A 275,267-nucleotide genomic window follows, 5' to 3' on the forward strand; every position below is an offset into this window, starting at 1 on the left:
ACAAATCCACCCTGTCACTTCATTGCTTTATTCTTGCACGAAGCTCCCTCAGTGAGATTCAACTCATTTTTGTAATGCCTTCGTTTTCTTCATGAATGCATTTGCATGAAAACCTGGTCCCCAAATGGTTGGTCCAGGTTGTCAGGAAACAGAGAGGAGGTCAGGCACCAGTTCTCAGAAGAACCCAAGTGAAGTGGGAGCTCTCACGGGTGGTTTTGGGGCTTGGGGTTGCTGCCCCCATCATTTTAGGGTCAGAGACCCAGCTGGCTTGGGATGTTTAACAGTTTCACACCTGCATTGAGAGAGCAGCAAGTCATGCCAAATGCTGAGAGAAAATATTTGGCCCTCCTAAGAGAGTTATGGCCCAAGGATTTTTCTATGGGAAATTATCTAAACTACAAATCAAGCTGTCAAGTTTCTGCTCTAGAGACCATTTTGTTGGACACAGGGAAATCATTTGAGCAGGGCCACAGAGGTGGCCTCACCCTGGGGGCACTCGGGTGCCTTTAGTGCTGGGTCTCAGGGTGCTGGAGTGACTCAGGGAGCACCCACACAGAGTCTTGCAGCCAGTTCCAAGCTCAGCTCTTCTCACCCTGTGCCCAGTCCCACCAGCAGCAAACAAGTCTGCCAAAAGCCTGATTCAGTCCCACCAGAGTCTGCCTGAGCCAAGCCAGGCTGGAGCATCCGTGTGTCCCTCTATCCCAGGTCACTCATGACACTGAGTGCAGTGCCTCCACAGCCCCATCCCCAAGCACACACAGACCCTCCTGTGCAAGCACAGAGAACACCCCAAGATCTTCCCAGGGAAGGGGAGATTGGAGGCAGGAGATGAAGGGAGGCTGGGGTGAGATGTGGAGGTTGGTCCTTCTCCTCCCCACCTTTCTCATTCCAGCTATTACGTATTTCTTGTGCTCCTTTCTAGTCTCAGGAGTGCCAGACCCTGCTCTGTGTTTTTGAGAAACCATGAGCTGGACAAGAGGCAGGATTTTAGCTGGGAATGGGATGGCTTGGAGGAAAGGTCAACAGCCTGATATTCAGGGCTCACATCTCCTGCTCCCTCTGCTCTCGCTCCTGCAGTGCCCAAGCAGAGGGCAGAGGAGAGGCAGCAAAGAGGGTCACTGGAACAGAGATAAACAAAGGATAATCTTTCAGGCAAAAATTCATCATTTAAAGCCGAAGCAGAGAAGCAATTTTGCAGCTAGCACAGCATTAAACAGTTGGGCTAAACCACTTCAGCAGCAAGCAGGTGCCTCAGGGCTCAGAAAACCCATCCATCCATGGCCACAGGGTGATTATCCTGCATAGCTCAGATGTTTCCAAGACCAGAAGGCCAAATTCCTTGCTATAGCCACTGCTTTTATTGATTTATTTGTTTGCACAAAGTGCCAGTGATGTCTCTGGAGGATGCCTGCAGTGGTACAGCCCCTGCCTGAGGAACAGATGCTCCTGGAGGATCATTTCCATTTGCAAGACCTCACATCAAGAGAGCAAACATGAGCCATTCGTGCTGCCTCCCCTTCCCCATCCTCAGCTCTGCCCTGCCCTTACCACGGCCAGAGCTGCTGTATTGTTTCAGTGCCAAAGCATGAGAACAGGTTTAGTCTGTCTGGTTTGCCTGGTGTGTTCAGGCAGAGCCCTGGCTTTGTCCAGGTCATGGTGGAGGTGGTACAGAACCCTCCAAGGAGAGTGGGAAGGCCCAGGGGCTGGTTAGTGTTGCAGTCTGGCACTCAGCACAGTCATGAACTTCCTGAAGCCAGAGAAGGAGAGTGGAGCACTTCAGTAGGTAAAGCCCTGGGTGAGGTTTGGAAGAGTGCAAGGGGTTTGGGAAGTGCAAGGCCGGACCCTGCTCTGGCTCAGTGCTGCTGCAAACATCCCAGCTCCCCTCCCAGCTGCAGACTGAGCCGAGCCTGCCCCGGCCCATGGAGATCAGGGAGAGGGAGGTGGCACTGGGGGCACTGCCCTGCCTGTGCCAGGATGTCTCCATCAGGGGGTACCACAGCTCTGGAGCCATGTGGCATCCAGGAAGCATCTTTCATTTCCTCCACCACCTGGGAGTTCCACAGGCAGCAGGCAGGTCAGTGCTGGGGCAGCCTGCTCGTCTGCTCTGAAACCCAGGTGAGGAGGAGGAGGAGGAGGAGGAGAAGGAGGGCTCAGAGCTGCCCAGAGGAGCTGCTGCTGCTGTTGCTGTTGGCAAGCTGTCCCCTCCACACCTCGCTGCAGAGCTCTGACGTCAGACGCCTCTGACAACTTTGCTGTCAGTCAAAAGCCTTTTCACAAACAGACAGTGACAGTTTGCAGTGCAACCACCAGTCCTCGCTGGCTTCTTTCCCTTCTTTCTTTTTTAAGCACATGGATTTAAATTTTAAATTGCTGATCCATTACCAGACTCCTGAGCAAATGAACCTTCCCATGGTCCCTAGTGCTGTGTCCTCTCCTCTGCCTGCTCTCCACCTGCTGCCACAGCCCTCAGGACCAGCCCTGACCCCAGGAGTCTCCCTGCAGCAAGCAAGAACACAAAGCCTTGGCTCCACAAACACCATGAAGCTCTCGAGAGCCAGGAATGTGGGCCATGGTGACTGGAAAAAATCCTCCATCTCTTGAGGCTGGTCGGGTTTAGCAGGTGGTTGAGACCCTTCAAAGGCTCATTTCACCCCTTCCCTCCCATTTATCTTTGTTTCCTTTTCTTCCTTTCCTCCTTGCAGGAGGAACCAAGGCTGGTCCCTGCTTTGATCTTGGGTCCTCCGGCCTGAGGCTCTGAGAGAAGACAGAGATCACACTGGGGTTTAGGTGCCTGCACAGGGAGGCAGCTGGTCAGTATCCTTTTCTCCTTTATCCTAAGCTGTGCTGGATCCTAGGAAGTGTAATATTTGTTTGTACATGTCAGTAAATCCCCCCTGTGCTACAGGAGGTCACCTTCCCTAATCTACGATGTCCAATTGCGTAAGTGAGATACTGAACAAATAGCTTAAATTTAATCTGTGTTTGCTTCCATCTCAAGCATGGCAAATCAATTCCTGGGCAAGCACAGCTTTGGTGCAGGGCTGGGAACACACACTGGTCATGGTAACCTCCAAAAGAGAAAAAAAAAATGAGACAAATAAACCAAGTGATCCTTTCCTGCCTGTTGCAGCACCTCTCCCTGTCAAACATCAGTCCAGGGCTGGGGTTTCGATGCCTTCAGCAGAGGCCAAGACTTGCTGTGTCCAGGTGAGGTCCTGGGACAAAGGACAATGCTCTGGATCTCAGCAGGTGGGTGCAGTTTTGAGCAGCCTCGTGTCAGTGTTATGAGGCACCAGCTCTCATTTTCCCTGAAACCCTCCCAGCCCATCCAGCACCAACAGGAGCATCTCCCTCTGGCAGATTAAAGACAGGAGAGGAAGGCACAGGACAAGGGGCAACAGGGCTGCAGCAGGGCTTGGAAGGTGTCCTGGTAACACCGTGGGCGAGAGGAGGCAGAGAGGGATCCAGTTCTCTTGTTTCTCTCCCCACTCATTTTTCTTTGGTTCATTAATGACCTTTCATTCAACAGCAGAGATATTAATAGGATGCTTCAATTCCAAATGTCCCTATCTCCCCTCCCTGCTCCCCCTCTCTTCACACTTTCTGGCACTCTAACAGTTTCCTTCACATTAATTAAAACAAATAACAAGCTTATACATCTCATCAGGGTAATTCAGAAACTAAACACATCAGCCATCTATTTGACCCAATCACTGCAGATGGAGCAAAACCAGCTCTTTCCTCTCTGCCACAGTTTCTCCCTCTCCCTGTTGGAATAAGGATGTGCTTTAAATGTCCATCCTCAGCCAGACACCGTGGTGGGTAGGAAATGCTGTGCCTCTGAGCACCCGCTGTGTCCTGCCTGCTCTGCTGGTGTCAAGCCCATGTCACGAGCTGTCACTGTCCTCTGCATGGCACGGATGTCCCAGATGCTCTGAACCCTGGTGAGCACTGCCCCACTCCCTCCAGCAGCTCAGGGCTGCAGCTGCCCCAGCTCTGCAGCCACTTACTGCCTCTGGTTTCCATTTCCCAGGCTCAGGGAGGGATAAACAGTCCCTGGCATGCTGTGGTTTGGAGCTGGCCCTTAAGTGCAGCCTCCTGCTGAGCCCCTCTGCATTCTGGGCTGCAGCTCAGCCCTTCACAGAGCAAACACAAAGCGCCGGTCTAGTGCTGCTTACAGCTTATTTCAGGCACCAAAATTCAGGAGCAAACTCATGTTGCCTGTTCCCTGAGTAGTCTTTGTGTGGGATCCCATCAGGCAGTGGGAGGGGACCAGCACAGGGGTGGCTGGGGACTCACACCACTCCTGGGGATGGGAAATAATTCTGCACATGGATCCCAAGCAGCTGGGGTTTGTGTGGGCAGGAAAATGCCTCCATGGCTCCAAGCCTGGCACTACCAGGAGGCAACAAGAGTGGCCAGCATGGGTTTCCAAGGGAAAGACAACAGAAATCAGGATAGAAGGAGCACATACTCCTCTTTTCAGGGCTGCAAGGAAGCACCAAATCTCTGCCCCTAGAGGCGGCCAGGGAGAGGAGACTGCTGCCCACCCCACAGAGCTTCTTCTGTACATGGAAAGAGTTAGCTTCAAATCTCCTAATTTACCCTGAGTTCTTCTCTTTAATAGTATTCATAGTGGGAGCCATCTGGACCTGGTACTTTATTAGCTTAGAATAATTCAGCTGCTTTGTTAATCTCATCCCATTTCATAGGGTTCATTCCAGTTTCCTTGCGGTGCAACCCGGGACAGGGCACTGCTGCTGCCCTCACTCTCCTGGCTGACAGCTCTCCCATACCCAGAGACAGAGGCAGCCACCTCTGTGCAGGCCTTGTCCCTCCACACATGGCCCCACAGATTTCTTTAATGTCTCTGACTCTCTTAGCAGGCAGTTGGAGGCTGCTAAATCCACTGGGGTTTCCTCCTGGCAACTGGGAACTGCAGTGAGTCCCTGTGGCCCCTCACAAAACCTCCCAAACCCCTGGTAGGGGCAGAACTTCGTAGTCCCCAATGGCCCAGCCTTCCAGTCCCACATCCCACATCAAGGGACCTCCTCAGCCTCCCAGGAGCCCAGCAAGCATCACTGCTCCTCAGCCACAGCAGCCACGTGCTGCCCCAAACTCTGGCCTTGTTACAAAGCCATAATTGAGCTCTTATCATCCTGAATGATTAAGTTGCCCTCTATTGAGAGAAACTAATTTACCAGCAAATTTTCTTCTGCTCTGCCTGTAGCTCTGTACCACTAAGTGGTCGTCAGGCTGGTGCTGAGCTTCCCGAGAATGTACAGAGAGACGAATCTTATGGACATTGTGATCCCCTCCTCTCCCTCTCCATCCCCTTCTTCACCCTCCTCTCCCTCTCCATCTCCCTTCTTTGCCCTTCTCTCCCTCTCCATCTCCCTTCTTCCCTCTCCCTTTACTTCTCCTCTCCTCTCCTCTCCTCTGGAGAAATAGCAGGAACCACGTGAATGAGATCATCTGCTCCAAAATTACTCACAGTGAATTAATCACCCAGAGCGGCAGCAACTGCAGTGGGAGTGAGCAGGGGTCACTGGGAAGGAGCTGGTGGCTCAGGCAGGGGAGGCAGCCCCACGGCAGGGATGGTGCTGGAGGAAGGGGCCCTCACTCTTCCTTGGCTGCCGCCGAGCTGGTGCTGGTGGAAGACATGGGCTGTGGCAGGAGTGTGCAGAGTGGAGAGGGCACAGCAGTGTGCACAGGAGAGCATGCGGAGTGTCAGGAGGTGTGCAAGGTGGCAGTGCATCCCTGCACAGGTCATATTGCAGGGAAACAGCACCAAGTACCTGGGAGCTAGCATGGAGCCTGCTGTGTCCTGATACAGAGCCTGGCTGCAGCCTCAGTGGGACCATTCCCCACTAGGGAGCCTCATATGCTGGCTCCCTCCACACAGAGCCAGCACTCTGCACCACAGGGAGCAGGTTAAGGCTGATAGAGGAGTGCAGCTGCCAGAAAACATCACATTACTTCCCTCTGTCACCATAAATTAGAAGTGCTCATCCTGCCAAGATTGCCAGGCTTCTCCCCAAAAAGGAAGCCAGCCCTGAACTAGCTGAATGTTTTCCTGCCCATTTCCTTCCTGCTGCCTGGAAGAGCAGAGGGCATGGGCGGGAAGGATGGTGCTGCCCTGAGAGGGTGCTGCAGGCCAGCCCAGCTGGCCCAGGGGTAGCAGCCAGCGTTTGAGAAGCTGTTGGACAGAAAGAGGCCTTTTCCTGGATCAGTCTGCAGCGGCAGGTGACCAGAGCCACAGTGACAAGGACACTTTCAGTGTCCACACTGGTCCTCGAATCACGTTTAACACACACGTCCATGGTGCCCGTGATGCTCTCAGAAGTGCAGCTCCCTGGTACCCACCTCAGCTTTCCCTCATCCTCTCCAAAGAGAAAGTGCAAAGGTGAAAAGGTCTTTGGGACCAGGCATCAGCTGGAATTGCCCCGACTGAGCCAACTTAGGAAACCATGTGAATCCCAGCAGGAATAAAGCAATTGTGTTGGGCTGGAAAGGGTAAAGCAGCAAATGGAGCCGGGGAGAACGAGCCATTAGGGAGCAGTGGGTGAGGCAGCAGCACCTCAGCACGGGGTGACAGGGAACAGACCGTGTCTCCTGCTGCCCTGTCAGCTGTGGCCGTGCCCAGCCCTGGCGGGTCTGGGCAGCCTGCACAGGAGCTGTGCCCGTGGGGAGGGGGCACAGATCCGGCCCAGAGACACAGCAGAGAAGTGCTCCTGGTGCCGTGGGTCCGACCTGCACACACCTCAGTGTGTGCTTGCTGTTTTGTTCCCTGTCTCAGACTGCTCCGTCCTCCCAGCTCCCGGCCTCTGTGGTTTGTTTATGACATGGGATCTATATCCATGTTCACCTGGCATGCACCTGCATTCCTGGGAGATTAAATGATGTTCACATGCTCAGGTCCAGCGACAGGAATGAGTTATTTCCCACAGAGGACCTCAAAGCACTTTGCATCTGTCATCCCACTCACAGAGGTGCAGAGACATGAGCGGGTTTGTTCAATGTCGCCCAGTGAGATGAGCACTCACCCCTGGGTGATGGCAGTGGGGACGAGATGCAGGGATCTGCTGGATGGGAAACCAGCACTGTCTGCATCAAGCCTGGGACACTTTTTGTGCTTCCCCAAGTATTTTTGCAGAGAGTGTTGTTTTAGTAACATGACATTGCCCATCACACAGCCAGAGAAGGATGCCACGCTGCTGCTGGGCACAGCCAGCTCCATCCATCTCTGGGCTCAGCTCAGGGTCCCAGAGTTGGCTGCCAGCTGCAAAAAGCCACTTAATCAGAGACATCAACTGGGAAAAGTGTTTGTCCCTGCTCCTGCCCCCTCCCCTACAGCAATGATGCTCACTCCAAACCAAACCTTTGTCTTGCACAGATACATCCCTTGCACACCAAGACGTGATGTCGGTGATTTTGGATTAATTTGTCAGGTGGAAGATGGGTAGATGTGGATCCAGTCTCAGGGGTGAGCACTCTGCAGCCCCCAGATCCCCTGCTACCCCCCCCCCAAAGCCACCAGGGCATCGAGGCACCAGCAGAGCCTCGTACAGTGCATTAATGCCCACCCATTACCCCACTGGAGGAGCTGGGCTGGGGTCCCACAAGCTCCAAGATAACCAAGTGAATGTTTCTGTGGTGTGTTAATGCCGGGATCAGTTCAGAACAGGGATGCTCAGACATGCACTGAGTGTGCATGTAGAACAGGAGGGCTCCCAGTGAGGGAGGGGGGTGTGTGCTCAGGGGTTCTTTGGGGTTTTAAGAATACCAGGGAAATTAGATTTTTTTTTTTTTTTTTGGCTTTTGGTGCTGTCTGAAAAATTGCATGCCTTAATGAAATGCCAGTGTGTGAGCTCTAAGCCATCAGCAGCCCAGATAAGGTCCAAATCCATTTTGTTCATGTTCATGTTTTGCCTGTTTTGGAGAATCCAAACTATTTTTTGGGGATTTATGCCCATCATAAAATCAAGCTCCTGTCCCAAAACAGCTGTAAGAAGGTAGGGCTGAAAATATAGAGGTTTAATAAAAACTTGTGGAGTAATTTGACTCTTAATCCCAAACACAATCTCTCCCCTCAAATAACTGCAGTCTCTGCAAGATTAAATTCTCCCTACGTATTGTTTTTAAGTCTGATACCTTCTATCAAGCTTAGCTGGGTTTTAAGTTCTTAAATCATGGCTCTGTAATTGCACATCTTATTCAGTTTGTCATGCAAAGAGTTCCCAAGGAAGCTTTTATAAAGATTTCTTCATATCTGGCAGTAGGGTGTGACACATGTCTGTATGTTGAAGCTGCACAGTGCAGGGAATGCAAGAGGTTGATGTTTTTGAAAAGCAAGAGGAGACTGTGGCTCGTGTTCTCATTTTACCACTGAGCAGCAGGTCCCAGAAAAATCAGGACAACTGCAAACTGTTGTTGAACTGAGCGCTTCATAAATGGTGGGGAACGTGTTCCTGAGGCTGCAAGGGCTTGGGGAAAGGCAGGACTAGTCACCCCCTTTGCCCTGAGCTTCCTTTTCTTCCAATAATTAGCAAAATCCCAATTCACAATGGATAACTGAACAGAAGTTTTAAGCGTGGGCTACAAGAAGAAACAGGCAGTGATGAAAAGAGGCCTGAAACTCAGGAGACCTGGTGCAGCACCAGGCCCTCCCAGATGACCTCCAGCAAGTCCTTTGATCCTTATATGCCCCTGGAAACACCCATAAGGAGCTGTCCCTCTCCCCTGCTCTCGCCATCCTGGACTGCAGCCCTTAGGGTTGCATCCGCTCCAGATGATGGTCCACATCCAGCTGGAGCTGTGGAGCAAAGGACACAGGGCTTGTGGGGTGGGATGTCCACACTGCCTTTCTTTTTTGGGCTTCCTTAGGCTAGGAATGCACAGCGCTCCCTTCCCAGGGCTCAGAAAATATCCCTCAGCTTTATTGCAGTTTGCCTGGACAAAAGCAGGATCCTGCAAAGGACCGGCTGTATTGTTTCTGTCCGTGCAAAGGTCTCCAAAATGCCTCCTTCACCTGCATCCCTGGGGCTCACTGGAGAGATGCCCTGAAAACTGTGCCACTGCAACAGGCAGGTCCTGTCTGCATCTCGCTCACTCAGCAAAACGTCACTGCCTGGTTATATTTAAGTCCTCAGCTTGAATATCATTGTCGTAACCTCCCCTGCGATCTGCCTGGGCAGTGTCGTAATTAATAGTGCCCTTGCTCAGAGTACAAGTGGAACATGTGATGGCTCAGCGAGCTATAAATCACGACAGAGTTTCCATCTGGTCCAGCATCTATTTATACCTCACCAGCCCCAATTAACTTTGAAACTTGGGGCTGGTGATTAAGGAGAAAAATTGTTCTTGAAAAGCGTGATGGGATGCGCGGCCGCGTGGATGGGAAGGAGGAGATGGTGGTGGCTGCTCACTTCTCTGCAAAGGGAGCTGCATAGCCCAGCGCTCCAGAGGATGCTGAAATGCAGCTCACAAGACCAGGTTGGCCTTTGAATCAATTCAACAGCAGCTGTGAGATCCCCTGGGAGACACAGAATTTCAGGGCTGACAGTAAGTCTTGGAGCCTGACACACATTCCCTACAGCTGGCCCAGACACTGGCAGCCATGGCTCTGGTCCTACATCTCAGCCAAGGCCAGTAGCTCCAGTGGGCCAAGGGGGTGGTAGAGCACGTCCAGCAGCACCAAGCAAAATGAACTCTTTTGAAAAGCACCTCCAGGTGCTGGGACCAGGCTCTGCCGGGTGAGGGTCTCCTCCATGAAGGAGCCTGGTCCACCAGGCTGATTGCACTTCACCAGCAATCACACCAGGTCATCCCCTGTATCGAGACTGGGGAACTGAAGCACAGTACGAGCCAGCCAAGGAACCCAGCAGAGTCCTGAGAAAATGGCACATAATCATCCTGTGTGCATCCAGGTCCCTTCAACAGGGGCACAAAACTGAGCTAGGAGAGTTTGGCCCAACCTGAGAAAGCTGAGAAAGCTCCTCAGCAAAGACTCTGGCACTGCCTCCCTCAGAAAGCTTGGAGGGTTTCATCCTGGTTTAGAGCCCAGCAGAACCACTTCCCTGATGTGTCAGCCCAGCATCAAGCCCACAGCTGCCAGCCACTGAGTTAGAGAGCACAGCCTGGCCTGGTGCCTGACAGCCCTGGAGCTCCTGGAGAAGTCTGAATTCATCAGATGTGGATGCAAAAACTCACCTTGGGCCTGGCACAGGGTATAACATGGCCCAGTGCACCAAGTCCAGCAGAGCTGCTGTGGGCTCTGCATGAGCTGGGACACAGCAGTGAGGAATGGTGCAAAGTTCAAGTGTTCCCAGCTCCACAGGGCAGTGCAGTGGCTGGGAAGGGTGCAGCAGGCACATTGGGGACTATATCTCTCTCTCCATCCATGCTGGATCAAAGCCCCAGCAATGGGCACAGTGCAGAGATGCTGTGCTGTTGCCTTCCTAAAAAGTCAAAATCTGCTCCTGGTTCTTCAGTACCCACCTCCCCCAGCCCTGACTCCCTCACGTTTCTCATCTCTTTTGCTCTGGCAGCACTCTCACTCCTGGAGTCCTGGCCAGCTCCCAGCTCAGGTAATTACACGCTGTCCTCTGCTATTTGAACAGGATATTTGTTCTCTTGGTTTCCTGCCCTCCACGCCTGTGCAGTGCTGCAGGCAGCCTGTCACCCTGGGCCAGCCTATTTCCCTGGCAAAGGCAGTCATCCCAGGGTGTCCAGCTCCAGCACTAAGTGGGCATTTTGTAAACATGGGATTATGTAAATGCCCTCCCCAGGGAGGCCAGGTGGGCTGTAGGACCTCCTGGGCCTGGCACAGTGCCCTGTACAGGTGTGGAACTCCAGCAGAATCCCCATCCCCACCTTGGTAGAACAAAATTCAGCCTGGAACATTAGCTGAGAGATCTCCCAGTCACCCAGGCCCCTCTTTAAAAGGCTGTTTGTGGCTCACACCACGTCACCTGTTTTTGTTTGCTGTAAACTTTCCTTTCTGTTTACATTAACCACTGACAGACGTGATCTCCAGCATGTCCAGCCTGGCAGGCCGGGTACCCACCTGGCAGGAGGGTAAGAGAAAAGGGCTTGAGGTACATCTGCCCTGCTTTAAAACCCACCAGGAGATCATGAACAGAGCAGTAGCATGGAGCCCTTTGCCAGCACTGCAGGAGCTCTGCTGAGGCAGGGCTGGGGATTCTCCACCTGTCTCTGGGCTTGTTCCCACCATGCTCCCAAGTGCAGGTGGATCACCATGCTGCAGCTTTCTCCATGGCAAGAGAAACAAGCTCTAGGGAGGAAAAAGTCCTACTTTTAAGCAAATCAGCTCTATTCCTGTGCTTTATTCAACTCTCTGCAAAGGAACCTCGAAGAAAGTTGGCAACAGTTTACTTTTTTTCTTTAGAGTTTCTAGAGCAGGGACGTCTCATTAGCTAAAAGCTGCAGGGAGAAAGAAGAAAGTTCTTAGAGGAAAAAGTGGAGCACAGTTCTGTTCCCTGAGAGTGGAGAGGAAATGCCCTGGATGGTGGAACTCAGCCCTACTGTCCAAGAAGCACCTTTCTCAGTGCTACCTGACTGCTGCACAACCTGCTAAGCTCACCCTGCCCTTGAGCAGGAAGGAATCAATTTTGCTGGCCAGGCTGGGCTTGACATTCCAACTTCTTGATATGAGGAGTCCTGGGGCTCAATCCCTTCTGCTTTGTTGTGTGCACACAGAGCAGTGCAGCAGGTTATCAGCCCCGTGCAGCTGCACTGGAGTCCCAGTTTGCAGAGAGTCAGGCAAGGGGCAATCCTACAGCTGCCAGCTCCTTCTGCCCAGCTTCTGCCGACTGTGGCACAGCTCTGGGCTTTGCTGGAGCTGTCACAGTGCTGCAGCTGGTTACTGTGGAACACCAGAGAATAGGAGCTGCATTAGAAAGCCACGTTTTCCTTCCTGGGAAGGAACTCAGTAGTAAGCACTTGGAGAAGACTGGCATTCTTTTTTATGCAAAGTCTCTGGATTTGAGCTGGGTGGCAGACAGGTGCCAAGCAGCCTGGGAACTGAGAGAGATGCCTGGCACAGGTTTGCTCTGTGTGCAGCAGTGATAACCCAGAGCAGCTTCTCTCCGCTGCCGGTCTCAGCCTCCCGAGTGATGGGAGTGCTCCAAGAGGATGATTAGGCTGGGCCTGCTATTTTCTCACTGAGTTCCCACGAGCCTTCCTCATTCTGGTGCTCACAGACTCCGCTGGCTCACGGCTTTCCTGTGCTCAGGACTGCTTGGAGATGTTATTATCCCAAGGGCTGAGTCCCGGGGCAGGCAGAGCAGATGGCTGTCTCCAACAGCAAGAAGATTGGGAGAGGAAAGGGAGAGGGTGGGGAAGAGTAAAATCTTAGACACCCTTAGTGTTCATCAATAATTGTTTCCTCTTAAAATGGCAAATTCCTCCAGTTCCATGGGAGCTGTACCAGGAAAGAAGGCAATGGACCACATGTGGTAGACAGGCCCTATAGAAAACAAACACCAATTCCAGGTTTTCTCGTGCATCTGTGGGAGGGATCAGTGTGCATTCCCTGGCCATGATGTGGATGGAAGGTAGCCTCAGTCCTGCAGCCTCCCATGGAGAAACCAGAGGTGTCTGAGCTGCAGAAGAGGAACAAGGTCAGCAGAGGAATTGCCAGGTTGACAGACCCTGTGCCAGCAGAAGACTCGGGCTCCAAATCTCCTGGAGCAAACCAAGGTGTGAGGGGTCACACCTGCATGTGCTCCACCACCCCAGCACAGCACAGAGTCAGTCGTGTCACCCTGAGCTGCCTCCTCCTCCTCGTTATGGAGGTTTCCTCAGACTTCTGACCATGAGGAAGCCACTGGAGCCGTTTTGCCCCGTGGAGATGGTGGTTGTGTGAATGCTGGGTGCTGGGTGCTGGGCAGACTGAGCAGCCCCAGCCCTGGGACACGCCGGGGGCCTGCAGGAGGCTGTGCAGCCCACCCACCTCATGTCACAGCCCCTGCGTGGGGTGGCATTTGCTCCCGGCCTCCTTCTCCTGGCGCTGATTCGAAGCCTTGCTTGGCAGAGCAGCTCCACGCTCAGGCTGTGCCTGGGGATGGCTGGTGGCAGATGGTGTGTGTGTGGTGGCGAGGCAGTGCCACGTCACAAGCTCTCTGAGACATTTGGCCGGGCTTCCTGACAGCCACGTCCCACCACCCAGGAGTTCAGCTTCCTGGCAAAGCCAGCTCTCCCCTCCCGAGGAGCGCTCCTCTCCCTGTCTCTGGGCAGAGCCAACACCAAACACTTTATCTTTGCTTCCTCCCAGGCAGGAGGCTCGTTGGCTGGCAGGGCTCCTCCTGCCCAGGACCAGAGAGATCTGACACACAGCTGAACAGGGAGCACTGGTCCCTGCCAGTCTGGACCACCCCCATCTGCTGCATCACATCCTAAACTGCACTCTCTGTTCCCTCTGGCGAGGAATATCTTATTCCCATGTTTTTGGATAAGACCCAGCACAAGCAAACCATAACTGATGGTAGATATGACAAATAATGATGATCACGGGAATAGTGGCATCAGTGGTGCTTCAGGGTTTCTTCTGATTTCTTCCATTATTCAGATATATGTGCAGAGAAGACCACGGAGGTTTGGCCGTAGAAAGAGAAGTGGGTGGATAAAGAGGCACCAAAGGGCTTTATTATGAAGGACAGTAACAGCAGTCCTCTGACAACTAGAAGAGTGTAACAGCCTGGGCAGTCTGAGCTCACCTGCTCAGGAGCCCACACTGTGCTTTGGTTGATGGAGGCTTGGCTGCTTCCTGCCTACCCTGGGGCTTCCCCAGGACTGAGGTGCAAACTGACGGCTTTGTTGGATGACTGTGGTTTGATAAAGCTGTAACAGGTCCTGATTTGGGCTCCTACGGTCACAGACAAGCTTCAGAAGAGCAAGACTGCAGCCTGTCCTTCTCCCCTCCCTGCCTGCTTTTAGATGGCATTAAGCATTAGCTAAAGCCCGTGCCTGGCAGTCCTGACTACTGACAGCTCTGTGACTGGCACTGCTGCCTCCTGGGAAAAGGCTTTATCCCTCTGCCTGCAGCTCTGGCTGCAGAGATGAACTCTTTGAGCATTCCCATCAGAACAAAGGAGAGGATCATCTGAGACCTGGGCCCGTTTGCAGTACAGGCTCAGAACAGCCAGAGAAGTAGATGACAGGATTTGATGGAGTCCAGGATATGGCCCCTGACAGGGGTGTAGATTTGCCTCTATTCTTACTCAAAGGTCATTAAATTAAGATTTCATGAGACCCCACACTGTTATAAATGTGGCTGAGCTCATTTCCCTCACGGGGCAGTGATTTATCTCACAGCCTTGATAAAATGACTAAGCTAAAAATGTTACCCACTATCACTGACTTGTAAGTAAGGTAGAAGGAGCAGGAGAAGGACACGATGGATTTTCCTACCAAGGGAGGCATTAATAAATGGTTTCTTCCTGATGTTCTCATTAGTTCTCTCTCATTCATCCTCAGGAGCTGCCAAGCACAAATGACACCACCATTCTGTACCAGAATGGGGGGCAGATGCCCCCATGCAACCTTCCTGCCTCCAAAACCCCATTTCTATCTCACCCTGTTTAGTAGCTGATATATTCAATGGGAAGGAAGCAAGAGATCACAGTACTTCAAGAAACCTTATACTATCACATCCAGCCTTGTTTTCTGAAATGTTTTATACCTTCTGGCAGGAATAGTTTGGAGGAGGCAAGTGGCAACACCACAGTTCTCCAACACAGCCCTTTCTCCCTCCTCATCCAGCAGTGCAGCAGGTCACACAAAAACGATGTGCTGGATTCATTTCCCTTCCTTTCTGCCTCTGAGGGGGTTTCAGACTCCTCTACTTCCTTTAAATCTAATCAAGAATATCTTTTTTTCCTTGAATCCTTACTCCCAGGAATGAATGCCAAAAAACTAGTGCTGTTGCTTAGTTGTGACTGATCATGAATCACATTAAATTGCTTCTGTTCCTTTATTGGACATGCTGGCTGGTTCCTGGTATGTGTTATTAAATTACTGCTCTGACAGTGAAGAAAAAGCAACTGATTGGCAAGTGAGTGCTGAAGGAAAGACGCAGGTTTGGGAATATCACAGGTTTTGTTTCTAAAACACTTTTATGTGGAAGGAACACGAGCCACACTTGAGGCATTTTCTCTGTCTTTACTCTTAGTGAGCTGTTCACAACTCCCCTGTGTTGACTGCAGGATCAGAACACTCCTGAATGTTACAGCAAAGCAATTCAATGAAGGGAGAAACGGTAGGCACAGAACAGCACAGGTGTGTATAGAAACTTGCAGCATTGCAGCTTGCTAAGGAAAGACACTAAACCACAAATGAGGAACAGGAAAAGAAAAGCAACTCGACATTGCACCTCTATCCACACATGCAGATCCCATGATTACCCTGGCTTGACGAGAGCAGGAATACTTGTCTTCTGCTCTTCCATGTTGTTACTCTGAGGAGTTTATTAACACTGAAGTGTTGGCTTTTCCATCTCACTTTGCTTCCCTGAGCAGTGTTGCTGTACCCTGCTTTAAGGTAACAACAAAAAAAAAAGCAAGACCAACTTTGGGATGTAGAAGCTCTTCCTCGGGTCCATTTGTCCAGATTCCTTATTTCCTCACACCATCACAGCTACAATACAAGGCCTAAAGAAGGACATATATATATATACATGCTCAGTTAGCCTGCTGAAGGACATCCTCTCTCCTGCACCACCAAGTTTGCCTCCCCTTTGTCTGCAGCTGATGGGTGCAGTCTGAGTGCTCTGGGACATCTAGTGGCTGTAGCACTTGTAGTTCAGGGCTTACAGGAGTTTTGTGGTTCTTCCTCCAAGAAAACTGGCAAACTGATGTAAAACAAAAAGGCACACTCTGTCTCTATTCCTGGGGCTAAAACGACTTAATTCCTTGACATATTTACATTTGCAAGATGTTTAGGTATGCGTTTGTGATGGTTTTGTTATTCCTTTGCATCTCCATCTCACTCAGCCTCGGGAGCCATCTTCTGCTATTTTCATTTTATCATTTCTTTACCACAGTTGCTTCTTTATTAAGGGCTTTCTGTGTTCCAAGGCAGCTGGCATTAGCACAGATAATTGGATAATGTTTTGGCAATCCAAGAGTGAATGTGTTAACATGTTCCCATTTACTGCCTGGGCCCTTGGCTGAGCTGTGAGTATTCAATAAATGAATCAGGCCTGAAATAAAGATGATTTGCAGAACCAGGCAGATCTTTGATACGAATAAGGAACTCGCAGTTGGGATTTTCAAGAAAGCCTCAGGCTGTAATGGGCCCCAGTCTTTATTCCTGTAGGAATTCTTAGGAATTCTTAGGCAAGAACCTAAAGGAGTCAAAGAAGAGCAGCACTCCCGGTGTGTTTTTCTGAACCTGGATAGTCTCCAATGAGCTGTAGTATCCTGGCCAGTGATGTGGTGACAGTTGATGGCTTTCTGGGAATTTGAGAAAAAAACCTGTCTTCTATTCAGCCTTCAATTCAGCCTGTTCCTTTCCATCCCTGATGATACTAGTAACCCTGGGCAGAGGAAAGAGTGTACCTCAGCCCAGGAGATTGCCAGGCTACCAGGAGAAAGGAAAGGGAGCTGAAAGGAGCTTTGTAACCGTGAAGATCTTTTCTGACTTGTGTTTGTGTCTGTGCTGCTCTGAAAAGGTGACCTGAGGAACAGCTGAAAGTCCAGCAAAAGGCCCACACCAAAGCCTTTGAGCAGCCAGCTGGGAATCTCCTGCAGTGAATCCAAGCCTGCAACATCAAACTAACTCCATTATAAACTCCTTTGTGTCCTGTTCTCTCCAGAGTACATTCTCTGATGGGTTATATTTCACTTCATCTACACAAATGCTAAGAGGAGGATCAGTTTTCTCTGATTCTTCTCTAGGAATCCTGCTGAAGAAACTCAGGTGGCCACTGACTGTTTTCTTACTCTGTTCTTGGAATATGGGACTAACCCACACCTCTGGGACAAAGGGGCTCATGATGTCAAGGGGTTTGTTAAAAGGTGGGTGTCAAAAGTGACTCATTTGGAGAGTTTCCCCTGGAGTCAAGGGACAGTTTAAACAGCTTCTGAAAAAGCACAAGTGAGTCTGCAGAAAGCTGACTTGCAGACCAACTTCTGGCCATCTCAACTGCCCACCACTGCTCACACCAAGAGGTCAGCGTGAAGGAACTTTTCGGTTGCAGTGTTGTTCACTCGTACCTGGGATACAAATATGGTCTGTGCTTGGAAATCATATTGTGGTTTCCCCGTGCTCGTCACTGGATAAGCCTCGTAGCTAAAGTGAATCTTGATTTTATATTCTGTTTTTTGTTTTGCCAGATCAGGCTGTCTTACGGCTCAGCAGGGAAATGACATTTTGTTTTGTTAATACCCACAGACAGAACTCGAGGTTTCCCTGAAAGGCTTTAAGCTTTGTGAAAAAGTAGATCAAATCTAGTAACATATTGAATGTGGTTACTGAGATTTCAGGAAAAGCAGTGTGATGAAATGTCCTTACTTTGCCCTTGGGAGAAATGGTACCTTCATTATAACGAAACAGCTTTTTCATATGGAAATAGCAGGTGGCAGGAGTAAAAACAGACTTTCATTTCCAGAGAAACAGACGGAACAATTCCAGTAAAAGTGGAATAGCAGAGCTAGATTGGAATGGTTGGCGGTTTTATTCTGCAAAAATATTCTCCTTTTGCTGTGATGGAAGTGAGAGAAGGTGTCACCCCTTACCCTCTGTGTTTATCAGTCACCTCAGTACAGCTCAGGTACAAATGTCTGCTTTAAGGACCAGAGTTTTAATATAAATTAGGAAGAAACCTAGTTCAGCTTGTTTGGGAAAGCTCTCCAAAGTCCGTCCCAGAGCTGCACAGAAACTTCCAGGGAGAAAAAGCAATTAAGAGCAGTGGATATAGAAAATAATCCTTAGAGCCAGTGTCAGACAAAACTGAATTCAGAGCTCTCGGAGCTGTGATTTATTAATCCTTTTATCAGGCCTCTGCCGTTCGCTGGGTTATTTTCCAGCTCTGAATGCTGGTAAGCATTTCCTTAGAAGCTGTGGACTGTCAAACTATTAATGGTCTAGTGGTAGGTGCTTACTAAGAAAAGACACCTTGAACCACAAACCAGAATAAGAACAGATATCCAGCTGGAGCTGTGCTACTTCAGAGCTCTCACCCTGACTCATCTGAGAAAAATCAAGTTTTTGAGAGTCAATTACACGGGGAGATGGAGGAACAGTCATCTCCTCCTCTGCAATTGATTCATTGCACACTGGAATTTGAGATTTGGGGCAGAAATCATTGTCCTATTTAGGAGCAGATAAAACTCCACCCTATGCCATCAATTCTTTTTTAAAAGTCAGGGTTTCCACAGGATGAAGGTTAAATATTTCATGCATTTATACTAATTATAAAGAAACTCTTTGGAGCTCCAGGCAGCTTGCACAGTTCTTTAAGCTTCAGATCTTAGTCCTTTGGACAGATCTTGTTTAAAAGGAGAAAAGCAAACACTAAAAACCCAGGCTGGACTTTGAAGTGTGCCCTGAAACAGATCTCTATTGCTGTGAGAGGAGCCGCCTTTCCCTGGAGACATCCAGAGGAAACGTCATGCCAGGCTCCCCTTTGTGTTATACCAAAGAAGGAGCTCCACCACTCCGTGTATTAAGGAGAGATTTCTCCACATTTGCCATAAAGGGCCTGGACTTGCCTAAGTTGATCTCACCAAACCCCAAAGGGATCCATCCTTCTGCCAAATGGAGGTTTCTCCTCTGGATGTGTCTCTCCCCATGAAGAATTCCAGCTGACCTGCACCTGGCCAAGGGGTGAAACATTATCAAAATTTTAGCAGACCCAACTGTGATTACCACAGGGAGGATTATTTCTTCCATAGCTACTTTTCTGGCAGAAATCCCACTTCAAAGGCACCTGGAAGATAGCTGGTTGTGAGAAAGCTGGAGCTCTGCGGGGCCCAGGCAGCCAAGCCTTGGAACTGACACCGGCTGGGAAGCTCTGCACAGCAGACTGGTATTAAATACCAAGAGAGAAAAGAATGAGAAAGCAGGAAATGGAACAGTATTGGTATTTCCTAAAGATCAGAGTTTCCTATAAAATGAATGCTTGCCATGCAATTTCAAAATTTGCCATTTCGAGACATTTGCCTTTCTTTAGGGCTTGTCAGAAACAGCTAATAAATAAAGCTCAGGGTTTGGGAAGCCACCTCTTCAAACCTCTCTTCACACGCTGCTTCGAAACTGGATTTCCTTCAGGTCACTGAGTTGGCAGCTTTGAAGGATTTGCTGCGTGTTCCTTGGCTTAAATTTTTCTTAGGCATTACCTGGCATCAGATGTACACAACAGCTCTACAGGTCTCAGCAGCTACAAAATTTACAGCAATATATTCTGTTCCATTTCTGCTTGGTTTTTTTTTGCACTGCCACTTTTTATGAGCAGAACATAAATTACCTGAGTTTAATCCATGACCCAGAGTTCAGTGCATTTCCACAGAAATAGCATTCTCTGTTTTGGACACTGCTGCCAAAATTGCATTCCTGGAGATGAATTCCTATCCCATCCAAGACATTTGTTCCAACCATATTTCCCATCATACTATTTTATACTATTTAGGTCATTTATATTTTCATTCTCCCACAGTTACTTCTTATAAGTTCCCTTGCAATTATGCTCTTAACTGTGTTCTCTAAAGTCACCTTCAGACCTTTGAACACCTTCAAATTAAAACAGCATTTGACTTTGATCCAAATTGCATCTAATGGAGAAGCTTCACTAAACCACTTGCATTCCTTGGACAGAAGGAAGAACTGAAAGATGCCCAAACAAAGTATTATTTAGTCTAGCATTTAGCTGGCAGGGACCATGAGGAAAACCTGCTGCTCTTTGCTTTAAATGTTGCTTTAATTAAAGTTAATAATAGTTCTATCCTATGGAATATGCTTACCCCCGATCCCAGTTTGGTTGAAAATTTAATTCTAACTAAGCTAATTTGAGTTTTAACTTCATCACAGCAGTCTGTAATGCCACAAGCAGCTTACATACCAAGAAAATACAAGACAGACAAGAAATGCAGAGATTTTTCCCTTGGAGCTTTTCTTTTATTTCATATTGCAGAAATATTAATGAGGAAAAAAAAAAACTTTTCCTTTTTTGCGTCCCTTGTTGCTTCCTTACAAGTCTCCTTCTTATCTCCACCGTGTGCAGTTCAAAGTACACCACAACCAGCACTGACAAATGATGGAATTCTTAATATACTGATGAGACTTCTGGTACACATAGATCCCAGCCCTCAGCTCCAGCAGAGCAGCCATAACCACTACTCCAGTTCCATTTGGGATCCATCACCTAATCCATTATTTAGTTATCCATGAGATCCAGCTCTAGAACAACTGAAATGTCCAGGCTGTGCACTCTCACACATAGAACCGAACATGGAGAAAATGAGTACCAGGAGATTCAAGAAATAAAACACACTTAGAAGGTGAAGGTCACATTTTGAGAGTGTCGTTCCCTCAGCACGGAAGGGTAACACCTTCCCTTTTCATTCAGAGACAGGCTGCAGGGAGACATCGGCTCCAGGGACAGCGATCGTGCAGTGCCATCAACTGTTTGCTTCTGGTACCCACAGCAGCTGAGACTTTGCTTTCAACAAAAAATTACCTCCCAAAAAATCGCAAAAATCGAGCAACTCATCAGGATTGTATTTCTGAATGAAGGTTTACCAGTTGAAATCCAGTATTTTAGTAAAAATCTCAGGTTTGCTTTTCCTGCGCCAGAAGCTGCACACCTGAGGGCAGGTACGTGCTGCTGGGAGCAGCGATGGAAGCAGCTCAAGCTCTTGTGCCATCTGCTGGAAACAGCTTCTTCTGGCGTTGCTGCTCACACGGGGAGCAGAGCCAGCCCTCCCTGTTTGGCAACTGGCATCTCTGACAAAGAGCTTGTTCCACCTCTTTTAACTGCTATTGATGTTAAGTAAACATAGTGCTAGAGAAGAGTTTTGGAGCCTGAAATCCTCTGTAGTGAAGCAGCTGCAAAAGACAGGAACAAACTGTCCTTGCAGCCCCAGCTGCCTGCAGAGAGGCTGCTTCCAAAGGTGAAGCCTGTGATGTACTCAGGAAAGAGCTCGGGTCTCACAGTCCTTGTAACCAGGGGACTCCATCTCGTCCATGGACTGCCTCCTCCCAGCACAACTGTGTGATTTCCTGTCTCGTGAATTTATTCTACATGAAGCTGCAGCTCACAGTGAGTGCACCAAGTGCTCTCAGTGCAGCTGTTCAGCACTCCCCAGAGCAATGGGGTTAACACTGACCAGCTGCTAAAGCCCAAATTCCAATTTCACCTCACACTTATTTACCTGAAATGCGGCTCTTTGGGAAAACACAGAGCAGTGCTGCTGGAGAGCCTGGCAGGCTGGATCAAGCCTGTCCCCGAGGTAGAGGTTGTTCTTGCACAGAGTTTTGGGTCTCCTGTCTCAGATCCTTTGAGCCAATGTGCACTTCCTCCTCTGAGGGGACACTTTGAACCACTCGCTGCTGTTGCAACGTGTTTCAGAGCTGAGGTTTGGTGTTGGTTCCAGCCTTCACCCCTCTGTGCCTGGAAGAACTGCAGGGTGCACTGCCTATCTCTTCCAGGTACACAAGGACTGGGAAGACCCCAGGGCAGGAAGAGCTCAGGGAGGAATGACCTGTATCATTAACACAGTTATGTCTCAGTGGCCCCCGGCCCAGCAGGGACTCAGCCACAGGAGCTCTGTGAAAGCAGAGGGTGGTACTTCACCTCTGTCACTACACAACCTGGAATTGTCCTACCTGGATATTGAGATGGAAAGTGCACAGTTCAAAAATACCAGTTGAGAAGGATTGCAAGCACGTCAGCAGTGATGACTGGAATTTGAACTGGACTGATGGAAGGAGCAGTATGAAGAGAGCTGGGTGCACCTTGCTGAAGTAGGAGGCACGAGCTGTGACAGCATGGGCAGAGAGGTGAGGAGATTGGGGGAGGTACAGCAGCAGACAAATGAACAGGTGTCGACAGCACACCTCTACAAACAGAGCATGATATACAGATACATGTATAGGAGTGTTGAAAACAAGTAATTCTGCCGTGAATCAGCTCTCACAAGGCCTCAGCAAGAACACTGGGAACGGCCCAGACAGAAACTGTGAAGATAGGAGCTATGGAGCAGATCAGGGGGAAAAAACAAGTTTCATCTAGAAAAGAAGAAAGAGAGCGATGACAATAACTGATGGAGCTGAATTGGTGGTTGCAGCTTAAGATAACTTGTGAGTGCCAAGTAATTTTCCTTCTGACTTTCCAAAGTAATTAACCTTTGGACCAAGACTAAGCAGGAAACTAATGAAGTCCTTCCATCACTGAAAAGGAATCTGACAGTCACTTTGATGGGCCCGGGATTGTATCTGAAAGCAGAAGAGAAAATTGGACTCTGGGACGCTGTAATTGAACCCAGCGCCTTCAGCCCCAATAATAACACTTTGACAAGTGCTGCTGCCATAAACTTGAGACATGGGAGCAGAGCACGGGGTTGTGTGTCCTGTCACTTCTTATCCAAAAGGATTATACGGATTACAAAACTGAACTCTTTTCCTTGGATTCCTTCTTGAAGACCAAGCCAGACTTTTCCTCATGCCCCAAAAATGCTTTCTCTCCCCATTCCTCTAGAAAATGTCGCTTATTACAGTTGCATAAAACTTATGTAGCCGATAAGGATCTCATTTTTTTCAGTGAAAACATGCAGCTTGAGTTGTAGGGAGGAGCCGCTACTAAAACACCATTTCAAGGTGGTCTCGCAACTCAAAGCATTTGTGAAATTTTAACTTCCATGAGGGTACACAGATCCGCCTGTGCTCCGCGGGGATGTGTCCCTTTGGAATGGGCTGCCTGGGGAGGTGTTGGAATCACTGTCCCTGGAGGCGTTTGAGGCAAGACTGGATGTGGCACTGAGTTGACAAGGTGGTGTTGGGTCATGGGTTGGTCCCCCATAACTTTAGAGGGCTTTTCCAACCTAACTGAACCCATGATAATTATCAAAAAAAAAAAAAAACCAGTGAGAAAAGGCAAGAAAATCACAAAATCTGGTTCTCTTGTTGCTGGCACTGGGTGACACTGAGTTGACAAGGTGGTGTTGGGTCATGGGTTGGTCCCCTATGACTTTAGAGGACTTTTCCAACCTAACTGAACCCATGATTCTTAAAAAACCAACCAACCAAACAAAACAAAGCAAAACAAAAAAAAACAACAAAAAAAACCCCACCAGTGAGAAACGGCAAGAAAATCACGAAATCTGGTTCTTTTCATGCTGGCACTGGGTGACACTGAGTTGACAAAGTAATGTCGGGTCATGGGTCGGACTCCTGTGACTTTAGAGGTCTTTTCCAGCCTAACCGATCCCTCGATTCTTATCCCAAAAAAAAAACCACCAGCGGCAAACGGCAAGAAAACCAGGAACTCCGGCTCTTTTGCCGCCGGAGAAGCCGCCGCACTCCCAAACAACCCAGCGCGGCTCCCACCCCGGAGGAGACAAAGAGCCCACAACTCCCGAGGTGTGCCCGGCTCACACAGGGCTCCGCTGCCCTCTCTCTCTCTCTCTCTCTCTCTGTGTGTGTGTGTGTTTATTTGTGTGTTTGTGTTTTCCCGGCCTTCATTCCCCTCATCCCCCAGAGGGGAGCCCACACGGGCCCACCCCGTCTCCATGGCAACCGGGGCCCGCCGTGGCGGGCGGTGCCCGCTGTGGCGGCGGCGGCGGAAGGGGCGGGCGCGGCGGCGGCGGCGGAAGCGGGGCCGAGCCCTCAGGGCGGGTGCGTGTGTGTGTGTGTGTCTGTGTGTGTGTGTGTGAGGGTGTGAGCGTGAGCGTGTGCGGAGCGTGTCCGTGCGAGCGGCCGCCGCGCCCGTTCGCCCTCCTCCCCGTGCGATCGCAGCGCGCCGCCCAGGTGAGGGGGCTGCGGTGGGGATGGGGGGGGTCGGGATCAGCGAGGCGAGCCCGCCGCGGCCTGCGGCCGCCGGGGCGGAGGGGGGGGGCGAGCGGGCCGCCGGACGGCGGCCCGCTCGCCCCCCCCCTCCGCCCCGGCGGCCGCAGGCCGCGGCGGGAGAGTCCTCACAGCGCGGTGCCTCCCCCCGTGCCCACGGGTAACGGTGTGGCCATTGCTCGGTGGCCGCTGCCGGGCCCGGGCGGGCGGTGCCGCCCCTTCGCTGCCCCGCCCCGGTTGAGTCACTCGGGGCCCGGGGCGCGGCCGCGCTCACCTGGGCAAGGCCCGCGCTCCCGCCGGGGAAAGGGGGGGGGGGGAAAAAACCGGGCCGAGGTGATCCAGGGCGGCCTCCACAGCCCGGGAGAGCCGCGTGTGGTGGGTGCGAGCGGCCCGTGGTAGGGCTGAAGGTGATCGCAGCGATGCTTCCCTTCCCTATAGGAGGCAGCAAAAATTATTCTATCATCGTCGTCGTTATTATTGTTATTCCAGTCTTTCCACTGTTGCTTTTTCCCCGCTTGGGAATAGAGTGGTATTTGGGAATAGAGCCCTCTCCAGAATGGAAACGGGGTTGCTCCCAAGCGGGTCCCGGCCCACAAAAAGGCCGGGCAGTGGCCCCGAGCTAACGGGCTTTGTTCGAGGTAGGTACAGTCATCCCGGTGGATGATGGAGTGACAGTGGCACACGGTCGCTGGGTTGGCGTAAACGCCTCTCGCTCGGAGGTCTCGAGATAAATTGGCTGCCTTCAGGTGGGTTTCTTATTAATAGTTAAAATACCTTTTCCGGCGGTAGGAAAGCAAAAAGCACATCGTGCAGCACTGTAAAAAACTAAATTCCTGTGGGAAAATACTGGAGGCTTTGAGAATGTCATTAAGGTTTTGTAACTTCAGTGGCAGGAGGAATATTTGTGTCTTCACCCAGGACACCTTAGTCAGAAATTTGAGTACTTTTTTATGAAAAGAGAGCTTACTTTTATTTCAAAGCAATAAGGAGCTGTAATCTGGTCTAGAAAAGACAACAAGAATGCGAGTGCCTTTTTCTCCCTTCGTATTAAAGGACTGCAAAAATATCCCCAGTATCATATTTTGTTTATTAAATTGGTACCAATAAAGTGATAGACTCCTTGCACAGATGGGCCTGGTGCAGTTTTCTCAACCTCATTATGTCAGTACCGCATGTTCTGATCTCTGCTATTTTGATGTTGAGTCTTTTTATTTTTTCCTGAGCAGGCCTGTGCCAGTATGCAGCTTTTTGTGCTGCATGTGAATAAACTCAGATGAGGAGGAGTTCAGTAAATAAGTATTTGGTTAATGAGGTAAAAGCTCGTACTCTGATCCGTGTGGTATCCTAATACCAGCAGTGTGTCTGTTATATGGCCACACTTCTTGCCCCACCCTGTAATACAAATACTGACAGTTTATTATTAACAAAAGTGATTTACCTGTGATATGAATACATTAGTTTGGCATGAACTTTATGCCTGGGGGAAGATTTTTCGGGCTAACTCACTATTTCCACCTGGACCCTAGCCAAAAACAATTCTGCTAGTTTGAACAAAAAAGTGTCACCATGTGAGTGTGTTGTGCTGTGGAAGTGCCAGCGTGTCTCCACCTGAGTGAGGGCCATAGGCAGGGAGCAGAGCTCAGCTTTTCAGCCTGGCATTGGGAAGAAGAAGGCTCCTGTCACTAGATTGAAGGTATCAGTACAGTATCAGTGTTCCCATGTTATTGGTACTGGTCATAGACATTTTGTAATTCTCTGTGGAGATGGAAAACCATTGGTTTTCATTTTATTCAATAATTATGTTGGTCAGATTTAGAAAGCAACAGGTAATGATGGCAGATGACCAGAGCAGGTTGAGGCATGGTTTTACAGACTGTTAATTTTACCTGAGCATTTGCATAAAGATGTCAGCTGAAGGCCAGGGTAGATGCAGAGGAGGCCAAAGTTATGTGCTGCGTGAGGTCAGCAAGAATATCACAGCTGGGAAATTATTTTCTTTTTTCCCTCATTATGTTTGCAGGATATTATACTGATCTTGCTATACCCAAGCTTCTGACAGTCGTGTGGGATTTTACTGTTCAGATCTTACCAGACCCATTCATTTTCTAATCAGTTACTTAGCAATCCATGATAGCCTTTGAGGGAACCAAACAGAGAAACACAAGTAATGACATCAAATGCCTAATACTGCAGTAAAGCAAGGAAGGTTTCTTGCACTGCATGGAAAGAGTTGATTGATTTCCTGTAAAGAATAAATGTTGGGGGCAGTGTTTTCTTGACAGGGAATGGCATCCCCATCATGCAGATACTTGTGTCAGCACGTGTGTACCTGAGTTATGGAGAAAGTTGCCATTTGTGTTAGAAACAGTGTCTCCAAAGCTCTTACTCTCTGTAGTTATAGAACTCTAGTTTGAAATACAACTCACCTCACATTAATGTTTAATTTCAGAATGAATTGCCCATTCAGAAATCAAATCCAGGTACGTTCACATATTGTTGGAATCTTGAGGTGCAAATTCTGTACCAGTCTGCTGCTTTTCCTGTTAGAATTTGAAAGGAGCTTGTGCCTGGGCAGCAGGATTGCCTCCCGTTTCACCCAGTCTGGTTCCACATTCCTTTCTCACAGTGGAACATGTGGGTCTATTAACCTGCATCTCTACTCGACCCAGTGGGGACCAGTATGTCAAACCCATGCCCACCCTGATTTCTCACCAGTATTTTACAAAGGGGAAGTGTTTGTCTGATAGAGTCTCGTGCTTGCTATGGAGAGGAAAACAGCACCCAAAAATCGATGGCTTAATTAGCATGAGAAGAACAGGTCATCAGGAGCAGCAGACTTCAGACCAACGTAAGCTTATTAGTATTGTCCTGTCAGTTCAATATGTTATATAAGGCAGAGTTTTTCTCAGTGCCAGTTTTCATTTCGTTTCTGCAGACTTTAAACACGGTTAGTTGTGATCCGTTCTGGCTCTGTCCTAAACTGCCCATCGGAATGGGAAACAATAAAGGCTACAGAGCGGATGGTAAGGTGTAGTTCTCAAGATCCTGCAGCCTTCTGAAGAACAGTAGCTGGATGTTTTACTCCTCAGCTGGTGCTGGGATGTGAACATCCATTTCTGTGTGTCCGTCCACTCGTGAAAGATCCGCGGGTGTCCTGACTCCAGGGGCTGTTCCCAAGGTGGTTGCACCATCCCTTTCTCCCTGCATCTTCCACTGAAAGATTCAGGCAGCTACAGACTAATGAGTTTTACAGGTTCTGACCTTTACCTTTGATGCTCTGTGGTATATTTCAGTCTTCTCCACACAGGTGTAAAGCTTTTCCAGGGTGGGAGTAAGCACTTGTAACTTGTAGTGCCTGCATACACACTCTTCTGTGTAGGAGAGATTGAAAGAGCTCTAGGCTACATGGGAGATAGAGAAAAAGAATAACAAAAAAATTACATTCTAAGTGTGGGACTTAGTGTGATTCAAATTTCTGGCAGCTGGTACTGCTGGCTGTGGCAGCTGGGTAGTGGTTGGTATTCCTTATTTGTGAACAGTGGCCAGCCACTTCTTTTTGGAGGGCTACTAAGCTGTGGTTTAACAGATTCTTAAGAAGACAGCGTCTTAAGAATTTGAAATGTGTTAATGCATCTAATATCAGAATCTTCTGCTTAGGACAGGCAACTTTCAGGACCCCTCCATGGCTGTGATCTGCACGTCTCTGCACCTTTTCCCATCTTCCCCTTTTTTCCCCTTGATGCCATGGCATGGCTTCATTAGTGCTAGAATAGATCATTCCTGGCAGCCTCCCGTTCATCACCTTTGTGTGTTTTGCTCCTAGCTGCAGGTAACCTTTGGTAGATGGCTTCTGTGTGTGGCCTAGGAGTATTTTTAGCTCTAGGCTTTGCTTGTCTCAGACTGTGGCACACTGATCCATTGTTAGAGCGTGGCTTTCATCTCCTCTCTGGGAGGGACCAGTTATGACTGATAGTTGCTTCTTTGCCTTTTCAAACATCACTCCTTTCCTTGTATCTTTTTTCCTTCTGGCAAACACTTCCCTCTTTTGGAGCTCAAGCCAGCATAGCTCTGCAAAGCTCTCTCCAAGCTTCTAACAAGGTAAGCAATGGAGAATCAAATGAGGATTTTAAGTGTTTCTTTATGCAGCACCCTGGGGAGGAAACAATGGTAGGCTTACTGTCAATAGCAGATATTTTGGTGTGGGCAATGCTTTTCTTACTGCATTTAAATTCTGTGAAATCCATATTATTGAATAATACTTTGTGTTTCATAGCAGACCTACTAACAGTACAGATATGAAGATGAATTAACTAAACTCGAGTCCTTGTATACTGAATTCTTATGTCAAAACTAAGCCAGTGAAGTTCTGAGGAGCTCCATCTTCAGTGATTGGTTCGAGTTACATTTAAGATGTGCATAAATTGGATACATTGCTGAGGAACGTTGCTTCATGAGAAACAACATTCTAATCTTTGTGCTGCTATTTCACTTGTATAATTGATGTGTTAAACTGGTTTCTGAATCTCTTTTATCCACTAGGTCTTTGTGCCCCTGCAGTTCCCTCTGTGATTTCCTTCATGTGTCCTTGTATGAACCCATTGACTGCTGTGAACTGTCTTGCATCTAAATATAAATATGTCAGTGAGCTTGATAAAACAAACTCTACGCCCTTTCAAAACTAAGCTCCCTGTTGTTTGTGAATGGAATTCTGCACAGATGACTTGTCTGCAGATTAGACCACTATTGGCAAAGTGCAGATCAAAGATAAAACTGACTTTTCAATGGCAAAATGTAAACTCTCTTGGAGCTACTTGCCTCTGGACTTCAACAAGCAGGCTGCTTCCACGTAATAATCACATTTCATAAGAAGAAGAGGAGAAGATAAGATGCTTGCGGTAGAAATACTTCTAGAAGCTGTGCAGACAGTGAGGAAACTAGAACTACTCTGAAACTGTTTTGTTTAAATGTCTGGTTGTTTAAAGTTGGCCCTTGCAATGTAAAACACATTCTTCAGGTGTACTTTGCTCATGTTCAGATGTTACTGAGTGGGTAGAGAAATGCCACTCACAAATTACTTCCTGCCTTGAGCACACAGTCTGCAATTACTGCTGAGTTAAGGGAGTGGTTTGTGAGGTTTGATAGACTCAATAGGGAAAAGTGGGATGAGTTCTCTCAGTGGGAAGGGGTCTGATGATTCCTTGGTCTTGGTCTGCATTGTTACTGTGATAGGCTTCAGAGCAGAGAGAAAAAGTGAACATCACTAATCACACTTTTACCCCTTTTCAGTCAGGAGCTATCCTTTTGGTAAGCCCGTGGAAGCCAATGATATTAGAGCATATCCCCATGGCAAAAGAAGAGAGAACTCTTTATTGGTGAAGAGAGAATCAAATTAACCTCCAGAACCTGTCACACTGCTGCCCAAAGTCACTCTGGCTTGTTGAGGGCTTCCACCTGAAGTGTGTGTGTCACCTTTCAATAGATCCCAAGATCCACTAGTTTAAACCCAGTATTTGCAATGGGACTGAACTGCAGCCCAGCTTTACTTACCAGTCTGCAAGAGGTCCCTTTCCAGGAGGCTGGGTTTAGCATTCCATATCCTTACCTTGAGTGTCTTACATGGCTGGATGCATTAGGATCTACAAAGGATCAAAGGCAAGCAGGAGTGAGTTAGACTTGCAGATATAGAGCAGGTACACTTGGTTGCTGGATTTACTTCAGGAGCTTTCATGTGAAATAACAATGTTTGACATGATATCTTGGGTTTTTTTTTCTTTTTTTTTTTGGAATATCTTCAGCTGGAGGGATGGAATGTGCTCATCTCAAAATAATTTTGTAGTTAGGGCTCGTCCTTGGCAGTTTGAGCAGTGTATGAAACTGCTCAAACACACAGTGGGAATTTGGGTCTGCATCTCATTGTCCTGGTTCAGGATTCAGTACAAGGGACTGGTTTTCCTGTATAAGACTGTGGTAGGTGATACTTGGAGTAAAATAGAAGGTGAGCAGTGTGTGCAAAATGTTCTCCATTTATCCAGAAGCCTGTCAGACTGGAATCTTTGAGGGTGAGAGCCAGGGAAAAGGCTACAGCAATCGCTGTCAGCCTGTTGGTTCTTTCTAATAGGGCTGTAGATGCTTCTCTAATGAACAGAAGCCTGTGAAGGCAATTGTAAATTTACTGTTCTTGTTTGCTTTTTATTTTTCTTCTAGAAGTTTTTTTTAGGCTGTTAGGTCTCAGCCTGAAAACTTCCCTGGGCAGTGAAAGTCCTGATTAGGATTTAGAGAGTAGGAGAGGGTAATTATTGCTCAGTACTGATGAGAATAACAGTTCTGGGTCTGTCCAAAAGTGAATTTGAAAACCTACAGAAATTCTGCAGATGAATTCGGGGTGTGTTGGAGCTTGTGAGGTATTGAGGTCTGCTTTGCTTTGACAAAGGCAAAGAAACTTGTTTAATTTCTCCTGGGAGCCAGGCCCTAGGTGGTGTATCGAGTGTGAGGTTGGTGCTCAGTGGCTGAGTTAACTGTGTGTTAGCATTGTGGTGTAGGAGTAAGCAACACTCAAGCTGCCTCACTAGCACGTTCCTTACTCACTTCATCTTTCATTGCTTCAGCTCTTCAGTGGCCTTGTGGTCATGTGATGTGTTTTTCTTGGCTCCACTTGCTAAACTGCATTATCAGAAATGATAAACAAATTGTTTCCGTGTAAGCAATTTGTTTTGTGGTAGTGACCATCATGTGGGCCACGTCCCATTCAGATTTTATGAACATCAGTATTATTTAAAAGGTCCTGAAAGCCTGAGGCTGCAGCCCCCCTAGCTGTGTAGAATGATCCATTATGTGTACGTTGATGCATGTGTAAAAAAAGCTGTATTTTCTGGCAGAACAGTATAAATATGCTTTCCATAGTTGCCAACAACTACAGCTTTACTGGGTATGGTTTATGTAAACCCACAGAAACACCTCCTGTAGCTTGCCAAAGCTCTTCAGTGTCAGGAGGAGCTGTCCAGTGCTTCAGTGCTCCTAAGTAGTTGCTGTTGTTTAGCAGTGGAGGGAAACAAAAACAAAACAAAAAAACAAACAAACAAAAAACCCAAAGCAAAAAAACCAAACCAAAACAAAACAAAAAACCACAAAACAAAACAAAAAAACCTGAAAACAAACCAAAACTGGTTGTTTCAGGGTCAGAACAGTGGATCAGTGTCTCCCAAATTGAGCTGTGGCCAGTATAGGAAACGGATTCATATAGGGCTGTGCTTAATGACTTTTGCTGCATTTTGAAGAATGATGCATTCATATCTTCAGGATTGTGATTAGTCATTTACACATAGAAATGATACGTGTTTGGCAAAAGGTCCAGTAATTTTTTAAAAGGAAACCCTCTGTATTACTCTGTTAGAATTTATAGATTTCCCTCTTATTAGTGACTGTAAGATCTGCTTCACCCTTCAGCATGAACTTCCACAGTGTGGACAACCAGGAGACACTTTTCTCTCTCTTTATTCCCCGCTGATTGCAGGAGAGCCATGGATAAAAGCGAGTTGGTACAGAAAGCCAAGCTGGCCGAGCAGGCCGAGCGTTACGATGACATGGCTGCTGCTATGAAGGCTGTCACTGAGCAGGGACATGAACTGTCCAACGAAGAAAGGAACCTCCTCTCCGTGGCCTACAAGAACGTGGTCGGGGCCCGTCGCTCGTCCTGGCGTGTGATTTCCAGCATCGAACAGAAAACAGAGAGGAACGAGAAGAAACAGCAGATGGGAAGAGAATATCGTGAGAAAATCGAGGCTGAATTGCAGGATATCTGCAATGATGTTCTGGTAATAATCCAACAGCAAAAATAACAGTAGTTAGTACTGCAGCATTTTTCAGAGAGGCTTAAGGAATCTTAGGATTGCTGTCGACACTGCAGCACCTTAGCAGGGGAATAATTTTGCATAGCTACGTACTTGGATCCCATTCCAGCTTCTAAGGCATCTAGCTTGTTTCTTGGGGAATTTGCTATAAAAGAGCATTTTTTTTTTTTTAGCAGAAAAAAGCAAACAAGGCCACATTGAAGACCCCTGGCTGCTGGTTGTGAGGGGTGGTTCACCATGAAAACAAATTTAGATCTGAGGTACTGGCATGAGTCCTGCTAAAAGGCTGACCATTTAAATTCTTCTGTTAATGAATGCTGACATCCTGAGGCTTGTTTAGTACCTTTTTGAAATAGAGAAGGTCTGTAGTTCTTTCCCCAAACTGGTTTTGCTCTTCCTTTTATTGCTGTTCAGGTTGTGTAAGATCAGTCAGGAGCAGCTGCTTGTCAGTGCAGTCAGTCTGTACATCTCTTTCTGAGTTCACGTGTGCTGACTGTGCCACTGCTGAGCTTTTCAGCTGGAGCTGCAGATAGAATCTATTTCTTGTGGATAATTTCACAGCTCTACACAGAATTCAGGTCTGTGGCAGCAGAAGTGACCAGATGTGCTGATGTCCAGCTGCTGCTTTATTAGTTTGGCTGTGGACATAGGTTTGCATCAGTATATTTTTAAGGAAAATCTTTGCAGTTGTAAGCCCTGATAGTTATTAGATTCTGTAGGAGGGAATGGTGGGTGGCCTCAACAGAGCAAGTTTTCAGCTGTCCTGAGATTAGTTTACAAGTAATTTCTCTTTTTTTTTTTTTTTTTTTTTAAAAGTGTAGACAACAGTAGGCAAAGTGATTAACACACGAGTCTGCGTAAGTCATGACATAAGTCATTGTTAATGTTTGAACAGTTCATGCTCACCATTGTAACGAAGGCTCTGTTTCAGACATTATTTTTATAGCTTGCATTTAAAAAAAAGGGTGATGTTTCCTTTCTCAGGAACTCCTGGATAAATACCTTATTGTCAACGCCACGCAGCCAGAAAGCAAGGTCTTCTATTTGAAAATGAAAGGTGATTACTACAGATACCTCTCAGAGGTGGCATCTGGGGACAATAAGCAAAGTAAGTAGAAATGAAATCTCTCATTCTGGGGGCCAAGCAGAATCAAGTGTAAAAAATACTTAGGTTCTTTTCCCCCTAACGTGAAGTGTTTATTTCTTTTCACTACTACTCTGTAGTATTCAAGATGGGTGCAATGCAAGTCACTTTTAGAGAAAGACTTCACTGAAATTAACAGAAGTTACTGACAGATGTTCATCAATCCAGTAAAATTCTGCTTGCAGCCCCTGACCACAGTAGCTGATTTTCAAGCATATATGGCAGTATAAAATCCTTTTCCTGGAGAATGGTTTTGTTGGTTTGTTGTTTTTTTTCATGGAAAATCCTTTGATCTCTTGTTTAAACTATGAATTTAGCTCAAGTCTTCACTGTTTGCAAACTTCCTGCATGCAGATGTGGGTTATTGGGTTTGTGGGTCCTAAACCAGTTAATTCTGAAATGGTAAAGCAGTGCTGGACTCTGCTGAACTCCTGGTGAGTGTCTGATGGAGTCCATGTCTTGCAAACTTAGTTTTATGCCAGTATGGAACTTATTGTTACTCATTAGCCAGGAAGGGACTGTTGGCTCTCCTCTGAAACCCCAGCCTAAAATACAAAGTTCATGCCCTAGAGCTGCAGTAGTTTAGATACCTCTTCTTTCCCATATGATTTTGTCTGGATTTATTATTGATAATTTAACACCAAAACACTTTGACTTAGGTAGAGTTTGTGTCCATCCAGATTGGTTGGAATTTATGTTGAATAAATGTTATTTTAAGTCTCTACTGAACTGCTGAACTTAATTTCTCTGTGTCAGAGCTTTAGCTGAGCACATGTTTCTGCCCTCATAATTCTGCCAGTGGAAAGCTTTTACATCTGCAAACACTGAAAGAAGCATCTGTGCATGTGTGACTGTCTGAATTTCTGGTGGCACAGAGAAGAGAATCCCTTTCCCCACGAAGTACAGAGATGTGCTATGCATTAATATGGTTGTAATTACTTCTTGCAGCAACGGTAGCAAACTCTCAGCAAGCTTACCAGGAGGCATTTGAGATCAGCAAGAAAGAGATGCAGCCAACACACCCCATCCGACTCGGTTTGGCTTTAAATTTCTCTGTGTTCTACTATGAGATACTAAATTCCCCTGAAAAGGCCTGTAATCTGGCAAAGACGGTAAGCACACTCTCCAGATCACCAGTATTTGTGGAGGCTGAGGACATAATTGCAGTGGTTGCAGTAGCACTTTGTAAATGATTATGCTTTTTCATATCAAGTTGCTTAAAAATGCTATCGTTAAACTGCTGTCATTTTAGTATATTTTCAGGTAAGTTGGTTTGCTGGTCTGGCTTAGCTTTAGGTCAAGCTAATTTGCTACTGCAGCTGTTCCAGTGACAGGGAAGACAAAATGCCTCTTCTTAATGTCCACCTAATTCTCTTAGAATGTGTTTGTTTGAAAACACTTGAATTAATGTAGCATTTCTAAAATATTTATTTAAATTTGAACACTTAGCAAATGCACGTGAAGTGTTGTCTGTGTTTCCATCTTTGTAACCCTGAATGTCCTTGTGTATCCACGTGCATGTGTGCCCCTCTCTCCAGAGACCAAAGTAAGCTTGTGTGGTGGGTTGTGCCAAACAAATAATGAATCCTTTTTTTCTTGGCCTTCTCTCTAAAATAGGATTAGAACCTTCTAAGTGGAGTTTTTTGTGTCTGTGAAAATTCTCTGGTAGTAACTCGAATAGCATGGCATTAGGTGAATCTTAGTGTTCTTAATACACACTTCAGTAAGACTTTGTAACAAGTGATGTTATGCTGTAAAATGCTGCTGCTGTTCCTGCTTGTTTTTTATAGTTAAAGTTCTTACATATGTTTGAAACCTGAAAGAAGAAATAGCACTTATTCATGGCTCTCAGACTTGCAGCATTGATTTTCACGGGTCACAGATGGATGGGAAGAATGGCTTTGTTAATGTCTAGTGGAACATACCTGATTTCCTCTGCTGTTTTGAAAAGAAATTGAAAACCTTCCACCCCACTGTCAAAAATCCCTGTCTTTCATTTTCTTGCCAAGTTACTCATATACAGTATATATGTAAGTGTAATGGTGCCTTTGTCTTTCACTGCCAGTTTAAACCAGTGAGACCTTCCTTTTTAATGGAAGTGTTGCTTTTAGGTGTTGTTCTTAAACCTGACTTCAAGCTATGTGAATCATTTTTCAGCATGACACAGAGTGCTCTTGCCTCTTCAGTATTTGGTGTTGAATGGTAGTGAAGTTGTTCTGGGCTTTAATCTGGACATCCATGAAGATTTCTGTTTTCTCCTGGCTGTCTGGTGCTCAGTTTGGTTTACATTTCTTCTTGTGGTGGAAAAGAAAAATACTGGAAGCTTTTGTCACAGAATTTGAATAGTAATGTGCCAGATTTGTAAGCAGTTCAGAGAGCAGAGTGTGAAAGTGCTGTCTTGCATGTTTTCAGGCGTTTGATGAAGCGATAGCAGAGCTGGACACGCTGAATGAAGAGTCTTACAAAGACAGCACTCTGATCATGCAGCTGCTTAGGGACAACCTCACTGTAAGTACCGTGGGGCAAACCACTGCACTCTGGGCTGCTGCACTCCCTGAAGCAGTTCTGTGCCATTCCAGGCCTTTTCTGAGCTGGTAACTGCATGTGATCACTGCTTTTTGTAACCAGACCGGCCAGACTTGCTTGTTCAGACCAGAAATCACTTGTTAACCACTGTAACAAACTCAGATATTTTTTTTGTAACACAAAGTGAAGCTTGTTCTCAACAGCCAGTTTTATGTGTAGGTTGCCAGCTTGTGCTGGTTTCTTCCTTGTTATCCTCACTCGTGTAACAGTTTGTTATTCTTTAGCTTTACTGTTCAGTTCAGTTCTGTAGTTTCTTAGTTTCTTAGCTTCTTTCAGTTCAGTTTCTTAGCTGAGAAAATTACACAACTAATTATGCTGCCTTCCCCTTCCTGACTATTGTAGTTACCTGTGTGCTTTCAGCACAAACATGTATTTGTATTTTCTTACAGCTATGGACGTCGGAAAACCAGGGAGACGAAGGGGACGCTGGGGAGGGAGAGAACTAATGGCTGTCACGCTTCACTATGTGTTCAATGTCACCCCGTATCCTACACATAATCCCTTTGTGCGACAAGCAAAAAGAATAGTACATCGACTGTCACAACCTCAACGTAGCAAAAACTGTCTGTGGGGTAAAACCGGTTGGTTGGTGTGGTGTGTACCTAGAGCGGAGGTCGGTTATTCCAATGGCATTCCGAACTTTCCTATGATGAACATTTCCAGTTCCGATTACCGTGTTTATATTTTTAACTGAACACTGTGATAACGGGTTTTGTGATCGCAAATTGACTTTGCAAAACTCTTTATTGGTAGAAAAGTAGACATCAATTATGTAACTCTGGCGAGCTTAATCTGGCACCAAAATAGTCGAAGTACAATTCTGTTGTAAAGTTGTACAGAAAGTTATAGAGATTCTATTGTGACACTGGGGCATGGAAGGAAAACAATCCAATGTATGGCATTCCAGTTAGGGACACTGCTATGAGGTAGTTGAACAGGCACACTGTAGACATTTGTAACCGAGTCTGAGGCACCGCTTTCAGTCAAAAGCTCACTTTGTCAATCCTGTCTTTCTGGGGATGGGGTTTGTTTTGGGGAGGAGGGTAATGGGGGAGTTAGCAGCTTGATTTCCAAACTCTTTACACTGGCAGATAACTGGGATTTGACTTCTAAAAGTGCTTTCATGCTCATCCGACATGCATGACTAAGCCCCTTCCCACAGCAATAACTTACCTAGTTACTACACCTTAGATATTCTTCAGTAGTGAGAATTCTTGGTTCGCTGCCATGGACTTGCAATAGGAAAAGATTCAATTTTTTGAATGGCCTTATTAGTTTGGATGATACCATGAAGTGATCTGCCACTTTAGCATTACTTTACTCTTAGATGAGTCAAAATCTCCATGGTATTCCCATTTTGAATTTATCCTGAAAACCTCTTAGGTAATCCACTGAGCCATCTTTTAAGTTCACTTTATAGAAATTTTTCTCCCATTGGACTCTGTTCATCCTTGACCCTCTCCACCTGTTTAAACTCCATTAAAGCAATTCTGGACTCCCACATACGCGTCATCCTTTCTTTGGTTATGGGTGATGTCAGGATGGTGGCTGAGGCCTGAGCCTCACCGAGGACAGGTTTCTTCCTTGGATGTTTGAGAGCTGCCAGTGCTGTTGCATCCTTCAGCTCTCGTCTGCCACTTTTTGATTCTACCAGGATCTGGCTCAAATATTCAGGATTTCCCATCTCGTACTGGAATGCAGACCTACACATCTGTAACACTTGTACCTTGTAATATTTGAGCTCCAAACGTCCTCACCTGGCCATGTTTCAAACATGTCCCATTAAATAAAACCTAATAAGAGTTGCGTGAATAATGCAGTGGAAAAGATTAGGAATAGTCACCTATCAGTCCCTCGGTATCATCCCCTGCCTTCACATTCCACTTAGGTATAGCATCCATCTGTTTGTCCATCTGTCTGCTGAAGAGAATTTCATGCACTGATTTTAAAACTCCCCTCTACTAGCTGAACAAATTGTGCAGTTAATACTTGGCGCTTGATAAATGCAGTAGTGAATGTGGAACCGAGCCTGTCTGTATATCTGGTAGCTCTTTTCGCTTTGTTTTTACTGACCAGTATTCTGCCTAAAGTTTGCTTCTGTGACGGTTATATTGCCTAGCACACACGTGGTTGTGAGAATAGTATAGCAAAAAAAGAAATACCTGGTTATTGATGTACTAGATTCGTGTATGTCTTTTAAACAGTTCTAGTTTCACCTTACACAAAATAATCAGGAAAGTGTAAAAGAATTCAAAAGTGGATAATAAAAAAAAATTTTATCAGTTGGCTGTGTCTGTTGTCTGTGGCAGTGGCAAAACCTGTGGTAGTAAAATCACCACTTGTATTAAATTCTCAGTTTGGGGACTGTGTGAGTTGATTCATGGTTTCCAAATACTAAATTACTCATTCCTTTGCCAGGAGGCTTCCCCACGCACTCTCCCAGAAAACACTGGTTCTCTTCTTTTTTTGTTGAGGTCATACTTGTAATATATTGTCATTGCAGGGCTTAAATGCAACTCTAAATAACTCCTTAACTTGTCATGAGTCATTACATACTGTATGGTTGAGCACACTGTAAAAGGAGAAAAGTCTGTTGGTTACACTTGGAGGTTTCTCCAGGAATCTTTCCAATGCCCACTCCAGTGCAGGGCTGGCCTCACCTCTGCACACCCAGCTCTGCTGGGCTCAGCCCGTGGTGTCCAAAAGCAGCACTGGGAGAGGAAAATAGGTGGGAGGAGTATTCCTGGACATAAAGAGCCCTTGAAGGGATGGATGGCAGCAGCCAGGCAGCCTAAAAGCACCGAGGAGGTTGGTCCTTCCTGCTCCCACAGCCTCCTGCTCCTGCAGTGGGGCAGCACAGAAGTGTGCACGGTGCAAAATGTTACTGGGCTGCTTCTGATTGACCACTACAAAGGCATTAGGTCAAAATCTAAGCAGCTGCTGATGGAGCACTGCTCAGCCCTGTGCCATGGCTTTAAATGGTGGTCCCTCTGATTATTGCTTGTCATTTTCCAGCCTTTATGGACATACCTGCTCTTCACTGATTCTATAGTGTACACTAACTGCCAATCTGACTCATGCTGATGGCATTGTCAGCTCGGAGAAGAAAAATCCTGTGTTCTGCAAGCTGATCCTGTTCAAAGACCACTTCTGCCTCAGTCCTTTCACATAACTTCTCCCATCCTTACTCTTCCTTTTCAGGAAATCATGAACCAAGGAGCCTGGTCTGCGGCAATTATGAGTTGAGGGAACATCTCAATTTTTCAATTAATTTTGTTGTTTTGGGGGAAGGACACTCCCACTGGCCCAGCCACAGTAAGAGTCCACATGCACTCTACATGTTTAACTCATCTAATCGCTGCTGCTGTGGCTTCTCATTCCTGGCACCGGTGCTCGTCTGACCTTTGGGTGAGTCAGCTTAGTGTGGGAAACCACCAGAAGGCTCTGGTGAATGTAAGGGTTGTCCTGATTGCCCTGCTGCTGACCTTCTGAGGGGCTGGGCTGGAGCTGGGTGCTGGGGAGCCGCTGTCAGGGGCTCAAGGTTCCTGTGTGCTGTCACCCAATGTTTCAGCAGCACAGTTACATCCATCTCTGTGGATGAAAGCGCCCTTACAGCACTCTGGATGTGCCACACAGACAAAAGGTGATGGCAGAGGCCAGGTCCCATATCCCATATCCCGTGGGTCTCTGTTGGCTGCTGAGCGAGCTTGCTGTGGAGTCGGGAGTGTGCGAGTGCCCAGCGACGGAGGGTTTGCGTGAGGCTCCTGCCTCGATTCCTTAACTTCAGGGAATTCCACACCAGAACGTGCATGTGATTCCTAAAGCTACGTGGGTGGGACACACACGCTGTTAAGCGCTGTCAGTGTTCCAGGGCGACACGCAGCGCAACCCCCGTGCCCTTCGTTTGGGAAGACCCGGGAAGTGCTGGAGCTGCGCCAGCTGCGATTCGCAAAAAGGAGGGGATGCAACCGCTGAACCCCTGAGCCCCTCAGCTCCGCGGGATGGGGACACGGGGGGTCACCCCTGCCGGGATGCCCGCCGGGATGCCCACCCCGCCCCGCAGCGGGGAGGGGAGAGCGGGGCGGGGCCGGTCCTGGCGGAGGGCGGGGGTCCCGTCCCGCCCCCGGGGCCCCGCGGAAGAGGCGGGCGGGTCCCGCGGCAGCAGCAGCAGCCGGAGCGGAGCTGCAGCCCGAGCGCTCGGCGTGAGTGCGGGGCCGGGACCCTCCGGCCGGCGGGGCGGCTGCTCCGGGGCGAGGGTGGCCGGGGGTCCCGCCGAGCCCCGCGCTCCTCCGCCGCCCCGTCCCGGCCGTGCGAGCTTCCCCCTGGCCCCCGCCGGGCAGTCCCCGCGGGTTGTGCCGCCTCTGCCCGGCCCGACCCCACTCGGCGTTCCCCGCTCCGCCGCCTCCTCCCTGCCTGATCCCCCTTCCCTCCCTGCCCCGCTGTGGGGCTGCGGAGGGACACTGGGTTTGCTCTGTTACCCTGTCCTTGTTTTGGGGGGTCCCGGGAGGCGCATCTGGGCTGTGCCAGGAGCGGGGCTGTGTCACGGAGCCGGTGCGCAGCTGCCCTGCCTGTTCTCGATGCACCTGTCCTATGAGTGTGTGTGTGTGCGTGTGTTTATTTTGGGTGTCTGTAGGTTTCTAAACAAGCGTCTCAAGTCTTTTGAGCTTTCAGGTAAGAGCCCCAAAGGTGGGTTTATAAGCTTTTAGGGCAGGAGATGCAATTATGTGTTCCCAGGCAGTACCTTGGGGGTCTCAGGCGGTGACTTTCATCTCCACACACAACTTTATACCCAGCTGAAACCAGGCAGAGACTGAGCATCAGTTTTCCTGCTTGCTCCAGGGACTTTAGCTGAGAAACTGGGAAGGGCTGGCTAAACCCCCGTGTTTGCCTTGGTGATGATGGAGTTGGTTGCAGGGAGTGGTGTGGACTGCAGGTCTGTTCCCCAGGCATGGAAGCAAACCCACACTCCTTATGTCTGCTGTGGCTGGAGGGAGCCGTTAAGGAGTCTCTGGTGGAGAAGGGCTGTTTACCTTCTGAGGAATTAAGCTCCATTTTATTTCTCTTGGGGTTTGAGTGCTGAGAGGAGCAAGTCTGTGTGTGTGGTGTGTTGTGTTCCCCTGACTGCTCCCAGGGTGTGCAAGGGCTGTGATGTGCAGGTCATCCCAGCTTGGCTCTTGCACCAACACTGAAACGTGCTGAAAAATTTCGGGTTGGTAACTTCCATCGGACATTGCTTTTCCTACCACTGCTGGTGGGAAGGAAGGGCGTGGCTGTGGTTGCTGTAGGGGATCTGAAACCTGCACCCTGCAGCCTCGGGTGTGTCTCCCTCTGCAGCTGAGCTCCGTGGGTGACCATGAATGCCAGCGGCCCTGGCTATCCCTTGGCCTCTCTCTACGTGGGGGACCTGCACCCGGACGTGACCGAAGCCATGCTCTACGAGAAGTTCTCACCCGCCGGGCCCATCATGTCCATCCGAGTGTGTCGCGACATTGCCACGCGCCGGTCACTGGGCTACGCCTACATCAACTTCCAGCAGCCTGTGGATGGTCTGTTCCCTGGGACACAGCTCTGAGGAACGGCCTCACAGCGGGGGCTTGGGCTGTGTGAGAGGTGGAAGGGTGGGCAGTGCAAGAGGAAGGACCTGAGTGGAGGCATCAGCTGCTGGGGCTTGGGCAATATTCCACTAATTTGAGTTTTGGTTGCAACTAATGGAATGAGTGGGACCCATCCCGCTCCAGTCTCTTCTTAGGGACTGGGAAAGGATGTGTCAGCTGGGCTTTGGGCTTAGAGGAGAGGAAGATGTCTTTCAAGAGTTACCCCCCTCTCTGAGCTGTGGAGATGCTCCTCCCTGGGGCAGCCTACTGCCCTCTGGCTCACAGTGTTGGACTCTTTCCTGGCAGGCATTGCCATGATGCTGAGCTGCAACTGAAAGGTGTTCCATGCTGAAGTGAGGCAGTAGTGATGGGAAGGTGTTTGGTTAGTTGCTCTGGAGACAAAAATCCTTATTGGGTAAATTAGTTGGGCATCTGCCAAACTGGAGTTTGCAGTGAAATGGATGATCCTGTAGGAGTCAGGCACACTTTGGAGAGGAAACAACCCAATTAATTAGGAAGGACTGGTGTGGCTGGAGGGGAGGGAAGGAGAGCATGGGCTTCCCTGGGAGGCAGAGCTGCCTATCTCATTTAGGTTAACAAGCTCCTCTACAGCAGTATCCCTGATTCCTGTGCCCACCTCAGCTGCTGCAGGATGTGAAGGGGATCTGTCTCTGTTACTCTCCTCTCCCCCCATTCTTTGCCAGCTGAGCGAGCCCTGGACACCATGAACTTCGAGGTGATCAAAGGCCGACCCATCCGCATCATGTGGTCCCAGCGGGACCCTGGGCTCAGGAAGTCAGGGATTGGAAACATCTTCATCAAGAACCTGGATGACTCCATTGATAACAAAGCCCTGTATGACACATTCTCTGCCTTTGGGAACATCCTGTCATGCAAGGTACACATTCCCAGGGGCCCTGCAGGAGAGGGCTTGCTGCAGAGCTGCCCCTGCTCTCAGCAGTGTGCTCCAGCCACCTGGAATTCACTTTCTCATTTCACTTCCCACAACATCTCCTCTAAATTCCCACCTGCTTTTAAAGCCAAAAAGCCTTGCTATGCTTCCCCTTGGAATGGGGACTTTCCCCCACCCCACCTTCTTCCCAGAGATGTCCTGTGCCATCCTGTCCAAGTGCATCAGTGGTATGGGGGGCTTGGGGAGCCATAAACTCCTGGGTAGCATTTGTGGATCTGGCCCTGGGATCTCCTGCCTCCCTGACCTGCCGCAAACACCCCAACACAGCTGAGCCTCAATGGGAGCAGGGCATCAGGGAGGGGAAAAGCCCCTGGAAAATGAGGATGGATTTTCCTGTGACTTACTCATGTGCAAACGTGGAGAAAAACAGTGTCTACCTCTTGGGTTTTTTGGTTGCTTTTTTTCCCCCCTCCCCCCTGCTCTGCATTTGCAGGTGGTTTGTGATGAGAACGGATCCCGTGGCTATGGCTTTGTCCACTTTGAGACTCAGGAGGCAGCGACTCGGGCCATCCGGACCATGAATGGGATGTTGCTCAACGACCGGAAGGTGTAAGTGCAGGAGAGAAGAGTCTCTCCTGGGCTTTGCATTGGCTCTGCTCCTCCCTTGCCTTGGTGCACCCGTGGGAGCAAATGCCTGCCCTGCTCGGCTGCTGTTGTGCTTTCTGTGCTGCTTTCTGTGTTTTCCCCATGTGCTTTCTGTGCTACTTTCTGTGTTTTCCCCATGTGCTTTCTGTGCTGCTTTCTGTGTTTCCCCATTTCCCCTCCCTGCTGGGCACAGCAGCTCCACTGCTCTCCAGGAGTGAGTCACTCACAGTCAGTTCTGGTGGAAGTGTGATAGTGGTTTGGAGCTCTTCCCGATGGTGAGGAAGGAGTCCAACCCCAGGCTGGGTTTTATTGCTGAGGCAGTGTAATAAGTGCCCACAAAGCAGGGCTGGTCCTTGATCTCAGCTGTTGGCATCAGATAATCTGGGCAGGAAGAGGTTTTGTTGTTCAGCTCTTGTTTGCATTGCATCACTTAATTCTTTACTTCCCACTCAGGCAAGCGAATGCCCAGAGGGCTTGGGAATAACTTGGAGGAGGAGAGCTGGCACTTGGTGCCATCCTTTGGGGTCTTTTGATGTCTGCTGGGATGACATCCCTGCTTTTGGTAGTGCCAAGGGGTAGGGGAACACCCGAGTGGGACATGCTGAAGTTGCTGGATGTGAAACACATGGTGGGTTTGTGGGTGAGCAAAGCATGGCCTGAGGTGATGGAGTCTCTCTCGGCCTGCAATGAGACAGATGTGCCTGTGTCCATCTTTGCTCTGCAGGGGACATGGAGGTTCTCAGGTCCTCTCCTTCCCTCCTGCAGGTTTGTTGGCCACTTCAAATCCCGCAAGGAGCGTGAGGCAGAGATTGGAGCGAAGGTGGTGGAGTTCACCAACGTCTACATCAAAAACTTTGGGGATGACATGGACGACGACAGACTGCGGGAAATATTCTCCAAGTTTGGTGAGTTGTTGAAGCAAAGTATCCTCATCTAAAAGACTGGAGTTGGGGCAACTGGAAAGTGAGCTGGGGACAGTGCTTGGCTGAAATAGCAGGCCCTTCTCTCAGAGGGATCTGACTTGTTCAAACATCCCCCCATCAAAGGACTGCAGTCACTTCAATTGCCAGGATGTTACATGTGCTTTCTTGCTATGATGGAGGATAACTTGTACTAGGTTATCTTGAAAAAAGTAGCTTTTTTCTTTCTTAGGTAACAAAGGTCAACTTTTATTTTTGTTTTGATTGGCTTCAAGATAATTAAAAAAAACCCTATGTACTGGCTGGTTATAGCCTGGGGATAAGAGATGTTGAGTCTGAATTTAAAAGGCTTTTCAGTTTAATCTGTTACTAGAGGATGCCTCTTGTGATGGGGTTTAGTGTTGTTCCAACCCGTGGACCATACTGTCCGTGCTTGGTCAGTGTCATCCCAGGTAACTTGTGGATATCCTTCACAGAAACCCAATATATGTGTTCCTGTATAAAGGTGATGAGAATTCTGGACAAAGGAGCTCAGTGCACTGACTGGAGAGGCTGAAAAGCCAAGGGCAGTGAGAACAGCACCCAGAGTGGGAGGGACTGCCCTCACCAGCACACAGCCTCCTGTCCCTGCCTCCTGGGGGTCCCACTGTTGTCCTCCTGCTGGGCTCTTCTGCTGCCATGGCCACCCAGTCTCCTTGCTGGGCTGGCATCTCATGGTGGCTCCTGAGCGTGGTGCCACGTGCCAGCAGCACCCCCTCGGTGGGCACCCTTCAGGTGGCTCTTTCCTTCCCTGTTGCAGGAAAGACGCTGAGTGTCAAGGTCATGATGGACAGCGCCGGCCGCTCCAAGGGCTTCGGGTTTGTCAACTTTGAGAAGCACGAAGAAGCCCAGAAGGCAAGAGGCTCCTCACTGCCCTCTTGGCCCTGGGCTTGCTGCCTGCTGATGTTCCCAGCTGTCCTCAGGGGGAACCTCACCGGCTTTGTGCTCTCCTGGGTGCTGGCACTGGGTACCAGGACCTGGCAAGAGGGAGCAGATTTCTTTGTGGTGGGGCTGCACTGGGGTGGTGGGTGAAGAGTAGAACTGTGGCCACTTGCTTCCTGCTGAGCCCAGAGCCCTTCCCTGCACTGCAGGCGGTGGCTGACATGAACGGGAAGGAGATCAACGGGCGGATGGTGTACGTGGGCAGAGCCCAGAAGCGGCTGGAGCGCCAGAGCGAGCTCAAGAGGAAGTTTGAGCAGATCAAGCAGGAGCGAGTGAGCAGGTACCAGGTAAGGGGAGAGCAGGATGCTCCATCCTGCAGGTCTGCAGCAGGGATGTGCCCTGGGCATCCAGGGGCATCCTCAGCTTGGGGACAGCACAGGGCTCTCCAGAATAGATGAGTGTGCTGGGGCCCTCCTGCAATTAAAAACCTGCACAGGGGTCCACTCACTGCCTGGGAATGTCCTGGGAGGCAGTATCAGGAAAGAGGAGAAAGATCTAAACCCAGGATGGTGTAGACAGGTGAGCAAATGCTCCTGCTCATTAGCAGAAATGAAAATATTAGCCTGGGAATGAGGCAGCTTCCCGAGGTCCTGGAGCAGCTTCACAGTGATTGTCTGGGTGCCCTCATCACTTGGGGTGTCTGTACTGCATGTGGAGCACACACACACTCCAGGCCCTCTCCATGTCAGTGCTCCTGCAGGGATGTCTCTGTGGATGTCCCACTGTCTGGCTGAGCTGCTGGTGAAACACAGAGCCAGCTTGACAAACTGCTGTAAATTTTGGGATCCCAAGCTGCTTTTTTGACCTGTTTGCAGGGGGTCAACCTGTATGTGAAGAACTTGGATGATGGGATAGATGATGAGAAGCTGAGGAAGGAGTTCTCCCCCTATGGCACCATCACCAGTGCCAAGGTGAGGCACTGGGTCTCCTGGGGTCAGTCAGCTGGTGTGCTCAGCCCTTGGAAATGGATTGGGGTTATCATCCTATTGAATTACATTTCCCTGCTGGTGGCTTGTATCTCAAGTGTCAATCTTTTCATCAAGACTGGTGTCAGGCTTCTCTTGAAGACTACCCAGTTGGGTGCAGAGGGTGGTCTGGCTTTAAGGTCAGCTACCTGTAGCCTGCCAGGGAGAGATGTTGCCTGGCCCTTGGCAGGACACAGCGTCTCACTGATCCCCATCCTTTGCTGACTCCTGCAGCATCAAGCACTGGAGCATTGCTGGCCTGTGGGTTGGGCACAGACCCTCCCCCCTGGACAGTCACAGGCTCCAGATCTCTGACTGGTCCAGACTCTGCCATCTTCATTTCCCAGACCTACTGGTTTTCCTTGATCAAATCTTCCCCTTCCCCAGAGAAACCTCTCTGTTAGAGAGGTGCAGCCCCATCCATCCCACCCTGGATGTGGGGGCTGCAATGGGCTGCCTGTGGCTGGAGGTTCCCACCCCTCCCTGCACCTTGCTCTGCGGGTACTGCAGCGATCTGTGGACTTAACTGTCTTGTTCTAATCCAATTTTAGGTTATGATGGACGGTGGCCACAGCAAAGGGTTTGGATTTGTATGCTTTTCCTCCCCAGAAGAGGCTACCAAGGCCGTGACAGAGATGAATGGAAGGATTGTCAGCACTAAGCCTCTCTACGTTGCGCTCGCTCAAAGGAAAGAGGAGCGGAAAGCAATCCTCACCAACCAGTACATGCAGAGACTGGCAACCATGAGGGCCCTGCCTGGCCCTCTCCTGGGCTCCTTCCAGACCCCTGCAGCGTACTTCCTCCCCCCCATCCCTCAGGTGAGTCCTGCTCCCCAGGGGCAGCCTTGCACAGGGACCCAAGTTTGTCCTGGGTGGGGGCAGCAGTGGGGCTGAGGAGCAGAGTTGGGTTGTGCAGCCCTGGGCACACACCCACATGGGACCAGGGGATCAGTGCTGGGTTTCCATGTGTCGGGGGGGATGTGGGTGTTCCAGGCAATGGGCTGAGGACTTAGTAGCTACTGCTGCCCCTCAGAGGAGGGAACCAAAGGGGAGGTTTGGTGGGAGGGTGTGAGCATGGAGAACAAGTCTGCTGATGAAACCAGGGGAGGGAGAAGGGTTACGGGGGTGCAAAAGCTCCTGGGGAGGAGAAAAGTGGAGCTGCTGGAGAACCTACTGGCAGCAGGGCTGGAGGTTGGTCTTTAGAGCATTCTGGCATGCTGCAAGGGCGTGGTTTTGGCTTGTCTGTCTGTGTGCAGCAGCCACCAAGAGGCTCTAGGTTAGTTCTAGCTCAGCTCCCCAGTCACCTTGGATAATGTGTTCTCCTTTCCCAGCCACAAGCCAGAGCTGCCTTCTACGGCCCCAGCCCTGTTGTCCCAGTCCGCCCCTCCACTCGCTGGAGTGTTCAGCCCTCCCGACCTCCCTGTGAGTCACCCTGTCTCTCCCTGGGGGCTCTCAGCACCAGCTGGGCTGGGTCAGGGACTGAAGGTTCTCTAAAAGCAGCACAGAGCCTGTAGCCGTGGGGAGTTGTCCTGCTGAAGTGTTCAGGAGTCATGGTGATGGGCACGGGGTGATGAGATGTCAGTGGTGACACCAGAGGTGCTCTTGAGCTTTCCCCAGCCACAGTCACTCCCCCCTTGTCTCCTTCCATGCCTGTGCTACCAAGAAGCTTTATTACTTATATATAAAAGGTTTTATCATGTGTCTGCTCCATCTCTGCAGCAGTGTATCCTGAAGCCACCCCCATCCTGAGGGCTGCCGTGCCGCCCCGGCGCCTGCTGTCCAACATCAGCACCACGAGACAGGCCTCCACCCAGGTGCCCAGGGTGCTCCCCCAGGCCCAGAGAATGGGTGAGTGGGGAAGGACCCGACTGGGACATCGCAGCGATGGCAAAGGTGCTCACTGTGAGCTCAGGTCTCCTGTGAGGATGGATCAGTCCGTGGGATTGTTCGTGGAGGGGTCTGATGGTGCCCCTGGGTGTGGTGGGCCTGGAGCAGTGCCTGTAGTGAAAAAGTGTGTGACTTTTGGGGAAGGTTGTGGTCTTCCAGGTAGTGAGTCAGGTCTCTGATATGCACATGGGTTTTGTTGGCTGCTGCTCCTCGAACATGTTCACTAAAGCAGATGGTGATGCAGCTGTGGCAGCTGGGCTTAGTACTTGGACCAAGGTGGAGGGTGGGAAAGGACCTCTGGGGAAGAGGCAGGAGATCTTCCAGGCTCTGGATGAACTGCTACCAAGGCTAAGCCTCCAATAAAACACAAGTGTTAGACACATTTGGAGCTGGGAACCAGACCTTACTGGCATCCCCAGTGCCTTGCTGTTCTGGAGCTGTCCCTGTGTCCCAGGGTGTCCCCTCCACACAGGACCATCTGCTGGGGCAGCATCTGCCTGCAGCCTTCCCAGCTTCATGGGATTTAGCCCAGGGTCATCCTTGGCACTGAGTGCCTTATTGCTGAAGTGAGCAGGGGGACCAGGAGGGCTGTTTGTGGCTCCTCCTCCCTCCTGTTGTCATTGTCCCCTTGTTCCTCTGCCCTTGCCTCCCTGCAGGAGGGGAACCAGGCTGAGCTGGGGGAAGGGGTCTTGCAGCCCACCCTTCTCAGTGCCGTTCCCATCCTCTGGCTTCTGATGCAGATGGGTGTTTCTGGAGGGGAGAACTATAAACTATAAACTCTCCTTCCCTCTACTCAACATCAGCCCACCCCAGCCAGCAGGGTGACACTGCCCTGCCTGTCCTGGAGAAGCTCTCTTTGACCTGGGGGCTGCTTTCAGCCCATGGGGGATTTTTCAGGCCCTCCAGATGAGCACACTGCCCTTGTGGCTTCAGCCTCCGTGGCACAGGCATGTGTTTAAGGGCTCTGCCTTGCAAATGCTCTTGTCCCTGTTGCAGCCAACATCGGGACACAGACGGTCAGCACTCGGGGCGCCTCCTCCTCCCTGCCACGGGGAGCCTACAAGTACTCCTCGGCTGTCAGGAACGTGCCCATGGGGCACCTGCCACCCGTGGTGCCCCCACAGGTAAGAGCTCTGCAGCCACCACAGTGTGACAGTCCTGGTCCTGCTCTGTGCTGACACAGCTGCTGATCCCAGGCAGCCCCGTGGCTCCATGTCTGGTGTTATGGGAACCTTTCCTGGGGGCTGCTGGAGTGACTGGGGCTGTGGATCTGGTAGCCACACAGCTGTGATGCCTGGCTCCAGCTTTCCTGCAAGCTGGTGTTTAGATACAAACAGACAGAGCCAGAGCCTCCATCAGCATCTCGGGAGGGTGAAATGCCCCATGGCATTTAGGATCCAGCAGTGTTCCTGAAAGCCAAGGAACTTGTGCATCATTCCAGCCTTTGGTTGCTGCTCTTCCCTGTTTTTTCTCCAGGTGGTAGAACCTGCTGTGTGTGTCCAGGGGCAGGAGCCACTGACAGCATCCATGCTTGCAGCAGCCCCTCCTCAGGAGCAGAAGCAAATGATCGGTGGGTGTCACGGCTGCTCTGCTGGAGTAGGTCCAGCTGTGGGGTTGTGAGGGCACGTGTGCTTGCATGCACCAGGGGAGACCCAACTGCTGGGAGAAGCTGTAAGGCCTGTGGGATTGCTCTGGTATTGCACTGCTTTAAAAAGATAACCATAAATTCAGTCTGTGGTGGAACTGGATGGGAGCAACAAAGCCACTCCCTGTCTGTGTGAGCTGCCTGGCAGTGAGACAGTGTCTGGCAAAGCTTGGCAGAGAGACAGAGCTCCATCCATCCTGCCTGTGCTGCCAGGCCGTGCCAAGGTGGTTGTGGTTCCCCTGGGCTCTGAGCCATTGCTACTCTTGTGCACTGATGAACAGCTTGGTGGCTGTAGGGGTTAAGGTCAGCTCTACCACACAGCCCTTGGGCTTCAGGTGTCCCATGGTGGAGTGGGCAGTGCCCTGGCACGGGAGGGCATTGCTTGTCCTGCTGCAGGGAGGTGCCCTGCTCCATCTGCCCCATGGGCTTGGCCCAAAGCACAGCAGGTCACAGACTGGCTCTTCCCTCCCCAGGAGGGAACTGCTCCTGCAGAAGTTGGCACCTCCACCTGCACGTTGATGGGCAGGTGTGGGCAGCATCCCTGTTCCACTGCCCTGCTCCCAGTGCAGGTGCCTGCTGCTGACCTCACCCAGCAGCTTCCTGCTGCTGGGACTTGCTGGAGTAGGTTTGCTTGTGAGCAGTGACTTTTCCACCACCATCACCACCCTTGTATCCCTTTTCAGTTGAGAAGGCAGGAGGGCTTGCACTGGGTTTGAAAACTTGGGAGGGCTTGCATAGTGCTGATGTCCTTCCTGGTGTTTGGAGCAGGTGAGCGCCTCTACCCTCTGGTCTACTCGATGCATCCCTTGCTGGCTGGCAAGATCACTGGGATGCTGCTGGAGATAGACAACTCTGAGCTGCTGCTGCTCATGGAGTCCCCTGACTCCCTGCGCTCCAAGGTAGGAGTCACTCGGGGCCCAAACACATCCCTTTCCCAAGGGCTGACTCCCTGCTGCTGCAAGGAAGGGTGACCCCAGCCCAGGAGAGGGGCCCAGGCCATGGATTGCCAGGGGAAGAGCAAGGAGCTGCTGGTTTTATTTTCAAGTGAAGAAGGAGCCCCAGGTCGATGTCACCACACCCAGTGTCACCCACCTTCAGCAAAAGGAGAAACTTGGAGCAGATCCCTGAAAGCACAGGCCAAGCTCTGAGGGTGGTTTGGAGGTGACTGGGAAGTAAGAGGTGGAAAAGCAGGTTGGGTGTTGCTCCCTGGAAGGAGACAGGGAGATGCTCTTTCCTGAGAATAGAAAGCAGATAAATGCTGCCTCTCTGCAGTGCTTATTCAGTTTCCTCCTTAACCCTCTTGAATATTTAGCTTTGGTTCCAGTTGCAGTGAATTGATTGCATCTTCTTGGAGGCAGGATCCACTTTCACCCTTGCACTAATTTTATTTATTTATTTATTTATTTATTTATTATTTTGGAGGAGTCTGGGCTTTGCTGGGTGGTGTCAGGCAGCTTTACCTGCAGAGAAACCCCAGAATTTCCTAAGGGAAGAGACAGGAAATGTCTTTGGGCTGATCAGTCTCCTGCAGAAGCAGCAGACTTGGATTTTATAATTATAATTTAAGTCCTTTACCTCTTGGAAGTGGTTCTGTGCAGAGACCGAGTTGGGACCTGGAATACTGAATTCCTGGTGCAGTGCACTCCTCCACTGGAGCAACTCATCTTCCCCTTTCTTGTGTTCTCTGTTGTAAGATCGAGGAGGCAGTCGCTGTTCTCCAAGCACACGAGGCCACAGAGACCTCCCATAAGGGCAGTGCCTTCCTGCAGTGACTCCAGGTGGGTGCTGGGAGCTGTGTGTGGTGTGCTCAGGGTCTCTGGTTTCTCACTCTGAAACTGGGGATTGAGTTTCTCATCCAGACCAAGTAAGGTTTGATGAGTAACAAAAGTATCTTTGACTGTAATGTTCCATTTCTTAAACCCTCTTAAACCCTCCGTTTTCCAGACTTAGTCCAACTGCAGAGATCTTGTTCTGTGTGGGTTTTTTCTGTGTTGATGAGGGCAATGACTGTGCAACCAGAAAGGAAGATGGGAAAGGACCTTGCTTTTCTGTGGGTCTAGTGGGGACCAGCACAATCTTTCCTGGGACTTTTTTTTTTTTTTTTTTTTTTAAAATCAGAATCTTGGCAGGAGATACCCTATAAAATATCCTTTGTGGGCTTTATCAGGAGAGCTGGTCCTGCTGCTGCAGCTGGGACAGACACATTAACAAGCAATTGAGGCTCTCGTGTACCCTTAGCTTTGAAGGTGGTTGTGGTATAAATGAAATTGTGTGTAATCTGAGTTCAGGTGAATTTCATCTTGTCTGGTTGAAATTCTTCCTTTAGCATTTGAAAACTCTGTTTGGGGGTTCTCTGTTTCTTGTAGGCTCCGGGACTGAGAGTGAGCCCTAAGAATGTTGCCTTTGAAGAACAGGAGCAGCAACCCCACCGTGCTGTTGGAATTATACCTGTACAGAGACCCTGGCTTGTCTTCAGTGCCCCATCCTATTGTTTGTATGTGTTATAAACCTTGTAGAATTGCTTCCTTCTGCACCTGTAAAAATCCCCACATCAAATCTCTTCTCACCACTGAAAGCACCCTGTGAAATGTAGTGTGGAACCCAGCCTGGGTCAGTTGCCCAGGAAATAACTGCTGCTGAATCATCATTTTAGGGAATTTATTGGGTTATGTAGTTTTACTTGTTCATGTAGTTGACACTAATAAAGAACTGATGCTTCCACCCTTAAGCATGGGTTAGTTCCCTTGGCAGAAAGACAGCCAGTGCTTTGTTTCAGGCAGGTGGAGGGATGGACTTGGGTCAGGCTGTAGTAATTAGTGTTTGAAGTTTGTGATGCTGGTGGGGTGGCAGTCCTGAGAGCTGACAGAAGGTTCCTTCTGATTCTTAGGAGGATGGGTTTAAGCAAATTTCATACAATCTACCTGGATTTTATCCTCTCTAGATAGCTGTTTTAAACTTCCTCTTAGAAGGTGTCATCTTCCTGTGGTTCTCCTTTTATAATGGACCTTATACTCCTGCAGGACTGGCCCTGAATGTCTTCTGCTGGTCACGTGGGGGCTGTGTGTGTGTCTGTGGTGCACAAGATCCAGCTTTTGAGGTATTGTGCAGTAACTGTAAATCAAAAGCTGCTTCTCCAATGTGTGTTCCTGACCAGTGGCGTCAAGGAGTCACTGAAGGGCCTGAAACCACATCATGTCCCACTGGGATGCTCCCTGCTCACAGGAGTAGCTGGGACCTGTTATTGCTGTGTTCTGCTGTCTGTGTTGCTGTCATCATCCTGACCTTAATCCTCTGCTCTTCCTAGTTAAGGAAGGCATTTCAGTCCCCAGAAGCTCCTTGGTGCTTGAGGCTGGTGATGCACTGACCTCATTTGACTGCTTCCTTGAGCTGGCAGGAGCAGAACACCTCCACCAGCACCACCCACCTTCTTTCTGTGCAGCTTGTGTACTGCTGGTGGTGTCTCAATCTTCCTTCTGCTCCCTCTTAAACCCCCCTTCACTTCAGCTCCCTGCTGAGTCACCCCTCCTACCTCTTGTTTCCCTTCCAGCATTTTAATAGAACCGTTTACACATTTGCTCCTGCTCGACTGGGACTCTGCCCTGGGGCTTCTCATCGTTCCTTTTTCTCACCTTCATTTTGCCAATTCTTCCTCTGACCTCCTTCAGTATTTATTTTCCTCTTAGTGGATTCCTCAGCCTGAACTGTGTGCTGTTTAGATATCGTCTCCTCAGTGAGATGCTTATGAAGGACTTTAATTAGCTTAATATACCCGACCTTCATTTGAGTTGTTATTTCTCTCGAAGTGTAACTGGCTGGAAGATTTTTCTGCTTTGTCTCTAGAGGAAAAATGTTTATTTGCATGAGTGTAATGCATGTAAGGAGCTGGAATAGGCCTGTACAGGTAAACTTCATTCTGCTGTTGGTTAGGTTGGCTGCAACCTCTTTTCAGGTGTGCCTGTGACAACACCTACAGTGCCAGATGGCTGGGCTGGGTGAATGCTCTGTAAAGCCAGAGGGAATGCAGAGTAGGGGCCAGGAACACAGGAATGTTGGAATAGCCTAAGAAAGGACCTGAAAAAGGAGCAGGGTCTTGAAATTTTTTTATCAGCAAAAGGTGAAGTTGGCGCTTGGATCCCTGGCTGGAAAGTTTTCAGAATAGCTCCCTGGCTGGACTCCTGAGGAAGTCTGAGGCTTTAGGGAGTTAGGGCAGGAGCAGCAATGCAAATATGAGTCCGGAGGTTCCAGTCTGGAACAGCTGCTGTGAAAGGGGCAGATGGTGTGTCCCTGTGACAAACCCTCTCCAGCTGCTCCTGTGGACAGCACTCCCTTTGCTCACCAGGGCAGTGTCCTGCATGAACAGCAGCACCATGGCTGGAACAGGAGAGTCAGGAGCAGAAGTGACCCCCAGCTTGCAGTGGTGTCTTGTTGCTGTGCTTAACCTTTGCCTGCCTGGTGGTATTGCTGGGGAAAGCCCTGGAGATGAGGCACAAACAGCACTGATGTTGCTGTGAGGGGAAGGAGGGTGAATGCTGCTGCTGCAGGGAGCTGCAGTTGAACAGGGCAGGTATCTGTCCTCAGGGAACAGCAGGGCTCTTACAAGGACAGCTCTTGACTAAGTGAAGCCAGTCCTGCTCCTGGATTCTGTGACCTTCCTCTGTTTCTCTGTGTGCTGCTGTGTGCTTCCCCACCCTGGAAGCCATCCCACCTCCAAGGAGCCTGGGCAGATGCTTGCTGTGGGATCAATGGAGCTGCCTCACTTGGAAGCAGGAGTGGAGTGAATGGAGCCATTTGTGCCCCTCAGGGAGGAGTTGTTTCAAGCCCTGGTCCATTACAGCTGATGGAGTACAGCCCTGGGACCTCCAAAAAGCTAATTAATGTCAGGCTAAGGGAAGAAGTCTTTGTCTTTAATGGCATTAGAGGGATTGTCTGCTCTCTAAATTCAATTTGGTGCAGTACCTGCCTCAAACACTGACTGCTGGGAGAAGCAAGGTGGGAAACTAAGATACTTGAACCCTGACTTCAGGGCTGGCTTCTATATCTCCTGGCCTTTATTGTGAGATGGATCAGGTCTAGCATTGTCCAGCATCTGGACTTACTAGCTGAAGCAGTGTGCAAGTGAAAAATGGTTGGAAACCCTAACGCAGTGCTGTGCTTCCCACTGGCATGCCCTTCCCAGCCCCAGTGTCCCTGGAGCTACAGGCTTTCTTGTTCTGAGCCTTAACTTTAATGGCCACTAAGAGCTGAGGCCACTGTCTGAAAGAGCAGGGCCCTGTACAGTGCTTGAAGTGCTCTAACAAAAAGGGGGGACAGTGTGAAGTGGTTAAAGAAGTGTTTCAGTTCCCCTATACCCTCCATCCCATAAAAAACACAGGTCTAAACTGAAAATAAACATGGCTTTAATGGTTTTAACAGTTCACAGAGTAACTCCAACTATCTCTTTACCTACCATTTTAAATCAGTGCCATCAATACCAGATCAGGAGAAGACCAAAAAGCATAAACATGCATTGAAGTAGTAAGCCAGACCTCAGCTGGGATGTTACTGAAAATTCTCCTCCCTGTAACATCCCACAGCAACTGCTCCAAAAGGCACAGAGGAGCTAAAGTGGTTTTTTTTAAAAAAAAAAAAAAAAAGACAAAAAAACATTGCAAAATTCCCAAGCACCCAGAATCTGTAATAGTGCACAGTGTAACAAGGCAGGCTTAACTTGCTGCTGTTTTCTTAAATGTGCAGAATAACTAAAGAAAGCTGCTACTTTAAACATCTGCCCAGCCACACTAAGCAGCAGAACCCAGCTGAGGGCCAGCAGGCATCAAGGGGGCAAGGGAACAAGCTCAGCCCTGTGCAAGTAACTGTGCCCCTGTTACAAGAAGGGTATGTGGTGCTCTGGCAACTACAGCCGTTCTTGCAGCCACCTTATTTCAGTAATAGCAGCACAAATGCAGCAAAACTGTCACCTGAATAAGGACAAAAACCCCTCTGTTTGCAGCTCTTCAGAAAGAACAGCCACTTCACATGCATCTCAGCCAGCATGGAAAGAGTCCCTGAGGCCAATAGTTACAGGCAAGTTGACTTCAACCAGGGAAGGCAACCTCCCAGCCAGGGAAGGGCATTAAAACTATGCATGATCTTAGAGCCAGATTAATAGAGTTTGATACAGATTGTGTCTTAACATTCCTTATGCTGGTACAGAACCTCTTAGATCTCAGCAGCAGTGGAAGATAGATTTCAATACCGATCCTGCATGAAGATTGGTCCCTGTAACAACATCAGAAGGGAAAAAGCTTTCTCCTGCTGTGGAAAACAAAGCTTTCCTTGTTGCTTGGTTACCCTAGGCTCTGTTCAGTTCTTGAAGTAATCTCAGTGCAGCTGTGTTCTTTGGTTCAGTTTTCAACAAGCTCTTGATATCAGCAATACTTGATTTGTAATCCTAGAAAGAGAGGATTTTTTTAAGGGTTAGTGTGTTAAAAATGCAGTTTAAGGCTGCAGAACAGAGGCAGAAACAGAGGCAAAGGCAACACAGGTAAGCCTGTGACTCCCTCTCTATAACTGCTCAAGCCATGGCATTGATGTAGCTGTTCTAAAACATGCTTAAACTAGGCCTGAGAAGATAATTTCATGACTCAAGTGGGTTCTGAGTCCAAGACCAATGCACTGCATAGTCCAGCACTGCCTCCAGAATTTCTCAGGAGACACAAAAAGATAAAGCTCAACACAACACACAGCTGCTTTCAGCATCTCTAGGAATGGGACCTGATGTGGAAAAGCTCATGAGATCCAAATACTGAAGTGAAAGAAAATGCCCTCTCAGTCCATACAGGTCTCAGCTACCTGTTGGCAGATGTTGTCTAGCACAGAAGCAAGTTCTAAAGGACACCTGTGGCTCTGATTATGCACAAACAGGCATCTAGTCCTAGCCTAAAACCCTTCAAAAACTCCTGACTTACCTTCAGTTCTTTAAATGCTTGAGCACGCCTGTAGAGTGCCTTCACGTTCTTAGGATCTAACTTCAGAGCTTCTGTGCAGTCCTGTGCTGCCTCCCTGTATTGCTTCAGGGTCAGGTAACAGAGAGCTCTGCAAAACAGATACCTGGTTAGAGATCTCTGGCTGAAAACAGCACCTACTGCTGCAGCATACAGAGCAGGTCCCAGTGGAGCACAAAGCTGGGCTCCAAAACCAGCCTTGATTCTCACACGTTATGTCATCTTACTTCTTGAGCCCAAGTTTATTTCAGTTAAAAGAAGTAAAAAAAAGGAAATGGTTTTTCGGTTTAAAGAGGAAAAAAAAAAAAAAAAAGGAGGATGTTTAGAGCAACCTGCTCTGAAGCTAAAGACCCTGAAGCTAAAGAACCTGCACTTTGAGGATGCAGGTTCCTGTCTATACCAGTGCAGCATGTGTTCTGCTTGCTGCAACTGCCTTAGAAGTACTCTAAGTACAGTACTTTGTGGTTTGTAGGACAACACAGGCCACTCAGAATACCCCAGTCCTGGCAGACAAAGCATCAAAGGGAGTAGGCCCTTCAGTGTCTCCAAGGGTTTTGCAGTACCTGATCAAAGAATGTTACACGACAGGGGAGACTGCACTTGGGGTGGACGTGTGTAGGTGGTTTTGTTTTATTTGTTAGTTTGGGTGCAAACGTTAGACAGCTCTGTCAGAAGTACCACAGTGACCTTTATAAAGGGCCAAGAAGTACTTGGGCAAAGAGCTGAGCAGTACCTGTTGGTGTAAGTTGCACATTCCTGGTTGAGCTTTAAACTCTCAGTGTACTTCTCAACCGCTCTTTTATGGTTTCCTTTCTTTACAAGTTCGTTTCCTTCTTCCTTCAGAGTTCGAGCTCTCTCCATGCCAGCAGCAGTCTGGTCTGGAAACAGTGTGGAAGGACACAGAACACCGTAAAACCAACAAGAACATCACAGCATCCCAGAAAACAAATACCCCCATACCAGAGATGAGACATCAAGGGGACCAGAATCAATGAAAAGGCTGTGGCAGAGCCTGGGCTGGGTCTCTCCAGGCTGCAGCCCCAGCTGCAGACACACCAGCTGCAGACATCACCCTTGTGAGCTGCAGGGCTCTGTGCCCAGCCCAAGGCCATGCTCCCACCTGGTTTTCCCTGTGGTGCAGTTGCAGGAGGAGTGTTTGCCCCAGAGGCTCCAGGAGAAGGAACGCTCCACCTCGTCTGGGCAGAAACAGGCACTGTGGGGATTGGCGGCAGCTTCTGACGCCAGTTCACACCATCCTTCTCCAGCAGAGCTTTAGTCATCCTGGAAGAGATGCTCCCAGTCGCCCTGGCTGTTGGCTGGATGGGCCACAGAGTAGCCAGCAGGGTCATTTTTTAACCCAGTTTGTGTACCAAGGACAGCACCTCTCCCCTGATCTTTTTACATGCATCTCAACTAGGTTCCTTCTACAGGCAGGACATTTATGAAAAGATCTTCTTTGTGTCAGCAGGGCTAAAAATATCACAGGACAAGGGCTGGGGCTGTCAGTGCTCAGGTGAGCAAGAGACATGCATTTCAATCCTCAGTCTGGCAAGCCATGAACCGAAACAGAAAGCACCAGGAAGAGAACAGGACTACAGCAGCCTGTAAATGCAGTCAGCATTGAGAGGCTTAAAGGATAGGGCACTAGAGCTTGTATTTTACTATTTCTCTTAGACCAGACACTGAGCAAAGCAGAAACAGTCCCAGAGAAATCAGCCAGCATCTTGAAAGGACCTATGGGCTCAGGCAGACAGAGGGAGCATGGCCAGGCCTTGCTTTACTCAAGCTGGGGCCCAGCTTGCTCCTGACAGCGCTGCAGGGATGCAGCAAGGCTGGCGGCAGCAGGACCCGCGCCTGCCGGCGTTACCTGTTGACTCCATCGTGCGCCGCCTGCACGGAGCAGTCCACCTGCAGCGCGGTCTTGTAGTCCACGTAGGCCAGCGCGTACCTCTCCAGAGCCTCGTAAGCCGCCGCTCGCCTCAGGAGGGGCTTGATCCCGAACGGGACCAGCTCGAGGGCGCTGCGGCAGAGGGGGCACAGCGGGGTGAGCCAGCGCGGCTCCGGGGCGGCCGCACAACCGGGCCGGGGGAGCAGCCGAGCGCCCTCCGGCCCGCCGGTGACCCCGGCCCCGCTCACCTGGAGCAATCGGCCACGCACAGGCTGCAGGCGCCGTCCTTGAGGTGGCAGGCGGCGCGGTTGGCGAGCAGCACGCTGCGCTCCTCGGCGGCGGCATCCCCTGCGCGGGAGAGCCGGGATCCAGCGGGGATCCAGCCGGGATCCAGCGGGGATCCAGCGGGGTCCGCCCGCCCGCCCGCCCCCCCGCCCCGGGACGCGCCCGTACCTGACGCCTCCAGCTGCTGCAGCGCCCGCGTGTAGAGCGCGGCGGCCGGGCCGTACTGCCCGCGGCGGAACTCCTCGTTGCCGGCCCGGCGCAGCGCACCGGGGGACGCGGCCATCGCGCCCGGGAAGCCGCGCCCTCGGCGGGCCGGGGCGGGCGCTCCCCGCGGCATCCGGCGGCGGGCGGAAGCGGCGGCGGGGCGGGGAGCCATGGAGCGGTGAGGGACCGAGCGCCGGGATCGCCGAGTCGCCGACATGGAGACGGTGCAGCTGCGGAACCCCCGCCGGTAAGCGCGGGGCGCGTCCCCGCCGGGGATGCTCCGGCCTGGGGAGCGGGGGGAGCGGGGCCGCTCCGAGCCGGCCGGAGGGGCGGCGGGGGTCGGTGGCTTCGCCCCGAGCGGCGCCGGCAAGTGCTGGGACAGCACCGAGCGCAGGTGGTGGGGGAATGGCTCAAGCTGCAGAGCCGGGGAGAAGGCGGCGGCTGCGGGCGCTCGCAGCGGTACCGCGGCTGTACCGGGGTGTGCCCACCTGTGCCGGCCGAGCGACAGAGCCCCCGTCGCTCGTTTTTCCCTCTCGTCTCTGTCCGGGTGAGTTCCGTGCGGGTCCGCTGGCGCCGGGGCCGTGCCCAGCTCGGTGCCCTGCCCTGGCACCTCCGCCGTCCCGCCGGGCCCGGAGCATCCCGGGGTTTGGGCTGAGCTCCATGAGCCGCCTATCTCGGAGCGCCAGGCAGGGCCGGGCTGCGGAGGGAGAGCTGGAGATCGGCGGCAGCTCGAATGAAGTGTCCGTGTCAGAATCCTATCAGCGGCTGGCAGCTGGGGCCCGGGGAATCAGCAGCGAACAAAGGAAGCTGCGGGCGCTGCTCCTCAGTGAGATTGGCTCGGTTCGTTAAACGGGCGATGTATCTTCTGTTAAAAAAACGCTGGGTTTTATTCTGTAATTGCATATGCCGATGCTTAGCTGGTAGGTGATTCAGATTAGATCTGAATAACAACAAAGGTGAGGTTGGGTTTGTGCTGCTGTTATATCCGCGTTGTATAAACATCCAGGAGGAAGGCAGCGTGTGCCTGACAGCAGCGAGTGCTCTGCATGAACCAGACAGCACAAAGTAATTCGGCTCCCGGTCTGTAGCAGAAATTAGGTTGTTTGCTGCAGGCACGGTGGTTGTCTGGTTATTGTGCCTGGGTATGTTAAAAGCCTTTTTTTCCCCTTTTATGCTGATAGAATTTAGGCCTCAACTTCAGCAAGAGGGGTCTGCCTCTCACATCCCCACTTTTTGGGCTCTTTGGAAATGGTGGCTTATGTGGTTGCTGATGGATATATTAATTTCATCTCCCCCCTTTTCCCACACCTTCTTCCCTCCCCGTTTTCACAAGGGCAAGTAACATTCTGTTTAATGCTTATCTGTGCAGGGAAGCTAGTGACTACTTTCAGTATTTCACCACTTCCTGAGTTTGCTTCTATATAATGTTTCCTTTGCTTCAGGAAGCCATTGTATGTGCTCCATGCACGAGCTGCTCCTCCTGTGTGGCTTTTGTACATGAATGTAGTAGCCAGGGATCAATGAGCGGTTTCTCACTCTGCTTCTGAAGAAATTGGGGAAAAAAGTTATATATTTAGTTTAAAAATTAGTATGCCTGTGACTGGACTCTTGATATTTAACAGTAGCAGTTCGAGCTTTCAGGAGTAATTTGCAGTTGCGGGTGTTCTCGCGTATTTCACTTTAAACACTGATCACTGTGAGACCAGGCAGTGCTAAAAGCTCTGAGACTCGTAAGTTTCTGTGTTTCAAAAACTCATATGAGCCGATTTGGGGAGATTGGAGGGGTTTTTGTCATGTGTTTTATTGTTGTTTGAGATATTTTAATATTTTTTTTTTTAGTTGGTGTGAAAATGAAAGAGCTTGTTTGTGGGCAGTTGAATACTGTATCACTGACAATAAAATACTTAGTTTTCAGAACTTTTTGTTATGTAGTCCTTAGCTGTTTCAGAAGGTTTGGTGAACAGCTTTCCCTGTGGACAGAAACAAATGTGATTGATCTTGTTGCTGTGTGTATGGAATCTCCCTAAAAGCTGTACCAGGGGAGAGGGGGGGCCAAGTGCAGGATCACATCACATGGCATGGGTTTTTTTTCCCCACGAAGTATTTCAACTGACTCATATTAGCAATACATTTAAGAGGCATGGCATTAAGATACTGCAGTAGTCAGATACAGTTTCCTTTTTCTTTTTTCCTGGTAGAATTTTCCTAGTACGTATCCAGGCCCACAAAGTTAAGATCTGAACTTTTGATGTTAAAAATGTACAGGTGAGATCAGTGTTGCCTCTTACTCTCCCAACAAATGTATTCCACCCACACTCTTGAGCATCAGGGAAGATGATGTTCCCTTTTGCTTGGCCTTGGTAGGTATCCTTTCATTCCAGATATTGAAATTTAGCAGATATGTTCAATAGCTGTTAGACTCTGCTGTACTGTGTTGGGATGTGACCACCAGCATAGAGATCCTGGAATGCATTTCTATCAAGATGAGCTGTAGAACATTCTGTTCTTCTGTAATTCCCAGTCCATTTTTGCTGTTGGATGCTAATAATATTCACTCTTCTTGTCAGGTGAAATAAACTTACTTGATAATCAATTTACTTCATACCAAGCCTTTTGTACGTTTGAGTTGTGCTGTTTATTCTTCTGTTTCAGCAAAACCCAAACTGCCATAAAATTAAATGCCATAATTTGTCTCTTCTTGCCCATACAGGCAGCTGAAGAAGTTAGATGAAGACAGTTTAACCAAACAACCTGAAGAAGTGTTTGATGTACTGGAGAAGCTTGGAGAAGGGTACGTGCTCTGTTCCAATGGGCCCAATGTACGTGTCTCTGAGGACAAATCTCTGTAATGGGGATGTGTTCAGTGGTCTCTGCTGTTTCATTTTTGTTGTGAGCCTATTTCTGCAAAGGTATGTACTAACATAGTGACAGTGTTTGGTTAGCAACAGAATAAAGAATTTGTTTCCCAAGAGTGTGATATCTTAATCCAAACAGTAGCTTACGGCTCAGCAGTAGGGAGTTGAAGCGCTGTTGAAAAATGCCAGCCTGGAGTTGATTGAACCCTGTGGGAACTCAAGAGGTTTTTGTAGTTGATCCTGGGTACCTCTTGTGGAAGATCTGCCTGGTGGAAGTGAACTTCAGCAGCATTGTGCCACTTGGTGAGGCAGAGCAGCATGGGAACAGTCAGTGAGTGACATGTTTGCTGCCTTAAGCAGTTCATGTGGAAAAACTGAGTTATAAATCTGCCTGGCTGCTGTATGAAAGAAGCTGCAAATACGAATGATAATATCTGACCAGGGCTGTAGTTCTTACTGATGCTCAGATTGTACTGTATGCTGGAAAGAGAGAATTTTATTTGTTGGATTTGTGCAAAAGGCCATTCCAAAGCTATGGTCAATGTCATGATGGTTGGCTCCTTTCTCACCGTCTCAGTGTGCTGTGACTTATTTGTATTACAGTGTTTAGAAACTACCAGAGTGATTATTTACATTAAAATACAAAATATTTTTAACAGAAGGATACGTTTTCCCTGATGGTTACACTTGCAAAAAGCAAAGCCATAATATTTGCATTTTTAAAATGTTGGTGCGTTTCAGTGTTTGTTTCATGTTTTGTTTCCTAGCTCCTATGGCAGTGTGTTCAAAGCCATTCATAAAGAAACGGGTCAGGTTGTTGCAATTAAACAAGTTCCTGTGGAATCTGACCTGCAAGAAATTATAAAAGAAATATCCATAATGCAGCAATGTGACAGGTAAGTGTGTGCTGCAAACCCCATCACTGGGATGTGAGGAAAAGTGTCGCCTGTGATCTGGCACTTCATCGAATAAAAGCCGTGATGTTGCCTTAAATGTTTTTTGAAAGGCCGGACTTGAACAATCAAGTTACCTCGTATCAGCTGAGTCATGTTAACTGACCATTTGGGTAGTGCAAAGGTAAGACAACAAAAATTCAGCTTGCAACGAGAGAGCACTCAGTCGAATAACCCTGCACTTGCTGCCAGCCCCGAGCCGAGCGTGTGAGCGGTTGCTGCGGTTCTGCCCGTGCGCCGTCGCTTGTCGAGCAGTGGTAACTTGATTGTGTGCTAAACAGCAGCTCCTGCCTCCACAGGGGGGGATGGCTTCTAAACAGGACGTAGAAAACTCTTAGAAGAAGGGTTTTTTTTGGTTTTGTTTTTAAGGAGCACGTGGATGGGAGCCACTAACGCATGACTGCTCTTGCATGTGCACGACCTACGTGCCGTCACCTGCTCGGGTGGCAGGACTGTCCTTCCCGGCTGTTTTCTGCCTGTGCAGGCTCCAGTGCAGGACCAGCTGATCTGAGCATCCCCAGAATAACTTGCTGGCAGCTCTGCTGATGGGCTGATGATTGGCTCTCTGGGCTGTCTTTGCATGTTTTTATGGGAAAAGATGCTGCAGTGACTTGGCTAATGAAGAGCTTGTGGGTAGGGAAGACCTTGTCAAAGTGTGCCCAAGGCTGAAGGTTTAAAATATGCTCATTTCTTATGGTCTTATGAACCTGACCTTAAGAAACACTACTTTGAAGGACTTGAGGCATGGAAAGCCATTTAAAATAAATTACATGAGCAGTATAAAACTGTGGTCCCACTCGCTCTTATTGCACTCCACTCTCCCTGTCTGTAAATGCAGGTGACTGGGGGCAGACAGCAAAACTTAACTTGAATAGAAATTTCTCGTGAAAAATTTTACTGTGTAACTTGGAAAGCATTACTAGGTGTCTCTTAAATTAAATATTAATATCTTAAGGCCTAAAATGAAACCTTACAGTTGTGAACAGCAGAGGGAGTGAATCACTGGAGCATCACATTTTCTGTGCAAGCATAATGGGACACTGCAGTGTGACTGACCTGCTAGTTCTTGGTTTTTCATTAGAAAACATTCAGCAGAGAATAGATTAAACACACTTTTGTTCCTTAGCTCAATTCCCATAAAATCAGGGACGTTCTTTCTGTTAGTTTCAGCTTTACCTTTTCCAGAGAACAGATGGTTTTTCAGACCAATGTACTTTACTAGGTTGTTTGGTTTTTTGTGCAGCCAAATAGCTCACAGAGAGACAGTTGTACTGAGATCCTAAAATGTATCCTGGGCTAAACTGTAGAAGCAAATAGGTGCATGTAGCTATGGGGGAACATTCCTTTTAATGAACATGATAGCTGTTTCCCAACAAATTGTGGACTTTATTTAATGTTTCCATTTGGTGGCAAATGCTCTGCAGCAGCTTTACCAGGGACTGCTGTGGCACGTTTCCCATTCCCTTGTCCTGCCTTCCTGCTTGCCCCAGCACTGACCCTGTTGTAACCCTGTCCAGGGGGTTAAACCAGACTGAAGGCTAATCGCTCCTCATTTCCGCAGGATTTGTTGTCTGACAGTTTAGCTCCCTGAAGTGACTTACTGACAGGTCATATGAGCAGTGGGAACAGGCTTGGCAGGACTGTGGTAGCCCCGTGTGGGTTCAGGGTGGTTTGGAGCACTTTTGATCAGGATTTCGGTGGCATTTCAGCGCTGAGTTTCTAAAACATCCTTAAGGGCTTCTGCAGTGTATGCTGCTTATTCAGTGATGCTGATTACTGGTATTTGACCCTTTGTTTTCTTCTTTCTTTCACATTTCGTAGTCCTCATGTGGTGAAATATTATGGCAGCTATTTTAAGAACACGGACCTGTGGATAGTGATGGAATACTGCGGCGCTGGATCCGTGTCTGACATTATTCGGTTACGAAACAAAACTGTACGTCCTCTCTCCTTTGAATGTGTGGATGGGAAGTGTGGGTGTCCAGCAGCTCAAGGAAATTCTTACAGTGTTCAATGCCTGACAACCATTTGCCATAACTTGAGGTGCAGGTCCTTTGTTCCTCTGAAACTGAGAAAGGGTGATTTCATTGATTGAGTTTTGGTTATCTGGATAATTTAATCAGAGGAGCAGATTTGGGTGTGTTGGCTTTCCTGAAAAGCCAGGCTGATTCCAAGTAAGACTCTACCCTGCTTTGGTTATTGCAGGATAGGAATTACAAGTTGGGAAAGGGTTATGTTATGTGAAAAGTGGTAGGTGTGTATGTGTATGCTGATAATAATCTAATTTGCTACACAATGCTGTCAGTCACAAACTAATTCCCCATTAGTGTCGCATCCTTTAGTGAAGGCAATTAAATGGCAATTAGTGAATCTCAGTAACATACAGACCAAAGCACAATAGTGCTGTGCCTCAGCACTGCCAGGTTGGCAGCAACTCTTCTCTTCTTTAGCTCACAGAGGAGGAAATTGCTACAATAGTGCAGTCGACACTGAAAGGACTCGAGTACCTGCATTTTATGAGGAAAATACACAGGGACATCAAAGCTGGAAATATATTGCTAAATACAGAGGGACATGCCAAACTTGCAGACTTTGGAGTGGCAGGACAGCTTACAGTGAGTAAAACCAAGATGTTTGTGTGCATTTCAGTTTGTCTTTTTAATCTGTCTGTGAGTGTGATGGGCTTGTGGAGACTGAGAAACTGTTCATAGCTGTTGTTTAGCACTTCACATCAGCATAATGAGATTGTAAACTAGTGACAGACTAGAGCAGAGCTTGCTCTGTGGAAGCTGTAATACCTGAGTAATGGCTTGCAATAGCATTTGCTGTTTTCTTCGGGATATTTTTAACTCCTGTGAGGACATTTCAATTCCTCTTTGCAGCCCTCCATATCCCAGTCCTGCTGAGCCTAATAATATGTGTGCATGCAAGATAATTAGGGTGATAATTCACTAATGAGTGTTTGTGGCTAATACAGTTGCCACTGTCTGGCTCTTTATCCTTCTCTTCTTCTCAGGACACCATGGCAAAGCGGAACACAGTTATAGGGACCCCGTTTTGGATGGCTCCAGAAGTGATTCAGGAAATTGGGTATAATTGTGTTGCAGACATCTGGTCTCTGGGAATCACTGCAATAGAAATGGCTGAAGGCAAGCCACCATATGCAGATATTCATCCCATGAGGGTAAGGACTGGGGCCTCTTAAAATGTGTTGCTATATGGAAAGGGTTTGCTGTTGCAGGTGGCTGAGTAACATACCAGCCTGCCATTTGCTTTTAATTTAGTGCAAGTTGTTTCTTTTCTGCCAGTTTTCTGTAGTGTTGATTACATGAAAAACAGGTCTTTGTCAAGAAGAATCTGCATGGGAAGAAAAAAAATCACAATCCTCTTCTGTTAAGACAGAGCTGAAGCTTGGTGTTGGGTATGAAGAAACATATTTTCAGCTGGATTATCCAAAGTGTTTGTGGTTTTTTTTTTAATGCAAGCACAAATTTAAGATTTGAAGTTAGCATATTCACGCCTTTTGGGGCACATAATGGCTCAGCCAGATGTAAGCACCTAGTGAGAAAAGTCTGTTTTCTTGCTACTTGATCCCTCTGAGCAGATTTGTGTGTAATATTGGCACGAACTCTTCAGAAGCAGCAACCGTGACAATGTCCATCGTCCTTTAGTGCCAGTGTGTGTTTGGGTATATTTATATTGTGTTGTTGGAATGTTTTAAGCTTTGTTTGGAAATCTGGAATATCCCTCTGCTTTCAGGCAATTTTCATGATTCCCACCAACCCCCCCCCAACGTTCCGCAAACCAGAGCTCTGGTCAGACAATTTTACTGACTTTGTGAAACAGTGTCTTGTGAAGAGCCCGGAGCAACGTGCCACTGCAACACAACTGCTGCAGGTCTGCCTTTTCTTACAAGAACATAATAAGCTCTAGAGAAGCCTTGCCAGGGTAGGCAGTGCTGTGTGGCCGTTGGGATGTTTGGTTTCTTTTCTTGCTGCTCCTGTTCACTACAGGTTTTACTTTTTAATATCTCAGTTTTAAAAAACTCACACTCAACTTCAGTTTTTCACTTCTCTGAGAACCAGTCTAACTTCAACTTCCTTTGTCTTCTCTGGGTTGTTTTTGTTGTTTTGGCTTTTGGAGTTTGATGTTGGTTTTGTTTGGTTTTGTTTTACTTTCAAATTCTCACCAGCACTGCCAAGAAACTTAAAACACTGAACAGGGGAGGCTAAATTGAAAGTGGTTGCTCAGAATGGTCTAGGCATGGAAATGGTCTGTGTAACTGGTTCTTGACAGCTAAGCTGCTGAGGAGAGAAGTAAGCAGAGTTGTGGAGGGGGGAATGAGCCCAAGGTCTCACAGCAGCAGTGCCCTTGCAGCATGATCTCGTTTGGAGGGTGGGATGTCTCCTTCCTGTGCCAAACACAAGTACTGGATTGTTATTTCAGTCATGTTTCGAGTTAAACCTTAATTTAATTTGAAGTAGGCCACAGTAATAGCCTTTTACTGTCACACCTTGCTTCGGATGCAGTGCTTATTTGTTTTTAAAATACTTCTCAGCATCCATTTGTTAAAAGTGCCAAAGGAGTCTCAATCCTGCGAGACCTGATTAACGAAGCGATGGACATCAAGCTGAAACGTCAGGAGGCTCAGCAGCGTGAACTGGATCAAGAGGATGAAGAAAACTCAGTGAGTATTTAATAGTAACAGTGTACAAAGTCCAAACTCTTGCTGCTTTCATAAGGCTTAGCTGCTCTGGTTTTTTGGTTTTGCAATATTTTGTTCAATTGCCAGTGGATTTGACTTAGTTCTGGAGTTTTCTGCTTTGTGACTATTTAACCTGGTGCTTGGTCCCTGCTCAAGCTATATTTGGGTGGGATAGGCAGCATCTGTGGCTTACTGTCCACCTTATAGACCTGTGATTGAGTAGGGCTACAAAGAACTGTATGCAGAAGACTTGATACATTTTCCCAGTTGGATTATATTATTTATGCAGTAGTGAGAATTTTTCATTGTGGATTCAGGTCTTAGACTGCTCTGCTAGTATAAAATGATGATATCATCTGTGATGCACTATGATATAAGTATGTTGTGTTGTTTTACTATTGTTGTGCTTTAGAACCTCCCTTATAGAAACTTTCTTCTACACAAGAGCAACCGACAGAAGCCTGAGGTGAGGGCATGGGAAGTGTTCAGGGGATTGCTGTGAATTGCAGTTCAGCTCCTTGTTTCAGTGGTTACAGCATGTGAATTTGGAAAGCATGTTGAAAGCTGTTTTTTGAGCCTCTGCCTGCTTCAGCCTGAATAAATGAAATGGGCAACACCAGGCATTGTATGCCAGCCCTGTTCAGGGGTTAGACTTGAACAGCATGGCCCACAGTGTCTGTGCTGAACACATTCTTCATCTGGATTTCCAGTCTAGGGCTGCATATTTATTCAGTGTGGGTGTAACTTTATGGATCATGTTGCCATGATGTCAACTCTACAAGTGTTGTCCCTACCCTGAGTATCGTCCCCACTCTCTCTTCTGCATTTCTGACTGATCTGGGGTCACATTGCTGAGAGGTGGTGTCTGTGTAGCAGAGTTGAGTCATCTGTGTGTTTTCCCAAAGCTTGTCTGCTCCATGTCTGCGAGCAGAAGAGCATTCCCAAGCACTTCCCAAGCACTGTGGAAACTTCTGCTGTGGTCCTTTGTTAAATGATGTGTAGCAAACAAATTTATTGCTTCCTCTCACCCACTCATCTCCACATAAAACTGCTTTTCCTCCATTAACACCTTGTGTAGTTTTCTCCTCTCTTGCTGCTGGTTTCGAGGTTGGGAAGTAAATTTTGTAGACATTGTTGACACATGCTGGGAACACCATGGAGGGGTTTACTTCTTCCTTTCCATGACAGTGAGGTGGAGTATTGCAGCTTGATGTGCAATGCCTGTGTTTTCCCTCTTACACTAATACACATCTGTAAGGCCATGGTCACACATCAAGAATGTGAACTTCATCCTTAGAACAACACTAAACTGAGCATCTCATCTAAGGTGAGATGCCTAAAAACTCTACTCTAAACCTAGGAAGTGACTTGTGTTCCTGCAGCTGGACAGCTGTCCACATTTCCAAGAAACTAAATGGATTGTGGAAATTTTGACCTTATTCTTTGTTAAATCCTACTCACAATATACACTTAGTGAAGCACCTCTGGCTACCTCTGGCTAAGGTAACTCTCTACCAGGAAGTTGTTCCACCAGAATTCATTTGAAGAGCTTGTGTTTTCCTACAAAGTCAGTCTCTTAAGCCTTGACAGCAGTTAATTCCAACTTCTTTAGTATTAGTGCCTGTTAACAAATGGAAAGCTAAAAAATAATTTTCAGTGAAAAGAATTACTAAACTTTGGTAGTTTATTTGAATCCTTTTCAAAGATTTGCAAATGGAGCTCATTTTTCTTCAGTGCTTTTGAAATTTAGAGCAAGTAAAACTACCTAAATGCTAGAGATAGGAAAAAAAAGTAGGATGAGGGTTTTCTTTCCACGTGCCACCAACACTGCAGACTTAGACCTGTTGCTGTCATTAAATAATGACTCCTCAGTGAACTGTAGCACTTGAGATAGTGGTTTGAGGTCAGCTCTTAGAACTGGCAGCATGAGTAGAAACACTAATGACTGAACAAGTGTTGTAATCTACTCTTACAGACACATCACCAGGTCAGAAATGAGAAAATGAGATACAACTCGCACTGAGAAGCTTCTGCTGGTTATTTTATCTGTTCTCTTATTTATCATGCTGGCAGAAAAGTATGAAGACTTTTCATTACCTGTTTGGAGATGACAGGGGGAGAACTAAGTGCATAAACCAAATGTGGCTTCTGTGTGTGTGTGTGTGTGTGTGTGTGTGTGTGTGTGTGTGTGTGTAAAAACCTCTGAATTAGTGAGCCTTGCCAGTGTCCTTGGAGACAGACATTCCTCATGGGACTTCACCACCATCAGTAAAATATGTATTTATGGCATCTTTGTACAGGAGGAAGATGAAACCGATTCAGGCACCATGGTGAGGGCAAGTGGAGATGAAACTGGAACCATAAGAGCTGTGAACACCATGAGTGACGGAGCCAACACCATGATAGAACACGATGGCACCTTGGAGTCCCAGCTGGGTACCATGGTCATAAACACGGAAGAGGAAGAGGAGGAGGGCACCATGAAAAGTAAGAAAACATCTCTGACTTCTAGAATATTCCTTAAGACTTCATGTGGGCTATTCTATATATTGCCAGCCTGCTTCGATGTTTTTGGTAGCTTGTGTCTTTTGGTTGTAGGAAGCCAAAACTTTTAGGTCAATGCCCTCTGGCAGTAGAGAAGCCTTTCAGGATCCAAGTTTCATTCTTTGTAGTCTTGCACTTGGTGTAGCTGATGACTTCTGCACAATTTCCAGAAGTTTCTGTGCTGATTGAATAAGATCTGATTCTAGGTGGTAATTTCTTTGGCCAGTTCTTTCTTGCTTGTTTTGTATTTCTCACAGAATATAGAGGAGGGGGACTCCAGCAGAGGGTTAATTAAAAAACTTGTGCTGCTTTAGAAGATGATCTGGCTGTAACCTGGCATCTGAAAGCAGCAAGTCTGTGTCAGGACTGATAATCCAATGAAGATTTATGAAATGACAAATATCTTTCAGGTTTCCAGCACAGCAGGACATGCAATGGGAGGAGCTGGCTTCTCTCTAGAGTGATGTGTTTCTTTAGTGTTACTCTAATCACTGAGGACAACTGAATGAGCTGTGTGTTGCTGTTTGAGACATTTCAAGTCCTGCCCTAAAATAGGAAAGCTTACTAAAGCTACAAACCTTGCCTTAGGATGTAAGATTTAGAATGATGTGACTGATAGTCTATGGAAGACCTTACAGCTTGAGTTGGAAAAGAGTTGAAAATGTTTCTTTGATTAAAGAAATGGCAGGGAGACCCTTCCTGGAAAAATGTGACTAGAAGAAAAGGAATCTTTTCTGAATTATGGATTCTCACAGAAATCCATTCCCACAGGTTCATTAGCCTCACAGTCCTGAGGCAGAGATAGTCAGGGATGACTCAGCTGGCCAGCAGGAATGTTTGTTTGCTCAAGGACTGAGGAAAATGCTGAGTGGGGGCTCAGCAGTACTAAGATATGACCATCAGAGGCAAGGCTTGTTTTTTTGTCTCTTGCACTACTCCAAAAGACTTCCTTGGCAATCTGATTTTGAACCTTTAGCTCTGGTGGCAGAGGAAAAAATTCTCAACAGGAGTTTGGAGAAATCCTTTCCTCAAGAATTTCTGTCTTGAAAGATTCTTCCCTGTGGGGGCCCTCTGAAGCTTGTGGAAAGATATTGGGTTCAAGAGTGAAATTTCAGCAGAATCCCTTTAAAGAGTTTTCCAGACTCTGGCAAACACTGATTCATCACATTAAACCCCAGAGGTGTCAGTCCATGTGGCAGCTTGTGGCAGCAAAGGCAACGGGCTGATGCTCTCAGGTGCTGTGGAACAAGGTCAGTCTAGCAGGGAGATGGATGGATGGATGGATGGATGCTTAGAGTAGCTAAACTGTCATCCCAAGAAAGAGACATTTGAACAGTATTAAATAAACCTGGTGAAGCTGCAGTTTCTTTACAAAGAGCCAGCACTGTTATTTTCTCATCATCAGTGGGTATTGTTCCGTTTCATGGCTCACAGTCTCGGAGGTTTTGCTGTCTGCTGCTCCTGCACTGGCTGCCAACACTGTGTAAATAAAGTGTTTCTGAGTTTATCTCCCTGTGTTTGACACGTATTTATCTCCTCACTGTCTTCCTAAGACTGCAGTGCTTGTAACTCAAAAGCATCTAACGCTGTCTGTGGAGTACAGAGGTTTGAGGAGATGCCTTTGATAGTATCTCTTGCAAGGACATGCTCTCGTTCTGAGCAGAATCAGTTATGAGGATGTAGCTATTCCTTTACTTCAGGCTCGTCTCTAACCTCAAGAGGGAGCTCCACAACAAGCTCCCTCACCTCGAGATCTCCGTTGACTGGAAACTCGAATTTTTATTTTAAACCCTTCTTGGACTTCAGGCTTCTTAAAAACACTCTGTTCTTCAGCTGCTGCTGTGTGACATGTTCAGGGCTGGGTGTGTGGCAGAGGTGCTGGGGCAGCTGGAGGAGGAGTTTGCAGATCCTGGGTGCAGGTGGTGGCTGACACAGGGACCACTTCCACATCCATGGGCTTCACAGAGCAATGTCTGATAAACCCCAGCTGCCCTCAGCACCCTCTGCTCCAGGTTCTGCTGCATTTTAATAACTTGTAGCTTGATTCCAGGAAATCTAATATTAATGAAAATGATCCTTAACACCTCATTCTCCTCCTTCCTTGATACTATAACTGTGAAATGCTGGCTGCTGCACAGAGCAGCTCTCTTTGGTTTTGGGATGTGCTGCTAGGCAGTGTCTCTGAGCAGCTTGCCCTTTGTGAGAATTGCCTATAGCTCCATTTTTCAGCTTTCCATTTCCATACTCATAACGTTCAGTTAAATGGATTTAGCTGTAAAGCTCATCAGCCTGCTGCAGAACCCTCTGGAGCAAGTTCTCTTTGTAATCTTAAACATAAATGTAATAACACTCTTTGGAAACCACTGAGTTTGAAGAAGCTTTATTGATGCATATTTTTAAAGATTTCTGGGGGTTTTTTTGGCAGCTTGTGTTATGACTCACAATAGAGCCTATTTGAAGTCAATAAAAAACTTCTGATTGATGGCATTAGTAGGAGAATTTAGCTTTCCTAGGTGTCTTGGGCTGTTTAACTGCAGGTTTCTAAGCTTGTGTTCTAGCCCTTCCTTCTAATTAAAAAAACATAAATCTGTATCTTGACTAGTTTTTTGTTTGGTTACCATAAAAAGTGTTTAGAGCTTCGTATTTCAGCGTTTTACAGATAGGATTGTTTTACAAATCTCTAGCAAACAACTTCCAATAGCCTTGAAAGTGCAAACAACTTCTAGTAGACTTCAAAGTGATTCTTGCATAAATCGATTTGTGACTTCCAAGGCTCAGAGGAAAAGCATTCCTAAACTCCTAAACTCCTGTATTTTATGTAGTAGGGGAAGTTTTGTTTTGCAGTCAATTGAGCCGTAATTGTGTTTGCCTAAATTCTTTTCATTTGCTTGGCTTTATTCTGGGCACTCAATATAAATAGTCAGGCAGCATTAAAAATGTCACTGTGACATTCTGTTACGCGTTTTGAAAGCACTCAAGTGATTGCCTGAAACCGCAGATACTAAATTGTGCTGCGACACGTTTTAGTTCTGAATCGATGGCGAACAGATTACTTATGGATTGCAGTTAAACTATTCCAGGAAAACTTAGAAGAGCTGTAGACGAGCAATGATTTGTAATAATAGGCATTTCCATTGTGCTGGAGAGCTGGAGAAACCGTTAATATGTCTGGAATCATCTTTTTAAAATTTTTCTGTGAGAGAATATATAATACTAGTAAACAGTGAAGCACTTTGTACACTCTGTGCTTTTTCTGCTTTATTTCCTGTAGGTCTTTAGGTAGAGGAAAGTTTGCATGAGTTTGTCTCTTCAGTTTAAAGAGTGGAACATGATTTTATAATAAAGCAGATAAACACGTTGCCTTCCTTGGACACTGCAATATGATCAGATCCAAGCAAAGTGGGATCTGGTACTATAGTGTGTCCTATTTTCTGTATTAAAGTGCCTCTTGCTTGTTTAAGCATCAAATAAAATGACACTGGAGAATGTAGAACTGCCAGCAGTTGGACTGTCTGGTTTTTGGGTGGAGATGAATGAGGGATCTGGAGATGGTGGAAGGATTGTGGGTGTGGGGGTTCTGTTAACGTGGCCCACGTTCAGTGCAGCACCTGGTGCAGAGATGGACCAGAAGCTTTCATAGCACTGTTACCTCTACCTTGATAACATAATGTGCAGATAATAGTTTGTGAATGTTTAAAAATTTCTAGGCTTCCTTCTTATAACACAGTTTGGCAGGTTTGGGTTTTGTTATGTTTTTACCATGCCCACACTGCTAAGCCTGGTTGTGTCCTTTTAAGAATGTATTTCCCCTTTTCAGGGGAAATCGGGTTTCATTAGCAAATTAAATGAGCTAAGATGCAAAGTTAGCAATTTGCTATTAGAAAAATGATTCAGAGTAAGCTTGTTAGTCTTGGTGGCTTTGTGAGGCAGCCAGAGGGTGACACCTAAACCTAAGCCAGAGAAACATTACTGCCAAGACTCAGGAAACAGTTTTTCCCCACAAATTAAACCGAGATTTTTCATGTAAAGCAATGACTGTAAAAGCTGTAACGTGAGCAGCAGAGTGAGTATGGGTGGCAGAAGGTTTATGCAATGGCATTAATACTGGAATTGAATAAAGTATTCCTGGTGTGTAGCTGGGGTAGCTGTGGATGCTGTAATCTCATTAGTTGTCCAGAAAAGTGCAGTTGCATGTTGTCCAAGTTGCTGATGCAGGTCCTGCAGAGAACAGCTCCACGTCTGGTCAGGATTTACATCATGTGTACGTCAGAGACACTGGCTGTGTTTTGCCTCTGATTTTCTCTGTAGGCAATAACTCTCTGTAGGCAGCAGCTTCCCCACTACTTAATGTTATTAATGTCCAGTGGTACAGTTCTGTGTTTAAAGTAAATTGGTCCATTTAGGGATGATTGGACCATAAAACACTCTCAGCATTATGCGTTTAAATAACGTGCTGCTTATGGAAACTCCTACACTGATTAAATTGTTCTTGAACTGTGAGAATCATCATACTGCCACTCCTGAGGTGTGGAGAATACACATCTTCACAGATAAGTCTTGCAGCTGTGTTACTTTTTTGACTTTTAATAGCAGCCTTGCTGGCAAACTTGACATAAACAGTGGCCTGCAGGGTTTGTTCCAGAGTATTAAGCTGTGTGGACATGCAGACAGCATTTTGAGCAATGGGGGGAGTTGTTTATGCTGTTGGTTTTTTGTTTGAATACTGGTAGGCTCCTGACCCTAGTAATTGAAATAGTGGCTCAGACTGAAGCATGAAGAGAATTAAAGTCCAAGGGCTCAGTGGGATGCTTGTCCACCTTTGGCTGGCCTGCATAATTGACAGGGCTTTAACACTGAGGCAAAGTTAATCATCAGTTAATTTTTATATTTTCAGAGACACACTGGAGAAAGGATGTATGTGTTTAACAGCTATTTCTGCTGTTTCTAACACTTTATTATTGAGCACTCCTGTATTTGTGATGGTGGGGCTTAGGTAGAAAGTGGGGGGATATTTTTTTCTTTTTCTGGGCAGAAACATTGTCTTAGAGAAGATGGGAAATGGGAAACGTGAGTCCCAGAGTCCTGAACAGCATACAGGGGGCAGTGTGCTTCAGGAGACTCAACCAAGAGACAGAGCAGTAGTAAATCACTTAGTAAGTACATCTCTGTGCCATGCATTTGCACATACAGGAAAACTATAACCTACCTGTCTCTTCTAAGAATAAACTCACTCCCTACTGGATCAAAATAAATCCTGGAGAAAGCTTACCTCCTGAGCAGGAGTAAGGAAAACTGTAAAATCTGAAATTCCTTCACTGCGGGAGTTCAAAACCAAATTTGTTTTTACCGGCAGATGTTCAAGCTTCAGGGGAAAAGAAATGTTCATTGCAATGTTGTTTTCTGTTCTCTCTAGATAAGCAAATGAGTTTCTGGATTATGAATAGAAAGGGAGTTAGGAAGTGCTCACTTGGTTCTGTGCTGTCTGGGGAGCCTGAGCTGTTACCCACAGGTGCTGGACCTGCAGGCTGCACCCCTGTTGATGGGCTTGTTTCACATCAGAACCTGAGGCAGATGCTGCAGAATATGAAATGTTCACTTCTTTATTGATGCACCTTCACATCTCACTGCCTGTCACACACTGTGGTTGCTGGACTGAACTAACAATTCAAGCTAATGAGGTGAAAGACATAAGGTGTCCACTGAGCATTGGGATGGAGGAGGAAAGCTGCTATGTATTTATAATTGTGTCTGAGTTTTTATGTAAAAGAGATCCAAGGAGGTAACCTGGTCTTAAACAGCTTTCATTGCTGTGAGGATTTCCTCCCCTTTTCCTGAAAGGGTTCTCAACTATACGCTATTAGCTTTGGATGAGTGTTGGTACTCCTCCCCTTAATGACTTTCATATCTTATTTGTTAAGAGATTTAGGATACCTAATGTTGGTTTTTATGGTCATTTAGGAGTTTCTTCTTAATAGCAGAACCTGTCAGGAATGTTCTGATTTGATTTAGTTTGAGATAAGCCATAATTATGGGGAGACTTGTCCTCATAAGCTTCAAGAGATAGGAAGTGTTACGTGGTCTGCTTTTAATGTGAGGAAATCTCAGCTTCTCTTGCCACGGGGTGAACTTATTAATGATGAAGCACTTTTTGCTCTGGTTGAATAATTTGACATCTCTCTGCTCTGCTGCTCGAAATGACTCAGTCCTGTTCATGCTGTACAAATTATGCTGCCCAGCTGCTAAAGTTCATCTGTGATCTCTAAGAAATAGCCCAAAGCAAATTACACACAATTCCATTTGAAATTTAATATTGATGAAGTGTTGCTTGCACATAATCATCAAGCACTGTTTTGTGCCTCCTAAATATGTATTTTCAGTCTTAGTTACATAATTGAATCTAAAGCAGACAGCAACTTACTGAGACTGCTGGGGACTAAGGCTGTTATGTGAGAAGTCAGTGGAAGATCTGTGCTTATTTAGACCACTAAAATGAAAGATGACACTGGATATTTGAAAAAAAAAAAAATTAAGGCAAGGAGGGAAGGTGAAGGGTGTGGGGGATGGTGGTTTGAATGCTGAAAAGCTGAGCCTTACTTAAAAGCAAGTGAATATCCACTGGCTCCCCATGAACTTCCGAGTGGAAATGAGAGGGTTTATAACTCGGAGAGAGCAGCAGGGCTGTCAACAGCAGGGACAAAGCAAAACCAATTGCTTCACACTAGATCTTGATCCCTCTGTGAAAGGGACTATATAATCTCGTATACAATAGCAGAAGACAGTGCTGCTTGTCCCAGGGGATCCTTTCTGTCAGTGTGTGTGAATAAAGGCAGTGATGGCTCTGCTTCCTTCAGAGTGCTCTTCCCTCATCTCTGCAGAGCTGCTTTGAGCTCCTGCTCACAGGGTGCAACTTCCTGAGCATGAGTCAACTTAAAAATTTTTTGGTTTGTTGCTCCTGATGCCACGTTGTCATCCACACAAATATTCTCCAGAGCTGAGGCCAGTTGTCTTCCTGAAGATTGCTCTGAAATCTTGACAAATCATGGTTTATTTTGATATTGCTAATGTAGTAATTGTTCACTTCATTGTTATTGATTCACATTATCTTTGTAAATTAATTTGTAGCATGATCTTCTGACTGTTCCTAGCTATAACTCCAGCTGGGAGTTTTTGTGATATAGGGAAGAAATCTTATCATTGTGGCTTCAAGAATAGGTATTTAAGTATTAACTGTACAAACTGACTAGAGTAAAGAGCACACAAAATATGCTCCTGTGGTTATCTTACTCTCTCATGGCAAGCTTTGTGACTCTAGAATATTCACCCTAGGTAGATCATTGCAATCCCTTTCGAGAGGAAAGAATAATAAAACAAGGATTCTTCTGATGTCAAGTTTGAGTAGAGAAGAAGAATAATTTTAGAGAAAAGCAGGAATTTTAGTTTCATTACTCAGCAAGACTGTTCAGAGAGATACAAGGACTTTGTAAATCCCACTTTTTTTCTGAAGGCGTCTTTTGAAGCTCATAAGCATCTGAAAATTTTCAATTGTGAGAGCTAATTTGACAGAATCAACGAAATGAGTCCTTTGATTTCTGGGACTAGATGATAGTGAATGATCTGGTTTCATGGATATTCTTTACTGCTGGGGATAAAAAGTAAATCTCTTGCTGGTTTGATTGACTGGGCTGTTTCTTCTTTATCACTGTGCTTTCCCTGCAGCATCATATGGAAAGGCAAATGGCTTGGAGGCTCTCCACACCTTCTTTGTCATCTTTTACTTGATGTGAGAAGGTCTGTGTGCTGCAGTCAGCCACTAAAACTGACCTCTTCCATTCCCTCAACTATTCAAAAAGGTCACATTTTTTGGAAAGGAGCAGACTGTTGTTCAAGTTTTTCCTTACCAGTTGCCCTTGCTGTAGCCTGGCAGAGGAGAGGATCCAGTACTGACTGTTGCTGATGTCACCTCACTGGCTCCTTGCAGAGCCCTGCCTGTACCTGTCAGTTGTCTTTGGGCTTGTCTGGGCTGTTTGTGCTTTGGGTAAGGACTGTCTCAGCTTGCACAGTACCACGAGCAGTTGGGCTTTGCTTTCCAGTGCTGAAGGGTAACACTGGTGGTGAAATCATAATAAACCTAGCATGATATTCCTTCAAAAATCAGAATCTTTATTTGTTGTGCACAACTTACAGCATTCTTTGGACCCACTAGTTTCACACCTTTTGCTGTTGTCACAACGATACTGATGTTTTTATACTTTCTAAACATGACTTTATACCAGGCAGCACTTGTGAGTTTTCCATGGAGGGCTTCTGTTCTTCACAGGATGGGCTGAGCTCTCAGAGTCCCTCCCAGTGCCTGTGGCTCTGCACAGCTACCCCAAACCTGCAATTCTGCAGTCAGCTGGACCAGCCCCAACAGAGCTGTGGTGTTCCATTTGTGTAATTAATATAGCTCCTAAAAGATGACTGCATATCTAAATGATAGGCCGTTAATGGCTCCAGGGAGCTCTCGTGGCTCATCCTTATAAGCAACTCTTTAGATTCCAAAATAGATGCACAGTGAAGCCTTTCTTGTCACCGCGGGGTGACCTTCTCATAAAAGGCTCTTCTCTGCCACAGTTGTGATCTCACTTTCTGTCAGATGTTCATATTTTAGTCTAACCCTATAAAATTAGGAAGTTAAATGCTTTTTGGCACAGACTCGTTTGGTGCGGTGTCATCTTTCAGCAGCATCTGCTTCTGCAAATAGCAGTGATCGATTTTTGTCTTCAGCTGCCTGTTACCAAAATTTTAAAGATATAGCGGAGTGACTCTTGTGTTGAATTAATAGCAGATCATCTTTGGAAAGATGACACTGCTGTTAAGTGCTAAGATTGACAAGAAGAATTTCAGTCGTGCTGGGATGATAATTGATTTGGTGTAATGTCTTTCTGTCTCCGGGAACGTTTCTGTTGGTCTTACTGCATATGCACCCCTACTGAGATCAGAGCAGCAACTACAATTTCAGATATCTTACATCTGTATTTCTATTCCAGCTATTTCTCCTTTTATATTATCTTTCCCATTTTTTGTCAGTTAGCAGTCTCTATTTTATAGCACTTAAGAAAACAAAGCGTCACTAAGTAAAGGCGCAGTGTTACATGTTGATGCATAGAAATGTACTCAAATTGGTGACAAAACGTTCTGAAATTGGTGGCTAAATGTTGTTTGTGTTTGCAAGGCCTAAGGTGACTGCTGGGTTAGTGGTGTCTGACAGTGGGTGTGCAGAGCATGAGTCACAGAGGCGCAGGGACCTCTGGAGATCATCAGTCTGACTCCCTGTGTGATGGCTGGGGCAAGTGCAATGTCAGCTCTGGTTGCTCAAGGCCTTGCACAGTCCCTCCAGCCCCCCTCTGTTGCACAACCATCCCTGTTGTGAAAATTTCTCCCCTGTGTTCTGCCAAGTCGCCCTTGCTGCAGTCCACACCGTTCCTCTCATCCTCTCCCTGGGGAGAGCGAGGAGGTCACACAGCAAACTCATTGCCTCGCACTCCAGGAGGGCAGATTTTGGCCTCTTTAGGGATCAGCTTGGTAGTGTTCCATGGGATAAAGTCCTGGAGGGAAAGGGGGGCCCAGAAAGCGGGTTAATATCCGAGGATCACATCTTCCAAGCTCAGGAGCAGTGCATCCCAACAAAGAGGAAGTCAGGCAAAAATGCCTGTGTGGGTGACCAAGGGACTCCTGGACAAACTCAAACACAAAAAGGAAGCCTACAGAGGGTAGAAGCAATGACAGGTAGCCCAGGAGAAATAGAGAGAGATTGTCTGAGCAGACAGGGATCAGGTTAGGAAAGCTAAAACCCTGATAGAAATAAGTATGGCCAGGGACATCAAGGGCAGCAGGAAAAGCTTCTGTAGGTACGTAATTTTCCCTATTCCATTTATCACTGACAGCACCAAGTTGAGTGGTGCAGTTGACACTCTGGAGGGGAGGGATGCCATCCAGGGGGTCCTTGACAGGCTGGCGAGGTGGGTCTGTGCAAATCTCAAGAAGTTCAACGAGGCCAAATGCAAATATTGCAGTTCTTGTTAAAACACAAGATGTGGGGAAATGAGCACGATTGTTTAAACTGACACTCTGAATCAAGCTCTCTTTTGAGTGAACAGTCTTTAAGAAAATAAAAAGAAAGAACTGAATAAGCCAATATCACTAGAGTGAAACATTTGCTTTCAAAGCCTCCTGTGCTGCAAACAATAGTTTTCAAAACAGAGAGTACAGTCATGATTTAGATTTTCATTTTTTCCCCCTAGGAAGTCTGAGTTACCAAGACCCAGCCTGGCTGTCAGTGAGCTGTGTATAGATTAGCCTGGGTAGTTATGAATTCCTGTATTTCTACAAAATTAGTTGGTGTTAAACATTGCCGAGATTGTCCATAATAACTTACCTCCTGCTTCAAACAGGCTGAGCTGCAGCAGAGCACAAGGGGTGTGTTTACTTCATTCTAAATAAATGTTTTATCACTCAGCAGTAATTGGATTGTGATTGTATTACAGTAATTATTCCCAACAGCAGATCTGTTCTCCACTTCGCGGGCGTGTTCCCTGCCTGACCTTCACGCTGCTGGTCTGAAGGTGTCCTTCTTGATCTAATTCTCTGCAATGAGTTTTTTGGGGTTGTTGTTTAGAAAAGGGGAACTGCTGCCAGGGGTGGAATAATTTATCTTTGCTCCACTTGTCGTGGTGCAAAAGTATCAGCACTTCAGTTCGTGCTTGAGCTTTTCGCTGACCCTGGAGAGGCAGAGCCACGCAGGGCTTTTTCAAAATGCATCATGACATTTCAGGCCGTGTAGATCCACACTTCTCTCAGTATCACGACCCAAATATCCTACCAGGATTTCTCATACTTTGCAGAAATTTGTTCTGTATTTAATGTGTCTGTAGACAAATAATTTCCTAAAGTGTCTCGTAGCTGACCAAGGAATTCATCTGCTTGTCTGAGGATCAGACAGAATCTGCGAGGGAATTCTGGATCACTGGGTGGCAATTTTGTGTGCAAGAATAATGTTCAGGGATTAAATCTTAATGGGTTTCCAGAGCAGCTAATATTTTTTCAAGAGGAAAGCACTGCTGGGTATCCTTAGAGAGGACTGCCTTGTGACAGCCTGCCTTCTGTACAGACTCCTGTAGGAGAGAGCATTACACAGACCCCACCAACCCATCACAGAACATCCCCTGTGTGTCTGTCTGAAGCTCTAAAATTTGTTTGATTGCCTGCCTGACAGATTATATTTATTTCAAGTGTATGGCATTGAGCAGTGAACTTATTTCCACAGTCCAGAATTAGGCTATTCTGATGCTATTTTCTGTTAACTCTAGTCCTGATCCTGCTTTCTGAAAATGATGGTTTCTGCATCACCTAAAACATATGTTTCAAGTATGAGTAACCTATTGCAGTGTCTAGAGAACCTTGTCTTACCAGAACAAAACCATTTACTTGGTTTCAGTGCTTGCTTCCATGATGTTCACAGGTTCTGCTGAAGCATTTTATCATCAAGAGCAGTGCAGTGGCATTAAGCTGTGAGCAGCCTTTAGCTGTGTTTGCAGCTGTCATGGCCTTGTGTTGCAGCCCTGTTACAGCATGTTTGCTGTGCCAGACAGCTTCTTCCTTTGGATTGGGACTCTTCACAAGATATTAGCAGTGCTGTAAGTCACAGGACTGGCCAGTTTAAGTGAGAGGAGTCTGTGCAGCATCTCAAGCTGGACTGGTTGCACTACTGAAGAAATCTTCCTTAGGAGATACTGAAAGCCTTTTGATCCTGACTTGCTGTGAAGTTAAATGTCATGTTTTCTTCCTGTGTTGGGGTTTTTTGCTGTCTGTGCTAGAAATCAGTATTTCCATCCTCTCATGTGTCATCACTTCCCTCCCTGTTGTGCTGCTGCCACCCCACAGCCGGAGCCGCCTCCCGTGGGGAGCCACCTCTGCTTTCTCCACACAGCCCTGGGGAGCTGCTTTGCTCTGGGAACTCGTGACCCTGCAGTGATGGAAACCTGTTTGCTGAATGGATTTCCAGAATTATTTGTATGCAGTGGTTCTTGAATCACATGAGCAGGGTATTGGATGGTGTAACAGCTAAAGGAAGAAGGATAAAGTGCTCGTATCCCTAATCCCACCAACTACCCAACCTACCTGTGCACCCTGTGAGAATGTAGTTTTATTAGCTCTTAATGGATCAGCAGCATTCTCCCTTTTCTTTTAACTCCTGCTTGTTCTAAAGAATGATTTAAGCAAATGAGAACAATGTCAGTTGTGCTAAAGCCGTGTGCTCTTGGCCACATCCTTTCTTCTCCCATCAGTATGGGTGAGCTCATTGAGAATGGTGCTTGGGAGGCTTATGAGACCTGCTTTTAAAAATCAAAGTATTCATGTTTACAGGGTTATTTTGACTCCTCTGTCTCTCTTTGTACTCTTAAATTGTTTCTTATTACCCCAAGTTTCTTAAATACAGCCTAGAATTGAGAGGTTGATCTAATTATCTGGCTTACTTGAGTAATCCAGTAGGAGAGTGGACTCAAAAGAATTAATTTATGAAAAGAAAACTAGAGCAGCAAACTTGAAAATTTACTATTTATAAAAAGAAAAAAAAAACTTTTGTCAGCTAATTAAGCCTTTCTACACAAACAATGTAGAACTTGACTACTTCTACCCAAGGCAAGTTATGTGGTATTTATAAGGTATTTGTGGTCTTGCAAAGCCTCATTTTTGTCCTGTTCTGTTCACAAATATAAAGGTGAGTTTCTGCTTGTAAAACAGCACTGTTTAGTTTTTGAACTTGGCTTATTTTTGCAGTGCATGGAACCTGGCTGGGATGAAGTAGCCCAGCCTGTCTCGTGGGCAGCAGTTCAGTTCAACATTCAGTGCATGAGGTCGAGTTACCTGGCAGTGTGCTGTGATGATGGATTGCAGGTCTAGAGGCCAAGGCCTCCAGCATTGTAATCTCTTGTGTACTGGGCTTTAAGCTTCCCTTCTCCAGTTTTCCCACTGTACAGTCAGTTTTAAGATTGAAAAGCTGCTGAAAAAATAGTATTTTAGCAAGTACTTTAGCAGTACTGTGTGATTTAGTGTGTGCTAAAAAAATTAAATCACTTTTGGGTGTGATGTAGGGCTGTATAAGCAAAACTATATTTTTCAAAACAACTCTTTTATTGTTATGTTTAATATTTCCAGGGAGGGATGAAACCATGCAGCCAGCCAAACCATCATTCCTTGAATATTTTGAGCAGAAGGAGAAGGAGAATCAAATCAATAGCTTCGGGAAGAATGTGTCTGGCCAGACAAAAAATTCATCTGATTGGAAAGTACCACAGGATGGAGACTACGAATTTGTAAGTCTATACTTTGAAATTCAATCAGTGTGACAATACTTTAAGAATTTTAGTCAGAGCTGCTATAAGATTATTTCTTGTTTTGACAGACTAATGGAAACTTGAGGAGATTCTAATGGCTAATGCATTTGGATGGGGCATTTTGAAAAACTCGTTTTCTTTAGGTATTTCTCAGTAATCATAACCAGTCACTGTCTCTATACTTTCCTTGTTTAAAAGCAAACAAAACGAACAAAAACGCCTGAGGACGTGACTGTACAAGCTGTCTTGCTTTACTTCCCCATTATGCATTTAAAATAAAAAAAAAAAAATCCAGATGGTAGTTGGAAAATGCAAATCCACAGTGTGTAATGCCTGACAAAGAACAGTGTTAGAACCATTGAATTCCCTTGCTTTTCTCAAGCTGTGGCACTGGGCTTTGTTTTAATAGATAAACATCAAGCTCGTCTTTAATTACTCTTTCAAATCCTTAATTTTCAGCCTTCCTGCCTACGATTCACACTCTTTCAGAATTTTCGTGAACTTTTCAGAAGTCCAAAGAAAGAGCCATTATTCATAAATTTGATTTATTTTTTTTTTTAATTTTTTTTGGGGTTTTTTTGGTGGGGATGGAAAATCTCTGGTCTGAGTTCCCAATGCCAGCAGCAGCGTGCCCAGCTGAATGCTGCATTTTCACACAGTGATCCTTCACTGCCAGCACTTGTTGCTCTCAGTGCCCTTGTGCTGCCTCGTCGTGCTGCCTGTGGCTCAGGTTGTCACGCTGGCAGGAGCTGGTGATATTCACTCCACCTTCACAGAGCGTGCAAAGCAAAATCCCTCTGCCAGTCACGACTCGAGGAGATGCTTCTCTTCAAGGCCAGAATAATCTCTGGAGCTTTTCATCATCTTTGTGCACGTTGTAGGAGACTTACTGCTGTTATGTGCATTTTGTTGTCTGTGCTGCTGCTTCTCCTGTTTTCTCACTCAGGCTGCAGAGGATGGCTGAGGGCACCTCCTGTGTTCTCTCTCCTTTGCACTGTGCTGTGTTCAGCCCAAAAGCTTAAAGTCACTGCATAAAGATGTTTTGCAAATATAACCCTCAAGCTGCCTGTGTGTCACAGGGTCTGGGCCAAACACACGGTTCCAGTCGAGTCAGACACTTCATGTGTCTCATTCACCTTGCGTGCTGCACCCTAATCTAATGATAACTAATTGTTTATCAGTGTGTGGCATTTCCCAGGAAAGGTGGGCTGGTTTGGAGTATCTCAGAAGTCTTTTGTTGTCTGCAGAAGGTGGCCCAAGGGGAAACTTGCTGTAATTATTTTACTTTCTGATTTGGTTGATAACAAGTTTAGCAGTGTATTCCATGTGTTCCACCGTGCTCCCTGGGAGCTGTGGGTGCAGGGTACACCCAGGGAGCACGGATAACACAAGGAAAGGTTGGTGCCACTCCAGCAAACGGGACCTCCAAATATTTTTAGAACGTGCAAAGCAGTTATTTGACACACGTGACCCTGCTTACTGATTTCCATTAGTGCTGCAGTATTGCCATGTGCACAGATTAGAAATGTGCTGGAAGCAATAAAAGTGAGCAATAAATCGGCCTTTGGGTCACCTTCCTGTAATAATTTGTAGAAATCTCACTTCCCAGCTGTATGTGTTTCTCTAGTTCAGTTGCATATGAATATGCCAACCTGCCTTGCATGTAAATTTTGGAACAGAGCTACTTTATTTTCTGTAGGATAAGAAAATTACTTGAAAGCAGCCTTGATAAATAATGTGGGTGTTCATATAGCCCTTGTCTGAGGGTTTGTAGCAGGGAGCTCACGTTGTGTAATGTATTTAAAGACTTAAAATCATGTATTTTTTACCATTTGCCCAAAAATTGATCGATTTGATAGCTAGCTGTGGGTAAAAGTCATGTTTATTAATGATTTATTAATTGAAATAATCAATGCAATGAGCACTGTGGAATAAGAAAAAAAATGCATTCACTGGGTGTATCCAGTAAATCTGTCCTAGACGTGCCTGCAGCTGTAACTTACTTCTGCATTGTCAAAATAGGCAGGTTTGAGCAGCCTTTTTTTATAGAGTTTGCAGGTTTCCAAGTAGAGATGAGATCAGTGAGATGCTGGGTAAATACTAGTTCCTCTGGGCCTTAAGAAATGATTGAAATATTGTTGCTTTGTGCTACTGGAGACTAGATAAATATGCCTTCTCTTCTGTATTCCTCTTCCTCCTACGTGAGTAGCACCTGGAGTCTCCTGTCCTCCAAAAAAAAAGGGGGGGGGGCAATATTAAATTACAAAAGATTTTTTTTTTCTCTTTTTCCCTGTGGCAAAACCATTTGACCTTTTCTTGACTAACATTGTTCCTCTGAAGCAGGCAAATAAGACACTATTTATATCACAATGGCCATGTCACGTTGGATGAGGGTTAGATTGACTCAACCCCACTGCAGAGGTGGTGAACTCCATTCCTTCCAGATGTGATGCTCTGGCTGTGTCCTGGTTGTGGTCAGAGATGGCATTAACCCAGAGTGTTTCCAGCCTTGGATTTCTGAGGCAGAAGTTGTTATTAACTGATTAGTCAATGCCTGATGCTGTTAATGTTTATCCCCACTCACGCTTGAACAAGGATCTCTAAAGATTTAAGCCCTGCTTGATTGCAAACAATGTTTTCAACAACATTATGATTTATTTAACGTGGGGTGGGGGGAAATAGTAATTATGGGCAAAAATGCTTGCTTTTAGGAAAAATATAACAAACTCTTAACAGGAGACTGCTGCAGGAGTAGGCTGTTAATGGGCAGGCTGCATTGTATGGAGAATTCCTAATTGCCATAATCAGATTTCAGAATTTTTGTAGTTGAATTTAATTTTGCCAGTGAACATTAGTCACATGCTGTTGCACAGACTTAATAATGCTAGAAGATTTGTTTAGACAATGTCCTACATTTTTTCACTTTAATCTTTCAGTAGTACTGTAACATAAGGGAAAATTAGTTGTGCAGTGTTTCCTGCCCTTAGACACAACAAACCCTTTACTTATTCTTATTTTAAAAGCCTTTTAACTGCTCTGAGCAGGTCAGTGTTCCAATATCACTTATGGCTAGACTGGGATCACTTGTTTTTTATTCTGGCCCTGCTTGAAAGGCCTTCAGTCTTTCCAAACCTATTGTAGCACACATTTGTGGATCAGCCAGTCACCAATGTTTTGTATTACAACACTAATCCTTTTACTGAAGGCCTGTTTTGTTAACAAATTAGCAGGTGCCAGCGACTGCTGTGATAACACTGAAACCTTTTCAGTTTTATTTCATGACTGTGGTTTCACTGGTGAAAATCAGTGGCAGTAGAGCCCTGGTCAGTCTCAAATTTTGCCACCGTGATGCAACTGCTGCATTTTTAATACCTGTATTAACCTTAGGTTTTACTGTAACTCTAAGTCATAATTTTTTATGTATCAGTGAGTCTTTGCTAGTCAGGTATCCTGGGGCCACGTTTTGGATGTGAAGTCAAATAGGACATGAACTTTTAACAGAGACTAGAACAAGGGTACTGCAGGACATCAGATCTTTCCACAGGCTTTACACATAAAGTTGAGGCCATTTGCTCCAAGGCCTTTTTGCTTCTGACACCTGTGTATCTGCCAGGAGCTGGGTTGGTACAGTCACTTTTACAGTGTCTGAGCTGCTCTTGCTGTTGGTGCTTCCCTGGAAGAGCAGCAGGTGGGAGCTGGGCTGTGGAGGGAAGGCAGTGCCATTCCCCTGCAGCATCTTGGTGGGGAGCTGCCACCAGCAGCAGTTGTTGTCTGCACTGGCAGTCTCCACCCTGCTGCTGCAGTGCTGGGGAGGAAGCTGACATTCAGAAACGAGGTTTATGTCTCTTTCCTAAGAAACATGCTGCTTCATTTGGGAAGACCTTGATTTGCTTGCATCTGCGAGGTCTTGGTGAGTCAGACTTTTCCCTTTCCTGCAATTATCAACAGCTGTAATTCGGGTCTTTCCTTCTCACTCCTGGGCTTAATGAAGAGGATCTGCCTTCACAGCAGAAAAAACTTCGGAGCAGAACTGTTTTTCCTTACAAAAATAAAATTAACATATGCCCTTGAGAGTGTCAAGGTTTGCAGAAGTGGAAGGAGCAGACACAGCCAGTGTCTCAGATGTCTGTGGGAGGGCTGTGGAAGGTGGCTGCTGCCCTGACCTTTGTTCACAGCCTCACCACGCTGCAGTCTGCTGGGAGTGAACCTGTGTGCCAGCTCTCGTGCTTCCATGCTGTGAGTGCCATTCCCTGCACCAGCCCATCATTTTAGCTCCTTTTGAGCAGTGTCTCTTTGGCTGCTGATGGGAATTTCTTTGGACAGGAAAGATTGCTGTGATTTCCCTTGGTTCCAAAACAGACTTTATCACTTTTCAGTGCTCAGTGTCATCTGTTTCTCTGCTGCTGGGGAAGACTGTCCTGCAAACGATATAAGTGTGGCTTCTGAAATTTTTCCAGGGCAAAGGAAGGATTAACAGGAGGTGTTAATTGCCTTTAATTGGGGGGAAGAATGTAAGTGCTGACCAGCTGCCACTTTTGTCAGGGCTGCACAGTGAGAGTCCCCACGTACACTGGTCTCCACCTCACCATCTGCCCGGCAGAGAAGGGTGAGTAGCAGGAGTTGTGGGGTCAAACCCAGCTCTTGCCCCAGCTACAGATCTCCTTCCAGTAACCAATAGTCTGGCCTTTGCTTCCAAAGTGCTCGGGCCACAGCTTACTGTCAGCACCTGACTTCTCCAGGGAATGTGCTCCTTAAAACTGACTAGTTTTGAAATGAGACCTCTTTGTTTCAAAAGCATCTGCAGACCACTTGCTGTTGTGGTCTCTGGTTTTGTTTCCTTACAAGGAAGGAAACTCTGTTGGTCTAACGGTGTCTTCAGCTTGTTCAGCTGGACAACAGGCTGTTCGTTTGTGGTGAAACCTTGAATGTGAGTCCTTCTAGTTGCACAAATTAGGTATTGGTGTGATAGCAAGAGACTGAAAGTGTTTGTAGAAAGCTGAATTCTGTCAGAGCGAGGTGTTAGGATGTCAAAGCATTAGGATCATGCTGTGTTTTTGACTCTGGGGGTAGATCAGCCTGACAGTGCCTGCAGGTCTGAGTCTGCCTAGCATGTCAGGTGTGGCCCAGGCAGGAAGGATCCAGCCAGGATGGATCCTGTGGGCTGGAGCCCAAAGCAGGGATGTGCAGTGATGATTCCCACTGGCCTGGACCAGCAGCAGTGGCAGCTGGAGCTCAGGTGCTCGGTGTTCTGTCTCTCTCCTCACCCCACTGCTCCCCCAGACACCACTCCAGAACAACTGCAGTTAAAAATGGGCCTCATCAGCCCAGCACATTCCTTCTCCCTGCTCAGGGCTGTGCTGAAGAATGGCTGCATACTGGAACCATCTGTTTCTTTCACTGGAAGTTACTTATAGGGAGGAACTGTTAGAGGGCAGGTGATTTATTGCTTATCAATAACAGTAAACACGTTCTGCTTTACAATGACCAGAGTCTCTAATTTATTGTATTCTGTCTGTGAAGGTGTCATTTATCTTGTGAACAGCTTGTTGTCTGCCAGTACCTGGAACATTCAATGTCTTTGGTTTCTTTGAACATCCATTTGGATAGCATTTATTAGCAATCTAATATTGATGCTTTATAGCTTTACTACCTTTTGTCCTTCTAAAAGTTCAATCGATTAAAAACTTGAGAGTATTTTCTGTGCAGTTGCCGGCTTTGAAAATGATGGCAGACTGAATAATTGGCTCTCATTTTGTTGGAATTGGTCTTTGGGTCTTTGCTAGCAGTAGGAAGAAGGCATGCTGAGGATACAGGGATGAGGCAGATGCTAGAAGTACTTGCATTATATGGGTGAGCTGCTGGCGTGTGACTTTTTATAGTTTATCATTTTATAGTGTTTCCTGACTCTGCTGTGATCCTTCTTTTAACTTCTCTCTTTTAAGCAGCTTGGTAAAGGTGTCAGATGCAGGTCCCTCCACACTAATCTTTCTGTTCCTCTTTTCTCCCATCCAAATTACTCAAGTGAATAATCCGAGCTGGTTACTAAGACTCCAGAAAGTCTGTCTGCTTGGATAGGAGCAAAAAAAGCTTTATTAGAGTGTGCACATTTGTAGGTCATTTAAATGGCATTATTGAAAATCAGATAATCGTGAGACTTCTACTGAATTATTATTTTCAAGGAGAGCAAGTTTCTCTGACCCTTGTGTGATGAATAAAGATTGATTGTTCCAAAAATTCATTTGAATATGTATAGTTTTGCACAGAAGGAAAAGAAGTTTGGTTAAAGTAGAGCTTTTCTCAATAACGTTTTTTCCAAGACTAAAACAAACACTTTGAGTGAATCTTCAGGGAGTTCTCTGTCCAAATGTTTCTGCCCTTCATCTATCACGAACTCTCCTTTTTCCCAGTGGTGACTGGAATAAAAATTACTTCTCAGGCACTGATTTCTTCCAATAGTCTTACTTTGAACGTAAAGTGAACTTATTTGCTGGGGCGTTCATCAGTTTGAGAGATGAAGCCAGATCTGGGGTGGCTGATGGATATCCCTGTCTAGGCCCTGTGGAAGTAGGGCACATTCCTAGGTGGGAAGCAAGTAAACTTGTTTCTGCTGTGCTGAATCTAAAATAAAGGTTTCTTTCTGTGGGAGAGCATTAAGGCTATAACTTTCTTTTTATGGGAGGGAGAGAAGCAGACTCAAATAAGAAGACCATTTTTCTGACAGCAGAAGGCAGTCCAGGATAGACAAGTATTAACTTCCAAAGCTGAATCGTACCCCCATGGTGTCTCCTGCTTATGGAGGAAGATCTTGAAGTGTAATATCTGGATGTAATTCCACTGTGAAGTATGATTTATAAAAAGAGGTAGTTTTTTGTGATGTTTTATTCATTGGTTTTAAATGTCACCTGTCTTGATTCATAGCATTGATGTCCCTTGAATGGATTTCCTTTTTTTCCCTTCAGCCATCTGCCAAGAATTTTTAAAGCTCTGTTCATTGTTTGTGTCTCTCTTAAGTGTTACCTTTTCAGCATATTTAGTATGTTCTTCCCAGCAAATACTTTTAACTTATGACATCTTTATTAAGGACAAATGGTTTATTTTGTCACCTTATAGTCAAACATACAGTAATTTTAAAAATAAGCCCAGGAACAGCTTGCTTCTCTCTTTTATTGTTTGTTAATCTTCTGTGACATTTGCATGAGGAAAGCACTCTGAACCTCACTGCAAACCTCATTGGATTCGTGGCTGCCTCAAACCACCAGCATGGTTTACAGCAAACTCTTTGTATGTAGGTTTTATAAACCTTTCCAAATTTCCTTTATAAAAACAAACCAACAAAAAAAAAAAAAAACCAGAAGATACCACATTTGGTTTTAAAATTTGTTAGCAATATTTAAAATTGAAAAAGGTAGTTCAGTGACGTGACTCCTGTATCTGCTGGGGAAGAGAATAGATTCCTGCTCTCTTCCATTTGGTAACAGGGTCATTGCTCACCACCTGCTTTCACTTTGGTGCAAACTGACATTGATTGCAAAGCACTTTCTGCCACAACTCGCTGTCAAATTTTCGTTTTTTTGCTATATTTTTGTATATAGCAGGCCTTCTGTGACATGAGGCTTTTAGAGGAAACTTGCAGTGAGTGGGAAGTAAAATGAGTTGCTGCTGTTTGTGTCGAATTGCTTAGGTCATAGCCCTTAATGGAGACTGGAATAATGTAACCTGAAATCGACTTTATATCAGAGTGTTCGGACTTGTAAACTCAACATCCTGGGCTGTCTCTGAGGCCCCTTTCCTGCTGTAGCATTTAATCAGCTGAGACATTGACTGAAAGTTTTGTGGATGAACTAAGTAAAACTAAGAGAACTTCATCCAGAGTCTGTGATCATTGGATTTGGCTGTATGTTTAAGGTCAGGCTGCAATGTGCATTTCTGCTTTGGGAGAAAGGGAAGAGGAATTAATAATTGAGGGTGTGATGCTGGAAAAATTATCTCTGAGCATACTGTATTCTTTAGAAAACCTGTTGGAGCCTTGTTATGCCTTGAGATGTGTTTTCAAGGCTGGATGTGTTCTTGGCACAGTGTCTCCCTTAAGGAAAGAACACTCCTGCTCAAACGAGGTCTATTTGAAATGCTTCTAAAATCTTCTTCCAACTCATCTGTCAGTACAAATGTTTTAAAGGGTAATGTAGCTTAAAAAGACAAGCTTGTCTAGGTTTTTCTCATCTGTAGCAGAAAAGGCTCCTTTTGGAGACTCTTTGCTTGAGGAGCCCATTACAGCTGCTCTGGGTTGCCTCGTGGGAGGTGAAGCCTCTGGACCATAAGTGAAGAGCCTGGGGATAAAGTCTCCATCAGGCCCCTGTGAATACTTTCCAGTGGGCAGGGTCTCATCTGGACAAGTGCCTGAAATGATGCACTGTGGGAGAAGCAAAGTTATCTCAGCTCTGACTGCTGGACCTGCTGCATTTGCCTTTGTGCTCCCTCTTCTTCTGTTCCTGTAAATCCTGCAGAAACATCCAGGTGTTGCTCATTGCCAGTGTAATTGGTGCATGTAATCCCTGGGAATCTGCCTGCTGACCTCACCAGGAGACTTTGCAAGGAGGAGATTCATCATGGGTGAGGCTTCTTTGAGGTTTTGCTGGTACAGAGAAGGAATGGAATTTGCAGCTGGCTGTGGCTGCTTCCAGTGGCCTGGGTATCCTGAGAGGTTTGCCTTAGCTAGAGAGGAGAACTGGAGAGGGACTTTTAGCAAGGGTGTGGAGTGATAGGACAAGAGATAATGGCTTTAAACTGAAAGAGAGCAGGTTTAGATTAGATATTAGGAAGAAATTCTTCCCTGTGAGGGTGGTGAGGCCCTGGTTGTCCAGAGAAGCTGTGGCTGCTCCATCCCTGGAAGTGTCAATCCTTCAGTAAGTAGAGCCCTTAGGAGCAGGGGAGAGAGGGGGAAAGGGTAGGGGTGGTTGGAAGGAAGCTCCATTACAGATACATGTACCCTTCCTGGCAGAACTTAGTTAAACCTTTCAGATCTGTAAAAACATTTTATTTGGTTTAAAGGAATCAGCATTTCCTGATAGATTGCTTTTCTCAAAAAAAAAAAAAAAGGGGGGGGGGGAGGAAAGCCCACATTGGTCAGCTGTGTGCTTTACAGTTGAGTTGTGCAGCTAGCCAGATCCTCAAAGCCCAATGACATGATTTATTTTAGCATGTTCAGAGGTATTTTGGTTCTCTTACTTAAGAAAATTAAGGCATAATCACTTAGAGAAGGAAAAAACCCTCTGCTGTCTTTATTCTTAATCAAATCTCTGGCAAGCAAGTGCTTTTTAAAAGCAAGTGATGCTTTTTTTTTTTGCTGGCTTGTTCAGACAGGCTGACCTTTTATCTTGGTTTGTAATTCAGTTACTGGGGAAAAAAACAACCCAGTGAGATAACTTGTCTTTGTGGTTGCAGGATTAGTCAGCCACTTCCTAAGTCCCTAAAGGATTTTAAGGTTTGGACTTTTGAAGTTCAGTGCTGCAGAACAACACCAACACAATCTGTCATTCCCTTTGTTTAGATTGAGTGTGTACAGTACTTGGGATGATTTTGGAAGTGAATGGTGTTATTCATACTCATAATTGACACTAAGGCTAAAAAAGGAAATTTAATCTTGGAGCTGAGAAGATTAAAACGAATTGGTCTTTCTTTAAAAAGCTCTGGTTTTTTTTTTTTTAATGACCACTCACTACTCATATCAGTGAGTAGAGATTTGGATGGGTTTGCTTCCTTCGTACAACTTCAGCACGATGCTGAGGTAATGACAGCCTGCAGTGTTTGTGTGCTTGTGCTGGCTGGGACACCAAAACTTTCTTGAGCCTTTTAAGGATTACAGTGAGAATTACTGAGGTGCAGTTCTTGGCTCAGAGCAGCCCAGGGATGCAGGCTGTGCTGTTCTCACAGTTCTGCAATCCCTGTTCCGGGCTAATCACTCTGCATAATCACTGCACAGTTCTGTCTGGGTAGCCAGGGAGAGCTGGATGTTTGCTGTGATCCTCTGATATTGGGAATTTTCTGGCATCTTGCCAACAGTGAAGCTGCTCCGTGGTTTCGAGGAATGGGGGGAAACTTCCAAACTGTAGGGAGGGTGAGAAAGCAAAGATGCCTCTTAGCTGGTGAAGGAGCAGCTGTGTGTCCAAAGTGTGTGTGTGTCTCTTCCAGAGCACCCACAGGAATTCTCTGCTCAAAGAACTCTTGAGGGAGGTCCTTGCTGAACCAGCAGGACCAAACATTATGGGTGGAAGTAATTCTGTAGGGATAGTAACAAATAAAATGGTCTGGTGTCATGCCCTTGTATTTTAATCAAATAAGCAGAGCTACATGGCAAATGAATTGGGATCCTTAGTGGTATTGTAGCAGGGAGATCTTTCAGTAGCCATCAAACTCCACACCTGTGCAAGGAAGGTAGAGCTGGAGAAACAGCTCATCTGAGAAGCCCTGGGTCTCCTCTGATATAACTCTCTGTTAAAATATATTTTCCAGTTTGACCAGGGACCACTGAGTGTGGGGTAGTGTCCACCTTTTCTTCCACAAAAAGTGATGCTGTGCTTGCACTTAAATATTTAATGGTTTCAGCTGCTTGACTTGCACTGACTTGAGCTGACTTGACCTCTAGAATGATGATCTGGTTGGAAGTGGAGTGTTATTTCTTTCTGGAAAGCCATGTGCTGTTCAGATGAGGTGGCCTGAAACCACTGTCTCCATGTGTGCGCTGATCACAGATCCTGTTCTTTTTTGGGGGGAATTTCTGGCCCTAGTGCTGGTTTGACTTTTGCTGGATGCTGCAGCCCATGATGTGTTTTGCTAGTACATTGCCTAAATAATTAAGATGCATTAAAAGCAGAAGCTTGTGCTGCTGAGACTTATTTTTCAAATCCTTTGAAAGTTTAATATCTGTATTTTGAATCTTGCATGAAATCCCACAGTGAGTGCATTTCATCCTCTGCTTTCATAACAGTGAGAAACTTCACTGACGTACTGATGCTAAAAGGGGGGGAAATCAAGATAATTAGTATTTGTGTGGGCACAGGGGCTTATCCTGGTTTACTGCAGCCCCTCTGTAGAATGACTGCCTGGCAGATCTGTGGAGTTGTAGGGACCTGACAGTCATGAGAAAAAAGTGGGCAGAAAGTGCCTGTAGGTTCTTAGGTTCTTGTGTCCTTTGCATTTGACAACTTAAAGTGAATAAATAGTTAATGCCTGCTCATATATTACATCAAGGCTTCCTTATGCTAGAAACATAAATGAGAACAAGGCACTTAATTTTTAGATCAGTGATTGAAAGTATGCCAAGCAGTATTGAGGCAGCATTTCAGGAAAACTGCTATGGAAAAAAATGGCATGCTATTCCAACACCAATTTATATCACCATCCTCAAGACCTGAAGTCTGCTTAGCGTGAGAAATCACCTTCTACATTTAATTTTGGCCGGAGAAATGGAATACATTTTTTTCTGGTTTCAAAACACGTGCGTAGTACTATTGAGTAATGTGCTCCCTCCGAGTATATTTGATACGAGCATTTAATTGATACGGTGTTTAACCAGTCTTTCGAGTTGCAGAAAGCTAATTCCAGAATAATCTCAGCTCTTACACTTGTCAGAGCTCACATTCATGAATCCTCGAGATGACACCTCTCCCTAGCTCGTGGTCCTCTGCAGCACCCGTGCGCTGCCATGTGCTGCAGGCTGAGCTCTGCTCCGAGGTGGTTGCTACAAATAGTCATGGCAAGTGGTATCCGAGGGGTGAGCACCTCCCAGAAATAAAACTCTGCTTGGGGAGGTGACAGAAGAAAAGTTCAGAAGTTGAGGTGGATACACAAACCGATCTGCAGGATCCTGGAGAAGGAAATACAAGTGTGCCCTTGGTTTTGTCAGAAGGGAAACATCTTGATAACATGCTGATAGCCAAGGTCAGGGGAGGCAAGAGTTTAATTAGTCTCTTCTGTGAAGAACCTCCCTTCCCAAAGGACATCTGAACACTTAATAGACTGTGTGTAGGAATTCCTTTTTACTTGTCTCTGATACAAAGCCACTTCTGCTGTGGAGTGTGATCATCAATAGCCTCCTGTGAGGGGCTTCCATACAGTTGCAGTCCCACTTGGTTACTCTGGTTTTGTTTTTCCAAAGTAGCCTGTTGCTACTATATTAGAGTGGAAATATTTTTCATTATCTCTAAACAGCAAATTCCTATTTGGCATTTAATGTTTAGCATAGCTTGAATATCTCAGTTTGGATAAAACCCCTTCTCAAGCCATGTTTAGAGTTTGCCTCTCCAAATATACACAAGTAAATGATGAGTTGTGCTCCCTGCTGATATGATTGATGAGTTTCCTTGGGGGGTTTTGATCACTGGGCATGCAGTCAAGAACTGTTAGATTGCAGCATAAAACTAGGCAGAAGAGGAAGTTATAACATTAAAACCTCTGCTAAATAGATAATTAATTTGTTTTTTCTTTAGTTCCCATCTAGCTCATATCTTTTCTACTAAGAATTTATTTCCCTGTGTAGCGTGGGAAGCTGCAATTTTATTACTTCTGTATTTTAGTCTTCAAACTCCCACTGCCCCTTATGAAGTGATAATTGCTAAAGCCCGTTTTTCTAAAGGCTATTTAAAACTTAAAAGTTTGACATCAAGTTGTGTTGAGCAGTAAATGCCACCTGGAATATCTGGGTGAAAGGCAGAGAGAGAGCGATTGCTGCAGCTGGGTGTTTCCTTTCCAAAAAGCCACTGGGGGTAACAGTGGGAGGATATTCAGAAAATACTCTGAGCATACTCTGGAAAACAAGTGTTCAAACTCAGAGAAATTATGGTCGAGGGATGTGACTAGAGGGCTGAGGAAGGAGAGAACAACTTCCAAATTTTATTTGTAGGACTGGCTGTAAGTACCAAGACTCGAAAATATCTTCCTTCTGCAAAGCTGTTCAGATACCTTCACCGTGAGGAGAGTAACCTCGCCTCATCAGTGTCATACATATTCCAGTTTTGTCCCAGAAATCAGGGTGCATCTGCACGTTTGAAGAGTGATGGTAGAACAACTGCATCCCCTCCCTGGGGATGGAGGGTTCATGTTTGGCACAAGCTTCAGGACTTCAAAGACAGCATCTAAAAGCAAAGCCCAGATAGCTTGAAACGGTGCAGACATGCAAGGAAAAGGCTTTGTGCTAAATCCAGGGATCAGATTCAGTGTCAGCAAGTAAAAAGAAAGTTTCAGGAGGAACATGCTTTCCACTTGCCCCAAGGTAATGTTTTTTTATTCCTGTGGAGTCAGTGAGCTAGAGCTTTACTGAGACTCTTTGTTGGGGGAGAAACGTGTGAAAGCTGCTGGGAAACAGCTCCTTTCTGTTTGATGCTCATAATTCATGCAGCAAGAGGATTTTGCTGGCAGTGTTTTTGCTAGAGGAGCAAATAAGAGTGATAGCTGAAGTGACCTGGGGGTTAGTGGACGACCATATTTATGTCAGTAGTGCAGCCTGGTCCAGGCAGTGGTGACCTTGTGCTGCTGAAGGGCTCTTGAGGGACCAGAGGAATGTGCCGAGTCCCAAACTGGTCAAGCTACAGACCTTGCTGTGGGAAAACCAGCATGGGGTGCTCTTCAGGGTAAAGACTACGGGTCCCAAGAGAACCTGTGATAAATCAAAAAGTTTTTACTGTTTGGGATTTTTGTTTGAGTTTTTTGTGGGGACGGGGCAGGGGCTGAGTTAATTCTCCAGGCTTTGTATTTTACAACAGACTTTTTTGTTTTGTGTAAATAAGAAATCTGGCACGGTCTGTTTAAAAGTACTGTGGCAGAGTTTTAGGCTGCTTCCTGCTTAGGACAGAGCAGTATAAAGTTCAGATCATGGTGCCCTTGAATATCGAACCTGTGGCTTTTATTTATTCTCCTTTTGCTGCTTAGGTTCATTTGCATTCAGTAGAATATCATGTTGCTGTGACACTTTACCTGACTCTAAGGATTGCAAGTGTTTGGGTTTTTTTTTCCCCCTGTTCTTAAATGCTGATTTGAAAGGATGGCAACTCAGAAGCAGTTTGCTGAGTTGAACATTATTCATTGGGGTAGTTTGTCTGCAAATCTGTCTGAAATGCTGACAAAGGAATGTCATGAATAGCTTACAAGTCTTCTCCTTGAGGAAGAAACTGTATTTCAAATGATGTGTTCCTGGTTTATCCATCATTACTGTGCATGCATGGGAAGGCTGTAGGTTATGTCCTTCCAGAGGATATAATTATGTATGTCCTTCTGAATTATGCGGCAGAAATCATCAGCATATTGAAACAAGACGTCAGTGGTGTCTGAAGAACAACAGCACAGCCATGGGTGAGAGGCTTTCAGGTGAACGCTTGCACCTCTGACACTTGTCTTCAGTTGGGCATTTTTACAGAGTTAGGGTCATTCTCAAAACCTTGAGTGAAAATACAACTGTTCATCAAATGGTTAAAAATCAGCTTTCTGCACATACAACCTTGCTGGAATGGTTTCACTGCACTGCCTCCTCTCCGTTTTGATAGATGTGTTTGACCAACCTTAGAACAAGTATTTTATATCTGTCTTTACATTTGAAATGAGATTCCTTCCTTTAAAAGTTTGTCTTAGGTATTTGATTAGCGTGGACAAAAATAGACAGCTTTTACAGAGACACTTCGACTTCTTACAGCGGAGGAATTGCTGAGAAGTGAGGAGAGGAGTGGGACTGAGCCCGTGGCTAAAACCAGCTCTAATTGCAGCTGCTCAGCACTGAGACTTTACCCCGAGTAACTGTCTGTCATGAGATGCTGTCCTTGTCCTTCTTGTCTTATTTTGCTCCTGGCGTTTCACGAAGAGAATAATGTCAGTGTCCCGGGAGTGTTCCACTGAGAGACAGAGATCCTGGAGTCTGAAACTTCATTTCTGGCAGAAGGTCTGTCTGTGGCATTGGCTTGCAGTGAACTGCCACGCAGCAAAGTGAAATGGAGGCCATCACATTTGAAACAGTTCTCTTTCTTTTCTTTTTTTTTTAATTCTAGAGACGTGTGTGTGAGTGGAAGGACGAGCTGAGTAATCGCCTAGCCCAGGTCCCCGGGCTGATGCTTCACAGCCTGAAGCAGGGCAGGAGCAGAGGGCTGGCTGTCCTCTGCACTGCATGGGTGGGTGGCTCTCATTAGCCACTGGATGCTGTCAGTCTCTTCTCAGCTCATCTGGGCTGAGCAGTCACGTTCTGGACCTTTCCCAGGGCTGCCCTTTGGCTTCTCTGCCTCTTTCAGGACCAGCGTGGCACTCACAGCCAGGCTGCCGTTCTTCCAGGGGAAGGCTCTGTGGTTAGTTCATCCTCACCAGCACAGAGCACTGCACACAAGATGTTCCTGAGCTCCCAGATTTTTGCAGTGCCTTGCCTTACCTCCCTTCCTTCTCCCACCACCCCTGTGCTGGTTAACCCGTGATCAGGCTCCCGAAGTAGCAGCTTTGCTCTGCGTCAGCGCGTCTGCGCAGGGAACACACTTCCCAGTTTGCTCATATTAATATGTATCTGTGGGCTTTTGCCCACTCCAGACTTAGCAGTACTCCAGCATCTCCCATGCTGTTAGCCATCTGTCCTGACAAACACAGTCCCGGGAGCTGTCACAGCCGTTGTGTCCCTTGGCAGGCAGTTCTCTCCGGCAGCAGGAAGACTCTGTGTGTCAGTACCCACGAGGGTGTCCCAAGATGCTCCATCGGGTTCAGGAGCAGCAGCAGGGCAGTATTTTCTTACTGCCACCTTCTCAGATGCAGAGACCATCGCTGTACATCTGCCCTGCCCTCTGCTCTGCCAGCTCTGGCACTTTGTTTCTGGCTGTAAGCAGCCCCCAGCACTTTGGGAGGTGGTGGAGAAGGCTCAAAGGGCATCTCTGGAAGATTGCAGCCCTGTGACAATTTCTGACATCTGATAGTTGGCTTAAGCCTTGATCAAGGTGTTTTAGATCTGTTCCAGTGCTCTCTTTCAGCAGTCCAGCACTGGATACACTGGGGGAGCTGACAGCCCTTTGCTCCACTGTAGCTGCTCAGTATGTGTTCAGTACTTGAATTAATATTTTCTTCTGTTTTGCATTTTCATTTGACTTTTCAATTCCCTGGACTGTGAGGAAGGGGAATGTTGAATAATTACCTGCTCCATAATAAATTAGTGTGAAAAGGCAACTGGTGCCATGCATCAACTTAAACTGCTGCCTAGTAAAGTTGCATTAATGCGTATAAATAATGTATATCTTTGCAGAGGAAGTGCTTTGTCTTTCTAATGAACAGTTGCCTGATTGGAGAGGCCCAAAGACTGTATATCCTCAGCAGAAAGGTTGTGTTTCACGTGTGCCTGGATGATTAAAGTGAATTCATGATCCTGTAAATGCAACTAGGAGAGATCTTTAGAATATGCTAAAGAACTTCAAAAGACCATGTGAGAAATCAGCTAGCAGATTTCTAGAAACCATCTCAGGAAGAGGGATCAAGATTTCTGTATCTTAGTATTATTTTTAAGGACTGATGCAAACTGCCATTAAACTTTCATTTGTTGCCTTGTAGTAGGCAGCAAACATTTCACTGAGCATTTTGGTTCAGAAGTGGTTTGAAGAATAACCACGACAGCTGACTAATTAACAGCTAAACCAGGACAGCACCACTTGCATGTAGCTGAAATAAAAAGATAAGTCACTCAATTATGACATTTGTTGAAAGTCAAAAAATTGACAGTTCTTTGTGCACAAAAATCCCCAAATTATTTTGCATGTTCTTAGCATCCACAGCAGTGGATGGCATCACTGCTGGCAGGTGCTGCACAGTCATCCCTGTCCTGCTGCAGTGGCTGTAAAACAGCATCTCCTGTGTGTTTCTGATGGTCGCTTGGTTTTGGATGGGAAAAGGGCTCGTGCTTAAGTGAACATTCGAAGCACTTCCAGTGTCCATATATTTTAACGTTGTCCTAAAATCCTGTCTGTTCCACAGGTTATAATATTATAATGTTACATAAAGGCTGTAGCTGTGGACAATCTAGACTGTCCAGGCCACACTTGGCATCTCTGATCACACAGTAAAACTCTTCTGTTCCAGTTCTCAGCAAATTGGCGTGGACAAGAGAGCCAGTTAAACTAAGGTCAGGCAGAGAGGGAATTCAGGGAGAGGGAGCTTGTCCAGAGTAGTCTGACATCTTCACACGTGCAGGAAAACACAAATTGTACTTGCATACTTTATCAGTACGAGGCTGACCCAAAGAGACCTGGTGTGTGTGCTTGTGCTCTGGGATTCCTGTCTGAATCCTCACCCTGATTGAGCTTCAGCCTGATTGTACAGAAGTGATTTTTTATTCAAATGCGACTTTTGTCAATGGTATTTTTTGATTTCTGTTCCCCTCTGTCTCCTTTTGTCATTTAGCAGAAGGAAGTTTAGATGCAAGGAAAGGGGAGGGGAAGAGAACTTTGCTCCCCTTCCATCTCAGTGCAGTATTTCTGTTCTAAGCCTGCAAAATGAAGCGTTAGAAAAGCAACTCAGCGGGGGAAACATTTCACTGGTTGTTTATACGCTCACACTGCCACTAAACAGAGCATGTAATGTACCTGTAAAATGAGCAGAAGCAGCCCAGTGTCCCCAGGCTCGTGCCAGTCTCAGTGAGAGCAGCAGCCTGGAGCAGAACTCTCCCACTTTTCCTGCTGGAAGGTGCGCTGTGCCCGCCCGACGGGCAGCGTGATCCCTGCAGACCTGGGGGTGGTGGCCACGCTGACACCGTTGTCTGTTCTTCTTTTGTCTCCTGCTCAGCTGAAGACGTGGAGTGTGGATGAGCTCCAGAGGAGGCTCTCGGCCCTGGACCCCATGATGGAGCAGGAGATTGAGGAGATCCGGCAGAAGTACCAGTCCAAGCGGCAGCCGATCCTCGACGCCATCGAAGCCAAGAAGCGGCGGCAGCAGAACTTCTGAGCCACGGGGGATAGAATGTTCTTCCAGCCCCAAACAATCAGCTCCTTGCTTTTATGACTACTGAACAGATTGATTTCTATTGAAATATGCTAGCGAAATAGAGGGCAATCCTTCTGCTCGTTTATTTTTCCATAGCACCTTTGTGAACTCAGGAATGCCGTGACCTGGAGGATCCTGGTGGTTGTGTTTTCATGTTAGGCAGGTATTTAACACATTACTGCAAAGGAGTTCTGTTACTGTTTTTTAGGAGGATTGTTTTTAAACCAGAGGAACAGGTAGGAATAGGCTAATGAAAGTTGGCTCACTGTCTTTTCAGCTGAACTTTCAGGAGTCCATTTTGGTTTCAGTGAATATGGATTGTGGTATTTAACGGCTGCATCTTTTGTGGGTTTTTTGGGTTTGTTTTTCTTTGTGAATGCACAGACTCAATTTCAAGCTGTTAACTGTCTCTACTGTTAAGGTACTGATAAGTTTTAGGTCACTGAAGAGAGCAGGTGAGAACTTGTACACACTGTTCCAGCCTTTTGAAAGAAACTTAAATCTCAGTTTTTAAAAAGCCTGTAATAAGCCCCATGCCTTACACTATGTGCTTTAAGCAAGTGTGGTTTCTTCCAGACCTCAGTTTTGTCCTCTTTTTGTGTCCTTTATGAATTTATATGAGTAGATAAAGCATGTTGTGCCTCCATAAGAAATTACGTTCTGTCATTTAAAATCCACACCCATTTAAAACCAAAAACCAGTCAGTGATCTGATTCCCCTTTGTCTGTCTGTCTGGAAATGTCCTTCAGAGAGACCGTGCTGACAATGGAGTGCTGAGGAAAGGAAACAGCACTTGAATGGGTGGAAGGAATACTCTCAGGAACTGGGTACTTCAGCTGTGTCTGAGAGGACTTAAAAAATCTCCACAGCTTGTGAAATATTTTATAGGCTTCATTTCAAATTTACATCTTTAGACACTTGAATAAAAATTTGGTTTCACAATCCTTCACATTTCTGCAAGGTTTAGCACATCAGGAGAGTTGAACTGGAAGTAAAGACTGTTGAATTAACAAAGATGTGCATTTATGGTGGTGGAGCAAAAGGGGAGTTGATCTGGATGAGAAGACAACTACTGATGTCCTGCTGGAAGAGGTTCAGTCTCTTCCAGTTCCTCTGGATGCTCCTGTGTTGGTAGGTTGTATTTTTTTTCATTTCCCTGCTGTTCCTGCCCAGTAAAGGTCAATCAGTGGCGATGCCCCAGCGTGTACAATCGCTGTGGGGATGGTGCAATCAGCTCACACCAGAGAGGGGAGAGGAAAACAGAAGCAGCAAAGAGCCTCTTTGCAGGGCAAAGACTGAGCAGTGCCTCTGCCCTGTCAGCTGTAACAGCAGAGCTGTGTAGCTTTAGATGTTCCCAGCATATGATGAATTGTTTGGACAGAGCAAGTATTTCTACCAATTTATTTTCATTTTGCTCTGATAGAGGGAACAGTTTCCCTGTCGATCTTCTGAAACAGGCCTTGGTACATCACCTAGATAATAAAACAGCAGTGTCTCCTGGATCAAGTGCTGCAAGAGAGGTGAAGTGTTCATTTCGTGCCTCTGTGGGCTCTTGTTTTCCCCTTAGAGCAGACTCTTGGCTTTGCTGACAGGTCTGCTCCATAGCTGTGAAAGGAACCAAGCCATTCTTACCCTCTGCAGCTCTGGTTGCATCAGTTTGTCTCTGTTTGTTATGCATTGGGGTCACGGCAGTTTTGGAGATCAGCAAGCTGTCCCTAAGGAAAAGGGAGAGGCAGTAAGCAGTGTATGTAGGGGGCTGAAGGAGGAGTACATCCTGGGATAACCAGCAATTTGATAGCCTCAGGTATTGGGGAACATCAGGGCTCATACCGTGCTCGTTGGAATCTGTGCAATACTCTTTGCCCTGATCTTGTGTTTGTTATGAGCAATATCCGTGAGCATCCTTTGCATCAAAGAAACTCCCCCAACTTAGGGAGTTCTCTGCTCAGTGCTGGATCTTGTATTAGTCACTGGGATGGATCTGGCCCAGCAGCTCTGGTGTGATGGACACACAGACATGTGACGTGGTAAACTCTGCACTGCCTGCGTGGATCAAACGGGCTCTGCTGGGAGGAGTTTTACTTCTGCACTGTGTAGGTAACTTTGTAGTGATCAGAGGGCATTAGAACCCCCAAGTTTTAGTTGAAACACCACGAGGTGGTGTCTATTTACAGAATATGCAACCTGTGACTGCTGTAACTGAATGTAAGCACTCTTGAAATACTCTGCTTTGCTGACGCGATTGTCTTAAAATATAGCAAATGAACCAAAATAAGTAAAACTGGTCCAATGGCTTAACTGTCTTTGAACCTTTCTTAAATGCTTGCAGTGGCTGAGACTTAATGATGTTTCTTGCACTTAGAGCTGTAATGCAGAGGAATTATTTTCTCTTCACTGATTTTCAGTCTGTTAGAGAAAATATTTCCCTTTTTTGGTCCCTTTGTAAGAGGGTCTGGAAGGACAGGACCTGTTCACTCCTCAGAGTGAATTCTTAGCACTCCAGACTAAGACCAAGGCTGGTGACATAAGGGAAGGCTGTTCTGACAAAGTTTTTAAGCAGAAAAACTTGTTTAATTGTGAAGCTACATTTGTGTGCTTCTTGGATCCATCTGCATTGCTGAAAGGGTTCTGGACAAACTGTTCTCTTTGCTTCTAAAACCCAGAGATACTGATGATGTCAGTCATGCGAGACTTACAAATGTGAAGTTTGTAGCTTTAACTTTTTTGTAACAAAGAAATTAGCGACACTGGCATAAACTGCTGACTTGAAATGCTATTTTGTAAGATCTGGCTGTTTGTATATAATAGTGTTGGGTCTTTAGTTTGTATATGTATGAAATAGTAACTTTTATTGCATTCCTCTCAGTTTGATACAGGAGATTTTATTTGATCTTTCTCAAATATCTTGCCTTATTTGTTCAAAGGGGCAAATAAACTGTCCCTACCTGAAAGCATCAGGTAGAGTCATGACTCACGTTTGTGCATTAAAATACTTTGGTGTGTTATTGGTTATGAGGATGAACTTTAACATGGTGTACCTCTAGTCAGCCAGTGTTATGCAACATTCTGGAGGAGAGTGCAAGCTTTCAGGAACACAGGCAGTAAACACATCAGATAAACATTTTGGAACAGGCAGTTCCCCACAGTGAGGAGCACGGGCAGCCCTGCCTGGAGCCCCACTCATGCAGGAGAGTCATTTGCCCCACGTGTTGCTCTGGCAAATGGGGATGCTGAACTCTGCTGTAGGTCTTTGCTGTCTCTACAGCAGCTTCCCTGAGCCTGCAGTCAGGTTTGGGACTAGGTACATATCAATTTATCCACCTTCCTACACAACAGGTGAGGCTGGAGGCTCACTCCCAATTCTGGCTCACTTTGAGCTTTCTAGCTCAGAAAAAGATGAAGCTGACAGTGAGTGGGTGCTGCCTTCCAATGGTGAACTGTTGGCTTCGACGTGGTTTCCCTGAGCAGTTACTAAATCTGTCCTGGGGGGATGACTAACGGGAGCAGAGACAGAATTCATTCAGGAGTCAGCTTTGGTTAGCAATCCCAGAAGAAACAAAGTAGATGTGAGCTTTTAAATGCTCGGAAGGAGCGTGGAAGTGAAAGGGAGGGAGGCTGCAGGCATTTCTAGTAACTGGGAAAGCCTGGAGCTCTCCCATATCCTCAGCAGTGTTACCAGGATATTGTGGAGCCCCATAACAAAGGGAGGGTTGTGTTCCCAGTGCTGCCATACCAGGGGAGTGTTCATGTGCTCCCTCCCTGCTGGCAGCACTGCACCTGCTGCACAAGTATTAACTGCATATAAGAAACAGAACCAACACTGGCAGGTACCTGTGAGCTGGGACTGATGTTTAGCCAGGTTTTTCTCCCCGATTAATGGGAAAAGTCAACTCTCCACTAAACCTGTAGGATCAGCAGTTATTAAGAATAATCAATACTAAAGGACAGGGGCTGCTGTGCCAGTGTCCTGTATGCCCAGCTACTCATTTCCTACACCCTCATTTTGTCCCATTTCCTCCTGTGCACAGGCCAGGGGAGTCTGAGCTTGGATAAATGCTCTGAGCATTGGCTGACAGCCCTGCCTCGAGCGCTGACAGCTTTTCGTTGCGCTAATCACTCTGGCAAAATTTTGAAGGGTCAAACCGGGAAACAACCATCATCTCTTTCTAGACTGAAAGTTAATTGTCCTTTAATTTAAGAGCCCAGGAAGGTAGCCAACGTGTTTATAAAGTTTAAAACAGTTCAGTTCCAGCTCTGAAGGACAGTCTGTTCTGCTCCCCTCTAGGTTGCCACTGTTCAAATCAACAGAGCGCTGGAAGCGGAGGAAGCCCAGAGTCCCTGAGTCCCATCCTGAGTGGTGAGAGCAGCACAGCAGCCTCTTACCTCTGCACAGGCGTCAGGTGGCTGAGCTGAGGGTGGGGTGGACTTTCCTCAGCCCGAGGGGCTCACAAGCTCTGGACCACCACTCCTTCACCACAGAGGGGATGGTCTTGAAAAAGGCACGGGGCAGTTTTCCCCCTCTGCTCTCACCAGACTTGAGGTGTGGGTGTGAACATGCAGATGATGTGAACATCACTGGTTTTGTACCTCCCTGCACATCTGACCTGTGGTTTTCATTCCCTGAAATGGTGTGACCTGTCTAGGCATATTTAGTTAATTCAATTCCGTGCCTTCAAGGCTGTTCTTTTGGCTTTCTCAGGCACTTAGAATGGAAGCCTTGAGACTATTGTGTTTCCTATAACTAAGTTAACAGCTGTGGTTCAGATAAACCTCTACCAGGAGGAAGTGTTTTAGCATTATTTTGTAAAACAAAAAAAATAGAACTACTGCACTGTTTGTCTTTACTAATCTCCTTACACAGTTCAGCAGATAGCAGTAACACTGATTTAACACGTCAAGCAGTGTGCTCAGGCACTAAGCTTGGATTTTTACTGAGGTCAGCAGGGCTGTAGGAACCTGTGAGCAGGAGAGATCCCAGAAACGCTGTCAGTGAGGAGTCTTCCCTTCCTACAGATCAAACCCTTTAAAATCTCCCAAGTGCACAGACCGTGCTCAGGGTAGTCACAGTGCTTAGAGCTGGCAAAGGAAAAGAAGTTTCAAACAGAAGTAATGAAGTTTACTTTGTCTCTTTGAGGAGAGTTGTCTAATTCTCGGCTGCATTAAACAGCTTAATAAGGTCACTCCTTAATCACCATTCCCTGGAGGCAAGAGAGTCGTGCTTTCATCAATCATTTTGTGAATGTGGAAAGCAGCTTTGTAGGAATAACCTGATAAAGTGTGTAATTGATTTACCCACTGTACCAAATGAAAACGCAGCCACTCAGGAAAACTGATTAGGGATTAGCAAAAGAACACGAGTTTCCTCCTTGCCTTAGAAATAGTAAGTCAGCCCCGTGCTGGCAGCCCCGTTGCTGCACAGACGTGTCTCTGCAGAGCGTGGGCTGTGATCACCCACTGCTGCTGGGCACCTTCCTGCACCCGGCTCTTCCCTGCTCTGCAGAACTCCAGCTCTGCTAGATCTGCCTGCACAGCAGTGGGAGGATTTTCCTAGTGCAGTTACTCAGAGCCATACAAATCCTAATGTCTTCAACAGAGTGCAGGAGGCTAAAAAAAGAAAACATCTCTCGTGGCTTTCCCAAACCCGAGCTTGGAGCTCTTCTGCAGCAGCCCCCTCCGAGAGCTGCTGCCCCAGGGGGGATGTCCTGCCTTGCTTATAGCCCCCAAGGCAGGGGAGCTTTTCCCTTGGAAAGATCAGCAGCTTGTAGATTTTTATTTTTTTAATGGAAAAGCTCTCAAAGGAATAGAGATTAAATTCTATTTTTACCCCTGGCTCCTGTCACACCCAGCAGAGGAATGCACCTGACACAGGAAGAGCAGTGGTAAGTCCTGCCCTCCCCAGCCAGCCCTTGCAGAGCAACAGCCTAGAGAGAGATGCCCTGCTCATTTCAGAGCATCTGAGGCCACACCCAGCATCAGGATTCTCTCCCTCCCAGCTGTGATGCCTGGCTCCCTGTGTGGCTTTTCCCAGAGCCCACCAGCTCCAACCCATTCCCTTGCACCCCAGGAATGCCCCATTCCTTGAGCCTCAAGGAGGTGGGTTATCCAAACTGCTCCAGCCAGGATGACACCAGTGGTCCAAGCACAAGGACACTGTCACTGTCACTGTTACTGTCACTCACCACCCAGGCAGGGATGAGATGGAATCTCCGCTGTGCTCCGAGGTGGTGCTGGAGCTGGCTGACAGGGACCTGCAGTGCTGTGGGAGCAGCTCCTGCTCACCCCAGACTGCTGATCCAGCCCCAGCTCAGCCCATGGGCTGCATGAGCATGGGCATGCGCAGCTGCCACGAAACAGAAACCAGCATCCACAGCAGGTCACTGAGGTCTTTAATAAAATATACAGTATGCATCCCATGCATAGATATAAAATTAATTTACATGCTCCTAATTATTTGCATAATGCTTTTTCATTAATAGATGTAATTTACTCTTCACATTTTAATACATTTTGCTACTGGAATATTTATGGTGAGAAAGGGAAACTCCTTCCTTTATTCAAGTAACAGTGCAGCAGGAGCCGGTCGGAGCGGACAGAGCCACTCCCCAGCCCCAGCTCAGAGCAGGACTGGGCGCAGAGCAGACCACAAACCATCGATACTGGAAGACTTGATGATGCCAGAAGCGTGAACACCCTCCGATCCCACACCACAGGTCCTTGGGGACCCTCCCCAAGTCCCACTGGGGTTCAGAAAGGCTGGACCTGCACTGGCGTTGGTTTGGCTTTCCTTGCCCGTGATCAGCAGATCCAGCACCGGCAGCTGTGGCTGTGCCAACACCCAGCCAGGACAGCCAGCAGCAAACCCCGTGATCCAGGTACCTGGGGTCATCCTGCAGCCACCAACGTGGTTTTGAGTTGATTTGGGGATTGCAGGATGCACATTCCCCCTGCTCAGAACAGGCATTGCTGGGTGTGTTCCTCTGTGCACAACAGAGCTGCACAGCTTCCAAACAGAGAACCATGGGGGCAAGGAAAAACTCCACAGGGAATTAATGCTGTGCTGGGAGCAACCCTGAATGTGCTCAGGTGGGCTGGGGGTCCAGGCAGGAGGGCAGTCTGGTGCTCCAGGCAGACCTCCCTGCCCGGCTGTGAGGTGCTTGGTCACCGAGGAGCAGTGCAAGGTCTCCTCTGTCCCACGGACGTGGGGGTGCCCCCTCCGGGCAGAGGGAAGGTGAGTGCATCATCCCCCGGGGAGCTGAGCTCCCTGGGGGACAGCGAGGACACCCAGGGCAGTGTGACCCCCCACTCCTTACAGCCCTCCTGCCCCTGCCTGGCCCTGAGGCAAGGAGGGAAGAGGCAGAATGAAGCCAGGCTGGGGGCTGTGGTGAGGGGGAACAGGCTGTATGCCAAACCCGGCTGGCTTTGGTTGTGTCTTCTACCCCACCATGACCTGCTGCAGCCCCTGGGCTCCCATGGCATAGGAGCACCGTGGAGGGAAGGGATTGTGGGGAGAGCCCCACTGGGGATGGCTCCTCAGTTCCCCCAGCTTGATCCCCTTCGGCTGCTCAGAGGACAACATTCCTTTGGCTGGTCATCCCTGGCTGGTGCCCCCCTGCATGGGCAGTGCTCCTGGCTTTGCCATGCCCCAGCCCCAGATCCCTGGGGATCCCAGCAGTGGCAGTGCAGGCGAGCAGATAAACCCCAGCTGCAAGGAAAGTGAGGTCCAGTCAACCCCACTGCAGGGACTGAGGACAGTGAGGCTCACCCTGAGCTGTCACCACCTCTCCCCTTATACAGACTCACTTCCAGCCCCCTTTCCTTTATGGCTGGGGGGCCAGTTGAGCCTTTTGAGGCTGTTTCCAGCAGGGGGTAGGACAAGGCTGGGGCTGGAGTTGATGCTGACCTGGCAGAGGACCTGCAAGGGCAGCCAGCTTGGTGAGAGGCTGCCTCACCCTCGAGCTATTTAGCCTCACCCTGGACAACACACAACCTCCTGGCAGAGGAAAATCCCCCTCTACCTAGCTGGGGCAGTGCCTGGTAAGGGGTCACCTTTATTTCTTTTTTCTCCCTCCCCCCTTTTGGTGGGAGTATGTCCAGCACCGCAGCCTCCATTTGCAGCCAGGGGGGAGCAGGGTGAAGGCTAAAACACATCCAGGCAGACCCAGTCGCCGCATCCCGGGGGCTGGAAGCAGCCAGCACCCACTGGGCATCTCCTCCAACCCCTGCTGTCCTTGGCAGGGCCGGGGCGATGCCAGCCGTGGTGCAGGACGGGGAGAGCCCGGCTCCTCCGCCATGTCCCGCTGCAGCAGCCGTGCCGTGCTCGCCGTGAGCAAGCAGGTCCCACGGGCCCCAGCGCCACGGAACGGTGGCTCAGGGGCTGGGGTGGGTGCCAGGGGTCAGACCACGGCGGTCAGGGCTGCCTCTGTCCAGGGAGGTCTCGCTCAGGGCCTCCGAGTCCTCTCGGTCGCGGCTGGAGATGCTCTCCACCTCCTCGTGGTCCTTCTTCCCGCTGTTCCTCACGGCCGCCTCCAGCGCCTTCTGCTTGCGGTAGAAGTGGGAGAACTTGTTGAAGATGATGGTGATGGGCAGTGCCACGACCAGGATGCCCCCCAGGATGCAGCCCGAGGCAGCCAGCTTCCCCGCCACCGTGACGGGCACCACGTCGCCGTAGCCCACGGTGGTCATGCTGACCGTGCCCCACCACCAGCACGCTGGGATGGTGTCGAAGCCAACGTCTTCCTCCTTCTCGGCAGTGTAGGCCACTCCAGAGAAGACAGAGACCCCCACGGCCAGGTAGAGCAGCAGGATCCCCACCTCCCGGTAGCTATGCTGGAAGGCAAAGCAGAGCAGCGGTCGGTGGGAGCCACCACACCCATCACCAGCCAGGACACTGGGATGCCACAGTGCAAATACAGCCCTGCACACCTCTGCGTGGATCTCAGTGCCCCTGTCCACCTCTGCCATGGGATGTCCCGCTGTAGGGACGGGCTGGGACACGTTGGGAGGTGTGTGGGTGACCCACACCTGGAGCGGGTGGTGCAGTCGGGAATCACTCCTGGCACCCACAGCCACCTCTCTGCACTCCACCAGCCTGTGAGTGCCAGGAGGGAAGGCTGTGCTCTCCAGCCAGGGATACCCAGCACAGGCTGCTCCCCTGCCTCCAGCACTCACTCCAACCTGATCTCAGCTAACAATATTTATCACATTTCCTTTTATCTTGGCAGCTCCCCAGAAACCACCTAATAGGCAGCCGCTAAGAGAAGCAATTTGTACCTTCCCGAGTCGCTGGCAGTGCTCGCAGGGAAGATGTGGCCTCTGCTGAGGCTCAGCTCAGCTCTCCCTGGGGACCCCAAGCCAGAGCCCCAGTGCCCTGGTCCCTGCTATATCCCACCACCACTGGCAGCCTCAGCATCCATGGAACCCTTCGCTACACACGGGCGGGGCAGTTTTCTTGCAGAAACTGTTGTTTCTGAGACAATTACATTCCTTTTAGATTTTGTTGCTCTTCCGTGGGAGACTCCAAGTGAACCTCAGAGCTGACATGGATCCAAGCAGCCCTGGTCATCTGGTCAGTGCAGGGATCCATCCAGTGTCAGCGTGGGCTGGTCTTAGCACCCATCCAACAGGGTGTTCCAATCCCCAGCTTGATGAGCCCCAGCCCAAGGGATCTGGAAGCCCTGGTGGGAACAGAACCAAGCTCTCAGGTGGGTGTGCAGGACCCAGGGGGACAGACTGACAGCAGAGGTGTTCAATGCTCCTTGAAGAAGCCATCATTCCTCTGGTTTCAACCTTTGTGGTTTAAAACCTTTGTGCCACAATCTTTCTTTGGATATTCTTAATATCTGAGCAAAATATAAACCTGTGCCAGAAGCCCAGGGGGAAAAGGCAGTGGGCAGTTGCAGGATAAGGTAGCAAGTCATGCCGGGAAGGGAACTTCCAGGGGACAGACTGCCAGCACCATCCTCCCAGCATGGTTTGTCCAAGCACTTTTTGACTGTCACAAGTGAATTTCTTGGATGTTTCTGCCTACTGATCTGCCAGCTTGCTCTTCATCGTTTCGGGAAAAGAAAGCAGAGCTTTGATCGCGGGGATTTTTTCCCAGTCTCCTAACAGGCAGAGAATGCTTTATTGGAGACCACATAATGACTAAGGGAAACAATGTGAGCAAAGCAAACAGCAGAGATGTGGGAAAAGGCTTCTGTGGTCAAGACAAGACCTAAGGGAGGCGGATTCATGTCAGGGACTGAGGAGACTTTGTTTAGACTGCTGGCAAAAGCTGCTCAGTTAATGCCAATAATACCGTGGGGAAATAACCACCACCTCCTCCTCTTCCTCCTCCTCCTTCACCTGATACGGGGCAAATGCCCTAGAGCAGCTCCAAGGGAGCCTCTCGAGGAGGACAAACAGCTCAGAGGCACTGAGTTGCAAGGATGTATCACCTGGCCATGAAAGACCTGCTCCTGGCTGGAGCTTAACAGCAGGTCTGCACGTCCCAGCTGGGCGGCAGCAGCACCGAATAACCTCATACATTTTTAAAGAGTATTGGTTCTAGCCCTAGGATGTGTTGGAGGGGGAAGGCAAAGGGGAAGTCAGGCAGCTCAATAGCTCCTGCTGCTTCAATTTACAAGCAGGGTCAGGGCTCACAGCAAAAAGGAGGCTCCAGGAATCTCCCAGCTGGCACTGGCTGCCACCTCTTTGCAGCCATTTATCTGCAAAACTTATGGTTTGCTCACTGATTGAGGGGGAAGGCAGCTGCAGCTGGAGTTCGGGTGGGATGCAGGTTTAGCCATGGTTCAGGTGGGATCCAGGCTTAGCAAGTAGCCAGCCCTGGCGAGGCGATGCTCTGTAATACAAGGCTCCAGCAAAAAGCTCCCCCAGCAGGAGTCTCTCCTGGGTCCTGCTGAATGCACGTCTTTCCTCCAGTACAGCACGAGGCAACTGGAATGGAAGACCCCAGCCTGAGCCTGGCCAGAGATACCAGTGTGGAGACTGAGCAGAGATGGCCCATGGTGGCAGCAGCAGGGTGATGCATCTGCTGTCCGGGGTCATGCAGCTCCAGCTCTTCCAACCTGCTTGTGTATTTAGGCCCCTGAGGGGACAGACAGCAACTCCTGTAGATCCCTGCCGGTGCTGTAATTACCCAGGGCCCAACACCTATTGACGGCCAGTGGGAGACAGACTCCAAACCCACGCCCACGGAGCTGCAATAGTTTTAATGGACGTCCTGTATGGCAGGGAGGGAGAACAGAGCCACGTAGGAAGCCTCTCTTCAAATTAAACACACCCTGGATCAGGCCTCAAGCAGTCTGAGGATGGTTCAGGGCTCATGATGCACAAATGGCAGAATTCCCTCTGCTAGCACTTTCGTGGCAGAGGAACAATCGCTCGGCTCTCCAGAGCCATCGCTCCCACTTCCTGCCTGTTAACAGCCTTCACCGCTCCGCTCCCGACTCCCGCTCTTGCAATAGGAAGTAAATTATGATTAACAAGACGTTGTAATTTATGTGCCCAGTAAATCACAACGCCAAGCTGCTGCGTCAGATCTGTGTCTCCGCTCATCCCCATTTACAGCTGGCTCCGGAGTCCCCGGGAAGCGGCGCTTTCCAGCGCGTCACTGGTGAATCAGCCGCCCGGCAGCAGCCGGAGCCGGGACGCTGCCGACTCCCCGGATCTCATCTGCTGCTTAATAATATACAGATGAGCCCCCGAGTCCCTGCTGTGCTGCGGCGTGGTGTTCACGCTCGGACGGAGCACGGGCGTGTGCAGGTTTGTGCAGATTTCAGCGGCGGTTTGACACGGGTCTGTCACTTGTCAGCACTCTTGCAAGGTGAGTGTTCGGGAGTTAGTACCACACAGGTAGGACTTCAGGCACCTTCATTTCAAAGAACTCTCCCTGAACCCTGTTTTGATGGTTTTGAGGATGCCAGGAATATTTTGATGCTCTGTGGGCTCTGCAGGATTAGTGCTGGGCTGAGCTGATCCTGCTTCACAGCAGAAGCTGGCAGAAGACCTTTCCTGCTGCCCATCCTCAGCACCAGTCACACTCGAGGTTTGCTTTTCTCCATGACTCAGCCACAGGAATGGGACCAATCCCGGCAGCCGAGTCCTGCTGATGCCAGGACACCCCATGCTGGCTCTGCCACTGCTGCAGCAGTGAAAGCAAGGTGTCCCCAGCCACTCATCCCTGTGATGGCCCTGCAGAGGCAGCAGCACCAGGAGCTGCAGCTCTGTCCCATGCCAGGCAGTGGGAGGAGAGCGTCCCTTTGGTTGAATTTCAGGCTCTGTTAGGAGCAGAACCACACAGAGGCTGGTCTGTGCCACCCTGCTGAGCTGCACTGATGGAGGTCTGGCTGCAGCACCAGGATGGTGACGATTTCATGACAGATTTCAAGCTGCCTTTGGTCTGTCTAAAGAGGCTGGGGGTGCTGTGGAGGGGGTCTGGAGAAACACAGCCTTGGGGCATGTTATGGAGGATGTGCACCCTCTCACCAAACCTGCAGGGGTGCCACCTCCCAGCATGCCTGAGTCCTGGTCCTTCACTATGTCACCATCTCCTCATCCAGCCCTTCCTTCCAAGGACAGTGTGGTCCTGGGACCAGCTTTCCCCAGCCCTACAGGCAGAGATTTCCATCACACTGAGGGGCAGCTGCTGGTAGCTCAGGCTCTGCTGAGGGCTCTGTGCTGAGGGCACAGATTCTGCCTGGGACTGGTTGTCCCAGGCCCTGCAGCTCACCCTTTGCTTTCCTATTGCTGCTTTGTGCCACGCATGGTTACTCATGAGCCAGTCCCAACCTCAATCTGGGAGCATCCAAGTGTCAGCTCACCTGGACCAGGATCTTTATGTCTCCCTAGATGGGCAGACACCAAAGGTCAGCTGGCAGCCTGCTCTTAGGAGGTTCCCCCTTCTCCCAGACTAGGGACAGGAGCAGCTCTGACACACAACCACTGGTGCTGGCTGATCCAGCAGCTGCTGCCTGGCCTGGTGCCTGCTCAGCAGGTCATTTACAGCCCAACTAGGCACAGACTCGCTTCTGGTGGGACATCCCCATGAACACATGGCTGAGTCCATTCCAGTGCTGTGCAATGAGGCCTTCACGCCACGGTGGGATGGCTGAGTCCCTGGAAGCACATTTCTGCATGGAGCAAAATAGGGTGGATGGCTGTTCATGCTGAGTGTGTATGAGGACTCATGCAGTGCTCCTCACACTTGTTTGCTTTAGCAGACACACCAACAGCCCAGCCCACCCCCCCAGGGAAGCTTGCCAGGCACCACCCAGAGCTGGGAGCCCGCTGGGAAAGGGTACTTCCATCTCCCCTGGCCATACCAGAGGTCTCCTTCTTACCCAGAGACTAAAGGAGTAGATAAGGAGATAGAGAGCCAGTTTACCTTCAAGGTGGCCCCCAGTGACCTCAGTCCAGTGGAGTGCCGAGCCAGCTTCAGCACTCGGAATATCCTCATGAGACGGAAGACCTGCACGACCTTGCCCAGGTTGCCCAGCTCTGAGTCACTGCCCATGGTCACGTCCACCAGGAGGGTGAAGTAGAAGGGCAGCACCGAGACAATGTCAATCAGGTTCAGCGGGTGCTTGAAGAACTTCCTGGGGTTGGGGGAGAGCAGGAGGCGGGAAGACACTTCGAAGGTGAACCAGGAGATGCAGAAATACTCCAACTTGTGCAGGATGGGCTCATCGAGCACATTGCCGTTCTCATCCACCTCCTGGTACTCGGGCATGCTGTGGATGCACATGGTGGCTATGGAAACCAGCACCACGCTGATGGACACGAAGCTGAAGAGTTTGCTGGGGATGGAGTAGCCGGGGTTCTCCATGGTGAGCCAGAGCCGCTTGCGCGCGTTGCCGCAGCGCAGGGTGCTGTACCGCAGCAGGTCGTGGTTGATGTCAGAGATCTCATCGGGGGACGTGTCCACGCTGCTGACCTCGCTCTCCTCGTCCCAGTTGTGGTGCCGGCTCTCCAGCTTGCGCTCGTGGTAGCGGTAGCTGCAGCAGGAGTCCAGGAAGAACTCGTTGATGCCCCAGTACTCGATCTCCTGGCAGAAGGAGAAGACGCACAGCTCCTCCATGACGTGCAGCTTCCCCGTCTGGTAGAAGTGGAGGACGTAGAGGAAGAAGCCGGGGTTTCTGTCGAAGTAGAACTCCCTGGCGCTCACGTCGTAGTCATCGCAGAGCTGCAGGATGGACTCCTCCGAGTCGCAGGACAGCAGGCGCCCCAGGCGCGTGTCGGGGAACTTGGAGAGGGCGCTGGAGCTGAGCCGCCTCCTCAGACCCCCCACGTTGATGTTGATAACGTCCTCCTCAAAACTGGGACCCCAGTAATTTAAGGTCTTGTTGACCATGATCAGCAGAGCAGGAGCTGGTTCCACCTGTGGAGGAGACAGCGGGGCTGGAGGGGACGCAGGGCTCCCCCCCCCCCCCGGTCTGGGTGAGGCGGGGCCAGAAGCACCCTGGGGAGTGAGGAGGGATGTCTGAATTCTGAAACGTGAGGACCGAGGGGAAGAGAGGGGAGGGGAGAGAAACAGCTTTAGACAGTTGTTATTCTGTGGTATGGGAGCTAAAAAAAAAAAAAGAAAGGCAGTGATTTTTCCAGGTGAAACTTTTCCCTGCTTTGTTTACCTCTTAAAGTTTCTCCCTTTGCAGGTCGTTAATGCCTAAAGAAGGCAGTTTACTGCACCTCCAGCACCTCCTCCATGGGGCTCTCCTTGTTCAAACAGGTAATTAGTCACTGAAGAGAGGATTTATCCCCCAAAGAGCATCCCTGAGGAAAAATTAGATCTCATCAAATCACCGCTGCTGTGATTCTGCCAAAGTGCTTTGTAGCCCCACTACCTACGCTGCTAATTAGACCCGGTCAAAAAGTCCTCAGATGGTGCAATTCTCCCAGCAGCACAGGCAGTTTTGCCAAAATCAAAGTGTTGTCAGAGGAGGTATCAGTTTTAGGGAGAATTTCAGAGGAAGAAGTGTCAAAACAATTCAACTGCCTGTTTTGTTTCCTCTTGTGTGTTCTGTCATGTAAAATATTAACATTATTTTTATAATGTTGAAACATAACAAAAGCATTATTCAGAATCATCGATGACTGAATCTGTATGTCAGTGGGGAAATAAAAACCCAAAGTTTTGATTTCTACTGTGTTTTAGGAATTTATAAGTTTCAGGGAGCTGGGCTTTTCCATGCAGCAGAAATTCCATCTTCTAATGAGAAGCAGTTAAAGCATCTAAGAAAGAGAAGCATTCCCACACCTTCAGATGCATTCACCTGTCTTGACTAGGAGCAAAAAAAGGCAAATAAAAGGTTTGTGATCTTTCTGCATCACCTTGAAATCAGATTTTTTCACCTTTCTTATTCATCAGAACACCTGGGGATGCACAGAGCAGCCCTGTATTCATGGGGTCCCCCTGCTCCTGGCATGGGGTGGTGGGTGTTGAGGGACACTGCTTTGGTCTCTTGGTTGAGGAATTACATTTTTCCTGCCTTTTGTCACCCATAGAATTTTTCAAACTTTTAGAGACAGGTAACGGAGCAGTGGTTAAACCCCAGAGGTTTGTTTTTAAGCAGAGAGGGGCTGTGGGTGCAGCAAATGCCAGATTTGTGTGAAATAGCCTGGCAGAGGCATCTGGTAACTCCACTGCACCTCCCAGCCAGGGCTCCTTAAAGACACAGCTTTGCACCACAACGCCAGCGCTTCCATTACACCACGTCTGGAGGAGGCAACCGCTCGTGATAAACCTCAGAGCTTAATGGGCTCATTGTCTTGAAAGGGGAGGGAAGAAAGAGAAGGATCAACTCTTTCAATGCTTAAGAAAAAAGCAAGGGAGAAAAAGGGACGTAAACACTCTTTTTCGGGGATAAACTGGAATTTCAGTGACAGATTAGCTTTTCCAGAGAAGACATCACACAGCCCATCTGTGGGGTGTGGATGACTAATCCAGCTTCCTTCCAGAAGGATGCTCATGCATTCAGGCTACAAACACACACAGACAGGGCCCTGGGGGTGCCTCTGTGGGATCCAGCTTGTCCCCAAAACAGATTCAGACTCTCTCCCTATAGAGCAGCCACTCTGTGAGGTCAGGCCAAGTGCCACCAAAATCAAAGGCAAGGTGTTTTTGAGGCGCAGGGCAGCCCAGGACAGCAGGACAAGCCCGGAGCGATGCTCCAGCTCAGCAGGACCATCCCCAGTGCACAGCTGTGGCTCTGGGTGGGCCCTGCCAAAGCCTGGGGGCCAGGAGGGAGCTGGCTCCCACCTCTCTCCCAGCTCAAAAGAAAAAGGTGGGTGTCAGGACCCTGCAAGCCTTTGTACCCCAGGGAAATCCCTCCATTGCTCCTGTGCCAGAAGCAGAGTGAGGAGAAGGGTCACGAACCACCACAGATGCTCCTTTCTGATGTTCACTTCTGAACAGAACAAATTATTTCTGCCCACATACAGCTTTCATCTAGGAACCTAAAGCAGCAATTAATAGTTTTATAACTCTGTTGCCTACTTGTTTCACGACCAGCTAAGCTCAGCTTTAGAACAAAACTGGGGTTTGAACTGAGACGGGGCGTGATGTCCCTGTTGGATCACCAAAGTGTGCTCCCCACTCACATTTGCAGGGCTATCAGGTGGGAAACAGAAGCTCACATTAGGAAGGTTGGGTGATTTTTGATTTTAAAGCACAACGGAGAGAGAATACAAATGTGCCTGTCTGGAATAAAGTGAATTTGCAAAATTTTCCTTTAGTTAACCCAAAATTTCCACAAATGATTGGAAAAATGGAACAGATAAAGCCAGTCTCTCTCTGATAAATGTTGAAATATATTGTAAGCTATTTTGAGACAACCATCAGAATTACACAAGCCCAGTGTGAGCTGGGTGTTGGGCATTCAATTGAATATCTGTGCTGTGTTGGAGAAAAATGTCTGATACATGCATTTATGACAGCAAAAAAAAAATATAAAAACAGATCAAGCATATCTATAAGAAATGCTAGAAGAGTTTCCCTTGACAACATATTTTTTTTTCTCAAAGGCTTTCAAATGGAAGTTATGTATTCTACCTGTCAGAGGGGACTCAAGGGAGTGGGAAGGAAGGTGCTAATAGACATTCAAGCGAGGAGGCAGCAAGTGCAGGGAGTATTGCACACAGGGTCTTTTCCAGCCAGGTACAATGGATTTAGATTAACAGTTCAGATAAAAACCCCTGTACTTACAGCTCAGTGAAGCTTCCCAGCAGGGAGTCGTGTGGCTCGTCTCAGAGGAACCATTAGAAATTCGTAGAGGAGGAGGAATCCTTTATCCTTTGCTCTGTAGCCCAGACCTAAATGCCTTGTCAGCCCGGGCTTGTGACCCTGCACGTCCCAGGTGTGCCAGGGTGGTGGCTGTAAACCACCGAGGAGATCCTGTGCGGGATGTCCATGGGGCCGGGGTGGGGCCGGGGGTCCCCTGCTGGGTACCTGAGGGGGCACTGGGGCTGGGTGACCTCCCAGGTCCTGCAGGGTGGTGTCCCCATGCACTGGGTCATCCAAAATTGCCCCTGCAGAGCCCCGTCCCTGTCTCTGAGCGTCCCTGCACGCATCAGCCTGAATATTCTCAAGATCAAGCCTTGTCTTGGGCGGTGAGGGGTTTGCCAGGCGAGCAGTGGGGAGGATGGAAGGGGGATTCCCACTGCTGGCTGCTCCCTGCAGGCAGAGCGTAAGCTGCTGCTGTACGATGAGAGGCCACCCAAATGCCCAGGGCTGGGGATGGAGATGACTCCAATGAGGATGGGGACTCCCCGCTCGCCTCGGGGTGCAGGAGGGGGTGATTACCAACAGCTCGGCTGTCTGCTGCCAGCGGGCAGCCCAGCGCCGGCTGCACATGATTCCCTGCCCTGTGCCAGCCTCCGCTCCCAGGTCTCACGCAGCGGGTGCACAGCTCTCCGGAGGGAATCCCGCACCACGCTCCGTTCCGTGGGGAGGGAGAGATGCAGCTCCAGGGAGAGGGACTCCCCTACACCCGTCCGCAGAGGGACGTGGAGTGTCCCTGCGCCCCAGCAGCATCCTGGGATGTGGGTGCTGGCACGGCGGCTCCCCGCTTCCCCCGGGATGTCAGTGCCTCTCTTCCCCGCTCATCCCTCCGTGCCGCTGCTCCAGCTGCCCTCTCACCCCGGCATGCCGGTGCCCCGGTCCCCGCCGCGCCCCAGGGTGCCGATCCCTGCAATGCCCGGGGATGCTGGCACGCCGGTTCCCGGGATGCCGGTGCCCCGGTCCCTGTGTTACCGATCTCGCGGTCCTCGCCGCGCCCCGGGATGCCCGTGCCGCGGGTCCCCCGCCCCGCCCTGGGGATGCCGCTGCCCTCGCCCCCGCCCGCCCCGGGTGCCGGTGCCGCGGTGCCCGCGCTGCCGGTGCCCGCAGCTCCCCGGTGGCGGAGCCCGGCCCGCGCCGCCGCTCACCTGCCTCGGCGCCGCCCCCGCCGCAGCGAGCGCGCCCGGCGCGGAGCCCGGAGCCCTGCGGGGCCGGTGGCGGCGGCAGAGGCTCCGCGGGGCCCGGGGGGGTCCCGCCCGCCGCCCCTCCCGGGTGCCGCCCCCCGCCCGCCCGCCGGCACCGCGGAGCGGGAGCAGCGGGGGCGATCCCGGTCCCCGACTCCCGGTTCCCAGCCCCCGGTCCCGGATCGCCGCCGCACGACGCCCGGCTACCTCTGCCGCGGTCCCCCCGGTTCCTCCGGGGCGGCCCCGACATCTGCGCAGGGCAGAGGGCTGGGGATGCCCGGAGGAGCCCACTCGGACCGCAAGACCGGGTACCTGATTTTGGCGAAACCGACCGGCATTTCGGCACAGCTCCGGGCCAGGCACTCCCGCGGCTCTCACGTGGAGCCGAGCCGGGAATCTGGACCAGCCTGTCCCGATGTCTTACCTGCTGGAAGTCCTTGGCAGCCGGGAGAGCTCACGGGATGGCTGTGGGGGCCGCGGTGGGGGTACCGGCCTTACGCGGCCCTGGGCTACCCCGGTTCTTCGCGAAGCTGCCCAAGTGGCGAGCGCTGCCCTTGGGGCCGAGCCCCCGGAGCTGGGGAGTCCCGGGCGGTCCCGTGCCGAGGGCGTTCAGGCCGAGCAGGGCCCCAGCAGCGGTGCCGCCCTGCGCCGGGCAGGCGATGCCCCCCTGCCCTCGCAGTCTCCCTCCATGCGATCCAGCTCCATCTTGCTCCTTGGAATGGGCGGTGTGTAGGGCACCGGGGCAGCCCCCCGGGGAAGAGCCTCCCTGGCTTGTTGAGCTCCCCAGTGTCTCTTTAAAGGCTCATTGGGAGGTGAGTGAAAGCAGCGAGTCCCGGGCATGGCACACGCTGGGTTTCAGGTCAGCGAGCTGCCGCCGCCGCCCGGGGCCATCCCCAGACAGCCCGGGGAGCGCTGCAAACACACCAACTCCCCCAGAAGTCAGCTGATGGAGCAGAAAAACGGGAAGGAGAGGATGGGAAAGAGACCTTCCCGGGGTGACGGCCGGGGCTGCATGTCCCCGCAGCGATGGCTCATTGCTCCGGCAGCCGGCACAGAGCAGCTGTGTCAGGCAGGCGGCTCGCACCGGGGCGAGACTTCACACCACCCTCTGCATCCGATCGTCGGCTCGCTCGTTCCAGTCCGAGGGGCTGGAGCCTGAGGGCTCTCAACCTTCTCCGGGCTTGCACGAGGCGGACTGAGAGCTCTTTTTAGTGGCGAGCATCCTCCCCCCTGCCCGCACGCCCGCCTCCCGCGTGTGCTGCCAGCCCTGTCCCTGTGCCAGGCAGCGCTGGCCGCTGCAGGGCCATCAGCGTGTCTCCATGTGTGTGATGTGTCAGACTGTGTGTGCCTGTGCTTGTTTACATGGGAAGGAGGCAGCGGAGGGAGGGGGAAGGGATGACTTTGAGGGAGGCCTCAGAAAAGAAACAAAAAAAAAAAAAGAAAAGAAAAAAAGGGAAATTCCTCTGTTCTGTGATACGAAGCAAAAAGCATTTATATTTATGGCAATTAGGGATGGCTGAGCATCCCTGGAAGCTGCAAGATAAACATGCCCATCTTTGTCTGCTCCAGGCAGATGCAAGCCCGGCTGACAGTGGGTGCTGAGCCCAGCGGGATGCAGCCCACAGGGTGGGAGGAGGGCTGGCTCCCACGTGGGGTTTTCTCCGCCTGTCACTGACATACGGTGATCAGGGTGAATTTTCTTTTCCCTTCTGAAAATAGTTCTCCTCCAGCCATTTTTCAGGGATGGAGCTGTGCCTGGCACTGCAAGGGCACCCACTCCATCCGGCACTTTGTGTCTGCACCACAGCCCCATTTATGCTCTGCCACAGAGTAACCTGAGCCCCCAAAATCAGCTCTCCCAGCACCAGGAGGTTTGCTGAGTGTCCCTGGGCTGTGTGGAGGAACTGTAGTTTCAGTGGGAAGCAAGGTAGGGAGTTGCTGGGGCTATGCCCCTACTGCCCTCAGGCTGGAGGGATCACCCCGGGAAGAAGGAGGGGAGATACCTCCATGTCTCCTGCTGCAGGTCAAAGCTCTGGCTGGAAGCAGCTGCAGAAGATGGAATTTCACCTCCCTGGCTGCAGAGGCCCTGTGCAGGTTCGTGCTTGGCATCACGGAATCGTTCAGAGGGGATTTGGCTGCAGTATCAATGGCACCTGAGGTGAATTTTCCCTTTTCTGCACAAACTCAGAGGCAAAAAGCCCAACTCTGCCATGAGCTGACCAGAGCTTGTTGGCCTGACTTTGCACTGACACTGGCAAGCTGTGGCAGGAAAGGAAGACTCACATTTTAAGGCCCTTTCCCAGCAAATTGAGGTGTAAGGACCCTTCCTTGGCACAGCTGGGTTTGCCACTGCCCTGGGAGGGGGCAGCTCCCCGTGGCACGGGCCAGCCCTGTGCCCCCGCCGCCACTCCTGAGCTAACTGGCAGTGATGTGGAGATGGGAACAAGCAGAAAATCAGGTCAGCTGGAAACGCCTCGCCATCTCTTCCTTTCATGTCTCCCCCCATCTTCCTCTCTTGAGGAAGGCAGGTCTCCGCCCGCCGCAGCCTGGGGCGGATCATGTCGATACCCACACGGCCAATCCTCCACACAGGGATGGGGGTGAAACCTCTCACCGTGGTCCCTCCTGCAGTCTGGAAGAGAATCTCAGAGGCAGGGTGAGGCTGAAGCCAGCAGCCATTTCAGTGCTGCAGTGAGTCATCCTGAAAGGCGCTCAGCTTGTGGCAGCTCCCTTCCTTTCTTCTTTCTGCCTCTTTTTTTTTTTTTTTAAATAGCTGACGTAGCAATAAATTAAAAAATAGCGGAAAATATATATGAATGTAGCATGTCTGCAGAGCCCCTTTAATTAAAGGAAAAAAAAAATCTTCAAGCAGTTTTCAGCCCCTTGGATATCTCTCGAGAAGGCCGGAGCCGCTGGGTTCCTGCCATGTGGGAGGGTGGATAGAGCAGCTCACCTGCAAGGGGGATCCGTGGAGCCAGAGGCTGACGGGGGCTGATTAATGCCGGGGACATGAGCACAAAGCATTGCACAAATAGTCCTTTCCAGAGGGAAAGAGCTAAATTAGGGCAGATGCAAAAGCCTGGTCTTGTGTTTCTCAGTGGCAAAGACTTTAATACTAAATACATGGGCTTTCCCTAACAGTCTTTTTCCCCGGTGGTTTCTGTGCTCACTGGTGTGTTTATCCCCCGAGCTCTGGGAGGGGGTTGCTCCAGCTGGAGGGGTTTGGGCTTCTCCTTTCCATGCCATTGGCTACTCCCACTCCTGTGCCATCAGCTGTCCCTGTTCCCATGCCTCTCTCTGGAGCCAGTCCATGGGGTGGCGGGGAGAGAAAGCTGAGCTGTGATGGCAGCATCCTCCAAGCAGGAGGAGAAGATTGGGGACACAAACTCTGGGGGATCCCATCCCTACAACCCCCATCTTCCTCCCAGAGCCACAGGGTGCCTGTAGGTGCTGCTGATAGGGGGATATCAGCCTGCTTCATGCTGGAAATTATTTAACCAGCCTCATTCATTCTCTGGAGCCCTTGGATGCACCTGCACATCCAGCCCCCTGCAGTAAGGTGACTCATTGCCATCCACAGGATAGGCTTGTGGAGCATGGCCTGCAACAGCCCATGCCTCTGACAGCCTGGAACTCTCCTGGACTGGAGTTTAACTGAACCCACTGGGTGCCTGAACCAGGAAAGATTAATGAACATTCCTGAAGTTGCTGGAGACCTTGGCTTGCGGTTGGACTCCGAAGCTGTAACTGGAAACATGAGGAAATCTGGAAAGTCATACCACAGTGGAGGCTATTTTTTATATAGATGGAGAGCCTCTGGAGAGGGAGCAGGGAGGTGCTGCAGTGTAAGGTCAGCCACTTCAGAGCAGTGATTTACTACCTGGAGGGCTCCCACGTGCCTCGAGCATATGCATTGCCTCCATCTTACAACAACTTGCAATCTCCATGTGCTGTGTCCCTTCCCTCTGTTCTGTCTCTGCCCGAGGTTGTTTCACTGTCCTCCAATACCCAGGACATAACCCCAAAACTGAATTCAACAAAACCAAGGGCCATTCCCAGGCTCATCATTAATCTGCTGGAACGTCTCAGGCCAGGGCTTCCCATGGGCCAGGCAGCGCTTTCCAGACCATTCCCAGCAGGGCTAGGAGCTGTCACAGGCAGGGGTGCTGGCAGAAGGGCAGTGTGGTGTCAGAGGAAAGGTTAATAGCAGGGCTTGCTCTGTTCCCTGACACCCAGCTTTGGTGCCAGAGTCAGCCCAGGCACATTTCATTTACCAGTACAGAGAAAGCCACAAGAAACAATCATCATACCCACACTTGCACAGGCAGCACAGGCTCACTTCTTGCTTTCTCTGCCAGGAGAGAGACACATGAAGATGGAGCACAACTTTAATTGTAATTAAATCTTACAATATTGCAGGTTGAATCATGTGGGTAACCAAGAGTGCAGCAAGCTTTGACTCTCCACAGCCTCGTGCAGGGCAGACACTTGCCCTGCATTTTGCTTTTGATGGATGTGCATGGCCACGGCCACAGAGGGAGAGGGTGGTGGCCTCTCATTCCTGCTGGTGTGTCCAGGCAGGATGGAGCAGTAATTAACAGGGGAGGGCAAGGATAAAGGGAGATACCATTTCCCTGAGACTGGTCTGATCCTGTGGATAATTTCATCCTACAGCAAATCCAGGTGAGGGCCTGGCACTGGTGGAAGCAGGGCAGCAAACCTGCCCTGAGGCTTTGCTTCTCTACCAGAGATACGGAGAAAGAGTGGCCTATGGGTTTGAGGCCCTTCAGTCCCTGCCCAGCTGGAAATTTCAAGGGAAAGCTGGACAATTATCACCACTGTTATTTTGCAGATGGAAGTGCCCTGGTGGTTTGAGGCTCTGGGTGAGCTCCCAGCTCCCATTCCAGCTCTGCCTCCAGCTGCCTCTGTGTTCATGGGGATGTGGTGCAGGAGCAATTACAGCTGGAGATGCATGTGTGTAAGGAAGGGGCTCACCTGTCTCACCTCATCCAGCAAGAATGCTGAATTTTGGGTTCTCTGCAGAAGGTTCAGGCAGTGCTGGGAGTGGTGAGAGGGCTCTGGTGCCAGAGGGTCTTCATGTCTCAAGGCTCTGAAGGATGCCAAGGGACTCTCTGGCTTCCTCCATCCCATCTCTGCCTCTCCCTCCTGCAGATATCATCCCTGCATGGGCAGGACACCTCAGACAAGGAGGAGGACATGGGGCTGACAGAGCTGCAGCATCAGTGACCACCCTGCAGTGCTCAGGAGTGGGGGGATGTGCCACCCAGGGCTACAGGGTGGCTCTGGGGGCCCAGGCTGGCACGGGACCCCCTCAGTCCCCCAGGAACCCTTGGCAGCAGCTCAGCCCTGCCGTGGTTCAGGGCTGGTGACTCACTGCCAGCCCTGGGAAGGCTGCAGAGCCACGGCAGGGAGGAGCAGGGGTGTCTGACGGCTCCTCGGCCTCCTGATAGATATTCCTCTGCTGCTGCATGGAGAATCACTGCTGTGTCCATGTCAGAGCCCAGATTTGCAGTGCTGGCTGTGGATTTTTCCCTGCTGTACAGCCAGCCTGGCTGCTTGTTGCTGTATTTTTGTAGTTTTTAGGCTTTTTTCTAGGAATCTTTGAGGAAGCAGCAGAGGAGAAACCAAAGATGCGGGATGCAGGTGGATAAGAGCTCACTGGCTGAGCCTGGATGGCAGGGAGGGGCATGGGCACTCTTTCCTGCATAATGCACACAGGATCCCACATTTCATCATCTCCTCAACACCTGCCATGTTGAGGGCACTCCTTGTTCTTTCATGGATCCACAGAGTTCAGGGCTTGCCTTTTTAGGCAGATTCAAATACCAAGAGGGGGCACACCTACCTTCTTCCCAAAGTCTTGGAGCAGTGGAAGAAGCATTTGTGTCCCAGGAAGACACCTTTTGGTGGGCAGCCTGTGCTGGGATGCAGCATGGGATCCAGGCAGAAGCCCTGTTTGCCTGGGCCCTGGAAGGAGCCTCCCCATGACATGCCGGGAAAACATTTTTCTATTTTTAGAGACCATGGTGCACAGTGCCAGGGAGTCAGTACATGAGTCCCAAGCACTGGCCCAGCCTTGTGCTGGGCACCAGGGCTCGTGTGGAAAGCACTCGTGCATCTCAGGGTGTTCGGAGCAGCAGCCGCCTGCCCTGGGCTCATTAACGTGATCGAGTCACAGGAGCTCCTGAAGCAGAAAGGTATTTGAGCAAAGGCTTGCTGCCTCTTTTGGCCCCTGCAGGGTCAGGCTTTGATCATGCTGGGGCCAGGGTCTTCCTCTGATTGCCACCATATCTCTGATTTGTGCCTTTGATACCCAAATCTTTCCGTTGGCCCGGCCGTGCAGGGACGCGACACGGCGGGTCTGCGGTGCTGTGCTGCCTTTGCCCAGCTCTCCCTGATTAATGTGAAACCCAGCCTCATGAATCATTCATGAAGCTTTATTTAGTATAATGATTTCTGACATCCGGTGCCTGGGAATAGCATTTTGGGACAGACCGTTTGCGACCAGCGAACTCCAGAAATAATGAGCTGACGTTTATCCCGTCGGAACGGGGAGCAGGAGGGAGGGGAGGGAGGGGGGCGAAGCAGCCGTGCCTCCTTCCCAGGGAATCACAGGTTGCTCTCTAATTAGCCAAACGTGTAAAAGCTAAATATTGACATCGTGTTGCGGTTCCCCGTGTCTTGCCATCACATTGCATGTTATTAACCTACATAGTGCCGGGGAAAGGAGCATCTGTGTGTGCCTTGGCACAGGCAGGGCTGAAGAGGCAGGAATTCCCCCGTGCAATGCTGCTGGTGGGACCTGAGGGAGCTGGGAACGGCTTCCCCTCCGCAGCTGGAGCTGGGGTGTGGCGGGAGCTCGTTGGGCTGCCCTACAGCATAAATAGCCCACCCTTCCCATCCACACTTTGCTTTAGGGAGGTGTTGGGTTCAGCTGGGAGGGGCTCTCTGCAGGTCAATGGCTCCATTTGGGAGGGAGTGGACAGGTACCCTTGTGCCTGTGCTGGCGGATTTGGGGGGTGTGGTGAGTTTATGGCCCTGAGCTGGGATTTGTGCTGTAGGTTTGTGTGTGAACAGGGGCTAGTGCAGGGCCAGTGCTTGTGGGAGATGCTTTGCTCTCTACAAACTGCCTCCTGTGAGTCTCCAAGTGCTTTGCCAGCCTTTGCCAGAGCTGTTATTTGTGGAACATCCCAGCTGCTTGGCTGAATGCAGTCATCAGCCTCTCTGAGGGACTGCAGAGGGAGTGCCCCCCTGAGAGATGGGGTTACAGAGAGGGCAGGGGTGATGGAGCACGGCTGCCCTGCCTGTGCCACTGCCAGTCTCCTGCTGAGCCCTCACATGTGCCTCCATGCAGCACGGCTTACTGCAGAGAGAAGAGGTTTCTGTCTCCTTTTCTCTCTTTCTGCATGGGGACAAGGACTGCTGGCATGCAGGGATCTTCCTCAGCTACAGGGTGCTGTCAGTGCCTCATTTTTTTTGCCTCCCTTTTGGCTCCCTGGCTCAGGGAAGTCCTGCCAGCATCTGACAGGCTTCCTGGGTGTGCAACAGTGTGTGGCTGCAGCAGAGAGCAGCCTGCTGAGGATTCCTGGTGGGATGAAGGGGGGATGGAGCCAAATGGCTCAGCACAGCTCTGCTGCCTCTTGGCTGTTGCAGGTCACGCAGAGCTGTCCTGTGCCAGACTGAAGAGCTTTGTCACAAGCAGCTTGTGAGGTTTGGCAGCACTTTAGGCAGGAGAGAAATCACAGTGGACTGCTCTGACATCCCTCAGCCATAGTCCCATCCCCTGTCAGACCCCTCCACTCCGGGGCTCCCCAGCTCACAGAGGGCTGGGTGCACTGCGTGTCTGGGGCATTGTGCCAGAGCCAGGCAGAGGGGACAGCCTCCAGCCTGGCTCAAAGGCTTCCTGGTGGCAGACACAGCCTCCCTCCACTGTGCAATCCCAGGACGTGGCTCCCCCTCTGCCCCCCCAGCTTGGCAGGAGCTAGCGTTGTGTGTTGCCCATCACTGAGGAGGGTGGGAGGGCACTGGGAATGGTTAGTGGTGCATCCTGGCCAAATAAGCCAAGGAAAAAGGCATCCCTGTGTTTTCAGAAAGAAAATGCTGGAGGGTATCAGCTGGCACGAGACAGCTCTGGCCCTGACCACCCTCTCCCTGCCACTGGAGGGTGTCTTGGTCCAGGTGAGGAGCTGAGTTTACATGAATCATCCCTCAGAAGAAAGCACAGGGTGAATTCATACATCTGTTGACCTTCAGCAGTGTGAGGATGGTTTATTTTTCGCAGCAGTGTATATTTATTTATTTTATGGGAAGCAGAATGGTATTGACTCTTTTTCCCACCTGGAATACTGTTGTTCCTCAGCAGGAATGATGAGAGCTGTGCATAGCACCTGACCATGGGCAGAGCCACTGCTGAGTGGATTCACTCAGCCCAGGGCATTTTCCCCTCTGGAACTGATGTGATTGCTGCATCCTGCTGGGACTTCAGCTTTCCACTCCTGGGCTAGGCTAGCTAAATAACCCTCCCTTTTCAAAGGTTGTCAAAGCTGTAGTAATTCTTATTAGGCTGGTTTAAATCATCTCTTGAAAAGGTCTCACATCACTCTTGTGCACCAAACTGCTCTGTATTCAGACCCCAACCACCCAGTCTCCTGAGCCAGAGCATAACATATGCAGGGAGAGGCTCCAAGAAAATATTGAAGATGTTCTGCTGTGCTCTGGGTAAGACCTGACTTCTCCCTCCTCTGCCCTGTCTACATTTCAGAGTGGAACAAAGGACACTGTGTGGAACAAGGCTGCCCCTGTGATCCCAGTGGGGATCATTAGCTGAACCCTTACACAGCACCAGCTCCTCTCTGTTCTCTGCCGATGGATCCCTGGTGAGACACTCTGGATTCCACCCCCTGGGATGGTGGGGTGTTTCTTTTGGGAATTGTCCAAGGGTGACTGGCCCCAAACCCCCTGTTTTGGGGGAAGATGGAATAAGCCAGACCTGCCACATGCCAAAGGAGCTGCCGGCTCCCTGCCCTGTGGTGGTGCTGCTGCTGTGATGTGCCACCAGGGATGTTTCTAACTCAAAGCTGGGGCCTTGAGCACAGCCTTTGACCACATTCCCAGCACCAGACCTGGTGGGCTTGTCCCAGGAGACGGTCCCACAGCAGTGAGTCCTGAGCTGTGGTAAGCCCCCAGGCACAGAAGGGGAACCTCTCCATCTCTAGGCTGCTCTAGCTGGGGGGGAGAAGGTAGTGTGGGAAGAACCAGCATGGAAACACCTCTCTGGCACAGGACTTCCTGCTTTTCCTGCTGTCATGCTGACATTACGTAGGACACAGAGGGAAATTCCCTTCCTCCCCAGAGACCTGAATCCAGAGGGTTCAGCCAAGGCACACTGCCAGGAGCTTAGCACAAGCAGTGATTCTGACCTGTGTGTTTTGGTGCAGTGCCCAGCTCCTCCCAGGCAGGTGCTATTGCATGGGGACATACAGGTGAGTCTGATCCAGTGTTGGGTACAGCTGGAAATGCTGTGCACAGTAGGGGTAGCTGTGCCTGGGGAGAGCAGGGCAGAGAATTTGTTGATGCAGCTGCAAGTGGAGGTGCAGTTGGTGCATTGCCTCAGGGGTTTCTGACTTCTCCAAAACAGAAAGCAGCAGGACTGAGACAGACTAGATGTCCCCAGAGCATCCTCTGGACTCAAAGCCACCTACTCCTGCCTTCCTGGGCCACCAGCTGGGTGACAGGCAAGGCTGACTCTGTCTCAGAGCAGGAAGAGGGACCCCTGCAGGCCATCACATGGAGATCTGGAGGCCCAGGTAGCAGTTTTGGGGAGGATGAGCCCCTCCTGCCTTGCCCTTGTCTCTGCAGAGGAGCTGCTGCCCTGGGCATGGCATCCCTCGGGCCAGCTGGGAGGCACCCCATGCCTGGAGCTCTGTGCTTAATCAAACCAATTAGCAATTTAATCTTGTTAACAAACCAAGATAATTGCAGCATTATCAAATTAGCCAGCTGCATGGAAATGCCTGCTTAATAGCTGATAATAGCTGGTCCTGATGGGGGAGGAGGGCTGTGATCTGTGACTAATGACCGCGGGAGGTGTAATCAGGCTGCTCTGCCGCGGCTGCCAGCCCCATCCTGCGTGTGGGGATGGCTGGGGGAGCGCTGGGGTTCTGCCCCTCTCACCCCACGGCTTGTGTGGCACAGCACTCCCCACGCAGAGGGCTGGGCTGGTGTCAGGAGTAGTTTTCCCCTGGAAGGACACTGCACTGGAAAAAAGCAATGTCTGATTTTACACTGAATTTCATAGAATCATAGAATCAGCTGGGTTGGAAGGGATCTTCGAGATCATCAAGTCCAACCCTTGATCCACTACCTCTGTGGTTACTATTATTTGGATGATGAGCTCCCAGCTCTTGTTCTGCCTGTCCCTGTTGGATCACTTGGCGTTTCCAGCCTTCCTGACACTGCAGGAGCTCTCCAGTTATCTCTGCCCTGCTGTGGCCAGGCTAAGCAGAGAGGTGGTTTTTCACCATAGGACTTTTTCCTTCTCAATCACTGAATAATTTCTGAGCCTTTGTCTCCCTCCCATTCCTCCATGGGGGGGGCCATAGAAGGACTCACTCCAGCAGATGCAGTTTTGGCCAGGGAGCTTCCAGTGTCTGCCTTGGGCCATGCTAGGGGTCAATCCCACAGCCAGAGGCTCCATCCTGCTGTGTTTGGGTAGTTTAAATATATGGCCAGTTGCTGCTGCTCTCCAGATTGGCTGGCTCGTGCCTGGCAGGCAGTGGGGATCATTATCCGAGCCCTTACACAGCACCAGCTCCTCTCTGTTCTCTGCAGTGTGTGCAGACAGACCAGGCTCATCTCCCAGTCTGGGCTGGGTCTGCTTCTTGAGAATGGGACATGCAAGCCTGGCATCAGCCGTGGGCTGGGGAGGGCTGGCAGGCACTGTTTGGGCACCAGCACAGGCTGGGTGATGCTCTGCCCCTGCAGCACATGGTGTAAGTGCCTGGCTCTGCTATTACACTGGGCAGAGGCCGGCGGGTCCCTCAGGCTGCACATGCTCGCTCTTGATGATATTTCTTGGCATTTCCTGAATTTTTGTCCCTGGCACTCAGCTGTACAAAAATTACAAGAATCCCTTGGAGCCATGATTTTATTGTCCTGGCTTGAGGCTTTCCCAGGCAAGTTTCCTCAGCTGAGTTTTCCCCACCAGCTCAGGTCCAGTGAGGGGTTCAGCACCACTTGGGTCTGTGTGCCCCTGGATGGATTTTCTCCCTGAAGCCAGCCCCTAACCACACTGCAGGTGTGTAGCCAGTAGGTTTTCATTCTCTTCCACAGGCAGAAATTCTGGGGCGAAACTAGCAGTGGGGCTGGGTCTCAGGACGGGCCCAGAGAGGAGCAGGAGGAGGTGGGGAAAGGAGTCACACACCACAGGCACCCCTGAGACAAGCCTCTTTTATTTGGTAAAACAGCAGTGGAGAAGCAGAGGGAGAGGGCAAGCAGGTGGCACATGGCACTGCACAGGAGCTGTCATAGAGTGATCTTGGGGCAGAGGTGGTCTGAGCATGGGCTGGGGCCAGAGCTGGCCCGGGGATGCTGAGATGGCCCTCGGTCTGTCGTGGGAGCTGAGCTCACACTGGTGAAAAGGAGGGAAAGAAGGTTGGGTCTGGTGTTCAGAGTAACCTCAGCCCACATGTTTGCCCACCAGCCACCCCCCATCCTGACAGTGGAGGGCTCTGGCAGGGGGACACAGCTCCCTGCCCACCATCATCACACCCCTTTGCTGCCCGGGAGGTGGGCACAGGCGGGGGGGCTCCCGAGCTCCTACCGTGGATGGGGCCTCTGCTGGGCTTCGGGATGCATTTCCTCCCGCAGTAGGTGGGGCAGCACTTTCTGAACCGGGGGCACTGCCGGTCGCTGTTGCACCGGTTCGGGGGGTTGTGCAGCGCGCAGACGATGCGGACGGGTGGGCAGGACCAGGCGCTGCCTGCAAGAGGAGGGACTTGTTTGCTCCAGGGCAGCTGCGGGACCCCGGGGAGATGCTGCCCAGCAAACACCCATCTACTCTTCTCTTCCTTCCCCTCCCCTCCCACAAGATCCTTGTAAACATGACTCCTTCCCAACCCCTGAGCTTTTCCTTCCTGTACCTTACCCTGGGATGTACCATACCTGTTGGCAGTTCTGCCCAGAGGATGAGCATCCCCACCAGGACGAGGGCGGCCACCGACCTCATGCTGCCGTGTCCCTGGGAGGTGTGAGTGTGAGAGCTGTGGCACAGACATTTAAACCCTTCGGGAGGATGGGGGTGGGGAACAGGATGTTTGTACCTTTTTTCCTCTGTCTATTGCGTTGTGTTTTCTGGAAGCCTTTTGCACAAGACACAGAGGGTATTGTTCAATTGCTCAAAAAGCGTTATTCCATTGCACAGCTGTCCCCTGCAACCACACCTGGGGTGAGGGTCAAGTCAAGGGAAGATGGTCCAAGGGTTCCCCAGGCAGGCTGGAGGCAGTAAAGCTGCTTTCTTCTGGGCAAGTACTCCTCTGCAGGTATCCTTCTTCAGGAGAAACCATTGTGGTGACCGTGCCATGTTCCCCTCTGGGGCTCTCTTAAGCAGGTTTCCCCTCTGTAATTTGCTTGCATGTGGACCTGCAAACCAAACCTTACAGCACAATCCAGATCAGCATGAGGCTGCCTGTGCCTTCCCAGGGATGATCCTTCAAGTTTTTCCCAGAGGTAACTTGCCCCAGCCCCAAACCCTCCTGACTCCTGCCCCACTGCAGGTATAAGCTAATATGGGGAAAACATATGGCTTAGCCAAGAGTGAGTCTTTCTCAACCTCTTTGGGGGTCACCTGAACCCCAGTATCTTCTCTGGGTGGCTGCTGCCTTGTAGGAATCAGGTTGATGCTGGAAGAAAGTGGCTGGCTTTGCTGGGGTAACCCTGTCATCAGCCATGATGGAACACAAGGACAGCTCAACTAAGCCCTAACTCTTGATGGCTGTAGGGAATGGGGACTGTATTCCTTGTCTGGATGGCAGAGGTCCCACCAGCATTCAGCCCTCCATCTCTTCCTGCCTTCCAAGGAAACACTACACCCTGTTTCCCTGGCCTTCTTTAAGTGCCCTTGGGCAATGGGAAGTTGCTCCATTTCCACTGATGGGTCAATGGCCCCCTCACCTTGTGTAAGGGGTTCCTGGAGCCTTTCTGTGGGACTTCTTGGGCTGGCAGGAAACCAAGCCGTGCCGGAAGCAGGCTTTGGGAATGTCCCTGAGAGGCGAAGGCTCCTGCAGTCAAACACTCCACATTCCCACAAAGAGCATGCTGGGGCAGCCCCTGATTTTGTAACCAGGAAGGGTGAGGAGCAGCAAAAGCCCAATATCACCCCTACATGCTCTGTGCAGCCCCTGAGCCCCCCACCATTGCACTGACCCAGCCTCTGGAGCCACCGCCTTCCATCCAGGGCACAGTGGGCATCTCACTGCGCTGCTTCCTTTTCAACCTTCCATTCTCAAATCTTAATGGGCCACATTAACTTACTGGATATCTGTTAATTATTGTCCAATTTCCCTGTTAACTCTGTGGCTGCATTTAGCTCTTTGTAAAGTCATTTATTAAATAACCGGCAGAGGATATAGCCAATCCAAATAGACTTTCTGGGCTGTGCACCAACAATTTAGCACTTTTAATGAGAAATACAAGCATTGGATTAATTTTTAAGCAATCTTTTGGCACTCAGCTGCTGTTGGGGCTGGAGAGGACAATGCTGTGCTCCCATCTGGTGCCAGGATCCGGCTGAGGTGGGGCTTGTACCTATGCCTCCAAGGGGGGAGAAGAAACTAAGGAACAAGGCTTGGATTAAGCTGCAGAGAAGATGGAGGGGAAGAAATCCATCTGAAGCATATTCAGTAGTGCTTTTTTTCATAGCAGGGGGAATAGTCTGAACTCTTTCTGTTGTAAACTCCCACAGAATAACCAGGACCCAGGCATTTCTGGGCACAGGACTGCCTGCAGGCCCTGTGTTGCTTTCTGCTGTGTGTGCAGCACCCATTGCCCCAGGGTCCCTCAGAGCAGTCCCCGTTCCTTATGGCTCATGCTCTTCTACATGAAAACCACTCTCTGAGCCTCCTCCCCAGGCAGCAAGACCTGAGCTGTCAGATGCTGAGAATGCTGTGGCAGATGCTGCATTTTCCCAGCCAGAGCAAGGCTTTCCAGTTTGTATTCTCTGGGGATGGAAAGGATGAGACCAGTAGCCCTGGGTCCCCCAGCCTTAGAAAGGTGCACAAAGTGCTCAAGGAACAGCTTGTGCCCTGCAAAGCAGCCCTTGTCCCCCACCAGGGGATGCAGTGCTTTCAGCCTGATGATGACCTCCATCCATCAATCCCCCCCTCCATCCAACCATACATTCCCCAGCTCATGGCTGAGGATGCTCTGCTCCCCTCCGGGCTGTCTCCAGCAGCTCGGGGTGCCCGGGAGAAGGGGGTGCCCGCAGCCCAGAGCACCGTCGTGAGCGCTGGTGTCTGGTGCCACCTAGTGAAGAGACATTCATGAGGCTCTGCAGGACCAGGCACGGCCCAGGTCCCAGATGGGGTCCCATGGAACAGAGCCCAGCGGGATTTGCATCTCCTAATACCAAGAGTGTGCAAAGAAAATTAAAGCAGAGTGTGACCTCTGCCAGTGGGACACTTCTGTGCAGAAGGTACTCCCACCCCTGCAGGGGCCATGCCAGCACCCTCAGACACCTCCAGCCCTGGGAACCTAGAGCAGGTGAAACCACAACTCTGCAAATGCTGTGTGTGCTGAAAACAAATGCAAAGAAACTGGGGTGTGAAATGCAAAGACTATTTATTTACAGAAGAGCATCAAAACTGACAAACTGCAGAACATATTTACAAGAGAAGAACTTTTAGAAAAACAGCAAGTTTTAAAACGTATTTACATCCTAAAAATCTTCATAAAAACAACAATCGATGAAACGTATTTACAGAGGCATTACAAAACAAAACCTAAAACATATGTACAGAAGACCAGCATCCACGTCCTTCATCTCCATCAGTCCTGGAAGAAAAGCAAGGGCATGGTCAGTGCAGTCGGGCCCCGCTGGGTGTTCCCTGTGCCCCCAGCCTGGCACACGCTGGGCACAGCGGGACTCTGGTGCCAGGCCTGAGCCCGGCTGGGGATGGGATGGGGGTTGTGTGGCCCAAAGCAGGTGCAGGGCAGGCCAGGGCTGGGGGTTGTGCCGCCACAATCCAGGGCACGGGGCATCGTGTCCCTGAGTGGGGCCACCCAGCCCAGCCCCAGCCTGGCAGCAGGTGACCCGCTGTCCCCAGGGCAGGGCATGGCCAGGACATGCCTGTGCTGCTGCTGGGGGTCTTCATCCCAACACCATGTCCTCCTCATCATCTTTCTGGTCAATATCCATCTCCTCCTCCTCCATATCTATCTCCATCTCTTCCTCCACATTCTCTTCCAGATCTATCTCCATCATTTCCTCACTATCCAATACCATATCGATTTCCATCTCCTCTTCCGTGTCTCTGGCAGCCTGTGTCAGGGGGCACAGTCTCAGAATGGGGTCCCTGTCCCACACCATTCCCACAGAGCTCCAGCCCACCTCCATGGGGGGTGCCCACCTCCATGGAACAGCACTGTACCTTCATCAGGACAAGAGGGAGCATCCTGCTGGGATGGATGACAAGATCCACACAGCAACTACTGTTCAGGACTGATGGGTATTGGAGGGAGCAGGTGAGGACAGTCTGCTGGGAGCAGGATGAAGGGTGGTCTCTGAGTAGGGTGAAGGGTGGTCAGGGCAGAGGGTGCACTGGGAGCTCCAGAAAGGTGCAATGGGAGCAGGGGAATGGCTGCTTTGTGCTCGTTGCTGGGTGCTGGGCATTCCACATGGAACACGGACACAGCTCTGGGAGCTGTGATGTCACAGGACTTGTGGGGCCGCTCCACAGTGGGGGATGGGAATCATGGAATGATGGAATCCTTGAATGGTTTGTCTTGGAAGGGACCCTGAAGATCATCTCATTCTAACCTGAGCAACCTTCCACCACACCAGGTTGCTCAGGGCTCCGTCCAACTGCCCCTTCAATGTTCCCAGGGACAGAGCCTCTCAGGCACTGTCTGTGCCAGTCCTCTCCACCCTCACTGGAAGAAAATATCTTCCTTAGGTTGAACCTAAATCGACCTCCTTCAGTGCAAAGCCATCCCCCCTTGGTGACCCTGCTGAACACTCTGTCCCAGCTTTCCTCTGGGCCCCTTCAGCTCCTGCCCAGCCACACTGAGGCCCCCCTGGGACCTTCTCTTCTCCCAGCTCAGCAACCGCAACTCTCTCAGCCTTTCCTCAGGGCACAGGGGCTCCAGCCCTCGAAGCACCTTTGAGGCCTCCTCTGGACTCTCTCCAGCAGGTAGGTCCATGTCCCTCCTGTGCTGAGGACTCAGTGCTGGGATGAGCCTGGAGGGGCTGCAGCTTCATGGTGGGGAATGTTGTGTTATCCCTCCACAGAGGAAGGAAACACACTGTTGTGCTTAGATAAAGGAATGAAGATGGTGCTGGTTCTTTGTGGAGCGTGCAGGGACGTGTCAGGAGCAGGTCCCGTCTGTCCCTTGTCCCAGCACACACCCCAGAGTGGCTCCATGGGGCGCCTGGGTCCATCCCGCAGTTCATCTTGGAGATCCCTGTATTCCAACAAGCACGGGCTCCAAAGCAAACCCTGGCAACAGGGACACAGCATCCATGTCATGCTGGCTCCCTCCAGCTGAGGCTGGGCCTGCAGCATCCTTTGCCCACAGAGCAAAGCTTTCCCCAAAGGACTTGTGGAGCCCATGCACAAGGGAACTTCCAAAAGCCAGAGGCCCCTGTCCTGATGCAGAGATACCTCTGGGACTCTGAAGCCCTGCTGAAAGGAGAGGCACGTGACATACAAATCTTCAGGGGGTTTATTGTCAGGATAGAAATTCCTTTATAGAAAAGATGAGTTTCAAAATAGCACTACTCTGCTCTCAAAATTAAATATACATAGATATATACACACACATACATATTGATAGAATAATTACCATTTTGCTATGTGATTATAAAACCAAACAAGATAATACCAATTCCCAAATAATTCTGCCAAACTAGGACCAAGGGATCTGACAATTCCTGCCACCCACTTTCCCATGGGAGCCCACCTTGGCACCATGGCAGGAGCTGGACAGGCATTCCTGGCCCTGCCTGTGCCACCTGGCTCTTCTTGCCCCACCACTTGGCAGCAGTGGTGAAACTCTCAGGGTGACACCACTGTAGGATTTTTCTCTTGCAAAGTAGCTTGCCAGGCTCCAGAGGGGTTGTGCAGGGCTGGGTCATCCTAGTTGCTCTGTGGAAAGACCGGGTGTCACATCTGTCCAAAGACCTGTCTGGTCACACAGTCATCTCCCCTCATCCCAGACCTTCCAGCTGGGAGGAACGAGGCAACAGCGATGGGTGAAACCCCTTGGCTTCACAGCAGAGGTTTTAATCAAGTTCCTTTTTGGTGTTCTTAGGATTTTTTTTTAAATACAATCCACATCCCCCCCGGGGACTTTGAGATATAAGAACAAACACTGATGCTTTATCATAACCTAGCAGTAATAATGTCATGTAGCTACTGTACATCCCTGTGCCCCATCTGAGTGCTGCAGCCCTCTGCCAGGATCACTTCTTGTTGGCAATCTGCTTTTCCAAATCTTCAAGTCTGGCTGTCATCTGAGCAAGTGAGCGTGCTAAGGAAACAGCGTGAGCCGGACGGTGTGGGGGGCAAAGAGCTTTTTCCCTTTGAAGAAGCCTAAAATTCTCCCCACCCCCCTTAACTTTCCCTCCCTTCCCCGTGTGCGCTCTGTTCCCAGCTGCCCTACACCCAAGCAAGCCCAGGTTTCACCATAAAGGATATTTTTCTCCGTCAGGCTCTGCAGGATGGCCACGGTGTTCGTCTGGAACTGCACCAGCGCTTCGCACTCACACGGGCTGCGGATCTCTGTCTCCCCTTTGCCTTCCTCTGGGATGTGGGGGTTTGGCTGCAGTCAGAGCCACAGCCCCACAGTGCCCCCACGGCCCTCCCTTGCTTCTGTAGAACTCCTTTGTCCCTACAGCTGCCCACCAGGACTGGATCTGAGCCTCATGGCTCTTCCCACTCTTTTGCCCTTTTTTTTCAGCCTCTCTCTTTTTGCCAGGCTGCATCCCTGCTAGCCCAGCAAGTCCTTTTCCAGGCATCCCATCTGGCACCTCACGGAGCTGTCACACACGTGGTCACAGTGTGCCAGGGACAGCCAGCACTGAGCTTTACTTTGCCTTCAGGCTGGGGTGGCAGGTGGCATCTTGACTCCACATCTGCAGCCCCAGCCTTTCCCACAGCAGGAGGACCTTCACAGAAATCCACTGTGGTCCTTGTGCACCCAGCAGCAGAAGCACAGGTCTGGACAAGGCCACCTTTGGAGCTGGGGCAGGGTGCCATCCCAACTTCTGCCCATGCAACAGCATGGGGGTGGCTGCTCACATTAACACTTTTGCATTAACCCCCCCATTTTTTAATTAATCCCCCCAGCTCCATCTTTTCTTCTCCCAAAACCCTCCCTGAGACCCACCTCTATACCCACAAGAGCCTGGTGAGATCCAGAGACAACCTAGGCTCACACCAGCCCAGCTCAGCCTTGGGGTACTTGACACAGAGTGACAGACACACAAACCACCCCAACTGGCTCTGTGGGGACAAGAGGCCCCTCCCTGGCTTGGGGCCGAGTCTCCTGGTGTGTCCAGGAGCACCCACCTGGGCAGATGTTCAGTGAGAAGTTCTCCACAAGGTGGGTCATGGTGGTGAAGTCCGCTGAGTAGGAGAAGTGCTGCTCCACTGGCTCGGAGGCGATCGCTCTCAGCTCCTCTTCCACGGCCTTTCCGACGCCCACAGCAAACATGACGATCCCTGCATGGCAAGGACGGATCCTGAGCACTGCGCTGGCCACCCCACAGCAAGCAGCCCCGAGCCCAGAGGGGGCAAAGCCGAGGATGCAGGATTTTCTCTGGGCTTCCCAAACACACAGCAGGAATTCGGGAAGGATGGGCAGGAGCAAGGCAGCACTGTGGTGGTGCAGGCTGCCGCATGAAGGATGCTGCTCAGAGCACCCTGCAACCACAGCAGAGCATGTCTGCCCCTGCCAACCCAGGGGATACAGCCCCCCAAGGCTGGATGTTGCAGCCTCTCCCCAAGACAGCCACCCTGAGGAACCATCCCAGGATGCCCAAAGCACGGTGACCTGGAGCTCCCCAGACCCCCACACCTGACTCCTTTGCTCTCCTGGCCCATTCGGAGATGTCGTCCTGCGAGCGTCCATCTGTGAAGACGAGCCCAATTCTGGGGATGTTGTGGGAGAGAGGCCTGGCACCTTCCAGCTCAGAGAAGCTGTGCTCCACCATGTGCTTGAGGGCAAGGCCTGTCATGGTGCCTTTCTCCATGTACTCCACATCCATCACCGCCTTCTTGATCTCATCCGCGCTGTGGTACTTGTTGAGGGGGAACTCGGTGCGGACGCGGCTGGAGTACTGCACCAGTCCCACCCGTGTGCCGTGGGGGGACACGTCCAGCAGGTCCACGATGCGGTTCACAAACTGCTTCACCAGCTCAAAGTTTTGGGGACGGACACTCTTGGAGCCATCGATCACCATCACCAGGTCGACGTGCCCGGCTCCACACTCTGCAAACACGGGGGGAGATGAGAGGGGACCAGCCTGGCCATGGGCACTGACTGAGTGAAGGTGCCCAGGGCTGGGGCAGAGCTTCTGAGCTTTAGGACACTGTGGGGAGCCCCTGGAACTGCAGCTGGGAAGTGGGGCAAAGCGTGCGCAGAGGATTCAGCCCAAAAACCTCCACTGACACCCCAACACCCTGTGAAAGTCTTTCCTGGGTCTCTCTTTTCCTGAACCTTTCCTCCAAGCTGTGCATTTTCTGGGCCACGTCTCTGAGGAGACAAGCATCCATCCCTGCAGCACCAGGGTGCTCCCCCAAGCACAGCTAGCTCTCCATCCTCTTCCAAACTAGCTCAAAGTCCCACTTAGAGTCCCCCAGCCCAGTTTCAGGTGAGCCCTCCCCAGGAGAGACCAGACAAGGAGAATGCCAAGTACTCACTGCTGCATGTCTTCCCATCAGCCTGGAGCTGCTGGCCCTCAGGGCACATGCAGTGGTAGGAGCCCTCTGTGCTCACACACTTGAACTCACAGCCGTGATCCACCCCGTTGCAGAGGTCAGTGGCTGGAAGACAAGCCAAGGGCAGGGGTTTATCCTCATTCAGGTGGAGTGGTCTAGGAACAGCCCTTCCCCTGGGGACAGGGCAGGACATAAAGGCATCTGCCATATGCACAGCCTGTGCTGTGTGCCACGCTGGGACCTACCCCTGCAGGACCTGCCGTCGGGCTGCAGTGTGTACCCGCTGCGGCAGCGGCAGTAGTGCCCGCTGGGAATGCTCACACACTCGTGCTGGCAGCTGTGGTTCCCAAAGCTGCAGTAATCGATCACTGGTGAGAGAAGGAGAAGTGAGGGCAGAAAGGGAAAGACAAGAGGAAAGGGAGAACGAGGAGCAAAGGAAGAAGGGACAGGGAGGGAGACCATCACTTACTAATGCAGCTCCTCTTGTTCTGGCCGAGGTAGTAACCTGGCCGGCAGCGGCACGAGTATGACCCCCGAACGCTGACACAGTGGTGCTGACAGCCGTGTCTCCCATCTGCACAGGCATCAATGGCTGCAGGGGAACAGAACACCCATCACCTTCCTGTCCCGACCTCCCTGGGACCGCTCTAGGACTTCAAAGCATCTCCCAGCACCGTGAGACAAGAAGGAAAAGTCCTGGTGTGGTGACCAGGCCGACTAACACGGCTTTGAAATAAAATACAGGGAAAAAACACTGTGCTCTTCAGTGCTGGGATGTGCATCCTTTGATACACACTGCCCAGACCCCCTCAGATGACAGGCCATACGAGCCCCAAGTGTTCCATCCCAGAGGTGTGGCCGGGATTTGGCAACACTAAATGTCTGCAGTCATTACAGACCCAGGAAGCAGAGGGCCCAGTGAAGAGAGCACCCAGGCTGCTGCTGGCCTTGCTGGATCCTCTGCTGTGTCCCAGCTTCCCTCCATGGGACCCATAACTACAGGTTCCCTATGAGAGTTCAGATAATAAAAAGAATTTTTACGGGAACAGGTCTTTCCATCCACGTTGAGCCTGTAGCCGGGGTTGCACTCGCAGTAGAAGGAGCCAGGGGTGCTGACACAGCTGTGCTGGCAGCCGTGCTCCCGCTCCACACACATGTCCACCCCTGCAAGACAGAACAGGGCATCAGAGTGGCCCACGGGCACACTGGACGCCTGGGACCCCAGCTTTGGAATATGCCCTGTCCCTGCAGCAGAAGCCACTGGGATGACCCACACAGCCCCAGCCCTGTCAGCCCCAGTGCTCAACCACTGATTTCCAGTGTACAGACATGGACACTGTGCAGTGCCCTGTCCCAGCATCTCACTGGGGAGGCTGCTTCCCCATCTGCACCACTCCCAGCATGGGCAGCCACCCCAAACACCCCTCTGAAGGTCATCTTCTATCCCTGGTGAGGAGCAGACACCAGGGCCACCCTTGCCACTCCACAGCAGCAGCCCTCACTCACCGCAAAGCTTGTCCTGGAACTGCTTCCCAAACTGCTGGATGAGCTCAAAGGACTCCACCAGGAAGACGTGCTCCTCCAGGGGCGGCGAGGCCATGGCCCGCAGCGAGTTCATGTCTGCCCGCTGGATGCCCACGGCGTAGATCTCAATGCCAGCATTCCGGGCCTGGGTGGCCACCTCGGTGACACGGTCCTGGGGCCGCCCGTCCGTCACGATGATGGCGATGCGGGGGATCTTCTTGTGCGGAGGGCGCGCGCCCTCCTGCGCGGTGAAGGCCACGTTCATGACGTACTGGATGGCCAGCCCCGTCATGGTGCCCTGGGCCAGCGGGATGATGCTGTTGATGGCCCTCTCCATCTCCGCCCGCGTGAAGAAGGTCTTGAGGGAGAAGATGTTCTGCACCTGGCTGGAGTACTGGATCACCCCCACCCGCGTGGCGTTGGGGCCCACGTCCAGGTCGCCGATGATGTCGATCATGAAGCGCCGCATGGTCTCGAACTCGAAGGGGCGCACGCTGCGGGAGCTGTCGATCACAAACACGATGTCCAGGGGACCCGTCCTGCACTTCAGGGCTGGAGGGGGGCAGAGAGAGGGTTCAGCCTCGTGGCTGTCTGCGGGGAGCAGGTCTGGGAGCAGAGACATCCTTGCTGGGTGGCTGGAGGGGTGCTCAGTCGGGGATGGAGAGAGCGGGTCTGGGTAGCCCCCACAAACCAGCACCTTCCCACCGCCCAGTAAAGTCATGGAAGATGCTGGTGGAGCGGGAGCAGGGCCAACAGGCTGGGGAGACATGCCTGACTGTGGGTTGTTGTGGTTGTGTTTTTTTTCAGGGCAGAAAAAGAGACAGAGTAGAGCAAAGCTAAGGGCATGCACAGGGAGGGGATTGAGCCAAAGAGCCTCTCTTGGACACAAGGATGATACTTCCAGTGAAAATTGGGAGATTGTTCAGCAAGTGAAATGCCAATGAACATATTTTGCTTGGCTTGTGTGCACCCAAGCCTGGGAGAATTTGGCCCTAACGGTAAGCAAACAGTTTGAGTCCCCTTGGGATGATGTCCAGACCTAGGCTGTCATCTCAACTGCTCCAAAGATCTCTGAGACATACCCACTCCTTTCTCCATTTGGATCCTTCACTGGTTTTAAACTGATATTGATTTAGATCCCTCTGCCCTGAAAGGAGAGAGGCTGCTATCCCTGGGTTTGCTTTGTCCCCCCCAACCCTGAAGACTCATGCAAGGAGAGGGTTCCCCCTCATGCCTGCACATCCTGCCAAGGTCACAGCCCATGGGGAGGAGGGTCACAAACCCTGAGCTGGGCTGTGTCAAAGCTGGGGATATGCCCAGAGCAAGTGGCACCAGACCCAACATACTGGGGCCGGGCTCAGGCTCCCACCCCCCATGGCAGCACTGGCAAGTCTGGGCCTTACATCTGGGGGGATCTCCATCCTCCTGGGGATGCCTTCAAAGAAGAGGCATCATGTCCCCCCACCTCGCACATCAAGCTGTCATCCGAGGGCTCCACTGCCCTGATGCTCTCGGTTCTTTCTCCTCCCCACCATCTGGGGCTCACCTGCAGGTTTTGGTCTGGCTTCCAGTGTCGTCAGGAGAAGCAGGAGGAGAGGGGCAACAGGCAGGAGTTTCATCATGGCTCTGCAAGTCCACACAGTTCCAGGGCTGGAAGGATGTGCTGCAGGGAGAAGACAGTGTGGAATCAGTGCAGAGGGTGGGCTGGCCCACAGGGTGACATCCACCTTCAGTGGGTGTCCCCAGGTGGTGCCAAAAACCCTAAGCAGCAGTTTTGACAGATCCATCCCCAAACTTCTCTGAAACCACGTGGGATCTTTCCCATTCAAGGACTGGCAGTCTCAGCACAGCTCAGTTTCATTACAGCAGCACTGCTCTGCCAAAGGGTCTGATTTTCTGCTCTGGGTGGAGCTGGCCATTGGACAAGCCTTATTTTCACTTGCAAACCAGGCAGATGGAATGTTCATCCAAATGCTTTTTCCCCGACTGTGTGGCTGCTCTCCACAGCCATTGGAGAGTGGGAAAGCTGCACCCAGGGATGCAGAGCACCAACCCTCCTGACACTCCCACACAGGAAGAGAAGCCCCCAGATGAAACACCAGCACAGATAAAACCTGCTCAGAAGTCTCTCAAAGTCACTGGCAAACATCATTTTTCCACCAAGTTCCATAAATTTATTCTCTGCCTGTTTCCAAACTCCCTTTGGAGAGCAGAAGCCTCCTCAGGCAGAGGGTGTAAGGGTGCCTGCACAGGTGGGCTGGCACCCACCCGTTCCTGAGGGAAGGTGCTGAGTGAAGCACTGCTGCTCTCCCTCACATCACCTCAGGGTGCCCACCGCTCTGTCACCAGTGCTCTGCAGCTCTTCCTGTCCCGCTGGCTTTTCAAGGGATGCTCTGCATCGTGACAGTTTTTTTCATGCCTTTAAAGTGGGATCATGGGAGGAAAAGATATTTAAACTGGTTACCCGAAACCTCAGCTTGTCACTTCTCTCCCTCCCTGCCCCACCTCTGTGTTGCCTTGCCTTGCCTTTCCCTCCCTCACCTGGCACCTGCAGGGACATGTATTTATTTTGTTTATTTTTATTCCAGCTCCGGTTGGAAACCCAAGGTGCTGAGGATGGAAATGCCACAGATAATGCAACTTTCCCCAGGAGACATGCAGTGCCAGGACTGGGCACAGATACTGGAAGGCTGCTTTTAAAAAAAAAAAAAAAAAAGCACACAGAAATTCATTTTATCGGTAGTTATCAGCCGATATTTATTTAGCCCCAGGAGGTCTCAGTTGTAATTCATCACCAGGGCTGCTGTTTAATTGCTCAGTGGTTACGTGCAGCCCTGAACAGCATGTCTTTGACAGCAGGGACACTGATAATAGGTTTCACAGCTGCATCTTAAAACTGTCTCCAGACTCAGTGTTCACACCTGGAAAACTGTATTGAAGAATGAGAAGGACAGAAAAGGGCCACAAGAAGAGACTGGATCCAGAATATCAGTCTCAAAGGGCCTTTTCCTGGAGGTGAGCAGACCACCAGCCCAGGATCCAGTGACTCTGCAGTGGTATCAGGAGCTCCTGCAGAACCATGCAGGAAGGGCCAGTGGGACCGCTCTGGGATGAGGGGATGAGTGGGGGTGGCAGCCTGGCAGGTGTTTTCTAGGAAGCCATGGGGCCAAGGTGAGCATTGCTTGGTGGCCTGCAGTGCTCAGGTGCCTTTGTCCCCTCACGAGAGCACCACGAGCAAGCAGAGAGGCAAACAGTCCCTGCTATCCCAGCTTCATTTCCCTATTTATTTAGCAGATTCTTTTTCCAAGTCTTCTTTCCCGGGAGAAAGCACTCACTAACCACAAAATATATTTGGGACAGCTACGCCACCTCTAACATTTTTCAGCTCTCTGCTGTCCACACCTCCCTGCAGTGGCAGGCTGCTGTGGAGCCTGTGTCTCACAGCACCCACACAGCTGCAGAGCCAGCACAGAGAGAGGAATGAGCTGTTGGGCCAGGAACCAAGAAGGAGAAAACCAGTTCAGGACTGATCTATTTTTAACAACATCTCAGCTTTGGATGAAGTCTTGGCGCTCCCCACGAGTGGAAGGGCTGATGCTGCCTGGACAGGGCAGGGCATGGCAGCTCAGCCACACATCCAGCGCCGTCCTGGCAGCAGAGACCAGGCTGGGACAGTGTCCTGGGTTGATTCAATACAACACCCAGCCCTGTCTCGGCAGCAGTAAGGATGATGAGGACCAGGAAGCAAAGGTGATGGGATAGATGTCCCCCAGTATCTTTCCCACCATCCCACACCAGGCAACATCCCTGCTCTCTCCCCTGGGGCTGGCAGCACTTAGGCTGACTTACATCCCCCTAGAGGGGCTCCCCACACCTGAGGGCGCCCACATCACCCCCTCCAAGCCCCCTGCTACCATGCAGGAGTGGGAGGGAGATGGGTGGGAAGCGACCGGCTGGCAGGCAGGTGCTGTGAGGGAAGGCAAACACGGGGCTGGCTGCAACAGCAGAGACCTTGAGATAACGCTGAGCTATAAAGGAAAAAACGTCCAGGCAGGGACAGTGCTGCTGGCTGGGCTGGCTCAGCCAAACTCCGTAGCAGCTGAGCCGAGAGGGACACCTGGACCATCTCCTGACCTTTCTGACGCATGGGGAAAGCCAGTCATTGCTTTTCACTGCTGAAGGAGATGCTCAGGACATGGTGTGAAGAGAGTGACCAAGGGAAGAGCCACATGTAAGGAGAGAAGGTTAACAATGACCCCGGTCTCCTCTTGACCCTCCTCACGATCTCGGCCAAGGAGGACATGGAGATGGATCCCCAGAGACAAACAGGTAAGCCAGCACGCCTTCCCTGGGCACCTCCCCTGGGCACCTCCACTGGCAGTGCTGCTCCCCAGGGCACTTGCATCCCTCCCTGCTCCACCACTTGTCCGTCTGCTCTCCCTGCCAAGTGCTGAATCTCAGGAAAAACAGCCGCTTCGGGTTTCAGCGTGGCCTCCTTGGCAGCTCTCTCCTGGCTACAGGTTAAGAGAAATGCTCTGAATATTCCCCTTCTGGTTCATCCAGATGGTCACAGGTTGGACCTGGGCACACCCTCCCTTTGGGCAAGCCCAAAGGACAGGGCACAGCAGGGAGCAGGGTGAGGAATGCTGCTGCCTCCCTACCCTGCTTCCTGCTCTAGGGGAGGGGATGGCGCAGATGGAGAAAGGAGGGGTGAAAGGCTCAGGAAGTGGCAGTGCTCTCACAGGAAAGCCCTGACCATACTGTCACGAGGAGGAAAGCAGGTTGTGGAGCATGGCTATGGAGTCATGAGCCAGCTCTCAGGTACAACCACGTTCAAGGTTTCAAACATCTGACATCTGGGCACATCAACCTCCTGCTGAGATTTATGTTTATGGCAAAAAACACAGGACTCCAGACACCTGCCTGGGCTTGGCAGTCCTTTGGCACATTGTGGGAGCAGCATCTCTGCCCTGGCTCCAGACCCTGCAAGAAGCCAGGACAAGGGATCCCCATGTGTTGCAAGAAGTGGGGAACAGCGTGGAGGCTCCCATCCAGCACGCTTTACCCAGCACGAGCCAGGCTGGAGGGCTGTTTGATAGCACATATTTCTGTGCTGGAAGCCTTGGCCAGTGGTAGAGCAGCCCTAGACATGATGTTGCCAAGACTCACCCTTCTTACCTGCCTCTTCACACACCCTGCTTAGTTCTGCAGGGCTTTTCTTTGCAAAGATCCAACCAGGCAGTTTTGGGAAATTGTAATTCAACTCCCACATCAGTGTTGTTTGATGAAAGTATTAAAAAAACCCAAAAACCAAAACCAAAAATGCTCAGGATCCCTACACCTGAGTCCTTGTGCTTAGGACACCAGTCCTGCCAGGACAACTGCAGAAAGACAGAGAGAGCATCCTCAGTCTGGAGGATGGGGAAACAAATTGTCACATCCTCAGCAGGACAGCAAGTCATCATCCTTCAGGTCCACTCCTGAGAGAAAGGCTGCCCCCAAAGTACACATGGGACCAAAAGAGGAAGACTGAAGCATGTCTTGCCCCAGGCACAGGGGATAATGAAGCAAACAGCTACTTGGAGAGGTGTAGACAACTTACATTGGCCTGGAGGCACCTGCTGTTTAAACCTTGATGGACTGCTGGCACATAGTCCATGTATTTGCAAGACCTTCAAGCAGTGTGACAGGATGAGGCCTGAGACAGCCCAGGAACTGGATCCACCCTTTGCTGGAAGGTTGCCCAAAGGTTGGTTTCTCCCAGTCTGCAGATGCCCAGCTCTCAGTGGTGGCTCTGCTGCCCATGAGCATTGAATCCACCCTCAGGACCATTTTACAGGCAGCATCAGCCTTACACTTCATCAGAGCTCCAGAATTTCAGTGCTCATCCCCCACAGCAGCTGGGTGATGAGTGGCAAATCCCACCAGGAAGGACAGAAGTGCAGTTTTCAGAGCAAGGAAGATTCAGAGAGCACAAGTAGTTGAGATCAGAAAATAGCATGAATTTCCAGCCCAAAAGGGGTTTTTTTTCCCCCTTTTTGAGGACTGATGTGTCCTTGGTTCCTCCCAAACACACATGTGGGAGAACCAGAGCAGACTCTTTCCAGGACATCGCAGTATTCTCCAGTTACAACACTATGGCAGCTTTACTGGGCCAAGTGCCACCTGGAAGGACATGTTGTTTGAAAAACAAGGCTGTATTTCTTGAACAGCACATCAAGGCTCCAAACCCAACAGGAGCAATCAGCAGGAGTGCTGTAACAGGAAAACCTTGCTGGATGCAGAAGGGAATTCTCTTTAACTCCCCTTGCTCCCCACAAAAGCCACTCCCCATTTTATGGGGCCCACTCCGGAATATTCACAGAGAGGGCAGGAGGAAGACGAGTTTCTTGTCCAGATCCATTTGCTGGCTGAGTAACAGACATCTTTGACTCACAGCTCACAGACTCACACAGGTCCTGACAAGTTTATACTGTGAGATGACATTTGAAGTCCCCTTGGGAGGGAAGTGCTGGGTGTAGCATGGACAGAGCATCCCCTTCTCTTGTAGATGTTCTCCACAAGAGCACATAGGGTCTTCCTCTGCCATCAATCTGTTGCTAAAAGACCTCCCAGTGCTCTGCAACTCAGCTGGCAGGAAAGCCTCTTGCCCAGACAGCTCTGCACTGAGACAGGCTGTACCTGTACCTTCAGCAACAGCTGCCATGAAAAAACACCACATTCACTTGCAAATTAAAATGTTAAAGATCTAGCCAAGAGGAAAACATGGTTAGCCAAATCCCCTTGTTCAACTAATCATGTCAAAGATGGCTTCTGTTTTGGGACTGCTGGTGATGTTTCTCTGCTCCTTCCTGTCCCACTCGAGACCTTTAGGCTGCACTTGACCCCTGAGCTGCACAACAGGCAAACACAGCCCTGCTCCAACTGGTATTTTATGCAAGACTGAAGAGATCTTGGAATACTTTGATTTTGATGAAGAGTGATCAACAGGGGACATACACACCTCACTGACTCTCTTTACAAAGAAAATGCTCTTCTGCAAACAGGCCCTTGGAGGACAGTTGTGCTGGGCCAAGAGACTTCAAACTTTGGAGGGAAGGATGTCTGGGCCATCCAGAAGCTGAGGCAGCAATCCACTGCCCAAGTTCTTGTTCTGTGAGGAAGGTGTTAGAAAGCATTTTTTTTCCCCAGAAATATGCATGTTCAACCGCAAAGGAAAGAGAAATGGCCCAAACCAGCTCCTGGGCTGGTGCAGTTTGTCAGCTGAGCTCCTGATGCAGCAGAGCTGGTATCTCTAAGCAAGGAGATTGATTGTTACTAGCAGGACATCTGTCTCCCGAATCTGCTGCGACCACTATCCCCAGCTGACCTCCAGCAAGTTTACATGGCACAGACAACCACAGACACTGCCTGCTACTGCAGCCCCACAATCATAGAGTCATTGCCTGACCTCCTTCTCTAAATCTTTATATCATATTTCTCACTCTGGAGAGGTGACTCAATGTGTTGGCATAAGAAAACCTGCCAGGAGAATATTCTTGTGCCTCTCCCCTTTATCCTACCCATCCTGCTATGTGTTTAATTGAAACAGCAGAAAGCAAGGAGCATTTGGAGGCTGTGGAAAGGCACGCGGAGACTTTTTGTCCCTGGCTGAATTTTTTGAGTAGATACTCTTCACAGGGAGACCTCAAAGGTAGCATAGGAAATGTCTCCCACCTAACCTCACGGCTTCCACGTTCCTCTGACAGCAGGAGGACTGCTGTCCCAGGACTGGGATGCCCTCACCCCACAGGTGTGACCAGAGAACAGCTCCCACCAGCGTCACAGTGGGCTGTGTCCTCACTTCTGCCCATGCTGAAGAGCAGGTAACACTTTGGGGAAGCCATCCGAGTCCAGCTGCAAGTGTAGGAGCTGTGAATACCCACAGGCAGCATTTCTCCATTTCTCAGTTTCTGGACCCTGCCTAATTTTCCAGCCCAGACACAGACTCTTGTACAGTGGGTTACCTCTGCTGTCAACAGATCTGCTCCCACTGGTTCCTGATATAGACCATGGACTCCTATGGGCCCACAGACTACAGTCAAAGACTCCTGAATTGGCAGTCAAGGAGCACAACACAGCCCAGAAAAAGGAAAGCTGAAATCTGGAGAGAAGACAAGTTACTGCCTCCTCTCTGCAAGGGACAACAGCTGAGCCCTATGCATTTCCCTGATGGCCACCAGAAGGACCAGGATAGGGGTGGATTCATGTGCACAACCAAGTGCTTGCAAGGCGAGAGGATCAGAAGCTTGCAGATAAAGAGGCAGAGGCAATGGCAGAAAGTGGCTGGGGAAGATGGATCCAGCCTCCAGTAAAAACCACCAGGAAGGACATGCTGTGTGAGAACCAGAAAAGTTTCAGGCACAGGATCAGGCAAGGGAGTCCGGAACATCCCGTATGGAAACACTGTCATCGCTGTGCACCAGCCTCTGGAGTCTCCCAAGCACACACCTATACCCTCTCCTTTAACAGAGTTGGTTTGAAAACCCTTATTTTTATTCAAGATGGAAGGGGACTAAAGCCTTCTAAGAGCTAGAACTGTTACTTGACACCTAAAGGTACATCTGTGCCCGAGTACCCCCAGGTGGGCGACGTCTGGCACAGCAGGTAACAGAGAGCACCGAGTTGGGGTCCCTGTGCCCGGCTGATCAATGGAGCCCCTATGGCAGCTGTGCGAGCTCCCAGCGGAGCCTGAGTGCTCAATTTGCTACTGTCTGGGCCCAAAGTGGAGAAAACACGATTACTGACAAGTGGCAGGAGCCCCTCGGCCTCCTGGCACGGCTGGAGGAGACACGTGTGACATCTGGCACGAGAGGGACCGACTGATGCTGGAGGAGCAGCTGACTTTTATAAGTTCCTTTATGAGCACCACTCCATCTTATTTTTTTGACATATTTTTCCTAGGTTCCATTCATTCGCTCACGGTAGGGGCTACTCTGTAATTCCCATGTGTGTGTAGATACAAACTCTACTTATCTGCCCTCCGTGTTTCAGCCCTATTCATCAGGCATTTGTAAATGGCATTTTATGAGTGCTGAGTTTTTAACAAGGCAGGCACGCTGCTCCAGAGCGAACAAAGGGGCCCCTATTGGAAACTTTAAAGATGTTTAAACAAAGAGTTCTCTTGAAAACCTTTAACCCCTAATGCCAACCTCAAGGGAAATGCTATGTTATGAGCAATCGGAGCACAAACATCTTCTGTGACCACAGATTGCTTACAACAGGCTGCCTTGTTGGCCACAGCTTCTCATTTTTCTACCATCGCCAACCAGAGCAGCGCCCGAGCCCATCTTGTGCTGAGCACATACAGCTTCTTTAATTCTTCAGCAACAAATGAAAGTTACAACTTCCACAGAAATCAACAACAGCTTTTTCCAGTTGGATGCAGCAGTACCCTCCCTGCTTTGATGGAAAGTGTTGTTTTACTGCAAACACCAAGATCTCTCGCAAGCTTTCCAGACGGCAATTTGCATTTTGGATGAGGCCGAATTTATCTATATCCTGGTGGCAAATATCAGGGCTGAGATCTCAGAGTAGCTTTCCCACACACACACCTTTTTTGCTGATATCAAATGCCAATCTAATGAATTCCTGCAGAATTCACAAGAATCTGCTTGTTAAAGGCAGTTTCTACTTGTCACTGAAAACCTGCACGCTCACTTCCTGGGATTAATTGCTCCTGTTCTTGGAAAAGAAAAAAAAAACAACTATCAAGAAATGCTAGAGGGTCCCACAGGGAGGGTCCTTCAGGGAGGGACCCAGAGTGAGGGGTCCCACAGGGAGAGCTTCACAGTAAGTTTATTAATAATATGAGTTTAAGTGGAGCAAAAATCCTGTGGGTTCAAGCAGAAGAGGTGAAGTCCTCTCAGAGTTGGGGCTTGGCCCCTCTCTTGGACCTCTCTTCTCCCCAGTCCCATCGCACACATGAGGTGGCTTCCATTGATGGGGGACAGTCCCATTTCCCTGCCAGCCTCCTCGACCACACAGGTTCCCACTTTTCAGCCTGACTCCTGGATGGATTCAGCAGCTTTGAACACCACAGCAAAGGTTGTTCCTGCAGAATGAGGGGCAAAACCCCAGCAGAGCAAATACCACCACCTCGGGTGTCTGCTCAGCTCCGCTTATCTCAGACGGCTGCGTGTTCGCACAAACACGATGAGTGCGGATTAATCTGATTTTCCAAACAAGTTTTCCCATGTAATTGCTTGGAATAAGAGTGCCCAAAGCTAATTTTATCCTGTGAAACTGTTGGAATGATAAGCCGAAGGTGGGTGATTGCTTGTGCAAACACATTTCCGAGTATGCACAGACCCAATTTTCCAGTCGTGCAGAAACTGTGCTTAACAAACTTAGGGCACACTTCTGAGCTTATCTTTCTGCAGGATCTCTATCTCCTATTGCTCAGTACGCCTTGCCCAGGTGTACCTGACCTTATTATTCTCTGCCAAAAGAGATCCTCGGTTGTGTAAGCAGGAACCTGCCCGACAGCCAGGCAAAAGGTGAGCAGGGCAGGCAGGCTGAGCCATCCCGGCGGCAGGGAAGAGTTCACATCCCAGCACAGCACCGACGGACCGAGCGGGTACCATGCCCTGACTGCCCCACGGACATACCCCAGCCCAGGGCACCGCTGCGGGGGCCAAGCCCGCACAGTCGAGTGTCGGGAGGGCTCCAATCCACAGAATGTGGGGGAAAACCCTCTGGGGTAAAAGCTCTGCTCTTCCCCTCCTCCCGGCTTTGCTTTCTGCTCCTGACGCCCAGGATCTCCGCCCCCCTTCCTGTCCAAGGGAAAAGCCCCACTCCAAGGAAAAGCTCCCCGGAGGCTGCCAACCTTCGCGGCAGCGCTCGGCGCCACTCACAGCCCCACCGGGCCGGGCCGGGGATCGGGACCGGGATCGGGACCTGGACCGGGATCGGGCTCACCCGCACCCTCCTCACCCTCCTCCTCTCCTCTCCCTCCCGCAGGGGCGGCGGTGCCCGCGGAGCCCCCGACTCACCCGTGCCGGCCGCGGAGCCGCTCCCCGCCGCGCTGCTGGCTCAGGTAGGGCGGTGCGGGCGGTGCGGGGCGCGGAGCTGCGCGGTGCGGGGCGCGGCGGCGCCGGGCATTTAACGGGGCGGGGGAGCGGGGGGGGCGATGGGGCGGGCACGGCCCGGCCCCGGGGCAGCGCCGGGAGCGGGGGGGGTTGTGGGTTCCATCCGCCTGCCCCGGTTTGGGGGGGCCCGGGGGGTCCCACCTGCCCCCGCCCAGCGCGTTGTGCCCGTGCGGGTCCCGCGGGAGCTGCGCGCAGGTGGAACCGGCACCGCGGGGTGCGCGGCCCGGGACGGCCCGGAGCTCACCGGCGGGGAGGGGCCTGCCGCTCTTAGTCTTTTTTTCTTTTTTCTTTTTTTTTTTTTTTTTCCTTTTTCTCCCTTTATTTTTCTTTTTTTTTCCGGCTTTTTTTCCTTTATTTTATTATTGTTTTCTTTGTCTTTTGCTTTTTCCCCTCTCTATTTATTCTATTTTCCTCTTCTTCCTTTTGCCTTTTTCTTTATATTTTTTCCTTTTCCCTTTATTTTATATTTTCTTTTTCTCTTTATTTTATTCTTTCCTTTTTCCTTTGTTTTATATTTTCCTCTTTTTTTCCTTTCTTTTTCTTAATTTCATTGTTTCTTTTTTATTCTTGTTCTTTTTGTTTTGTTTTGTTTTTTTTTTTTTTAATTTCCTCTTCCCCTACTGTGGGAGTACGCCTGGGAGCCCCCTAAACTCAAAAGCTTCTGGAAACAGGAGAGTCCAAGCCTTATATCCATTTGACCTACAGTGTCCTGGAAGTTTAGGAACCTCTGCAGGCAGTGGCTGCAGTGTGGGGAGGGGGGTTTGAACCAGGGAGCTGCAGACCAGGTGTTGAAGGGCTGTAGACCCTCAGGCTGAGCTTTCATCAAGAAGGTCAATGTGCAATGGAGATCATCATCAGAGACTTCTTAGAAACCCTGGATTAGCCCTGCCCAGCCCTCCACCTCTTCCCAGCACTCAGATCAGTCTAGTGGTGGCAGGAACCACCTTTAGTGCTTTATGGGACTCTTTCAGTGCTTTAACAGGAGGAACAGAGAAAGGAGACTACAGTAGATCACCCCTGCTATCTGAATTTTCTAGCAGACGAGCCAATACAGCATTGCCAAACTTGGGCATTTTGGGGGTGTTGGTGCTGCTGGGGTGACCACCCCGACTGGCCCCCGCTCCCCGCAGAGTTCACTGCCACAGGATTTCTGTGCTTCCTGTTCTGGCTGCTGTTTGCCCTTGGTGTGGTCGACAAATCCCCCAGGCCCAGAAAAGGCTGAATTTCACTTGTGTGTGTAGTGAGGAAAATACAGGATTTATAAATACCCATGCATATACAGGGGCTGTGGGTTGGGTTGGTCTGGATTAAAGGAGGTATTGAAAAATGAGGGAAGCCAGAAACTGCAGGCTTCTCATTTCTGTGATTTCTAATGGCTTTTCCTTTTGCATAAACACTGCATTGACTCCATACCCGAGAGCACTGCAGGCATTTTCTCCCCTGCTCTGTACAAAATATAACCCGGACCTCTAAAATGGATATTTTTTATTAGGACATTTGGTTTCCCCAAGCTCAGGGAAGAACAATTGCCCTCTGTGGCAGCAAGTCCCCAGCAAGCTGCAGGGCAGCTGTGTCCTGAGCGAGGCAAATGGCAGCTCCTTTTCTGGGAGGAAAAGCAGCAAATTAAATCTCTGCACTTCAATTCAGTGCTACCTGCACTTGAGGACACTGCTACTGCAAGTTACAGTTCTTGTATAAAGAGTTGATTTGAAGACCCAGTTTCTAAACAATAGCTGCCGGGATTGTATTTTGGTCTCCTGAGTCGGGTACTTTTATTCCCAGCGGACCAAAAATATCGGATCCCTTCCTCTGCACACTGAGCTGGTGAAGCTCAGTGAACTGGAAAGCAGCAGGGCAGAGGGCAGTTTGCTTCTCCCAGTGCTCCTAAACTGCTTTTTCTGCCCCTGTGGTTGCCCAGGGCTGCACACAGAGGAGGTGATGTGAGGACCGGGATATGTCCCACACAGGGAGCTGCGTTTCCCAGCTGGAGGGAGGACAAAGCCCTGAGTGATGTCTCCACACTTGCTGCTGGGAAGGCGAGGGCTAATTTTTAGCTGTGGTGTTAAACATCAGCTCTCCTAAAATCAGTGATGTGACTGCAGGCTCCAGCCCTCGGCGCCTGCCTGGGCTCCCCGCGCGCCCACATGAAACAGCCCTTTGAAAGGTGGTCCAGCTGTGTGTCTCCCATAAAAAGCACACAGGGCACTCCTGCTTTTCTGCTGTGTTTCCCATGAGAGAGGGCACAACAACACGGCCAGGGCTTGCAAATCCCCCCAGGTGCCCTGGGTCTTTCCCACCTCAAGCACCAGGGCAGAGCCACCCTAGAGATGCACCGCAAACACGCTCACACCCTCTCCTGGGGCACATCCTGACCTAAAGCAAAGGAAAAGCCTTGGTAAGCGATGCCAGGCTGAGCAGGGAGGGGGAAAGGCTTACAAAAATCGGTGTAGCAGAAAGGTGGTGGCTCCCCTCTTTCTCCCCCCCTTCCTTCCACATAATGCCCAACTGTGTGGAGAGCAGCTGAGCCCCAGCCAAGACCTCAGGCTCTGAAAAGGCAGCTTTTAGCCCGAGCTGTAAGAGCCCGGCCCGTGCAGAGCTGCAAACATGACACTGAACTAACACTGCACTACAACCAAAGCATTTTAATAATTTAATATAATAAATGTCAGAAGGAGTGAATAATTCCCTGTAACCCTGAGGAGGCTGTAGGTGCCAGGGGGAGCCAAGTGGGTATATTGAGCTGCTTTAGCAATAGCCCTTTTACTCTCCAAAGGTAAATTTAAACCAGATGATGGATGCTGGGTGGTCGCCTCTGTGGGCAGAATGGTGAGCACTGTTCAGAAGTGCATCACTGAAACAATTTAGCCCCCAAATTTGAAAGGCAATGGCTGCAGAGAACGGACAAAGAAAAGAAAACCAAGTTTCCAGGAAGCTGTTCCTGCAGCTAGACAACAAGTCTGAAGAACTACAATCTGTTTACCTGCCGTTGGCATGCACTTTCCCACTTCAGCATGTGGGTAATTGTTCCAGAAGGCTCTTTGGTAGGCTGGGGGCAGTAACCCACGTGCCTCTGGAATTACGTACGGATGGCAGGGAGCAGTGATACCTGCACAAGCCTGGCCCTGCCCTAAGCCAGTGCTGTGGGAGGCTCTGCAGAGCAGGCATTGCTGCTGGCCACTCTGTCAGCACATGTCTTAATCCACAGGGTTTGGCAATTTGCTCCTGAACACTCCCTGCTGCAGCCTGGCCTTGGTACCAGGCTGTTCCGTGCTCTGTGGATGTGTTATAGGCAGAAGCTCCCTCCAGGACCCCCACAGGGAGACCCCAAGCTATATGGATGGGCACTGGTGAGCGTTTTGGTGCTGGTGGGTAACACTAACAGGGATGAAGCACGTGTCTCTGCAGCTGATACACAAGGATCCAAAGCTATACCAATTTTACACAGAATGGTTGATGAGACTCACCAGGAAAAAATTCACACACCCAGCCTGGTTCTTCCCTGCTCTGTGCCTGTTGTCTCTGACAAACTGAGGGTGAAATGCTACTGCATGAAGCCAGCAAGGTTCAGTACTCATTTAACACTGTGTTGCATCAGTGTAAAAGAGTATCCAGGGTCAGGCCAATTTCCTTGATCCATTTCTACATTTATCCCAATCAGAATCAGTACTTCTGTAAACAAACAAACAAGCAAACAAATCCAAAACAAATCAAAACTTTTGCAGAGAGATTCCCAAAGGCTGCTTTTATGTGAAGGGAAAAATAGCAAAGGCAGATCAAAGCTGAAATCACACCATTGCTTGGCAGCAGAGGAGTGAGACAGCTGGAGATTGCCATTATGGAAAAAGATGGAATAACTTTCTTACAGGATCTCTTTGGCTGTGCAAAGATATAAACTGTTCATTGGATGGAAAAGCTGGAGTGAAGCTCTTCAGCAAGACTAAGTAATCCACCCTGGAGCAGGCACTGAGGGGATACTGGTTGACAGAGCTGAGCTTCAGTGTGCTGGAGCAGGAGTCTACCAGAATGGAGGGTTGGAGCCTTGGGAAAGGAGCCCCTCCTGCCCTTCCACGAGTGCTGTGGGGTGAGCTGGGGCTGAGCTCAGAGCCCTGTGCTGGCAGCAGCTCCGGGGCTGCCACACGAGCAGAGCTGTGTGTGGAGTCTGTTCTGCAGTCAGGAATGGCCATAAAACATTCATTTTCCAGGCACAGAGCAGCAGCTAATGCTGTGAGTGACACTGGCAGTGGCTGTAAATCTGATTTTGGCAGAGCTCTGCTGATTTATGTTTGCTGGTGATCCAGCTCACACGTCTGGGATAAAGAACTGAGAACAAGGAGGGCAGGAGATTATCTTGCCCGTCTAGTCACCGAACAGAGCACATCTGTGGAGTGCAAAGCATCAGGTCCCCATGGGACTATCCAGAGAAGACACTGGGTAAATATTTGCTTGTATGGGAGATGTGTTTGTCTGCCACATACAACAGTAGCTATCAGCTCCATCCGAAGGTGGGAAAGCTAGAGCTGAAGTGATATGTGTTTAAAGTGAGTTGTACCATGGGTGCTAAAAGCTGTAAGGGGCACAGCCTTTTTAAAATACATATGTTGCACTGGGAAGGACAGAGCTGGCAGGTGAACTCTTCTAAAAGGCTGCTTGGGTTGACTGCTTGCTGCTTTTCTCCCTGGAAGCTTGCTCTGACCTCTGAGCCCAGGAGAGCTCACCACAGCCTGCCTTGGAGTGATGGCAGGACCAGACTTACCCGTCTTCACACATCTATCGTTTATGTCCTCAACTGTTCTCCATTTCTAGCCCATTTAAGAGGAAGAGAGACTGTGTTTAATGGGATTGCTCCACTGCAAACCTCTTGCAAGGTTTTCCCTGGGTGGCTGTGGCTGATGCCCCCATCCTCACCACTTCTCCTCCAAGGCATCCCCCAGCACTGCCCATGGTCCCCAGACGCTCTCTCCCAGTGACTCCAGGATGTATTTTCTGCTGTGCCTGGGGCTTCACAGCCTTCTCTGGCCACTGTTTTATCTCTGTCTCTGATATAAGGTTCAAGAACTTCTCATAACCAGCCAGGCTGGGTCCCCTTGGTTGGAGCAGTGTGCCCAGTGGCTACATCCCAAACATTGGCAAATGTGCCAAGGAGAGGCTCCTACCCAGGCAGCTCCCCTTCCCTCTCCTCTGATTTCCTCTTATCCAGCCAAATATTTTATCCCAGATTCAGGGATTGCTCTTATCCCAAACTGAGGGGGTTTAGGGGCTTTCAGTAGGGCAGGAGCTGGTGTTATTCAGATGAGCGGTCTCACCTCTCTGAAGGCAAGTTGGCACCACAAAAAGTCTCCCCAGCTGACACCCCAGAGCTCTCCCCCCCTCCTTGCACCACCCAGTCCTTGCACACGTGTCCCAGCTGTCAGAGCAGGGCACCTTGTGCTTGGCCTCACCTCATCTCTCTCCAGCCGGTCAACACCCAGCCTACTAAGATAGCAGAGTTAAATGCTGGGAGCATGGGAACGCCTTCTGGTTAATAGAGCAGAAACAATCAGCAAAACCACCGACTTCTTAGGTACCAGAGAAAAATGCAGCTGTTTTCACCCAACAGCCCTTGCAGAAGGCAACGAGCAGCTCACGTGGCAGCTCCCGGGCTGCACTCACAGCTCAGCAGCATCACTTCCCAACTCACCAAACAGCCATACAACAACAAGCACTTCAGGTGGGAAAACAAATTAATTCTTGATTAGAGCACTGCCACCATTGCACAGGACTGGAAGCCTTAGAGATGCGTGTTTCAGAGCTGTTAACACAACACAACACACATGCCCTGTGTGTGTTCGATGGCAGGTGAAGCAGTTATTCCATCATCCAGACTTTATATTTTTCAATGCCAGCCCCAGTCTTAGAGCAGCTGAACTCCAAAGCTTTCCGATGGGAAAGCCTTTCCCTCATCAGGCTGGACATGGAGGGATCTCCGGGCTCCCTGCTCGGCACAGGGCTGGATGAGGGGCCAGCCCTGGTGTCACAGTGCTGGGGCACTGCTGTCTTGTAGGTCCAACCCTTACCAAGCCAACCTGCTCCGGGACGGCGTGCGGAGGTACCTGCAGCTGCCAGCAGACCAGACCGTGCTCATCCTGCACGCCAAAGTCGCACAGAAATCGTACGGCAACGAAAAAAGGTGGGAGATTGTTCCAGCTTCTCTAACAACCACTTCCAAACCCAGCTGCCTAAAGCTCAGCCCCAGCCTTGCTGGATTTCCCTGGTCCAAGCTGGTGAAGCAAATGATTGGACATATCCCCTCTCCATTCACTCACAGCCTCACAACCCAAAGCCATCATTTAGCCTTCATGAACTGAATAACACAAGGGAGATCCTTGCATCCCACCTGCATCCATCCCACTTAGACATTCCCAGTGGTTAGGTTCCTTCCATGAAGTGGTAAGGAAAGACAAAGTAAACTAAGCAAAGATACTATTCAAGTCTTAAGCCCCCAAGAATGAGAAGTTAATGTTTCAAGTGCCCTGTTAACTCTCATCTTAAAATCAGCAGGGACTGGGGCATTTCCATCAATGCCCATGGTCTCCGAAAACACTGCTATTTTTGAAAATCCTTCCCACACTGCAAAAACACCTTGAGGTTCTGGCTTGAATCTCCAAAATTGCTACTCCTGGGCAGTGACATCAGACTGCAGCACTGCAATATAATTAATCCTCCATTAATCCTTGTGATATAAATACTCCTCTGTTATTATCGAGTGTGGAATAGCTATGAGGTGACAAGCTCAGCCTCTAAGGCATAACCACCCAGACCCCCGCCACCCCAGGAGACAGCTCTAGGATGGGCTGGCTGTGCCTACAAAGTCCTCACCACATCCAGTGTCCTGCCAGGGGCTGCTGCTCCACAGGTAAAGATGTTATTTCAGGACTGAGTCTTCCAGCCAGGAGGGAGCCCTCTCATCACTGAGCCTTTGGGACAGCCTCTTTCCTCTACTCCAGATCCTGTGCAAGGGGTGAGCGTGACAATCAGATGCCAGGTCTGGAAAGGGAGAGAAAACCTGCATAGAGCTCCCAGGTTAAAGTTGAGAGGTGCTGGTGCTGTTTTCCTTCACAGTGAGAGTCAGGGGCCTGTGCTGTGGATGATTTGTTTTAACAAACCCATACCCAGGACTTTAGGGCTCCAAAATATCCAGCCCCCTGCACCAGGGTTCTCTCGGTTAGTGCTTTATCCAGCATCAATAGAGGATGAATTTGCACCATTCACCCAAGCGCAAAGACAGTGGAAACCCAAATAAAACACAGGAAAATAGGTTTCCAAACCCCTGGCTATAGATTTATTTGCACTGGGCTCCAAAACTGGTTGTGAATACAAACTGTGTTCCCGACCTGCCAAAACTCCCACGTGGCAGTCGGGCAGAGGCAGGGATCTGATCCCTCCTTGACTCTGGGGGGTGCAGGGGTCCCTGTCCTCCTGTCCTGGGGCCATCCTGTGGCTGGTGGGTTCATGGCCACCAGTGGCACCACCAGATGTGGCAGCTGCCCCGGGCTGGAGCCAGGCACTGGAGGCAGTGGGTGCAGGGCAGAGGCTGTGCCAGCTGCCGCAGCAGAGCCTGAAGCCTCCAACCAGCCCTGCCCACACCCCCAGCTGGGGGTCCCCAGCCCCTCGCTGAGCACCACGTACCTCTGGGGGCAGAGGGTTGCTCCCAGTGCCAGTGGGCCCTGGTGAAGGTCTCCACTCTCAGCACAGCCATCCCAACACCCCTGAGCACCTTTTCTGGGGGCTGAAGGGCAGTGAGAAAACACCCTCTTGTCTCTGCAGGTTTTTCTGCCCCCCACCTTGTGTTTACCTGAGCGGGCCAGGATGGAAGTTAAAACAGGAGCAGATAAAAGGTAAGTGCCAGGCAGGAGTCCTGGACTCTCCTCTCACCCTTCCCATGCCATGGAGAGCTGCCCTCTGCCTCTGCAAAGGGAATAGTGACCCACTTTGTTATCTTTGCCCCCCCCCCAAACTCCCTGTTCCCCCTCAAGGCTGAGCCTCCTGCAATCCAGACCCAGGGAGGGCTGAGCCTGGGCCATCTTCCATGCCAGGAAGGGCTGAGCCGTGTGGGGTCTGGAGAGTCCTTCTCCTTGTCTCTTCCAGCCAGGGACCTGGGAGAGGCTGGATTTCGGGTGTGTGGGTACATGGGGCTGGACAGCATGGGCAGCAGCCTGATGGAGACCCAGAAGCTCAGCTTTGAGGAGCAGCCAGATGCAAAGGTAAAGCCTGTGGCTCTCTGGGGATGGGGGGACCCTGTTCATGCAGGGGCTGGGCTGTCACCATCATCACCCCATGCCTTGGGATGTCACACTCCTCATCCTCAGGGTGTTGCAGTCCTTCCTTCCAACCACAGCAACCCCCTACTCTGCCACTCTGTTATGACACGTGCAGCAGTCCAGCAGCTGGGCAGGCTCCCCACCTCCAAATATCCCCATCTTTCTCTGCCCCCCCCAACCACCCTCCCATCTTTCAGCTGACAGTCCTGTGGCAGCTGAGCTGCCAAAATCTGCACAGCTCCCTCTGCCCTGCTCCCCTCCTGATGAGCAGCACTGCTGCTTGTTACAAAATGAAAGGCTGGTCCTTCATTTGTGGATAAACAGCTAAAAAAACCCAGTCGATTCCAAAGTTCAAAAGCTTCAGCAGAGCTCTGGCATCTTTTGACTGTAGGGGGAAAAAAGGAAAAAAAGCATTATTTGGGATCCCTGAAGAGCACAGGGTCTGAGCTAGGCCAGGAACCTCACAGAAAGAGCCTTTGTCCACAGTGCTTGCCTTGCTGCTAAGGCACAGCATATCTGCCAGGGTGGGAGAAACCATAAACCCAGGCAATTTCTCATGTTATGTGGGATAAATCACACGTGAATTCATTTCCATAAGGAATTCTCTGACCCCAGTGTAAATAAAGCCTCCGCCGATCCCCGGCTCTTCATTCCACCTGTAATAAATCTCTGGTTGTTTCTCCCTTTGAATGAACCCGGGGCTCGTTGAAAGGGCACTATTATGTCCTTGTGGGGCGGTGAGGAGGGTGAGGAGGGCTGGTGGGGCGGGGCTGGGCTGGAGCTGCTGGCAGCCCCTCTCTGCCCCTGGCAGGGGTTCAGCTGTGCCAAGGCACTGTACATCTCGGACACGGACAAGCGCAAGCACTTCCGCTGGTCCTGAGGCTCTTCTTCAGCAACGGGCAGGAGATTGGCACCTTCCACAGCAAACTCATCAAGGTCATCTCCAAACCCTCGCAGAAGAAGCAGTCACTGAAGAACACGGACCGTGCGTACAGGGCTGGCTCTGTGGGGAGGAAAGTGGGGCCATCCCAGGGTGATGCTCTCTGAGTGCTCACAGCTTGGCTCTGGAGTGCTCCAGGCTGAACCCAAAGCCATGGGAACCCCAGTAGAGGATGTATCTGGACACACTAATGTCTCCTTTCCAAACAGTTCAGCCACCACAATGTGTAATGCCCTGATGCCAATGCTCCCCACATTGTGGCCTCACCCCTTCATGCACAGAGAAAGGGCATGGGGAGGGTGCTGGGTACCCCAGGAGCCAAGGCTTGTCCTCCCTTGGCTTGGCAAAGACATCAGACCTGGCAAGTACTCACTCAGCCACTTCTCCCCACAGTCTGCATCTCCTCGGGCTCCAAAGTCTCTCTCTTCAACCGCCTGCGCTCCCAGACCGTCAGCACCCGGTACCGTCTGTGGAGGGGGAGCCTTCATCGCCAGCGCCAGGCAGTGGGCAGCCTTCACCCTCCACCTGGGTGAGGACTCCGGGGGCCACTGATGCCAACCATGCCCAGGGCCTGTCTCCAGCTCTGACTCTCCCCTCCTGCAAAGCCAGTTCCTGGGGGCAAAAGGGTGGGAATTAGCTTGGGGATGTGGAACCTGGCTCAGTCTCACCTCTGCCCATGCTCCTGGTGTGTCTCTGGAACCGATTCTATTTCCCGCTGGCACTGAGGGCAGCAAGAGCTGTACTGGTCTTCATAAACTCCAAGCCAGTAACTTGCCTGGAAGAGGCCAGAGCCCAGCATCCCTGCCCGCACTGCCTCCAGGTGTCCCTGCGTGGTACCGCATCCCAGTGCCGCTCTCCCGGGGAGCACTGGTCTCTCCAAGCAGTGAGCACCTGCAGAGCAGAGAAAGCAGTAAGAAAGCACTGGGAGCACCGCCAGGCCTGTGCACAGCACGGCAGCCCGGGTTAACCTGCTCCCCGGCTGACCGGGGCACTGACTCTGCCTCTTTCCCGGCCAGCCTGAGTGCTGCCCCCGGAGCGAGTTCCCCCTGCGGGAAGGGTATATCCGCTACGGCTCCGTGGTCCAGCTGGTCTGCACGGCCACCGGCGTCACACTGCCACCCCTGGTAAGCCTCCATCCCTGCGGCTGCCGGGCACACGGACCTGGCCGCTCCGTGGCTCCGAGGGACGGTGCCACCGCTGGGATGCGCCGCCCGATCATCCGGAAGGTGATGAAGCAGTATGCCATGCTGGACGTGGACGAGCCCATCTCCCAGCTCCACAAGTGTGCCTTCCAGTTCCAAGGCAGCGACCGCATGTACCTGTGTCTCTCCACAGAGAAAGTTATCCAGTTCCAGGTATGGCACTGCAGAGGGGTGAGACCCCCGGGTGCTTTCCAAGCTTCTCTGTGTTCCTTCTGGCTGGGGAACTTGTCACTGGGAGGTCTTGCATCCAAATTAGGGTCAGAATTACTGCAAAGTCATCTGCCTGCTTTGGTGGGGACATCATCACTGAGGCATCACATCCCCATTTCCCAGTGAGCGAAGCAGTCGCTTGCTGGAACCAAGACACCGGGGGCAGAAACCAGGCCTCCCAGTCCCCTGCTGTCCACATTGCAGTGTCTTTGGAGCTGTGACTCTCCGCAGGCATCTCCCTGCCCGAAGGAATCCAACCGGGCTGCTGAACGACGGCTCGTGCTGGACCATCATCAGCACGGAGACGGTGGAATACACCTTCAGCGAGAGCCTGGCCTGTGTCCGTGAGCCCGTCAGCCCCGTGCCCCTCATCGCTGCCCTGCAGGTGAGCACAGCCTCGCACTGCCCTCTCCTCTCTGTCACCTGCCTGTGTAGTGGCTCCTGCTCCTGAGCCCTTGCACCCGTGCTCGGCATCTCCCGGTTTTGGGATGCTGTAGGACTACCCGGGAATGCCGCAGTGGGGGTGGGATATGCAGGCAGAGCATCCTGTGGAAGAAGGAGTCTGGCTCGTTCCACCACATACACACTGACACACGCTCTGCCCACCACAGCTCACGGCGGTGGGGACGTGGCCATGCTGGAGGTGCAGGGGGAGTATTTCCACACACCTCAAGGTCTGGTTCGGAGATGTGGAAGCAGAGACGATGTACAGGTAACACGGCTGAGGGGGCCAGGGAGCAGGCAGGGAACAGCAGCTGGGTTTGGGCTGCACTGGGCAGCTCTGGGAGGGACATGTCTGCAGACCTTGGCTACGGGGCACTTGCACTGCCCATCCTGCGGGATCAAGCACGAACATTGCAAGGAAAGGAGGGGACAAGTCTGGTGCCTGTTCTCTGCCCTGGCTGCAATCTGGGGACAGCAGTGGGTGGGGATGACAGGGACCTTGGAGAGCTGCAAACAACCAAGCAACTCGGATAGAGGGAAGGAAAGCCTGGGGAGGAGAGAGGAAACTGGCTGGAGGCTTCACACTGAGCTCCAGGCTGGAGCAGAAGTGCTGCTTGCTGCCTGCTGCTCCTGCATGGGACCCTCCTTGATTAATGCATATTTTCCTCTCCTGCACTGTTCCAGGAGCCCCAAGTCCCTTGTGTGTGTTGTCCCTGACGTCTCTGCCTTTGGCAGTGACTGGAGGTGGCTGCGATATCCCCTCACTGTCCCACTCCTGCTGATCAGGGATGATGGCCTCATCTATTCCAGCTCCTTCACATTCACCTACACCCCTGAGCAGAGCTGCATCCCAGGGCAGCAGGTCCTCTCAGATGTCCCCCAGGACTCAGACAAATTACTTGACAGCATCCACCAGGAGTTCACCAGGACTAACTTCCACCTCTTCATGCAGAGCTAGCAAGCTGGGTGGGCAGAGGCTTGGGGAACAGCCCTGAGCCCTCTTGGGGCACTCCATCCAGGGGGTTGGGAGAGGCCCTGAGCCCTGCCAGGGTGTCCCATGGGCTTGGGGTGGCCCTGCCAAAGGGTCCTCCCCACTCATCAAACATCCACCATGTTCCTGTGATTTACTGACTTGTCTCTTTGCCACGGCAGCGTCTCGCCCTGCTGAGATCTCACATGAGAGCATCAATAAATCAGGCTTGAAGGACTCTTTACTGATGCAATTACTTCTTTACTAACCTGCATGATTTACCTCCACGCTGGCACAGAGCACCACAGCTCCCTCAGTGTCCTCAGTCCGTATATTCAAAGGCCAAGAGGGACAGGGATACCTCATGAACACAACCTTAAGTGTTACTGATCCATACCAGGAATCCCTGCATCGCTGCTGTGCTTCTCATAATGAGGAGCTGCTTCCCAGCAGCCAAATACCCAGTACCAGATGTTTTGGTTTTTTATTGGAGGCCCAAATGGGGTTATTTAAGAAGGAAAAGGGAAAAAGAGAAAAAAAACCTGTGAAACCCAGCTCCTCCCTAGCTGGCGTGGCTCTACTGAGCTCTGTTGTTTTACACAGTTAGACACAGAAATGCAGTGCTGGCATCAGCAGGAAACTGCTGATCTAGATGCCATAAAAAGCAGCCAGATTTCTTGGAGCCAGACCCAAATGTTATGCAGAGTGGGTCTTACAGCTTTATTTAGCCTTTGGATCTCTGTGGCATCCAGAGGCCATGTGTACCTGGAAACCATCGTCTGGCAGTCCTGAGCTGGGGCTTGAAACAGCCCAACTGCTAGACCCACGTGGTGCTCAACCCACTGACCTCAGGGCAGGGGAGTGAGGGAAGCACAGCACCCCATGACCCACAGCACCCCAGGAGGCTCACATGGGCATCCCTGGATGATCACCCGGCTCACCTGCGTGTTTTGTGCGATCCAGCAGGTTTCAGATGCAGCAGTGCCACAAATGCAGTCCATCCTCAGGCTCCCTGTGTGCACCCCCTGCCACGCTGTGTCTCCAGATGCTGAATTTGGGACTGCAGGGGATGGATGGCCTCACACCACCCAGCAGGGAGGTGTCCAGTGATGCCTGGAGTCTTGGCCTCCTCCCTCTGCTGCTTGTGCGTGGTCCTGGCTCCCATGGGAATACAAGAGCTTGGTCTCCAGGGCTTCCCAAGGGACAGCACCTCCCTAAACTCTGCCAGGACACAGGGTTTCTTCTTCCCCAAAATAGGAACCTCACAAAGGGCGGAAAAGCTGTTGGCAGACAGATCTCTGTGCATCTGGAGCTGCTGTGAAAAAACTCTGGGACAATATTACAGCACATGCCAACAGCCAAGGGCTGGTGGAGGAGAGGGCTGGAGGACAGAGGAAGGGCAACCACGTGAAGATCCTCAGGGGTTTAAAAGGAAGCAAGTCCCTTGAGCAGGTAGCAAGTCCCAGTGTGCTCTTTAGGAGTTGGGAGCAGTGGTACGAGACCATACTGCTCCTGTTCCTGGGAAATGCTTGAGTATCTTATACAGATGTGGGGGCAGCAGGGACTTCCCCTGTGCGGCTGCTGCTTGGGCCACCCCACTCTCACTGACCCCTGCACTCACCTCCCAGCAAATCCACCCCAGCCCTAATGTAACTGAGGGTGAGATACAAGAAAATACTTCAGTCAACCCAAACAGAGGATCCCCATATCTCCCCTGAAAGCATTTCTTCCCCCATTTACTGGAAGAGCTGGAGGGCTGTGAAAAGACAGGACCAAACCTTTTGGTTACTGCCTGCAGCCCACCAGGAGTGTCTGGAGCCCACAGGCTCCTCAGCCTGCTCCCTCCCAGAGGCCGGGCATAATTCACATTTTATGAATGGAAAGCACCCTCAGCTATATTTAGCAGCAGCCTGGCCCCGAAGGGCAGGAGGAGCACTGCCTGTTGACTTCAAGGGCTTGGAACAAGCCTGCCTTGTTATGTTTACAGCACAGTGCTTTGCTAGAGAGGCCAAAAAGCACCGAGCGGCTCATTCTTGAAGGCTGATGGATTAAGCAAACGGCTGCAGTAATTCAAGCCACATGGGAAAGGGAGAGGCGGCGGCAGGGGGGGCTGGAGGGGACTCGAGGGGCTCCTGCCTTCCCCACCACCACGGGCTGCCTTAATCTGCCTTTCACAGCAGGTCCCACAGTGGAAACGAGGAGCTTTGCAGCTCCTGGAGGAGGCACTTGCCTGCCACGAGGAAATATGCTCCACGTCGCGTGGCAGAGCTGGTAGTGTGGCAGAGCTGTTTTTTGCATAATCACTGATTAACACAAGTGTCTCGGACAGGCGCCAGCCGGTTCCATGTTCTCGCTTGCGAGTCGGCAGCGCCTGTCCCTGATGGATCCTACAAGTCCAGCATGTGTTCAGGAAACATGGACCGTCCCCCTGGCGCTGGTGAGCTGGCTGCCTGCAGAGCCCGTCTGGCAGCTCTTCTCTGTGCTCCTGAATTGTACACGGAGCTTTTCCCTGTCCCCAAGGCAGCCAGGAACACGGGTATAAAATGAAGCATGAAAAAACCTTCACATCGCTCCAAGAGCTGGGGTTCAGGAAAAGCATCAGGTGCTTCAGGGGTGCTCAGGATAACCTCCATCATGTGCAGGCGTGGTGTTGCACAAGCATCCCAGGTGATGGCGAGGCTCGAAGGCAATGGATCCCCTGCTCCCGGTATCCAGGGTGTAGCTGGAGCTTCCCAGCGCCCCATCACACAAGGAGCCACTTGAGGTCCGGCAGTGAGCGTTACCTTCAAAAACATGCAAAAGAAAATAAAAGCTCGGCTTTCCCTCCAGGACCAGCATCCCAGAGGAACGCTAAACCCGTTCTGTCTCCCGCCGCCCGGGCTGTGTGACACCGTGCTGCCCGTTTGGAAGAAACTGCTGCCATCTAGTGAGCCCGGCCCGGCCCGGCCCCAGCCCCGGCACACAGAGCACAGCCTCCAATCCACAGCCCCCGCACCAGCCCCCAGCCTGCTGAGCACTGCCCACACTCATCACACACCACCCGCACCCATCCTGCCACAGCCCACGCTGCTCTGGGGAAGTGTCTGCATTCCCAGCCCCCAGAGTGGGGAATGTGGGATGCTGCTCTGCCCAGCAGGGAAAGGTACAGAGAAAAAACCCTTTTTCTTGGAAACGTGGTGCCCCTGGGGCTGAAGCCCAGGGCTGGTTCACTCCACAAACAGGGCTTGGCCAACGAGACTGAACCAAGGGCCAATTACTGCATCATGAGCCATAAAATGTCCCCCCTACCAGGCCCCCACACTGGTCAAGCCCTGCCCACAGACCCCAATAGGGTCCCATTACCCTGAGTATCCCTTCAAGGGCACCAGCACACAGGGCTGCAGGTTTGGGCAGTGCCCAGAAACCCTGTGCTGACTTATCCTTTTTCTGACAGAGCTATAAATTACCCAGCTGGCGTCAGGATGCAAAACTATGCTGGGGCCAAAATAAACCGAGTTGGGTTGCTGAGGAATTACAATTACCTGCTCAAGAGGCTTCCAGTGCATCAGGAACTGCTCAGGCATGAGGCCCTGCTGGCCAGACCTTAAAGAAGCCAATAGCATTAAGGACAGAACGAGCTGGAGACACCCGTGGGTGCTCATGTCACCAGCAGTGCCAGGAGTAGGTATTATTACCCCTGTCCTGAGATGGATGTTCAGGGCAGAGACTGTCACGCTCCTGTGCCCACAGCCCTGGCACTCAGCCCTGCCCACACAGCCAAAAAGCCTGTGGAAAGTTAGGTTTCCTTTTTCTGTGTTTTTTTTTTCCTCAAAACAAGTCGAAAACAAGCTCATTCCTGGCAAGCTCTGGACTCCCTGCAGCTTAGGGAAGGACCAAGCCCAAGGGCCAGCAGTATCCCATCAGGCTGCATCACTGGACCATTGCCCCAAGGCTGAACCTGGGGCTTGGTGACCAGATTAGGGCTGCAGAGTCAGTACTGGACACGGCCCCCCTGGCCAGCCCCCCACTGCAGCACTGCTGAGGGCTCTGAGGAGCCCAGCTTGGAGGGGGGTAGGATGGAGGGAGCTGGCAATCTGCTTTCATCCTGCTCTCGAAAGAAACACACGGATAGTTTTCTCAGAATTCACTAGGGAAGGAAAGTAGCTTTTTAAACAGCTTAAATAAACAACTGGGCTTTAAAGCCCAGGCCTGATTTCCATGCACTGCTGCAGTAATTAGGGTGTAAACCAGGCAGGCGTTATGGATCAGCACTGAGGAGGAAAGGACTGGGCACAAATCCCTCTCCATGAGCCCAGTGAGATCTCGGTGTCAGTGGAGGCCTGTGAAGAGCTGAGCAGTCCCCTGGTGCTCATCCACAGTTCCAGGGCTGTGGGGCTCAGCAGGATCCCAGTGTGGCTTTGCCCAGGGCACCGTGGTAGGAGGCAGTGTCATGCAGTGCCATGTACAGAGTATGCCAGCCCCTGGCTGCAAGCACCCCTCTGCACCACGTCTTGTTCAATCCATCCTCCTGCCCTGGCCAGTTTGGGCTGGGACAGCTTAGGGGTGAAGCCTGAACTCTCCCATTGGTGCCCCTCACCTTTCATCAGCCTGGCCAGAGGCAGAAGAAAGGCACTTCATCAAACCCTCTCCAGTGTAGGCTAAATGAACAGCAAGCAGGATTGGTGCTGAGAGATTGGGGAATGTGCTCTTTGGTTTCTGCCTTGGGGTGAGATTTTGTTCTTTGGTTTCTGCCTTGGGGGCACACCAAGTGTGACTCTGGGAGGAGAGCCTCCACTCCAGCCATGGCTCCCAGGAAAGCTCGAGATGCACTCAGGTTTGTCCCATGCCCTGCCCAGTGTCACCACCCTCTGGGCTGCCTTTGTGGGTGTGCATGGCCCCTGTCCCCTCACACCCCACCGGGAGCCGACACGTGCGTTGTGCCCAGAGCCCCCAGGTTGCACTGGGAGGCGGGTGGGGTTGAAGGGCTCTTTGTTCCCCTGTGTAATTATACCTGAGCAGGGGAAAGAAACGTGCTGAAAACCCTCGCTGGACCTTTCTGACAGGAGCCGGGCGTTCGGCCACCATGGCCCCATTGTTCCCTTCCGTGTGCTGGGAGCAGCAGAGCACCTCCTGCACCCCCTGCTTCCCTGAAATAACCACCCGTGATTAAAAACCGTGTCTCTTCCCTCCAATACTGGGCAAAACACCAAGCCTCGCCCCTGTCCAGGGCTGGCAGGGCAACACTGTGGTAGTAAGGGCAGTGCCTGCAGGTGAGCCAGTGCCTTGTCACTGAGAGCATCCCCCGCACCCCGAACCCTCACACCAGCCCGGCGAGCACAGCCATGGGGATATCCCCACTTCTCTTTCACCCCACCCTGCCCTTGCCAAACTCCATGGGGAAAGAGGCAGGGGTATAGTAGGGAGGAATAGAGGGAATAAAGAAAAAAAGGGGGGGGGGAAGGAGAGAGAAGGAAAGGAAAAAAAGAAAACAAAACAAAGAAAAAAAAAAAAAAAAAAAAAAAAAAAAAGGAAAAAAAGAAAAAAAAAAAAAAAAAAAAAAAAAAAAAAAAAGAAAAAAAAAAAAGAAAAAAAAGAAAAAAAAAAAAAAAAAAAGAAAAAGAGGGAAGCAGGGGCAGATCCCGGGGGTCCCGCGTGCGGTGCCGGGTGTGCCCAGGAGGGGGAGGCAGACACGCGGAGAGCGGGGAACGGGCCGAGAGGGAGCCGGGAAAGGGGAATGTCCAGGGGGTGTCCCGGGGGATGTCGCGTGTTCGGCGAAGTTAGGGCTGCCCATCCCTGGAAGTGTCCAAGGCCAGCTTGGACGGGCTTGGAGCAGCCTGGGCTGGTGGAAGGTGTCCCTGACCATGGCAGGGAGGGTGGAAGATGACCTTTAGGGTCCCTTCCAACTCAAAACAATTTTGTGATTCTATGAAACACGACCCTCAAGGAGCCGCTTTGGTACAGGTGACAGGCTTGGCCCCCAAAAAAAACCAGAGTTTTGGGCATCACCACCTGCAGCACAGCTGGCACCAAGATGGGACAGAGGATAGTGAAGGAGGAGCTGAAAGGTTACACCCCATTTTCCAGCTACCCGGTGCTCCTCCAGCCAGGGAGCATTTGGGAAGGGCAGACCTGCCCCCAGGCACTCTATCACATCAGTACCTGGGAGGGTTCCAGCTATTTTCAAGCCTGGTGATGCAGATCCTCAAGGTTTGGTTTTAAAACCAGAGCAGCACTAAAAAAAAAAAACAACAGTGTGTCATCTCTTAGGTCAGAGATGAAGACCAGGAATGCACAAGGCATTAGTGCTTCTCAGGATACACCAGGAACAGGCAGGATGGCCAGGGAGGGCAGAAAGGCAGACAGAGGGAATGGTGACAAATCCATCCCAGGAACTGGGGCCTTGCAAGGACAGGCAGGCAGCCAGTCTTGTGCTCCAGGGATTTGCAGACTCCTTATCCAGATTGCTTTGCAAAACAAGGCACTTTTACACTGGGGGCGGGTTTTGGAAAGTACACGGGATTCTTGCAACGGAGAGACAAAGCCCAGGAGAGAAAGAAAGGGGAGGAGGAAACAAAAAAAGACAACACAGGTTGTTCCAGGCAGCACATCCAAGAACCTGTCACAGCCACACAAGGAACAGAACTCGAAGATCGCAGAGTACGTCACTGGTGCACTGACAAACACGGCTCCCACGGAGCTCAGGAGGGCCCTGGGAGCACATGGGAGCTTTCCTGGGAGTGGATCCACATTCTCAAAGGACCTTTGAGGGCACACTGGTGACAGAGCAGGCAACAAGTACACGCTACTCCCTCACCCCTGAGAGAGCTGGGTGTTAGTCCCAATTTGTTCCTTCGTCCCTGCTAAGCCAGACCCCCTGGAGCAGGAATTCCCACCAGGGAGAAGGGAATTAGATTTTCTCAATGACAATAATCCATTCAAATACAGCACTTCTGAGGAGCCTCAGCACCATTCCCAGCGAGCAGCCCTGCTCTCTGCACAGCCCACCCTCTCCCACCTGCCTGGGGAGAGAGATGGGTCCTGTCCCTTGAGAACACCAAGCTGGGCAGAGCAGAGGGGCTTGGACAAACAGCAGTTTCCTCCACATCTTGCTTTAAAAGAGCAGCTGTTTTAGTCCAAAACGGATGAAGTCACCTGTGGACTTGCTCCAGAGCAGCTGATCCCAGGCAAGCAGAACAGCTCTGCCCTCACTTAAGGCCTATGTTGGTTAAACAGGGTGGCTTTGAAACTTGGTGAAGAAAGACCCCCAGCACATTGTTCTCCTGCTTGAGGGCACAGACATGCGCTGCTGTTACCAGAGGACAGGCACAGGCCTCTCTACTTCCCTCTGTCCCTTCTGGCTGCAAGGGGACAGCCCTCTCCATCACAAAACTGATCACCAGAGACAGGACAGACTCACCTCAGGGTTCTGGGCTGCCTCTGCTTCACTTGCCTGGAGAAGCCCAGGGACAGTGGGAGTCACTGGAGGGGCAGATGCTGGAGGCAGCTCTGGAGCTGCTGACAAAGCCTCTTTGAGCTGCAGTCACCGAGCCAGGTCCCAGCGTGCCTCCCTTCTTGGTAAACCAAGGAGTTACACAAACATGAGCTCCCAGTTATCCAGCTCCCAAAAGAAATTTCAGATCAGAAACAGTCAAAAAAAGCCAGTTTTAGAAAGTACCATTTATTTGAGGGGAAAAAAAAAAAATAAAAATCAGTAACAGTGGAAAAACCCCAAGAGCAATTACACAAGAGAATCTAAGCATCCCAAGAAGCAGACACGGCTCCTGCCTTCCTGGTAGTGCTGTCACAGGCAGCACAGTCCTCCCTCTCCTGCCCAACCTCCAGTGAACTCTGTGCAGCTTTGAGAGCCTCCCAGAGCCCACAGTTTCCCCGAACACACTTGTACTGGGACCGAGTGAGTGAGTCACCCAGAGGAGCTCTCCTCTCCCACCCATGTCCCAGCACACACTTCCCTGTGTTCCCACCTCGCTTGCCTCACCCTGAGAAGGGGCTGAACTTTCTTCTATGGCCTCTCTGGTTTTGGCCTCAAGCCTACACTGCAAAGCCTCAGTAAAGAGGCTTCAGGAGCCATAAGATTTCTGAACAGCCTTTGCAACTGCCTGGTTTAATGCTGCCTACCCAGGCACTCAGCTTGGGGACCCACACCAGACTCTGAGCTGCAGGAGGACATGACTCACACACAGCTCTGTAAGACCTTCCTAACACAGAGTTATCAGACACACATGTCACCCTTTGCTCTGGGAGCACTGGGGGGATTGGTCCAATCCAACTCCCAGTGGAGGAAGGAGCCATCCACGTACAGGGTATGTTAAGAAAGACCCATGGCAGGGGGTTCAGAGCTTGCACCTCTGAAAGCTCAGTGCTCCCAGGTGGGAGATGCTGCCCAGACAGAGCTCAGCTACCAGACCCAGCCTTCCACAAGAGGCAGGACTCGGCACAGCACCGCAGGGGACTCTGCCACACAGCCAACCCCCAAACATTAAGTTATGACCTCCATACTGCAGGCTTCCAATGCCTGCTTCAAAGAGCAAACCCAGGTGGAGATCTCTGCTCTGATTCTCGAGGATCAAACCCAGCACTGATTCTTGAGGATCAAATCCAGCACATCACCAACCCCAGCCCTCCTCCAGGCACAGCCAGGACACGGTGATGGAGCCCCAGGGCTGCTCCCAGCTCCCTTCCCGAGCCTCTCATGCTTTACACAAGACAGTGGACAAACAGCAGCACAAACAAGATCAAAAGCCTCTTACACACTGTAAGGCTGCTGAAGAAATAACTCCAGCCTCTTCACTGTTAACTGTATATTTCTCAGTAAAATATATAATATATAGCTCTATAGGACTGATTGTAATATATTACAGCCTAGAAATACTCTTGTCTTTTCCCCTACTTCAATCATATTATGCATCCAACTTTGCATACAGAAGTTATTGCCTTGAATTTATAGTTGAAATTCACAGATAAAGCTTAAATAGTTTTCACAGAGACTCATTATATTAGTGTTTTACATAACAAGCATAAGAGTTACCAATGAGAAAGCAGCCATTTCAGAAACTATAAATAATTCTATTTAAAAAAAAAAATCCTAAAAAAGTTACGAGAAAACCATAAATATCTTTACCCTCTACAGTAGCTGCTATAGAAGAAACCTGTAACACACTGTAGCTAACTCTGCTTCAGTTCAGAATATGAATCATATAAAACAGCATCTCTAGACAAATGCCCGGCCAAAGGAAACACAAAGGGATTGAAAAAATAAATCTGAGGAAATTAAAAAAGTAGATTTTTTTTTTATTATTTCAAAACAATTTCTACAAACTTTATATAAACATTAGGCTATTTTCTTTAAAATTTGTTATAAAAAAATCCTACAAGCAATCCTTTAAAAAAAGGTAAGAGACTGAAGGCAAGGAAAGGGTGTCACCATAGCCAAACACAACTGGCTGTCCCGATTTCAAGGACTAATGACCCTTGCCTGGGGCCAACAGGAAGGGACAGAAGTCTCCTGGGGAAGACATTCCCATAGGCCCTTTATGGCATTCAGGGATTTTGAGCCCCTGTGGGCCTTTACTCCCTGATAAGGCAACATTATCTGTAGTGTAAGAGATTCATAAATAGTTCTCCACAAAAATGCTTCACATCAACAGCCTGCAAGACATCTAGTAGCGAGATTTATAAAAAAAGCCATCTTCTATAGAAGCAGCCAATCCCAACACAGCACACTGGATGCAAACACATGGTGTTTGCTTCCATACAGTCTGGTTTGTGTTTATATACCCTCTATAAAACCAAGCAGAAAATTTGGCATCTTTCTTTTTTACACTAGCTTAGGAAAAAAAAAAAAAATACGCTGAGTTGTTGTTTGTTTTTTTTCAGACTCTTTGTATTTCATTGGGCCCTTGTTAGCTGAGCAGGATGGGAAGGGTCACGAAGGAAGTTTGTTTGTTTGGTTTTTTTCTCTCAAAGTCACTTTGAAATTCAATCCAAAAAGAGCATTTGTTCAGCACATCTCATCTGAGGGCACAGTGTTTCCATACAGTTTGTTTGTCCCTTGATGGGCACAAGGTGCTGCTGAGCTTTAAGCATAGAACTCATTTGTGGGGGCTTTCTTGTAGATGGGTTTCTTCCCCAGGTCGTAACTGCCCTCGTCCTTTTTCTTCATGCGATAGACCAAGAGGAGGATCAGGAAGATGGCAAACAGGAGGCCCACTGCTCCTCCTGCAATGAGAGCTGGGGAGGAAAAAGAACATGGAATAAGTCAGCTACATCTCAAAATCTGCTTCAAGAGTACCAACCCCCAGAACTGCCTCCAGAGTCAGTGTCCATGTGCCTGTCACCATATGTGCTGGCACTTCCAGCAACAGCAGATGTTACTGGGAAAGGCCAGAGACTGCTTCCAATCCAACCACAGAATATTCACATGTTCCACATTACCAGTTTGTGCTAATCTTCCAGTTTAGTCAAGGAAGAATGCTGACAAGAAGATCATCCCTGCATGGAGGCAAAACTAAAAAAATCCACCAAAAAGAGCCCACCCACGACCCACAGGAAATGGTGTAGCTCCAATCTGAGTGCTTTGTTAACCCCATGTGTGAGCACACCCTGGAGACTCTCTATTCCATTGCATCAGCAACATCCAACTGCCAACACCACTCCCCATTCAAAAAACCCCAAAACATACCACCAAATATCAACACCCACAAACCCGCTGAAAACCACCAAGATTTCTTCTCTCCTCACACCAAGGTGACCACAACACTTGACTGGTTTATCTTTAGCTGTAACACCTACTCCTTGCACTAAATCAGCTTCTTTGCTAGATGGTTTTGCAAGCCACTCTTCCAGTCTCTTCTCCAGCTGGAAGGATGGCTGTGAATTGACAAAGTGAGCCAAAGTTTGTACCTGAACTATCAGGCCAAGTGCTTGAAGCAGCACTGTGCTAGAGACAGGCCTTTCCCACCTGCTGAAGGGGAGCCAGTCTCTTGGTTTTGCTCTAGACATCAGTACTCAGATTCCTACAGCTGGCCAGGTGTTCAAACCCCTTAGAGGGGTTGCTTGGCTCCTGAAAAGGCTCAGAAAAGGCAGGACTTGGGCACAGGTTAGTAGGAACATGCCTGTATTTGATATGAAAGTCTATGATGTCACTGGTTTACAGCCAGAAACGCCTCTTGTTGAGGTACTATCTGGGTGCAGAGCAGCTGCCACATGACTTAAGCCAACAGTCAGCTGGCAGGCTCAAAAACAAGCTGTTTACCCCAGCAAGGCAAGCAGCAGGCTCTGCTGTTGTTTAAGGACTAGAAAGCAGAAGTCACCCTGCTACAACGTAGTCACAGAGGCAATGAAACTCATTCCCCTTGTCAGGAGGGAGCTGCTCCCCAGAGAAACAGGGAACAACAGAAGGCATTTTGACTTTCAGTATTAATGATTTATCAGGAGAAGGTGGAATATTACCTGTAAGGACTTCTGTTCTTTCAAGATGCTGCTGTTGGCTGTGCTTGCCATGGAGATCTTGTTGGACAGGTTCTCTTCGACAGGTACAGCTTTGTCTGGAATGATTTCATTGTCCACCATTGTGTTTTTCTTCTCACCTTCTATCTTTCTCCCAGTATCTCCAGGGATATAGTTGTCAGATATCTACAGAACACAGACAAACCACACCCTTCAGTAAGCAGCACCCAGCCTACCTACAGCTGAAACCAGGAGGGTGTGCAGGGCATAGAAAGTTTTGCTCAGCGCATTACAAGTACACTGTTCCTGCTCCTGCAGGTGGGTTTGTCCTGATGACACGTCTTGCAGGAGGGAGGGTGTTCAGGGAGTTCAGTTCAGACAAACTGAATAAGGAGCTACATATGTTGCTTTAAAACACACAGGGGCAATACCTACCAGAGGAGTATCCATGGTGGTCAGATATATGCCTTCTTCAGAGTCTGAGTAGTCTGCAGAGGGGGTAAAATAAATAGAGAGGACTGAGGTTTTATTCTCATTACATGCATTTTCCCAGAATTCACACTTCCCATAATACCAGCACCTACAGACAAACTAGAACTCTTGTCCTCTACAACTCCCTCTCCTCTACTAGTCCTTTTATCATTAATGACTTTGATTGCACAAGACCATGAGATGTAATCTTGAAACCCACACCTCTTATGGGAGGGGTCTTCAGCTGGATCCATTGGCCCCCGCAGGGCAGATCTGCCATAGCTTACTAAGGTAATGCCAATGGAGGGCATTGCTCCCACAGCCCATCCCTAAAGGATCATTCACCAACCCTCCAGATCTGCCCAAACATGTCAGCCACCGATTTCAGCACTTGTTCTTTTACTTTTAGAGAACAAATGTTCACATAAAGGGACACAGAGCTACAGAAACTGGTTTGGGCAGGGAGTTTTGCATGTCACAGAGAGTTCACTTGAACACCAGTTAGTCCTTCACCTTGTTTGGCCTCAGCTGAGATATTAACTCTAAGCCTTTTAATACTGCCTCAACAATAGATTTTTTTTTTGAGTTTCTCAGCAGTTCTTTGGAGTTCAACAGGAAAGAGATCCAGCCAGTGCAATGCCTTTTCACTTGCAGCAAGATAAGCTTGGCTACACTCCATCTGTCCTCCCCAAGTGATTCAACACCGCAGCACAACCACTTTCACTGTTCTCATCTGAGTGACTACAACTCACAAGGCTCTCTCATCTCCACTTGACACTGTGGTTCCTCTGGAGCTCTGGCTGTGCACTTAGCCCATCACTCATGGGCTGGTGCTGAAAGAAATGTCACAGCATCAGCTGAGGGAGATCCATTCCCCTCCTTCCCTACTTACCTCCAGACCCAGATGACTCATCTATGTCCAACCCATCAGCAGTTAAGTGAGGACTGAATTCACCAATGTCTTCATCATCTGGCAAATCCCCAGAGGCAGGGTAGTCAAGCCATCCAGCATCCATGGTCTCAGTTTCTCTCACCTGCAAAGGGCCGTGGAAAAGTGTTAAATATCAGGCAACTCCTCAGAAGCATTTCACAGAAGGTTCAGAGCCTGTGCTGAGCACATCACTTCCAACAGAAAAACAGTAAATGCTGAACTTCCTCTCCACCAAAAGCATTATCGTTATCAGCCTGGAAATAGCTGAATTCCCCTAGAATTTCTCAGAACAGAAGTGAGAGCCAACCTGGGAGGGGAATTTCCTGAGCACTACAGATTCAAGAAGTTCACCTAAACACACAGGGTTGAAAACAACACAACAGGATCTTGGTCAGGAGTTTGCATCAAAAGCATTTGGAAAAGCAATACCTTGGAAGGACTTGCTATTCCTGGGGAAAAAGCCCGGCACCTATAGGTCAGTTTTTTGTGTAACACCAGAGCCTCACAACCAAGGCAATTCCTTGCTTCTTGTATTGAGAACAAACCCATTTTATCACCCAAGGCTTAAAAACTGGTCTGTCAGTTCAGCTGAACTGCAGTGCAATACAGTGTGACGTCCAAGAGCACTCACTATCAGTAATGACTCGCCTGAAGGAAGAGCTTCCCCTGCCTCACCTCTTAAAAAGCATGTAAACAAACAAGCCTGTAAAATATGTCCAGGATCCAAAGGCCCAAGGAGTGCAGTTACAGTACAAAAGCTGGAGAGCCTCCCAGATATCAGCTGTTTGGCCACAATGGCAATTTGCACACCAAAGCTCATTTGCACTTGGGACTTTCAAGGAGCCACAAGCACAAACCTCCTGCCCTCACCAAGGTTATGCAACTTCCCAGAAGTATTTCTCCTCTCCCTACAGCCCTGGGGCCAGCCCGGTAAGGGTACCACAGGTATGAGCTCTGGGGTTGCTCAACACCAGCCCACAGATTCCAGGTGCTTCCACAGCCATGAAATCATCCACAGGGGTGGAGGAGGACTCAACCCCTTCCCCTCAGGCAGATGGATGGGTCTCACAGCCGGGGGCTAAGCTGGCAACATTCTTTCACGCTGAACGCCTGGGAAGGCTGGGATGTCTTTACAAAGGTTTTATCAGGAGAGCATTTTTAAAACATCTCTTTACTCCAGTCCACCACATCCAGGGGGGCTTTTCTCAGCGTACAGGCTTACCATGAGCTACAGCCTCAGAGGGGTGAGAAGGATCAGAGACTGGGGACAGTCAGAGCTGCTGGGATCAGCCCTCCTGCTCCCCTGGCCAGGTGTGGCCCATCCCACAGCCCAGCAGTGACACGACTGATGAATTACATCCGCTATCGATCTCACACGCCAAGGCCAACAATCGGCCACAAGCCACGTGTCAGCTTCCTCTGCCCACAGCCCCAGCCCAGGTTCCAGCCCCATTCCCCTGCCCCTCAGCACATTTGCACACTGGGTTTGCCACAGACAAGGCTTTGTGGCCAGGCCAAGATGTTTCTCATTTTTCACCAGGGGCAGTGGCACTAGATGTGCTTTTTCTTTGCTTATTGAGGCATTTTGGGTCTCCCCAGCAACTCCGCTGCACGATAACCAGATGAACAGCCCAGAGGGCATGAAATGCTGAGGCCAGTTCTCCTCCCAGAACCATCTCTGCTATGCCAAGCCTGGCACTAGGTGTCAGGAAGGGGGCTGGGAGGAAGGTCAGCCTGGAAGAAATCCTCTCCCAGCCTGGAACCAGGCATTCCTAACGTTACGGATCACTCGCTCCAAGGGAAATTCATTTCAAGATACACGAAAACCAGCCAAAGCCAGCTCTGCAATGGAAACTGCTGCCAGCATGCAGTAGCTGTTCCCAGGGCAGCTCCTGGCCACTTCTTCCTGGCAGGAAGAGCTCAATTCCCAATCTAGGGCACCGGGACTGGGGAGCACGTTTGCTGCAGACCCATATAATCCGGCTGCCGCACTGGGCAGATTGATGTCGGCAAAAGTGCTGTGCCGAGCCACACCCCGGTGCCAGCTCACCCTGTACTTCACCATGAGTCACGGCCTGTAGTGTCCGAGCAAGGGCAGCTCCAGAAAAGCTGGGTTTAGTCCCCTGGAGTGGCTGGACAGCCCCCTGGCCATATCAGCTCAGCCCAGCCAGGAGCAGACAGGCACAGCCATGAGTACACGCTGTGGAACGCACCGGGCCTGGCTATCAGAAAACCCTACTGAAATCAGGACAGGCAGTGTTTACCAGCACAGGACATAAGGAAATTACTGACTCACAAGCATAAATAAGATTATATGGGAGCGTTCCCTGAACTCACTCTTCATCATCCTCTTGAGCAAGGACGGGGAAGTTCCTGGAAGCCACAAGAGCTTCTCAAACGGTACAGGAAACTTTTCCTGTGGGCAGTGAGCCTCACGTTCCAGATTCATCTGCCAGGGAAGTCAGAGGGCTGCTGGGCACCTCCATAATTATCCTTCAGGTTTCAAGGCATGTACTTCTAGGAAGCTGGCTCTAACTGGGAGCTGGGGCATGGGCAGCCTGGGAAGAGTTAACACTGGAGTGTGGTGCTTGAAGGGCAGGTCTGGAGCAGGCACATTCCTCACATGCACACCTGTGAAAGGGCACACAGGCACTTTCACAGACTTACAAGCACGGGGCTGCAGGCTTCCCAAGTGCCACATAAAAGAGCTCCCTGGAGTTCTTTGCTTAATAAAAGTACACCCCTTTCCAAGGGCATCCAGTCCTCCCTAAAGCTTTGCTACTTGAAGGGGCACTGCGGAAGGCGGCCGTACTTCCTCTGGGCTTGCAGGCTCGGCCAAGAGGAAAAAGCTATGAGACTGCCACAGGATGATGGTCAGCCCTTGCCAAGTCATCTCTGGCCACATTCAGCTTAACACCTTCTGCAACTGCCAGCTGGAGAAGGACACCAGCGCTGCTCAGAGTCTGCTTTCCACCACCTGTTGTCCCAGGACTGGAGCCGGGCCAGGGACTTGCTGGGAGAGTCGGACTGGGCGGCTGCACAGCTCCACCTCACCCTGGCAGCTGAAGTCAAGTCCTACTATTAATATGATCCTCTCTAGGAGGGGTCTGTACAGAAATCAACCTTTCCTGTGGGAGTCTAGTTACAGATTTCTTCCTCATGTTAAGCAGCTTTATCCCCAGTAAGCACCATGGGAGATTAAACAGTGTGCTGGGGAGCAGAAGCTTTGCCTGCCTGCCAGTGGCAATAAATAAATAAATAAATAAATTATAGATTTCGTGCCAGACAACCAATGCATGAGGCACGTGAACTATGAGCATCATTCCTGGAAAAGCTGGGCACAGAGATCTCATGTTTGAGCCCAAGGCAGGCTGTACTACTGGATGAAGCCAGACACTGTTTGCTCAGTGGAGGCACAAGAATCGCACCCCTGGCACCCCAGGCAGCACTGCTGTGCTCCATTCCTAGCCCACCTCACTCCATTTCATGCTCCTGGGGCCTTCCCTTACAGCCCCAGGATACACTTCAGCTCTTCTCAAAGCAAGATCATCTATTTATTGAGGCAGCAAGCAAAGTTTGAATGCAAAGTGTGAATTTCCCCAGCCGCTGGCGAGTTCTGGGAAATAACAAACCCAGGCAGCTCGCCTGCCCCAGCCCACATGTCCTCACCACAGCCTTTGCAAACCCTTTCAAAAAAACCCAAATGATGTTTCGGGGCAGAGACAAAGTTTTCCAGACATGGAACTGGCTTTTACAGCTGGCCCTTGTCTCTGATCAAACACAGAGTTCATTAAAAGCTCCTTTGAAGGGTCACAGCCAGCAAGTTGCAAAGGGAGTCAGACCTGCAGGGACTGGGGCAGCCACAGCGCACGGAGCTCTTTATCAAGTTTATTATTTTGGCATGGAGACCCAGTGCTTGCTCCTGGTCTCCCTCTCCAGCACTATGTACACAAATCCAGGAGTAAACAGGAGCAAGGTGAAAGTCAACCTTTCCTAGACAAAAGCAGATGGAGTTGGGCCAGCCTGGGAGGTGGCAGGAGAGGGGGCAGAGGCACAGACCTGTTAACTCTTTGTAGCCTGCAGGGACAGGCAGGTGTAAGCTGCTCCCAGGGCTTTTCTCAGTTGCTCTGTACTCAGGGACAGTTCTACAGATCACCTTATTTCACTTCAGCAAGCAGGGCTACACAAAATATCCTTCCCAGACCTGTGCTGTCATGGAGAGATGTCACCTCACACCACCACAATGCACACCCACATCAGCTCAACCAGCAAGGGCTCCTGGACAACACCAGCAGCTGCCTGGATGGCCCAGCCTCAGAGCCTGGTTATTAAGAGATCATTTGCAAAGCCTCCACCCACCCTGGGCCTTCTGCTGTCCTGCATCATGGACCAAAGAGCACAGAATCCAACAGGGCCTTCCCAGTGCAGGGATGCAAAGCTCTGTAAACCACCCAGCCCAAGAGAGGGGATTTCCATACAGCTCTCTTCCACCAAGATCTTGCAGGAGCCCACAAACCAGGTGGGTTTTAAAGCTCACACCAAGCATGCAAAGGAGCAAGGGCTAGCAGTGAGCTCACCCTCCTCAAAGCCCACCAGCCTCCCAAAAGCAGGAAGGTGGAGGAGTCTGACAAGCACTGGAAACTGGAAACAGCTCAAATTGGTGTGAAACAGCCAAATAAAGCTGATCTCCACAGGAGGGAGGTGTGCAGTGAGGCAACAGGCAAAGACAGCTCTATCTTCCCATCTGAATACGCATTAAAAAATGTTATTAGAAGTGACAGGTGCTTCCAGCAACAGTTCCTGTTAGACTAGTAAGGAAAGGGTCTATATATTCCCCCAAAATACCCTTCACTCCCTCCATGCTCCAGCTCCATTTAGGGGAAAAAAAAATAAACATACAAAAGTCATGTTAGTCCTGAGAGCAAAGCAAATATCAATATTTTGTTCTAGGTCACACCTAACTCCTTTAACACATCAGCCACAGTAAAAAAAGTAAAAAAAAACCAACCAACCAAACAAACAAAAAAAAACACAAACAAAAAAAACCACCACACTTCTCCCAGCTTCACTTCTCCCAGCTTCTTGTGCCCATGCCTGGTGGTACAATTTCATCACCCATTTCTGGTCAGTCTGTCCCACATAACTCTCAGCACACATGGCCTGGACTGGCCTTTGTGCCAAAGGACAGAAGTTAAACATCTCCCATCCAGGCACATGTTTGTATTTAGTTGCATGACAGGATCACCTGAGGCTTCCAGACATGGTTAAACACTACCCTTGCTCAACACTTTCCAAGCAGTCCTAGAGCAGAGCCACAGCCAGCCTTGCCCATCTCCTCTCTGACAGCCACTATCCAGCACTCCCACCACAGTGAGCCACAAAGGTAAATCCAAGACACCCCTGAGGACTAAGGAAGAAATCAGAGACTGAAGCACTGACCACAGCATGCAGGTATCTCCAGTGCCCACACCACTTACTGCACGCTCTTTGTGCCTCTTAGCAAAGACGGGAAAAAAATGCATTATTTTTTGAATTACGCTCAGTAACACAGACAAGGAGCAGGGTTTTGCTTAATAGGACAGAGCAGGAGCAACATGCAGGCTGGGGAACTGTCTGGCTGGTGAAAGCATCACTCGTTCAAGGTGACTCCGCAGCAGCCTGCCCAGCCCCTGTCCAAGCAGGTATCCATCTCCCTGCAGGCACATCCCCAGCCCGTGTGCTCACACCGCACAGCCCACGTGCAGAGTAGAAGGCACGTCCAGCACTACCCCAGCCCCAGCCCGGGCCGCTCCCCCCCTTGCCCCCGTTCCCCGTGTGATTCTTTAAGCCGTGTCGCCACAAGCAGCTCTCCTGGGGGCTCATGCGGCAGCGGAGCCGTAATCCCCGTGACAATTACACCGTAATCCCGGGCTCTGCAGAGCCACTCGCTGTCACGGGTGCCTCCCCTGCAGCAGGGATGAATCCTCCCGGGCTCTGCTTGCTCAAAATAGGCTTCCCTGCGCTCACAAAGTCAAGCCTCAGCTACCTTTGAACCGCTGTGTGCTTGCTTACACACACAGCCTGCTCCCTCCAGCCCACAGGAGGACGGAGAGATGACCGAGGAATGAATTCCTGTTTAACTGCTTTTCCCTGATTATCAGCCAACGAGCAAAGCCATAAAAAACGAGTCTTCTGCCAGACAGGCACATGCTGGGATCTGTTTACTGCAATGGTGGCAAAATAGCTGCTCTAAACACTCCATGCCCAGCTCCAAAGCCAGAGTGGGAAGGAGATGACTGCTTCCCATCCAGCTAGAGGAGATAAAGCTCAGCAGGCAGTTGCAGATGGCTGTGTGTCCATCACTTGCCCTGAAGCAAATAATGTTCAGAGGAAAACTACTGGAGGAAAAAGCAGGAGCTCTCATGTGACTTCAGAGGAAAACAACTGTGGCAGGATTTCACACCCCTGAAGGGTTCTCCTGGTCACAGCAGTGATACACACCTAGTTCATAAAGAGATTATATTTTTTATTGTATTTACAAACCTAATCGTAGGCAATTCATACACTTCACTGCCCTGGGCTCAGCTCAGAAGCTGGAGAAATCCATTCAAGGTAAAAAAAGGAATTTAGTTTTTCCAGCTCACGACTCATTCTGAGTTGCCTTACTCTGTAATAGAGGCTTCTAGTGCATCCTTATCTGTGGAAGGAAAAAAAGGATATAAAGTCCCCAGCAAAGCAGTTTTTCCACCAAGGATGATTTTTCATGCTGATGCTTCAGGCTTGGGATATTTCATGTATCACACTTCCCCCGACGCCAGGAAGAGGCCTGCCCTCACTGCCCTTTCCTAGAATACAGCTACACCCCAATATTTCCCCGAACACGTACACAAGCAGAATTTCCACTTGGCGAGAAACGTGTGACGTGCCTTTTTGGGATCTTTGTGCTCCCTCACGCCAGCATGTTCGCAAAATTAAGCCAGGCAGACACCCAACTTCAAAGGGTGCCTTTGCTATCTGGCTCACCATGCAGCTAATCTCAGCTTGTTTGTACAGTCAAGATTCCCAATGCTGCGCCCTACAAATGCTTCCCCTCCCACGATCCATTTTAATCTAATCAGACGAAGTAGCCCAAAGATTTAGGCTTAGCCCAGGCAGCTGAGCTCTGCCAGCACAGTTATGCTGCTCAGTTGGCAAAGGTGCCAGCAAAGAACTGCAGCAGAGGAAGTTATCAGCACAAAAGCACTTGAGACAGCGTAGCAGCAGCACTCCACTATCAGCCAGACCCGTGTGAGCATTGATACAAACAAACATTTCAACAGCAAGCATTTTCCTAGTTAGCTGCTGCAGCAGCAGAGGCTGGGTTTTCAGTGCCTGGAGTTTGGGGTTGGGTTTTTTGTTTGTTTGTTTTTTAACAAAGACGTTCCCTACTTGTGCAGAAGTTGCCTTGGCTTGGGCCCAGAAAGCAGCAGACACAGCGTGTGCTATTGGGAATAATGCAGCTGTACTTCAGGAAACCTGTCACTCCCAGGGGCATTTTTCCTCTCTCAACGGGCTCTGGATTCCCAGTAAGGCTCCCTCGCCTCTTTGAGCAGGGGGTGAGCAGCTGGCAGCAGTTTTCCAGCCCTCCCTGACCATGTCTCTGTACCCACTTTGTCACAGCCAGGAGCAGAGGGACCCAGCCATTGTTTGGGTCACTCCTCCCCTGGCGCTGCAAAGCCCACGCTCGGCTGGACTAGCAAGTCTGAGTAACCAACACGCAGGACCTGCTCCTCATACTCAGCCTCAGGAAATTTGGAATTAGCGCCAAGAACAGCCCGCACATAAACAGTCTCCTGCAAGATCCTGGCTCCAGACTCTGCTCCAGTGCACACTGTGGATTTGCAATAAATATTTACCTCGCTGGGGAACAGAGTATTCCAAGCAAAAGCTCCTGACATCAGTAAGGACTGTATTTCCATTTGGAGGAGAGTAGAAGCTTCTCTATTTTTAAAGGGGACATTAAAGAGGCTTCTGCCATCCTCCTAGCACCGTACTGGCCAGGATCTGTACCTCCACCTACGGGTCCCACTCTTCTCCAGGCCAGCACAGCAGCACCCCACCACACCAGGTGCCCTCCTTCCAGCCATACTCCCCTCGGTCACCTCACCTCCTGCACAGAGATTTCTGGCTACTGTGCTGCGCAAGCCACTTCAGTGCAAGTCCAAGGCACTTTCACAGTCATTAATGCAAGTTAACACTGCTTTTTATTGCTATAGTTAGACTGTAACAGCAGCTAAAGGGCAGGAGGCAGGGTGAGCCTCACAACAAGGTAAGCTGGCCAAGGGCACATCGCTTCGTATTCAAGTCTGACAGCGGCACAGCTTTAGAGGAACCACGGTGGAGACATCTTTTTCCCTACAGCAGCTAAGGCAGAGCAACATCAGAAGAGAGAAATCCTTCCCATGGCAGGCTTTGCCGTCCCTGACACAACACAATTTGTTTAAGCAAGAAGCAGCCGTGGTTTTGCTTGACATAACACCAGCCGCTTGGGTAACAGTGCTATGGGTCTCCCAGTCTCCTTCCTGCCCCAAGGAGTGTCTCTCTGAGATTTTAATTAACTGCTTTGATTTTTAAGTTATCCCAATAATTTGTCTAACAACAGCCTCTTGGCATCTTATAAGCAGATTCTCAGCCTCAAAGGATTTAAGGACAAAACTGACAAGAGTGCATATTTCCAGCAAAAATAAAGACTTTTACAAAAAGCATACTTTTCAAGTCAGTCAGCCTTCAGAAACTGAGAGGGACACAGCTACATCTTGTATGTTTTCCCCTCCCACGCTGACATTTTCTCCAGATTTGGGATTAAGTATTTAACCCCCTCTTTTGAGGCTTTCTGCTCCTTTAGCTTGCTTTGAACACTTTCACTCACTTTGGCTAATACCATTGCTTTCCTCTCTCCCATGGAGCTCTTGTTTCTGCCTGGAAATGAAGGAACCACCAAACTGCCAGAGCAAGTTACAGCTGCTCAAGACAGGGACATTTTCTGATCTGCCTTTGCCAACACCAGCTCAGCTACTGGCAGCAGTCACATGTCAGAGCCCGACAGCTTTTCTGCCCACCACAGCCACAACCAGATTAAACAGGAGGCAGCAGAGAAGGCTCTCGGCCAGCACAGACCGTGTGCCAAGCAGAAGCCCTAGTTCTGCCTGTCACCCCTTTCCTAACCCCATAAGAAAAGATCCACCTCCGCGCTGCAGAGCCTCGGAAGTCTGAGTCACTGCTTTGGGTAAGGGGCCAGGCTGTTACTCAGAGGGTGACAGCAGTGTCTAAGGGAGCTGTGATGCCAGGCAAGTGCCAGAAACCTGAGTCAGAGCATGACTGCTGCAAGTCAGGGCCGATGGCGACACACGGCAGAGCTGGTCCTCTGACCAGCAGCATTCACTGGACAAACATTCAGGCACACGCTTAAAGACAAAAAAATAAAAGCCTGAACTAACCTAGAAGTGCAGCCCTAGAAGCTCATTAATGTAGGATCTTTTACAGTCCCTCAGAGCAGTGGCTTATTACATGTTAAACTCTTTAACTAGGCTGCCCTGTCTATTCAGAGCCACCAAGCCCAGTCTCATCACAAGAGTCTCATTCTAGTGCAAATCATTTGAATCCTTAATCTCAAGCATTTGCATTCCAGCCAGTCTCAAACAAACAGCCACACATGCTCCCCAACAGCAGCCCGGAGGTCAGGCGTGCACAGGGTTTGTCCCCTCGGTTTTGTAGCGTTTCAACTGCATCAGCCTCTAGTTTGAGGCTGCAAAAGCAGCACAACCCGGCTGTTGTTACAGGGCATAAAGGAACAGGGTGTACCGAGTGAAGGGGGAGAATGCAGCTGCAAGATCTAAGAGCAGGCTCAAGAGGATAAATGTTAACTCAAGAGCTAGGAAGTGTTTTGAAGGATGGATGCTCCTTTTGTCTAGCCAAAGCCATAGCTGGGGAGTTAGTTCTGTGGGATCAGAGAGCCATGATAACTTAATCAAGCAATCTTACAAGTCAGCCCAAGAAATTTACATTGCAGACCATGGAACCACAGTTATGCCACTCTTACAGGTACAGTTACTATAATTAATTAAAAAAAAAAAGTTTGTCTTTAAATTTAAGAACATCAATCTGTTCATTTGAGAGAGAACAACACACACAAAATGTAACACAACCTAGTGGTAACTTATAGCCAAGGGGATTCAAGCAGCCAGGATATGTCTAACAGAGTATTTACCAGCACCAGGAGTCAGAGGGAAGGGAAAAGTAGCTGCAGGAGCTGTGCTGAAGTCCACGTGCTCAGCAGCCAGCCAGCGTCCCTCCTCTCCATCGTCACCTGGAAAGTCAAGTTGGCAGCTTCCAGCTTGTGGTGGAAGTGGGACAGTATGACATTACAGGAAAACCATGGCACGGTCACATGAGGCTCCATTTCAGGCATTTGAGAGCAGCCTCCCCACCCCAACCATTCAAGCAGCTCAAGGCAATAGTAATGCCATTAACAGAGGCTCGGAGGGGAAGGGAGAGGCAAAAACACATAGGAAAAACATTTTTGCTGTTGCTAGACTGGATACCGGCCTTTGCAAGACCTCGAAGTGCCAAAGCCTTGGGAGACAGCAATAGGAGAGGCAGGAAAGACAGCAATCACATTGGCTATCAACAGCCTTAACTTCCCAGAGCAAATGAACCTCTGGTATCTCGAGTCTGGAAAGTACCAAGTTCAGCCCCGATGTGCCTCTTGCGTAAGCTGTTCGGAAAACTCTGATCCACAGGAGAGTGCTCTCCAGCATGGGAGCTGGCAGCATGAGACAGATGAGAACTGGGCAGCAGCACCGTTTCCCTGACTGTGCCCCAAGCACTGCAGGGGTGACTATTCCCACCCCTGGGAACCTCTGCATCTACTGTGAACAAGGCTCTGAGCCACAGAGGGACCACGCAGCCCTGAACTCCCACCCCATGAACTGTGCATGCAGTTTGACAAGGTACGAGGTGCTAGAGAGGTTATTTCTTCCTACGTGTTACAGGCGTCTCGTCCCAACAGACATCTCTAGATTTGTCTAACAGAAGTCATGGGTTCCTTGCCCTTCAGGGCTAAGGAACATTGCTTTAAACACTGTATATAAACACCGTGCTTCAAGAAGGCTGAAGCAAAGCAGGGTTTAGCTCTACATGTGAGCTTGCCAAGTCCAGGTAAAAAATAAAGTAAAACGTGCAGATAGCAATGTCTTGATTTGATTGGGAGGGACAGATGAGAAACTGGGCAAAGAGCAGAAAGAACAGGCCTCGGGGATCAATGGCAGTAGGACAAGCCTAACCGGTTTTAACATTAATAATGCTGCACTACTTTCCAAACACAGCTATCATCAACAAGACACCAGCTTTGCCAATCAGGAGGCCTCCGAGCATGATTGCTTTAAACCAGCAAACAGAGCCCACTAACAGCACGAAGCCTCCCCCTTCCCCCTAGAGCAATCCTCTGCCTGCAGCTTCTGGGTTGGATTTGTGCTCATCTGTACTGCTGGGGACCCACGAACATGATGTGGTGCTGCATGGAGACTTTTTCTGCATAGTTCAAAGATAAAACAACTGCAATAAGCTTGCAGCCCACTAGCACCACTACAGCCCTGCTGAGCTCAGGGCACTCAGCCCTTTTGCAGTCCAAACTGAGCAGAGCCCAAGCCTGCAGCACGCTTGAATCCTCCTTGCTTTCCTCCTGTGCTGCCAGGGGCACTTTTAGATGCTAAAAGCACAGGGAGAGCTCAGCAATGCCACTCTGCTCAAGTAGGCAGACCTCAAGTCCTCTGTCAACTCCACCGATCCCACATCTTGGCTGCACTGGGGGCTTTCTGTCCATCCCCCCTAAAGCATCTTCTGCAGGAACCCCATCCTTGCACAGCAGAAGGGAGCAGCCTGCCCACACAGCCTTTGCCTTCCAAGGCACTCATCCAGAGAGGGCTGGGGACCACCTGGTGACATCAGGCACCAGCTCCAGACTCCCCTGCCCCATGGGGAAGAGGGGGATGTTCTCACACAAAGCTGCGGGGCTGTTGTAACACAACCCACCCACCTGCAGCCGGAGCACAAACGTCACACTTCGGCACTTCAGTAATATTCCCCACCCTCTTACACATCCCAGGATTGCTTCACACGGAGAGAAATCCCATTTACACCAGAAAGCCGTGCGAGGGGAAAGGAGCCAAGGCATTTCTGTTTGTACAGGCTTGGGGAAATATTCAAGCACCGAATCGCTCTCAAAATCCACGCTCTTACATAAGCACAAGAAATACAATCCCCTTCTTGTTAAGAAACAGCTACCTGTCTTCACCCTGCCCGCACAGAAAAACCAAGAGCCACATGCTGTGCAGCCCTGCACGTTTTGGCGGTGCTATTAAAAAAAATAATATGGGAGGAGTGCCAGCAGAACTCTCCCAAACCGTGTGTCATCCTCATCTCCTCCCCGGCAGCCTGTAACCCAAACAATTTGTTTGGATAAGGCTTTATAGTAGGCCAGTGTTACTTCTCAAGCACACACTCCATCTTAGGTAGCTTAAAAGATACAGACAAATACTCCGTAGAAGTTCTATATAAGGATTTACAGACCACATCTGTGCAAAATTTGTTGTCTTCGCAGAAATCCGATGCTTGCAGACCAGTCCAGTCCCCAGGGACACCAAGTTGCATTTCATACCAAACATGGTCAGTGCAACTTCCAGATGCTGTCTGCCCCAAAGGTTTGCCCTACTGGTTTGGGCCAGTTCCCAAACGACCGATTCACGTGCTTAATAGCAGGGATAAAGACACCAGATTAGAGTAAAGTGGATTTGGGCTGGTTGGTTTTAGCAGAGTAGCTGGCAATTACTACAGATGCTCTCTACGGGAGTTCCCTACTCTACAATCAGCAAGCCCCCAACCCTGTGCCCCTATTACAAAGCAGCACAGTCTTATCAGTTCAGATCTGCCCACCCAGCCTTCAGTCCAAAGCAAACCAATGTGGATGATTAAATCTAGTTTCAAGGATCCCCGATCTCCTGCAGTTACCTTTATCTCAGCAGCTCTTTTCAGACCAGCAGAGGAATCTGCCCTGATTGCACTATCAGCAAGACGGACACACACAAAAACAAACAAACAGCGGGGGAGCCAGAATCTCAAAATCTCTGCTTCACCACGAAGACCCCACACGTGCCGGCTTGAAGCATCCAAAATGTTTCACCTCATTATATATTTAAGAGATTCTTAAACCCTCCGTGGCAATGCATCATTTTTCATCCCCATGTGAAAGTAAGGAAGGTTTGATACACACTGAAAAACCCCAGGCACCGGCACAACCAAACTCAGGTAAGGCTGGAAAGCCTATCCAGGTGCTGTAACGCACCGCACGCATCCAACCCGCCACATATTCACAATAAAAGAGGGATTCAAGGACTTAAGTCCGCGATCAGCAGTTAGAGATCGAAGCTGCAATGCAGCGCAGTTCATTTCCACCAGGTATCCCCGTAACGCTCTAACTCCACCAGCTCTGAGCACCGGGGAGACACGGGGGGAATGGGATACGTGAGGAGCGGGACAGCCGGGCACCGGCCGGGACATCGCCGGGCACCGGCCGGGACACCGCCGGGCACCGGCCGGGACACCGCCGGGCACCGGCCGGGACACCGCCGGGCACCGGCCGGGACACCGCCGGGCACCGGCCGGGACACCGCCGGGCACCGGCCGGGACACCGCCGGGCACCGGCCGGCGCTGCTCTGGCATCGGACGGAAGAGGCAGCGTGCGAGCCAAGAGAGCCGGGGGAGGAACGGGAACGGCCCTATCGCCGGCCACCCATCCCGCCCCCCCTCCCCTCCCCCGGAGAAGGGCAAGCGGCGGGGGCAGACCCCGGGGGGACAACGGTGGCATCGGTCTCAGGCTGCTGGCGAGCGGGTCCTGAGACCCGCGGGTCACCCACCCGCCGGCACCGGGAGCCCTTCCCTGGCGGGGCAGATCCCCCCCTTCCCTCCCGTCTCCCTCGGCCCGGCGGGACTCACCGACTCTGCGGCGGCGGCTCGCAGGAGGAGGCCGAGCAGCAGCAGCGCGGCGCGGAGCGGGACACGGGGCAGCGGCATGGCCGGGCCGGGCTGGGCTGGGCTGGGCTGGGCTGTACCGGCAGAGACGGAGCGCCGGAGCTGCAGATCCGACCGGAGCGGGCTCTAGCCACCTCCCGCCGCCGCGGCGGCCCTTATAGGGCCGGCACAGCCCCCGCGGGGGCGGAGCGGCGCTGCCCCCGCCCCGCCGGGAATGCCCGCGGCCCCCGCCCCGCACCGGCACCGCGGGACTGCGACCTGCCCCGCACCGGCACCGCACCGCCGGGACAGGGGGGCTGCGACCGGCACCGCACCGGCACAGGGACACGGGGACATTGCCGGGCTGACGGCCGAGGCATCGCGGGGGGACGCGGCGGAACCCGGGTCCGTCTGTGCGGGTGTGGAACCCGCTCTGTATGGTTGGGACCCCCGTCCTGCCGGCGGCGGCAGTCACTGAGTTATGGGGAAAGGGGGGAAGGAGAAAGGGAAGGGGGGAAGGAGAAAGGGAAGGGAGGAGGGAAGAAAGGAAAAGGTGAGGAAGGAAAAGGGGGAAAGGGAAAAGGAAAGGGGGGAAGAGGGAAAATGAAAAGGGGGAGGGGGACAAAGAGAGGGAAGGGGAAGAGGGGGAGGAAGGGGGAAAAGGCGGGGAGAAAGGGGCCGAGAGAAAAGGAAAGAGGAAAAAGAGTGGAAGGGGGGAGGTGAATGAAAAGGAGGGGGAAAGAGAAAGGGGTAGGGAAGTGAAAAGGGAAAGGGAAAGACGGGGGGAGCGGGCACGCAGCATCCGCTTTCGCAGCATTCCACAAGTGACAGTCCCACATTTACAGAAAGGCGAGAGCGAGTCCCCGCGCCTGGCAGCGCGTCACCGCTGCGGTGATCGCCGGTGTTGCATCACTCGGAGCTCGTCGGAGGTGGAACACGAAACCGCTCCATCCGTCTTCTCTGTAAGCGGCAAGGGCAAAAACCCCACACTGATAAGGGAGGAGGGAGAGAAACTCAACAGCACACTTGAATTATTTCCGTTTCTCTTATCACATTTAATAACTTTGCCTGACCATGAGAATTTGCTTGCAAGCATCTATTACAGTCCCTGAACCCGAGGGGTACCTGAAATCTCTCACCAGTACGGCCTCTGTGTCAGTCCCTCACTCACGCTGCAGTCACATCAGTTTGCACTTGGGCTTTAAGTCTGCAGAGTATAAAGTCATTTTCTGAACAGGAAAGCAACTCACACATTACAAAGTGTATGTGCCATGATCCCACCTCCACCAGATCTGGTTCTCAGCCCGCTCCAGCACTACAAAGCTATCCTGAAAGAAGTTGTAGCCTTCCCCCGTCCTACCTTAAACCAAAAAGATCCCTAAAGTGAAGCAGCCTTCCCAATTGCCTGTTCCTTTGGGAATAAACAGGTACAGAGGGTGTGGGCTGAGGTCTAGAGGTGTCCTCAATGTTTGTTAGGACTATGCCTGCACACATGACCACTGGCAGGAGGATCTCCTGGCAGCACCATGCTGAGCTAGCTGTGGAGCTGGTTGGCATAATATAAGGTGACAAAGAGCACTGCTCTGGGCTTAAAAAAATAAAGTAAGATCTGAAGACAGCACACATGCAGGTAAGAGTAGGAACCAGCCTGGAGCAGATTGTGGGGGAGTTTGCTGTAGCACATGACCCTCTGTGCTCAGGACAGCCATGTATCACTAACCCCCTAGTTAACCTCAGCATCCAAGGCCATGAGGAGGGATCTGTGCTGTGGGCTGGGTTATTATCCTTCCTTATTACTCTCACTTCATCACACAGAGGAGCTGATGGAAGTCACTCCTGGTGCAGTCAGGGAGCCCAGCTCCAGTGAATCTCCAGCTCTGGACACCCAGCTGAGGTGGGCAGCAGGAGATGGCGAGGAAGAATGTGCAAGGACTGGTCCATACTATGACAACATCTGCCAGACAGGAGACAGCCTCGGCAGCACGAGGTGGCCAGAAGCATTCCATGGCCCCTAACCCTCTACATGCCACCTGGATTTGTGTGCATATGGCCATGACCTCTATACACCTCCTTCCAAGCAAAGCAGCCACCACAAAGATGCTTTCAAAACCAGCTTTCTGTATTGTGGCTACAAACCCTGCTCACTCGCCTGATTACTTCCTCTCCAAACAAGCACATTACACTGAACTGCTCCTGGTTGTCATTCCCCTCAACACACACCCACTCCACCAAGAATTTCCCCTGCATGGCACAGCATTTTCCCTCCTGGGGCAGTTCTGCTTTTATAGAATGGAGAGGAGTCAGTCTGCCTGGCCCAGGGACCACACGCACTGTCCATCCAAGTCACACCTGCATGCACAGTCCCTCAAGCAAACTGATCTTGGGCTTCTGGAAACAGAAAAAAAAAATTAAACTCGACCCTAATGTGCCTTCCAACCCTGAGAACAAATGTATTTAACTTTACTAATGACATTTTCAAAGTGCGTTGTGTAGATCCACCTCCCTTCCCCACCTTCCGTGGAAACGTTCTGTGACTGTATCTTAAAAGAATCAGAGGAAATGCAGTCACAAAAATCATAGTATGGTTCTGTAAACCCATGGCCATAGAATAGCTTCCTTCATTTTGCCCTTCAAATGTTCAGTCTCAAAATGGTGACATTCTCCTGTCTGGATTAATGCAGACAATCCATGGGTATATCACATTCATGGAGAGCAACAGGACAAATGGGCCCAGCAAGCAAAGAGGCACCACTGAAATGTCATTTCCTGAAATGACTAACTACTAAACTACAAGGGAGAGAAGCAGAAGAAAAATAAAATGCATGTTGAGAAACACATTTGTTCCGGGCAACGAATTCTAACATTCAAGGTGTGTCAGTTCCCTTCTCCCTTTAAAAATTGCAGTTGGCAGAGAAATAACACAGGCTGGCCACCATTGTTCCTAACCCAGTGCTCAGTATGAAGGGTTACCTAACTCTTGTGTTGAAAATAAAAAATAAACAGCTGTCAGTTACCAACACAATGCAAACATGCTGGAAGTGGAAGGGAGTGTCAGAATACAACACATTTGGAGGGTGAGCGAATCACATTTTTACATGACACATCAAGAAATGTCTAGATAATCTTGAGAAGGCCACACACAGGGCCCTTTAGACAATTCTAGATCATAAATCCTACTGTAGTAGCCAGGAACAGAGATTCTCCAGCCAAGCTCAGCACAGCTCCTACAGGCAGATTTTAGACTGAGCTTGGAGCAGGACTCTTGAGCACAAAGAAACCTTAAGTAGAGTTTTAAAAAAATCTCAGCTCCCAAAGCCCGTTCTGTACTCTTTGGAAAAACACACCTGCACACCACATGGGTGGAGGAAGAGGAGTGACTGAAAACTCTCATCCCGCACTTTGAGCCACTTCATGCTGACTTATTCTGGAAATGTGTGCTCTTAGCCTTACTGTCCCTTTGGCAAAGGTCACCTTAGCACAAATCCTACCTGCCTGGCAAGAGGGAAACAACCCCAGCAAGGATCATTCAGACAGCACCACCCTTTGTACACCAGCTACTAAAATATGGAGCACCTAAATAAACAGCTTCCTTTTTTAGGCCATGATTCCTGAGGAGGGAGAACAATACCCTCCTAGACAGCTATTTCTTACTGAAAGAATTCCTGGCTAAATAGGGCATTCTTTTTCCAGGCTCCTGATAAAGAAGTGACCACAATAGTTGCACGTGATCCGGGTACACCCTCCGGGGGCATCTGCTATGTCCTGGGCACGTTGCCACTTCTCCTTCCCCTGCTGCTCTTTGCAACATGCAGGTGTCACACACGAAACAGTCACTGGTTAAAAAAGGACGTTCTAACCAGAAGCCGAGTGAGCAGCACCCTAGAAATCATGATCTCAGTGTTTCCTTTTCCCCTTTAACACATGTTCTCTTCACAGCTGTCTCCGACTTCTGTTTGAGCTAAAGAGGAAGAAAAGGAAAATTGAGAATGCCCCAATACAGTTTACTTTCCAGGTCCACTTTAAACCTTCTTCCACAGAGCAGGGGTGTGGGGCAAGGCTCCTCATGGGAAGAACACCCTCTTTTCCAGGAGAAGGGCATGGTTCCCTAAGCTGGAGCAGCCTGGAGAGGAGAGACAGCTGAATCAGGAGCACAGACAAACAAGCACGACCATGCCCTCACAAAGGTCAGCATGGAAATAAATTCACAAACTGGGCTGCAGGCGAGCCTCAGCACAAATGTCTTTGTGCCACAGCACTTCACCACATCATAGGAGTTCTCTGCCTGCCCAGGGCAGGAAGGACCCTCAAATCACACCTCAAGCTCAGCTGCTGCCGTGCCCATGCGATGCCTTCAGTTACAGGCCAGCAACCAAACAGGGAGGAGCATCAAATTCAGAAGGAATTCAAGTCAACCCCTCCTAAAACACCAGCTCACATCTTGTGATCCCAGGGACCTTTGGATAAATCAGTTATTTGGCTGTGGAAAGACACACAGCAATTAATACCAACAGTCCTACCTTGCACTAGCTTGGAGTTTTAGTCAGCTATGACTAAACAACCAAAATTTTTGCTGGCATAGGAAAGTCAGTCCTATAAGGGACTATAAAAGAAAGAGGTAAGTGAGAATTAATATCTAAGTGCTGGCTTGCACATCTATGAGAGCCAAGCACAGCAGATTTCAGGAAAGGAAACCAATTTTCTACCTAGAATTAACAGAGGAAGTGTCGAGTATCACAATTTATGCTCAGCAATGTGCTGTCAGCAGACAGCCCTGACAGGGCCGGGATTTTCCTGTGTTCATTTGTGCACTGGCTGAGCTGGAGCTTCTGCAAAGATAAATTCTCCGAAGGCCCAAGTGAGAACTCAGCAGCAGTGGCTCATGTCCACCACACACTGCCTCTGCCTTGCACAATCCTTTCCAGGAGCAGGTCCGGGAACAAGGAACAAAATGTGTCAAACCTGCCTCGGCACTGTGAAATTCACAGCATGAGGAAAGGAAAACATGCAGCAAAGCCGCTTAGGGAACTTCCCATATGAGGCATGGAAAAAAGTCATGAAAGACTGTCAGAGATCATAATCTGAGTTCCCGTAGCCAGAATATTCCACACCCACGACTGATGTGAGCCTATCACCTCCCAGAGAAGCTGAAATCCCCTTTGGTCCTCCTCCTCTCTTTTCCAGGTGACAATGGGTCTTGTGGCAACTCCCCCATCCACCGAAACACCCCGGGGCTGCCTCCTCTCCTTTTTCCAGCAAAGAACTTATCTTCAAAATGCTCCATTGTCCCAAGCAGCCTTGGGGATTTTGCTATTCAGACAGTCACAATTCTCATACCTGAAGCCAAGCAAGCAGGATGTCTCACTGAGGCCACCAAAATGAGCTCCGGCAGCCAAGAGCTGACCACAGAAGGGGTACAGTAGAGCATGAGGGATTCTGGCACCTGGCCATTTCATGAGGCTAAAGAGAAGAAACCACAATGTAGCAGAAGAAACCTCCCAAAAGAAGCCAAGCCCTGCACACAACACAGCCCTGTAATGGAAAGGTGCTGCCAGGGCATACCAGGACTCAAAACAACATCCTGGTGCCTGGTGGCCTAAAGCTAAAAAATGAGCACAGCTGGGCAGCAGCTGCCAAACAGCCTCGGTGCCTACAGGAACTACCCTAGAGATGAAAGGAAATATCCAGGACAATAATTTCTTGTATGTTTGGTATTTGTGTCTTTTTAGCAAGGACTGCTCTGCCAAGTTATTGAATGCACTGACACCAGTGCAGATGGGCAGGGAGCAGGGTCTGGGGAAGCCTTATCTCCAAAATCCTCCACTGTCTCACACAGCCTTGGGGATCTTACTATTCAGACACTGATAATTCTCATATCTGAAGCCAAGCAAGCAGGACAGCTCACTGAGGCTACCAGAACAAGACCCAGCAGCCAAGGGTTGATCACAGAGGGGGTATGGCAGGGCATCAGGGACTCTGTCTTTTTAGCAAGGGCTGGCCAGCCAAGTTACTGAATGCACTGGCTCAGGGCAGGGGCAGGGCTGGGGATGCCCAGGGCAGGTGGATGTGAGAGAGCCGGTGTTGGTCACCGGGCACAGCCTCCTCTCCTCCAGGCTGAACAGGCCAAGTGCCCTCAAAGTGGCTCAATATAACAGCCCTTAAGTACACGCGGCCTTTCCGAAAACAACAAAACCCTCGGCGAACACTCAAACGAGCCCGGGTCGCCCCGTGCCCGGGGGGCTGCGGGCGGGGCCGGCGCCGGGTCCTCCCGCCCGCCAGGGGGCGCTGCGGCGGCGGCGCGGCCCGTGCGGCGCGCGGCGGGCCGGCCATGGCGGCGCAGTTCCGCAGCTACGTGTGGGACCCCGCGCTGATCGTGGCGCAGATGGTGCTGCTGCAGGCGGGCTACTACAGCTCGCTCGGGCTCTGGCTCGCCCTCCTCGGCACCCTGGGCAGCACCGGGCCCTCCCTCCAGCAGGTCTTCAGCGACGAGGTGAGGGCGCGCCCCGGGAAGCCGCCGTGGGCACACAGGCCTCTGGAGCGGGGTGGGGGTGTGCTGGGGGAGTCAGACCCCGCTCCCAGTGTGGGCATTCCCGGTGTTAGGGAGAGCTCCCCGCCCAGGGAGCACCCCAGTGTGGGGGCAGAGGTCCCCCAGCCCCGTATAGCTGCCCCCCAGCACACAGACCCGCTGTCTGTGTGGGTGCCCCCAGAGTAGAGCCCTCCCTTTGAATAGGGGGTGCCCCGGGGTAGAGGCAGCACCTCGATGTGCAGATGGTACCTCGGGTTAGAGACAGTACCCCGATATAGAGACAGACACCCTGTATAGGTTGGTACCCCTGTGTAGAGACACCACCTCGCTGTATAGGGGATACCCCCTTATAGAGACAAACACCCTGTATAGGAACCCCAGTATAAAGGCAACTGCCCCTGCCCATATAGGTAACCCCAGTATGGACCCCCCCCTCCCCGGTTTAAGAGGTTCCCTTCAGAATAGAACTAGACCTTTCCCTTTCCCATAGGTCCCCCCAGACATTCAGGCAGAACTGCCCAGGCTCCTGGTGTAGTTCCTGATCCGTGTGGGGCCGTGCTGATGTGGCTGGGCCACGGGAGCAGATTTTGGGCTACGATTTGTGCCGCGGGTTCCTACTAATAGTCCCATGTAGATTTTAGGCTTCTCAACCCCGCCGGGGAGGCTCTCCATGATGGCTTTCATCCTCAATGCACTCACCTGGTAAGTCTGCAGCCAGCTGGAGCACCTGCGTCTTGTCCTTCCTTAACGTTGAACCATAAGAGAATTCAGTGTGATGTCCTGCCTCTCTGAAAGCGTCTCCCAAAATCCCTGTGCCTGGTCGAGCATGTCTGCTGAGGGCAGTTGGGAACTGCTGACTCCTGGCTTTCTAGAACCTGGAAAAGTCATTTAACTTCACTGCCTCAATTTCCCAGCTGGGAATGAGGTTTGCTTCTGTGAGAGATTTTACTGAAAGTTAGAATTAATGGATCTCAGCAAACACTGATCTGTAAAGATTTATGAATTTAGCCACTGCACAGAGATTACTGGGGGAGATAGTTTAAGAATTCCTACCTGTTCTTTGCACTAAAATCTCCTTTCCCTGCCATCATGTAATTAAAAAGCTGTAAGAATGTAAGTCTTGCTGCAGTGGCCGGGAGAGAGGTCAAAACCAACCTATTCTTAAAACATCTGAAGAAGTTTTAAAACCGCTAAATAACCAGCACTGCTGACAGCTCTTGCTGCACCCCCTTTTCCACGGGCCCAGCGCATCTCGTTCACCTCCTGCCCTTACCTTTGCAGCGCCCTGGCCTTGCTGTACTTCATCCGCCGCGGGAAGCAGTGCCTGGATTTCACGGTCACGGTGCACTTCTTCCACCTCCTGGGCTGCTGGATCTACAACTCGCGCTTCCCGTCGACGCTGACGTGGTGGCTGGTGCACGTGGTGTGCACGGCGCTGATGGCGGCCATCGGGGAGTACCTGTGCATGCGGATAGAGCTGCGGGAGATCCCCCTCAACTCCGCCCCCAAGTCCAACGTATAGACTCGCCCTGGCGACGGACACGCCGCGGTAACGCCGTTGTCTCCAGCACAAGTGCATCCCACGCGCCTCAGAATCATCCCTGAAGAAGCACAGCAGGTCTGTTGAGACTTTGTTATTAATTTTCTTTTTTTCCCCCCCCCGGACCTCGGTGGCTGCATGAGTGTGAGCATCTCCTCTGGCATCAGCTGGCAGCGGGGGAGGAGCAGATGTTTATTTTGTTAACACGAAGCATTAACGTGACTGTACGGAGAGTGTGCCCTTAAACTCTTCGCTCAAGAGACTGTTAAAAGCCAGGTAGCAAAACTTGGTGCGTAAGGAGCATTTGGAACCTAAAGATGTGGGAGTGCCCTGTGTGGGGAACACAGTGGTCAGCTCTTCTTGCGGGAGCTGGCACGGTGAGCAGTGGGGCTGGGAGCTGCTGCTTCCAATCTGTGCCTGATTTGGGCTTTGGTTGGGAAAGGAGTCAAGGAAGTGAATGGATGGGGAAAAGGAAAATAGTTGTACTTACCTGAATCACCAGCTGAGTCACTAAATAACCTATAACGTTAGATGGGTTTGTTTTGCTGTTTCCATGTTTGATACATAGAGGTGACAGACGGCAGTTTGCTGAAGAAACCTTTTGTAATAATAAAAACATTATGTTGCTGTGAGTGTGTTATGGCTCTCCTGGGAAGCTGAGCCCTTCAAGGAGTACCACGAGTGTCTGTATCATGGCAACAGAAGGATGCAGCCAGAGAACACCTGGCTGTGAGATGCCCACTGTCTGGGGCACATAACATTTCCTACAATAAACATTGCATACCTCTGCTCTGAAAGGAAGGCATCAGTGAGTGCTGTCTTGGGAAGTCAGCTGGCATAATCCCACTTCGGGAGGAGTGCCAGCAGTCCAGGGTCTCTCCATGTTCAACCTGAGGCTGGAGGTGTCCTGGAGCCACCTGCTGCTCTTCCCACTTGTCTGGGTGTTCCTGCCCGGCTTCAGAATTCTAGCAACAGATCTGGTTTGGTAGAGGTGATGTTAAATAAGAGACTGCTGTTATTTCTCGAAATAACAGGATGTGCCTTTATTTAGAGACACTTCAAACAAACTTCACCAGGCAGTGACACCCCCCTTACTGCTGAGGGGCCAGAGCTTGGTGATTCCTCCAGATCCCACAGGCCAAGCAAGGAGACCCACATCCTGCCTGGGTTCTGCTGAGGGGTGACCAGTTTGTGCAATCCCAAACAAGGACCAAGCCAGGTCTAAAGACAGATTTTTCTCCTGTGCAGCATCTTGCTGCAGTAACTTCCCTTTGTACGTTAATATTTGTAATGTTAACTTGCATAAGTTATTTGCTAATTCAGCTTGTTGAAAAGTGGTGGGATGATGTGGAGATACAGAAGTTGATAAACTCTTTAAAGCTGCTCTTTTGACTTCTTTCTTGGGGAACTGAGCTGTATTTCAGTCCCTGCTCTCACACTCAGACACTGTAAATTGAGGTAGGATAACATCCTGTGCTTTACATACTCTCCAGGGCTGCCTCAGAGAAGGATTTCTGTCTAAACAAATGTAACCAGCACTTTTTATATTCTGGGATTTCACCAGGAGCCCTTCCTGACCAAACCCCCTGTAAGCAGAGTTTCAAACAGCAGCAGCCTTTCAAAGGGAAGAGTTTACACAAGTGTTTTTCTGGGCAGGAGCCAGCCTGGAGGGCCACCCTGAGGTCACTTCCTAGAGCTGCCCTTGCAGCAAGACAGTCCATCCCTTCTCAAAATCAGCTCAGTTCTCATATACAAGGATACTTGCCTTTCTCCCAGTTACCTCAGCCTGGATGTAAACTGGTCTCCAGTAGGTGCCAGTATCTCCCTCAGAAAGGAGGAGCAGGAGTGTGCCTGTGGTTGGGATCAGGGTGGAGCAGAGGGCAGTTCTGCCTCGGGGTAACAAGCACTGACAGTGTTGTTAGTCATCTTTTAAGACTCCCTCAGGGTCATTTTGTCCTCTCCTGCTTTTTGTTGCTATTCTTGAGAAAGAACATCCCAGTCCTGCAGGGACAGGGAAAGTTTGCAGGTTTACCTCAAGGCTTAACACCACACCAAAGCATGGTGTGAACTCTGTGTTCTTTGGGGTTGTTCTTAGGGTAAGTGGGAGCTAAAGACTAATTACAGTGAACATGAGACCAAGGAGGGAAAGCCACATTCTTCCAGCTGATCCCAGAGTTGCTGTGAGCCCATATTAACAGAGCTGCTACCTTTGTTCCCCTGCAAGAACAGAGATGAAGACTTTGGACCAAGGAACGCTTACCCTTTCTTTTTGAATGCATAAGATATGCTGTAACTGCTTCAGCAGCCTCCCTGGGGGGTGAAATCTGGGTACTTTGCATCTGGAGAGGCTCAGAGAGTCTCTCTGAGCCAGGAGGAGAATCCTTGACAAATGTGGCTTTCACATTGAGGCTGCAGGACACCCCAGGAGCTGCACTGCATCAGCAGGAGTGTGCTATAGGGTCAGAAATGCTTTCTGAAAGGCTGCTGACTGCCCAGGGGGACTGAATCTGGGTATTACTTTTTTTTTAAAGGAATTCTACTGTAATTGTCCTAGTCATAGAGGAAGTTCTGCTAAAAATGAAATATTGATTGAGGAAACTCATCACTCCCATACTGTGAGACCTAATTTTCTCTCACATGCTTTCAGTCAGATTTAGAAGCACCTTTGGCTTTAAAAAAAATCTGCTGCTCCATACCAGAACAGTGACAGATGGTCTTTGTTTCTTAATGAATCTTTGGGGTTTTTTGTGTGCAATAGTTGAGGGATTTGCTTCCAGGGAAGATATGTCCCAACACCTGCTCTTCTCCAAGACAGTGGCAGTGTCAGCCAGCCATTGGCATCCATGATTTTGCAAAAAGAAGACTTGGAGATCTGAGAATCCCTTTCCTCAAAGCTGTTTTAGAGCAGAAAGTTTTAACAGAGAGGAACTCCAAATTCAAAGAGAAGGTAAGGGTTGTGGGATATTGGGGGGGCTGTGCTTATTTGTTTTCCTAAAGGCATTAAACAGCTGTTCTAAACAAAGAGCAAGTACAGGATTTGGATCCAAAATACTCCAGCCTTGGTTGTACATGACACCCACCTGCTTCAGCTTTCCCCAGCTACAAGCCACAGGCAGGACAGGAGATAACAGGGCAGGGGGAACAGGATCAAACAACAAACACTGCTGTTGGAGTGGAAGAAGAATTAAAGAATGAAGCATCTGAGTGGTTCACTCCAGGTTTTGCCGTGCTCTGGTTTCCCCTGTCTCCACTGCTCACCCTAAGGCTTTGTGCCCCAGATGCTCAGTACTGAGTACATGAGTAACAACTCTGTTTGCAGGAAGTCAAGTTGCACTGTCTGAACACCAGCTGACTTATTTCTTGGAATTTGCCTCAATGGATTTGTTCCCTTGTGCTGCTGCAGGAGCAGAGTGTTGATGGTAGTGAAGGTAAGAGGAAGAACACATGAGTGCCAAAGGAGAGCAGTATGACCCAGCACCACTGCTGGCAAAAAGATCCTTTGCTGTAGAAGCTTGCCCACCACCTGGAATCCATCCAGTGGGATCTGTGGGGCTGGCAGGGCCCTGGGTCCCCTGCTCACATTGTAGAGCACATCCCCCACTAGTTACAGCTCCCATGGCCCTGTGCAGCCAGGAGGGCACAGAGCTCCAGCAGCATCCTTAAAGCACAGACTGCCTTGGACTGCCCAAGAATATTGCTGTTTTTCTCTGACATATTCAGAAATCACTTGCAAACACCCCTCTGTCCCACATACTTGCAGGCTTGTACTGAAGCTGCAAAACTAACAACATTCTGAGCCACAAAAGAAGAAAATGTGCTGTCAAGCAAAAGCCAGGACAAACAACTACCATGCTGTAGGCTCTACAACACACTTTAATACTCTGGAATTACACATTTCTACCCACAGAGCTGCTTACAAGTACCTTGGGGAAAGCTTCAAAGCAGGAGTTGCTATAAATCCCTTTTGTCCTGCCTTGACACTCTCCCTCAATCAAAATATTTTTGCTCTCTATGTCCTTAGAAAAGGGATTTACACATAACACAGGAGTTACTCAGGAATCCAGATGTGTACCAGACAAGTCATGCAGCTGTGATGATTCTTCACCAGGGGTTTCACCATGTTCTTAAAGCAAAAGGGCCAATACAGGGCAGAAGGTCTCCCTTATGCCTGTGACAGGACAGACACCACCCCCTGCACCTCACAGAACAGTGGTAAAAATGCCCATCTTGTTCTCAGTGCTCAAATCCAAAACTTGGAGAGTTGATCTGGTGGAAAGAGTCAGCAAAGTACACAGGTTTCCTTCCAGTAGCCATAGAAGAGTGGGAAGAGTCCAACATTTGCCATTTTTCCAGAATTTATCACTTTTCCCTAAATCTTCTGCCCCATACCTATAAGCTCCCAAATTCTCCAGACAGCCAGATCTGTGTCTGTGTCTTGAAGCAGAAGTGGACAGGCATTATTCCAAATTACAGACCAACAGGAACACCCAGGAGATTCTGCCAAGTTCTCCCATGTCCCACAGGCACAGGATGGAGCTGAGTGTCTCTGAGCTCCACACAGGATATTCCTCAGGTTTGGAAAAAGGATCAGAAAGATGCCAGGGCACAAACTGCCACTGCTTTTAATGGGATACTCACGGAGCTGCAGTTTATAAGTTCACCCAAGTGACGATGAAGGGGATACTGAGGATGGAAACGTTGGGAACGTGGGTCCAGGCAGAGCTTTGGGCCATGCTGGGGCTGCAGAGGTCGAACAAGCTGCCTTGAAATCTGTTTTTTCGGGACTCCCTTCTCAGTGTCTCCCAGACAGCTGCTGCTTCCTTCTGGCATTCCCAGAGTGCCGTCAGGGCACAGGTGTGGAATTCATCCCAGTACCTGCAGCCAGGGGAGACGCCACACTGTCAGTCCCTTTGCATTCCCACAGTGCTGGATGCCAGGCAGAGCCTCTCTGCCCTGATCCTGCCCTCTGAGCAGTGACAACCCCTATGTTTTGTGCAAGTTGCCCAGACTATTCATTCCCTCCATCATCTGCCAGAGTATCTTGGCTAAAACTCCAAACCTCAAAACACTGAAATTATTTAATCTTTTTTTTCCCCCCCGTCTCTGGAAGTCAATAAAATCCATTATTTTCCATCAACAAATGTTTCCCTTCAGCACCAAGCACCCTGAGTATCTCACACAGGCTGCAAACAAAGGCCCAGCGCATCTCATTCATTGCTTTCTCCAAGCTTTCTCCAAGTGGAGTCAAGGGCAAATGGGAGCACAAAGCACAGAGAAGGACAACAGCTCCCACAGAGCATTGCAGCATGAACTGAGGTATGGGCAGGGGCAGGAGGAGTTATTCACTGTGTTCTCATTAGAGTCATCTCCGTTTTTCTGCTGGGTATTGCCTGTGTGAGTAGATGTTCAGTGCACAGAGGCTTCTGGGAGGAAAAAACAAGACAGGCAAAGATAACCCATAGTCCTGCAGCAATAAACTGGGAGCTGCTCACTGAAGACCCCTTTGCCTGCCTCTCCTGTGGACAGCAACTTGGGTTTTATTTTCTCTTCCAGACTAGAACCAGGCAGGGAAAAGCCCCAGCAGAAACAGGGCTGAAAACCACAGCCCCCAAGAAAATTCTCCCAGGAGGGACACAATGACACCACCCCACCCATCCCAACGCACAGGGGCCAGTGCCACGTGGGATGACCCCATGATGCATTCACCCAGAGCAGTATCCAGCCTGCCAAGGCTTTATTCCTTCCCTGAGCTCCTCCCTTACCTTTGGTGAAGCCCCGTGGGGGCTCTGTAGCAGCTGGTTTTGAGCCCTTTCCAGTGAGCTCCCTGCCCACTGGTGCCAGGCTGAGCAGGGTGGGGTGGGTTCCAGCTGTCTGGGGACAAGGACAGCAGGGACCAGGCTGGGCCATGTCCCCCCTATATGGTGTGAGGGAGGACCAGAACAGGCACCTCCCCTGGTTTTTTTTGGCTGCTGAGTATGGGACAACCAGACTCTGTACCAGACTCCCCAAAGGCTGCTGTCGGTGCTGCTTTGTGACAGGGAGGGCACTCACAGCCTGGCAGGTTCTGTGTCCTCCTGAGCATGTCTGTAAGTCCCAACTCAGCTGAATTCACACTCAGGATCTCTGTTTTGTAGGTATGCACTCAGGAAATAAAACAGCAGGAGCTCAAGTCTTAGCAAATGCCACGGGAACCTCTGGAAGTGGTTCCTCTCCAAAGTCAAAACTTCCTCATAGGACAGATAATGCTCTATGGCACACTTGCCACTGACCTTCCCCCATAACTTCTTTCAGAGAGAGTTTCTTATACCTGAAAAGTAAATCTTCAAAGGAGTGCATGCCCTGACACCCAACACTGGGACAAGGCAGGCACCAGCCACAGGCAGCACCCCCTGAGTCCCAGGGGGCTTCCCAGGCTCTGCCAGCCCCCAGCCCAGAGCAAGCTGCACCCCCAGGCACCCCTGCCCTCCCCTGCACCTCAGCTCTGCTGTCCTGTCCTTGGGCATCATCTCCAGCCCTTGGCAAGCTGGGACTGCCTGGAGGACAGGAGCAATTGCTCTGTCACCTTCCCTGTGTGTGCCAGGACACCAGGCACACGTGCCACCCCTGGGGAAGGGGCTGCAGCCCAGCTGGATGAGTGGGGACCCTGCACACTGGAAGGGCACAGCTCGGGGTTGTGTGGGTGCCCTGTGCTGGAGATGACACCCTGTGCACACAGGCAAACACGAACACTCTGCTTGCTTAGCTGTCCTCACATCAGAACACCAGCTGTGGGAGAGTTCATTAAACCGAGTCACTGTGGCAGAATAAACGTTCCCAGATAATGAGAAAACCTGGTGCCAACCCAGGCAAACTCTGGCACTCCTGAGCTGCAGCAGCAGAAGGCAGCTCTGCCAGGTGAGAGTTAAACTCGACCCACGTCTTCAGGCAAGAGAAGGTTGGAGGAAGGTGAAGGGGGATGGCAGCTCCTGCCTGGATCTGCTTTCAGCTGGGATGGCAATTCCCAGTGCTTCACCCTTCACAGCCCCCATCTGCTCAGGCAGACTGTTGGTGAGTTGCTGCTCTAGGGCAGCACCACACAGAGTTGAGACACCATCAGCTCCCCCAGCAGCTCCTGGTTCCGTGTCCATCCCTCGCCATGCTCCTGGAAAGGGGACCACAGCACCAGGGATGCAAACAGCGGTGGATAAGATTGAGAGTCAAAGGCAAATAATTTGAAAATACCTGGCAGGGAGCAGGGACATCATCAGTTTGCTCCTCCAGGCACAGTGAGCCTGGCTAGCAGTGCATTAGGACCAGGAGAAGAAGCTGGCATGTCCCTGAAGGTGCAGAGCAGGGAAGATCCCAGGACCTGTTCTGCAGTGGTTTGTGCCCCAGAGCTGTCAGAAAACCTCAATTTGCACATTTCACATGAGCTTCAGCAAAGGAATCGCTCCTCCAGCAGTCAATGACAGCATGGGCTGGGCTGCCTGCTCAGGTGTGTTTTCATACCAAGAAGCCTCATTTAACAAAACCAAAAAAGGTATCAATTGCTGTCCAAACCAGAGTAGACCCCATTTCAACCCACCCTTAGGCACATCCCAAAGACACTGTTCATCCTGAGCCAGGCTGTCTCCTGGAGAAAGGGGAATACAGAGCAGGTCACAGCCTGCAGGGTGGTTTCCAGCAGCTTGGAAAACCTGACCCCAGGGCACTCAGTCCTCTGCCTGGCCCTGCCAGGTTTCCACTGCCCCCAGGCATGTGGGTTTTCCCTTCGTTGCTGTCTGCATTTCCTCATAACTCCTGTTTGCTCCCCACAGCTTGCTGCTGGGGACACAGGGCTGCCTCCTTCTCTGCAGACACTTCCACCTTGCTGCTTCTTTCCCCAAACCTGCCCAACACCACCCCTCCTTACCCAGCTCTTCTTCTTCTGTTCAAGTTAACACCCTCCTGACACTGTCACCTCAGGGCATCGCTACAAACTCAGGAAAACCAGGGCTGGGCAAATCCAAGCCTGAAGGACAAAGGGTCTGGGTGGGGAGAGACAAGGCTGGCTTTGGGCAGCAGGACCCACCAGGGGCTGGGTGCAGGCTGCTCCTGGGAGCGCTGGGCCCTGGGGCAGAGTAGCCACCTGCACATCACTGCCTGAGACCCGGGGTCCAGGGGAGACTTTCCTGGGAGCAGAGTGGGTCAGGTCCCACCAGCCCTGCTCCTCCCAGCTGCAGGAGTGCAGAGGCTGGCAGAACAAGTTCTAGGGGCTGGACCTCCTTGACCAGGGAAACAAACTTCGGTGGGAGACAAGCAGGAGATGGACAGATGGACAGACAAAGGAAGGGAGCTCACCAGGTCTGTCTGAAACCAGAGCGAGGTGTGGAACACATGAGTATGTGCAGGCACGACAGGACCCGGGAGGGCTGAAGGAGACGACTTCACACAAGGGCAATACCAAAAGCCACGCTGGCCATGCACTGTACTCACCTGCAGACTCGGTGTAGCCCCTGCAGCTCGATGCCCTCCTCCTCCTCGTAGGTGGCCATGCTGTCCCCCAGCTTGAGGACGCAGTCCGAGAGGCCCCGGTAAGCGTCGGCGCAGGCGGGTCCCGCTGCCAGCAGCCCGGCCAGGTGCCCTGCCAGCACCGGGGGCCAAGTGAGGAGGGGAACTCTGGGGATGGAGCCCCAGGGTGCCCCGGCCCCTTCCACGGCCCCCCGCCCGAGCCCGGTGTTCGCCGAGAGCCCGGTGGGCACGGGGTGACCCCCGCCCAATCCACCCGAGATGAGCTCCCGGCCCGGGGCGGCGGGCAGGGACCGGCGGGGGGCACGGCCAGGGAGAGCCGCGAGGACCCGGCCCGGGACGGAGGGAGAGAAGGAAGGGACCCCTCATGGCATCGACCCCCTCCCGGACAGCCCAGACACCCCCTCACCCAGGGCGAGGAGCAGCACGGCCGGACCCCTCCGCTGCCCCATCCCGCTGCCGGCTCCGCCCGGGCTCGGGCTCCAGCCCCTGTGCCGGTGCCCGCACCCCCGGGGCCGGCAGCGCTCCCCTCTCTCCCGCCTCCGCGGGGAGGGCGCCCGACCCCGGTCGCCGCTAATAAGCGGCTTCGGCCGCGGCTAATTAAGGAGGAGGCTGGGCCGAGGCTAACGAGCGCTCGGGGGCATCCCCGGGCCCAGCCCCCGCACCCCCGGCTCCTGTAGCCCCGGGATCCCGCACCCCTGCCCATCCCAGCATCGCATCCCCCGGCACTCTCTGCAGCACCCACGGCTCCCACACCCTGCACCCCCTCCAGGACCCTGCACCCATGGGGTCCATGGCACCCCAGAACCAGCACCCTCACACCAAAGCCCCCCGGCCCCTCCCCATCACAGCCTGCACTGCCCACTCCACGTGTCCCCCCGAGTGGGGGACGTGGGCCCGTGCCCGCTGCCAGCAGCAGGAATCTGGGCAGGGCAAGGATCCCTCACTGGCCTTTGGGCTCTGGACTGGCACAGGTTAAGTCAATACAGGGTGGGAAGCAAAGCCCGGAGAGCTTGGAGGTTCAAAGCCTTAAACATCAGCACCTACAGCTCCAAAACCTTCTGTCCAGATCCTGCCTCCAGCCATTCCCAAGGCTGTCATGGCCTTCAGGGCATCCACTGGGATTTTGTATCCCTGCGGCCTGATCCCAGCTCTCACCCCAGGAGTCCCCTTTGCTCCCACAGGAAGGGAAGCAGGAGTTTTCCTGCCTGCTTTGGGGGCATCGCTGCAAGGGCTGGTCACCCACCCTGGAGCTGCTCCATGGGGTGCCTGGGCCAGGCTGAGGGGCCATCCCCCACCTCAGCTTGGAGATCCCTGTGCTCCCTGGAGCACAGGCTCCAAAGGAAACCCTGGGAATGGAGACACAGTATCCGTGTCACTCTGGCAAAAATTTATTTACAGACAAGCACCACGTGCCCCATCTCCATCAGTCTTGGAAGACAAGCAAGTGGCACAGTTATTTCAGTCAGGCTATTGGTGCATATTCCATGTGCCACCAGCCTGGGATATGCAGGGGAGTATCTGACCCAGAGGTGCCACTGCATCCCCACACACAGGGTATGTGGCAGTCCCCAGTACAAGCCACCATCCTCTGCACTACCACAGCCTCTGTTACTCAAAGCAACTCCAGAGCCCTGCAAATGTTCCAGCAGAGCAGAACTGGCCAGCCCTGAGTGGCTCCTGGATTCCTGAGGGCTGGATCAGTACCCGAATTCTTCAACAAAGGGGGTCAATGGCTGGGAAGGGCTGGAACAGGTGAACCCCAGCTCTGCACCGACGTACTGCAAGGCCTTTGTCACCTCTGTTGATGCAGGAGGATTAAAAAAGCTGCCTGGCCCAGTGAAGTTGGTGCATTTACTCGGGGCAAACACATCACCACTGAACATGGCTTGCAGCACGGCTGGGAAGGAGCCAGCCTGCTCAAACTATGGGGCAAGAAGGCAAGAGTGCAGGGCAAGGGGGCTTCCCCCACCCCAGCCTGATGCAGGACTTCCCCTCACTCTGTTCAGGTGTCTGCCCAAGTGCTCCAGGAATGCCCCTTCTTCACCCAGAGCTGGGGCTGGATGTCCTGCTGCCTGTGCACCCCCTCCCAGCTCTAGCAGCTCCCGTGCCAGCAGCAACCACGGGTTGGGGCCCCAGGATGTGGGGACACGACGTCCCAGGGCTTGGCAGGAGCCTCCCCCAGCAGGGACCGTTAGCACTGGGACTGGGATCCTTCCCCTGGGACAGGGCATGGCCAAGGAGCCGGCTGGCTCCTGGCACAGGGCGGTGCTGTGAACGCCATCCAGGCTCCCCCCACCGCTCCTCACCCGCGGAGATGCTCCGTTTCAGCAGCCACATTCCTTCGAGGGTGTTTACGGCTCTTCTGTCTCCCCATCGTCCCAGGCTGAAATCGCCCCTTTTAAGGGAGCCACAGGGCCACAAGTTGCTGGAGCCTTGCCTGCTGCAGGCTGCTTCCCTGAGATGTATCGCCTCGTTTACTGGGAAAGCAGCCTTGCCTTGCCTTGCCTCTTGTTCTTCTCTTGACTCCACAATTTCCTGGTGGAGTCAAGCTGCAGCTCACTCCCAGCCCCGTCCACGCACGCCTCCTAGAGAATAAGATCTATTTTCACCAGCAAATGATTCACCTGTGCCTGGAACTGGTTTGCCTTTCCCTGAGCAGCCAATTTCTCCCCACAACTCCTGACTCACCTCCCAAACCTCTAAGAGACGGGAAAAACCTGAGTGGGAAGGTCAGGAGGAACATGTCACCTTACATTTTCTTCTGATGACAGGTGCACTTTGATGCTGGTCCCCTGGGGATGTGGCAGGAGCTGGGCTCTGTGTCGTGGAGACAATAGGTGTCATTCTGACCCGGGCTGGTGACCCAGGGACCTGAGCACTTGCGGTTAGGGTGAGGGTTGTTGACACAAGACAGTGCTGTGAGCCTGCACAAGGAGGCAGGGATGCTGCAGCAGCTGAGACAGACCCTGCAAGGCTTATTCTTAGGGCTCCCTACCAGAAGTGGAGACTCCACCGACTCCAGCGTCACCTCTATCCCCTCTCACCTTTTGGCCGGGGGCAGGCACGCTTTGCTATGAGAGAAAAAAAAATCATTATGTGGAGCTGGCTTGCCTGCAATGGTTTAATTGCAATAAAATGTGTGCCCCGCTGAGCGGCACGGCTTGTGCTGGAGAGCCAGGATGAGTCAGGCTCCGTGCAGATGATATCACTGCTTTTCCAACGCCCTCCCAGCAAGGCAGGATGGAGGGGCCACAGCAGTGAGGGGCCTAGGAACGTGTCACTCTGCACAGGCAGCACCCTCATGTGCTGTCTCTGCAGTGAGGATTCGGGATGCAGAGAGCCCAAGGGAACTCGGGGTGCTCTGGAAACTCGTGTGTGCACAAACAGCCTCCACACCTCGCAGCAGTAACCGGTGCCAATCCACACAGACATGTCACATAGCAGAGACCTGAGCTAATCCCACGGCCCTGCCTGCTCGCCTCCCTGCTGGCAAGGCAGGGCAGGGCAGGGCAGGGGGGCAGCAGGGACGGTGGGGAAGCCGGAGGCCACAGGGAGTTGTGAGCAGCCAGCACTGGCAGGTACCCAGCAGAGATTTGCTGCTGCAGCTCCTCAGAGACCACAAACTCCCACTCTTGCTACACCAGCCTGGTCCCCCCCAGCCACAGTGCTGGCATCTCACGCTGTGGTGGAAACCATCAGGCAGATCTGAGGGTGCTTATAGATAGGGATCAACATTTAGGTGGACAAAACCACCTGCTGAAGGCAGCAGCTACGAGTAAGTGCACAGGGTGCAGGCTCCGGGTCCCCAGCACAAAGCCGGGTTTTGGCAGCGGAAGGTCCCAGAGGGTGTAGAGGGGGACAGCAAAGCAACAGTAGCCAAAATAGAGCTGGGACACAAACAATACCGAGTTATCTTTTGTTATGCAGACAGTTAGAGGAACACACTCAGAACGGGACAGGCGGGACACGCCACAGACACTGGAAACTCCCTTCCAGCCAGAGTAAAAGGGCACAGTGGATGCCCCCCCCTCCCGGCTTGGCAGTGACCAGGCAGTGGGCAGAGCTGGCGCTGGGCACTGCGAGGCACTGACTCACCCTGCTGAGACACAGGAAGGAGGCGGGCGGCCAAGTCCGCTCCTCTGCCAAGGAGCAGCCCTGATGTGCAGGGCTGAACGTGGGAGAAAACACCCCAGAATGGGGTCTGCTGGGGATGAGGGTCTCACAAGGCCAGGAGTGAGCTGGGGAGGGAGCCCCTTACCCATCCGTGCAGTGTGCTGTCCTCTCCCGCGTGAACGCGTGAGTTGGGCGTTCAGAGAAGAAAATTAAAGAAAAGCAAAGGAAAAGCAAGCATGAACGGTAACTGAGCTCCCTGCCCAGACAGAGCCCCTGCCTCCCCCGCCTTCTCCCCACCAACCTCCTGCCACGCGTGGCACAGCCCCTGCCAGACCCGCAGCCCGACACTGCGGGTACCGAGCTCTGCCCGGGGCGGCTGTGGAGAGGTGACCCCACCGCAGCGACCCTCCCTGGGGGCCGAGGACCCTGCCTGGGGACTCTCCGTGCGTCCCGGCGAACGTGGAGACCCTCCGTGAGGAGCGGGTACCGCGCACGGGGGCCCCTGCTCTCCGCGGGGGCCAGGGGCCGCGCACGGGGCGTCTGTGATCCTAAATGGGGACCGGAGACCCCATCCCCGCCGCCGGACTCCCGGGGGCTCCGGCAGCGGCCGGGAGGAGCGGAGCGGGTGCCGCGGTGATGGGCGCGCCGGGCCCGCCCCGCGCAGCGCCGAGCCCGCCCCGCAGCGCCGCTGGGGCGGGGGGGCCCGGCCGAGCCCCGCGCCCAGCCCCGTCCCCGGCACGGCCCGGGCGCAGCAGCCGCATGTCGGGGCCCGGCGCGCAGAGCCGCAGCCGGCGGCTGCCCGGTAAGTGCCGGCCGCGGGGTGGGCTCGGCGGGGTGGGAGCGGGGCTCCGAATCGGGCGGGCAGGGCTCGGGTGCCACATCCCCTCCATCCCCCCCCCCGCAGCTCCCACCTGAGGCCCCGCAAAGCCGCTGTGACCCCCCTGCCGTCCCCGCAGCCTCCAGCCCGGCCGCCCCGAGCCGCCGCTGCACCAACCTGCTGCCCGGGTGGCTTTAACCGGGGGCTGCTGCCCGGGGAGCGCCGTGCTCGGGACGGGGATGCTCGGGGAACGGGGGGATTTGGGGGACACCTTCCTTGGGAAGGGGCCGAGATCGGGGACCTGTTGCAGAGTGGCATCGGCACCCCTCGGAGTGCCGGGGGCTCCCGGCAGGAGCGGGTCCCCCCGCACCCGCGGGGCTGAGGGTATGAGGATGCTGAGCAGAGCAAAGCCATCAGCGAGCGGCGGGGCGAGCGGCAGCCGGGGGACCGGGGCTTGCTGGGGGGCAGCCAGCCAGGGACGGTGCCCGGGTCATGCCCGCCGTGCCTCGGGCACCGCGCTGCTCGCCTGGCTGCCCCGTCCTCACGCTTCTCTCGCATGAAAGGAAGCAGCGCCCCGCAAATAGCAGGGTCTTATGACACAGCCTCTGCCGGGGAAGGAGCTCCGGGCGGCAGGGAGGGATATTTTTAGTGCAGAGACGCAGGGGATTTGGAGATCGCTCGGAGGAGCGCAGGCAATGAAACCGCGGCACACACAGGGGTTACGAGGTGCCATGTCCTCCCTCTCCAACTCTCCCCCCTTCCCACTTTTCCCGGCAAGCAGCTCTGCCAAAACCACTGCCTCCCTCGCACTCGCCTGGTGCATTTCCTCTCACCAGGGCTACGGTTATTTTTTGCTGTGCTGCAACACGAGGTCAGACGTGCCGATGGAGAACCGTGCAGGGAATTAACGCTCAGGCAGCCGGCGCATCCAGAATCCCGTTTCTGCACGGCCTGACCCCAAGAGTTTCTCTGGGGCATTCCCAGCTCTCCACACCAGCCGCTTCTCTCAAGGCTGAAGGAGCTGAAAGCCCTTGGGAACTACCCTTGTCCCATAGGGCTTGTGCTGGGGCAGGGTGACAGGGAAAGGCCATCTCTGTAGAGCCTCCCAGAGGATGCTGTGGCAGCTGAGGAGCTGCATCGTCCCCCAGCCATCTCCTCACAGCCCTGCACATAGGGATCAGGAGGGCAAGGCATATTCTGCCAAGTTGGGCAGCAGTGGGACATTCTGGGCTTCTCTGGAGAAGCAGAGTCAAAGGTTTGGGCTCCAGGAAAGCTCAGGGAGAAGAGCAAAAGCCAGCCTACTCCAGCTCTTTCATTTACCAGGGAACTGGCCCATGCTTGGAGCAACCCACTACTTAAACTCTGCTCACCTCCCCAGCACCCCGCTGTCCCTTTCACAGCCCAGATTATTTTTAAATCCTTTGAAATCTCTGTGAGGTATTGCAGAGCTGTGGCCTCAGGAAAAGGCCATCCCCATCCTCTCTTGGCCTTGTGCCTCCACTGACAAGCTTTCTCCCACCCCAAACACACCCCTCCTATCTACCAGCACAGAGGGGGGATCCCGTGGGCCAAGGAGGAATGAAAAGTGCATCCACTCCCAGTGGAAACACAGCCAGACAATTGAAATGTGCTCCACTCCTGGCCCGGATGCAGGGTCAGAAGCACCCTGAGCTGGTGCTCCCTGCACCCTCCAGCCCTGTCTGACCCTTGCCCCATGCTAACTGCACCTTGGAGTTGCTCCTCTCCCAGCCCACTCGGGCAAGGGTGTGGATGGGACAGCTTGCAGAGCTTTGCTTCTCAGCCAGCCCTCCCACACCTTCCCCCACCACAGCGTAGCCACGAGCCCACACTGCGTGAGGGGTGGCCCTGGCAGGGCAGAGGGGCCAGTGGGGCCATCGTCCTCGGAGCAGGTAGGAAGGAAATCCCTGCCTGCACTTCTTGGTGGGGATCCTGCCCTGCCCTGCCCACCCAAACTCTGCAGCAGTGTTTGGCCCCAGTTTCTCTCCAAGCTGCACTGGCTAACAAGCCGTGAGAGCCGGAAGGCTCTGGAGGCAGCGGGGCGCTCGGTGCCCGCGCTGGGCGGTTCAGCCAGCGGGGCAGAGCCTGGCTCTGAATGCTGATCAGCCTCCAGCCCCTCGGCCGAGCGGGCTGTGGTAATAACCATGACAATAGCAATAAAAGCCAGGCCACCAGCAGGTACCGACAGATCCCCCACGGTGCACAGGGGCCGCATTGTGTGTGCGAACGTGTCCCGCGGTGGGAACATGCCAGCCGGATGAGACAATCCCCACGGCTGGTGACCGGCCGTCACATGGGCAAGGGCCGCGGCAGGGAATGCCGTGCTCCTTTATTTCCCCGGCAAGGGTTGCTGAGAGGCAGCGACACTGGCAGGGCTGTTTGCTTCCCCGGGGCCTGGAAGAGCCCCGGGAGGGGGGAAGGCTCCGTCCCCGGCTCTCACCGCGGTCACGGGTCAGGCAGGGCCAAGCACAGCCCCAGCTGCTGCCTCCCGCTGCCGGCCTTCCTTACATAATGGGATCTCAGTGCTCGTGCCCAACTCCCCGGCGACAGCTCGAAAACAAGTTCATAAACAGGTCCTGCTAATTTCTCCCTCAAGAGAAACCCTGGCGCCCACAGGAATGCTGCCTCCAGCTGCCTGTCCTCCCTCTCCCCAAGCACCTTTACGAGTATCGGTCACGTGCTGGGGAGACACGGGCAGTGAGAACATTAACAGCACACACTTATGACACCTGGGACAGCACCTGAGAGCATTTGGGTTTATTTTGTCTTTGCACTGCAGGCGGATTTAGAGACTCTTCCTTACCTCACACTGGGGTCCGTTTGGTGAGGTGTCCCACGAAGAGCTGGTCTGTCATCCCGAATCCGGGAGCCAGCACAGCCTCTGCTCTGAGCCCAGCCTCCCTAGGGCTCTCCTCAGTGTGGTGAACTGCAGCAGTTTGCCATGGATTCAGCACAGTTAGGCCTGGGGACACAGCTCTGCCCGGGACAGTCAGCACAGGGCTGGCTCCAGCTGCTGAAGGGAGTCAGCTCTGTAATTGGTGCCTCAATCAGCCCCTCTTGTCCCCCGCTCTGCTCTGCAGATGGCACAGGGTGGCCAGAGGTGTTTGCTGTACCCCAGTGGCACTAGGCTGCTGCTGATGGTGAGGCAGTTTTCCCAGTGGGAAAGCTTCCCTGGCACCACGGCTCTTTCCCCGGGTCCTGCACAGCACACTGAGCCTCAGCACCACTGCTTTGGCCAGACATACCAAGGCAGAGATCCCTTCAGGCAGCCAGGAGTGCTGCCCCAGGTGGTGCAGGAAGACGCTGAGCAGCCAGAGGAGGACCAGAGCCTCTTCCAGAAAGCGGATGGTGACTGGCACTGAGTCATGGTGCATCCCCACGCTGTGCTGCCAGCACAACCCAGCCCGCAGGGGCAGCCACCTGCAGATGATGGGGTTTCACTGAAGGATGCCCCAGAAACAGAGTGCAGAGAAACCCTGGAAGGGCTCTCAGGAAGACGTGACATTGATCTCCAAGACATCTCACCAGGCTCACCACCTCTCTCCCATTTGGGTCCTGTGCTGCTCCATGCTGCTGAAAGCCAGCCCCTCTGCTGTGCTCACCCCTGCTCCTGTCAGACAGGGTGGGGATGCTGCTCCCCAGCCTGGGGGAGCAGAGGGTTTGGGCCGTGCTCAGGCAGAGCAGAGGATGTTTGTTTGGTTTCCTTGGTTACTGCACTGCCTGCTCCAGTAATCACATTTTCCTTGTGCCGGCTGGGCCAAGAGCAGCAGAGAGGAAATATGGAATGGCTGAGGTCAAACACCAGCCTGGGAACAGCTGGGGCCACCAGCCACAACCCTCTGTGCCACTTGGGTCCTTGCTGTTGCGAGTACTCAACCCAAAAGGGAGTTACCAGGCCCAGGGATGAGCAATGAGCTCCTTCAGCAACAGCCCCAGGGCTCCCACCAGTCCCTCCAGTGAGCCAGGGACACAGGCACCGGCGGTGAACTGCGTGAGGAATTGCAGGAATGAAAATGTTTGTGCAGGCAGAAGCCAAGCTGGCTGTGAGCAGGGATGTGAGCGGGAGCCTGTGAGCGTGGGTGCAGTGTATTTATAGCGGCGGTGGCGGCGGGGGTGTGTGCCTGTGTGCACAGGCAGGGGTGACAGGGTTGCGAGGCTTTTGTTCCTTATGCATCCCTCAGCCCAGAAACCCTGGAGCACTAACACCAGTTCTCGTCCCTTGGAGCTCCCCTGCTCGTTAGCATTCACAGACAGCCCTTGGTTTGGTAGCAAGGAAACTGAAACTCGAATGTGCGCAAAGCTGATCTCACACCAGCACCCTTTCCCCCCTGATAATTCCCTCCAGCAGTCGTGAGCGTATGAGCTCCCTATTCCTGGCTGCCTTGCACCTCAGGAGCAGGATCTGAGTGAGGCTCCAGCACAGCATGTGCTGGTGACACTGCCGTGCCGATGTGTAACATCTACCCACGGTGACTAAATCAGTGCGTGCCAGTAAAGCAGAGCAGAGGGGACTCACCAGCCCCCCAGCACAGCTGTACGGTGTGAGCTGGCACAGAAGGGCTCAGACAGCCCTGCCTGGCCTGACTCTCCTCCCCTTTCTCCCCAGTTGACATGGAGCAGGCCCAGCGGAGCCTGGATGCAGAGCAAATGCAGCAGCAGCAGCTCAAACTACGGGACCGGCAGAAGTTCTTTGAGGAGGTTTTCCAGCATGACGTGGATTTCTTCTTCCCGATGTCTCACCTGCAGATAGAGCATCGGAGACGTAAGTGCTGTGGGCACCAGCACGGGGCTGGGGGGTTTCAGGGAACGATGACACAGGGGTTAGAGATGGGTGGGACATCTCCAGTCTAAAGGCAGTGGGGACACACATGTCCTGCACCGAGACAGGACCACACAGGCTGTGTGTGGGTGTGCTGTGCTGTGCATTACTCACACCACTGAAGGCACTTGCACATGGGTACCCAAGCTGGCGCCCTGCAGAGTCACTGGCTTCGGGCAGGCTCCTCCAGACAGCAGTTTGGAGCAGGGACAAGGACTGCAGTGAGACAGTAGGGGCTTCAGGAAGGATGTTTTAAGGAAACATGATTTTCCTGGGGGTCCCTTACCAACAAGTAGAATTCAGTTCCCCGTGGCAAGGTTGGTCTCCCTCCTCAGGGTCCTGCCTACACAGTGCTGATGGTGCCCTTCACCTGGCACTAGCACCCACCTTTTCACTGGGCTCTGTCTCTTGCAGCTCCCTTAGGCAGCATTTCCTCCATGGAGGTGAATGTGGACATGCTGGAGCAGATGGACATGATGGACCTGTCAGACCAGGACACAGTGGATGTGTTTCTGGGCTGTGGGACAGAGAAGAGCAGCATTGTTGGATCCCTGCCAGGTATGTGCAGTTCTGGTCTTTTGTGGGCCAGGCTGAAAGCCCTTCCTGCCCCCAGTGCCCACACTGGCTGGTTCCTCAGCCCTGGCCACCCTGCAGGCAGATCCACACCCACCCAAAGGGAGACACTTGGTGCTGGGGTCTGTGAGGTTGGAGGGATCTCACCCCGGGCTGCTCCACGTCGGTATCCAGCTCTACAGCCCAGACATACAGACCCCTGTAAAAACCTTGTGCTGCAGAAACAGGAGAGTCCAGGCACCTCCCTCATCCATGGGTCAAATTCCCTTGTCCTGAAGCGCCTCTGGAGCAGCCAGTGTCTAGTCACGAGTCCCCAGGTCCCCACCGTGCTGCAGAGCTCACTGTGCTGAGCGGGAAAGTTGCAGGACCCCTCCACCTCCCAGCCAGACCCCAGGGAGGGCAGGGAGAGCCCAGGGTGGCTGCACCTTCCTCCCCGCACACAGGTCAGTGAGGTCAGGCCAAACATCTCCTGGCCTGCTGCAGCCTCACACAGCACGGCTCTGAGCTGTGCTTCATGCGAGACGGAAACGGCTCCGCTGCCAAAAACGGGGAAGGAATGTGCAGCAACTGCCCGAGCCAAGCCGGGGGTGTGAGGTGGGGAACGGCCACAGCGGCCGCACGGGGAGCAGCCAGGAATGCACGGCCTGCCGAGGAATAAAACACGCGTTTTGGAGGGGCTGTCCATGAAGCCCAGGGAGCAATAAACCTCCAGAAGGCTTTTTATCTCTCGCACTGCTCTCTCCTCCAGGGGCAGATGCCAGCCAGTGCCCAGAGGAGATCACCCTGCAAGTGCCCGACGCAGCCGAGAGCAAGTCTCGCATTTCCTCCACGTCCTCGGCCTCCACGGACCTGAACAGCCTGGACACCAGTGAGGAGGGGGCCGAGACCCCCGTGGTGCAGTCGGATGAGGAGGACCTGCAGGAGGACAGTTCCAAAGAGCAGGTGGCAAGAAGCTAGCAGGCAGCTCTGCCCGGCTCCCAGCCTCCTCCACACGGACTTGCCAGCCCAGAGGAAGGAAAGCTGCTGGTGCTCAGCAAACCCCTTCCTGGACTGCTGCCCTGCCAGAGGGGAGAGATGGTTTTCCCCTCCTCTCCCTCCATGGGTTCTCCTGGCAGCCAAAAGGAGAAGGAAAGGGGTATTGTAAGCTCCCAAAATTAACTCTTCAGGCTTTGCTGCTAACATTCCTTGCTTCACCCCCCCACAAAAAATGCTGAGCTTCCCACAGCCCTACCATTCCCAGAAAGCCATACCTTGGGACCCCAGTTCCCCCTGTTCTACTGACAAAGGTTCTTCCCAGACAAGCACTTAACAACAGAGAAATAACACTGCACACAGAGAAATAACACTGATCTAACCAAGCAGTGGGTGTGTGTGTCTTTGGGAGAGAACAGCGCCGGGTGAGGGTTTGGAGGGGATTGCAGGGGGGAGAGCAGTGCAAAGCCAGCGTGCCAAGGGTACCATGCAGGAGCAAACAAAACCTCCTGTTGCACAGCCCAGGGATGGTTCCCGAGCAGACAGCACAGACCTTGGCAGAGAAGGGCTGTAAGTGCAGCAGGTCACCCTGCTGAGCAACCCGGGCTGTGCCTCCAGGAGGGAGGGAGCCAGCACAGACAGAACCTGAGCAGGCTGAGGGGATGGTGACCTGGAACCACCCACCAGGAGCACACTGGGGATCTCCCACACAGGTGGGATGACTGGAGAACACCAGCACACGCAGCACCAGACGCTGCTGCTCCCCCAGTGCAGCAGCCCTGGCTGGAGGCTGCTCCAGAGGAGTGAAGGAACAGCATCAACATGAAGCCACTTTGCAGCTTGGTCCCTGCAGGCCAGGCCAAGAGGAGTTGGGCACAAAGCTGGCACTGCCACTATCAGTGCCTGCAGCCCAGGAAAGGGCTGTCCTTGCTCCGGCTGCGTCAGCACAGCCGTGGCCACCGGGAAAGGAGCCTGGGAGATGAGCAAGAGGAGCCAGGGAATGCTCCTCATCCTGGCTTCTTCCTGCAGTGTGTTCAGACACCCCTGCACTCCTGTCAGCCAACCCACCTGAGACCACCCCATGTCTACATTGCAGCACAAATATGCTGCATGTGCTGCCTTCAGCTGTTTATTAGATGGGAAATTGGTTGAGAAGAGAAACAAGGGCCAGGCTTCAGCACTTCTCAGGTCCTGGCACAGGGACTCCCAAAGTAGGTACAGGGTAATTAATAGCTCTGGCTGGATGTTTTTATCTTCAATTACCTACCAAAATGCATCTAAACCTTTATTACTTACCAGTATCTTGTTGCAAGGAGTTGCCCAGCTTGAAAAAAAGAAACAAAAGAAACCCAACAAGCAACATTGTGTAAAGAAATTTGACCTGTTTTGTTTTGTTTTTCTGGGCATGCTACCTTTTTGGTTTCATGTGATGCCCCTAATAAGCAAGAGGGAAAAAAAAAAGCTATAAAATAAGCAAGAGGGGAAAAAAAAGAGCTATAAAGGAACTCCTTATCCTTTACACTGGGTCAACTGGATTTGATTCCAAATTAATGTTGCACGAAGATCTAAGCAAGTAAGTGCGTAATTGAATTGGTGTAGCACCTGGCAAGTGACAACCCCACGTTGTCACAATTTTTATGCTTATTTCTTACTGGAGCAAACCATTAGTACTCTCAAAACATCTAGGGAATAACCAGCCAGAACGGGAGTCGGTGTGAGCTCCACGGGACTGTCACTGCCTTGCTGTGGCTGCCCTTTTCCTCCCCCTGGGGTGGCCCCGGGCTGGGAGGGGGGGCTCCCGGATGGCTCTGCACCCGCAGATAAACGCTGCCCTCCGGAAAGGAGCCGTCACGGAGCGGGGGAGAGCCGCCAGCAGCGGGAAGGGCTGGGACGAGCAAGGGAGCCGGGACAGACACAGCCCCCGCAGGGAGCCCCTAACTAAGGGGCTGCCCCTGCAGCACCCACGTCACAGGCGGGGGGGAGGGAGCCCCCGGGAGCCCCTCGCACCCCCCAGACCATCAGGGATGGACTCGATGATCCTTGTGGTCCCTCCAGCTCCGAATGTTCTGTGCAAACAGCGGCGCTCGCTGCCGGGCGGGGGGCGGGCGCGGGCACAGCCAGGCGGGCGCTTTCCCCCGCGGAGGCTCCAGCTCCGTGCGGCAGCTCCTCGGCGGGTCCCCAGTCGCGGCCCCAGGCAGGGGCAGCCGCCGCGGCCCGGAGGGAGGGAGAGAGGAAGGGAGGAAGGGAGGCTGGATGGATGGTCTCCAAAGCCCACGTCTCCACGGGCCCCCGGAAGCGGCGCCACTGGCAGGCGGAAGCGGAAGCGGCGCGGAGCGGGCGGGCCGCGGGATGGCGGCGGCGGCGGTGCTGCTGCTGCTGCTGGCCGCGTGTCCCGGCCCCGGGCGGGCGGGCACGGGGCGGGAGCGGCGGGACGAGCTGCGGGAGGAGCTGCTGCTGAGCCCGCTGCCCACTGGGGACGTGGCCGCCACCTTCCAATTCCGCACGCGTTGGGACGCGGACCTGCAGCGGGGCGCAGGTAGGGCGTGCCGCGCCGGGGCGGACCGGGCCGCTATTGGCTGATCCTGGGGGCGGACCGGGCAATTATTGGCTGGCGCTGGGGCGGACCGAGCCGCTATTGGCTGGGGCGCGGCGCAGGGGCGGGGCCACGGCGGTGTGATGGTTTGCGTTGGGTTATGACGTCAGGGGCGAGTGACGTCAGAGGCGAGCAGGGCAGGGCACAGTAGGGCTGCGGGAGGCCGAGAGTTGCGGTGACGTCACACCCCCAGGGGGCTCGGGATGGGGGTGCAAGCGGGTTGCATGTGATGGTGAAAGCAGGGGCAGTGTCAGGGGATGATGTCATGCTTGGCCAGGCTCTGGTGTGACGTCAGGGGCAGGGATGGGGGATGAGGCGGGCAGGGATTAACGCTGCCCACACAGTCTCTCACTACAGGCTGTTCCCGAAGGCGCTGGGGCGGCTGGTGGCAGCACTGGGCGTGCGGGAGCTCCACCTCGCCCTCACCCAGGGCTTCTGGCGCACACGGTTCTGGGGGCAGCCGCCCCTCCAGGCACCCGCCGGCGCCGAGCTCTGGGTCTGGTTCCAGCCCACGGTCACCGAGTAGGTACCCCGGCCGTGGATCTGTTCCCTCGGGTCCCTCCATGGCCAGCGATCCCAGGAGCTGTGGCTCATCTCTCAGGAGGCAGCTGCGTTGTGTGAATTGGTCTCCTGGGTGGAAAATGTGTGCTGGAATAAAGAGCCTGGAATGCCAGGGGTAGCTCTAAGAAAAAGCAGAACATATCCCACTCAGTGCACAGGGCAGGATGTGGTGCTGAGAGCACTAAAGTAATTCCTTTATGGGCTCTGTGTTGACAAACCCCTCACCGCACTAATGGGATGGGGTTATATCTTGACCTCTCATCCATGACTCACTTCCTTTCACTCCCATCCAGTATCTGTCTCCATGTCCCTTAGCACTCAGCCCCTGTTCAAGCTGCAGCAGCTCTGTGGGCACTCACAGAGCTCTCTCTTCCCTACAAGTGTCCTGTTTATTGAATGTTACTGACTTAATGCTTGTTGTTCCAAGGATTTGAGCTGCTCAGCAATCTCTGGTATCTGTTCTCACACAGTGTTGACAAAGCCTGGAAAGAACTGAGCAACATCCTCTCGGGAATATTCTGTGCTTCTCTCAACTTCATTGACTCAACCAACACAGTTATTCCAACAGCATCCTTCAAACCCCTGGGCTTAGCCAACGGTGAGCCCTGCTCTGCCCTCTCACTCTTGCCTCTCGCTTTAGTTCTTCCCTGTGCCACTGCCAGGATTCTGGTGCAGGTCCTGCAGTGACTCTGGGTCTGGGTACAACAGGGTCTGTTAACCTCCTCCTCAAAGTGTTTCCTCTCCCTGCAAACAGGCCTTGCATTTGAACAGAGGAAGCTCACAAGCAGTACATGGCAGGTGCTCCCAGGCCCTTGTCTGTCTCTCTGAAAAGTATTTTATGAAACAGTGAGAACGACAGGATTTAAGGCCCTCATGAAAAAAAATCTGCTAGGACACATCCTTACACATACATCCTTACTCTTTCCAAATCACTCTGAACAGAGTGGGAGGTATTCCCGATGGAGCTCATGGCATTTGGGGCACATTGAGAGGGTGGTGAGTGTGGGTGGAACAGCCTGTGGCAGTACCAGGCTCTTGACCCTCCAGCTCCCTCCCAGGGACAGACCACCATCTCCTGCGATACGCCGTGCTGCCCCGGGAAGTCGTCTGCACAGAGAACCTCACGCCTTGGAAGAAGCTGCTCCCCTGTGGCTCAAAGGTAACAGCAAGTCCTGCTGCCTCCTTGGGTCACTCCCAATGAAACATGAAGTCTCAGCCAGGCCTTTCTGCCATGGGAGCAGAGGGCAGGGCAGGGGCTGAGTCTCTGCTCTGCTCCCTGCAGGCCGGGCTCGCTGTGCTGCTGAAGGCCGAGCGCTTGTTCCACAGCAGCTACCACTCCCAGGCAGTGCACATCCGCCCCGTCTGCAGGGTAAGCTCCAGGCTCAGCTCCCTCCCTGAACATCCCAACAGAGAATCCACAGCCTCCTTGTCACGCTGTAAGGTGACACACTGGTTTGCCCAGCTCTGCTGCCGTGGGTTCACTGTGTCTAACACAGCTGTCATCCTGCTGCTCTGGGCTCACCTGCATCCCAGTGGTGATCCTGGTGGAGTTCCAGCTCTGTCCTGGTGTTCTGACCCTCCAGAAGGTGTGATCAGAGCCACTTGTCTCTTTGTTTTCCAGGATGCCTCCTGCGTGGCTGTGTCCTGGGAGCTCAGACAGACCCTCACTGTGGTCTTTGATGTCTTTTCCAGCGGTCAAGGAAAGAAGGGTAAGCCTGGGGCTTGTGCACTGTGGTGGTCGAGTGCCCCCAGCCTGCAGCACTTCACTGCCTGCCACTGACTTTGCTTCCCACAGACTGGTCCCTCTTCAAGATGTTCTCTCGCACACTGACTGATGCCTGTCCTCTGGCGTCGCAGAGCAAAGTCTACGTTGACATCTCCCCCAAGAACAAGGTAAGCTCACGGACCAGAGAGCACCCACTGCTCCCTCGTGTGGCTCTGAAACATCCTCACCTGCACCCCCTGCACGACCCAGCCCCTGGGAGCCCTGCAGGGCTACAATAGGAGGCAGTTTCCTTGCTCTGCCCAGGGCGGTGGGGATGAGCTGGAGGGGCTTTGCCCAGCACTGCCAGTTACTTCAAGGGCCACTTTTCCTTTCATGGCCCATTTGCTTTCTCAGGAAAAGGAGCTACTGGAAGTGACACCCCCTCCAACATCCGTACACGAAGCTGTTGTCCAGGGAGACAAGAAAACCTACGCTGTCTATGACCTGCTGAGCCCCTCGCTCTTCAACACATCTCGCAGCCTCAACGTGCAGCTGAAGTGGAAGCGGCCCCAAGACAGCTGTGAGTGAGCAGAACTTCACTCCATGTGCACTGCTGGCCAGGGCTCCAGGCCTAAAACTCCCCTGGCCCGGCCCCCCATTGCTGTCCCTCTGTGCCCCGCAGCGGAGATGCCCATCCCCGTGCTCCACGCCCAGCGGTACGTGGGTGGGTACGGGCTGCAGACCGGCGAGATCTGCACTCTCATCTACAACACCCACCCCTACCGGGCCTTCCCCGTGATCCTGCTGGAGACTGTGCCCTGGTACCTGCGGCTCTACGTGCACACCCTCACTATCATCACCAAGGGCAAGGAAAACAAGCCAAGTAAGTGAATCCTCCTGGGAGCACGTGCCACCCGATTTCCATGGCGTGAGCGGCTCATTCCAGAGAGGGTTTAGCCCCTCCCTTGGGCCCCAGTGATCACTGAGAATCTGGATTGTGAAATAAAACATCTTAGGATGTTTTCCTACCCTTGAGTTCAGTGCTCACAGCAGATGAGACTAAGTCTGTTTTATAAGAGGCACGTGGATGGTGTTTCATAATCCAACAAGGGTGTAAACCAAAGTGAATTAATTTTTGTAGTACAGGAGGCTCAATTTAAAACTGATGAGTGGGTTTTATTTTGCATTTGTAACTTTCCTTATGAACACCTGACTTTTATGGGTCATCAGCTCCAAAGACCAGCTAGATTTAGCTCTAACACATGCTTTTTGCTATGGTTACATCTTCGCTTGCCCAGAAAAACTCTCTCAGGACAGTGGAATCAGGAGCCCCCACCCCATGGGACATGCCCTGGCCATGTGAGATTGCACAAGGTCCCCCTGGTGCCATTGACAGCATCTCTTTGGGGTTAGGTTACATCCATTACCAGCCAGCCCAGGACCGGAGACGGCCTCACCTCTTGGAAATGCTGATCCAGCTGCCAGCCAGCTCCGTCACCAAGATCACAATCCAGTTTGAGAGGGCCTTGTTGAAGTGGACAGAGTACCCACCTGACCCCAATCATGGCTTTTATGTTGGGTAACGACATTCCTCAGCTCCTCAGCCCCTCCTGGGCCTTGCACAGGACTTGCTGCCCAGGTCTCTGGGGATGTCTTTGCTGGCAAGACTGACACTGGCATGTTTTTGTCTCCTCAGTTCATCTGTGCTCAGTGCCCTGGTGCCCAGTGTGATTGCGATGAAGGACGTGGATGTGGAGCAGAGCCCTCTCTTCACCTCGCTGTGCGTGTGCCTGTGCTGGGGAGCAGGGCTGTACTGCAGCCTGGGGGCTGTGGCCACTGTCATCCCATCTGGTGAGCACAAAGCAGTGGCCCTGTGTGGGCTGACGTTCCCCTTCCTGTTTCCACTCCCCAGGTTTCCTTCCTCTGATGGCTCCAGCTATTTTGTGCGCCTGTACACGGAGCCGCTGTTGGTGAACCTGCCAACACCAGACTTCAGCATGCCCTACAACGTCATCTGCCTCACCTGCACCGTGGTGGCCGTGTGCTACGGCTCCTTCTACAACCTGCTGACCAGAACGTTCCACGTGGAGGAGCCGAGCCGGGGCGGGCTGGCCAAGCGGCTGGCCAACGTCATCCGAAAGCTCAGGGGGGTGCCCCTGCTCTGAGAGGAACCAGGGCAGCCAGCACTGGCTGTGGGGCTCTGTGGGGAGACCCAGGGAGCAGAGCACTGATACCACCTGTCTTGGCTGGAAGCACCTTGCTCCGTTTTGCTGCCTGGATCTCTTTGGGATCCAACAAGCTGAGAGATCGCTTCCGTTCCGAAGATGGAAAATGGCTCTAAGCCCGTTGACTACTGAGCTGCACTGCTATGGGATTGGGAAAGGTACAAGACTTCTGTTTGGGAGAGGTGTAACATGCTGGGAATGATGCTGGAAGTAAACTTGAGTGTTTTGTACATTTGTGCTGCTCCTGGTTGGTTTTACTTTCTCAGCCCCACAGGCAGAGTTGACCCTGTAGGGCTGTGAGCTGCCAGCTCTCTACCACACTGCCTGGGTGAGCTGGGAGGAGATGCAGGCATGACCAGGGGAAGGGCTGTGATCTGCTGCAAAGAGAAGGATTCATCTGCTCTGACACCTCGCCTTCCACAACTGCTGTGTTTCACAGCTCCCTCCTGTCACGCTTGACCACATTTGAGCCAATTTGTAAAGTAATTGCTGGCCACAGTGTATGTCTGTCCCCTCAGCTACGGCAAGAATTTATTTTCTTTCTCAGGAACTTCTATTTGCAACATTTTGAAACTACTCCGCCTACTCACCCCTTTGCTGCAGCACAAGATCCTCCTCGGTATAATTTCTGCATGTCTGCCCAGGGGCTCCCTTGCACCCACGGTGTCCCCAAAGCTTTGGGGAGCCTTGGCTCAGCAGACCCCAAGTGCTGAGCTGTAGCCAGCCCTGGGCTGGGAATGCAGGAATACCAGCACCACTGCTCTACACTTATTTTCACAAAATACAAATTACCACCTTCTGATTCACACAAAGCAGTGGGAGGAGGCTGGTGGTGCTGCTTGGCTTTTGACAGTCTTGTTTTCAGGGATCAGAACAGAAACTGCTCACAAGCAGCTAAACAAAGCACAGGGAAACCACTAGAAGAAATATTCCCTAGAACCAAAGCAGAACACAGCCAGAAGTCCTTTAAAAACTTCCATTTCGAACACAAAACCCATAAAAACCCCACTGCCTCATGTCCTGCACTGAACAATCTGTTCCCACTGGCCTGGGATTACCTTTCCCTTCCCTGCCAGAGATGCCCTTTTCTCTGCAGCTCCTTACAGATCCACTCCACTGGATGGCTCCATGCAGCCTGCAGAGCTGCTGAAATACATGACTTTTGGATGATCCCTCTCTGTTCTGTTTGCTCAAAAGGATGCCACGGGGCCAGGAGCACACGCTGCTTCCAGCCACAGCTCTGCCAGCCAGGCTTCAAGTGCAAAATGGAATTTCTTTATAAAAGCTGGAACTACAACCGAACAAAACCTCAGTGAGCACACAGCTCCCACAGCAGGGCAGGGGGATGCAGCCAGGAGGGTCCACATGGCAGTTTGCAAAAGGATTTGGAGACCTCAAGTTGTTTCAGATTGGGTCCAGTATAAATCCTGCAGACTGCAACCAGCAGCACATGGCGATGCAGCTCAGAGCAGCCCAGCTCCTGGGCTGTAGCCTGCTTGCTGCAGGTGTTAGGTGGGATCCAGAAAGGGCCCCGAGTGCCAGGGCCATGGACTGCCATGGGAATCATCAGCTGGCATCTACCATCAGAGCTGGCATCAGCCAAAGGCTTTAGGGCCACTCCCATGCAGTGCCATAAGCAGGGAATTTAAACACCCCATAAAGAGGTCAGCCCAGAATAATGGCAGAGCAGGGGGAAACTGGATCCACACCCGCTGGGCCATGGGGGAGCAGGTCTTATCACACCCATCAATGCTCGGGCCAGCCAAGCGCAAAACCCTGCGGGAAATGGTGGCTCTGCAAACACGGCTGGGTGGGTTTAAATGGCTGTGAAAATGCCAATCTTAAAATCTTAGTCTTTGGTTTTTGTTTGGGTTTTTTTTTTTTTTCCCTGGACTATTTTGCTCCTTTCCCTGCATGGCCCCTTGGGCTCCTCAGTACAGGAGAGACATGGAGCTCTCATTGGGCAGTCCAAGGCAGGGCTGTGAGGATGATGAGGGGACTGGGGCATCTCTCTTGTGAGGAAAAGCTGAGGGAGCTGGGGGTGGAGATGACTGAGAGGGGACCTTATCTGTGAGCAGCTGCAAGGAAGGTGTCCAGAGGATGGAGCCAGGCACTTCCTGGACCCACAAGGATCACCCAGTCCAGCCCCTGGCCCTGCACAGACACCCCAACAATCCCACCCTGTCCCTCAGTGTTGTCCAAAGCTCTGGCAGCCTCGGGGCCGTGACCACTGCCCTGGGGAGCCTGCTCAGTGCCCCACTACCCTCTGGGGGAAGAACCTTTTTCTAATATCGAACTTAAACCTGCCCTGACACAACTCCAGACCATTCCCTGGGGTCCTGTGGCCGGTCACCAGAGAACAGATCGGTGCCGGCCCTCCTGAGGGTGTTGACGAGCGCAACGAGGTCTCCCCTCATTCTCCTCTCTCCCAGACCGAACAGACCAAGCGGCCTCAGGCGCCCCTCGCACGGCTCACTATAACCCCCATACACACAATAAACCTTTCAGAAAAGAAGAAAACCCCAAAACACCCGCAAATCTCCGCTCCGGCAGCACCGCCCGCCTGACCCCGCGCAGGCGCAGTGGCGCGCGCCCCGCGCAGGCGCACCCGGCCCGGCCCCGCCGCGCGGGGCTCCCGGACCCGCCCGAGGCTCCGCCGGCCCCGCTCCGTGCGCTCCCTCCGCCGAGCAGCTCCGCGCCCGGGGCCGGCACGGGCCGCAGCGGGCCCGGGCACAGGCGGGCGGCCGGCCGGGGCCTGCGGGGCCTGCCGGCGCGGGCGGCGGTGTCCCCGGCTCCCGGGCGGCCTCTCCCTCCCCGCTCGGGGCGGCCCCGGGATGGCGGCGTGAGGCGGCGGCTCCGCGCCGTGAGTACGGGCCGGGGGGCGCGGGGCGGCGGGCGGGACCCCGCCGGGCTGTGCCGGAGCGGCGGTGACCGCGGGAACGGCGGGGGCCGGGGGAGAACGGGGGAAGGTTTCCCAGCTGCGGGGTGCGGAGAAGGCTCCAGCCGACCGCGAGGTTGTTGCCAGCACGGACAGAACGGCGTTGCCTGCGCCCTCCCCGCTGTCCCTCTCTCGGGCGGTTACGGCTCGGAGCTCTCGTTAGCGCCGGGCCCGTTCCTCCCCGGGGTAACACAGCGCTCGGACAGCGGAGGCAGCAGCTGGGCTTGGGTGGTCCTGGTGGGTCCCTCCTAACGCGGGATGTTCTGTGATGTTCTTTGAGCACAGCACTGCAGACCCTACACGTGCTCGGAGCCAGTTGCAGGGCGGGTTTACAGCCTGTTCTGTCATGCGAACATTGCTCATGACATCCCAAACGTGCAAGTGCAAGAGAAGAGGGAAAACAAGCTCTTAAATGCAGTCCAGCAGCACACTGAACTCTTCCGTATTTCCGTACTGAAACATTACAATGGATCTTGCAAATACTGTTATAGTTGAATAGCTTTTGTCTTTCCAACCTATATGTGATAACTTCTCATAACCCCTTGCCCAAACTGCATTTTTACCTCTCTACCAGAGACACAAAAAGCTGGCCTTTATCGGGCGAAATTCAGGCCTCTGAAGCCTATTGAAGGCACAAAACTTAGAGAAGGGATCCAAATGAAAACTTTTGTTTGTTTGTTTTTTAAGGAATGGGCCTGGAATTCCTGATCTCTGGATGTTAAACAAAGGCAAAAAGCAGGAATGAGGACCATGAGAATTAATAAATTAGTACAAATGAAACTAGCAGTACATCAGATGACAACTATGAATGTTGACATCCCACCACAGAGCTGGCTGACTTAAGCTTCTGCTTTGGTGATTCCTGGTGAATTCCAGGCTCAGTCCAAGTTCTCCAGAAAACAATTAGTTTTAGTTTGGATCACTTCTCTACATTTTGTGGAGAGAAGCACACATCATACTGCTGCCTTCCTGCTCACAGATGGAGGTTTATTCACCCTGGTGCTGTGAAGGCACTGCAGTCCAGATGGAGTGGGCACTGCCTCTGGACACATCCTGATCCACCCCCCCCCAAGTAACAAACTTTGGAGGGCAGCTATGGAAGTGATGAAAAGAGTGGCTCAGCAGAGACCCTCACTTTTCACAACGTGAGTTGCTTTGGCTTGTCTCTACCTTGAGAAGTCAAAGCACTCTGTAAGCCCGAGGCTTGGTTAGTCAAGGATTTGTTGCTCTTTTGGAAACTGCTTGCAATTATATTGCACCACTTAGTCTGCATCAAGTGTTCAAGGCATGAACTTATCCAAGACTGGGGTAAGGCCTTTGCCAGAAATTTTAGACTCACTCTTTCCAGCTGAGTCATACCAGCAGATAAAGCTTTAAATAAAAATTGAAAAAATAGCGGCAAGGCTAAAAAAAGCCCTGAAGAAGTTAATCCCTGATATTGCAAATAGGTCTGAGAGTTCGAACAGTCGTGGTTCTTGGGTTTACGACAGAGGGTTGGCATCTGGGACGCTGCTCTCCTGTTACTGTTCTTAGCTGAACTCCTCAAACTTGTCACTTGATAGCTCTTCACCTCTCTTATGGCCCCGGTGCTCTGGGAGTTGTGTATTTTTTAGCAGCTGCTTTGGGTGCTCTGTGGTACTGGAGTTGGTTTTGAACACGTGCTGGCAGTGAGAAGCACTGCCCACACACATCAGTTAAGGGCTGTGACAGGGGTTTGGATCAAAACAGTTTTAAGAGATCTGTACTACAGGTGAGCCTCATAGGTAAGAAACAGTGCAAGTACCTGAGGCTTGTGCTTAAGTTTACGTGCACTGTATAACCTGGCAGATTTTTATCTAACCAGCGTATCTTTTCATTCCCCAGGAGAAACTTCAGCTTTTGGGAAAGGGGGAGAATGGCACCAGTATGTCCCAATAATAAGGTTACTCAGTGTTTTATTGCAAACCTTTCAGCTGCCAGTCTGGATGACTGTAGCATCTGCTGGGGAGGTTCCATCCAGACAGTACTGGCTTAAAGGCTGCCTTAGTAAGGTCTGAACAAGCTTCCCTTTGAAGTGCTTAGGGAAAGCCAGCTGATTATTCTCCCCTGTCAGGGTAAATGGACTGTTAAGGAATTAAAACATTCTTGAGAAAGGTACAGACTTGGTATTGGCATACTGATGTGTCAAACCTGTGGTGTAGGAACACCTCTTGACATCCTAATGGGTGAATTAGCTTGTACAATGTGGAGGAACAGCTCACTCGCTCCTCAGATGGATTTATTCCAGAATGTGACTGATCAATTTGAAGGCAGTACAGGCTTGAACTGTGCTACTCACTCTAGACTTGCCAGAATTGAAGGTTTGTTTCTGGCTGGGAAAGGTGTGCCACTGCCCTTTCACTGGAATTCCAAAATCCTCCCAGCAAATATGCGCCAGTAGGACCAGCTGGTTTTGAATAGTCTTGGGAAGGAAGATGACAGAGGGAAGGGCTGGGAACGCGATGGAAGCCAGTTAATAAGCGTGTGGAAAAGTATTGGTGTCTGATTAGTAGTGGGGGGCACAGGGAACCTCCCCAGGCTGCTCCTCTGCCTGCAGGAACTGGCAGGGAAGAGGCTCCGGCAGCACGTGCGGATCAGGCGGAGCCGATGGCTGTGGGAGGAGCAGCGGGAGCATCGCCGGCTCTGCTGCCCAGGGGGCTGAAGGGAGTTCAAGTGGCTCCAAGAGCTGCAGAGGGGCGAGAGGAGGCAAAGGTGGTGTGGTGGAAAGGAGCCCTCGGGTAAACACGAGTGGGCACCAAGTCAGATGATTTGAGGAGGAGAGGAGAGCAGGACACGGGGCAGGCTGAGGAGAGGTGAGTCAGGCAGGGGAGAACAAGAGCAACTGGTTGAGGAAAAGCAGGATGCAGTTGTGAAACCAGTGCTGTTGGGTGACAGGTGATTATTTGCTCTGAGACGTGGTTATCTTTGGCTTAGATCGTGAGCAGGGGACAAAGACAATAAGGTAGGAATCTTTCATTTGCAGGTTTCACCTTGCTTGAGAATCCAGGCAAAACTGAACACTGTTGTGGCTTCCAGAAGGATTTGCCTGTCCTGGGCACCAAGGAGAGAGTTCCCTGCTCAGTAAAGAGTTGATAACCAGAGACACTGTTTCTCTTTGATCAATAGTGTGGAAAGAAAACTCAGTCTCATTGCCAGCTGTACAAAGAAATCTCTAGTGAAGAGCACGTATCTTACTAGTGGAAAGTCCCTTGACGAAGACAGAGCTACAGAAGTCTCCAACAGTAGGTAATTTATCTAGGATCAGCTGTGGGATACAGCAAAGAGTCCTCAGCCTTAACTGGTGGATAGCAAAGGGGCGTGTGAAAATACAAGCAAACTGACTACAAAGAGCAACTGTTCAGATATCTGCATTTGTCAAAAATCCATGAGGTTTCCAGGTTGAAGGGCATTGGCACTGAAACTTCATAGTAAAAATAACCCCTATTAAATGGTTCTTTATTCTGCTGAGTGGCTGCATTTATTGCTACAAGCAACTAGATCTTGCAGGAAACACTAATATTTAAAAATGGGTAACTGAGATGGCTTTGTGTTTGTCAGAAGTGCTTAGGTAAAGCTTAGATGCTTAAAATCAACTTGGTGTTTAGAATGTTATTGTGAAGAGCATTGTAGGAGCAAGGACACCAGACCATGAAATGAATTAGAATTATTTTCACACTGTGGTCAGTTGTACAGTTTGGGGGCTAAAGGCTCAATAGTGACACATGACCCTTTCTAAGCTGAGAGATTTATGCCATTAGTTCTAAAAGATTCTAGAGCTTTGTGCTACTCTGACAAAAACACTGTCTTAGGGTTTTTTTACCCATTTCTTTGCTCTGGAGACAGAAAGCCTAAAGCAACTGCCTGTAGGCACTGGAAACTAGAGCTTCAAGAAGAGGTGACACAGACTGCCTTGGAAGTCAAGCTGAGGCAACTTAAGGGTGGATCTAGCAAAAACATGACATGATGTTTATGCAGTGGTTTTTAGTGCTCAACATTTGGAGCACTTGGGAGGAAAAGATTGCAGGAAACTTCAAGGAGGGAACATTTCAGGAGGATTAAGGTGGCTGCAGATCAATGATTTGGTACAACTTTGTTGCATTCAGTGCAATCTGAACTAAAAAGTCAAGTGGTGGGGTTTAATTACCTTCCCATTCAAATATTTGTTGTTAAATCTTTTCTGTCCATTCTTCCCCTTGGAAAAAAAAAAGTTCTCCAATCCTTCTGCAGTGTGTTTACTCCAGAAACATGGGAGCAATTCACAAAGTCCAGCAGACAGCATGTTTTGGTATGAAATAAGTAATTGCTATTTCTAGCTTATAGATGGAGAAAAAGGCTTGGGACTAGACTTGCCCTTAAAGATGCAAGTGAATGACCTGCATAAAACAGGACTAAAATGGGCAGCTTTATTCCTGTGATTTGCTTTATCCATATTGCAATGTAAAAGAACTCTTTGGTTGCTGAGCTGCAGTTTGGTTTTACTAACTGAATTTTAGCTGCCCTTTTTTTGCTGGAGAACACTCTCCTGCAGGAGCAGCAGCACAACATACCTCCCCCAAATAATCTGTTTGTGCTGGTGGGGGTGTTGGCCTGTATTCTCTTGCTGCCATTAAAATAAAATAGTTCCTGCTGCTCAGCACACGGCGATGGCAAAGTCCTTCCTGCTGCTGACAGCAGAGCCCAGTCTGACCTCAGTGTTCTTCTAGAAGAGAACCATGTGTGGTTTTCTCTTGGCTTTTCTGTGCAATCCCTCATTCTCCCTCCCTTTGCCAGGAAATCCCTTCTCCTGCCAACAGGAGCCAGTGGAATGTGCTGTTTGTTTACCTTCTCACTCCTTCATCCTACTAACCTTCCCACCCCCAAGCTGTAATCCTGACAGGCTGGGCTCAGCCCTTCATCCTTCTGACAGAGCAGTGCCCCAGTGAGTATTTGCAGATAAAAGGATTGCTGCCAGGAGCTGTCCTGACCAGACTCCCCTTAGTGGGGGTGAGACCATGTCATCCTGCAAGGCTGTCCTCTTGCCTGACTTTCTCTGCCCTGGCTGGCAGCTGCTTCCTTCAATGTTGCTGCCTGTCATAAAGTGCTATAGGATAGCAGGGAAGAACATGCTTCCCAGGCTCTTCCCTTTTCCACCATTCCCCTGCAGGGTTTTTCCCCTTTTTGGGGCAATAAGGTAGGAGTACCCTCTTCTCACGGGTTTACTGCACAAACTGAAGGATAACTTCCAGTTAGTCCCTCCCAACCATACTGATACCTTCTAGCCTGCCCTGCTATTGCTATCCCAGACTGCTGAGCTCCACTCTACTGCCCCCTTCCAACAGTTCAGGACCTGTAAACATACATGTAAAGCATTTTTTGTTTTTAAAGCCATCTGAAATTCTTGAAGATGTTTGCACTGCTTCGAAAGGAAAAACAAAACCACATGCTTGGTGTAGCTGAGGTGATTGTTAGAGGTAGGAGCAGGTTTTCTGGACTTGTAGTGTGCTGCCATCCCTGCTTAGGAAAGCCCTTAAAGCTCACTTTTTCCACAGGGTTTTATAATAATCCAAGTGAGGAAATCCTGTGTTTACAGCACTTATGGAAATTGCCATTTTGAGCCTATCCCCTCTTTGATCTATTCACATACTTTGTCTTATCTGACTTCAGCTGTTTGGCAAGGATTATAAATCCTTAAGCAGGGACTGTCCCCCCCTTTGTTTTGCAGCCTGGACACTGCCAGGGCTTTCCTGGGTGGCTACATGTGTAGCTGGACTGCTGTGCTGTCCTGCTGGAAGACTATTGTCTGTGCCTGGGAGGAAGCAGTCTGTGTGCTAAACAATTCCTAGACACTTCCTACCCCAATGCTTCTTTAACACTTCTCTGTGGCACCCAGTCCTTTACCCCTCAATTGCCTTTCTTTTTACTGTCACTCAGGTCTTTGGATGGCCTTGGGTAAATATGTGCATAGGAAGGCTGTGGCAGCTTGTTTGCCTTTTCATTTCCCCTTCTCCCTTTCTGTTCCTGCACTGTGCTAAAAGGGTCTCACGATTGTTAGCCTGGGTAAAAGCCTGAAAAACAGAGCACACAGGAGACGCTTCTACACCAGCAATAGCTAATCCTGTCCCCAGCTGAGTGGTTCAGAAAGCAGGAAACTTTCCACCAGCTCCAGGACACACCAGAATTTAGTGCTGGGAGGTCAAACATCAGCATATGGTGCTTGGGAGTAAATGAAGCTGTATGAGAATGTCAGTTGATTTTTTTTTTGCTGTGTTTCTCTGACAGTCTGACATTTTGCCCTCCCTACAGACAGCCTGCCCGCCGGAGGAGTTGCTGGAGACTGTTCTGGAGCACATCCGACTGCTGCTGCCACGAGACCCCAGCCAGCCACAATGTACTGCCTGCAGTGGTTGCTCCCTGTCCTGCTCATACCCAAGCCCCTCAACCCGGCCTTGTGGTTCAGTCACTCAATGTTCATGGGATTCTACCTGCTCAGTTTTCTCCTGGAACGGAAACCTTGCACGATTTGTGCCTTGGTCTTCCTGGCAGCTCTATTCCTCATCTGCTACAGTTGCTGGGGGAACTGCTTCTTGTATCACTGCACAGGATCCCAGTTGCCGGAATCAGCTCACGATCCCAGCATAGTGGGCACCTAGAAAACCATAACCTTCCAGTCTGCTGAGGGCTCTTGTTTGGCTTTTAAATAGGGGGTGGGGCTGGGGAGGAGGGGGGTGTTAGATATGGGACTGGAATAAGGACAGCCTGTTTCCTGTAACTGTGCGTGGACTAGAGTGGCAAGTTCCTCCCACTCTGCCCGTGAAATTCGACTCGTTTACTGTGTGAACTCTGGCAGCACCACCTGCTTTTTTAGAAGCAGAAGTGTTTTTTTTTTCCTTCCCGTATCACCGGGAACAGACACCAGCCCTCCCAGCCGAGAACTGCTGAAGGCCCGAGCCACTGGCCCCTGGTGGCAGTGGTGGAGTTGTGTCACTGGTCTGCATTAGGCCACACTGGTCTAACTCAGGGCTCTCGGCCCTCTGATCCTGCTCGAGTAGCTACAAGATTCTCTCAGTCTCTCTGTGGGGAGCCACCTTTCCACTTTGCTGATCAAGGGCAAATGCTACAGCTCACAGATGCACTTGGCCAAAAGCTGCTGGGGCCAGAGGCAGTTGAGTCACCTCCTCCTGCTCAGCCTGCCAAAGAGATGTGTGCACTGCCCAAGTGCTTTCTGAACTCCATATGCTCCGAGATGATCCCAGCCTGAAAGCCTCAGTTATGCTGCTGCTTTTATAAAGCCTCACAGGCAGCAGAGACTCTCTCTTCCCCTCCTCCTAGATGTCCAGGGTTTACCAAGGTATTGACTGTTGGTTTAAAGAACCGGTGTGCTGCAAGACACAGGGTTTTAGAAGCCACTGTGAACTTCACCCTACAAAACCTGTGCTAGCCCAGAAGTCCAGGCGTGGGCAGGGCAGGAGAGGGTCCTGAGGTGGAGGCATGGCTTGAAGCAGTAAGTGCTTCAACCATTTTCAGTGTTAGCATTTTTGGGCTAGAGGTGACAGAAGGTGCTGGTGCTACTGACTGGAGAAGTGCTGTGGCTGGAAAAACACGTGATATCTCCAGCTTCTCTGGCAGAAGGATGTCAAGCAGCTGAGGTGGTGGTGGGTCAAGCCTAAAGCCTGGGGCAGAGGTTGGTTTGTGAAAAGCCTTAGAAGTTGACACAAAACACTTGTCTCTAAACTTTAAAGGTGTTCCTCCCCTTTGCCCTCTGTTTGTCTTTCCTTCAGTCTCCTGCTGGAGAACAGCAGAAGTGGCTGTTGCTGTCCTGAGGCAGTTCAAGCTATGAGGTTGTGAAACTTCCAGAGTATTGTTTGTTCATTGCACAGCTGTTCAAAATGTTTAATAAAGCTTTATAAACTTTGGTCTATGGCCTCCTGCCCAGCATGATGTGTTGGCTGCTCATTGTGGATGCCTTAGCCCAGCAATCATGTGTTTCTGCATTGTTCTGTTCCCAGCACAGTAACCCCGGAGCTCAGTCTCCAGCAAGAGGCAGAGCCTGTTTGCCCTGTAGCTCCCAGTACTGATTCTTCTCCTTGACTGGTTAACCTGACCATGGGCAGAGTGGGAACCAGACTGGCAATTCCTAAACAGGCTCATCTCACAGCCAGAAGCACCTCCTGTGTATCTCTGCACTTACGTGACAGATTCCCCCTTCTCACTGCTTATGAAATAACCCCCCAGAGCTGTGCCCTGGAAGCCACTAATCCCTGGTGCCGACAGTAAAAGTGTCTGCTGGGAGCTCATGCCGTGTAAGCCCCTCCCACGACACCACATAACCCAACTGTCCCTCTGCTCGGGGCAGAGACCTGCCTGCAGCCCAGCTGAGCTCTGGTGCTGTGAGCCCTTCCCAGCCTGGGCTGCAAAGCTGGGGGAGAAGGACTGTCAGATCCAACAGCACCCAGGAGCACCCGAGAGTGGCACAGGATGTGGGAGCTGCTGGAGCTGACACTGGCTTGCTCTACCCTTGCTGTGAAGCCCAGGTCCAAGTTGGAAAGAGTTCAGGGCATATTAGTGTTTACATGATTAAAAAAAGCGTGCGCCACATCAAAAATAGATGTGACAGCTCTGTCACCTGTCAGGCTGAGGGAAATCCCAGTAGCTGTCACATCAGCATAAATAAATGGAGAGAGGAGGGCACTCTTGCCTGTTCTCTGAGCGACTTTTAAGTTTAATGTACTTAAGCTAATGCAGTCAGTTCTGTCAAGAGTCCTTTTTTGTCGCTCACTAGCCAAATTGCACTTTACAGCAATTTAAATAAATCCTAGCCACGAAGCCAGACAGCCCTTTGGATGAGAGCAAGCCCTGGCTTTGTACATGGGGTTCAAGACAAGGTGCAGTGCGGGCCTTCCCTTCTGTGAGACCCACCTCAGAGTAAAAAGCACTTCAAAAGAGGGAGTCTGCAGGAGAGCTCTCGGTAGACTGATGGGGTTAGAAGCCTCCCACCCCAAATGCAGAGAAGGAGCATTCTTTGATGTGCACATAGCCTTCCACAACACACTCTCTTACCCTCTTGAGGGCCCTGAGATACCATCTTCATTTTAAAGATAGAAAATTAAACCAACTTCGTCACGGTCAGACAGAAAGCCTCAGGCAGAGTGAGGAACCCAACCAGGTCTCACATCCCATGCTAATGCCTGGCTTGTCCTCTTATAAAGAAATTGAAAAACCAGCCTGTGACTGCAGAACAGGTCAGACCCGATGGCTTCTGAAGAGCATCATCACAGCTTCCCTGCCTGTGCACTGCAGATTGGGCCAAGCCCGTGCAGACACAGCCTGTGCTCCTGGCCAGGGGTGTGCTGGCTGCACCCAGGGACGCTCAGAGCTTTGGCCCTGCTCTTGAGGAGTTTCTCTGCCAGAAGAGCAGTGGGGTGGCTCTGTCCCTGGGGATGGGGGGGGACTGCACCGGCGGGCAGCTACACTGGGGACTCAAAGCAGTGGGATTTCAAACACAGCCACTGTGCTGTGCCAGGCCCCACTGAGCCTGGACACTGCCCACAAGTGTCACTTGACACTTTGGCACAGAGCGAGTCTCATCACCTTGCTGAATTACAGTGTCCATCTGCCTGATGCTCCCTAGATACAGGGAGCAGGAGCCTTAAGCTGTTTCTTTGTCTTTCCATATGAAGGAGAGATCATTTTCTTTTCTAGGTCACATAACAGATCAGTGACACAGCAGGATCAGTAAAGGGAAAAAACAAATACAGAAAAAAGCCCAGGCTCCAATCCTTAGAAACAGAGATGCAGAGATGGCAACCAAGTCCAGAGGCACAGTCCTGCTCCCAATAGCACCAGCCTTCCATGGCCTCCAGCCTCTTCCCCTCATGCTGTCACCCTGGGAATGGTCCAGCCAAACCCCCGGGAAGCCACAAACATCACTCAGTGGCACAGAGCCCTGGCATTGCCCTTTGGCACCAGCTGGTTTCCCAGCCGTGAGATGTAAGCTGAAGTCAGGTAAGGACTTCAGCCCTTCCCTCCCAAGCCTGGAGATTAACCCCTGGTGAGAGGGTTTTGCTGCTCCTCAAGCAAAGGCAAATCCTGTCACAGGGCAGAGACAGGCTGTGTCCTCTGAGTCAACATGTGCTGGCAGCCTCCTGTTCACCCCTTGCTACCACTGAGCACCAGGGGCTGTGGTGGCACTGGCAGCAAGACCTGAGAGCCTGACATGGGGGCACAGCCCTGCCATGAGCCAACCCTTCAATGAACGCCACCCCACTCCAGCTTCAGGAGACCTTCTGCTGGGTCTGGGCTGCGGGAGAGACCCCAGACTCTCAGCACAACTCAGGATTTGCAGTTCAGGGTTGCTGCCTGTGGTGACCAGCCCACCCTGAGCCCACACACTGCAGGGGGACCAAGGGACCAGCACCACCGCTTAATTCTTTTAAAGACAAACAACACATAAAGCATTAAACATTGAAGGTGATAAGACCGAGTCACTTACCAGTCCGAGATGGAGAGAGCAGCCAGAGCGGAGACTTGGGGCACTAAAGCCACCACAGACCACGTGGATGATAAAGGTAGTGGTGAAGGAGGAACATCAACCATCCTGCTCTCAAAGGGCCTACTACTCCCAAATGTTATCAATTACTTAATCATCCCAGTCAGCACCCACTAATCACCCAGAGATTGCTGCTGAAGCAGGTTCTGCTGATGGGGCACTGCCCCTGCCCTGTCCCCTCCAGCCCAGCCTCTGGGGGCCGGCAGGACCCTCCCATTGGCCCTGCACAAGCTCCAGGATCCAGCAGCTCCTCCATCACAGGTGCTAAGGAGCTCACAAGGCCCCTCACACATGAGCTACACTTTTGTTTTGTGAGGTCTGTTTGTATTTAATTATCAAATTGCAAAGTATTTACAACCATGTTAGAGTTTCAAAGCATCTCCACCCCCCCCCCCCCCACAAAGCTGGACCTTTTCAGGTTTTTTCCCCAGTTTTATTATTATCCAAAAAAAAAGACCCAAACAAATAAAAAAAAAAAGAAAAGCTAAATATTTTACTTAGACACCAAAAAAGGCAGGTGAGGGGAGCTGGGGAGAGACACAGATCCACATGTTCTCTGCATAGTCGGTTGGAGATCTTTTACAAAAGACTGTGTAAAAAAATTATAACAGCAGAGGAGAATGACTTGCAGGATTTGATGGCGCCCAGGAAGCCAAAAAGCATCCTTAGGTGGGGGCTCCCCTCTGGAGTTTCTTGGCTTAACAAATAAACTGCCAGCCAACACTGGGGGTGGAGGGGAGGCTCTGAATCCCCGGGGCCTCTGGGCCCTGCCGTTGCGGTGGCGAGTCCGGAGATGCTGAGTCCCAGCAGAGCCGCTGCACAGAACCACGATGGACACACAGCCCTGTGCAGGAGGGCTCCTCTGGCATTGCCTTACTGTCTTCTGCCCTGAAATGTCCCCAGCATACCTCCTCTGGCAGAGCTTCCCCAAATCCATGGGGAATTAAGCCAGCCCGGGGCGCTCCTTGCGCCTGCTGCTTCCAGGGAGAGCCAGAGCCTGGACCTGCCGGGTGAGACCCATTCCCGGCCCCCTGCACCCACACGAGACCCTGCACGTGCCACAGACACCCAAACTGAACTCGTGTGCCTGCCTTCTCTCTCCCCAGCTTCCAGACCAAATCTGGCTTCTGCACGTTACAGTTGTCAGAGGCTTCTCCCAGGGATGGGGATTTTGTGGAATTCAGGCAGAGCTGTGGCACAGGCCATGGGCACAGTCCACCCCTCGGAAGGGCTGCCAAGGGACAGGGTGTCCCTGGCAGCGCCAATGGGGACATGGCAGCTGCCCATCCCAAAGGGCTGCAAACAGGGGAAGACCCAGAACATCAAGGTTTGGGGAGACCCTACCCAAACACAGAAACCTGTAAGGAAAGGAAGGGGGGAGAAAAGGCTCCAACTTTTGAAATGATTTAAAAACAAATCCATTAATCCAGTCGCTGTTCTTCAAGCCAGCAGGATCTCTCCATCCAGCTGAAGAGCCTGATCAAGCTGATTTTGAAGGTTTTACTCAAAAAAGGAGCCACCAACCAACCAACCAAGCAAGCAAGTCCTTGGTTCGTAAATAAGTGTGCAGAGACCTGTGGGAGTGAATGGGAAGCAGTGTTGTGCCCGAACTCTGCTCTGGTGGAGATCTGGAGTGGGGCTTTTGGCCACCCCCTGCCCACACTGGGCTCCCACCCAGCTTTCCTGGGACACTGGTACCATGGCAGGGACTGGTGAGAGGCGGGTTGGGTCTGCTGTCTGTGAGGAGGCTGTGCTGGAGGGACAGCCCATCCCACAGGACTGAGAGGTGGGTGAAGCCACTGGCTCCCCTCTCTGGGTCCTTCCCCCCAGGACTCCTGCCCTGCAGCACTCACCAAGCCCCCATCCCACCATGGCCCAGGAGAGCATCTGAAGACCCCCCAGGTCCTTCTGAGTGAGTGGGGCTGGCACCCAAGAGGTGAGGGAGAGAAGCTTTGTGAACCACCACAGTGAAGGGTTTCCAGCTGGATATAGCCACAGGAGGGGGAAAACCAACCCATGCAATGAAATCTAGGTCTGGGAGGGTGTAGGGACCACTCGAGGGTTATGTACAAGCAGGTGCTGAGTGGAAGAGGGCAGGGACTGGGATTTGCCACACAGAGTCTGGGAATCGGCCCCACGGGATATGTATGGGGCAAAGCTGGGCAGGGATAGCCACCCACCTCTGAAACACGGCTGAGGACTTTGGGAGCAAGCAGGGGGAGATGAGGATGCAAATGTGGCACAGCACTTCCCAGGATTCTTCTCTGGGATGGTGGCATGTGGCTTGGGATGCTGCATGGGGGCTGCAACCTGGAAGCTGAGACATGAGGGGTAAAGGGAAGCCAGCTAAAAACGTACCAGGTGAACAAAAGTATCTGTGAAAGACGAGTATTTCCCCCAAAACACTCCCAACACCCTGAACAGCTACATGGGCCGTGCACCCAACCCCCACAGTGGCAGTGGATTTGGTGGCAGGGCCAGCCTGGGGGACTCTGCTGGTGGGACAGCTGGTGGCAAAACCAGAGGTTGGAGGCTGAGGGGCACTTTACAAGGAGGTGGCTGGAAGACCTGGAGTGTGTGCTGGGAGAAAACACAGCAGGGCAGCAGGGCTGGCTGCAGACAGGGCGAGGGCTCTGTCAGCATCCCCTGTGCCACTCCCAGGAGATAAGAGACATGTCCCCTGGGGGAACAGACACAGCTGGAAGATTTGATCGTGTGCCCAGGTGCTCCTATGGGACAGTGTCCATCACCAGAGCCACGAGCAGTCACATTTCATAGTTCCAGAACCCACTAGCCCCTGAGGTCATGGCAAGGCCAGAGGGACCACCAGAGTTCTGCTGCCACCCCACGCTGGCACCACCATCCAGTGCATCACCCCCTTTGAACCAGCCAGGGATTGTGCCATCATGACACTGAGCTTAGCTCAGTTGGTTAGAGCATGGAGCCAATAACACCAAGGTCGTGGTGGGTTTGATCTCCGTGTGGGCCATTCACTTAAGAGCTGGACTCAATGGTCCTTACTGGTCCCTTCCAACTCAGCATTCTGTGATCCTGATTCTGTGGTGAAATGTCTCTGCCAGCGTCCTCAGGGGAACTGGTGCCAAGGGGGAGACAGTGGAGAGGGTGAAGAGGCAGGGAAATTTGTGCTGATTTAGAAAGGGGGTGCAGGAGACTGGGGCCATGTGTCTGAGGTGGAGTGATGCTGTCCCCCAGTCCCTCCAGGCTCATCCCAGAGCTGTAGGGGGGAAAAGTCTCCCAAAAGCCAAGTCTCTTGGCAGGAGACGCTCTGCTCGCCCTCCCGAGCCAGCTCCGCCGGCGCCCGCGGGCCCCTCTCTCCAGCGGGACAGCGCCGCTTCCACACACGGGCCACAAGTCTCAATGAGCAATGGGGGGACCCAGCACCTCCCCGGGCTGCATCCGCAGACAACGCCCCGTCCTGCTCCAGGGCTGCTCCACAAAAACAGCCCCTCGGTGGGGAGGCCAGCCCTCGGTGCCCTGCGGCGAGGACGGCAGCGTCCCTGGTGCCAGGAGGAACTCCGGGTCTATAGGTTCTCGCCAGGCTGGTACTGGGGCTCTGTCGAGGTGAAGTAGTCCTCCAGGAAAGCCTGCAGGTACTCGAAGGTGGGTCGCTCCTCCGGGTCCTTCCGCCAGCACTGGCACATGAGGTCGTGCAGGGACTCTGGGCACTCGGGCGGGCAGGGCATGCGGTACCCTCGCTCCACCTGATCCAGCACCTCCCGGTTCACCATCCCTGCATGCCAGAGGAGACACAGCATTGATCAGAGCCGGGCCAGGTCCTGCACTGCGCCTGTCCCGGGGGACACACCAAGGGTGCCGTGGTGGGACACGCCTCAGGGGCAACCCCAGTGACCCACGGAGAGAGAGATCCCCCCAGCCCAAGAGCACCTTGTCCCTGCCAGCCTGTCACCTTGCTCTTTGCTAGAGCGGGACAGGGTGGCTGGCACCTTGCATCCTGGCCAATCTCTGCTCACCCCAGTCGGGAGGATCCAACTTGGGAAGGGGCAGTGCAGCCCCAAAGGGCAGGAGAAACTTTGCATCAGTTTGTTACTCCACAAGGATGGCTCTGAGGGCCACGGAGTACCAGGAGTAAGCTCTGGGTATGAGCAGCTGGCATTGGGCACTGCCGTAGGGACAGGGCTTCTGCTGGTGGGTGCCAGCCCTCACCTGGGTACGGCACTCTGCCCTTGGTGGTCAGTTCGGTCAAGAGGATGCCAAAGGACCAGACATCTGACTTGATGGTGAACCTTCCATACAGAGCTGCTTCAGGGGCTGTCCACTTGATGGGGAACTTTGCACCTGGATGGAGAGGCAGCGTGAGGGGGTGTGTGGGGCCACGAGTGTCTCTGTGCAGTCAGAGCCACGTGTCGGCTCCAGACACAATGCACACCTCTGGGGACCAGGGACCAGTGGCCACTGCTCTGGTGCCACCTGCCTGGGCACCTCGAGGGACACGCACCTTGACGAGCAGTGTACTCGTTGTCCTCGATGAGACGAGCCAAGCCGAAGTCAGCCACTTTGCACACCAGGTTCTCCCCCACGAGGATGTTGGCTGCCCGCAGATCCCGGTGCACATAGTTCATCCTCTCCACATAGGCCATGCCGGATGCGATCTGTGGGGACCAGCACATGGGGCATCGAGGCTGACAGGGGGACACGAGGGTCCCCGGGGAGTGCCCGGCAGCACCGAGGGGAACAGCTCTGCAGTGGCACCCAGCTAGGGTGTGGGAACAACCAGCTGCTCAAACAACCCCATGAGGACACGGGTTTGCTGGCCAGGGAGAGCCAGTGGCAACAGGAATGAGCAAAATGATGGTCCCAGACTGCAACCCAGCTCCAGGCTGAGACCCAGTGGGGACCACAGCATCCACCCAAGCAAGGCTGCACAACACCCCAATACCTGACCAGTGACAGCTGTGACAGCCCAGTGAGGGGCTCAGGCAGCCAGCGCCCTTGGAAGGGGATGCAGGACACCCGGGGATGCATAAACCCACCTGAGCTGCCATATCCACGAGCTGGGGCAGCCGCAGGTACTTGCCCATCTCACCCTTCAGGAAGTCCAGGAGGCTCCCTATGAGGAAGACCATAGTCAGAGCAATGTGGAGAAGCAGTGTCCCTCGGCCACACCCTCAGTGTCCCTCCTGTGCTCACCCTTGCTCATGTACTCGGTGACAATGTAAATGGGCTCCTCTGAAACCACAGCATAGAGCTGAACCAGCTTCTCGTGCCGGAGCTTCTTCATCACCTGGGCTTCCTGCAGGAAGGCCTCCGGGGACATGGTGCCAGGCTTCAGTGTCTTGATGGCCACCCGGGTGGTGCCATTCCAGGTCCCTGTGGCACAGGACACGTGGCTCAGGACACACATACGGGACAGGGGGCCGTGTCCCTCACCTGCTCCCCCACCCCACTGCAGCCTCTGGGCACCTGCAGATGGCTGGGGACGGGATGCAGGTGGTGACAGGGAGGGGACAGCAGAGAGGGAACGCTCCTTACCCATCCACACCTCTCCAAAGCAGCCCTGTCCCAGCTTGACCTCCAGCCGCAGAGATTCCCGGGGGATTTCCCAGGCATCCTTGGCAAGGCCTTGGGTCTGGGGCTTGGATGTGGGGCAGACGTTGGTGAGACGGTGGCACAAGCCATCGGCGTGTTCTAGTAAAGGAGGGGACAACAGCAAGGTGACACTTGGGCTTTTAGGCACGTGATGTCTTTACCCCACCTCCTCCCAGCAAACACCTCGGGGACCAGTACCCAAACCCTCTGCCCTAAAACCCAGGCAGCTTTTCACCAGGGTCCCACACAACTGCTTTGGGGTTCCCCAGCCCTGTGCTGGCTTCCCAACAGCACCTGCCCTGCAGCGAGAGCAGGCACAGCACCCCGGGTGCCACCAGACCCCAAGGGGACCCCGCATGGCTACCCACTGGAGTAGTAGGCCACCAGCTGCTGCAGGCTGTTGAACTGGGTGCGGGAGGTGATGTAGAAGCCGCCGCTGTCCAGCTTGCGGATCTTGTAGTGCTTCACATTGAGCCCCTTGGCGTTGTCGAAGTCGGAGACAGAGAGGCAGTAGGCACCTGTGGGCAGGAGCGAGGGGCTGGGGGAGATGTGCTGCAGGCAGGAGCTCCCCATGGGGTCCCACGGAGGGTGGGCGTGGAGGAGGCAGCACTGGGCATGCAGGCTCCCTCTGTCACCCAAAGAAGAGGATGGGGAGCAGCTCCTGGATGCACCAGCTGGCACCTGGTGCCAGGGAGGGATGACACGTACCCCTGGCTACAGCCACAACATGCAATCACAACCTCCAGCTGCCCCCTGCTTGCACAGCAGCTCTGCCAAGCCTTGCCACCAGCCATCCTATGGGATGTGCTAACCAGGAGCATTGTCCCCCAGCCCCTAGACCTGTCAGGTCCTTCTCTGCAGCAGGAGATAGGACCAGTGGGAGGCAGGCTGGGGGAGCTCCTGACCCACCACCTCTACATCTCAGCATCTCAGAGAGGAGCCAAGGGCTGGTGGATCTAATTACCTCCTCCACAAATACCCCTTTGGGATCTTGGCTCTGCTCTGCCCACACAAGAACAACACAGTGCTGCTGGGGCCACAGAGAGCAGAGACAGAGATTTATGCTGCTGCTTGAATGAGCTGCTTCCACCAGAATAAAATAGCTAGTGATAAGTTCAAGGCATAAAAACAGAGAGGCACATCAAGGGGCTTTTCCCAAAGGTGCATTTGGAGCCAAACGAAGCCACGTTTTCAGGTAAGAAACAGCATCCTCAGGCAGTCAAACCTCAAAGATCACAACTCACACTTTTGGGAGATATAAAACAAGCATAAAGAGTCGTCAGACTTGAAAGAAGGATTAAAGTTCATTGCTCCCTCAGCCTGCCTGCCCAGGAAGCACATGTTCAAGATACTGCCACTATAGAGGGACCAGGAAAAACCAAAAAAAACCATCTACTTGGGGGTAAAGAAACAAACCAGGAGAAAAGAGCATCCTGCCAGGTGGTCCTGCTAGAGATGGAGAGGCTCCCAGCTCCCACCCTGCCATGAGCTGAACCATCTCTCTGAAGGGTGCCTGCCAGGCGCAGTGGTGGGAGAGAAGTGGCCACGTCCCCCCCCAGACCATGGGCTCAGTGGTGTAATGGTGTGTTCAGCACAGTCACTGGGGATGTGATGGGGGCAGCAGCACTGGCTCCCTGGGGATCAGCACTGGCAGGGGAGATCCCAGGAGGCTGTCCATGCTGAGGGGCATCACTCAGCAATGCCAAACATCGTCTCCTGTCTATATGGTATGACCTTTTTCTCCTTCTCCCTCCCCCCGTGCCTAAGCTGAGGAACTTGGATCCCACAGAGTGACTGAGGGGACTCAAGGTACCCCCACACTCTTTAGAGGGTCTCTCTGAGGCCAGCCCCCCCCCAAACCCTCTTACCTTTTGTGGTCTCACTCTCCCGGACCAGGAAGGTCCCTCGGGGGTTTTCGGGGTTGAGCAGCAGCCGCTCGGACTCCCGGCGAGTGATCTTCCCAAAATACCACCTGCAGGAGCAAAGCAGCAGCTCAGCACCTGGCACCTTCCCACCCCCTCCACTGCCCGCCCAAGCAGGGGCCTCAGCCCCAGCCTCCACACCACAGATTTTGGAGACCAGGGGCTGCATCTCTGGGCTTGGGCGCCTCAGGGTGTGCCTTGTCCCTGTACAGCCCAGGCTGGGCATCGCCCAAGGAGCAACCCTGCTCCACAGGCCTTGGAACACCTTCACTCTGAAAGCCTTCAGGGGTCCCTGAAGCCCCCCAAGGTCTTGCTGAGGGATACCACGCTGCTGGCTGGGAAAGGGACATAGCTGGCACCTCCTGCTCTGAGACATACATCTGGCTTTTCCCCTGCCTGCTCTCCCTGTGTGACAACTCCCTCCACACTCAGCCTGATCTGCACAGGTGGAGCCAGCAGTGTGTCCATGTGGAGGAGTAAAATCATAGAAACAGAACAGTTTGGGTTGGAAGGGACCTTAAAGATCACCTCATTCCAAACCTCCTGCCATGGGGCCTGGAACCTTCCTGCCACACCTTCTCCTAGACCATGTTGTCCAAAGCCTCATCTAATCTGGCCACGAAGACTTCCAGGGATGGGTCAGGCACAGCTTCTCTGGGCAACCTGTGCCAGTCCCTCACCACCCTCACAGGGAAGAACTTCTTCCTAACATCTAATCTAAATCTCTCCTCTTTTAGTTTAAAACCATTCCCTCTTGTCCTCTCACAGGCCCCTCTACCCACGTAAAAAGTCGCTCTCTCTCTCTTTTATGAGCCCCCTTTAAGTCCTGGAAGGGTGCAACGGAGCCTTCTCTTCCCCAGGCTCTCCATAAAAACCAGACCAAAAGCATCCACAGCCCCACTATGCTCCCCCCTCCACCACGCAAGCACACTGCACCACTGCACTTGTGGGCCTTAAAGGAAGGCTGGAAAACATTTACGGGGTTTGCACACTCAAAGGGGAAAACAGCAAAGAGGAAGGCTTCCCCCAGGAGCAGGGCAGGGGCAGGGAGGAACACTCGGGGTGAGTTTGCTATCGCTCTTTTTTAAACTGTCTAAAAGATGGCAATTACTCTTCAGCCTGGATGGAGTCTGAGGGCGCGACATAGTTACTGGGGATGTAGCCCGTCTGTCCTGTAGTGAGGGAATGAGCCAGCCACCAGTCACCTTCCCTGCAAGAGAACCAAAACACACTCAGTGTGAAGCCAGGAGCCCCCCGGCCAGCCCCTCACCCGCCCACAGGCACCGGGGGAGGACGAGCCAGCACAGAGCCCTGCCGGGAAGGGGGACAGCCCTGCAGCCCCAGCCCCACAGCCAGACCCCAGCCAGGAGTGCCCCTGCTGCCAGCCCCTGCCCATGGCTCTGTCTGGGTGAGCTCTTATTAGTGGGGCCACCCATTTGCATATGGGATGAACTTTAAACTTAAACTGGGCAGGGCAGCCCATGAGCCAGAATACCTTCAGAGCCACGGGAACGGGAATGGGGTCTGGCTGGAGGTTGTGGGGCACTGGGGGTCCCAGCAGCAGGGGGGAGCAGCAGGCGAGGGGAGGGAGGGGAAATGGGGAGAAGCAACAGAAGGATGGCAGCAATTAACAAAGGCAACAGGAAAACCCAGGAGAGTTAGTTAAATACAGGCTGCAGAAAAGCAACAGGAAGGGGCTGAGGTTTGGGCAGGGGCTGAGCCCTGCCCAGCAGTGATGCCCAGTCTGGATGCAGCGGGATCTGTCCAGCCTGGATGCCCTGCTCACAGCCCCAGGATGGGCACCCCACGTGGCTGCAGCCCTGACCTGAGCTTTGTGCAGTCCCACAAAGGGCGGGCTCTGCCTGCACAACCATGAGTGTGACTTGTTGTCCCCAAAAACCTGGGGCTTAGCCACCATCCATCCCTCCAGCCCCAGGATCAGCAGCCCCAGGCACGTCCCCAGGAGCTGGAGTCTCTTCCCCACTCTGCCCTCCTGCCCACCAGCTCCTGCTCCAGACAGGGCTGGAGAGGACAATGAATAGAGAGGAACAAGAGGACGGCAGGAGGCGGCTTCCCCTTCCTGCAGACAGCAGGGCTCTTCCTCCCACCACCTGCATCTTCTTGCCCATCAAAGACAGAGTCACCAAACTCATCCTGACCACAAGGGAGACGAGGCTACGGGAAAACTGCAGATTCGTGGGAACAGCCCCGTAAGGATGCAGGAACTTGGCAGGACAACCTCCACAAACACATTACAGAAAAACACTAATAACCTCAGCCACCACTGCAGGGCTCATCAGACCACATCCAGACCCATCCCTGACCCTGCAGATGTGTAAACCTCCATCCTCACTCCAGACACACCAGCAGCTAAACCAGCGATGCTTCTAAGTGTCCTGGAGAACCCAGACACGGCCCCCAGCTCCTCACAGAGGTGGGGCAGGGGACAGCAGGGACCTTCCAGGCCTCTCCTCCCACCCACGGAGCTGGGCTTTGCCCCTGGACCAGCCTGGCAGCAGCCCTGGATGGCACTTCAGCCTCTCCCAGCCCCAGCATGGCAGGCAGCTTGGGCTCCCCAGCCAGGGCTGCTGCCCCAGTCACCTTTACTGAGGTGGCTCTGAAAGCTGGTTGGGCTCTTTCCCACAGCACCAGAGTAAACATCTGCTTGAAAAATGCCCAGCTTTTGACTTGTGGCTTCATTCCAGCTCGGGCTGCAAGGCTGCAAGCTGGGAATTCAGCAAAAACAAACTATTCCAAAAATATCTCAGCGGGGAAAAAAATAATAATAATCATCATCATCAAAACAAAGCATTTCAACAATTCCCTGCACAATCTTACCCAAAATATCCCACCACATCCCTGCTGGCTGCCAGCTGGCTGGGAGGAGACCTCCTCCCACTGGAAATGGGACCACGAGAGCCTTTCTGCACTGGGGGGGATTGGGAGGCTGACCTGGAGCAGGGATCTCAGTGATGTGGAAGCTTCTCCTTCTGTCCTGCACAACCCTGGTTAAGTCAGAGCAGCCAAAACCTGCCACCACCCTGCAAAGCCACTATGGCCATGGGCTCCTGCTCTGCCCAGGACCTGCCAGCCCTTCCCAGACTGACCCTCCCCACAGCTCCAGGGATGCCCTGCCAGGGAGCCTAGAGGAAGGGGACATCACACGCCTGCCTGTTGCTGTCTCCAAAGTGCAGCAGCTTGAGCTGTTCCCAGACTGCCTAAGCATCTCTGGGAACTCAATGAGAAGAGTGATTCACGCCCTGAGAACTGCACAAACTGCCCAGCTTCCTCCACTGCCTCTCTCCCTGTGGACATCCCACCCACACAGACACTGGGAAGGTCAGCAGCTACATCCTGCACCCTCCACCAAAGGGCTGTGTCACCAAACGAAGCCCTTTTGCTCCCCACGATGCTGTAGAGCCCATCACAGCTTGACCCTTCCCTCTGACTGATAAATAGAAGCAGAGGAAAAAAAAAGTGTGGAAACCTCAGAAGTGATATGAGGTGTAAAGAAAAAACCCACATATATGGGCCTGGTCTGGACCTCCATGAGCAGAGCTCACTTTGCAACAGCCCAAACTCAAGCACAGGGCTCTTACACTGCTGAGGCTGAAAGTAAGAAGCCCCAAAACCCCCAAATTCAGGCTTTTCCTGTAGCATTGAAGCCCTGAGCATCCTGGACTTCATGGATGAAACAAATCACCATTAATAAACAGCACTGGAACAATGAGAACAAGGATCAGATTGAAAACATGTTTGTGCAACGCTGCCCGAGCATTGCAGGAGAAATCTCACTCCCAGGGTGTTCCCTCGTCTTTCCACTCTTTGACCTTGCAAAGCTGTTTTGGGTGCCCAGGTTGGGAGGCAGCACTGGAGGGGAACGGGAGCTGCAGACCCTTGGGACCTGTGACAGCTCCATGCCTGGGGACACTGGCTCTGCCAGCCAGGCTCCAGACCATGTGTGCCACGTTAGGACAGACCACACATGGATTTAATAATACAGGATCATGTTTAGGAGCATCTTCCAGCTGGCCACGCTGCCCTGCTCTACACAGCACGTGATGTATGTGCTGTGATGACCAGGACAGGGAGCAAACCAGGGAGTCAGACTCCTAAGGACATGCCTGAGTCCCCAGAGTCAGTCATGAAAAATAAAAGTATAATTAAAAAATGAAAAAAAAAAAAAAGGGCAAAAAAGGCCAGGAGGAAGTGAAGAACCAACGGGAAAGGAACTGCAGAGGGGAGCCAGGCACAGACAAAGAAAGGGGCCAGGTTCAGAGCTCCCAGGTGCAGACACAGCTCTGGATGGAACAGTTCCCCAGCATGGGAAGGGACTCCCTGCTCTGTCCCAGTTGCTCAAGGAAAACGAACCCAACTGACCACAAAACCATTGGTAAACCATCTCCTCCCAGCCCTGCTCCAACCAACCTGCTCTAATGTGGGCAGCATATGGGTTTTGATCATGTAGATCATTAATAATAACAGTAATAATGTGCCATACACACCTGACATCCACTTTCCTCCTAAGTGACAGCATGGAGGGAGAGAAAGAAGAGTCAAGAGAGAAGGTGAGACCAGAGACAGCTTGCAAGCACAGGGGAAAGCACCTGTGAAGCTGAGGAATCTGTCCAGGCAAATGAGAGGGAGCTGAGCATGGATGGGGACGGGGAACCAGTGGGGACATGGCCCTGTGTTGGAGGGCACAGACGGGCCAGCAAGCTGAGGAGGCAGCTTGGTGACAAGGCTGCCAGGCCACAGTGACCAGCAGCAGGGCCAGGAGGATGAGGAAGTAGGCAAATGATTGCTTCTAGCATCAGTGTCCTTGGACAAGTCACTGTGTCCGTGCACACTTGGGGGCTCTCTCTCTGACCCCCCACCCCTGGGAGAGCTGGTCCTGCTGGGCTGGGCTGGGGGCTCCACAGGAGGGACAGAGATGGCAGCTCATCACATGGGTGTGGCTGCAGGGACAGGGACGGGGACACTCACGTGTTGTTGACGATTTGCAGGCGCTCTCCTTTCTTGAAGGACAAGTCCGTTTCCGTCCGGGACTCGTAGTCATAGAGGGCCACGAAGGTGGTGACTCCACCTGCGACACAGAGCTCTCAGGAGGGGCACAGCCACGGGTGCTGCTGCAGGGGTGCCCCTCACCAGGGACCTCCCTCTCCCACCATCCTCCCACGGGCCAACAACACACAGATCTGCTTCTCCCCCAAGCACAGAGTCCCTCAAAAGCAGAAGACCCCAAGAAGCTGGCCCCGAGCCCACAAAGACCCAACCGAGCCCCTCCCCGCCCTGCCGAGCCCCAGCCCACACCAACCAGCCAGCGCCCCGGCACGCTGCGGAGAGGTGACCGTGTCAGAGGTGTTGAAGCCTCCAAAGAGCTTGGGTTCAGCAGCCATGGTCCCGAAGGCACGGCTGGGGGTGCGGTGGGCATCGGGGGCTGCCGCCTTGCTGGGTGTCTGCGAGGCCGGGTAACCCCCATGGTGGGTGTTGTCGGTGGGCTCCAGGCTGCGCCGGCGCTGGCTGGGGTCTTTGGGCTTGCTCTTGCTGCTCCCCATGGTCCCGGGCTGGAGGAGACACAGACACGCAGAGGGCCTCTGTTATTATTGTTATAATGATTATTATTACAATTAGTAAGCAGAAGTCGCTCCCCAGGGCTTGGGTGACAGATGCCTGCCCACCAGGAAACGAAACAACCTCTGGAGTCTGTTCAAGCATCAGCTGCCGGGAAGTCTGGCCACCCTGCCCTTGCCCTGGGACAGCATCGCCCCTCCGTAACACTGAGCCACCTCCTGCGTGGCCACAGCAGCCAGTGAAACACCAGGAGTGGAGTTTTCAGGACACGCTTTGGGAGAGGAGGGAAGCACACTGAGCCCTGGGAATGTGGAGCGAGGATGCTGAGCGTGGAGCCTGGACCTGTGGTCAAGAGTGCAGCAGCTCTGGGGCCAGGCACCCGCTGTGGGATGTAGCTCAGTCCCACCCAGATGCGTTTCCTCGTACATGAGAGTTTGTACCAGGGTGTGGACAGGAGAAAACAAGACACAGACAAATATCCACGTGCTTGGATTACTGTGACAGCAGAAATTTGGAGAACCCACAGCTGTATCACTGCTGGCTCAGGATGGGGATTTAATTGCTGAACATGTACCTTTGAAGTCCAAAACATGCAGCAAATGGGATAAAAGCTTAAATCAGGAGCAGTTTCAGGCAGCTCAGAGCTAAGGACCAAGGGATCTCAGCTTTATATATAGTCAAATAGTTTATATATATAGCCTTCCTTTCCACTCAAGATCACACTCTATAAATACCTTCAAGGTAATGATATAAATGAAGGAAGGGAATTATTTGCAGTCTCCAAAGATGGCAGGATACCCAGCAGTGTCCTGAAGCTATGGAAGGAAATATTTAGGCTAGATCACGCATGGCAGGAGAGAAAAGGGAGGTGGAGACAACCAGGGAGGAGACTATCTCTGATAAGAACACAGAAGCAGGGAAGCAGCAGAGGAGGCAGCCACTGCCTGTGGGGTGCGGGACTTGGATGCAGCCACTAGTGAGGCTGTGCCAGGGGTTTTTCTAGCCCAGCTTTGAAGAGAATTCAGGCCAAACCCTCACGAGCAGGGCCAGAGCCACGGGCAGCCCCAGCAGCCTGCACAGCCCCAGTGTCAGTGGGGCAGAGCCCCTGGCTCCTGCCATGGAGAAGCTTAGGGGTGCCAGGCACAAGCTCTGCTCCCCTCCCAGCTCCCCTCCCCACAGTGCTCGGGGCTTATTTCCCAGAAGACACAACTTCCATCCACTCTTTTCCAGCTCCCACATTATACAAGCAATGTACACAAGCAGTGTCCTGGTGTGACCCGTGCTGGCAGGATCAGACCCTGCCAGGGTCAGGGAATTGGAATAAACTGATTTTTTAGGAATTGGAATAAACTGCTAGGTATGACTCCAGCAGCCACTCCAGTGGGGAGAAGAGCTGTCCTTCCTCCTATGGATGCGGGAACAAGGAAGGACCAATGCCTCTATCTGCCACGGGACCCAGCCCATGTGTATCTGTCCTGGACTTTGGGGTTCTCGAAGCAAAGAAAGGTCAAATATAAGCTTTGCACTGGCAAATTGTCACTGCCAACAATCCAGAGGCAGATCCTGCAGCCAGGGAGGAGGGTGTCTGTCCCGTAAATAAATGCACTTTAAAAGCCTGGTGCCGAAGATACTAAAGCAGAACTGCAGGGGAAAGCAGGACCTTAGAAGCAAAGAGAAGAAGCCCCCACCACCCCATCCCCAGCAAGCCCCTCTCTCACCTCTGCCCAGAGCTCCAGCTCCCACGGGCACTCCCGGGATGGCAGCAGCAGTGCAGGGAGGAAAGTGGGGGCACAGTGGGGCTGTGACCGTGTGGCTTGTGACTGCCCACGCGACCGTGAGCAAGGGCAGAGCCGCTCAGAGTTTCCCCTGGAAACAGCACTTCCCCAGGCAGGAAAACTCCCTGGCTGGGGCAGCAGATTTAGCAGCACTTCAGGGACACAAGTGTCCCCCGAGCACATCCAGCCTGGGTCAGCAAAGGATTTGTCAGCATGCTGAGAAAATCAGAGTATAAAATACTCAATATGCCCAGAGATTAGCCAGGACCACAGCACAGAGATGGGAGAGTGGATCCCCGAGGCACTTCCCCAAAGCAGGTGAGTCCTTGCCTTCACACCCGTGAGCCTGCGGGCACAGGATGTGCATCTCCCAGGCATGTCCCAGCCAGGGATGCTATGGACTGTGAGATCATCCCTCCTGTGCAGTGGTTTGGGCAGGGAGATCAGAGCTCCCACCCTGCACCGGGGTGCTGACCCCCCTGGGCAAGGGCTTTGCTGGGTGTGCTGGTCACCAGGACATGATGCTCCAACGGGGCCCAGTGCAGGAGGAGGAGGAGGAGGAGCAGGAGGCATGAACCCATGGTCCTCTGGGGAAGGGGCTGCAGAGCAGCGAGCTCTGCTCCAAGCTCTCCTGTTGCTTTGCACATAAATACCTGTACGCTCTTGCTTCGACTTGGCTAGTGCAAAATGCAGGCTGGCAACCCCAAACTGTGCCCAGAGGCACTGGCAGCCTTGCACCATCCCCACTCTGAGTTCCAGGTAACTCAGCCCACAGGACCACATGGCTTTAGCCCTGTGGCTCTCCACCTGTCCCCAGGGAGGAGAGGGGGCCTGAGAAATACCCTGTGACCCCAATATCCCCCTTGGCAGCCAGGGAGGAAAGGGTGCACATTCCCCTGGGAGAATGCAGGGTTGTGCAAGAGCCTGGCAAAGGAGTGATTAATGACAGCAGGAATGTGCTGTGCACTCAGGTCCTGGGAGGCACCAGGGAGAGACCCCCCTGCTTCCAGCAGAGCCACTGATGAACTCCCCCAGAGTCAAAGGGCAGACAAGGAAGGGGGTGAACCAACCACCCAATGTGGCAGCTCCCAGCACACCCCAGCAGCATCACTGGGGGCTGTGGGACAGCACTACAGCAGCCAGACTGCAAAAAATACCCATGGCCAGCAGCTGTGCTGTGTTTATGTCTAATAAATTTATGTCTAATAAAGACAGCATTTCCACACGCAGCAGACTGCAGGGATGCTCAGCACCACCAGCATCCAGCCAGGGCAGCCTGTCCAACACCCAGTGGGATATTTCCCTTCTCCCTTGCTTTTCACAGCCAACAGTGCTGGGATGGGGGGCTCAGCATCACTCCCCACCCCGGCCAGTGTCTTGGTTTCCAGCAGGGCTTCCCTACTCCCCCTCCCAAGGCTGGTGTGGCAGGCTGGAGCACAGCCAGCATTCCCGTGCTCGCTCTGACTGATGCGAGGTGGCGGACGAGGCAGCTTTCCTGCGGCGGGGATTAACACCCCGGGCACGTCGCAGCCTGCAGGAACTCCCTGCTTCCCGCTCCGGGGGGTCAGTGCCAGCAGCACATCGTGAACCACCACCGTGATGAGTTGCGGGGCCTCAGCTCTGCCCCCCGGGCTGGCCACGCCTCGGCGAACACCCAGGAGGGTTCAGCCTTTGGCATCCGCACCCAGCCCCCAGCCCACCCACAGATGCTCAAGGGCCAAATCGGCTGTGGCAGTGCAGCCAGGGCCCCAGAGCTGAGCCCCCCCGGCAGGTAAAGTGGCCTGGTTCCCCCTCCCCGGGCCATCGGCGATGCCTTACCAGTGCTTTCGGCTACAGCCTCGCCGCGGGGTGGGGAGGTGCCGCCGGCCAGCTCAGCTCAGCTCCCGCCGCAGCCTGTGAGACAAGGGAACGTCAGCGCCCGTGGCAGCACCCGCACCCCCGACCGTGCCCTCTGCCCCCCGCCGGTGCCCAGCACTGCCACTGCCCTCCTCCTCCTCCTCCTCGCCACCCCTCCAGCGCGGGGCCGGCAGCTCACACCCGCCCGCTCTGATCTCTCATGTGTGAAGAGGGGACGATTCTCTGCTCCACTTCATCAAACCCACCGGAGACGGGAGAGGAGGTGGCTGCAGCCGCCCCGGGCGATGTCCCAGGATGGGAGGGGAGCGTGGACACCCCCAGTGTACCGAGTGATTTTTCAGGAGAGAAACAAAGCCAGTTCCTCCAGACACACCAGCATTTTCAGCTCTGCTGCTCCATCTCTGGACAGCCAGGACCTGCGGCAGGGAGGGTCGGCTACCAACTGGGGACCTTTTCCCCTGGGATGAGTCACCTTCTCCACTCCCAAAAGCACAGACAGATGCTACAGTACGAACCATGCACAAGGTCTGGGAGGCAACATGTGCTGCTGAAGCCCTGACTCAGCCAAAAAAGGACATTTTAGCTAAATTTTTCTAAATGGACAGTTTTCTGTCCCAAAATCGTGCAATGGTGGGACACTTCTCAGCAGCAGTGGTTTGGGGCAGAGTTTCAAGTGGAAAGCAGACCAGGACATGGCCCTGCAGAGTCAGGACTGCACCTCGCCTGGCTCTGCCACCCCTTCCCATTCCCCAGATCCTGCAGGAACTGCCTCTGCTCCCTCCTCTCCTACCAAAAGCAAAACCTCTCTCCAACCAGCCCTGCTCACCCAGTGCTGAGCAGAGGCTTGAGCTGTCCCCGAGGGGCTCCTGCTCCTGGATGGAGGGGATTTAGCCCCTACAGCTTCACAGCCCCAAGCACCATCCCAACAGGCTCCTCTCCCAGCTGGAGCACAGGTTTCACACCTCATCCAAGGGGAACATCCCGGTGGCTGCCATGCAGGGGCTGTGCCCCACCGCAGGTTTGTTTTGATGGCCTCCCCTTCCCACTGCTAATAAGTTTTGTCACTATTTTTAGTGCATTTGATTAGGATAATGAGCAGGAGCTGACTGACAGCTCTTCAAGACATTGAATGGTTTGTAATTTGTACTTGACGAATACTCGCTGGCAATGATTGCACAGCAGGATGGAAGGGGAAAGCTGCAGCCCCAACTCCAGGCTGTAGCACATACAAATAAGGCTGTGCCAGCACACACGTGGTGCTCGTGTCCCCACCACCCAGGCATGCTGTGACATGGGCTCCCAGGCACACACTGCAAAGCCATGATCATGACCCGACCAAATAGGGCCAAAAAAGCCATGAGGGAAACCCAAGTAGGCCTGAGCTTGGGGCCAGCCACACACCGGGTGCTGAGGTGCCAGGTCCTGCAACAGAGAAGGGCCAGGTCCCCATGTGGATGGATGCACTTGCAACTTCACAGTGCCAGGCTTGGGTGTTTGGTGGCTGAAAGTGGCTGCTGTGGCAGCAGCCTGGCACTGCCTGGCACATCTGGCACAGCCCAGCACAGTCCTGCTGCTCGCTTGGCAGAGATGCTGCCATCCTCACCAGCATATCACTGGCACAGCCATGGCCAGGCTCAGGCAACTGGCCAGTGCTGCCATCCCCACCTATCTGTGTGCTGCTGGCTCTGCATTCAGGGTCTTCCCGGCCCCCCATCCCTCCCCAGCTGGAGGGGAGGATGCCAGGGCTGAGCCCAGCCATGCACCCTGCCCGGGGCAGAGGCCGCAGCAAGGAGAGGCCAACCCCGCCCTCCCCTCTCCAAAAGCAATTAAAAATGAGACACACTTGGCTGCACAACTCAGCTCGGATCAGATCACGGCACGCGAGACAGTGGCGTCCCCATCCTCCCCCGCCGGCGCTGGGAACACTGCCTGGACTGCCCAGCATCCCCACACCTCTGCCACCCGCGCTCCAGGGTCAGCCCCCCAAAAATCAACTGGCAAGTTGGGCAATAGGTAGGGCATCCTCTGCCCTACCTCCCTGCGGCAGAGATGCTCTGGCAAAGGCAACAGCGAGGGGAACCGGCTGCCCTCCCGGCGAGTCCCGCTGTTTTCCGCCGCGCCTGGATCGCTCAAGGATACAATGGCCGTGGAACGGGCAGGCTGACAGTGGGCTGGCGGCGAGGGGAAGCGATCTTACCGTCCTTGCAAAGACACTAACAAAAGACACTGATTGGGAGCAGACAAAACACAGCAGAGGCAGAAACCTTGGGAAATGCCGCGACAGGCTGGGGCCCGATACCAGACACCAAACCTTGGGGAGGGAAACAGGCTCCGTCCTTGGGGCTGCTCTGGGGCTGAGTGGGTGCTGAGCGGCACTGCCAGCAGGTGGGACGGGGTGATGAGGGAGAGCAGGGCGAGGGGCTGGGGCAGCAGCATCCACCCGCTGATGGAGGAAGCCGAGCTGAGCCGTGTCCTCGGCTCACAGAGCCCCGGTGAGATTAATCACGGCAACTGTCTCACACCAGACTGAAAAATGAAGCGTGCGGGACGGCGGGCGAGACAAAGCAGCCTGGCGGCGCCCAGCCCGTGGCAGCAGGCACTGGGGACAGGGAGAGGCAGAGAGCAGCAATCCCAAACCCATCGGACCCCTCCCTCCCCTTTGCACACAACCAACCCCATCCCAGCAGCACTGGGGTCCTGCTGGGGCAGATCTGTGCAGGACAAATGGAAACCACCTAGGAGGTGTGCCATTTAAACCAGAGGTCCTGCGCTGGGGGCGCTTCGCTGTCCCCTGTGTCCCCCTGCGTGGGTGGCACAGTGACAGGTGACAGCAGTGCTGCCCCTGCCATTGTGGCCCCCAGACAGTGGGGTCAGCGCCAAGGGTGATGAATCACCATGGTTTGGTCAGTGCTGCTGTAACCACATCGAGATGGTCTTTTAATCATGTTAAGGTGGCCCCCCATCCCTCTCCCCACATCACCCCCTGCTCCCTCCCCACGTTTCAGTAGGAGACACAGCTCCGGACATGCTCGCACAGCAGTTTCCCCCTCGCTCCCAGGGGATGCTCCCAGGTTTGCCCTTTCCCACGGCAGCATCACAGCCTGGGGCCAGTGAGCGGCAGCACAGCCCCCGGTGCTTCGGGGTGCTCCAGCTCAGCCCACCATCCCCTCTGTCACCCGAATACAGCCCGTGGAAAAAGTGATTCCTGTCCCCTGTCCCATGCCACCAGGCCTTGCTCGGTACAAGAAGGGGAACACAGGCACATCTCTGCCAGGCTGGGACCTGCCCTATTACAATGAGTCCCAGGTGGTGTGAAAAGTGGGATCTGCTCCCTCAGCCCTGCAAAGTGGGCTGTGATGCTGCAGACACTCTCCCTGTCCAGCTGAGGCAGTGAGGGCATGTCTGGACTGTGCCTTCAGCCCTTCTCCACAAGGACACTTGTTTCTCACTTGCACGTATTCCTAAAACAGGAGAAGCGATGCAGAGATGCTCCCTTCATCTCGGCTCCACTTTGGGGACAAGCCACAGGCAGGTGCCCCCAGTGCCTGCCCGGGACCTCCACTTTGCTCAGCTGACTGCATGTCAAAGGCACCTGAGCTAAGGCACCTCTGCCCTGCCCTGGGTCCCCCCCACTGATGGAGAGCTCTCCCAGATGAAGGAATGGCTGGAGGAGCAGGGCAGCACAGCTGCTGTGTGGGGGCCCAGCTAAACACTCCCCACAGATATAAGTCCCAGCCCCTCCTACCTGACCCTGTCAACTCCTGTTAAATTTAAAACCATCTTAATTAAAGCTTCACAGCCCAAGCAAGCAGAGGCCAGTTTGTCACAAAAGGGGAAAGGATAATTAGACCAACCATCCAAATTCACTCCCCTCAAGCACGGGGGAGAGCCACAGTCAGGAGTGGTTCCGAATGCCTCCGACAAGACGTGTCAAAACAGGGAGTTTAAAAGACCAAAACAAACCCCCAAGAAGCACAGAAGCATGCTCAGGATGTTCATCTGGCCAGGAAACTGGGAAACTCCAACTGTGAACACAGAGAGCATGCAGGAAGCCCAAGTTCTCCCCACCATCACAGAGCTGGCCCCTCGACAGGCAGATTTTGGCTCTCTGGGGCCATGGGCAGTGGCTCTGCCAACACCAGTGGCTGCACACAGCTGCAGGCTGTGCCCCCACTGCCCCCTCAGCACCCCAAAGCTGGACAAGGGCAGGGGCAGCCCGATGGTGGGCACCCTGCAAACACCACCTTGCACAGGGCTGGCAGGAGAAAGCCACAAGCCTTATCTCCCCAAAACAATGCAAGTGGCTGCCCAGAGGGAGCAGGATGTGCTGCAAGCTGGGCTTGCTGGTGCTGAGCTGAGCGCTCGGTTTCAAGCCTTTTTCTCCCCCAAGGGATGGGAGAAGGGAAGGTGGCCTTTGCCACACCCTGTCACATCCCCATCACTGCACTGCAGCACACCTGGGTACCAAAAGGATCCATCAGTGTGTGGGTGCATCCCTTCTGCACTGCAAGGGCATCCAACAACTGGAGAAGGGAAAACAAAGCTTTCTCACCCCAAGGGTGGTCCAGGACAGGAACAGGGGCCAGAGTGGTGGTAGGATCTCTGGCAGGAGGTGCTCAAAGCTGGCTGGGTGCCATGCAGCCTGATCGTGCTGGCGCTGCTCCGTGTCAGAGCAGGGAATGCCTACCACTGCCTCCCAGCCTGACTCAGCCTGTGCTTCCAGCATTCCCACCAGGACACCAGCCAAAGCCAGGAATTGCCCAATCAGCTCCAGTAAATGCTTTCCAAGGCACACAAAGCCTCTGGCCTGCATTAACCTGAAGCCATCTTCTCCTAGACAGGTGATGAGGGCACCGCTCTCCTCCTGCCAAATCCAGGAGAAGGAAAGAGAAAGGAAATACTTCCAAGGGCAGGAGCACCTGTAGGGCTGGTAAGAGCCAATGCTGGGCAGGGAAACACTGATGTGGAGCTGGGGTGACACTAGGAGCTGGAGCTCTAGGCCACCAGGACTGCCTGGAGCCATGGGGCAATGCTTCCCCAGAAGAGCCCTCTGGCTCAGCAGTGGGGGCTCAGCAACCCCCAAAATGTACCTTTTTAACACTGGCCCCTGGGCATGCTGGCACCCATGAGCTTCCACCACCTGCCACCTAGTTCAGCAGCTTCCCATGACCTGTCACATCAGCGCTGCTCCCATCCTCCTCCAGGCAAAGCACCAGGAAGAGGGACTGGCCCTGCAGGAACGGGGTGACGGAGACATGATGACATGAGCTGGCCTCTTGAGGAGGAGGGAGGATTTCTGTTCCCCATTTCTGCAGTGCCTCCCCCAGTACAGCCAGCCTCAGGCTCCAGGAAATGGAGTTTGCTTCTGCTTTCTGGAAGGGAACATCGGCCCTGGGTGCTCTCGGGGGATGGCTGTGGCAGCACCCAGCCCACTCCGTGCCCGGCTCCTGGGGAAGGGGCAGGAGGCAGTGGGAGGCTGAGGTGACTCACAGGTGGCTCAGACCCGGCCACCCTGGTGGTGCCACCTGCACCAGCTGTGGCTCCAGGGCTGCCACACCCATTCCAACCCGGGCAGGCGGTAAATCTCCAGGGCAGGGGGAGGAAGGGGGCAAGGAACGCAGGAAGCAAAAAAGCTCCAGATCTGAGCAAGTTACAACCATCCCCGGCCACGCTGGCGTCACTGTTGAAACATTTCCACCTTCAGAGAAACCAGTCCAGCCAGTCCAGCCAGGAGGGGAGCTCCCAGCGCTCCACCAGCCCTTTGGGGCCAGAGCTGCAGCCCCACTGGCCCTGCAGAGGGGCCCTGAAAGACCCCCATGGTGGGAAACCTCCCAGCAGCCCTCCTGACATGGAACAGGAACTGAAAGACTCACTGGGGAAAAAGGGAAAATGCAGGGAAGGTATGTGGGTACGTGCACCCTCAACACAAACCGTGGGGCCGGGCATCACCCCGCTCCAGGCTGGAGCCACAGGGACTTGGCAGGACACGTGCTGGGGTTCACTGCAATGGGAGGGGTCGAAGGATGTGCCAAGCAGAGGCCAAGGCTCTTCCATCACCGATTTCCAACACTCTCACTTTGCAGACCCCTGAACAGTTTCAAACTAAAAAGCAGGATCCTGCGCAGCAAATTCATGCTGATGACCAGATTATTTTTCCGGGTTTTTCTGGGACTCTGGGGCATCTGCCCGACACAAGCCACGTGCTCCAGGGAACCGTGGGGCCATCAGCCCTGACACACACATGCTGCAATGTGGCTGCACAAACAGGGCTGGATGCACACTCGATTCCTGCTTTCACCTGTGCAGGCAAGGATGGGACCGGGAGCACCTCCTGCAGCAGCGGGCACAGCCTGGCACTGTGGCTCTGCTCTCAGCACACTGACACACAGAGAGCCTGGACATCATTGGTGACAGAGCCCTCAGAGATGCTGGTCCCCACAGCCACTCCCATCTGCACCACCAAAACAAAGCATCGCTCAGGATGCGTCAGACGAAGCAACCAGGGAGGGTCTTAAGGGGCAAACAGAGATCAGCCAGCCCTGGAAACCATTTCCAAGCACAAAAAGCTGTGTTAGATTCCCCAGCTGCTCCTGGGGTGAGCGGGATGCTCAGCAGCTCCGATGGAGAGGATCCAGCTGGGAGGTGCAGCCCCAGACGGTGCTCACTATCAACAGCCTGAGCAGATGAAAAACAAAGAAAAACGCTGAGCTGGTGTCTTTATCCCTGTCACTCGTGGAGCAGGGAGCCAGGCTCTGCACACCTCCAGCCCTGCACCACTTGCTGCACCCATGGTGGGGAGCAGGGACAGGCTACGAGTCAGGTGGACGGGACCAGCAGTGTGGGACCAGCTGCACATAGACCTTACACCCTCCCATGGCACCTCTCCAACCCTCACTAGCACTGCTCATCCTACAGGGACAGGATGAAGGGATGCAGGAACAAAGGGATGAAGGGCATCTCCTCTGCTTTCCATCACCTGTGGCTGATGGTGCTTTCAGCACAGCCCCCCTGGACCACGGCACGAGAGCTCTCCTTGTCCCCAAAGCCCCAAGGAGGGCTCAGATGTGTGTACACACAGGTGCACACACATCCCCACTGCTGTGCACCTGTGCAGGCAGCTGCTCTCCTTGCCTGGCCCCACCCATTCCATCACCCTGAGCCTTCCCACCCCACACACTCCCAAACTCAGCTGCCCATGATGTTGGAGCAGGGAACTCATCGTGGTCGCAGTGACTTTTGCAGCTACATCTGTGCCCTTCCTAGTCCCACAAAATCCTCCCTGGCCAGTGCAGCAGGGTGCTCACTGGCAGCTCCCCCTCAGCTGTGCCAAGGATTCCCAAATCCCTTCCCAGCACAGCAGGGTCCCACCAGTGCTTCCCCAATGAACTGGGGAAGGAAAGGGTCCAACTGAGCAGGAAGTGACTCCAACAGACTTTTTTTGTAGCTTTTTTTTTTTTGCAGAAGTCAGCAAGCACATGCTTCCACCCAGGAAAATCCAAAGCCCAGCAGCTCCCAACCCCACTGCCACTGGCACTGGCTGCAGCCACAGCTGAGGATGAGGAAGGGGCTTGTGCTTCATGAAGATCAGATTCTATTTGCCCTGCCTAAGGCAGGGCTTTGTCTGTGGTGTGTCGGGTAGGGCAGTGCAGCTAGGGCTGGGAAAGGGAGAAACTGAGGCACACACTTGGTGTAAAACCTCACCAACCTTCAACAGCAGCTTCTCGGGTGCTCCCGGGGGAAACTGAGGCACACAGTGCTCCTTACTGGGTGGGGAAGCAAGGTGGAGCAGTGAAACCCAGACACAGCACTGCACCTCCAACCCCAAATTCCTGCTAAAACGCCTAGGTGAGACATTTTTGGGCTCAATTTAGCACTGACCTGACCCTGTCATGCCGTCCCCAAACCGGTGCATGGCGTGGGAAGGGGGACACATCACTCAGGACTTGTTACCCTCGCTCATGGTGGAGGGGGAAATGCAGCAGTGGGCCTTTACCCTCATTGCCCAGGTTTCTAGTAGCCAAGGTTGCAAAACACAGTCAGGAAGGATGGGGGCAGCCACTCCAGGTGGAGGCTATTTTCACAGCATACAGTCAGGTTTTCTTGCATCCAGCCAGTCCCAACACAGCAGGCTTGAGGCCAGCCGAAACCTCATGGTCATAGGAGCGAGACCACAACAGGTCAAGCATGGGCAGGGACCAGGAAACTGGGGGCTGGGAAACTCAGGACCAGCCTCCAGGACTTGCAGTGTGGGGAAGGAAGCACAGAACACCCTGAGTCACGAGTGTCCCCGCATCACACGCTGGCAGTGGTGCTGATCCACCAAAGCCACTCACCCTTCACTGCAGACCCCAAAGACACCCTGTGCCCTTCTGGCGTGGGGTCCACAGCTGCAAGGGGAGGGCAGGCTTGTTATGCACGAGCCCGATTTCTTATACTTTTGCCTTAAATGCCTGGGCAGTTCTGTTCCCCAAATTCCTCCAGACGAGCCCACCAACCCCGCACGCCAGCCTATGGATATCTCAGATGCTGCATTTCCACCGAGACCACCCGGAATCAAGGGGCTTGGTCAGATTTTTTTAAGGGCTGAATTAAAACCAATGACCGGCCCTGCCTTGCCCAGTAGCCCATGCCCCTCTGCTCCCCAGCCCGTCCCCAGCCCTCCCAAACCCCTCCCTGCTCCGCAGCGAGGGCAGCCAGCAGATCCGTAGCCCGAAGCGAAGTCAGCGCGAGACGCAGATTTGCAGGTCCTGGTTCCTGGCCCAGGTTCAAACCACACTTGCTCCTGAAATCTGTTTCAGGGCTGTCTTTTCCGAGCGCGCGTGTGCACGGGCATGTGCGCGGCAACCCCGGCTGCCAGCACAGCCGGTGCCGAGGTCACTGTGCCAGCGTGGGGCTGAGCTGGGGGCCCCCGAGCACAGACCTCAGCCCTCCCCAAGGGAGCCACGCTCAAACAATCCATAATATTATTTTTTTCCCTCCTAAGCACACGATAGGTGGCACTGGAACGAGATGACATGGGGGGTTGGAACTAGATAAGAGTTAAAGTCCCTTCCAACACAAACCACGCCACGATTCTCTTCTGTACTGGACTATCTCCCAGCTGGCTGCCCATTTAAAAGATGAGGAACCAAAGGCTTTAGAACAGCCCCGTGACACACGGCATGTTTTCTGCTGATGGGTGGAAACTTCAGCAAGACACGAGCCCCAGGGAGCTGGTCTGCACCACCCACAGCTACAGGCGGTTGGGAAGAGAGGTTTGGACTGGAAACAGCAACAACCCGCACTCCTGTCCTAGGAACAGCTATACACGGATGGTTATTTCCATCCAGAGGTCTGAGCTGCTCTCCAGGCACGGGATGAAAGGGTTCTCTCCCAGGGAGCAGCGTGGGGATGTGCCACTGTCTGACAAGGCCGTTTCCGATGGGATGCAGGCTGGACACATCTCTAGGCGGGCTCTGGGGTGAGATGTGGAGCGCTGCGGAAGTGAGCTCAGATGGGAAATTGTTCCAAGAGATAAAGAAACAAGTTGGAAACCGAGCTGCAAAATAGACAGTACAGGAAACAATAGCACTTCAGATAGGCTTTCCAATTTCCCTCAGCCATGCCAGGAGTCCAGCACTTTGTCCCAGTGATGCACAGGGGTTCCCCCCCTTAGACAAGCTGGGAGGAGACACAGGCTGTTCACTCTTCTCTTTCAAGGTCTTACAGGCATTTGCTGATTATTTAAATGAGAGGTTATGGACCAAGTCCTTCAGGTCTCATTAGATAAGAGTTTAGCTCTGTGATGAGCTCAAAGGCCAGGCAGGATCCCACACCACAGCAGGGAGAGGCATGGGAGCCCCATGGTCCATCCCGTCCTTGCCTTGGTGAGTCCAGTAAAATGATGATGCTTTGCAGGAACTGCCCATGCCGCTAAAGGCCATCCCCACCTTGGGATCACTGATGTCCCCTCTGTGCCACCAAGGCAGCAAAGGACCCTCTCGTCTCTGCAGCAGAGCCTCCACACCAGATGGTCACTGCAGCGCTCTCCTCGTCTCTCCTCCAGCTCCCACCCAGGGGCTGGGATGGCCCTTTCTGCCTCCCCACGGAACCTCCATGATTTTCCATCACTCTGGCACAAAGTCATTAAAGGGCAGAGCTATCATTAGGGCATCTCCATCACAAAGGGAGCACTGCAAGGCCACTAACGATCGAGACAGGGAACATTGGACTTCCCCTCGCTGCTGCTGCGCAGCCCATAAATAAACCTGTCTCAGGCTGTTTTGGCAAAGCCAGGAGGTGTTTGGAGGAGCCTCTGCCCCTCTGCTCCCAGGTCAAAGCTTGGAAGTGAGAATTGACCCTCGATCTCCCAAGCAAAGGTGTCCTTCCCTGACAACCAGGCATTAGCTGGCTAATGATTACAGAGAGACAGCTCCCCAGGGAGCCAGCACACGAACCTCAGAGACACAGAATGCCAAGGTTTTCCTACGGCTGGATTTGGAGCCAGCCAAAGCGGCACAGAACAGCTGGCTTAGCACAGGGCAGCCGGGATCAGCCTCTCCAGCTGCAAAGGTGTCAGGGGCAGCTCCACAGTGCGAATAATAAAAGGGATATTGCTTTGAAGCACATGACTGGGGATGTCTCCCTGCACAACCCCATCCTCATGCCTTTCCAGACAGCCTTGCCAGCCCCCCACGACTGTCTGACCAACACCTGCTGCACGGGGGGCCTGGGCACGTGTTGAGCCACTGGGTTCTGGGGGGGGTCTCCAAGCCTGGCAGGGATGAACAGGTTTCCACCATCAACAGCTGGGCCTTGAGGTCTGTCCTGCCTCGGTTCTCACACAGGTCACTGCTGGCAGTGGGTATCTCCTCAGCAGAGAGGAGAGCAACAAAGCCCCCCAGCTCCCTCCTGCCATACACCTCCTCCTCAGGGAGCACCAGCCGGGCAGTAGGAAGAAAAATCAAGTCTTTTGTTGCCACCTTTCCACAGCTTAGTTTTACAGAGCACTGCTGGGTCTGTGCTGTCCTGTCCCTGTCCCTGCTGCACAGGCAGGAACTCACCCCAGGAACCCCCTGGGCTCTGCATCCTCCACTGTTCCCAGTTCCTAATGCCACAGGGTGGTGGAACCTGTCTTAGGGGACCCCCCAGCTGCACAGAGTAGCCACATCATGTCCCTTCCTTTGCATCACTTCTGGCGACCAGGAAGATGGGTCATGGCACACACAGGGCAGCACAACCTGCTCCCTGCCACATATAACCTTCACTGCTGCCCAGTGTCTTTGGGACTGGGACCAGGACCAGGACCACAGTCACCTCCTGGCCACAAGTCCAGGGCTGAGCCCTGGCACAAGACAGCAGCCTCGGGGATGAGGAAGGGCCAGGGAAGAGTGCACTGTGCAGGGCCAGCAGAACGCACAGAGATGCAACAGATCCCCACTCAATCCAGCAGGTCTCATAGGAGGCTGTGCAGTTCCCTGAGATGATGCTCAGCACCAGACAGGACCACACCAGGACCAGCACCACAAGATGCCACCCTCCTACCACCCCTGTCCCCAGTGCACACAGCCCTGAGCAGTGGCCCCATCCCTGCAGGTTGCCCCCCGTGTCCGTCCCAAGTGGCACCAGGACGCAGCACAGCCTGTCTGGCAGTGAGCAGGATAAAACCCCATCCCGACCCCAGTGGGGCTCAGGGCAAAAGCCACGACACTCTTCCATGGCACTGGGGGCTGTGACAAGGACAGAGGGGACACGGCAGTGCCACTGCTTGCAGCCACACATGGGGGTTGGACCGCCCAGCCTGCGATGGAGGAACGTCCCGGCTGGATAAAGTCGTAAATCAGACAAGCTGGGGCTCTGCAGCCCCCCAGTAGGGTGAGCCAGCCGGACACAGCAAGGAGCACAGCGAGGGGTACAGCGAGGGGCACAGCTCGCCAGGCCCACCAGGGCTGGACACTGGCCCCAGAATCACCGGTGAGCAAACACGACAAGGGAAGCAGATCACGAGACATCAAAGCAGGGGGGCGATGAATATTTCATGTCCTGGCCTACATACAGCCCGGCTGTCCCCGCCCTGCGCTCCCGGGGGTCCCCCACAGCCCCTGAGCACAACAAAGGGGAGTTGCAGGCAGGCGGGGCCGCCCCGCCGGACCCTCCGCGTCCCCAGCTCTGCCCCGCCAGGCAGTGACATCCCCAGCCAGACCCACGGCTGACCCACTAGACCATGTGCATCCCGCTGGACCCACAGCCGCCTCACGGACACACCGAGCCAGACCACGAGCATCCTTGTTGGGACCCGCCACCAGCTCTCCGGGCTGCGGGCATCTCCCACTGCCAGACCCACAGCTGCCCCACCGCAGCCTGGGCATCCTCGGTTGGACCCACCGCCTCCTCGCCAAACTGGCGGCATCCCCGGTCGGACCCCACAACCAGCTCGCGCGTACCGCGGGCATCCCCCCCGCCGCACTCCTCCGCGGGCATCCCACTGCGGACATCCCCCCGGTCCCCACTGCGGGCATCCCCCCGGTCCCCACTGCGGGCATCCCTCGCCGGACCCCACGGCCGGACCCCGGGCACTCCCCGCCGGATCCACTGCCGGACCCCGGCGCTCCCCCGGCCGGACCGCGGGACCCCCCGCTCGCCCCACACCGGGGCTCCCCTCGCCGCCCCCTCCCCGCCGCCGCCGCCACTCACCTCCCGCCCGTCCGCTCCGCGGGGCCGCCCCCGCCGCTCGCCTCCAGCGCTCGGCCCCGGCTTTGTCTCCGCGCCGGGGGCGCGGCCGCCGCCCCCCGCCGCCGCCGCGCTGGGTGCCCGCACCGCCCCGCACCGGGCCGGGCTCGGGGCTCGGGGCTCAGGGCTGCGCCGCCGGCAGCAGCATCGCGCAGCGCCGCGGCCCCGGCGCGCTGGTGCCTCGCCCGCCCCCGCTCACCCCTTCTGCGGGGCGGGGGGGGAGAACCGCGGGGAGGGGAAAATAAAAAAAAAAAAAAAAGAGTAATATGGCAGCAAACCGGAAACGGTGGATGGGGGAAAAAGGCAGCAGCCCCTCCCCTCCCCTCCGTGTTTTTTTTTTTTTTAAGGGAGAAGGCTCCGGGCAGCCGGGCTCCGCGGGGCGCGCACGGGCCAAGGGGCCGCCCCCGCCGCCGGCTCTGCCGGCGCGTCCCGGCCCGCGGCGGGGGAACCGCCTGGTCGCGCCGGGGACACGCGTGGGAGCGGCGGCCGCGGTCCCCTGGGCGCCTCACCTCGCGGGTGAGGGGCTGGGGGGCTCCCAGCCCAGCCCTGCTCGCCCCGCTGGGCTGTCTCGGTGTGTTACCTGGAAGCCGGAGCTGGTAACAGAAAAGTGATTTTCGGGAGGCTGAAACCCGGCTGGGTTGGGGTTCGCTTTATTAAAGAGTTCTAACACACGGCGGGGAGCAGGGGAAATGCTGTTTCGTGAGTTTCTGTACCTCCGCATCCCCAGGAGGGACACCTCGCCTTTCCCAGGGGGCTGCAAAACACGTTCCCCCTTCTGTGAAATCAGAAGGAGGCAAAACTTCAGTGTTGAGGAAAAGCAGACAAAGATAAACCACGTCCTGGGCCTCCCTGGGAACTCGGGGAACTGTGGGGCTCTTCGGACGCAGCGTGGGCACACAGTGCTGTGTGGGGATCTGCCCCGTTTTTGGGTTAACATGCCTCCCCCGGTCTCCCCTGCAGCCCGTGCCGCCCTCCAAATCCAGGCAGCGTGGAGCTGTGGGTGTTCCCGGGGCACCCGGTCCCGGCTGGCAGCATCACCCTGTGCATGGCTGGGAGAGGTGCCTGTCCCCTGAGCGCTGCTTGGGCAAGTGGGCTCACGGGGACACTTCCTGCCGTCTCTCCCCTTGTTCCTCAGCATCCTCCCCTTCCAGCACTAGGAGGAGGTGGGAAATGCCCGGCTTTCCGCAGGCAGGGAGCAGTGCCGGGGTGCACACGTGGGCTCGGGGCTCAGCCGGGTGTCCCGACGCCCGCACCCAGCCCGTCGGGGCTGCCCGACCAGCTCGGCGGCGCTGGCAGCCCTCCCACCTCCCCCACCGGCGATCCACTAAGGAGTTCCCTGTCACGTTATCCTCCGGGAAGAAATGGGGTGAAGCAGCCCGCTCCTTAAACCCCCATTTGGCTGGTTTATGTGGCACGCTCGGCTGCTGGCCAGCTCCAGTGACCCGGGGGCTGTATTTCCACAGCCAGCACCCTCCTCTGCCATCCCTGCCCACCCCTCCGACCAACCTTGCAGCCACTCCGCGGAGTTTTCCGAAACCCCCGTTACTCTGAGGAAGATCTGACACTTCAGAAACAATTTGGGAAGTTAACAAGCTTTAGAGAACCGTGTGGTGGAGTTTTTCTTTCTGTTTCCCACTCTCCCCCCCCCCCCCCCCCGCCTCTTCCTTTTGAGTTATTAAAAAAATATTTCCCATGACACTGGCGAAGGCCAGCGAATCCATGAGTCACCAGGAACAGGGAGTCATGCACGCGCCGATCCATCACCCGTGGCCAGCACATCGCGAGGGGCCCTTCCCTGGGAGGAGCCGCCGCCGATAAGGTCCCTACAGCCGGACAGGGCCGGCGCTTTCCCTCCCGGCTCCCTCCCAGGGCCAGGCAAGGGCGGCCGGGTTCCCCGCACAGCCCTGGGATGTGTGGCCGGGGAGGGGCCAGCCCCGCTTGCTCCTTGCCGGAGCATCCAACCGCAGCCCAGTTTGTACCGAGGCTTTTTGGGGCTGTCAATTCTCAGCCCACCCTCTCTTATCCGTGTGGCGTGGGGATGTGTAGGGAGGGATTCCTCAACCTCATGTCCGATGTGGGATGGAAGAATGAACCGGGAGCTGCGGAGCAGTCCCTGCTCTGCTCACCCACACGGACACAGCACAGGAAAAGAGGGGGTTCGCCGACGCCTGGGGAACCCCACACCTTCTCCCTGCGGTGCTGCACAAGGACACAGGGACACTCCCCTTCCCTCCCTATCCCAGGATGCCCGGAGCACTGCCAGCGGGGAGAGCACTCCAGGGGAGCAGGGACCTGGCCCCAGCCCCGGGGTGAGCTGGTGAGGATGACTCAGCCTCTACTGGATCCAGACCCAAATCTAAGATGCAATTATGACTTATAAATATTTGTATTTTGTTTTTCTCTTTTGCAATCAACTCCTTTTCTCCAGGCTGTCCTGCAGTCGGAGTTTCCATCTCCAGCCCTGCTGGCCCCGGGCTGGAAGGCAAACACCCCCAGCACCTTCCAACACTCCCGACCAAGTCCTCGACAGAATCCCTTCTTCTTCTAAGAAGATGCCAATGTACAAATCTAAAATTACAAACAGACACTCTCTAAACCCAGACTCTTATCTTTTGGGCTCAGATTCAGGAATGTGCCCTCACAAGACTGACATTAAACATGCAGTGCTGGTGATAATGCAATTTAGGACCATTTAAGCAACTCAGCACACCTCAACCCACCCCAGCTCAGCCATGAGGTCCTGAGCCTGATGGACACTCCCCAGCCTGCCTCACTCTGTTTGTCTTTAAACAGTCTAATTCACAATGTTTTTGAAACCCAACCAGGGATTTCAGTCTCTTTTCCGAAACTTATTTTCCTGATATGATTCTTCACTTTCAAATAGCACCAATAAAACCCCCCCTGGGGAGAGGAAGGGGGTTACAGAAGCTGAAAACCAGGTACTTTGAACTTGGAAAAAAGTAGCATTGAGTATTTCTGGTGGCTTGGTTACTACAGGATGTTTTGAAATGATATTTTAACAAGAAGTGAAGACATTCTCAGGTATTTCTGTGTTTTCTTGCTGACCTTTACGCAAGTTTCATCAGGAACAAGAAGAATGAGAGTTACTGTGGGCAGACTCTGTCACGCTCATGAGTAAGCACGTACACGGCTCCTTCCCCCTCCAGGTGTGCAGATCCAACTGCTCCATGGGGCTCCTGAAATCCTCCTGCAAGGTAAGAGGCTGCTTGTTGGGTCCAGTATTTGATCTGAGCCCCGACCTCTCCAAAGTAACTGTGGATTTACAACAAAACATCTATTCATCTCCAGCCAGATTTATTTTTAAGCATCCCCTTGGCACGCATGAATAAGTTTTGTCTGTTGGATTCTGTTCCTGAGGCTGCACTTTGTTCACTGCAAATTCCAAATATAGCTGCAGGAATTATTACTATTAGTAATATAATGGTTGTGTTTGAGATGCTGGACAGACAGAGAGGCAACCAGGGCTCTTGCCCTGAGATTTTACAATCGTTGAGCTTTACAGCCCTGTAAATAGTGAGTGTGTGATGAGAGATGATCAGCACCACCAGCCCCGTTAGGGAAGCTGCAGTTACAAGCTCAGGAACTGATTCACTAAGGGGGATTGACCATAATAACCCCTGTAGTACGAGCCATTTGGCAATATTTCATGGTAGGAATGTTAATTCTGGCCATTCTCTCCCACACTGAGCATCAGAGCTACAGGAGCTGAGCAGTGATGGCCAGTGTATCACCGGTTGTAGGATAAAAAGGGGTGGCTGAGAAGTCAGCAGGAGGACTCAGGACCTCAGTGTCCCTCAGTGTGGTGACAATCTGCACAAGGTGCAAAAGGGGCCCTTAAAACCAGCCAGGAAGTGTCACTGCAGAATTTCCCGGGGGAAAGGACTGTGGGGAAACCACTGACTCGGTGACATGCAAATATTTAATAAGGAGGCTCAGAGTTCAACAGCTGTGGGCTGAAATTATCTGCATGTTCAATAAAGGCAGAACATTTCCTGTCAGGTTTCTGACTGATAAAATATGTTTCTATAAAATCTGAACTGGAATAGCTCATTTGGGCAAAAATCTGACACTTTCTGTTTCTTGCCTCAGCAGAAAAGCCACACACATGATGTTAGCATCTCCCAGCATGGAAATTCTGCTTTTTGGACAGTCTTAGTATCAAAACAGCAGTTCAGAAAAGCCTGTGGAAATTCATCCAGATGAGATTTATAGCCCTGGTTCCAACTTGATTTGGTAGCAGAGCAGTGGAGGGGTGGCTGGCTAGTGCAGAGCTCTGGTAGCCACATGCAGGCGACCCTGCCCCGGGGCACCTCCCTGCCAGCACCTGCTGCTCCCTGGCTCACCCACAGCCTGAGCAAGCGGAGCTGCAGCAGACACGAGGGTGTTTCCCCTTAATCATCCAGTCTTGGTCCTTTGAGCAAGGGATGGGCTGAGGAGGCCAAAGTCTGAAAACCCTATGACGCTGGGATCCGTGCTCAGTTTAAAAAGAGTTGAATGGGGGGAGGCAGGGAGTGGAAATGTTTGCAGCTTCTCCTCTCAAGAACTGCTCCTCCTGGGATTCCCTTCACCACAGAGGCCTGGCACTGGGGGACATCTACTTCAGCCACCAAAGGAGCCACTGCAGCATCACAAGTAGCTTCTCCATGGGTACCACAGCCACGAGGACCCTCTCAAACCCCCGAAGCTGCGGGCCAGGCCTTCGGCTACAGCGTGGGCACTGCGGGACACAGCGACAGGCAGGACCTGCCCTCAGGGAGTTGGAGGGATGTGACCCACAAGCCCCATGCCAACATCACAGCCTCTGCCTGGGCTGCCAGAGTGGAGGCAGGAAGTGTCTGGAGCTGGTTCTCAGAGCGGTGGGAGCAGCTTTGCCTGTGAGAGCTTGCCGGTGCCTGTCGTACTCTGGACTTTGGCTCTTGACAAGGTGAATTGGTAAGCTTGGCATGGCTTTTGCAGAAGCAGCAGCCAAAGGGAAGGCAGCAGGAACAAGCCTTGGAGCCCAGGACACCTGGTTTGTAGCTTGGGCAAGATATGTCTCAGGTCAGTGCTGATGCCTTCCATGGCCCCAGTCCATGAACTGGGACTGGCTGAACTTGATGCTTACGGAGGTGCAGCTCAGAGGCTGAGACAGCCTCTGGCAAGGAACACAGGGATGTCCAGAGAGCAGGTTCCACAAAAAAGGAATGCTGTGTAAGTAGGACTTCCAGTAGAGCACAGTGCTAGGCACAGAGCTCCTTGCCTGGAGCTGCAGAAAGGAAGAAGTGAGAGCCCTTCAACCCCTCCACTCACAGCATCGCCCATTTGGGAGCCAAGCTCTTCACATGCACCAAGTGACATCAGCCAGGCAACAGGTGTTTTTAAAAAGCAGAGCAATGTGGCCCAAAGCAGGTTTACCTTGTACCCACCAGCCAGAAAGGCTGGACTGAAGCCTTGGAGGAACCTTTGTCAGCCCCTCTGCTCCAACCACCCGCTCCACGTCGCTGCGATTCTCGGTGGGACTGCGGTGTCCCAGGGCACGGCTGCTCACACCTCCTCCAAGCAGGGTGCAAGGGGCATCAAAGCCACACTGGGGCTTCCAGGCACTAAATGAAAACAGGGAAGCTGGGAGGAGGGAAGTGAGCACTGCCAGGGGTTTGGGATTGCACAAGACAAATGTGTGCATGCTGGTGAGGAGCAGGATGTGAGCAGTGGTGTGGAGCACACACAGCTCCACACCACTCACCCATCACGAGCTCGGGAGCGTGGTCCTGATGGGTTTGGCTCCTTGTGGCTCAGGGGCAGGCAGATGTGCATGGCACAGCTCCCTGGCAGGGAACTCTGCTGCCCCAGCAGTTACATCTGCTGGCTGAAAGGTTACAAGGGGACACCCTTCTCCATCCTGGATGTTCCTCCACTTGTTCCTTCTTTCTATCAGTCCATGTAACAGCAGGTTATACCCACTGTCACTGGCAGGTAAAATCTGGCTACAAGGACAGAATAACTGCAGTGGACATGAGTCTACAGGGTGGAAGAACACGAGGGGTCATAAGAGTGACTTAGGGTGACAGAAAAAAATTGGGAAGAATCAACATGAAAGGGGAAAATCAGCTGAATTTCAAGGGACAAGCAGGAAGCCAAGTTCATTGCCCCACAGTTGCCAGCCCCAAGCAAGAGACATTTTGAGCAGTTACTGCACGCTGGTCCAGGCACCAAAAGCCAGAAAACACCCCCAACAAACCACTGCTCAAAAGCCACAAACTACCAGAGGAGAAGAGCTGGACCTTGGACCTGCAGT

General features: G+C 51.8%; 15 protein-coding genes across 23 annotated transcripts; 8 read left to right on the plus strand and 7 right to left on the minus strand.

Moving 5' to 3' along the window:
- Positions 1–23,775: 23,775 nt before the first annotated feature.
- Positions 23,776–37,882, plus strand: YWHAB (tyrosine 3-monooxygenase/tryptophan 5-monooxygenase activation protein beta). Its single transcript, XM_032704818.1, has 6 exons — positions 23,776–23,985; positions 31,532–31,832; positions 32,853–32,976; positions 33,961–34,124; positions 35,425–35,520; positions 35,988–37,882. The coding sequence occupies exons 2-6, from the start codon at positions 31,539–31,541 to the stop codon at positions 36,042–36,044; spliced, it is 735 nt and encodes a 244-aa protein (XP_032560709.1). The 5' UTR covers positions 23,776–23,985; positions 31,532–31,538; the 3' UTR covers positions 36,045–37,882.
- A 3,069-nt stretch (positions 37,883–40,951) lies between these two features.
- Positions 40,952–51,806, plus strand: PABPC1L (poly(A) binding protein cytoplasmic 1 like). Its single transcript, XM_032704929.1, has 15 exons — positions 40,952–41,144; positions 41,897–42,090; positions 42,599–42,714; positions 43,516–43,655; positions 44,470–44,564; positions 44,801–44,938; positions 45,467–45,562; positions 46,168–46,434; positions 46,947–47,037; positions 47,338–47,463; positions 48,499–48,626; positions 48,979–49,072; positions 49,916–50,046; positions 50,842–50,925; positions 51,514–51,806. The coding sequence occupies exons 1-14, from the start codon at positions 40,952–40,954 to the stop codon at positions 50,917–50,919; spliced, it is 1,887 nt and encodes a 628-aa protein (XP_032560820.1). The 3' UTR covers positions 50,920–50,925; positions 51,514–51,806.
- A 2,720-nt stretch (positions 51,807–54,526) lies between these two features.
- Positions 54,527–59,291, minus strand: TOMM34 (translocase of outer mitochondrial membrane 34). Its single transcript, XM_032704948.1, has 7 exons — positions 58,472–59,291; positions 58,267–58,366; positions 57,998–58,150; positions 57,251–57,411; positions 56,864–57,008; positions 56,095–56,221; positions 54,527–55,577 (listed from the first exon to the last, which is right to left on the minus strand). Exons 1-7 carry the CDS (start codon positions 58,722–58,724, stop codon positions 55,479–55,481), a joined length of 1,038 nt encoding a protein of 345 aa, XP_032560839.1. The 5' UTR covers positions 58,725–59,291; the 3' UTR covers positions 54,527–55,478.
- STK4 (serine/threonine kinase 4) lies at positions 58,629–103,889 on the plus strand. 2 transcript variants are annotated; one of them, XM_032704946.1, is made up of 11 exons: positions 58,629–58,754; positions 61,218–61,298; positions 62,130–62,258; positions 64,137–64,251; positions 64,766–64,930; positions 65,332–65,499; positions 66,075–66,212; positions 66,874–67,002; positions 69,321–69,507; positions 82,762–82,919; positions 100,722–103,889. In XM_032704946.1, the coding sequence occupies exons 1-11, from the start codon at positions 58,723–58,725 to the stop codon at positions 100,878–100,880; spliced, it is 1,461 nt and encodes a 486-aa protein (XP_032560837.1). In that variant the 5' UTR covers positions 58,629–58,722; the 3' UTR covers positions 100,881–103,889. The 2 variants fall into 2 exon arrangements, with proteins under 2 accessions (XP_032560837.1, XP_032560838.1); XM_032704947.1 differs by lacking the exon at positions 58,629–58,754 and adding an exon at positions 59,352–59,463.
- A 3,395-nt stretch (positions 103,890–107,284) lies between these two features.
- Positions 107,285–120,668, minus strand: KCNS1 (potassium voltage-gated channel modifier subfamily S member 1). Of its 4 annotated transcripts, none has more exons than XM_032705255.1 (4): positions 119,800–120,668; positions 115,547–115,688; positions 114,304–115,296; positions 107,285–109,745 (listed from the first exon to the last, which is right to left on the minus strand). In XM_032705255.1, exons 3-4 carry the CDS (start codon positions 115,267–115,269, stop codon positions 109,287–109,289), a joined length of 1,425 nt encoding a protein of 474 aa, XP_032561146.1. In that variant the 5' UTR covers positions 115,270–115,296; positions 115,547–115,688; positions 119,800–120,668; the 3' UTR covers positions 107,285–109,286. The 4 variants fall into 4 exon arrangements, with proteins under 4 accessions (XP_032561146.1, XP_032561149.1, XP_032561147.1 ...); XM_032705258.1 differs by lacking the exon at positions 119,800–120,668 and adding an exon at positions 119,340–119,387; XM_032705256.1 differs by lacking the exon at positions 119,800–120,668 and adding an exon at positions 118,120–118,395.
- Positions 120,669–130,828: 10,160 nt separating this feature from the next.
- Positions 130,829–131,638, minus strand: LOC116795309 (caltrin-like protein 2). Its single transcript, XM_032704941.1, has 3 exons — positions 131,559–131,638; positions 131,218–131,376; positions 130,829–131,025 (listed from the first exon to the last, which is right to left on the minus strand). Exons 1-3 carry the CDS (start codon positions 131,620–131,622, stop codon positions 131,021–131,023), a joined length of 228 nt encoding a protein of 75 aa, XP_032560832.1. The 5' UTR covers positions 131,623–131,638; the 3' UTR covers positions 130,829–131,020.
- Positions 131,639–136,418: 4,780 nt separating this feature from the next.
- MATN4 (matrilin 4) lies at positions 136,419–142,722 on the minus strand. The gene is made up of 10 exons (XM_032704942.1): positions 142,623–142,722; positions 141,059–141,628; positions 140,594–140,716; positions 140,022–140,144; positions 139,798–139,920; positions 139,535–139,657; positions 138,690–139,103; positions 138,182–138,334; positions 137,309–137,413; positions 136,419–137,132 (listed from the first exon to the last, which is right to left on the minus strand). Exons 1-10 carry the CDS (start codon positions 142,696–142,698, stop codon positions 137,074–137,076), a joined length of 1,869 nt encoding a protein of 622 aa, XP_032560833.1. The 5' UTR covers positions 142,699–142,722; the 3' UTR covers positions 136,419–137,073.
- A 2,655-nt stretch (positions 142,723–145,377) lies between these two features.
- On the plus strand, positions 145,378–164,256 carry RBPJL (recombination signal binding protein for immunoglobulin kappa J region like). Its single transcript, XM_032705316.1, has 11 exons — positions 145,378–145,405; positions 152,078–152,153; positions 158,246–158,371; positions 160,009–160,079; positions 160,330–160,445; positions 161,406–161,487; positions 161,836–161,945; positions 162,459–162,757; positions 163,059–163,239; positions 163,466–163,566; positions 164,034–164,256. Exons 1-11 carry the CDS (start codon positions 145,378–145,380, stop codon positions 164,254–164,256), a joined length of 1,413 nt encoding a protein of 470 aa, XP_032561207.1.
- A 7,648-nt stretch (positions 164,257–171,904) lies between these two features.
- Positions 171,905–191,273, minus strand: SDC4 (syndecan 4). The gene is given in 6 exon segments (XM_032705060.1): positions 171,905–174,495; positions 175,717–175,740; positions 175,743–175,899; positions 176,149–176,201; positions 177,077–177,218; positions 191,124–191,273. Coding segments are annotated over 6 exon segments (606 nt in total). The 5' UTR covers positions 191,202–191,273; the 3' UTR covers positions 171,905–174,343.
- A 6,160-nt stretch (positions 191,274–197,433) lies between these two features.
- On the plus strand, positions 197,434–200,580 carry SYS1 (SYS1 golgi trafficking protein). Of its 2 annotated transcripts, XM_032704603.1 has the most exons (3): positions 197,434–197,625; positions 198,296–198,363; positions 198,943–199,998. In XM_032704603.1, the coding sequence occupies exons 1-3, from the start codon at positions 197,464–197,466 to the stop codon at positions 199,181–199,183; spliced, it is 471 nt and encodes a 156-aa protein (XP_032560494.1). In that variant the 5' UTR covers positions 197,434–197,463; the 3' UTR covers positions 199,184–199,998. The 2 variants fall into 2 exon arrangements, with proteins under 2 accessions (XP_032560494.1, XP_032560493.1); XM_032704602.1 differs by lacking the exon at positions 198,296–198,363 and having other exon boundaries at positions 197,449–197,625; positions 198,943–200,580.
- LOC116795179 (neuritin-like) lies at positions 200,123–208,140 on the minus strand. Of its 2 annotated transcripts, XM_032704605.1 has the most exons (4): positions 208,098–208,140; positions 207,656–207,803; positions 203,836–204,076; positions 200,123–200,133 (listed from the first exon to the last, which is right to left on the minus strand). In XM_032704605.1, exons 1-3 carry the CDS (start codon positions 208,138–208,140, stop codon positions 203,851–203,853), a joined length of 417 nt encoding a protein of 138 aa, XP_032560496.1. In that variant the 3' UTR covers positions 200,123–200,133; positions 203,836–203,850. The 2 variants fall into 2 exon arrangements, with proteins under 2 accessions (XP_032560496.1, XP_032560495.1); XM_032704604.1 differs by lacking the exon at positions 200,123–200,133 and having other exon boundaries at positions 203,058–204,076.
- A 4,291-nt stretch (positions 208,141–212,431) lies between these two features.
- Positions 212,432–219,389, plus strand: DBNDD2 (dysbindin domain containing 2). Of its 2 annotated transcripts, none has more exons than XM_032704601.1 (4): positions 212,432–212,606; positions 217,246–217,401; positions 217,873–218,016; positions 218,780–219,389. In XM_032704601.1, exons 1-4 carry the CDS (start codon positions 212,441–212,443, stop codon positions 218,986–218,988), a joined length of 675 nt encoding a protein of 224 aa, XP_032560492.1. In that variant the 5' UTR covers positions 212,432–212,440; the 3' UTR covers positions 218,989–219,389. The 2 variants fall into 2 exon arrangements, with proteins under 2 accessions (XP_032560492.1, XP_032560491.1); XM_032704600.1 differs by lacking the exon at positions 212,432–212,606 and adding an exon at positions 214,321–214,531.
- Positions 219,390–221,339: 1,950 nt separating this feature from the next.
- PIGT (phosphatidylinositol glycan anchor biosynthesis class T) lies at positions 221,340–226,319 on the plus strand. The gene is made up of 12 exons (XM_032704599.1): positions 221,340–221,539; positions 221,941–222,118; positions 222,628–222,755; positions 223,216–223,316; positions 223,440–223,526; positions 223,779–223,866; positions 223,953–224,050; positions 224,277–224,442; positions 224,545–224,745; positions 225,276–225,441; positions 225,559–225,642; positions 225,775–226,319. The coding sequence occupies exons 1-12, from the start codon at positions 221,353–221,355 to the stop codon at positions 226,025–226,027; spliced, it is 1,737 nt and encodes a 578-aa protein (XP_032560490.1). The 5' UTR covers positions 221,340–221,352; the 3' UTR covers positions 226,028–226,319.
- Positions 226,320–228,836: 2,517 nt separating this feature from the next.
- Positions 228,837–236,957, plus strand: BLCAP (BLCAP apoptosis inducing factor). Its single transcript, XM_032704606.1, has 2 exons — positions 228,837–228,950; positions 235,326–236,957. The coding sequence occupies exon 2, from the start codon at positions 235,409–235,411 to the stop codon at positions 235,670–235,672; it is 264 nt and encodes an 87-aa protein (XP_032560497.1). The 5' UTR covers positions 228,837–228,950; positions 235,326–235,408; the 3' UTR covers positions 235,673–236,957.
- Positions 236,958–239,881: 2,924 nt separating this feature from the next.
- SRC (SRC proto-oncogene, non-receptor tyrosine kinase) lies at positions 239,882–256,300 on the minus strand. 2 transcript variants are annotated; one of them, XM_032705215.1, is made up of 13 exons: positions 256,226–256,300; positions 252,376–252,625; positions 252,045–252,144; positions 251,564–251,581; positions 248,170–248,268; positions 247,005–247,108; positions 245,505–245,654; positions 245,080–245,235; positions 244,738–244,917; positions 244,581–244,657; positions 244,046–244,199; positions 243,754–243,885; positions 239,882–243,319 (listed from the first exon to the last, which is right to left on the minus strand). In XM_032705215.1, the coding sequence occupies exons 2-13, from the start codon at positions 252,614–252,616 to the stop codon at positions 243,111–243,113; spliced, it is 1,620 nt and encodes a 539-aa protein (XP_032561106.1). In that variant the 5' UTR covers positions 252,617–252,625; positions 256,226–256,300; the 3' UTR covers positions 239,882–243,110. The 2 variants fall into 2 exon arrangements, with proteins under 2 accessions (XP_032561106.1, XP_032561107.1); XM_032705216.1 differs by lacking the exon at positions 251,564–251,581.
- Positions 256,301–275,267: the final 18,967 nt, after the last annotated feature.

The sequence above is a fragment of the Chiroxiphia lanceolata genome, chromosome 17 (assembly GCF_009829145.1).
Source record: "Chiroxiphia lanceolata isolate bChiLan1 chromosome 17, bChiLan1.pri, whole genome shotgun sequence".
Classification (NCBI taxonomy): Eukaryota; Metazoa; Chordata; class Aves; order Passeriformes; family Pipridae; genus Chiroxiphia; species Chiroxiphia lanceolata.

What these genes read in the sequence shown, in the direction of transcription:
- SYS1 (XM_032704602.1), top strand. Translation starts at nt 197,464, where the DNA reads ATGGCGGCGCAGTTCCGCAGCTACGTGTGGGACCCCGCGCTGATCGTG. An exon ending in AGCAGGTCTTCAGCGACGAG is followed by an intron (nt 197,626 to 198,942) that starts GTGAGGGCGCGC and finishes TTACCTTTGCAG; the next exon opens with CGCCCTGGCCTTGCTGTACT.
- PABPC1L (XM_032704929.1), top strand. Translation starts at nt 40,952, where the DNA reads ATGAATGCCAGCGGCCCTGGCTATCCCTTGGCCTCTCTCTACGTGGGG. An exon ending in TCCTCCCCCCCATCCCTCAG is followed by an intron (nt 46,435 to 46,946) that starts GTGAGTCCTGCT and finishes CTCCTTTCCCAG; the next exon opens with CCACAAGCCAGAGCTGCCTT. An exon ending in CCCCCAGGCCCAGAGAATGG is followed by an intron (nt 47,464 to 48,498) that starts GTGAGTGGGGAA and finishes TCCCTGTTGCAG; the next exon opens with CCAACATCGGGACACAGACG.
- TOMM34 (XM_032704948.1), bottom strand. Translation starts at nt 58,724, where the DNA reads ATGTCGGCGACTCGGCGATCCCGGCGCTCGGTCCCTCACCGCTCCATG. An exon ending in TGCACCACAGGGAAAACCAG is followed by an intron (nt 57,009 to 57,250) that starts GTGGGAGCATGG and finishes CACTGTTTCCAG; the next exon opens with ACCAGACTGCTGCTGGCATG. An exon ending in TGTGCAACTTACACCAACAG is followed by an intron (nt 56,222 to 56,863) that starts GTACTGCTCAGC and finishes TCTGTTTTGCAG; the next exon opens with AGCTCTCTGTTACCTGACCC.
- BLCAP (XM_032704606.1), top strand. Translation starts at nt 235,409, where the DNA reads ATGTACTGCCTGCAGTGGTTGCTCCCTGTCCTGCTCATACCCAAGCCC.
- STK4 (XM_032704946.1), top strand. Translation starts at nt 58,723, where the DNA reads ATGGAGACGGTGCAGCTGCGGAACCCCCGCCG. An exon ending in GGAGGAGGGCACCATGAAAA is followed by an intron (nt 69,508 to 82,761) that starts GTAAGAAAACAT and finishes TAATATTTCCAG; the next exon opens with GGAGGGATGAAACCATGCAG. An exon ending in AGGATGGAGACTACGAATTT is followed by an intron (nt 82,920 to 100,721) that starts GTAAGTCTATAC and finishes TCTCCTGCTCAG; the next exon opens with CTGAAGACGTGGAGTGTGGA.
- RBPJL (XM_032705316.1), top strand. Translation starts at nt 145,378, where the DNA reads ATGGAGATGGATCCCCAGAGACAAACAG. An exon ending in GGATCCCCAGAGACAAACAG is followed by an intron (nt 145,406 to 152,077) that starts GTAAGCCAGCAC and finishes TCCCTCCCGCAG; the next exon opens with GGGCGGCGGTGCCCGCGGAG. An exon ending in AAAACAGGAGCAGATAAAAG is followed by an intron (nt 160,080 to 160,329) that starts GTAAGTGCCAGG and finishes TGTCTCTTCCAG; the next exon opens with CCAGGGACCTGGGAGAGGCT.
- LOC116795179 (XM_032704605.1), bottom strand. Translation starts at nt 208,140, where the DNA reads ATGGGGCAGCGGAGGGGTCCGGCCGTGCTGCTCCTCGCCCTGG. An exon ending in CGTGCTGCTCCTCGCCCTGG is followed by an intron (nt 207,804 to 208,097) that starts GTGAGGGGGTGT and finishes CGGTGCTGGCAG; the next exon opens with GGCACCTGGCCGGGCTGCTG. An exon ending in GGGCTACACCGAGTCTGCAG is followed by an intron (nt 204,077 to 207,655) that starts GTGAGTACAGTG and finishes CCCTGGCTGCAG; the next exon opens with GTACTGGGATGAATTCCACA.
- LOC116795309 (XM_032704941.1), bottom strand. Translation starts at nt 131,622, where the DNA reads ATGAGGTCGGTGGCCGCCCTCGTCCTGGTGGGGATGCTCATCCTCTGG. An exon ending in CTGGGCAGAACTGCCAACAG is followed by an intron (nt 131,377 to 131,558) that starts GTATGGTACATC and finishes CTCCTCTTGCAG; the next exon opens with GCAGCGCCTGGTCCTGCCCA.
- KCNS1 (XM_032705255.1), bottom strand. Translation starts at nt 115,269, where the DNA reads ATGGTCAACAAGACCTTAAATTACTGGGGTCCCAGTTTTGAGGAGGAC. An exon ending in CACTGGGGGCCACCTTGAAG is followed by an intron (nt 109,746 to 114,303) that starts GTAAACTGGCTC and finishes TTTGCCTTCCAG; the next exon opens with CATAGCTACCGGGAGGTGGG.
- MATN4 (XM_032704942.1), bottom strand. Translation starts at nt 142,698, where the DNA reads ATGATGAAACTCCTGCCTGTTGCCCCTCTCCTCCTGCTTCTCCTGACG. An exon ending in AGCCAGACCAAAACCTGCAG is followed by an intron (nt 141,629 to 142,622) that starts GTGAGCCCCAGA and finishes GCCCCCCTCCAG; the next exon opens with CCCTGAAGTGCAGGACGGGT. An exon ending in GCAGAGCCTGACGGAGAAAA is followed by an intron (nt 137,133 to 137,308) that starts ATATCCTTTATG and finishes TAGCACGCTCAC; the next exon opens with TTGCTCAGATGACAGCCAGA.
- PIGT (XM_032704599.1), top strand. Translation starts at nt 221,353, where the DNA reads ATGGCGGCGGCGGCGGTGCTGCTGCTGCTGCTGGCCGCGTGTCCCGGC. An exon ending in ACCCCTGGGCTTAGCCAACG is followed by an intron (nt 222,756 to 223,215) that starts GTGAGCCCTGCT and finishes GCTCCCTCCCAG; the next exon opens with GGACAGACCACCATCTCCTG. An exon ending in AGCCCTCTCTTCACCTCGCT is followed by an intron (nt 225,643 to 225,774) that starts GTGCGTGTGCCT and finishes TCCACTCCCCAG; the next exon opens with GTTTCCTTCCTCTGATGGCT.
- SRC (XM_032705215.1), bottom strand. Translation starts at nt 252,616, where the DNA reads ATGGGGAGCAGCAAGAGCAAGCCCAAAGACCCCAGCCAGCGCCGGCGC. An exon ending in CACCGAGTACATGAGCAAGG is followed by an intron (nt 244,658 to 244,737) that starts GTGAGCACAGGA and finishes TCTTCCTCATAG; the next exon opens with GGAGCCTCCTGGACTTCCTG. An exon ending in GGGCAGAGTGCCGTACCCAG is followed by an intron (nt 243,320 to 243,753) that starts GTGAGGGCTGGC and finishes TCTGGCATGCAG; the next exon opens with GGATGGTGAACCGGGAGGTG.
- YWHAB (XM_032704818.1), top strand. Translation starts at nt 31,539, where the DNA reads ATGGATAAAAGCGAGTTGGTACAGAAAGCCAAGCTGGCCGAGCAGGCC. An exon ending in ATATCTGCAATGATGTTCTG is followed by an intron (nt 31,833 to 32,852) that starts GTAATAATCCAA and finishes TTCCTTTCTCAG; the next exon opens with GAACTCCTGGATAAATACCT. An exon ending in CCTGTAATCTGGCAAAGACG is followed by an intron (nt 34,125 to 35,424) that starts GTAAGCACACTC and finishes GCATGTTTTCAG; the next exon opens with GCGTTTGATGAAGCGATAGC.
- DBNDD2 (XM_032704600.1), top strand. Translation starts at nt 214,336, where the DNA reads ATGCTAACTGCACCTTGGAGTTGCTCCTCTCCCAGCCCACTCGGGCAA. An exon ending in GGCCATCGTCCTCGGAGCAG is followed by an intron (nt 214,532 to 217,245) that starts GTAGGAAGGAAA and finishes CTTTCTCCCCAG; the next exon opens with TTGACATGGAGCAGGCCCAG. An exon ending in CATTGTTGGATCCCTGCCAG is followed by an intron (nt 218,017 to 218,779) that starts GTATGTGCAGTT and finishes TCTCTCCTCCAG; the next exon opens with GGGCAGATGCCAGCCAGTGC.